The sequence below is a fragment of the Bos mutus genome, chromosome 27 (genome assembly GCF_027580195.1).
Source record: "Bos mutus isolate GX-2022 chromosome 27, NWIPB_WYAK_1.1, whole genome shotgun sequence".
Lineage (NCBI taxonomy): Eukaryota > Metazoa > Chordata > Mammalia > Artiodactyla > Bovidae > Bos > Bos mutus.
The window spans coordinates 8,110,881-8,392,775 of NC_091643.1; the positions used below are offsets into that span (position 1 = coordinate 8,110,881).

A 281,895-nucleotide genomic window follows, 5' to 3' on the forward strand; every position below is an offset into this window, starting at 1 on the left:
CAAGAATACTGGAGTGGGTTGACAAATCCTTTTCCAGGGGATCTTTCCGACTCAGGGATCGAACCTGGGTCTCCCACATTGTAGGCAGGTGCTTTACCATCTGAGCCACCAGGGAAGAATCACATAAGCTGCTATGAAGGAGACCATACCAGCTCACAGAGAAACGGGTGTGGAGAGGACACCCAGCCTGGCTTCTGAAGACCCATCCACACCCTCCCTCCCTGGCTGTCCATCAAGGAGGTCCCTGGCCTCTTCTCTGGGCCCTTCCTGTGTCCTCAGACATTCCTGCAGCCTGTCTGCTGACATCTGGTCACAGTCATTGGAGTTTCAGATGCTAGGCCACCAGCAGTGGGAAGGACTGGTGATGGGAGTTTGCGCTCATAGGAGTCAGAGGGCTGGAAGCTCAGTGCCTGAAAAATCTCACTGCCCTCCAACATAATCCCCATTGACGGCTACAGTTTCACTCTAAAGAGAATTCCTTTTTTTCCCCCCTGATTTACTCATTTTTTAATTCTTAAATTTAAGAATTTCCTAATTTTTCATTCTAAATTCCTGATTTACTTACAACTTATAAATAAACTTTAAATTAACATATTACAGTTAACATATTAAACTTAAGTTAATTCTAATTTGGCTTAAACCTTTACTAAAACCAGGACCCTAATAGGTTTTACTAAATTTACTATAAAACCAGACCCTTTTTCTGATTCTGCACGTTGTGTGACATCCTCGCAATAGTAACATTGCTCATTATGCGTAGCGATTTGAAAATCACGGTTTTAAAATAAGTGTCGAATTCTTCCCTGAGCTCAAAGGATGAAAGCCAAGGGCTGCTGGGGGCCTTTGTGCTCCCTCCGGTCCGCGGAGCAGAGCCCGGACCAGCGGTGCAATGGGCACCGACGCCCCCTACTGGACTGTGCTCAGACTGCAGGTTAGCGCCAAGAGGCCCCTTTCCGAAGGGTGTGTACTTTAGATGTCATTTCTTCCTTAAACTTTAAAAAATAAAATAGCAAAACAAACACAGCCTGCCTGAACTCAAAACGAAGCACTCGAAGACAGCAGGCTGTTGGCCCAACAGTTCCAGAGAACCCATTCGGGCTGAGTTGATGCCCCCACGGCAGGAGTCAGCCCAGCCCCAGGGCTGGAAGGGTCCGCTCTGCCAGTCCTGGCGTTTGTTCAGAAAGAGGGTTTAAGCAGAGGGAAGAAACCATCTGCAAAGTTATCACCCACGCCAGTGCTTCCCAGTCATTCTGGGATGCTTTCCCTGGGACTTCTGCTTCAGTGGGTCTGGAAGGCGGCCCTTGTGGCTTATGGACCACAGACCACTGACCAGTATCCTCTTCCAAGTTCGGTACCGCAAGGACCCAGAGAAACACTCAATGACAGGGAACTAACCACATGAAACACGGAGACGAGGAGGAGCGTGAGAGCAGCCAGACCACGAGGACCCAAAGGCCCAGCAGTCCTAGAACCTCCGTGTCCTCCGGAGGCTGGCTCTTAACACCAGAGGGGACACCCCTGGCTCGGGCAGGGGAGAGGTGGATTTCTCATTGTTTTTCTGCTTAAAAAAAAAAGTATCTAAGAAGACAATTCGGATTATACAAATATTTGACCCTTCATGTAGTGGATGGGCTCCCCTTAATGGCTCAGTTGGTAAAGAATCTGCCTGCAATGCAAGAGACCCCAGTTTGATTCCTGGGTCTGGAAGATCCGCTGGAGAAGGGATAGGCTACCCACTCCACTATTCTTAGGCTTCCCTTGTGGCTCAGCTGGTAAAGAATCCACCTACAACACAGGAGACCCTGGTTCGATACCTGGGTTGAGAAGATCCTGGACTGGAGAAGGGAAAGGCCACCCACTCCAGAATTCTGGTCTGGAGGTATAGTCCATGGGGTTGCATGGATAGATCTTGTTTTTGGAAAACTGCAAAATAAGGCAGAAGGCAGGGAGCTTTTATAGGATAAAGAATAAAAAACAAGGGAGAGAAGAATGGAAAATATCCAGTTGGCTGGGGCACCAGGGTGAACCTGATTTGGACGGGAAGCCCAGCCTTGGGTGGTGAGTGGGGTCACTGACTCACTGACTGCATTTGCCCCGTGAATCCAGGTCAAGTGGCCTTTAGGGCACACGAAAGTCACCTAAGTTTCTCTTTGCTATGGCGGCACCCCACCCAGGAGCAGCACCACTGTGGGCCTAGAAATTCCCTTCCACACGCCTCATCTCGCTCTTCACCTGCTTGTTTGGTTTCCCGTCTGAGGGGTCACCTCCTCCTCTTTGAATGACACGAACTGCCTTCACTGTTGTCATCATTTTTCAGGGCTCTCTCCCGGTCAGGGTAACAACTGAGCCACTCTTGGTCTGATTTTCCAAGGCTTGCACCATGCCGAGGCATGTTACTTCCTCCTAGGCTCTGCATCCTCAGCAGTGGGGCTTGCTTCGAGCTGCAGGACAAGTGGTCAGACAGCCAGGCTTCCCCTTGGCCTGGGGAACAGGATCCTGTGGATTCTGCTTATTCTACAAAGTAAGTTCTGTAGTCAAAGGAGCCTCCTTGCCCTCCTGATGGGGGTGCCTCCAGGTGGGCCCTGGACCCAGGCGAGTGGACCCAGGCGAGTGGTCCCAGGCGAGTGGTCCCAGGCGAGTGGGCCCAGGCGAGTGGGCCCAGGTGCCCACAGCAGATGTGCTGAAGGACCTCCAGAGGTTGAAGGGAAAGAAGGCCAGGGGTGGAGGCCAAATTTGTAATCAGGGCAGAGGGCATCCCTGGGTCAGGGGTAGGGACTGGGTCTGAAATCCTCAGGAGCAGCAGGGAGGGAAGAAAGTTGGAAGGAAGAAGAGAGCGTGGGATCTCAGTTGTGGGCACGTAGCTGGCTGCTCTGGGATGGCTTTATTGAGGCTCAGACAGTGGTGTGGGGGCGAGTTGTCCTAGTTACTTGCCCTGGGCCAGGGTTAATTGCAGGTAACTCTTCAGTTATCATCCTCAAAAGAGTTGTGGTGTGTGGGCAGAACCCTGACCTACTCCTAGGGACCCTGCGTTTGCCCCTAATTAATCATGTGATCTTGGATGAATAATCTGTTGTGGTGTCAGATTCCTCCTCTATTGGGTGAAGATGCTGAATTAGATTAGTTGTTCTCAATGTTCCTTTGGGGAGCTTTTCAAAAACACTGATCCCTGGTGTTGCACCCAGGCATTTTAGACCAGAATTTAACTGGTTTACTGAGAGGCCCGGGAATCAGATATTTTTTAAGCTCTCCAGGTGATTCTAAGCTATAGCCAGAGTGTTGATCCACAGACCAAAAGAACTCTGTGTCCCCTTTGGGTTTGAAATTCTATGAGTCTGGATGGTAAGTAGGGAAACCAACCACCCCGGTTTGCCCAGGACTCTCCCAGTTTTAAAACTGAAACTCCTTGGCCCCAGCAACCTCTGAGTCTCAGGCCATGGTCTACATCACTCCCCGTCTGACATGGTACAAAAAGAGAGAAGAACTTAGGCCTGCTCAGAGCTCTCCACGGTGTGTTGTGAGCGTGGGTTTTGTGTGTGACGTCACCGGGCCTGTTGGTAAGCAAATATATGACTCAGCCACTCACCTGCCTCATAATTGCCGTGTGTGCAGCTAAGTACACATTTGGATAAAGCTTACCTCCTGTGGATTTCTAAAGATTATACATCAACCATCCTAGCCTGTTTCCTGTTCTCCAACCTGATGCTTTGAGAAAGCATGCTTTTATTTTTTCTTTCTGACTCTAGTAAAAGGAAGAAAAAGTAAGAGCAGAATAGTTTTAAAAGACATTCATTCATTCAAATCTATCCAGCCTCTGCCTTCTCTGCCCCGTGTCCATTCCACACCAAGTCATATTTTTCTACCTTCAAGACACCTCAAAGATATCCCTTCCAATTGCCCTACGTCTATCACTCTTGGGCAATAGTTCTCATATTTGAGGGACATTAGAGTCATCTGACAAGCATGTTGCAGTGATAATTCCAGGGCTGGAGTTTCTGGTTCAGGAGGTCTGGAGTGGAACCGATCTTTCATGGTTCCCATAAGATCTCAGTTTCCTACAAGGTTCCAGGTGTCACCCCCTACATTCAGGGTGATGCGTGGAGATCTGGCAGGTGTGACTCCAGACTTCAGAAGAGGGACATGACTCTTGAGCTGTGGGCTTTAAAAAAACTTGTGGCGAGATACACACAACATAAATTTGCCATCGTGACCATTTTTAAGTGTGAGTTTGGTTGTGTTAAGCACATTCCCGCTGCTGTGGAGCCGCCACCACTGCCTGCCTCCAGAACTCTTAATCTTGCAAAATGGAAACTCTGTTCCCATTAATCTATAACTCCCCACCCGTCGCCCCCATCCCAGCCCTGGCAACCACCGTTCCAGTTCTCTGTCTGAGGCAGAACGGTAGAGCTTTATCCGTCTTTTTGTGACTGGCTTACTTCTCTCAACACAGTTTTCTCAAGATCCATCCATGTTGCAGCCTGTATCAGAATTTCCTTCCTTTTAAAGGCCCGATAATATTCCATTTGGAGAAGGAAATGGCAACCCACTCCAGTGTTCTTGCCTGGAGAATCCCATGGATGAAGAAGCCTGGTGGGCTGCAGTCCATGGGGTCGCACAGAGTCGGACACGACTGAAGCGATGTAGCAGCAGCAGCAGCAGCATTCCATTTAACTGTATGGACAACATCTTGCTTATTCACTCCCCCATCGATGGGCATTTGGGTTGTTTCTGCCTTTCGTGAATCATGCTGCTATGAACATGGGTGTGCAAATGTCTCTTTGAGTCTCTGCTTTCATTTCTTTTGAGTTGGAAGTGAAACTGCTGGATCATGTGGTATTTCTATTTTTACTTTTTTGAGGACCCTCTATACTGGTTTTCATGATGACTGAACCATTTTACACTCCCATCTGCAGTCCACAAGCATTCCGATTTCCCCACATCCTCACCAACACTTGTTATTTTCTGAATTTTTGATAGTAGCCATGCGGGGTTTTGGCATTTTTAATATACATGATTAAGGAAATTTGAGAAATTGACATCTTAAAAAATCCTTAATGAGAACTTAATGAAGGAGAGAGCATAAACTATTGGGTTGGCCAAAAAGTTCGTACTAAACCAGTGTGGCCAACCCAATACTTTGAAAAAAAAACCCTGACATGTTTTGCTGAGACTTCTTTCATCCTCTCCCTTTGCCTTCACTCTCTCCCTTCTTCCTTTTTCTCTGCTATTGTGCTCCCATATCTGTGCATTCCTTAGTGACTTCTGTCCAACCCTCCACCTTATAGGACGATCATCTTACCCACAAGGCAAGCCGTGTCCCTCTCAAAGCTACTTACATCTTTTTTAAGCCAAGAGCAAATTCTGAATCCGGTTTTAAGCAGTGGCTGTTTGGGTGAATCCTTGGGAGCTTCTTAAACCACATCCATCTTTTTCCAAAGTGACAAAACTATTGTACTTTGCATTATAAAAGGATAAAATGGGAGGCTAAGGTATTACTTTTTGTTCTTTGCAACTGCTGACAACAATTTATAGTTTCTTGCCGATCAGAGGCACAGGTTTTAGAATTACCTCTCCTTTGCATTAAACAAAAAGGTAAGATATACATATCAGAGAAACAAAGATACGTATAGGCAGCTCATAGAAAAGAAAACAGAGATTATCCTTCTTTCTCATGGTTGGTATGCTTTGTTTTATGTTTTTGTGAATTGTAGATTTTGGAGATAATTGGAGGACCCAGCTGACCACTGAAGGGTGAGACTGGAAATATGGAATTTCATCCCTAAAGGGCTGGAAACAAAGACCTCAATAGTGGGAAAAGGGTCTCAGCAGATGAGGCATCTGGCCCACAGAGAGATCCCCCTTCCCTTCCACAACACAAATTTTTTTGGCCCCAAGAGTGACATAAGAAACATTCAAGTAATTGGAACTTGAAGGTCGTGGAATGAGTTCTCGATTTCCATGTGCCATCTACGGGACATTATATGCATGTATAGTATTTCTTAACTGCTAGTTAAATGCTAACATAGGTGTTAAAAAGGTAATACTGTCCAGGGACTATAGGCTCTAGCAAGTGGCTGCAGACTGATAGACCCATGACAGGACGGCCCCTTGATGCTTTAAAGATTGTCCTCTTAGACTAACGGGCCTCAGAGGAGCCCTCGCGAGGGGAGGAAGGGCACCGTGTCCGGCATGTCCGCTGAGCCACCTCGGAGATAAGCAGGGTGCCCTTTTCTTTTATAAATATATAAAAGAAACTGTGACATATCAAAAGTGATGAGACAGAGTCCTGTCCTCAATGACATTTCCCGTCTAGAATTGCCAGCCCTTTCTTACTTACAATGGCTATGACTCCAGCTCACACCTGCTTAGAACAAGACGGTGGGGAGACTTAGCGCAGTGGTCCTGGGGGGTTTGCGGAGCCAAGGGAGGCTCTGTGTACTCAGCAAAGCTGTAATCAGGACTTGCGGCAGTGTGGAGGCCAGGAGCAGGGCTCAAAGTCAGCACGACGTCCTCTCCCCAGGTGATGCTCTGGCCCCCTCAAGTGGAGACAGATTTCTCCAAGTGATGGACAATATGGCACCTGGTAACCCAGCCTCACATGTGCCTTTCAACAGCCCTGGCCCGAGGGGAAGGAGGCTTCTCTCCCAACTCTGAAGATGTCATAAAGGGATTTTGGCTCCAGGTCACTGTGGCCAGGGCCGAGGTTCTACAGTGAACCTAGTCTTGTGCCTCCTCCATAGCTAAGGAGCCAGGCAGGGTCCTCTACAAGAAGCAGAAAGGGTTTGGTGTAAGATGGAATCATGGTGGCAAGAAGACCCTGGGCACAGAGCAGCCCTGGCAGGCAGTCTGCCCCTGGGAGGGCCACCTCCCAGCCCGGAGTGTCCACTCACTGCGGCCACACCCACTGGGGCTCTCCACCCACCTGGGCACGGTAGCCATGTGGGTCATCTGTGAATCCATGAACTGAATCACCAAAAACATTTAACTGGGGAGGTTTCGGGTTCACTTCCTTCTACATCAGAGTGACCACAAAGGAAACGTTACGGCCCTTAGATTTGATTGAGAAAGCTTGATTAAACTCTCCTTGATTTCACCAGCTCTGCAATTCTGTGTGAATTCTCCATGGCCTGACTCCAGGCAGAAGAGGCCCTGGACACCAACCATTGTCATGATGCTTTTGTTTTGTTACCATCTTATCTGGTCCCCTCTACCCCCACCCCACCCAGTGGCTGTCACAGAGTCGTGGGGTCCACGTCTCACTGATCCCTTCCCAGTGGCTTATCAGTAGGGGGTGTTGGAAGTCTGGGGCAGAGACAAGTGGGAGCCAGTTCTTGGGTTTTGAGTATAGGCTCTCCTGTCTGGTCAGTTTAATCCAGTGCTTCTCAACTGGGGGCCATCTTGGTTGTCATACTGGGACTCCCGACAGGGAGAAACCAGGGACACTACAAGCACCCCACAGGGCGCAGGGAAACCTGCAGCAAAGACTCGTTCTGCCCAAACGTCAGCATGCTGAGGGCAGGTTCTGCTTCTGATCCAACATGCAGTAGGAGTTCAGTTCTCTGCAGGGTGAAGGCTAGGTGTCAGATAAAGTGAGAGACAGTCCTAGATGTGCCGGGAAGTGGCGAAGAGCGGGCATCCGTGGGTCTTCTTCAGCCTGCGGCCTTGGGACATCAGTAGTGCTAAAGTGGACAAGCGAGTCCAGAAACGCTCCTGTTCTGACTCGTTGCTGCCAAGGGGGCAGGGAGGGATGGAGTGAGAGTTTGGGTTTAGCAGATGCAGACTGTTACATGTAGGGTGGATAAACAACAAGGCCCTTCTCTGCAGCACAGGAAACTCTATTCACTATCCGGTGACCAACCGTAATGGAAAAGAATATGAAGAAGAATGTCAGCTCAGTTCAGTTCAGTCGCTCAGTCGTGTCCCACTCTTTGCGACCCCATGAACCGCAGCATGCCAGGCCTCTCTGTCCATTACCAACTCCCAGAGTTCACTTAGACTCACATCCATCTAGTCGGTGATGCCATCCAGCCATCTCATCCTCTGTCGTCCCCTTTTCCTCCTGCCGTCAATCTTTCCCAGCATCAAGGTCTTTTCCAATGAGTCAGCTCTTCGCATCCGGTGGCCACAGGATTGGAGTTTCAGCTTCAACCTCAGTCCTTCCAATGAACACCCAGGACTTATCTCCTTTAGGATGGATTGGTTGGATCTCCTTGCAGTCCAAGGGACTCTCAAGAGTCTTCTCCAACACCACAGTTCAAAAGCATCAGTTCTTCAGTGCTCAGCTTTCTTTATAGTCCAACTCTCACAACTGAATTACTTTGCTGTACAGAAGAAATATGGATACAGCAGAAAAACGGATGGCATCACCAACTCAATGGACATGAGTTTGAATAAACTCCAGGAGTTGGTGATGGACATGGAGGCCTGGCGTGCTGCAGTCCATGGGGTCGCAAAGAGTCAGACACGACTGAGCGACTGAACTGAACTGAACTGAGCAGTAAAAATAATGCAACATTGCAAATCAACTATACTTCAATAAAATAAATTAAAAACACAAACAAACCACTTCAGTTCTAACAAACCCTAGAGACACAGCAGCCTTGAATCAAACAATTCCCTTCATGGTCGCAGGCTGAGCTTTCACCAGCCTGGAAGCAGTTCTCAGCCATCCCACCCCCTTCCCTTGGGTGGAAGGACCTTGATTTTCCAGGCTCCCAGGCTGGGGGGTAGCAGGAGGCTGGTTCTAAAGAGAAATTCACCCTTTCTTTACACATGGAGCCTTTGGTGAAAAACCCAAGTATCTATCTATCTGTTTGTATATCTATGTATTATATATATATATATAATTTCAAACTAACTTGGTTCTTAATGTTGCCAATTCCCATAAGAAGAAAATGTGAGATTAAAAGCCTACTCTTATCACTGGAAAAATTTCATCATGGGACACAAACCATGAGAACAGGACATATTTCAACCAAGAGGAACCCTGAGAAAAATACCACTTAGATGTAATTATATTTCATCACAGACACAATAGACGTGGAGCAGAGAGGATGAGAAGAGGCTTTCTCTAATCGCGAAGCCCTGAGGAGGACTTACCACAGAGAAAACACGCATTTAGAAGGATCATTTTTGTTTTTCTTTCTTTGTTGTTGTTGTGCCAGGGGGCATGTGGGTTCTTAGTTCCCTGACCAGGGATCAAACCCGTGCCCCCTGCATTGGAAGCACGGAGTCTCAAACACTGGACTGCAGGGAAGTCCTAGGAAGGATGGTTAAGCTGTTTTACTGGAGACGTAAGGTTTCATCCATCTGTCCATCCACCATGCATCGTTCGTTCATTCTGATTTCCTACTCTGTTCAGGGGAGCCAGTGCTGAAGGCATGAAGAATAAAATAAAACAAGAATCAGAGGGTGACTCCCACCCTCAGAAGCTGAGAAACTGGATGTGCGCTTTGCCACGAGGAGGAGGTCCTGCATCACCCGCCACGTTCTAATTTCTGATCCCTGAATTGAGCCAGGCTGTCCTCACTCACGTGGGAAACAGGCTAGAAACTCCGTTTCACCTGGAATTAAGACGCCGGTCTATCTCGTGCTCTAGGGGGCGCCGTTACATAGAACGCACACGTCTGAGGCTCCTGGCTGACGAAGAACATGGCTTTTCTTTTTTAAAATATGGTTTAATTACAGTAGAGCTGCTTTACAACGTTGTATTAGTTTCTGCTGTACAGCAAAGCAAATCCGCTTTTTATTTGCACAGATCCCCTCTTTTTTGGGTTTCCTGCCCATTTAGCTCCCCACGGAGTACTGAGGAGGGTTCCCGGTGCTGAGCAGCAGGTCCTCGTTAGTTACCTGTTTTACACATGGTGCTGTGTGCTTTTCTCTGTGTCAGGTACTTGGGGGTCAGGGTATCTTAGAGAAGTTTGCTGTCCTGGAGGATTCAGGAGGGAAAGTCCTCTGAGGTTTGTTTTTTTTTTAAGTTAAAGTATAACATACACCAAGGGAAGTGTGTAGGTACTAAAGACAAGACTCAGTGAGTCTTTGCACAGCTGCACACCCAGGCGACTATCTCTCAGATGAAGATAGGGATCATCTCCAAGCCCCTGAAGATTCCTCCTCCAGCTTCACAGACCACACCCCCTCCCTCAAGGGTTATTCTGATTTTATCATCATGTGTGGCTTTACCTATCTTGAACTTCATAAAAATGGGAACTCTTCCCTGGTGGCTTAGACGGTAAAGCATCTGCCTACAACGCGGGAGACCTGGATTCAATCCCTGGATCGGGAAGACCTCCTGGAGAAGGAAATGGCAACCCACTCCAGTATTCTTGCCTGGAAAATCCCATGGACGGAGGAACCTGGTTAGGCTACAATCCATGGGGTCACAAAGAGTCGGACACGACTGAGCGACTTCCCTCTCTCACTCCCTCATGCCTATATACCCTTCTTTTTTTTTTTATCTGCTTCTTTGGTCCACATTCAAGCCTGCATATCATCCATGTTGATGTGTTTGGCACTGGTCTGATCTCTGTATTACCCAGAATTCCACCAGAGGGAGGCACTCAGAGATCTGTACCCATTCTGACACTGGTGGGCCTTTGGGTTGTTGGCAGCTCAGGCTGCTGTGACAAAGACAGCACGGACAAGTCTTTCGGAGCTTGTTACTCTCGCCGCACATGGGGAGTAGAATCTGAGCGTATTTTTTCAATTCTAAAAATATTCCTAGATAAAACATGCTAGTTTTAAGATAAAACACACTAGTTTTTAATCTCTGAATATGCAAGTAGATGTTTATTAAAGAGAGGTCTATCTGCAGCCCACAGAAAATACATTTTCAATTGTGACTGGCCCCAGTCTGGAGAAGGAACACTGCTTTCTTCTAAATTCATACAACGAACCACAGCAGCATTCATGCTGCATAGTGGACACGGGCGATCACAAGGAGAGTGGTGTCCTTTGCTCCTTAAAGTTAAATGGTTAAAATTACTTGGCTAGAAATGTGTGTGTGTGTGTGTGTGTATACAGTGGCCGGGCTTTGGAAAGAATGTGTGTCTTTTGAAAATGACAGCTGGGTGCCAGTGGTTAGAGCCTTGAGGCCCTGCCGATCTGTTATCCTGGAAAATGTGAAGACACCGTGACGGTGGAACCGACAGGCCTGGATGGCCCATGAGATGGTGCGTGGGAAGGAGGGGGGCAAAGCCAGCCAGAGATTGCCACCTAGAAGACAGGAGGACAGTTATTCTATTAAGAGAAGCAAGAAAACCAAGAGGAAGAGGAGTCGCAACAAAATTGACTTGCCCCGCTGTGCTGCAATGTAATGAAAACACATCCTCTCATTTCTCCGTAACCAAGTGTGAGATCGAACCTTCTGGAAAGTCCAGGAAAGGACACCTTCCATCTTGCCCGAATGGAGTGTCAGTCTCTCTGGATGATTCACTCTCTTGAGCAAATGCTCACCACACCCCCCTCCCAGCTTCATTTCCTCTGAGAGGCATGTAGGTACTGGGTGTTGAAATTGGCTACTCTGCCGGGGATCTTGATAAGCTCACAAAGCTTGCTGGTGGTGGTGGTTTAGTCGCTAAGTCCTGTCCGACCCTTGTGACCCCATAGACAGTAGCCTGCCGGACTCCTCTGTCTGGCAAGAATTCCCCAGGCAAGAATACTGGAGTGGGTTGCCATTTCCTTCTCCAGGGGATCTTCCTGACCCAGGAACTGAACCCGCATCTCTTGCTTCTCCTGCCCTGCAGAGGGTTCCTTACAGCTGAACCACCAGGGAACCGTTAAATTGACTGTAAAGTATATAACCCTAAAAACTATAAAAAGAATGAATAGTTTATTTATTTCGTAGAACATGAAACCAAGAGTAGCCAGGAAGCCCCTGAAAAAGAACAACAGAGAAAACAGGAAAATGTTATAAAACCCTCTCACTGAATCAGACCCAGAAATAGACACACAGACCAAGGAACAGACTAGAATATGTAGAGAAAGATCCATTTGCACGTGAGACTTAGTTTCCAGTGAAAGAGGCATCTCCAGTCAATGGGAGAAAAATACACGTTTCAATAGAGGGTTGGAGGATACCTGGATGGCCATGTGGAAAAAGATAAAATTAGATCCCTTCTTCAGATGGTACACTGAGATACGTTCCAAAAGGATCGGAGATTTAAATATGAAGAATCAAGCCCTCCAGCTACTAGAAGAATTCCTCTGTAACTTACGCAATGAGAAAACTTTCCTGGAGCTTAAACACTGGAGGCAGTGAGAGAAAAGATTAACAAATCTGATTACATGAAAAAAAAGTTTGCGTGGCAAAAGTACCATAAGTAAATTATAATAAGCCTGGAAAAAGTATTATAGACAAAGGGTTATTATCCGTAATATAAAAGTAACATCTAAATTTAAAAAGTTCAACAAATCTATGGAAACATAGACTGGAGAGAGAAGTCACAGAGGGTAAAATCCAAATGGGCCTTACCCATATGAAAAGATTCTCAACCTTGCCTACAATAAGAAAAATGCCAATTAAAACTCATTGATATCCTATTTCTCACCCAGCAGATTGATGAAAGGCAGAATGTTTGACCACGTATTCTGTTGGCCAAGCTGTGGGGAAACAGGCTTTCTCATGAGTTGCTGGTGGGAATTTTTTGCAAATTTGTCTTATTCCTGTGGAGGGGAACTTGGGAGTATCTATGAAAATTACACGTGCATTTATTCTCTGACCTGGTGTTCCTGCTTTTAGGTATTTGTCCCAAAGATAAGGTGCTGCTGCTGCCAAGTCGCTTCAGTCGTGTCTGACTCTGTGCGACCCCATAGACGGCAGCCCACCAGGCTCCCCTGTCCCTGGGATTCTCCAGGCAAGAACACTGGAGTGGGCTGCCATTTCCTTCTCCAATGCATGAAAGTGAAAGTGAAGTCGCTCGGTCAAGTACGACTCTTCTCGACCCCATGGACTGCAGCCTACCAGGCTCCTCCGTCCATGGGATTTTCCAGGCAAGAGTACTGGAGTGGGGTGCCATTTCCTTCTCCAGGAAGATAGTGTAGCAAGACGAAAAAGATATATGCGCTGGGCTATTCAAACAGCACCAAAGTAACAAAAATCTGGCAAAAAAGCAGTTGTATCAATAGGGGTCTGGTGCAGTTACTTCCATTTACAAAATGATGAAGCATTCGGCTAAAAAAAAAAAAGGCAAAAAGTATCTATGTACCAATACTGTGTAGTTATTTCTGGATTATATCAATAAGTGCTGTATGCTGTACTGTGTTAAGTCATGTCTGACTCTGCGACCCCATGGACTGTAGCCCGCCAGGCTCCTCTGTTCATGGGATTTCCCAGCCAAGAGTACTGGAGTGGGTTGCCATTTCCTCCTCCAGGGGATCTTCCAGACCCAAGTATCGAACCAGTGACTCCTGCATCTCTTGCATTGGCAAGCAGATTCTTTACCATCACACCCCCTCAGGGGAAGGTAGGGTACAGATAAACACAACTGATCATAGGTTGGCAACTGTTGAAACTGAGTGATGAGAATAGGAAGACTTCTATCTTCTTCTACTTTAGCATGTGTTTGGAATTTTCCATAATATACAATTGTTTTTGAAAGACTCAAAAGCTGACTATTATCCTCCTCCCCTGCATTCCTCCCACAACAAGCTGAACCCTTCCGGAGGCAGATGAGTGGTCAGAAACCACACATGAGGGATTATAATGGAGAAAAGCAACTGACGTATTTCCAAAATATTATCTCCATTTCAGAGGATTTATTTTTAACGGAAGATGATAAGTTCCATTTTACATGTGTTGAGTTTGAGACTCCCAGTTCTAGAAGGAGTTGAAATGCAAGACTTTAGGCTAGAAGATGTATTAGGGCTGACATCACCAGTCAAAAAAGTGTGGGCAGGAAAGAAAAACAGGAACTTGAGGTAAAGCCTCTTCCTTCCCTCCTTCATTCACTGGTTCATTCAAAAATACACAAGCAAAGTACTTATATCAGAGCCTGGAGATGAAAATACAGAAGGTTGGGGTTCGTTGCGGAAGAAAGGCACTTAAGACATGAAAGCATTAAATTTTATCATTAAGGATCCAAGAGGTACAGTGAGGGCATGGAGGATCTTTTAAGTTTGCCTAAAGAAATCAGAGAAATGCTCGTGTTGAGAAGGCTAGAGGAAAAGGGGAAGCTGAGACTAGCAGCCACATCTCAGTCCCAAAACTAATAAATCTATTGGGGGACTTCTGTGAAAATGCCTTTCTCCCTGCTAAAAGGAAAATGCCTTTCTCCCTCCTTTCCTGCTCACTTCCTTCCTTGCTGCTTCCTGCTTTTGAATACAGTTCGAGGCCGCGATACTTGGTGCAACTGCAGCCACCTTGTGACCTGTAGCCAACAAGCATGAGGACAGAATATCAATATACTGAGCATATCTAACCGGGCCTCGGTCCTTGATTATGTTGCTGAACTGCTCAACAAGCCCGAAATCAACTGGTCTGGAAGAGGTACAATTCACGTGGACATAATTCACATCTCCTGGGATGTTGTTATTTCTGATAAAATGCTAAAGTGATTTTCTCATTAAGTATACAACAAGTAAGCTGTGTTTGAAAGACTAGTCTCCGACTCAGCTGTCAGTCATATATCTAGAGATGTTTAAGCAAACGCTCTGAACTTTCTGAGTCTGGCTTAAGTCCATTATTTTAACATTTTGTCATCCAAAAATATACTTCTACCAAAAATGAACCACGTCAGAGAGCCTCTCTCTCACAGCAAGATTATAATAAAGCTTTTACGTGTGCATCTTCCTTACAGTCTGAAAAGTTTTTACATACAGACTATATAAACACTGGGCTTCCCTAGTGGCTAAGATGGCAAAGAATCTGCCTGCAATGTGCGAGACCTAGGTTTGATCCCTGGGTGGGGAAGATCCCATGGAGAAGGGACTAGCAACCCACTCCAGTCTTCTTGCCTGGAGAATCCCATGGACAGAGGAGCCTGGTGGGCCACAGTCCATAGGGTCGCAGAGAGTCAGACACGAGTGAGTGACTAACACACACACCACACACACACACACACACACACACACACACACATAAACATTACAGAGTCACTAAACACAAGTTTATGTGATGCAAATAATACAGAAGTATAGATAATAGTAAAGGATAGTCCTCCATGGAATTCCTATTCCCAAAGATAACAACCAGTTCCTGTGTGGTGTGTGTCTTACAAGGATCTCCTATTCATTCATTCATTCATTTAATATTTATTGATCACCAAACAGTCTCAAGCTGAGGGCAGGCGATACAGTTGTGGAAGAGATAAACCTATTCTTTAACTCGTGGATCTTATGCAAATATAAATACCAACTTTCATATTAATCGGGAAGCTGGCCCCTGTCAGTCTTCCTTTCCCAGCTGCAGATTCCCCGAGGAAGAGTAAAGCCCCTCTTTGCCTGCTCCCATCGGAGGAAAGAAGGATGGGGTGTGCTGGCCGCTCCCCACCTTTCCACTCCACTGCCCCACACCAGCCATCCCCAGACCCACTAGGGGACCAGGGTGGACATCCTGGGGAGAAGAATGGAGGAGATCAAGGCAGCCCGGCTCGGGGAGGAGGGGGGATGGAAAGCAGAGAAGGGGGTCCCTTGGCCCCAAGAGAAGGGAGGAGGCTTGCGGGCTGTTGGAGGCCATAGTGACAAGCCCTCCTGTGCCCAGGGCTCCATGGGGGCCTGGCCTCAAGATGGATGGGGAGGCAGATACTGGTGTCCACTGGGGGCCTGGTGCAAGGTCTCCCGCCCCAGCCGGAGATCAAAGACTTTGCCTTTGAAATGGACCCTAGAGGTCGGGACCAGGAAGTTTAAGGACAGAGCTGCTTCCTGAAATCCTCTGGATGGATCAACACCTCAGGACTCCTGCACGGCCCCAAGGCAATGAAAACAGATCCTGCTCTTCCCGTTGCTCTGGTCAGAGGAGACTGGAGCCGGAGGTAATCTGACTGAGGAACAGAAAACAAAACGTTTCCTGCATCCAAGTGGCCCGAAGCAAAGTTAGACACACACGTACTCAAGCTCGTGAAATTCCTGAGCTTCGTTCATTAGCTCCCCATTCCGCACCAGCATTCCTTTTTACAATACAGAGGCTGCAACTAGACCAGAAGCTTTTTTCCTGCCGGTGACAGAGCTTGTCCCTGTTTTGGCTGGTGCTCTGCACCCTGAAGTAAGGATGCTGAGGTGCTTTACCTGGAAATGAGCTGAGCTCATGCCCTTTACAAAGCGTCCATGGCTGGGCAGTGTTAGGGTGGTGAGGGGCAGCTCGGGGTGGCCAACGACCTCCAGAAGATGCAAATTTCCACAGAGCGCTCCAGGGTCCTTTAGGAGACCACAGGTCATTAAAGTGGTTGGGGAAGGGATGGAATTGAGGCCCCCCCCCTTCCTCAATTAAAGCAGTTCAGCTTTCAAAACAAACCAAAACAACACAGATAAACTGATGTTGCTGCTGCTGTTGCTACTGCTGCTAAGTCGCTTCAGTCATGTCCAACTCTGTGCGACCCCATAGACTACAGTCCACCAGGCTCCTCCGTCTCTGGGACTCTTCAGGCAAGAACACTGGAGTGGGTTGCCATTTAAGTGTGAAGTTCAATGAGTGGTGACAGCTAGAAACATCACCCCACAATCCACGCACAGAGTCATTTTCATTACCCGGAAATAGGCCGGCTTCCCTGAGCCACTTTGCAATTAGCCCCCGGCCCCTGCCCCAGGGAAACCCTGATTTCCCTCTGCCACCATCGACTGGCTTCAGCGTTTCTAAATTTCCATGTCAGTGGAATCAGGCAGTGTGCACTCTGGCATCTGGCTTCTTTCACTCAGCAAAATCATTCCGAGGTTCACCCACGGTCAGTGTGTATCAGCGCTGGCTCCTGTTGGTAGCCGAGTGTGTTCCACTGTAGGCATGCACACCAGCTTGCTCATCTGTTGCAGGTCACGTGGTGTGTTTCCAGTTTTTGTCAATGACGAATAAAGCAATGTGACTCTGCTCTGGCATGGTTTTTTTTTTTTAATTAATTTATTAGGCTGCGCTAGGTCTGAATTGCAGCTTGTGGGATCTAGTTCCCTGGCCAGGGATTGAACCCAGACCCCTTGCACTGGGAGTGCGGAGTCTTAGCCACTGGAACACTAGGGAGGTCTCTGGGATGTTTTATATGCTTGAATTTGTGTGCTGTTTGGTTGGAAAAAGTATTTGGCTTCTAAAAAAAAAATGAAGGAGTAGAGGGAGGGAAGGAGAAAGGAAGAGAGAGAGGGTAAAAGAGGGGAGGGAAAGAAAAAACCCACAGGTGAAGCAGAGAAAGCTTCATCTTTGAATCCACAGACAGAGCTGAGCTTGGAAGCTGGATTTACTTCTAGCTGCATCAGCCTGGGTAAATGACGGAGTCTTCTAGGAGTAGGGAACCGTCCGTTGTATAATTTGTAAGATGAGGACACTACCGCACAGGGCTTCTGAGGGGCTCAACGCCAGGGAGCTAGCATACAGCAAGCACACAGCTGCAGCTTCTGCTGGGAGAGAGCGCTGGCCGAAAGAGCTCTCTGGTCTGCTCAGCTCCGCAGACCAGACGTACACGTGCAATTCCCAATCAGTGTCCCTTTAGGGCTGCCTGTGCCTTTAGACGATTTAGCCCAAGTGCCTTTTGTCTGCTTGAAAGTCCACAGACTTTCAGTCATTCCTAATCATGCGCTAAATAACTCTTTTTGAATTGATTAGCTATTCACAGCCCTCGATTATGCTGAGTTAGCTTTAGCCTCATAAGGATGTTAGATAAAATGAAGAGCATTTGAATGCTGCTTGGTTAGTAAGGGAAAGTTCCCACCAGCTAACTGCTAGGAAGTTTCTAGAAGAAAACAGTCTCATCAGACGCTGGGGCCAAGCTGATGCACTTCGCTCAGCTCTGGGAAAGGCAGCAGCTTTGTCTAAGCTCGTGCCGCGGGTTCTGAAGAGCCGTGCTGTCAACTATCTGTGGGAGTCTGAGAAAACACAGTGCTGAAACACGCCGGCACTTGACAAATAACCACCAGGGAGAATGGAGATTAGAAAGGTCACGTCCAGTCTGATGGGGATGGAGACCCAGGCCGAGTGAGGAGATGGGACATGCGGTGATGCCTCCTCTGGTTCTCGCAAATCCCGCTGAGGGGATGGTTTCTTCACTTGTAATGAAGGGCTTGCACTGGGCAGCTTCCAGCCCTGACATCCTATAATCTTGGGATACTGATTAATCCATGGGCGTGAGGTGCTGGGAACCTGGTGACTCCATCAAGTTTCTGACGCTCACCGAGCCCCACATGAGGTTAACTCTTACGAAAGTGTGATCTGCGAGGATTTGGGAGGCAAAGGGACAGACGATGAGGGTGGGGCAGGTGTGGAGGGCTGGGGAGGAGTTCAGTTTTTGGTCTGCTGTGTCCCAGGTAAATGTCAGCATTACCATCTGCCTTCCTGAAGGAGCCTGAGACGCAAGCCTGGAGCCGAAATGAAGAGGTCACAGCCTGAGGGAGGGTCAGGGGTCACGGGCAAGTCAGTTTCAACAGATATTTGTTGAGCTCTGAAGGGTGCAAATGTTCTTCCATTCAATCTGCAAGCATTTATTTAATATTTATTATGTGCCCAGCTCCCCAACTCTGCAGTGTGGGAGGGTCAAAAAGAGCTGTACACAGTCAGCTCTGTGTCTTCAGTGACGTCATCAGGCCAGCCAAGCGCAGTGAGCCTGCCCCTCCTCCACCCCCAGATTGTTCCACCACGGGGAAAGGTCGCCAAGAAAGCAGCCAGGTGAATGCAAAAGGAGGAATATTTTGATTTAGGACCCAAGTGAGTTTTAGTCCCAAACCAGGAGCTGGGGCTTTCTGACCTTCCCCATCTTTTAAAAAAAAATTATTTATTTTTAATGGAAGGATAATTGCTTTACACTAGCATGTTGGTTTCTGCCACACATCCACATGAATCAGCCATAGGTACACATATGTCCCCTCCCTCTTGAACCTCCCTCCCACCTCCCACCCCATCCCGCCCCTCTAGGTTGTCACAGAGCCCCGGTTTGAGCTCCCCGAGTTGTACAGCAAGTTCCCGCTGGCTGTCTCTTTTACAGAGGGTAGTGTATATGTCTCCTTACTACTCTCTCCATTCGTCCCACCCTCTCCTTCCCACCTCTGGGTCTGCAAGTCTGTTCTCTCTGTCTGCATCTCCATGACCTTTCTCATCTTTCAGCGGCTTCATACTCCGGGTACTCACGCCCCAGTCCACCGAGCGTGTGCCCTTCACCCAGTCTCCTTGCCACCAGGCGAAGCGGTGAGAACAGGGAGGGAGCGGGGACAATGAGCTGTCTGCACTGGGCTTAGGACATCGTCAGTGGAACACCACGCTACGCAAACACAGGATGTGACTTTTCACCTGCTGTGGAGGGAGGGAGAGTGGTGTGTGGGGAGGTGCCCTCCCCCTGTCCTGGGCCAGTGTCAGGGCCAGGCCAGGGGACAGGAAATGACCGGCCACTTCCCAGGGTGCTGGAGAGGGCAGAGCAGTCAGGGGGGTGGGCAAGGCTTGAGCCATCCTGGAAAGGAGGCTGCCCTCATTCTCCAGACTGTACTGGAGGGAAGCAGAGCCTCCCTGGAGACTCAGCGGTAGAGGTGAGGACGTGTCTGCAGATGGACCATGGGCTGGAAGGCTTGCAAGAGGGAAGCAGGATCCTGGCAGGGCACGCACTCCTCTGGGGAGTCCTGTGTATGCAGACGTCTGAAGAGAATCTCTGAGTCCATCTCAACAGGCACCTGAGGCAGAGCCAGTCCTCTGTCTTCCTGCCCTGTGATTTTGATGCGGAAGGTCACGAGCCCCCAGAAGCAGGCTCTGTCTCCCTTGGCCCCTCCCAGAGCCCTGACTCTAGTGCAACTAAAGCAACAAGTCCCTCTCTTTAAAAACTTTTTATTTTATATTGAAGTATAATTGATTAACAGTGTTGTGATTCCCTGGTGGCTCAGTTGGTAAAGAATCCACCTGCAATGCAGGAGACCTGGGTTCAATCCCTAAGTTGGGAAGATCCCCTGGAGGAGGGTATGGCAACCCACTCCAGTATTCTTGCCTGGAGACTCCCCATGGACAGAGGAGCCTGGTGGGCTAGAATCCTCAGGGTCGCAAAGACTTGGATACGAGTGAGTGGCTAAGCACAGCACGCACAGTTAATTAACAGTGTGGTGACAGTTTCAGGTGTACAGCAAATTGATTCAGTTATGCGTTTACATGTATCTATTCTTTGTCAAATTCTTTTCCTATTTACGTGGTTACATAATATTGAGCAGTTCCCTGTGTTAACAGTAGGTCCTTGCAGGTTATCAGTCCAGGATCTCAGAAAAAGAAAAGAGGCACAGAGGGCAAGAAATGTTTAACAAAGACCTAGAAGAACCGAAGAACAGACAGACAGACAGAGAGGAACAATGCGAAGACTGAAGTGAAAAATACACTAGAAGGAATCACTAGCAGAGTAACGGAGGCAGAAGGATAGATAAGTGACCTAGAAGACAGAACGGTGGAAATCACTGCCGCAGAACAGAATAAAGAAAAAAGCAATGAAAAGAAATGGAGGCAGCCTTTTAATGGTTCTCACGGGGCAGCCACACCAGGGGCGTCTCCTCTGCTCCACGTCCCTCCACTGGTAGAAGTTTGAGGTTTGGGGATTTTTTTAAAAAAAGAGAGATGTATTCAAATTAACAGCAGCACTATTTACAACAGCTGAGACATGGAAGTAGATGAACGGATAGAAAAGAGGTGGTACGTATATACGTACGTATATACAGATGAAGGGATAAAGAAGAGGAGGTAGGTATATACAATGGAATATTACTCAGCATAAAAAAGAATGAGCCCATGCCATTTGCAGGAATGTGGATGAACCTAGAGATTATCACACAAAGTGAAGTAAGTCAAAGACAATTATCGGATATCCCATATGTAGAATCTAAAATACGACAAATGAACTTAATTACAAAACAGAAGCAGACTCGCAGACGTAGAAATCAAACTTATGGCTGCCAAAGGGGAAATGAGAGGGGAAGGATAAATTCAGAGTTTGGGACTAAAAGATTTTATATATAATTAAAACTATTATACGTAAAATAAACAGCAAGGATTTACTGTATAGCACAGGGAACTATTGAATAGCTTGTAAAAAGTCATAATGGAAAAAACTCTGATAAAGAATATATACATGTGAATCACTTTGCTGTATACCTGAAACGAATGCAACATCGTAAATCTGCCATTCTTCAATAAAAAGATACAATAAAATAAATAAATAAAAATCAGGGCTGCCAATGGAGCCTCCTCTTTTCCCAGCTCTTCTAGGAACTACCTTTGAAGAAAGACTCAGAATGGATTTACTCATTGAATGCTTTCAGCGTGTGAAATGCCACGCCAGGCATCATTAGAAGGCTACAGAAATGAAGATGATTGATTTTGCTGATGCTTGTATCCTGGTCAAGGAGACAGACTTGGACACAAATCAGCAGCATTAGGCAGACAGCAGTCACACTACCATGGAGGATAAAAGGGACTTCTTCCTCCGGGAGGATGAAGCAGGTTGGAGTGGATGGTGGGGCCGTGGGTGTTAGTGGGGGGGGTTCCATCTGGAGCCAAGCTCAGAGGAGGGGAACCACAAGAAACTGGATATTTGGGTGTGGTCGGAGTCACCCTTGGGTGGAGGCTGTGGTGGAAGGGAGGGAGAGGTAGTTTGGGTAGTAGGCGGACGGTTTGGACTCCGTTCTCTGCGAAAGAAGGAGCAGGGAACGTTTTCTAAAATGGGAACAAGGCTGTCAGGATGGAGTGGGCGCAGAGCAGGGAGGCCCGTCGGGGGTCACCGCGAGTCCAGGAGGGAGAGGAGGTGACTCTGAACCCAGGGCAGTGTGTCCTCCGGGTCCTGGTCGCTCCGCATCTAAGTGGGGCCTCAAGGAGCTGAGTGTGTCTCATGAAGACACGGAGGCTCCATCCACGCCAAGGGGACCGCTGGGCACAGCGCATCCAAGGACACCTGGGTGGTCACACGACACACGCTCCTCTGGGTTTGTGCTGCAGCTTGGGCTCTGCAGTCACAGCCCTTTCTCCTAGATGCTTCAGTTAAGGGGGAGAGGAAGGCCAGAGAATAAGCCAGACCCAAGGAGGGGGCACTTCCCTGGTGGCTCAGATGGTAAAGAATCTGCCTGCGATGCGAGAGACCCAGGTTCAGTCCCTGGGTCGGGAAGATCCCCTGGAGAAGGAAACGGCAAGTCACTTCAGTATTTTGGGAAATACTGGGAAATCCCATGGACAGAGGAGCCTGGCGGGCTACAGTCCATGGGGTTGCAAACAGTTGGATGTGACTTAGTGACTAAACCAACCAAACAACCAAGGTGGGGGTAAGCCACCAACACTCCACAAGCCCAGCTGAGCAGTGATGCAGCCTGAGCATTGTAGAATTGATGAATGTCCATTATGTACTGAGCTGGTTATGCGCCATATTCCTCCTCCCACCCCCAGATCTGCCCTGTTAAGTGCCTGGGATGGGAGGGTGACTCTTGTTCTCTGCTCCAGAGTTGGGCTTGACCTGCTTCTAAGGAATCAGGCCTCAGATACCTTCCCACAGACTGTACCAAGCCTCATCATTCATGTCCTCTGGGCATGGTAAATTCTAGTCCATGTACCACCTGCTTCCTGCCAGGACCCTGACTCGTTGCTATCCATCCTCTGTGTGTACCACTAATCCTCAGGACTGCCCTGGGAGGCATTACTTCCATTTGGTAGATCAAGAAAGTGAGGTGCAGGAAGGCTCCTGGACCACACCTGTCCGAGGGGCAATTGTGGAGGCTTCAGGCTGGGAGGCGTGACGTGATCGTCCTGCTGACCTTGGCCACCGCAGGGAGGTCGGCCTCTTTGGACCCACAGCCAAGCCTGCATGAGCGAAAAATAAACTCCTACGTGTCAGCCGGGAGATGGGCTAGCTCACGACTCATCCTGAGCACCAGGCTTCTCTACGGTCACTTAACCAGTAAATGGCAGGACCAGGATACACACGGGATACGGACAGGAGGCAGGAATTAATTAGGAGGAAGAAAGCCCCGCACAGAGCTCGGTCGAGTGAAACCAGAGCCCCGGGGAATTTTCTGTTGCTCACTTTTCCCACAGCTGTTCTACCCTTGCTAATGCCACCATCCATAACGTTAGGACCTTACGCTTCTTGAGGGCTTCTTGTTTACCAAGGCTTTACCTTAACTGGACCTCTGCTGAGATGTGCACTGTTATTATCCACGTTTTTCATTTGGGGGAACTGAGCTCAGAGACATCAAGTAATTTTCCAAGTTCATATGGGTGGTAAGCATCAACCCTAGGGTTTTCACTTGGACCATGTAACGTTACTTTTTAATGCCTCCCAAGACCACGGCCAATGCCAACAAGGAAAGGTGGTGTGAAAATGCAAACACACACAAACACCTAACCACTTGTGATGGAAGGGAGCAGACCCAGTGAGCCCTGAATTTTGGAAACGTGCCCCCAGGCTCCGGCCACAGCGTCCAAGCATGTGCTCTCACCAGCCAAGATGAAGTCTTCCGTCAACAGCTTTGAGCTGCTCTGACAAACCCCGTTCCTGCTCCCCACGTGACTTGGTTTCCATTTTGCAAGCCCAGTGGGGAACTAGCTTCTTGGAGCTTGTTCACCACGGAAGCCCCCTCAGTCCTGGAAACCACAGGATCTTCGTCGTGGTGGGACAATTACACACCAGCCGCTGTAAGTGCGATGTGCAAACCATTCTTCTGGGAGACAATTAAACCTGGCTAAGAGTGGGCCCGACCTGGTTGGTGTCCAGCATCCAAGGGCCCATCCGCACAGGAGTGACATTACCCGCAGCGCCCACCACACCTCATCCTCATCCTGTGCGGTACCATTTTTCCTCTATGATCATCTTTACTTCTGTATCCGTCTTCCATTTGGTGCGTATAATTACATGCAGGCTAGCAAGAAATTCACATTAGGGAAGCAAAGATGTATAATTGTTTAATGAGATTATTTAAGATTAAGTTCCCTGAATATCAGAATGCAGCCTTTTTTAGGCATTCCCCTGTCCCCGTGTCTGATTTGTGGCATCATCCAAGATATAAAAAACATTCATATATCCAGGGACATTCACTTCAAGGCTTTTTTTTTTTTTTTTTAGCAGTGTGTTGGGGGGAACTGGCATGGTACTGTTTCTTTCCCTATCAAAAGTTCCCCTCCCTCCCAGGGAAACAAGATTTTGAATATGGAAGGAAACTTCCTTTTATAACATATGGTATGGTGGAGTATGTGTGTGTGTATGAGAGAGAGAGCGAGAGAGAGAGAGCTCAGTCGTGTCTGACTCTTTGCTATCCCATGGACTGTGGCTCCTCTGTCCGTGGAATTCTCCAGGCAAGAATACTGTGGTGGGTTGCCATTTCTTCCTCCAGGGGATCTTCCTGACCCAAGGGATTGAACCCACATCTCCTGCATTGGCAGGCAGATTCTTTACCACTGAGCCACCTTGGAATCCCATAACTGACATACAACACTGTTTAAAGTATACAGCATAATGATCTGATTTATATGTGTTGCATGTTGATTACCAATTAAGTTTATTTAACACCCATTTTCTCATATGGTTGCCCAAAAAAAAGAAGAAAAATGTTTCCTTCCTTCTGATGAGAATTCTTAGGATTTACTCTCTTTGCAGCTTTCAAGTAAACCACACAGCCATCATGTTAACCATTGCATCCAAGTACTTACTCATCTTTTAACTTGAATTTTGTAACTTTTGGTCACCTTAGTACAGTTCCACCTCCCTCCACATCCTGCCTCTAGTGACCACAAGTCTTACCTCTTTTTCTGAGTTTTGGCTTTTGTTTTTATTTTAGATTTCACATATAAGTGAGATCATAACGTTATTTGTCTCTCTGTCTGACATTCCACTGGGCATAATGCCTTTGAGTTCTATCTATGTCATCACGAATGGCAGTATTTCCTTCTTTTTGGTGGCTGAACGATATTCCACTGTTTAATTACCATATTTTGTTTACCAATGCATCTGTCAAGAGACTTCTTGTTTCCATATCTTGACTATTACAAATAATCTTGCCAGTGACTGTACTTTTGAGAAAGCAAGGGAAATTCTCAGCACTCAAAATGAAGAGAGCCCAGGAAAGCACAGGTTCTGGGAGCTTCTACGCATAGACCCCAGGAAAGTATTTATGGCCTCGGTTTCTGAGAGCCATGGATATGAGTGGCCCCATAGAGTAAAGACTCTGGTGCTGGGAAAGATTGAAGATGGGAGGAGAAGGGGACGACAGAGGATGAGACGGTTGGGTGGCATCACCGACTCAGTGGACATGAGTTTGAGTCAGCTCCAGGAGTTGGTGATGGACAGGGAAGCCTGGTGTGCTGCAGTCCATGGGGTCGCAAAGTCGGACTTGACTGAGAGGCTGAACCGAACTGAACAGATGGAGTAAAGAGACAAGGCCTTGGGTCCGTGCAGATTGGGAAGTTGGAAATAAGACTCCTCACATATATACACCACTCTCAGCATAAACATGGACTCGAATGGCTCTGTACCAGCAAAGACATGACAAAGAAACTCATCTGCTTTGACCCTGACTCTAGATATGGGGGAAAGTCCTCTGAAAGCATATAATCACGGCCTTCCCTCAATGGGTTTAAGGAATGAATTTGAGCCATCTGGGCTGTCCAGAAACTCCAGGACTGGGAACTGTAACTTCTAGAGGTCTTGGGTTGAGGGCACCTGGAAGAATGAAAGGTAAAACCTTTTTGGAGGTTTGCATACTCAGCCAAAACTTCGTGTGATTCCACAAATTCAGCTCGGTAAGTAGGACACAAGCTCATAGCCCCAGTTAAATATGCAGGAGATAACAAGCCTCAGAGCAGGAGCCAGCAGGACCAGCCATGAGAGGGCAGACCCCCAGATACTGGCAAGTCCCCTGAGAACTGAAAGTGAGCATTCCACAGCCTTTAAAGAAGCAAAGGGCTTCCCCAGTGGCTCAGGGGTAAAGAACTCTCCTGCCAAGCGAGAGACACAGGTTCGATCCTTGGGTTGGGAAGACCCCCTGGAGAAGGGCATGGCAACCCACTGCAGTATTCTTGCCTGGGAAATCCCACGGACAGAGAAGTCTGGTGGGCTAGAGTCCATGGGGTCGCAAAAGAGTTAAATACGACTTAACAACTAAACAGCAACAACAATAACATAGAAATAAAAGAGGGAATCAAAAAAAGAAGCAAGAAATAAAATACTACCAAAGAGACCAGACAGACCTGAAAAAAAGACCAGTACTTTAAAAACAAAATAAAACCATGATAATAACAAAAATTAAAACTCAATGGATAGGCTAAAAGGTAGCTCAGTCAAGCTGGAAGAATTGGAAGATTCTTAGATAAAAGATTATATAATCCTTCCCTGGCCCTGGATAATTCAGTCTTCTTTTTTTTTTAATTTATGTATAGTTGTATTGCAATGTTGTGTTAAGCACTGCCGTGCAGCAAAGTGACTCATTTATATGTATATATACAGTCTTCCATCTTCGTGTATGTTCAGGCCATAAGCATCCAACCTGGTTGACTCCTCTTGAGGCTGGGGTCCTAGAGCGATCTGATGTCATGTGGGACAGAAGGACATCCAGTCTTTACATCAAGGTCAAAAGAACAACTCCCAACCTGGCGTTTCCACTGACCACTCAGGGCCTGTAGGTCACAGCCAAAGAAGGAAGGGTTGGACTTTTAAATGAAAGTTTTCTTTTGTGAAGCTACAAATGAGAATGAAGGTTTTCAGAAGCCAGCCACACAATTTTCTATTTAGGAGATAATATTTTCCCCCTAACTGTGCACAGTCATTCTGGTACATCTTTGGGGACTTAACCTTATTAACAAATGAACAGCTGAAACTTGATGTGTGTGCAACTGTTTAATGCTGAAATCTGCTCAAGGAAATGAGTGCGTTTGTGTAAAAAACTTAGGACTTTATTGTGCCTCAATAAGATGCTTAATTCTGTTGTAAACATAAGAGACAGGAAGAGTTGTGAACAGAAAAATACCCAGAGATCTTCCCCAGAATGCAACACAGAGAGATAAAGAAATGAAAAGCATGTAAGAGAAAGAAAGAAACACGATAAAGGACAGAATGTGTGTGTGTGTGTGTGTGTGTGTGTGTGTGTGTTCAGTCACTCTGTCACGTCTGACTGTTCGTGTCAGCATGGACTGTAGCCCACCAGGCTCCTCTGTCTATGGGATTCTCCAGGCAAGAATACTAGAGTGGGTTGCCATTTCCTGCTCCAGAAAGGACAGAATTATAAGGTTTAAATCTCAGTGAGCTGGAATTCCACAAAAGAAAGAAAAAGAAAAATCAAACATCAAAAGGCAAGAAATTTTCCTGAGTTGATGAAAGATGGTGATTCTTGTTTAAGATGTGAAGCAGAGGGATTCCACGGTGACGGTAATCCCCCAAACTGTATGTTAAAACATTTCCACAAGCATATCTGGATTCATCGCTGGTACTGTTTTCTTGTTTCTCTCTGATGCGGACGTGAGGCTGGGGTTCTCTCCGTGTCAGAAAAGGGAAGAAGTTAGTGGCAGAGGCAACAGGACAGACAGGTGACTCTGAGGATGTCAGGACCCCGGGAAAGAGTCTATGAAAGGTCTCAGAGAGGGTACCGAGCCGAAGGTATGTTCATCTGGGTTGACAGATGAGGTAACGGGTGGGCTTCAGTGAGAGGGAGGAACTCCAGGACTATAATTTAGTAAGAGTTTTCTGGAACCCCAGTGCTAGAGCGGATTAAGTAGTTATGGCCTCGTGGCAAGTTCATGGGAAAGAGCCAGAGGGAAAATTAACTTGTATTTGACATGAAACACATACTCTCTGGGTATTCATCAGAGTAAATTATACGCAGTGGAGAAGTTTAAAAGCACTTCCTTCCCCCCCTCCCCAGCTTAATGAATATGTACTGTTGGATCACACTGGACTGCCCTCCTGGTTTTAATAAACAGTCAACAACTTCTGATGCCTATAATCTAGTGTTTAGTTGTCTCTACTTATGATTAAATGGAAGGGGGATACACATTACCATAATCCCTAGGAATTGCACAATATTTCCCACCAACCCCTGGTTCCCTGCTCCTTAGCACAATGCGGGACTCCAGCCAGGCTGGCAGGCGAGGCCGTGGGAGAGTGCGGTGGGAAGTAGGCTTGACCTTGGGGGAGCCAAGGAGTCGTGTGAGCCGTCAGGCTGCCCAGCGGGAATGGAAGTGGCCAGCTGCCTAGGAAGGTGTGGGCGTGCTGGGTGGAGGTGCTGAGGCGGGCATTGTTCCTCTTACGTGGCTCTGAGAACTCAGGATGGGGGCTGCCCACAGCACCTGGGATGGTGCTCTAAGCCCCAGTTCACTGGGGGATGCTGGGGACCCATGGCCGCTAGAGGGGGGTGGTTTGGGCTGGAGGCACTGCCGGGAGAAGCCTGGCCTTGGCTTCCTCCTTTCCTCCCGAGTCCACCTTGACTTTTCCACCAGCCATTCACGCAGCAACAACACAGAAAACCCTAAGGCAAGGCCTATATTTGCACAATGAAAAGAGTCAGAAGGTTCCAGGAGGGCTTCTTAATGTGTGTGTGTCAGGGGGAGCACTGGCATATACTCTGCTTATCCTCACAGCACAGCTGGGAGCCAGGTAGAGCAGGTGCGATCGTCCACATTTCAGAAAAAGGCACTGGAGAGGTGAGATCATGTATTGAATGAAGGTCAGTGGCCAAGCAGGGGCCAGGTCGAGGTCTCCTGACTCTTAGTCAAGGAGTCATTCCATCCAGACCTAGAAGCATCCTAATTAGCACAGGGGAGTCAATGAAGCTCTGGAGGCAGGGATCTGATGTTAACTTCTACCCCCTTGACTGTGCTTGGATAAGCCAATATTCACAGGTGACTCCCTAATCCAAGCGATGATAGAGAAGAGTCATGTTAATGTCCCAATTTTGACTAGTTTGGTCCTAAAGCTCTAACCAGGTGGTGTCTGAAATCATTTCCCACTCTGTGTGCACAGACTTGCAGAGTGGGTAATGGTCCTCAAAATGCCATCCATTCTGCTGATGCAAGAGTATCTGACTGCAACAGGTGTGGCCAGTATCATCACAAATGTAGGCGCATCATATTATGACCCTGAAAACCCCCCAGGTGTTATGGTCCCAAATATGAACTAAACAGACACGAGTTTGGGAAGGTCAGAGGGAGATGGAGAGACCCAGAGCAGCAGGCGGTACCACAGACCCTTTTCCCATCACCTGGTTCTTACTTCTCCGTGTCCACATGTACTGCTGGCTTCTGCTTCCGCTAGAAGCTCGGAGAAGAGGCAAAAAGGCCAGCCACCCACCCTGGGACTATGGGATGTCTAGGATAGTACTGCTGAGTCACTTTCCTACCCAAGCCAGGTATGAAGGGAAGGCACCTTCCAACTCCTGCTGACGCAAGCATCCTCTCCGCCTCTCCCTACCCCATCTGAAACGCCCACTAGCAGAGGTTCTAATGTAGGCTCAGGTTGCAGGGGGTGAGGGAGTGTGCTGAGAAAAGGAATCATTGAAAATAAACTTGATGGAGGAGTTATTGTAGTTTGTTAATTATCTCCTTAGAAGGTAGAAAGTAATCAAACAAGTTTTTAATGAATTTCCGCCATAGACTCAGTGCCATAGTGGGCACTGATGGGCCACAGAAACCCCCGGAAGGGGCTGTGATCCAGTTAGAGTGTGACTTCAGTGGATAACCCCAAACCACATAGAGCGTCTTCCCTGGTGACTCAGATGGTTAAGAATCTGCCTGCAATGCAGGAGACCTAGGTTCAATTCCTGGGTCAGGAAGATCCCCTGGAGAAGGAAATGGCTACCCGCTTCAGTATTCTTGCCTGGAGAATTCCACGGACAGAGGAGTCTGGCAGGCTGCAGTCCATGGGGTGTCAAAGAGTTAGGACATGACTAAGCAACTAACCCTTCACTTCAAACCACATACAATAAAGCGCTAGAATGTGCCTCGGAGAGCAACGCTGGCTTCCCAGTACCCCAGGATGTCTTCACGGAAATGTTTCTAAGACACCAAAGTGCCACACCTTCCACTAGACTGGAGGGCAGGGACCGACAGGGCAATGGATGGTCCCTGGGAGTCGGTGGGATGTTATACGTTTGTCCAGAGTCAACCTTGCCTGCCTCCATCTGATTTAGAAGGAGGCAGTCTGGGTAAATTTGCCTGGATGAATCCTGAACAGGCAAGGATCCTAAAAACACACACACACACACACACACACACAAACATGCACACCCACCTTCAAACTCTTTGAAAGTCCAGGGATGGTAACCTTTCCTTGTCTGCTTGCCTGTCTTGTATGACACATGGATTGCACTGGACCTGAGTCACGGACCTCTTGGTAAATGAGAATGCAAAGATGAGGGACTGAAGCTAGGTGGGGCTTCTCCGCCTCAGCGCTGACCTTGGGGCCAGGCCGTCTTTGCCGTGGGGTCTGCAGGATGCTCAGCACCATCCCTGGCCTCTGTCTACTCCCCACTCCCAGCACCACCCTTCCCCTCCCCTCCAACCTCCTCCCCCCAACCCTCAATCAGGACAATCATCTGTGTCCCTAGCCTTGCCAGACGTCTGACCTGCTCCAGAGAAGGGGACACTACCCTAAGGGGCCACAGTCGGGTGTCCACAGCACGTGACTATCCCTTCTCATCATTCATCGCCTTTGAATCCCTGGACAAAGCCACTTGGCCTCATCAGGTGGTATTTCTTGAAACCTGAAGGGAATTTAGAGTTGATCAGAATCCAGGCTCTCCTTTAGAGACAAAGGCCTAGCAGGGAGCTTCATCTTTAGGGTGGTGGACCTCAATGAACCCTTCAGCATGCTCACTGCGCAGTCATTTAGATCTCTGGCCAATAGCCACCCCTCCCAGGGCCAAAGTTTACCACGTGGTAAGAAGTCACACTCAGGGGACTTCCCTGGCAGTCCAGTGGTTAAGACTCTGAGCTTCCAGTACAGAGGGCATGGGTTCAGTCCTCAGTGGGGGAACTAAGATCTCATAGGCCACTCCCCCCAAAATACATTTTTTTTAAGTAGAGCTTGGAGCCCACCTTCCCTGAGGGCATCCAACAGGTCCTTGGTGGGAGTGGGTTATCAGATTGTGCATTTTGTGTTGGACATAGACCCAGAAAACTAAACTCAGGTCATTTATTCCAAGTAAGTGCGGAGGAAAGCTGGCGGTTAGGAAGAAGCTGGGCAGGAATGGTTCTGGCTGAGGGGAAGCATGGAAACGCTGGTGGCCAGGGCTCTGTGGGTGTGTGGAATGCCCGCGCCTGGCCTCTGTGGGGCACGAATGTCGAGGGGAGCTGCAGGGCAGGGAGCAGACTGAACAGCCTTCAGCACTGTCCTGATGGCCTTGAATTTACTCCTGTAGGCAACGAGGAGGACAGGGTCCAGGAGAGCCAGTTCAAGGCAGGAGGATTAGCTGGGATGGCCCTGCAGCGGGAGCAGGGGCACGCGGAGGAAGGGAGAGGGCTGGGAAATCCGCTCAAGGATGTCAGCAAGGCACAAGGACAACACCCAATGTCTGGGGGGCCTTCCAATGAGACAGCAGCACAGAAGGAGTGGGGGTGGCCCTGTGCACCTTGAATGCCTGTGGGACTTCAAGTGGGCCTTCCGAATGTGGGGGGCACATCCAGGTTGGAGAATGGGGTTGGAAACCGTGCATTGGGAGGAGGTGGTGGGTACCTGTCACGTGGGATTGGGTGACATTGCCGGGGGAGCATGGGTCAGAGGAAGGGGTGCGGTGGGGCTGCACGTTTACACACCAGTGAACCGAAAGGAAACCTCTCTCCAGAAACCACCTTCCTGAGCAGTCCAGCCATTCCACTGGAAGTCATCAACCCCTTCCAGTCCATGATGGTTTCCTTTGTGAAACAGGAACAGTGGGTGGAATTGCCCAGGCAACTTATAAACTTTTTGTTTCTCAACTGCCCAAAGCGTTCACAGACTTTTATTTCCCACCACCAGAGACTCTCCTAAAGGCACCAGAATGCTGGCTGGCAAGCTGGCCCGGGTTCCAGGATCCTTCTAATGAACTGTGAACCTAACATTTGTGGACAGCATTGTGCAACTTCTAAGGTCTGTGGTCTGAGGGTTTCATCCACAGCTTAATCGTCGGTGTAGACCCTTAAGATCTAGATTATAGCTTTCAGAGGTTATTGGCGGTTTACTGAAAGCCGAAGGAGAGTTCCCTTTTGCCATGGATTTGCAGTTCTGTGTATTTGCATTGGGGAAGGAGGTTTGCTTTGAATCGCCCCCTCTGCATGTAATTTCCTCTGATGAGTACCTATAGTGTCTGTGTTTCAGACACATGAAACATGACTTGATATTTCCCCCTGGCTGTTTCCCATGAACTTGACCCTCTTCTTACATGGAGACAGCAGTACTGGCTGGAACCCTTCTCCAAGTCTTCTCGGCTCATCAACCATTTCAGTCTTTTTGGCAGTAACCACACCTCAGTCCCTTAGCTCTTTGATGCTGAATCAGATTCCTATCCCTCGGGGGAAAAGATAGTTTAAACAATGAGCTTTTTCTAAAACATTTGTGAAAAATAAAATAAAATAAAATAAAACATTTGTGCTTTGTTTCATATTCCTATTTTCTTTTTCTTTTTTTTTTTGGATTTTAAGAAAAATTTATTTTATTGAAGTATAGATGATTTACAATGTTGTGTTAATTTCTGTTGTTCAGCAAAGTGAATCAGTTGTACATATATAGACATCATTTTTCATCTTCTTTATGGTTTATTGCAGAATACTGAAGATAGTTTCCTGTGCTACATAGTAAGAACTTGTTGTGTATCCATCCTGTATAAAATATTAATAGTTTGCAGCTGCTAATCTCAAACTTCCAGTCTGTCCCTCCCCCGCCCCTGATTGAGTCCCTTGGTAACCACAAGTCTGTTCCCTGGTCTGTCTGGGTTTCATAGATAAGTTTTCTTGTGCCCCTTTTTTAGATTCCACATACAAGTGTCCTTCTCTTTCTGACTTACTGAGTATGATAAATCCCTAGGTCCTCCATGTTGCTGCAAATGGCACTATTTCATTCTTTGTGGCTGAGTAGAATTCCGTTGCATTGATACATATTTAGAGTCGGACACGACGGAGGAGACTGAGCATGCGTGCACCACATCTTTCTCCATTCATCTGCTGATGGATATCAGGTTCTTTCCATGTCTTGGCTGCTGTGAATAGCGCTGCTCTGAACACTGGGTGCCTGCATCTTTTGAAATAGTTTTGTCTTGATATATACCCAAGAATGGGATTGCTGAATCGTATGCTAACTTTGTTTTTAGTTTTTTGCGGAACCTCCATACTGTTCTCCATAGTGGCTGCATCAAATTACATTCCTACGAACAGTGTGGTGGTGGTGGTTTAGTCACTAAGTCCTGTCCGACTCTTGTGACCCCATGGACTGCAGCCCACCAGGCTCCTCTGTCCACGGGATCCTCCAGACAAGATTATTGGAGTGGGCTGCCATTTCCTTCTCCAGTGTAGGGAGGCTTTCTTTCCTCCACACCCTCTCCAGCATTTACTGTTTGTAGACTTTTTGATGTCCATTCTGAATGGTGTGCAGAGATACCACACCATTGTTTCAATGTAGTGTAGCTTTGATTTGCATTTCTTTGATAATTAGCAATATCGAGCATTGTTTCATGTGCCTGTTGGCAAATTATGTCTTTTTTTCAAGAAACATCTATTTAGATCTTCTGCCTATTTTTTGATTGGGTTGTTTGTAAAAATGTTCTATATAATTAATTATACAGAAGGCTTGGAAAGATACACATCAGATTGTTAACATTTATTACCTTGATGGGAATGCTGTGGGACTCTAGGGGAAAAGACTGAATTAAAAAAAAAAAAAAACTCTTTTAGCCACGAGGCAAGTGGGATCTTAGTTCCTCAACCAGGAATTGAACCTGCACCCTCTGTACTGGCAGTGCAGAGTCTTAACCACTGGACCACCAGGGAAGTCTCAAGACTGGATATTTTTAAAAGGAAGATGTCTATAGTTAAAATTTAGCACATGCACACGGTTAAAAGGAAGCAAGAATGATCAGCAAGATGTTACTAGCATATCTCTTAGGTGGGGTGGGATTTCAGGTGAAAAGTAGAACATATATATACACATATGCATGTATGTATATTCACACTGGCCACCTATTGTACTCGTATTAGTGCTTTTTTGCATAATTTTTTGCTTCTTCCCTTAAGCTTTACATTTTCTCTCTTTATTGATGAAAAATTAGAGCTCAGAGCTGAAGGTAGGACTCAGAGATTAGAAGCTGCCTTCGGGTAGTCTGGGAGTGGCGGTGGTCCCAGGCCCTGCCGGCCTCAGGCGGTACTCACTGGAGAAGGATGTAGTCACAGGAGTGTGACAACACAGAGACTTTCTGTTTAAGAATGAAACCTCCACAGCTCCTTCTCTGTGTGTGCTGGACAGTATGCCTGTGTTGGGGATATACAAGCTGGTGTTTCTCAAAGTCAGCTTAGTAGGGTTCTGGAAACCTAGGTCTATGTTTTATGAAATCCTTACCAGTTTCTTACAGCAAAATACAACTGTGTGAGAATGTCAGAGTGCTAAGCACTACAATTCACGATAACGTGGGGAAGGCGCTCAGCTAGGAGACTGAGGTTCTACCTTTGTTGTCGCTTAGTTGCTCAGTCGTGTCCGGCTCTTTGCGACCCCATGGACTGTAGCCCGCCAGGCTCCTCTGTGCATGGGATTCTCCAGGCGAGAATGCAGGAGTGGGTTGCCGTTCCCTTCTCCAGGGGACCTTCTCGATCCAGGGATTGAACCTGTGTCTCCTGTATTGGCAGGCAGATTCTTTACCACTGAGCCACCATGGAAGCCCCTGGCAAGGAGACTGAGGTTCTAATTTTAGTTCTCTACCAATTAGCCCAGTAGGATCCTTGTAAATTGTTCCTGCCCTTTGGGACTTAATTTTCCAATATATGTAAATGGTTGGAGATTAGTGCTTCTCACACTGCAGGGTTTAGACCTATCTTGGGAACTCTGAGTTCCCTGTGAGAATTATTTTTTAAAAATCAAACTTGCAGAAAAGTCACAAGAGTAAGATAAGAACACACCCTTCACTTCCACTCACTAATTAATAGCCTTTGCTCTTCTATTAATTTTTTCACGTTGATGAAATTCATGTTGATGAATTTCCCTGGATCCTTCTGCTACTCCTTCTAACCAAGGGCTGCCCAGCCTAGGTGTCTGTGCATGTTTATCTTTCCTTTGGGGACAGGCAGGACTGCTCTTATTTCCAGGGGGTACCCAGAAAATGACCGAAGAGGTCTCTACAACATCCACATCAAGTAAAGGTCAAATGATACCATGGGGCCCACTCTAAATGATGGTTGTCCAGTAATTTTAACAGAAAGGAGCAGGCCTGTCAGACCCAGGAAAGCCCTCTTCCTCAAGTTATTAGCGTATTCACATCACCAGTAGCAATTTATTTCGAGCAAAACAACATCATCTGGCAAACTAATACTGTAAGTTAAATTGCATGGGCTTGGAAGTAATATGTTTATTGAATTGGTAAATCTGTTTTATTATAGCTCTTCAAGAGCTACAAGCATAAGGAATTTATATCAATAATAATGTTGGTGCAGACTACCATAAAAATAAAACTGGGGACACAAAAGAATATGTTCCCAGGGCACATTACACATTAGTCCTGTTTGTAAACAGTGAGCTGGAAGAGTCAAGTTCGGAAGCTGTGCTTCCAGCGGTGCCTTGGGGAGAGGAGAGCGGGGGAGAATAAGGCAGTTGAAATAAGTGGGCTCCTTTATCCCGTTTCGGTACATGGGCATTCTGGGTAAGATCTGGTTTAGAAAAAAGGAGTTTGGGTACCACCGATCTAGATGATTCCTAAAACTCCTTTGAGCTTTAGAAACCAAAACACATATATTTTCCTGACAATGAAAATTATTGTCATTGTTTGGACTCCTCTTCATGTCTCACTGTCTCGAGTGTGTGTATATGAAGTTTTGTGGGTGTGCATGTGTTATTCAGGGCTCTCCAGAGAAACAGAACCAAAATGGATTCCTGGGGACTTCTCTGACGGTCCAGGGGTTAAGAATCTGCCTTGCAATGCGGAGGACATAGGTTCTATCCCTGGTCAGGGAACTAAGAGCCCACATGCCATGGAGTGGCTAAGTCTGCCTGCCACAACTAGAGAGCCCATGCACAAAAATGAAAATCCCACCAGCCACAATTAAGACCCAACGCAGCCAAAAAGCAAAAAATAAAGCTAAAAAAAAGTGAATTATTCACTTTGAATGTAGCATCTGGGTCTTAATCATCACACTTAAAAAAAGATAAAAGAAAGATGTTGCTTGCCATATCAGTAAACAAAGCATGTTGCAGTCACCAGCATCACATTACATTACAGCCAGCCCAGCAGTGAGCCCAGAGGGAATCAGGATGGGCAAAAGCGCTGCAGCCACCGCAACAGCGCATCCCAAGGCCACTCAGGCTGAGAAACCACAGGATACTGGCCCAGGTAGCTAAGGCGCACACCAAGGAGTGATTTCAATCAGCCCAGAATCTGCATCTTCCCATACACAGGAAAGCACCAAATTCATTAACTTGACATCTCTGGTTTTCTTTAATTAACAATGATCTTTGGATGTTCTGACTATTTGATTTTTTGCGGCAAAATTCCCCATATATCCTGGTATCCACCCCCGCCCCAGCCTCTTTGGAACAGTCTCTCAGCATTATCTGAGATGCTGTGTCCCAGGCTTGAAGTCCTCAGAATGTCCGCTGAATAAAAGATAATTCTCAACTTTTAGACTATGCATTTTTTCAGTCAACATACACACAGGAGAGAGCACGGGGAAAATTTATTTTGAGGAATTAGCCCACATGATTATGAAGGGACATGCCCAAAAATCTGCAGGGTAGACCAGCAGGTGAGAAACTCAAGAAGAACTGATGCTACAGTTCAAGTCTGATGATTGTTTGCCAGCAGAATCGCCTCCTGCTTAAGTGAAGTCAGTTTTGTTCTGTCAACTGATTGGGTGAGGCCCACCCAAATTACACAGGCAAATTCATCATTGGGAGTGAGGTAATGAAATCTCCCACTATTACTGTAAAACTCATTTGCCCCTTCCATTCTGCCTGTTTTTGATTCATACATCTTGATGGTCTGTCGTTAGTTTTGCAAATGTTTATAATTGCTGTATCTTCTTGCTCTATTGAAACTTTTATTAATATATAATGTCTTTCTTTGTCTTCTGTAAACATTCATGATTCAATGTCTATTTTTTTTAAATTTTATTTTATTTTTAAACTTTACAATATTGTATTGGTTTTGCCAAATATTGAAATGAATCCGCCACAGGTATACATGTGTTCCCCATCCTGAACCCTCCTCCCTCCTCCCTCCCCGTACCATCCCTCTGGGTCGTCCCAGTGCACCAGCCCCAAGCATCCAGTATCGTGCATCGAACCTGGACTGGCGACTCGTTTCATATATGATATTATATGTATTTCAATGCCATTCTCCCAAATCATCCCACCGTCTCCCTCTCCCACAGAGTCCAAAAGACTGTTCTATACATCAGTTTCTCTTTTGCTGTCTCGTATACAGGGTTATTTTGTCTGATATTACTATGGCCATTCCTGCTCTCTTTTGGTTACTATTTGCATGGAATGTCTTTTTCCATCCTTCCCCTTTTAGCCTATTTGTTTTGGGGTTTCATTTGTAGAACGACATATAGTTGGGCCTGTGTTTTCATCCATTCTGCCCATCTCTGTCTTCCTGCTCACACTCAGGTATCTGCATAGATGGGATAAAAGTGTATGCAGCAAAGTTGTGCTATGACTTTCCAGGCCTCTCCAAAGAGCCCTGATTCTAATTTGGCCTGAGTCCCAGCTTCCTGTGTTGTTTATCTGCTGCTCGAGTGACTCCTTGTTGCCTTCCTGGGAATGCCTTCCCTCTCTGAGTAAGACCGTTGCTCTACTCCTCCGCAGAGGAGGGACTATCACCACTTTATCTTGGATGATGGACGAACTTTCTGATTGAAGTGCGAGCTGAAGATGGCATAGCCCCTTATGCTCCTTATGTACTTACCTTTGATCCGGTTGGAGTTCAACACATGATAGTCTCATTCTATGATTAAAGGTCTTTATTCTGCTCCCCAGTGACTCTGTACATAGTCTGTGCCCTGTAGTACCATGTCCTAACAAAGCACAGTCTCCCGCCCAAATCAGCCTCCACATGGCACATTTCACAGCCCCTGTGTAAACTCAACACAGTTAAAACACAGTTAAAAAAGAATTTTTTTCAATCAGAAAAGCAAAGCATGCTCATTAGAAGAAATATGAGATATACACAAAAGGAGAAAAGATAGTGTCACTATTAATTTCACCACTGTTAACAGTTGAAATATTGTATTAAGTTTAAAAATTCAGAAAAATATAGAGTAACTAAATCACTCCCTAAAATAGCACATATTAATAATTTGTCATAAAAGGATTACAGAGACCTTTCACTGGGGCTTCCCTGGTGGCTCAGATGGTAAAGAATCTGCCTGCAATGCAGGGTTTGACCTGGGTTCGATCCCGGGAAGGGAAGATCTCCTGGAGGAGGGAACAGCAACCCACTCCAGTGTTTATTGCCTGGAGAATCCCATGAACAGAGGAGCTTGAAGGTCTACAGTCCATGGGGTCGCAAAGAGTCAGACATGACTGAGGGACTACTTTTCTTTGTTCACTTTCTGAAAGAAATAGAAGATGGCAAATCAAGCTGCAGTGACTTCTGTCCTTCCCACATGGTGGTCCCTGCCCTCCCCAGAGGTGACCGCTCTGATGGGAGAAGGGGTGAGGGACAGAGGAGCAAGGTAAACACAGGAGTCGTGCACAGACCCAGCCGGGAGGCCAAGCTTCGGGCTGCGTCTCCACAGCGGGCTCAGCCAGGTCTGCCCCAGACGGCGCCCGGGGGAATCCGACGTGGATTCGAGGTGCCTGTGCTGGAGGCCAAGCCTTAAGTCGAAGCCTGGGGCCCCATTTCCCTTTCAACAGTGCTTGTGTTTGTTTCCCAGAGCTTGGGATACAAGCCATTTGGGAAACAAAGGGGAGATTTGGGTTGGGGCTCGGACCACCAGGGAACACACGAGCTGGCTGTGTTCCCGGGACAAGGGCAGCTCACATCCAGGACTCCGTGGGGTGGTTTCCATGGGCACGAATTGGCCCACATCAGAATTCCAGGGCACAGATGCCCTTCCCCAGATAGGAAGTGACCCTCGGAACAGAGCGTGGCCACCTCTGGGCGAGGTTCACATGTGCTCCCCCATCCCTGGCTCACGGGACACTCCTCCCGGACCCCATCACCTGCAGGCGTGGAGGCGCGCCTGCAAGCCTGGTCTCTCCCAGGGGCATCGGAGGGGAGGGGCGTTGCCTGGAAACCTGATGGCGCCTGCATCTCCTAAGAGGAGACAGACTGTGAGGGACCACGGGGCCACCACATTCTTCTACTGGGCAGCCTGGGCCAGCTCCGGTTTGTGACGCTTCCATTTATGAAACAGGGCAGAGTAGCCTCAGCACTCGGCCTCTGCGGAGCGTGGTGGTGAGCGGTCAGCGCTGCCTTTGCCAAATGCCAGGTGTTTTGGGGAAAAAAAACCAAGTCCACTGCAGCTAAAAGCGGGTAGTTATCAGCTCCCGGCGAGGATGTCAAAAGGCTGCATTTCTTACCATGGAGTTATCGTCTAATTGGCTTCCCCGGTCACTCAGACAGTAAAGAATCTGCTTGCAATGTGGGAGACAAGGATTCGATCCCTGGGTCTGGAAGATCCCCTGAAGAAGGGAATAGCAACCCAGTGCAGTATTCTTGCCTGGAGAATTCCATGGACAGAGGAGCCTGGCGGGCTACAGTCCATGGGGGTCACAAAGAGTCAGACACAACTGAGTGACTAACACGTTCCCTCTGCTAGAATGTCTTCTCACTCAAGGAAATCAGAGAGTAGAGAGCTAATGGGAGTGGGCAGAGGCAAGGAAAAGTAATTCCCATGAATGTCCAGAGGGGTTTGGATATTTTCAGCTAAAAGAAAAGGTAAATTCTCATTCAAATGGCTTAAGCCATATGAAATATAAGAGCTCCCTAGTAAGAACTCTATAGAGATTGGGCAGTGGCAGGGCTGGTTTATAAAACAATAATGTCATCAAGGGCCAAATTGGCTGTCTCTTTATGCTCTGCCATCCTCCACCCTCTGACTTGTTCACTGATTCTCCTCATGGGTCCCAAATGGCTGCAGTGATTCCGGGCTTCATATATCAAAACAACATCCAGGCAGAAAGAGGGAACCAACCCTGTCTTATATCCCATTTGAAGACTGAGGTAACCTTTCCAGGGTCCTCAGAAGATTTCTCACGTCTCATGGGCTCACAGGCACATTTAAACCAGTGATTTAGCAAGGGGAACGAGAGCGCCATATTGGGTTAGACAAAACTAAGGTGTCCCCTTGGGGTCGGAGAGGGCCCTACAGCCCGACACAGCTGTGAAGGTCAAGGCCAATCAGAGGAGGGAGAATAAAACGGGGCTCTGTTAGAGTAAGGAGGGTGGGGAGTGACTGACCCAGGTGCGCAGAGCTGGACTGTAGAAGCTAGAGGCGGAGCCAGGATGAGAACTGGTGTGAATAAAGGGGAAAAGCAATTCAAATAGCCTTGAGTGCTCATGACCAATTTTGTTGGATTGGTAGCTTTGTGATAAGTGGCATGCAGAGGAATAGGTGAGCACAGTAATTCTCCAACATTTGGTATTTATTCCCTAAAAATCATAGATAACACAGTGGCATGTGTTTGTGTTTTGGTTGTGCTGGGTCTCCGCCACTTTTGCACAGGCTTTCTCTAGTTGCGGCGAGTGGGGGCGCTGTTTCAGTTGCGGTGCATGAGTTTCTCGTCGCAGTGACTTCTCGTTGCGCAGCAGGGCTCTGGGTGCATGGCTCTCAGGAGTTGTGGCTCACAGGCTCAGCAGTTGTCACTTGAGGGCTCTAGGGCACAGGGCCTTCGTTAGCTGTGGCTCACAGGCTCCGTATTTGCAGCTTGTGGGCTTAGCTGCTCCTCGGCACGTGGAATCTTCTGGGACCAGGGATTGAACCCACGTCCCCTGCACTGGAAGGCGGATTTCTACCCACTGTGCCACCAAGGAGGTCCCACAGTGGCATTTCTTCAGCTGTGTTTTAAACTATATTTTCCACAACAAAAGAAAATTTAGTTGTTTTACATTTTACAAATCTCTTTCATGTCTGAGTTATTATAATAAAAGACTGCTCTCGTATCTGCTTCTGCATTCAATCTGCTGTGTTGGTTGAAGTATATGAAGAAAATCTAGCTTCACACAGATAAACAAGAAAGGGGGGAGAATTTTCAATTTTTTTCAGATGATTATGGATATTCTTTTTTGATACTACACCAAAACTCAACAAATAACAGTATTGAAAGTTTACTTACAAAGTGCAATCAAGAACCATACTAATGAAACCTTCATACCATTTTCATGGTTACATTCAAATCCATGAGTCTGGCACTTTGGATGGATATTTTACTCATGAATATCTCTATAACAACACACATTTTTTCATTTGGAAAATATTGGTTTACTGAGTTATGCGGATCTTCTAAGCGTTGACATACTTCAAACGATACAGAAGAATCCATTGAAGTCTCCATCTATCCTATAAAGTATTGGGAAGCTGTCGAACGCATGGTGGTGAATTCAGGTTTTACAGTATGGTGAGGTGGTAAAGAATCTGTCTGCCAATGCAGAAGACACAAGAGACGTGGGTTCCATTCCTGGGTTGGGAAGATCCTCTGAAGGAGGAAATGGCTACCCATTCTGGTATTCTTGTCTGGAAAATTCCATGGACAGAGGAGGACTACAGCCCATGGTGTCACAAAGAATCAGACATGACTGAGTGACTGCACACAATTTTCTTCTGAAAGTTCAATCTTAATCATAGCAAAAAAAAAAAAAAAATCAGTTGCTTTCCTTGGAATAAAGGGCTCACTCTGTCAATTTCCAACACAATGTCAGCCAAATACCCAAGTCTGAATAATCATGATTAGTCCTTCTGCTGTTTTTTAAAGTAAAAGTGGTGTTCCATGACAAACGTAGCTTGTTTAACTCACGACTGAAACACGTGAAAGAGTTTTTCTTTAAGACAAACATCAAACTTCAGCCCGCAGCATAAGCGCTCCCATTTTGTCAGGGAGAAATACCAGTACCATAATGATGTGTATTCAAGGAGTTGCACTCTAATGAGATCAACAAAGTTTACAGGTTTGTCAAGGACACTGCTAAGTGAAACTGTTTTGTGTTTTCTTTTTCAACTTCACGGTCCACGTTAAGAGGCTGGGTCCATGTTAATGCCACTTCCTCGATTCATGCTAAGGTGCCACCAGTTTGACTCACCTTGGCTGTTTTATCATCCATGCAAATGTCAACACCCTTGTTCCAGGATAAACCGTGAGCCTCAAAAAAGTTATTCAACACTTTGTGTTTCTTGCCAAGCAACGAGTCTGTTGTCAGAAAAGGTCTTCGGCTCTTCAGCGTTTGTTGCCAGGTGTTCCCATGAAAGGTCTCCGATGTTTATTAGTTGGGGTTGGTAGTGGATTAAAAAACAGCAGCCTCAGCCACCTCGAAAGATTCGTCCATTGGTACAGGAACAGATTCTGCACATGAGATGTTAGTCCATTTAGCACCTCTGCAGCCCAACTGTCATGTAATAAGTTAGTGTTCCTGGGAAGCAGCCCTGTGGTGATTTCCCTAAAGACTTCATCCAGCAGGCATTCAGCATTCAACTGTAAAGATAGCTTTTCAACTACGCTGTGCATTTCTTCAGCCAACCTAATAAGATAACTTACGCTGTAAGTTGGAGAAGGCAATGGCACCCCACTCCAGTACTCTTGCCTGGAAAATCCCATGGACGGAGGAGCTTGGTAGGCTGAAGTCCATGGGGTCGCTAAGAGTCGGACACGACTGAGCAACTTCACTTTCACTTTTCACCTTCATGCATTGGAGAAGGAAATGGCAACCCACTCCAGTGTTCTTGCCTGGAGAATCCCAGGGATGCAGGAGCCTGGTGAGCTGCCGTCTATGGGGTCGCACAGAGTCGGACACGACTGAAGCGACTTAGCAGTAGCAGTTAGCTTGCTGTAAGTTGTTCTGGAGGTTTTCTCATTCCTCTCTGAAAATCTGTAACAAATAACTTTTTGGTTTTAAGGAGCTCATCACACCTGTATTTAAAATATTAAATTCCTTTTTCAGCAAAAGCTGAGTGACTGGTCTCCAAGTGATACCACAACGTAATTGGCATCACAATACTCTTTCTTTTAATTAATGAACATTAGCTTTTAGTGTGATTTTAGGTCCCCAGCAAACTTGAGCAGAATTTACAGAGAATTCCCATAAACCCACACCCACTAGACCATCTACATCTTGAACTAGAGTGGTCCATTTATTACGACCGATGACTCATCATTATCACCCGAAGTCCATCGTTCACGTTAGGGTTACTCTTGGTGCCGTACAGTGCATGGGCTTTGATGAATGTAAATGGCACGTGTCCACCACTGTAGTATCATAGAGAATAGCTTCACCATCCTAGAAAAGTGCTGTGTGCTCTGCTATGTCATTCCTCTCCTCCCCTTCACTCCTGGTAGCCTCTCATCTTCTTACCATGTCCATAGTTTTGCCTTTGCCAGAATGTCATAGAATTGGAATCATACAGCTTGTAGACTTTTCAGATTGATGTAGACTCTTCAGATGGATTTCTTTCACTTAGTAACATGCATTTAGGTTTCTTTTATGGCTTTTCTTGACCTGACAGCTCGTTTCTTTTTAGCCCTGAATAATACTCCTTTGTCTGGATGTACCACAGTTTATTCATTCATTCACCCACTGAGGGACATTTTGAATGCTTCCAAGTTTTGGCACTCATGAAAAAAGCTGCCATAAACATCCGTGTGAAGGTTTTCCTGCGGACATGTTTTCAGTTCATTAGGATAAACACCAACGGGTGCCACTTGGATTATGCGGGAAGAGTGCGTTTAGTGTCATAAGAAACTGCAAACTGTCTTCCAGAGTGGGTGTACCATTCGCATTTCCATCAGCAACAAGGAGCGTTCCTGTTGCTCAACATCTGTGCCGGCATTTTCTGTCCTTTTGCATTTTGGCCACGATAACAGGTTCATAGTGACACCTCGTTGTTTTAATTTGCAATTCCCTAGTAACCTATGATGTTGAATATTTTCACATGCTTACTTGCCATCTGTATATCTTCTGTAGTGAGGTGTTTGTTCAAGTCTTTGGCCCATTTTTAAATCGGTTGTTTCTTTTCTCGTTGTTGAGTTTTAAGTGTTCTTTGTATATTTTGGACAGCGGTCCTTTATCAGAGCTGTCATTTGCAAATATATTCTCCTGGCTTGTGGCTTGTCTCCCCATTCTCTTAACAGTGACTTTCACAGAGCAGAGGTTTTTAACTTTGATGAGGTACAGGTTATCAACTATTTCTGTCATAAATCGTATCTTTGACATCGTCTCAAAAAAGTCATCACTATACCCAAAGTCTGGAGAAGGCGATGGCACCCCACTCCGGTACTCTTGCCTGGAAAATCCCGTGGATGGAGGAGCCCGGTAGGCTGCAGTCCATGGGGTCGCTCAGAGTCGGACTGGACTGAGCAACTTCACTTTCACTTTTCACCTTCATGCATTGGAGAAGGAAATGGCAACCCACTCCAGTATTCTTGCCTGGAGAATCCCAGGGATAGGGGAGCCTGGTGGGCTGCCGTCTATGGGGTTGCACAGGGTCGGACACGACTGAAACAACTTAGCAGCAGCATACCCAAAGTCATTAGGTTTTCTTCTATAACATTGTCTAGGAGTTTTTATAGTTCTGTATTATACATCCAGGACTATACTCCATTTTCACTTAATTTTTGTGAGGGGTGTGAGGTCTGTATCTAGACTAATTTTCTTTTGCGTGTGGATGTCCAATTGTTCCAGCACCATTTGTCAAGGAGACTATATTTGCTTCATTGTAATGCTTTGCTTCTTTGTCAAAGACAGTCGACTATATTGATGTGAGTCTTCTTCTGGGCTGTTTATTCTGTGCCATTGATTTATTTGGTTTTTCTTTCACCATTATCACACTGTCTTGAATACTGTAGCTTTATAGGGAATCTTTAAATAATGTAGTATCGGTCTGACTTTGTTGTTCTCAATATTGAGTTGGCTCTTCTGGGTCTTTTGTCTCTCTATACAAACTTTAGAATCAGCTTGTTTGTATCCACACAAAAAAACTTGCTGGAACTTTGACTGGGGTTGCACTGAATCTGTAGATCAAATTAAGATAAACCAATATCTTGACAACATTGAGTATTGCTATCTGTGAACACAGAATACCTCTCTGGTTTTTTTAGTTCATTTTTTATATCATTCATCAAAGTTTTGTAGTTTTCCTCAAGTAGATCTTGTATATATTTTGTTAGATTTATACCTAAAATTTCATTTTGGGGGTGCTGATGTAAAGGGTAATGTTTTTCATTTCAGATTCCTCTTGTTTGTTGATGGTATATAGGAAATCAATTGACTTTTGTATAGTAACGTTGTATCCTGTAAACTTGCTATAATCACTTATTAGTTCAGGCAGGTTTTTGTTGATTCTTCCATACTGTTTACATAGATGATCAAGTCATCTGTGAATAAAGACACTTTAATTTCTTCCTTCTCAATTTGTATACCTTTTATTTCCTTTTCTTGTCTTATTGCCTAGCAAGTTACACATTCTTCTCAAATTCACATGAACCATTCAGCAAGATAAACCACATTCTGGGCCATAAAAATCACACTGTAACACATTTGAAAGAACAAAAATCATACACATGTACGCTCAGACCACAGTGGAATTAAGCAGGAAATCAATAACAGGAAGAATATGGAAAATCCCCAAACTTTTGGAGATTAAACAACATACTTCTAAATAAAACATGAGCAAAAATAAATATCAGGAGACATTTTAAAATTTTGAACAAAATACAAATAAAACATTAAAATTTTAATAATATACTGCAAAGGCAGTGCTTAAAGCGAATATTATAGCATTGAACACATATATTAGAAAAGAAGGGATTTCTAAAACCAATCACTCAAGCTTCTCTTTTAGGAAAGCAGAAAAAGAAGAGAAAATCCAAGGTAAGCAGCAGAAAATAATAATAAAAATTAGAGCAGAAATTAATGAAATTGAAAACAGGAAATCAACAGAGAAAATTGATAAAACCTAAAGTTGGTTCTTTGGAAAAATCAATAAATTTGAAAAACCTCTTGCCAAGCTAACTAAGAAAAAAAATGATGACACAAGTTACTGTATCAGAAAGGAAAGAGAGGGTAGAACTAAAGATTTCATGAACGTCAAAAAATAATAATAAAGGAATACTATGAATATCCCTGGTGCTTCTCAGTTCCTCTCCTCATCTTTGTGGGGACAGGATGGGTGGAAGGGGCTGGAGTTGGGCTTTTCTCTTCCCCATATGGAAAGTACGGGGGCCTGAGGCCAGGTATTTCCCTTCCCCGAGGTCATTAGGCTCCAGTAAATCCCTGACAGGTTAGGCTCTGGGTAAATAGTTTCTCCTAAGGGAAGCCCTTGTTAAGAATAACAGAATTCTCTGGATATGTCACAATGTTTATTTTCCCCTTCCTCCTGGCAAAAGCACAGGGATTTTTTTTTCTGATATGCGCTATGAGCTCTTGGAGGTCAGTTCAGTTCAGTTCAGTTCAGTCGCTCAGTTGTGTCCAACTCTTTGCGACCCCATGAATCACAGCACGCCAGGCCTCCCTGTCCATCACCAACTCCCGGAGTTCACTCAGACTCACGTCCATCGAGTCAGCGATGCCATCCAGCCATCTCATCCTCTGTCGTCCCCTTCTCCTCCTGCCCCCAATCCCTCCCAGCATCAGAGTCTTTTCCAATGAGTCAACTCTGCGCATGAGGTGGCCAAAGTACTGGAGTTTCAGCTTTAGCATCATTCCTTCCAAAGAAATCCCAGGGTTGATCTCCTTCAGAATGGACTGGTTGGATCTCCTTGCAGTCCAAGGGACTCTGGAGAGTCTTCTCCAACGCCACAGTTCAAAAGCATCAATTCTTCGGTGCTCAGCCTTCTTCACAGTCCAACTCTCACATCCATACATGACCACAGTAAAAACCATAGCCTTGACTAGACGAACCTGTTGGCAAAGTAATGTCTCTGCTTTTCAATATGCTATCTAGGTTGGTCATAACTTTTCTTCCAAGGAGTAAGCGTCTCTTAATTTCATGGCTGCAGTCACCATCTGCAGTGATTTTGGAGCCCAAAAAATAAAGTCTGACACTGTTTCCACTGTTTCCCCATCTATTTCCCATGAAGTGATGGGACCGAATGCCATCTGGATGCCAGGGTTTTCAGGCTTCAGTAATTGCAGCTCCCGGGCTCGAGAGCACAGGCTCAGTAGTTGTGGGCTTAGTTGCTCCGTGGCATGTGGGATCTTCCCAGACCAGGGATTGAACCCGTGTCTCCTGCACTGGCAGGCAGATTCTTTACCACCGATCCATCAGGGAAGCCCCTAACTCATCACTTTTTAACTTCAGTTTCTTCACCTCAGCCTTCTTCATCTGTAAAATGAAAGCTTTAGACGAGATACGTAGTCTCAAAAAAATCCCTTGCTCTTGCAATCATTTCTAATCAATTCATGTGCTGAAAAGTACAGTAATTCTTACTCTCCCAGTGCTGCAAAGTTGTATCAGCTCACAAGAGGGCACGAAAATATGGCCTTAGCAGTGTCTACAGACACATAATCGCCCACACCAGTGGGGTCCCCAGAACAGATAACAGCACTTGGAGAGTGCTTGGCTTGGAGAGTCCATGAGATCAAACTCCAATTCTAACCAAAAATATCTCCACTATTTGGCCTGCAGGAAAAAAGGTGTAAACAAAAGCCTTGATTTGACTAAAATACCGGCAGAGAGGGACACCATCTGTGACCTTGCTAAGGAATTTTAGAAGTGAGTGGCTAAGAGAGAAATCTGCAAGATGGCTGGAGTATTAACTTTCTGTTCTAAAGGATGCCTAGGAAACTTAACCAGGAAAGAACAAAGCAACAATTAACCGGCCTGCAATGCTTCAGGTGGGTCCCACCTAAAAGCCCAGTGGAAAAAAGTGTATAAATCACAGCTTATTGGAAAACAGGGAAGAGAAGACAGACATTTCATCTTTCGGGGTAAGAACAAATGGCTACATCTTCACATCTGTCCTCCAAACTCATGTGACCAAAATGTCTCCCTGGTCTGCCCTGGCGGGAAATATACACAACAGGGAATTGTGAAGCCCGTGGTTCAGCCTAATCAAGGTGACACATTTCAAAACCACCGCCATTGGATGACTTGCAATAAAAATTTTCTATCCTGGCCCTGTTAGTTAAATCAAAATATTGTAAATAACCTTTAGAGCAGCCATCCCCAAGCGTTTTTGGCATCGGGGACCTCATGGAAGACAATTTTCCCTTGGATGGGGGGCAGGGCCAGGGGATAGTTTGGGGATGATTCAAGTGCATTCCATTTACTGCGCACTTTATTTCTATTATAATTATATCAGCTCCACCTCAGACAATCAGGCATTAGATCCGGGAGGCTGAGGACTCCTACTTCATAGCTGTCACAGAAGGCCTGGTTAAATAAATTAGTGTGTAAATTGAAATACTGTACAGTGATTAAAAATAATGAGAAAGCTCTTGCTTTACTGATAGGACACAGTCTCTGAAACACTGTGTCTGTTGAAAAAGGGAATTGAAACAAGAGGGCTTTACTAAATGTATCTTTGTTTACTTACATATACATAAAATGTCTCTGAAGTGATATGCAAGAAAGTATTGATGTTCATTGATTCCAGGGGGAAGAAATAGTGGCTTAGGGACAGAGGTACCAAGCAAATATCTTTTCACACCCTTTTAATTTTGAATCATATGAATTGACCTATTTTTAAGTTAATTAAATTTTAAAAAGTGGAAAAAATCAAAAGGGTGCTTACAGAATATTCAATGTGTACCCAGCGTTGTGTTACATATTTTCAGGGCCACAGGGATAACTCAGGATGCTCAAACCTGGAGCGTCTCTTGCCCTGAAGGATATAAACATTCTCCTGGGATTTAAATGTTACTGTCTTCTGGGGACCACTTCTTTTCTCACTCCTCGGTAATCCCATCCACTCTAGTAGATCTTGTTGTTCAGTCAGTAAGTCATGCCCAACTCTGTGACCCCATGGATTGCAGCACACAAGGCTTCTCTGTCCTCCACTATCTCCCAGAGTTTGCTCAACTCTTGTCCATGGAGTCAGTGATGCTATCTAACCATCTCTTCCTCTGCTGCCCCCCTTCTCTTTTTGCCGCTTATCTTTCCCAGCAACAGGATCTTTTTCTATGAGTCAGCTCTGCACATCCAGTGGCCAAAGTATTGGAGTGTCAGCTTCAGCATCAGTCCTTCCAGTGAATATTCAGGGGTGATTTCCTTTAGGACTGACTGTTTGATCTCCTTGCTGTCCAAGGGACCCTTGTCTTCTCCAACACCACAATTTGAAAGTGTTCATTCTTTGGTGGCCAGCCTTCTTTACGGTCCAACTCTCACATCTGTACATGACTACTGGGAAAACAATAGCTTTGACTGTATGGACCTTTGTCAGTAAAGTGATGTCTCTGCTTTTCAATTCACTGTGTAGGTTTGTCATAGCTTTTTTTCTAAGGAGCAAATGTCTTTTAATTTCATGTCAGCAGTGATTTTGGAGCTCCTAAAATAAAATCTGTCACTGTTTCCACTTTTCCCCCTTCTATTTGCCAAGAAGTAATGATCTTAGTTTTTTGAATGCTGAGTTTCAAGCCATCTTTTTTCACTTTCCTCTTTCAACTTCATCAAGAGGCTCTTTAGTTCCTCTTCACTTTTTGCCATAAGGGTGGTGTCATCTGCATATCTGAGGTTATTGATATTTCTCCAAACAATCTTGATTCCAGCTTGTGCTTCATCCAGCCCAGCGTTTCTCATGATGTACTCTGCATGTAAGTTAAATAAGCAGGGTGACAATATACAGCCTTGACAAACTCCTTTCCTGATTTTGAACCAGTCTATTGTTCCATGTCCGGTTCTAACTGTTGCTTCTTGATCTGCATACAGGTTTCTTAGGAGACAGGTAAGTTGGTCTGGTATTCCCATCTCTTTAAGAATTTTCCAGTTTGTTGTGATCCACATAATCAAAGCTTTAGCATAGTCTATGAAGCAGAAGTAGATGTTTTTCTGAAATTCCCTTACTTTCTCCATGATCCAACGACTGTTGACAATTTGATCTCTGCTTCCTCCGAGTCTTCAAAATCCACACTATACAACTAGAAGCTTTTGGTTCATATACTGCTGAAACCTAGCTTGAAGGATTTTGAGCATAATCTTGCTAGCATGGGAGCTTTCCAGGTGTTGCTAGTGGTAAAGAATCCACCTGCAATGCAGGAGATCCGGGTTTGATCCCTGGGTTGGGAAGGTCCCCTAGAGAAAGAAATGGAAACCCACTCCAGTATTCTTGCCTGGAAAATCCCATGGACAGAGGAGCCTGGTGGGCTATAGTTTGTGGGGTCGCAAAGACTTGGATGTTCACTTGGTATCTCCAGTTTTCTTGGAGAGATCACTAGTCTTTTCCATTCTGTTGTTTTCCTCTATTTCTTCACATTGTTCACTTAAGAGGCACTTTGTCTCTCCATATGCCCTTCTCTGAAGATCAGCATTCAGTGGGTATATCTTTCCCTTTCTGCTTGTCTTTTGCTTCTCTTCTTTTTTTTTTTTGCAAAGAAGAGAAAAGCTATTTGCAAAGCCTCCTTAGACAACTACTTTGCCTTCTTGAATTTCTTTTCCTCGGGATAGTTTTGGTCACTGCCTCCTGTACAATGTTGCAAACCTCTAGCCATAGTTCTTCCAACGCTCTGCCTACCAGAGCGAATCCTTTGAATCTATTTATCACCTGCACTGTATAGTCATAAGGGATTTGATTTCAGTCATACTTGAATAGCCTCGTGGTTTTCCCTACTTTCTTCAGAGTAAGCCTGAATTTTGCAACAAAGAGCTCATGATCCGAGCCACAGTCAGCTCCCGGTCTTGTTTTTGCTGACTGTATAGAGCTTCTCCATCTTCAGCTGTGAAGAACATAATCAATCTGATTTCGGTACTGATCATCTGGTGATGTCCATGTGTAGAGTCATCTCTTGTGTTGTTGGAAAAGGGTGTTTGCTATGACCAGTGTGGTCTTTTGACAGAACTCTGTTAGCCTTTGCCCTGCTTCATTTTGTATTTCAAGGCCAAACTTGCCTGTTACTCCAGGTAACTCTTGACTTCCTACTTTTGTATTCCAATCCCCTATGATGAAAAGGACGTCTGATGCTGAAGAAGCTGAAGTTGACCAATTCTATGAAGGCCTAGTAGATTTAACTATCATCTATACACTAAATTGTTTCAAACACATGTCTCTAAACTTGGGATCACCTCTCAGTTTTAGCCGTACTGTATATATTTGTAGTTCATTTTGACAGAGTGGTTTCTACAAATACCAACACTCCCCAAAGCAAATCAACCATTTTCTCCACTCTCAAACTGTCCCTGAAAGCCCCAAACCAGATCCTCCCCTCAAATTTCCCATCTTAAATGGTTTTCCGTTCTGTGCTTTATTGTTATTAAAATGAGAGTTAACTTTTACAATTCTGTCTTATCTTCTGCTTTGGCTTGAATGCTAAGGAAAATTTTTCTTATACCTAAATCAGATAAAAATGTGTTCATGTGTTGTAAAGTTGCTAAGCCGTGACCAACTCTTGGGACCCGATGGACTGTAGCTGCCCAGGCTCCTCATAGGATTTCCCAGGCAAGAATACTGGAGTGGGTTGCCATTTCCTTCTACAGGGGATCTTTCCAACCCAGGGATGGAACATGGGTCTCTTGCATTGCAGGGCAGATTCTTTACCATCTGAGCCACCAGGGAAAACCCCATGTTTTCTTCTATTTCTTTTGTGGTTTAATTACATCTTTTTTCTTTCTGAAATGTATTTTGGTCTGAAGTAGCGATCTAACAACCCAACACCACTTATTGAAAAAAAAAGATTCATCTTTTATTTGCTTGAATAAGTTTTCGGCTGATTCTCTGGGGTCTCCAGGTAGTTAAAAACTTTCACTAGTGAAAAGTTTTCCCTTCTTTCCAACATTTATGCCACTTGTATTAGTCAGAACATTTTGGTTACCTACAATAGAAATCCTACTGAAACTGTCTTAGGCAAGAAACGAAAGTACCAGAATGGACAGAAGTTGCGTCCATCTTGGCTGAGTTCAGGGATACATATGATGTCTTATTTGTCTCTTTGACCCCCACTCTGCTTCTTTCTCTGTGGTTCTCCTCTTCATATGGGTGTGCTGGAACACAGTGCTCAGTCATCCACGGACCCTGACTTAACAGACTCTTCTTGCCCTGGAGACACAACTCCATGGAGTCTTACTAGGCCACCTGATAATGTTATTTTTAGTCGCTCAAGTTGCTGAAACCCAATACAGAAGTTGGCTTCTTGTGCCAGGGTCAGGCAGCTCTATGAATAACTGTACCAGTTAGCTAGACAGCTGGAGTTGGACCGCACCTTCTTGTCGTGTTGTAAACGTCTTAGTCCCAGGTTATGGAGAGGGAAATGGACTGGGGAGGTTTCCATGGCACCGGCATCCATTGATGCTGCTCTTCAAACCAGTCATCCAGAGCAGCTGCGGAGGGATGCCCGACCACCTGGCATAGCCGCAGTGTCTGGAGGGAAGCGCCCAGCCCCACCCAGGAGTCTGGGTTTCCTCCCAGTTCGGGGTCTGCCCACACCCCCAACCCCCGCCACCATGGCAAACACCAGAGTCCGACTCACAGGACTTAACCCTCCGCACTAGAGGTGAGAGCAAAGTACAGAACGTAGCTGTTGCAATTTGGCTTGATTATGAGACTGATTTCAGTATTTTCAAATATTTGGCTTTGTCTATTTTGTTTCCAGCCAAGCCACCTTGGTCTGGAATTTGTCACTTTGCTGGGACATTTTACTTAAGGCTTAGACTCTGATTTGAGCCTTAACTTCATGGGGCCTGAGGTCTGAGACCCAAGGGCCCCCTTAGCTGACTACACAGACGACCAGCTTTCCGGCCTGGGGTGGGTGACCCTCAGGAGCCCCAACTCCACTTTTTCCCTGAGGGTCTTTTACTTACAGACCCACTCTCTGTGCCAATTTATACCCCAATAGAGCCTTTTGTATTTGAAAGCCTGCTGTCCTCCTCAGAAGTTTATTTTCAAAATCTGAGTCTGTTTTATAAATAAGTTCATTTGTATCATTAAAAAAAAATTAGGTTCCACATATGAATACCCAACTCAATTTTAAAAAGCCAAAATCATATAGGTCACAATTCTGCTGTCACGATACAATAATTTTAAAAAGTAAAATAGAAATTTCAATTGAAAACAGTCAAAAATCTTTTCAGTTCAGTCCAGTTCAGTCGCTCAGTCATGTCTGACTCTTTGCAACCCCATGAATCACAGCACACCAGGCCTCCCTGTCCATCACCAACTCCCAGAGTTCACTCAGACTCATGTCCATCAAGTCAGTGATGCCATCCAGCCATCTCATCCTCTGTCATCCCCTTCTCCTCCTGCCCCCAATCCCTCCCAGCATCAGGGTCTTTTCCAATGAGTCAACACTTCACATCAGGTGGCCAAAGTACTGGAGTTTCAGCTTTAGCATCATTCCTTCCAAAGAAATCCCAGGGCTGATCTCCTTCAGAATGGACTGGTTGGATCTCCTTGCAGTCCAAGGGACTCTCAAGAGTCTTCTCCAACACCACAGTTCAAAAGCGTCAATTCTTCAGCGCTCAGCTTTCTTCACAGTCCAACTCTCACATCCATACAAGACCACAGGAAAAACCACAGCCTTGACTAGACGGACCTTTGTTGGCAAAGTAATGTCTCTGCTTTTCAATATGCTATCTAGGTTGGTCATAAGACACTCTAATTACAGAGTAAGGCCAAAATGGTATTTAAAGAAATTCATCACTTGAAATGACTTCATTACTAATTAGGAAAGTATTAAAATAAATACATCAAGAATTCTCTTAAAGAAATTAGTAAATAGCAAAACTATGTATTTTTTAAATCTAAGGAAAGCAGAAGAAACTGAGAAAGATAAGAGCCAAAATGATGAATTTTAAAATGCAAAAATGGTAGAATTAAATAAATTCAAGAGCCATTTCTCTGAAAACAACAAGCAACAATCAAATAGACACACCTCTAGTAAGTCCAATTATGAAAAATAAACATATAACATTAAATATTAGAAACAGATGCAGAAGAGATTTAATAAGTATAAAAAAAAGACTTCTACAAATTAGAATATTTTCAAATATTTGAAAAGTTGGAGAAAATAAATGCTTTTTAGATAAATAAACCAATATCAATGCAAAAATAAATGCTTTTTAGGTAAATTAAATAAACCAATATCAATGCAAAAAGAAATAGCAGAACTGAACAGATCAGTAAAATTTAAAAGAGTTGAACTTGTCATTAAAAGACACTGCCAGTGAAACAGGTGTATATCCCAGCCAGCCCAACAGATGAGCCTCGTCAAACTTTCTAGGAGTAGATGGTACAGATATTACTTAAAATCACATGGACACAGGGGAAGATTAAAGATCTCCCATCCATTGTACCATGTTAACATAACTTTATATCAAAACTTCACACAGATAGACAATTAAGCCCAATGTGGATGTTTCATGCCTGGAGACAGCCCTCTTTCTAGGTGAATGCGGAAGGGAAGTAGGTGAATTGATAATTTAGTCCACATGGGGTTGTTCCTCCTTCGGGGTGGGGGCTGAGTGCAATTGTGTTTGTACCAAGAATTGAGTGTTTTGTAAACTTTTTAGAGAAATATACATTTTTACATAAAAAGGAAAGTAAAGATCTCAAAACAATACATAGCCTTACTGGTAAAGCGATCCTGGATATTTTGTTATTCTAGTTCATTTTTTCCAGAGCCAAGCAACACACTAAATTAATCTTCTACCGTTAATAGGTGGCAATTCACAATTTGAAAAACACCTGGGAAACTGGGATGCCCTTAGGAGGTGCCATCCATAGAGCAGTGAGCATGTGTGGACATGTGTGTGTGTGTGTGTGTGTGTGTGTGTGTGTGAAAGAGAGAGAGAGAGAGAACACGAAGAGGACACACTTGTCCTCTGAAGGCTGTCATGTCACAGATATGTTCTGAATACGTGCTAAACTCAGATAATGCCCTTCTTGTTCATGGGGGTGGGACCTGTTGCCTTGGTCACAGCCAACTGGACCAGAGCTGGAGCCTGAAGCCAGCTGGATTGCAGCTCCTCAGATGCTCATCACGGCTCCTTCACTGAATTACGCTAGTTTGAGAGAGTTTCTATGTGGTGGAAGGGATAAATTAAGAGTTTGGTATTAACATATATACACACAAACATATATATAATACATAAGGACCCACTGTATAGCTCAGGGAACTATATTCAGTATTCTGTAATGATTGATATGGGAAAAGAATCTGAAAAAGAATGGATATATGTATAAGTGGGCTTCCCAGGTGGCTCAGATGATAAAGAATCTGCCTGCAATGCAGAAGACCTGGGTTCAGTCCCTGGGTCAACAAGATCCCCTGGAGAAGGGCATGGCAACCCTCTCTAGTATTCTTGCCTGGAGAATCCTATGGACAGAGGAGCCTGGCAGGCTATAGTCCACAGGGTTGCAAAGAGTCGGACATGACTGAATAATTAACACACACACACATATGTATAAGTAAATCGCTTAGCTGTACATCTGAAACTAACACAACATTGCCAATCAACTCTGTTCGAGTATAAAGAAAATTAAATTAAAAAATAATTTGAGAGGGTTTCTAAACTTGCCACCAAAGCAGCTCTCATTGAATAAGCATAGGAAATATCTCTAAGGTACAAAGTTTGATGTAGACTTTTAAAATCCATTATATCGTCTTTTCAAATACATTGTTCGAATTTTCCATTTCAAGGGTTGGCCCACTATGGTCCACAGTCTAAGTCAGCTCAGGCTATAACAAATTCCATGGACTGGATGACTTCAACAACATTTATTTCTCACAGTTCTGGAGGCCGGAGGTATAAGATAAGGGGTCCAGGAAGGTCAGGTTCTTGGCAATGGCCCTCAGAGAGAGATCCCATGTGTCCCCCTCTTTTACAGGGTATCAACTGTCACGACCTCATCTAACTCTACTCTCTTCTCCAAAATCCCATCTCAAATCCCATTCGCTGGGGCTTAGAGTTTCAACATGTGAATTTGATGGGGGACATATTCAGTCCACAGCACACAATAATCTAAGCTTCCATCCAATGAAAGAACAAATTAAAACCCAAAGCAAGCAGGAAGAAGGGAATATTAAAGATAAGACGTTTTTCCTTCTGGCTTACTTCACTCTGTATAATAGGCTCCAGTTTCATCCACCTCATTAGAACTGATTCAAATGTATTCTTTTTAATGGCTGAGTAATACTCCATTGTGTATATGTACCACAGCTTTCTTATCCATTCATCTGCTGATGGACATCTAGGTTGCTTCCACTGGCCATTATAAACAGTGCTGAGATGAACATTGGGGTACACGTGTCTCTTTCCCTTCTGGTTTCCTCAGTGTGTATGCCCAGCAGTGGGATTGCTGGAACATAAGGCAGTTCTATTTCCAGTTTTTTAAGGAATCTCCACACTGTTCTCCATAGTAGCTGTACTAGTTTGCATTCCCACCAACAGTGTAAGAGGCTTCCCTTTTCTCCACACCCTCTCCAGCATTTATTATTTGTAGACTTTTGGATCGCAGCCATTCTGACTGGTGTGAAATGGTACCTCATAGTGGTTTTGATTTGCATTTCTCTGGTAATGAGTGATGTTGAGCATCTTTTCATGTGTTTGTTAGCCATCTGTATGTCTTCTTTGGAGAAATGTCTATTTAGTTCTTTGGCCCATTTTTTGATTAGGGTACTAACGCATATATATGGAATTTAGAAAGATGGTAACAATAACCCGGTGTACGAGACAGCAAAAGAGACACTGATGTATAGAACAGTCTTATGGACTCTGTGGGAGAGGGAGAGGGTGGGAAGATTTGGGAGAATGGCATTGAAACATGTAGAATATCATGTAAGAAACGAGTTGCCAGTCCAGATTCGATGCACGATACTGGATGCTTGGGGCTAGTGCACTGGGACGACCCAGAGGGATGGTACGGGGAGGGAGGAGGGAGGAGAGTTCAGGATGGGGAACACATGTATACCTGTGGTGGATTCATTTTGATATTTGGCAAAACTAATACAATTATGTAAAGTTTAAAAATAAAATAAAATTTAAAAAATAATAAAGATAAGACGTGAGTTCAATAATACCAGAAACAAGAATGGTAGAGAAATCAATGAACCCAAATCTGGTTCTTTGACAGATTAAAAAAAGAAAAAAAATATTTGCTACACTGACCAAGGAAAAAGAGGAGTCACAAAATAGCATCACCACGACAGAACATACAGATATTAAAAAATAACAAGAAAACACTGTCAAAAATTCTATGCTCATGTATATGACCATTTAGATAAAATCAACCAATTCTTTGAAAGATAAAAACTCACTCAAGAAAACTCTCTTCCAGAAAATAGAAGAGGAAGGAATACTTTCCAACTTCTTTTATGAGGTCAGCATTACTCTAAGATCAAAAGTAGACAAAGATATTACAAGAAAACTACAGACCCATATCTCTTAGGAATATATAAAACAAAAACTCCAAGCAAAAATGTTAGCAAATTGAGCCCAGAAATATATAAAAATGATAATACATCACAACCAAGTGGGGGTCATCCCAGGAGTGCAAAGATATTTTAATACTTGAAAATCAATCAGTGTAATTTAGCATATTAATAGACTACAGAAGAAAATATGTGTTAATTCAGAATGTGCCTGATGATACCTTGGTATAAGCCTTTAAAATAAATTTTGTCTTAAACTTGATGAATACTTTTAATTTGACTACATAGGATTTCTTCACCTAGAAAAAAAAATTTTTTTAATTTGCTTTTGATAATTCCTTCTGCTTGATTTTTTCTGATGTTTTCTGTGGGAATACCAGCTATCCATGTGTTGGATGTCCTTGTCCTCTAAACGCACATTCTCTGTGTTTCTCTGCAGCTGCTGCTGCTGCTGCTGCTAAGTCGTTTCAGTCATGTCCGACTCTGTGCAACCCCATAGGCGGCAGCCCACCAGGCTCCCCCGTCCCTGGGATTCTCCAGGCAAGAACACTGGAGTGGGTTGCCATTTCCTTCTCCAATGCATGAAAGTGACAAGTGAAAGTGAAGTCGCTCAGTCGTGTCTGACTCTTTACTGACCCCATGGACTGCAGCCTACCAGGCTCCTCCATCCATGGGATTTTCCAGGCAAGAGTACTGGAGTGGGGTGCCATTGCCTTCTCCGGTTTCTCTGCTATTTCCCCTAAATTCTAGGATACTTTCTCAAGCCTGTGTTATCAGTTAACTACTGCTCTATGACAAACCACCTCAAACAAGATGGCTTAAACGATAACCGTGTATTACTCACAGGTCAGGGGATCAGCCCATCTGAGCTGGACTCAGCTAATAGCTCAGCTTGGCTTCCTTCGCCTGTGGCCAGTGGGAGGGATGACAGCCTTTGGCTGCGAGGCTATCTATAGCTGGAATGACGACGCTGCCCCATGTGGTCACTCATCTTCCACAAGGCTAGCCTAGGCACGGGCTCAAGGCAGGCGGAAGAGAAGGTGGACAGCCTAAGGGCTTGAGCACTTGTGAAGCCTCTATACGAGTCAAGTTTGTTCCTGTCTCTTTGTCAAGTCAGACAGCAGAGCCCAAAGTCAGAGTGGAAGGGACTCCAGAGCTATAAAGGGCATGCACGGGGGGAGACTATCACTCAGGGCCATTAATGTGGTCAGTCCACCACGTGCTTCCTTCACATTCCCTATTCGATTCTCTGCACAATTCTGGTCCATAGATTAGATTTTGCTGTTTTGTTTTTGGTTTCCTTCTTTTCCCTTTTTAGCTCATCACAGACCCGTTTCATTTTCCTCTATTTATACTTTGTGACTTTTCTGTTTTATCGTGACCATGTCTTTTCATATTCTGCTCAGTTTTTGAAAGTTTCTTCTGGTTGTTGGCGTTCCCATCAACGTCTTCAGTATGCTGCTGCTCTAAACTTTGTTGCAATATGTTTCTATAAGCCTCATTTGATCTCTTTTGAGAGGATTATAAAACATCTTTTATCAGTATTTAGACCACACAGCCTCACTCTGTCCATTTGAGGGATGATGCACTACCAAGCATAGAATAGGCAGCCAGTGGGGAGCTGCTGTACGACACAGGGAGCTCAGCTCGGTGCTCTGTGACGCCCTAGAGGGGTGGGACGGGGGTGGGAGGGAGGCTCAAGAGAGAGGGGCTACATATGTACACATGGCTGATTCACACTGTTGCACAGCAGAAACTAACCCAACATTGTAAAGCAATTGTACTCGAAAAGAAAAGAAAACCACATCACACGCACCTGGAGATGATCATACTAAGTGAAGTAAGCCAGACAAGACATATATCATGATATTACTTCTATGTGGAATCTAAAAAAAGGGATACAAATGAACTTATTTACAAAACAGGAGCAGACCCACAGATATAGAAAATAAACTAACGGTTACCCAAAGTGAAAGGGGTCAGGAGGGATAAACTAGGAGTTTGGGATCAGCAGAAAGAAACTGCTACATATAACACAGATAAACAGCAAGGTCCTGCTGTATAGCACAGGGAACTGTATCCAATACCGTGTGAGAAACCACGATGGAAAAGAATATTTTTTAAAAAAAGAACGCATGTTTGTATATAACTGAATCACTTTGCTCTACAGCAGACATTAACACAACATTGTAAATCAACTGAAAAGGAAGAATTCCATTATTGCTTTTCAGGAAGAAGTGGGAAGGATATTCTGAATTGCAGACAGCTTCGATGGCTACCGTGACTATGGATGGAGGAGATTCACAGAAGATGGGAATGTTCTCCTCCTGCTCACCAAGCGGCCCCGCAGGACAGCAGGGCAGACAGAAACACTGCCTTCCACGGGCCACTTTAGACACGCTGGATTTCTTCTCTCCCACACCTGTGTAGGCCTGAATTCGGCTGGTATTTTCCTTAATGAATGCTTTTTATGCACCTTGTGTAAGACATCATTGTATTTCATCTACCCACCCTACAAATTAAATTATTATCTTAATAGTTGACTAAATGGAGACCCATTTAGTTAGGTTAGACCCATTTAGTGAGGTTAAGTATTATATCTGGGTTCATATAATTGCATCTCTTCCGACGACTCAAGCAGTAAAGAATTTACCTGCAATTTAAGACACTCAAGAGACCTGGGTTCGATTCCTGGGTCAGGAAGATCCCCTGTAGAAAGAAATGGCAACCCACTCCAGTTTTCTTGCCTGGAAAATCCCAGGGACAGAGGATCCTGGGGGGTTACAGTCCATGGGGTCACAAAGAGTTGGACACGACAGCATAGATACAATCTGCGATCACATACCTAATGAGAGAGAGACCGATAGACCCAGAATTGCAGTCCCCACCCATTCCTATACCCACCCCCAGTCTCCACTGGAGCAGGAAAACATATTGATGTGAAAGAATTCATCTCCCCTTCCCCTCCTAAAGCCTGAGGCAGTGTGCTTTAGTAGGAAAGGTACGGATTTAGGAGCCAGAGAAGTTGGGTTTGGGATTTTGTCTCTGCTACCTTTGGTGAGATGGTACCTTGGGTCAATCCCTAGACTTTCCTCACTCTCCAGGTAGTACTAGTGGTAAAGAACCTGCCTGCCAAAGGAGGAAACGCAAGAGACGCAGATTTGATCCCTGGGTTACAAAGATCCCCTGGAGGAGGAAATGGCAACCCACTCCAATATTCTTGCCTGGGAAATCCCCTGAACAGAGGAGCCTGGTGGGCTATAGTCCCTGGAGTTGCAAAGAGTCGGACAGGACTGAGCGACAGAGCACACACACAGCTAAGTATCTCATCTATACAGAGAAGTATAATAAAATCAGCTGTCTCCACCACCGGATACAGGAGAATCACGCAGGAACGTGTGTATTACAAGTCTCTGCGATAATCATAGCACCAGCTCACACCTGGATAGTCCTTTGTAATTTTCCAAGTGCAATCACGTTCTGAAATAATCCCTGTTTTACAGAGGAAAACCGAGGCTGAGAGCACTTGGGTATTGTACAGCTCACAGTCTGCAGAATTGGAACTGAAGCCAGCTTTTATTCCTCCAAATTCTATCACTTTCCCACATTCTAACACTGCCACCTCATTTTCAAAAAGATTCTTTATTTCTCCAGCAGTTAACCATAGCATTTCATCCCAGAGCTTGGTCATTTTAAATTCTATTCTTAATTTGGTTTATATACTACTTTTTGGGAGCTCACCCATTGCACTAAGGAGATACTAATAAGTAAATAATGTCAGTTATTCATTATTTGTTTACTATTTTAATATAGTAAATCATATCGTCATGGCCAAAAAGTACGAAGCAGTTCTTTAAAGGTGCCTGTGTTAAACCCAGTGAGGAAATTGGGCCTGGCATGTCATGATCCCTGGTGCAGCTGAATACCGTTGCTAGTGGGGTGATTTTCAATAAAATTGAATATTCTCTTTTCAATACCATTTGGCATTGAATGGTATTGAAAACGGAAATGATATTTTCAACACCATTGTTGGGTGACATTTTCAATAGAATAAACAGCTTGCCCGCATCCTAAATACACACTTTTAAAAAAAACTTTCCAGCAGGTAACTATGTTTACATGGCTCTTTGGTCCTGGAATATATCACCGTCAAAGCGGCTCAAACCCTGCAGCCTGCTTTCTGCACAGTCCCACTGGAGAAGACCACACAGACCTATCCAAGGGCCCATTTGTCCGATGGTGTCAATGCAGCCTTCTCATGGATTAAAGAGGAAATCAGCCAGCAAGCCTAGGACACAGGATCCAAAAAGAAAAGACAGCAGACTGGGGCTGAGCAAAAGCAGAGAGAGAGGCAGAAGGAGACAGCAAAGTCAGGAAACTAGAGGCAAAGAAGAAAAAGGACTTTGTGTATCCTTGGCATTGGCGTCGCCCTGAGATGGGTAGATGCGCAGGAGAAGAAAGGGTGCTAATTCATATTCAGGCTGCAGAAGCCAAAAGAAGCAGTTTCTAAGAGCAGAGGCAATTAACTCGCTGCCCACACACACAAGAGAAGCTAACCAGCCCCTCCTGACTGTCTACTGGTTGGACTGGTGAGCAGCATGGACTCGGCGGGTCTCATGGCTGCAGGAACCTGCTGGTAGCCAGGCTTGACTTCCCCACGTGCCCTGGGGTCTAGGTTGCTTTGCCCATGGCTGAGGCCACAGTGAGCCCAAGGACCAGCTGGCCTGCTCAGCTCATTCCCCAAGAGGAACTACCTTCAGCTTCAGGGTTTATGATTCCATTGCATTTCTATGTAAAACAAATCCCACACGCATCTATATTAAAATCAGAGTCCGGTTTGGAGAATGGTAGATGAAGGGGGTATGACCTCATTGTTGAAAACATAAAAATATGAAACTATTTTTTTTAAATCATCCATAATCCCATAAATTCAGAGTAGTTAAAGAGTAATTGATATGTAACTAGGCTTTATATTTTCATAACAGTCATATAAAAAGTAACTGTCTGAAACCACCTCACCTTCCAGACAGGATCAGAGGATAATGACTCTGTTCTTACCTCTCGGTGTAGTATTTTCTTCCCTTTAAGTAATGCTTTTAACTTAGGCTACAGAATTCTAAACAATATTTTGTACAATAAAAACATCATAAAGAAGCTGCTGCATGGGAGAGAGAAACCTCTGAATGTTCAACATGACAGGCTCAATTCCAGATTCGCTCCTGATCTCAGTCAACGTGCTTTGTGTTCTTATGTAGTGGGAGCTTGGGTCTGTGTACTCTCTCGCAGTCTGTTTTGTTCAGTGTACATCATTTTCTGGACCCATGCCCCTAACTCATTTTTCCTTTGACATTGCAGGAGCCAGGTTTATAGCCAGAGCTCCTGAAATTTTATTTTATTCTAAATTTTTACTGGAGTATAGTTGCTTTACAATATTGTATTAGTTTCTAATGTAGACTGACTCATTTTCTAAACTGCCATCTCCCCCTCTGCTCAGGTTTTTAAAATTATATATATATATTTATATATATTTTTTAATTTTGGTCTGTGCGTAGCCTTTCCCTTCTCCAGGGGATCTTCCCAACCCAGGGATCGAACCCAGGTCTTCCTCATTGCAGGCGGATTTTTTACCAGCTGAGCCACAAGGGAAGCCATATATAACAAGTGGGGGCTACTCTCTAGCTGTGGTCCACGAGCTTCTCAATGCAGTGGTTTCTCTTGTGGACCCAGGGCACTAGGGTGCGTGGCTTCAGTAGCTGGGGCACCTGGGTTCAGTAGCTGTGGCTCCCTGGCTCTAGAGCACAGGCCCCCATTGTGGTGGCGTACGGGCTTAGATGCTCTGTGGCACGTGGGATCTTCCCGGCCCAGGGAGCAAACCCGTGTCCCTTGCCCTGACAGGCTGATTCTTTACCACTGAGCCACCAGGGAAGCCCTATATATTTATTTTTTGACAGCTGCGGCTGGAGTTGGAATTCTTTTTTAAAAATGTTATCGGAGTATTGCTGCTCTACAGCACTGTGTTCGTTTCTACTGCACAGCAGGGAGAGTCAGCTGTATGTAAAATGCAGCCCACTCCAGTGTTCTTGCCTGGAGGATTCCACGGACAGAGGACCCTGGTGGGCTAACAGTCCATGGCGTCACAAAGAGTCAGACACGACTAAGTGACTAACTTTCATCAAACATAGAGAACGCTTTATGAATTTGCGTGTCATCCTTGCGCCGGGGTCATGCTAATCTTTATATTGTTCCAATATCAGTATATGTGCTGCTGAAGCAGGCACTCCCCAGTTCTGATTTTAACCCCACACGCCATCAGTTTTGTTCCGGCCATGTCACTGGCCTGCTTAGAATCTTCGCTTGGTTCTCTGTTGTCTTTAGAATCAAAGCCAGGTGGATAAGAATCCACCTGCCAATGCAGGAGACACGGGTTCGACCCTTGGTCCGGGACGATCCCACGTGCCGAGGAGCAGCTAAGCCCGTGTGCCACAACTACTGAGCCTGTGCCGTTGGGTCCAGAGGCGCAACTGCGGAGCTTGTGCTGTAGGACCCACTAGCCGCAACTACAGAAGCCCGCCCACCCTAGAGCCTGTGATCTGCAACGAGAGAAGCCACTCAGTGCAATGAACAGCCCGTGCACTGCAAGGAGGCTAGCCCCCACTCACCGCAACTAGAGGAAGCCCGTGCCCTGCAGTGAAGTCACAGCCAGATAAAAAAAAAAATCAAAGTCAAACATACGAATGCTTCCGAGTTGACCTCTTCACTTTGTCCCCTCCCCCAGCTCTGGACGCAGAGAATTAATCAGACTTGATAAGCACCGCTGAGTTCTCTCAAGGATGGATGCCCACGCCAGAGCCCACAGCCCCACAGCCCTGCCCCCACTTGCCACTACCCAGCTTGCTGATCTTGCTGGTCCAACTGGTTCTAAACTGTGTGTAGATCAGTGATGTTTGATGCTTTTGGTTTTCTCATCTGATCATTACTTGCTCAGAAGCTTTATCATCTTCACTGGGAGCAGCCCTCATTTTCTCCCTGATTTGCCTTAGATCCTTATCAGTTTAAGATACCACAAAGCTCACCTCTTGGATCTGTCAAGATTTAATCCACATTGTCCTTCATTGAAGAGATATTTCCAGTTCTGATGAACATTAATTCCCATATGTTTTGCTGTAGTGTGAGTGAGTTTTAATACTCATTCTTCACGATTATTCTACCACAGTCTCCTATGTGAAATTAGTCATCACCTCCTCTAAGATCTTGAAAGACTTTATGATTCCTTTGTTTTATCCTCTTTTAAGAATGTCTTTCGATGGTCTGTTTCACTATCTGAAGTCTGACCTCCTCAAGCATAAGGACTGGGTGTTATTTATCTCTGAATCCCCAGTGCATTCTGACTCATGGCAGTTCCGTGTTGGTGGAATGAATAGAAGACCTGTGTTAGTGGTTGTGTGGTTCAGTTCAGTTCAGTCATGTCTGACTCTTTGTGACTCCATGAATCACAGCACGCCAGGCCTCCCTGTCCATCACCCACTCACAGAGTCCACCCAAACTCATGTCCATCAACTTGGTGATGCCATCCAGCCATCTGTCATCCCCTTCTCCTGCCCCCAATCCCTCCTGGCATCAGGGTCTTTTCCAATGAGTCAGCTCTTCGAATCTGGTGGCCAAAGGATTGGAGCTTCAGCTTTAGCATCAGTCCTTCCAATGAACACCCAGGACTGATCTCCTTTAGAATGGACTGATTGGATCTCCTTGCAGTCCAAGGGACTCTCAAGAGTCTTCTCCAACACCACAGTTCAAAAGCATCAATTCTTCGGTGCTCAGCTTTCTTCACAGTCCAACTCTCACATCCATACATGACCACTGGAAAAGCCATAGCTTGACTAGACGGACCTTTGTTGGCAAAGTAATGTCTCTGCTTTTCAATATACTATCTAGGTTGGTCATAACTTTCCTTCCAAGGAGTAAACGTCTCTTAATTTCATGGCTGCAGTCACCATCTGCAGTGATTTTGGAGCCCAAAAAAATAAAGTCTGACACTGTTTCCCCATCTATTTCCCGTGAAGTGATGGGACCGGATGCCATAATCTTTGTTTTCTGAATGTGGAGCTTTAAGGCAACTTTTTCACTCTCTTCTTTCACTTTCATCAAAAGGCTTTTTAGTTCCTCTTCACTTTCTGCTATAAGGGTGGTGTCATCTGCATATCTGAGGTTACTGATATTTCTCCTGGCAATCTTGATTCCAGCTTGTGCTTCTTCCAGCCCAGCGTTTCTCATGATGTACTCTGCATATAAGTTAAATAAGCAGGGTGACAATATACAGCCTTGACGTACTCCTTTTCCTATCTGGAACCAGTCTGTTGTTCCATGTCCAGTTCTAACTGTTGCTTCCTGACCTGCATATAGGTTTCTCAAGAGACAGGTCAAGTGGTCTGGTATTCCCATCTTTCAGAATTTTCCACAGTTTATTGTGATCCACACAGTCAAAGGCTTTGGCATAGTCAATAAAACAGAAATAGATGTTATCTGTGTGGAATTAAAGGAAGTCATTTCCTCTCAGCTCTACAACTCCTTAGCAGAGGACCTTCCACTCCTGTGGTCTCTTTTGCTCACAGTTATTCGGAATTGGAGCATCAGAGGATGGTCCCATGAGATCTTGAAGTAGGGCAGCCCTTCAGGGGGCGTGTGAGCTGCTCATTAAGGAGAGGGAGGTGGTCTGCAGAGGAGACAGCTAGAGTCCAGGGGGCCAGGGAGGGAGATCAGGTTTTCCTTGGTTCTCGCCAGGTTTTCTGCTTCTGATGCCTCATGAAGCTTTGGTCATAAGATACCACCCTATTCCTTAACTTGAGACCTCGCCAGTAAATGTCCCAGAGACACCTAGTTACCTAGTTACTCAGTAACAGAACGATTGCAACTTTCATGTTTTCATTAGAGGTCATAGTAACTTATCTGGTATTATGGCTAAGGCAACATTTTATTCTTTTACTAGACATGGAGAATCCCGTGGATGGAGGAGCCTGGTGGGCTCAGAGAGCCCATGGGGTCACAGAGAGTCGGACATGACTGAAGTGACTAAGCATAAGACATACAAAAGTCAACTCACCTTTAACTTAGTCATCAACAGATCTCTTTTTAACTGGCTTCTCTTTTTATTCTTCGGTTGGGCACTACCATGCTTACCGCAACTGAACTCACAGGCCCCATTACAACTTGATTTATCTTTCTGAATTAACAACATTAGAGGGCTTCACTGGTGGCTCAGATGGTAAAGAATCTGCCTGCAATGCAGGAGACCTGGGTTCAATCCCTGGGTGGGGAAGATCCCCTGTAGAAGGGGACGGTTACACACTCCAGTATTCTTGCATAGAGAATTCCATGGACTGAGGAGCCTGGCAGGCTTCAGTCCATGGGGTCACAAAGAGTTGGTTATGACTGAGCGACTAACACTTCACACTTAACAACAAGGATTATGTAAACTCTGTTACTGTCTAGGATAACATGAATTCACTTTATATTCACAGTTCTTGGGGTTCCACATGAAAGTGGAAAACTCAGATAGCAATTTTGGGTATTGATGGAAGGACCCAATAGAAAGGCAGGAATCAAGATTCCTCATTTATTTTACGTTTTTAGGACATAAATAAAAGCTAAACCAGTTCTAAGATTTTACCTTTGTAGTAGTTCATATAGTACCTGAACTGAGTATTAAAATTTTTTTTCTTTGCCTGGTGCAGTTTGTGGGATCCTAGTTCCCCAATCAGGGATCGAATCTGGGCCCTCAGCAGTAAGAGCATGGAGTCCTAACCACTGGACTGCCAGGGAATTCCTTAAAAAAATTTTTTTTAATTGCAGTATATTGATTTACAATGTTGTGTTGGTTTCAGGGTTGTGTTGTGTTCAGGTTCAGCAAAGTAATTTATATATATAAGATCATGGCATCCGGTCCCATCACTTCATGGGAAATAGATGGGGAAACAGTGGAAACAGTGGCAGACTTTATTTTTTGGGCTCCAAAATCACTGCAGATGGTGACTGCAGCCATGAAATTAAGAGACGCTTACTCCTTGGAAGGAAAGTTATGACCAACCTAGATAGCATATTCAAAAGCAGAGACATTACTTTGCCAACACAGGTTCGTCTAGTCAAGGCTGTGGTTTTTCCAGTGGTCATGTATGGATGTGAGAGTTGGACTGTGAAGAAGGCTGAGCACCGAAGAATTGATGCTTTTGAACTGTGGTGTTGGAGAAGACTCCTGAGAGTCCCTTGGACTGCAAGGAGATCCAACCAGTCCATTCTGAAGGAGATCAACCCTGGGATTTCTTTGGAAGGAATGATGCTAAAGCTGAAACTCCAGTTCTATGGCCACCTCATGTGAAGAGTTGACTCATTGGAAAAGACTTTGATGCTGGGAGGGATTGGGGGCAGGAGGAGAAGGGGACAACAGAGGATGAGATGGCTGGATGGCATCAAGACTCGATGGACATGAGTTTGAGTGAACTCCAGGAGTTAGTGATGGACAGGGAGGCCTGGCATGCTGTGATTCATGGGGTCGCAAAGAGTCGGACACGACTGAGCGACTGAACTGAACTGAACACATGCATATATATATATATAGTGGCTCAGTGGTAAAGAATCCTCCTGCCAAAGCAGGAGACGAAGGATACAAGTTTGATCCCTGGGTCAGGAAGATCCCCTGGAGTAGGAAATGGCAAGCTGCTCCAGTACTCTTGTCTGGAGAATCCCATGGACAGAGGAGCCTGGCGGGCTACAGTCCATGGCGTCACAAAAGAGTCGGACACGACTTAGCAACTAAACAACAACGCATATATGTGGATGTTCTTTCTCATATTCTTTTCCATCATAGGCTATTACAAGACATTGACTATAGTTCCCTGTCATACGTAGCATGTCCTTTTGTCCATTTTGTGTACAGCTGTGTATCTGTTAATCCCAAACGCCTAATTTAGCTCTCCCTCTCTCCCCTTTGGTAACAGAAGATTGTTTTCTATGCCTGTGAATATGTTTCTGTTTTGTAAATACATTTATTTCTGTCATCTTTTTAGATTCCACAAATAAACAATGCCATATGATATTTGTCTTTCTCTGTCTGACTTACTTCACTTAGTAGAAAAACCTTTATGTCCATCATGTTGGTGCAAATGGCCTTAGTTCATTCTTTTTTATGGTTGAGTAATATTTCATTGAATACATATCTGTATCTATATGCCACATCTTCACCTATTCTTCTGTTGATGGACCCTTAGGTTGCTTCCATGTCTTGGCTATTATATTGAGTGAGTTTTTATTTAAAGAAATTTTATTGTATAATACAATACAGATCCCCAAATCCACACAAAACAAATATATAGCTTCATCAGTAATTATAAGGCAGACACCCCCTTGTTATTGCAACTCAGGTCAGGAAATAGAACTTGCCCTCCACCCCATGTGGCCATCACGATCACAACTCCCCTCACGTTAAGCTTTAGTTATACAAATGGCAGAAGAATTGTAGGCAATTATGCAAATAGTTTTGCAAAGAGAGTATTTACATATATCAGATTTTAGCACTTAAAATGATTTAAAAATCCTACTTGCAGTAAAAAAAGTATGAACATATTAATCACTATGCTCTATAGTTTATTGTGTGCTCTCTCTATAGGTAGATGGACATGTATATATCTTTAATATATTATCCTGGACAGATGGACAGACATATTTTTTTTTAATATCTTATCCTCACTACACCCCTTCCAGGAGTTTATTTAACAAACAAGGAAGCCAAAGATCAAAGTTAAAGAAGTTTGCTCAAGGGATAAAACTAGAATTGAAATCAAGGACTTTTCCAGGATCCCTTTCCAGGATCTCCTGCTATGATAATTCTAAATGGTTCTTATTTGTTATTAAACAGGTTTACCACAATCTAAGAATGTTCTATTCATGGGGTCACAAAGAGTCTGACACGACTGAGCAACTGAACTGAACTGAAGAATGTTCTGTTGCTGTATGTTATAGAAAGTAAGAAACTTCACTATTTTTAAAATTATATCACACAACCATTTCACTCTTGAGAACAGTGTTTTTCCTTGATTCATTCTAGCATTCTAGCAATGCTTCGTTTTTAGCATAAAATATGTAGGCTGGCTCAAAGTGAGTATACAACAATTCTTATGGAATACGTATTGTCAGATGCTACTACTGGGAATTGCATTTAACCCTGAAAACAGTTCTTTGAGGTGGGAGTGATTATCTCCATTTTAGAGATGAAGGTACCAAGCGCTATAGGTAAGAAAAAGAGTGGAGATGGAAAACAGGTCTTTCTGAGACCACAGCTCACACCAGCAGCCCCTGGGATGCCTGCCCACCACACACACCTACTGACCTTGTGTTCACTCGGTCACTGGTGGTACCTGTGCTGCAGGAGTCTTCTTTTTAAAAAACTGTAATACTCTTGAGTAACTGAACTGAAACTGTAGCAGAAGGATATGATAGAAAGAAGCAGATGAACAAACCCCACGTCCTTCACGTGCTCCTAACCCGTGCCTCTTGGCTCTTTTCCAGATCTACATGTCAAGAAATTAGAAGACAATCGCTTCCTGGCAGGAAAGCTACGGCAAACCAAGACAGTGTGTTAAAAAGCAAAGACATCACTTTGCTGACAAAGATCCGTCTAGTCAAGGCTATGGTCTTTTCAGTAGTCATGTACGGATGCGAAAGCTGGACCATAAAGAAGGCAGAGCGCCGAAGAATTGATGCTTTTGAACTGTGGTGCTAGAGAAGACTCTTGAGAGACCTTGGACAGCAAGGAGATCAAACCAGTTAGTCTTGAAGGAAATCAACCCTGAATACTCATTGGAAGGACTGATGCTGAAGCTGAAGCTCGATACTCCCACCTGATGCGAACAACAGACCCACTGGAAAAAAACCTGATGCTGGGAAAGATTGAAGGCAGAAGGAGAAGAGGGTGACAGAGGATGCGATGGTTGAATGGCATCACCAATTCAATGGACATGAACTTGGGCAAAGTCCGGGAGATGGTGAGGGACAGGGAAGCCTGGTGTGCTGCAGTCCGTGGGTTTGCAAAGAGTCAGACATGACTTGGCGACTGAACAACAACAAAATAAGGGCTTTGAAGCAAAAGGAAGAATTCAGCCCATCCTTAATAGAGAGCCCTGGCGCCTGCAGTTTCTTTGATTTACCAAAAGGATACACAGGAGAAGAGGTATGGAAACCTTTGCATCATACTTATTAGTTACTGTGGATGTTTTTTAAATTACCAGAGAGTGTTATGACAGAGTGGCAATAAAAGAATAACGTTTTCCATGTGAACTGGAGTTATTTTGAATTTCGTTTGTGCAGCAATTTATGTAAGCCTGTCTGTCACTGTGAAAGGCCTTGTCTTCTTTTGTTTTCAAAGTCATAACTTAAATGACAAACAAATATGTTAAGTGGCTTTTGTGAACTGGCTACAAGCTTTGCGTGCCCAGACTTGTCTGGTACAAAGTGTACAAAACAGTCGTGTGATTTATAAACTATGGGGTAATTGAATGAATACAAAGAAAAAAAGGAATCCTCTATATTTTAGTATTTGGGAATGATACTCTAAAAATACTGTAAGGAAATTTTGCTGTTATTTGCTTGACTTTTCTCTAATGTCCAAGAGACTTGAATAAGGCTGATAAATCAGGCATGCTAATTTATTCCCCAGCAATAATATCTGCGCTATTTTCCACTGGAAACAATGCTTGAACCTCCAGACCATTCCATTTCTACCATGAGGATCATTGAAGCACAGAATGGCAAGGCTCTCAAGAGATAATATAATTCTGGTTTTTAACATTGAGACTTTCCCTAATTTCTATGGGCCCATATTTCTATCAGGAAAAAAATGGAGATATTATTATTACTTGAACGATGACACAGAAGACTGAAGGTTTTGGTTTCTTTTAAAAGACTTTTTTGATGTAGACCATTTGTTTAGTCTTTATAGAATTTGTTATAATAATTGCTTCTGCTTTATGTTTTGATTTTTTTGCTGCAAGATATATGGGATCTTAGTTCCCCAACCAGAGATCAAACCCACAACCCCTGCGCTGAAAGGCAAAGTCTCAACCACTGGACTGCCAAGGAAGTTCCCCTGAAGGGTTTTTGGCGTTGTCAAAGTGTGAGACATCTAGCCATGTGTTCACACATGGCAGTTTCATTTGATGACTTGATTCCTATACGTTGTAAGTTTTCCTGAGCTAGCTGCCTTTCCTGAGACTGCAGAGAAAGCTGAAGAATACATGCTTTTGTGGCCTGGAGGCATTAAGAACTCCATGCATGTTTGATTTTCTCTTCCAAGCTCTTAAATATAGAAATCGGTTACACAGTAAAAGAATATTGAACAGCATCACCAAAGATTATTTCATTGCCTTCCAAGGGGCTCAGGTGGTACATCATTTAGGATGTGAGCATCCTGGGGGAAAGGCAGTCTTATTCCCATTTAACAGACGCACAAATTGAGGCCTGGTGAGGTTAGTAAGGTACACTCATATTCAAATAGAAATTGCACAGATTGAAACAGGCTGAAGCCTGGGTTTCAAATTCTGTGTTCTGTTAACTAAACCATTATCTAGTTCATTTTCTCTCTCAGTTGGTGCTTTCAAAATTGTCCCAAAACATGTAGCAGTCAAGACTTGTCTTTGATTGCATTAAATGTGACTTGATACAAACTAAATCAAATTCAAATTATATTTTAACTTCTTAGGAGAAAGATGAATTAGATCCTTCTGATTGGCCCAAAATCAGAAGTTGTAATAGAATTCAAAAGGAAATGGGTTGTTTGGACCATGAAGTGACTTCCCTCTATTCAGAATTGCTTCAAGCTAAATTTAAAATTTACTCTCAAACAGCTGGAGAAAGCAAACGTCATCTTCAGTCTGAGATATCAGTAATAGAACACTAAGTGTCTGGTTAATATGTTCAGTTCAAATTTCTCCACAGTTATAATTAAGGACCAGTGTTTCCAAAAATTTTACAACTCTTTTGAAGCATACTTGACTTGCCAAGGTCTTTTTTTAATAAACAAAGAAAGCATATATTTTACAAGTATTAAGTTAGCATAACTAAGCGTTGTTATTAATTCTGTTTCACTATGGCAACAGGCCTCGGGCTAAGAAGACACATTAGAAGTAGCCAAAAATAACCAGAACATTAAGTAAAGCTAGCGTGCAACCAGATAAGCCAATTTTGAGTAAGTAACCACTTCTCCAGCTACTTTGATTTATTTATCATTGGTAGATGAATGAAAATCTGTCCTTGGAACTGAGGTTTTTAAAACCCAGTCCCCAATCCTCTGCAGAAAATACCGCAGGACTCGAACATGAATAAAGAAAATTAACGCTGACGGTCAAAAGTCTCAAGGAAGAAAAGGAGGAATTCTTTTCTCTAAAAGATTTGCTAGTAAAGCCTTGACACCTCGACACAGCTGCCTGAAGTTTGTCTGCAATCAGCCCGGCCGGTGTCCCCTCCCGCGGTCCGGACTGTTGACACAGTTCGGTTGGTTTCTGTGCACGACAAATTGGCACTTGTCACGGGCCTTGCCACCCACCTCTACAAGGAATAGATGAGGTGCTGCAGCTGCTGCCCTTCGACACCCCCTGAAAGGAGTTCAGGGTGGAGAGCAGGGATGAGGCACTCCGTACTTTAGGAAAACTGGGAGGGCAGGTCTTCAGTGAGATGTTTTCAGGAGCTGGTTTTATGAGCCCAACTCTTGTATCGCCTCATATCCAAAAAAAGCACTAAAATCCTTTACAGTGACGACTGCTCCTTGAGACAAGCATAAACCTTCTGGAAAAATATGTGCTTGATTGCATGTACTCTCCCTTCCCCAAAATCACATACCGACATTCCCCGCTGCCTCCTTGGAGCAGCTTCTCAGAGCTGTGTGCGGTGCTGTCTCCCGGGCTGCAGCTCTATTTTGCCCCAAATAAAAGTAACGTGAAACTTTCATGTTGTGTATTTTTTAAGTCAACATTTCCAACGAGTAGTACTGTATTGATTGAGGTTTTGCTGATATATGACAGTAATGTCATTAGATATTTAAAATTTTTGTCTTATATGGGGGTAGAGTTGATTTACAGTGTTGCGTTCATTTCAGGTGTACAGCAAAATGATTCAGGTATACATATACATTGGAGAAGGCGATGGCACCCCACTCCAGTACTCTTGCCTGGAAAATCCCATGGACAGGGGAGCCTGGTGGGCTGCCGTCTATGGGGTCACACAGAGTTGGACACGACTGAAGTGACTTAGCAGCAGCAGCAGCAGCAGCAGCAGCACCATACATATACATATATCCATTCTTTTTCAGATTCTTTTCCCATATAGGTTTGCCCGCACAGAGTTCCCTGTGCTAAACAGCAGGTCCTTTTTGATGACCTACTTTTACATATAATAGTATATATATGTTAATACCAAACTCCTAATAATATATCCCTCTCCCCTAACCTTTCCCTTTGGTAATCTAACCATAAGTTTGTTTTCTCAGTTTGTGAGTTTGCTTTTGTTTTGTAAATAAAAGTTCATTTTGTAAATAAAGTTCATTTATATCATGTTTTTAAAGGTTCCACATAATAAGTGACATCATGTATTTGTCTTTCGCTGACTTATTTCACTTAGTATGATAAACTCTAGATCTACTATATTTTGCTTAAGAATGATAAATTGTGGAAGATGCTGACAAGTACACTCCAACTGTGGTGCTGTTGTGATCTGCTAAATCTGAATGTAACCACAGAGAAATCGATTTGTAAAAGCAGTCACCTGCACCATGACTCCTCTTTCAGGAAACAGATGGAATCGGTCCACTCAAGACGGTCTGAAACCAGCTGGCGAGTCTGTGGTTTCCCGGCAACCCCTGGCAGCTCAGGCCAGCTTCCTTCTCTTCGGAATTCAAAGAGCTTTGCATTTGCCGGCCTTTATTAGAAGGTGTAAACGAGCTTGTTGTTATTGTTGTCATATCTGACTCTTTGCGACCCCATGGACTGTAGCTCGCCAGGCTCCTCTGTCCGTGAGATTTCCCAGGCAGGAATACTGGAGTGGGTTGTCATTTTCCTCTCCAGGGCATCTTCCCGACTCAGGGACTGAACTCAAGTATCCCGCATTGCAGGTGGATTTTTTACCACTGAGCCACTAGGGAAGCCCTAACATGAATTTAAGAAATCTCAAACCAATGGAAATATAAATTCGGAAAGGCAAATGTATAACAACACACAAAAGCTAACATTTTGGGATTGTTTGCTTCTTTTTGATTTTCTAGGCCACCATATTTATCGGTATGATGAACTAAAATTTAATTACTAATTTTTTGAAGAATAATTGTGTGTATATATATATGCATATATATGTACGTATGTATGTATGTATATGGGCTTCCCAGGAGGTGCTAGTGGTAAAGAACCTGCCTGCCAAGGCAGGAAATGTAAGAGATGCAGGTTTGATCCCTGGGTTGGAAGATCCCCTCGAGAAGGGCATGGCTACCCACTCCAGTATTCTTGCTTGGAAAATCCCCTGGACAGAGGAGCCTGGCAGGCTACAGTCCATGGGGTCGCAAGAGTTGGACACGACTGAGCACACTTGCATGCATTCAGGATTGGAAGAGGCAATCCCACTGCTCACTTTTCTTCATTTGTAAAATGGTAACCAAAAGCACATCTCTATTCCCACCTCACCGAGATGCCCTGTTTTGATATGAAACTGTAGAATCACTCTCTTTATTTAGGAGTTCTAACGCATCTTATCATTTTGGTGGAGGAAGAGGTGACATTCTGATTGTTTGTGTTGGAACTAAGATGGTGAAAGTGAAAGTTGCTCAGTCATGTCCAGCTATTTGCGATCCCATGGACTCTATAGTCCATGGAATTCTCCAGGCCAGAATATTGGAGCGGGCAGCCTCTCCCTTCCCCAGGGGATCTTCTCAACCCAGGGATTGAACCCAGGTCTCTTGCATTACAGGCGCATTCTTTACCAGCTAAGCCAACAGGGAAGCCCAAGAATACTGGAGTGGGTAGCCTATCCCTTCTCCAAGGGATCTTCCTGACCCAGGAATCAAACCGGGGTCTCGTGCATTGCAGGCGGATTCTTTACCAACTGAGCTCTCAGGAAAGCCTATGAAGATGAAGAAAGAGGGAAGAATTGGATGCAGGAGCCAAATAAATAGGTATTTAGTTAACTGCTTTTGTGATATGATTTCAGAGGCCATAAGCATACTTTTATCCCTAAGAATTACCTCTCTGTAATGTTTGAAAACTTCACTGCTTTCCAACTGGAGGTTTTCTGTTAAAATGCAGAACAAACACCCCATAAGAAGTAATACTTTGACTGTTGTGGAAGTGTGTTTTCGATTCTTGGAATAGATTTTGATAGAGAGCAGAAGGATTTTGGATACTGTGGGAAGAAGTACAGAAGAAATAAACATAATATTGTCCAGACAGCTGCTTTTCAGTTTGCCAATGATTCAGTTCAGTCACTCAGTCATGCTCGACTCTTTGCAACCCCATGGACTGCAGCACGCCAGGCTTCCCTGTCCATCACCAACTCCCGGAGCTTGCTCAAGCTCATGTCCATCGAGTCAGTGATGCCATCCAACCATCTCATCCTCTGTCATCCCCTTCTCCTCTTGCCTTCAGTCTTTCCCAGCATCAGGGGCTTTTCCAATGAGTCAGTTCTTCACATCAGGTGGCCAAAGTATTTGAGCTTCAACTTCAGTGAAGACTGATATGGTACAAAAAATAGAATCTGATTGACCAAGAAGTTGATTTACAAATGTTTTTCTATAATAAAGTAATTCCAAGCCTATATAAAAATGAAAACAGTACAAAGTGTTCTACATACAAACAGTAAAAAGTGTTCATTCCCTCGTGATAAGAGCCCCTACTTGCTCTATCAATGTCTTTCCCCAACTGATTATTCATTATGCCTAGAATTTGGTTAGATTTGAGTTTCCAGGTGCTGGCACTTCTTTTTTTTTCCCAAAGAACTTTCTTTAGTATTTCTTGTTCAGCAGGTTGGCTGCTGATAAAGCCTTTTGATTATCATTTACTTGAAAGTATTTTATTTATCTATACATCTTTGTCATGGCTACTTTGAAGTTCTTGTCTGCTAATTCAACATCCAGGTCATCTTGGAGTCAGTTTGCTTTGACTATTTTTACTCTTGACTATGGACCATATTGTCCCATTTCTTCTCCTGACTGTGGATCTCATTTTCATGCTCATTCCTGTACTTTTTCATTATATGTTGGGTATTTTGGATGACATGGTATTAGAGACTCTAGATTCTGTTAACTCCCTCTGAGAAGTGCTGGGTTTGCTCAAGCAGATGATTAAATTTGGCCAGGTTCAAATTGTACCTGGCCAATGGTAAGCACCAGCTGATTGCCACCCTTAGTCTCTTCAGCTGTTTGATTTCTGCCAGGTTCCTTGGGGTCTCTCACGTAGATTCAGTGATCAGCCAAGGACTTGGCAGAATTTATATGCAGATTTTGGGGTTCCTCCTTCTGGGGTTCACTTCTTTTCTGCGATTCACCTTTTTCTGTGATATTCTTCCTCACTTTTCAGCTTAGAAGTTCTGAACTCTATCCTGTTTGTCGAATCAGTTTCACTGTAGCTTTCTGCTTGAGTTCTAGTTATTCTCAACTGGTGGACTAAGAAATACCTTCAGGCAAAAAACCCATATAAACACAAATCTCAACCACTGCTGTCCCTTCCTTCAAGGGTTATCTTCTTCCTTGTTTCCCTGTTTATGCCTTCTTTCAAATTGTTTTCATGTTTTGTTCTGAACTCATTATCTGTAAGAGAGTTAGTCTGACACAATTATTCCTCCATTACCAGAAGCAGAATTATTTTAAAAATATAAAAAATAAACATCAATTTTATAAATTTTATTTTTTTTTTTACTTTACAATATTGTATTGGTTTTGCCATACATCAACATTATAAATTGATGTGAGTTAATTAATTATTTCAGCAACTATCTACCAAGCATTTACTCTGGACTAGTTACAATGGCACCTCACTCCAGTACTCTTGCCTGGAAAATCCCATGGACGGAGGAGCCTGGTGGGCTGCAGTCCATGGGGTCGCTAAGAGTCGGACACGACTGAGTGAGTTCACTTTCACTTTTCACTTTCATGCATTGAGAAGGAAATGGCAACCCACTCCAGTGTTCTTGCCTGGAAAATCCCAGGGACGGCGGAGCCTGGTGGGCTGCCATCTATGGGGTCGCAGAGAGTCGGACACGACTGAAGTGACTTAGCAGCAGCAGCAGTTACTATTTACTAGAAAGCATTCCAGATATAAGATTTATATCAGCACATGCTGTGTGCTTAGTTGCTCAGTCATGTCCGACTCTGCAATCCCATGGACAGCAGCCCGCCAGGCTCCTCTGTCCATAGGGATTCTCCAGGCAAGAATACTAGAGTAGGTTGCCATGCTCTCGATCTTCCCAAACCAGGGATAGAACCCAGGTCTCCCGCATTGCAGGCAGATTCTTTACCGTCTGAACCACCAGGGAAGCCCATATTGGCATGTAGTCAATTTAAGTGTGCCTGGTTTTTTAAACCTCAAAATAAAATGTTATTCAGAGACATAATCCCTCCCCCCAAAATAAATAAAATACCTTTACTTGTTATATCATAAATATTTCATGTGGGACTTTTTTTTTTTTTCCAGATTTCTGAGGTCAAAGGGATTTGCAGTTGAGTTTAACAACATCAACATTGGTTGCAGTTAAAAATTCTCAGCTTTCTTCAGCCTGTTTGAAATCTGTCAAAATATGTCTTTCATGAAAATCCCCAGGATGGAGCCACTCTTTCGTAATAATGAGACCTCTGTTGCTTCTTGATTTGGAAGAGAATAAAGAAACTTTGGAATAAGAAACATCAAAAATAAAAGACACGAGTAGCACAGTGCTCCTTCAGTGTCACATTTGGGACAGAGAAGCTCCAATGACCCCAGACGGTTGCTTGCTTCCCCTTTGACTTATCATCTTCCTAGCTTGGGTGTGGCTGCTGTACAGCTTTAGCTTTTTACTGTATGTAAATAAAATTAAGGTCCGCAGACTCCAGCGCTAAAGGCTGCTTGTTCATTTGTGGGTGAGAGGTCCAGGGTAGGAGAAAGACAACCTGTTGCTGGAAGTTTCCATGTAGGCTCAGTTCTTTGGTTGACTCCTCATCCTCACTCTTAAATCCTTAATCAAGACTTAACCTCACCCATACAGACTGGAAAGAGGCTGAGGAGGGGCAAAAAGACAGGTGGGAGATGCTTCTTGCTCTGTAGTTTTGTCTGGCTCTGACTTTATTAGGGAATCGTGTGGGAAACAGATGAAGACTAAGCTCCAGTCGCTCTTCTGTGAGCTTTGCTATTTTGCATAACATTGGATATAAGCCAAATGTCCTCTTTATTTCCAGAACCCATATGTTAATCCCAAACTCCTAATTTATCCTTCCCCATGATGTTTCTCCTTTGGTAACCGTTTGCTTTCAAAATCTGTGTCTTTTGTTTTGTAAATAAGTTCATTTGTAAAACTTTTTAAAAATTTCACATATAAGTGATATGTTATTTTATATACAGTAGTGTCTAACTAAGACACTTTTATTCTTAATATCTGAAGTTACTTTTAATACCATTTCCTCTCTTACTTTTACTGAATACTTGACTATATTTCCAACATTACAGCAATCTTACCATAAACTCTGCGTCTTACTTCCTGGTGAATCCTCAAGAACTCCACCGGAAACGGTGTAAGGTTGAGAACAAACCTTTGTGCCCTTGGAGCAGTGGGCTGGCCCAGCTGTGCACCCAGGGGAGCTGCCCATGGCACTAACCTCGCATCTTTCACGCAGTGAAAGAGAGGAATGAGGAAAAGGAGAACACCAGTGTTAGTGAGCTGTTTATTAGCCATGCCGCTTTTCTTCCAAAGAAAACAGCTCCGTCGTGGACCCTTGATGGATTCCCGGGGGCGAGGGGGTGCAGAACCAGGACAGTCAGCTGGCGTGGCTTTGAAGTGTGGCCGCAGGGCATCCCCCCTTCCCTGCTCAGCTGTGGAAGCAGAAAGGGAACTTCAAAGCGGCCTCTCCGTTGATCCTGCTGGTAGGGGGTGTGACTCCCATCATCAGGCTTTACAGAAAAATGAGGAGGAATCTTCTTCTCTCACTCGCCAGAGTCCAATGTTCACCATCTAGCGGATGCAAATAAAAAACCATCTGATACTGTCTACAGTACAGCTCAGTCACTCAGTCGTGTCCTATGCGACCCCATGGACTGCAGCACGCCAGGCTTCTCTGTCCATCACCAACTCCTGCAGCTTGCTCAAACTCACACCCATCAAGTTGGCGATGCCATCACCATCTCATCCTCTGTTGTCCCCTTCTCCTGCTCTCAATCTTTCCCAGCATCAGGGTTTTTTCTAATGAGTCGGTTCTTCACATCAGGTGGCCAAAGTATTGGGGCTTCAGCTTCAGCATCAGTCCTTCCAATGAATACTCAGGACTGATCTACTTTAGGATGGACTGGTTAGATCTCCTTGCAGTCCAAGGGACTCTCAAGAGTCTTCTCCAACACCACAGTTCAAAAGCATCAATTTGTTGGCACTCAGCTTTCTTCACAGTCCAACTCTCACATCCATACATGACCACAGGAAAAACCATAGCTTTGACTAGATGTACCTTTGTCAGCAAGGTAATGTCTCTGCTTTTTAATATGCTGTCTAGATTGGTCATAGCTTTTCTTCCAAGGAGCAAACACCTTTTAATTTCATGGCTAGTGGATACAAATAAAAAGCCATCACCATCAGTTTTGTTGTGATTTTTATTTACTTAGGTACACATTTTGTTCAAATCAGCTGAGATAGCCAGTTTTCATAATTTGTCCAGGTTTGTGCTTCACATCAGTGACAGCATATGAACCACTCCCACTCCTGATTACATAAGAGCAAAGTTTAAGAGACTGTTCTCTCGCTGCTCTGCTTGTCCCAGGCCATAATTACCACTATTTACAATCCTTCAGTCTATGTATTCATTCTGGGTACAGGTGGGGAATTCAAACTCATCTGTGGGTTAAGAAAGAATTATTCCATTTGATCAACAATCCACCTTATAAAAGATATACATTTTTGAGTGACATAAATTTTAAAATAAGTGCAATTTTCTTGAAATTATTTCATTTGGCCTAAACTTTTTCATTTAAAATTCATATTCTTGGGACTTCCCTGGTGGTGCAGTGGTTAAGACTTTGCCTTCCAATCCAAGGGGGGCAGGTCTGATCCCTGTTTAGGGAGCTAAGATCTCACATGTCTCTTGGCCAAAAAACCAAAACACAAAAAAAAGAAACAGAATTATAACAAATCCAATAAAGGCTTTTAAAATGGTCCACCAAAAAAAAAAAAATCTTTAAAAAAACCCATAAAATTTATATTTTTTACTCCATAATTGTAAAGGAAAAGGCAATAACATTTAAAATATTAACTAACTTTTAAAATTGCATTTTGATTCAAAAACAAATTCTTAATTTTTTAATATTAATTGGCTGCTCTGGGTGTTAGTTGCAGCATTTAAGATCTTTAGCTGTGGCACGTGGGATCCAGTTGCCTGACGGGGGCTTGAACCCCAGGCTCCCTGCACTGGCAGCATGGATCCTTAGCCACTGGACCACCAGGGAAGTCCTGAAAACAAATTCTTGAACAGTTATATGGACAGTTAAACGTAGCTGCTATTACCTCCAACCAGTTTTTCTTTAAATAAATATGAAAAACTGGGCAAAAACATTTCAGTGTTTTCAGCATGAAGTTTTCAGCATAAAAATGGTACAAGGTATGAGTCTACCGGAAAGCTTATTATGGTTTAAAAAAAAAAAAAGCCCAAGAAGCTAGATAGTGAAACATTTATAGTCATAAGATCCCAAAGCAAGTAGCTAGCACCTGTCAGAGGTGCCCATGTATTCAGCAGCACAGCCCTGGCATGGCTGGAAGAAGACTCTTCTGGTGGAAGGAACTCGTGGGAACACAATGAAGGGGAATGAACTCCAGTCCCAGGCAAGTTCCACAACTAGCAGGGGGGTGTGTGTCCGGATTTCACGGTGCAGAAAAGACAGTTTCCTGTGCGACTCCTGAAGAAGCAAAGATGGCTAATTCAACCAGAGGTGACAACAGCCACAGGAACACACGTTAGTTAGTCCCTTATCCATTACGACATCTATCCCATGACAATCGAAGAGGAAGTTCTTTCAATGATTTGATTTTTACTTTTTAATTTTGCGAAAACGTTCAAAAGCGGCCTAGGCTCCAAACTCTTGCGCTTTTGCTCCTGACTGCATCCTGAAGGAGGGAAGGTCTTCACGAGGTAAGACTGCCACCTCTGCTGACCGTCTACCTCCCCAGACTCTCTGTGTTCAGGCCTTTGGAGGCATTTTTAATTTGTGGAACAAATGATTTGGAGATAAAATTTTAAAAAGTGAAACCAAACACACCAAAAAATTGGGGGGAAAGTCACAAACAGAATGATTTTATGGAGACAGAACTTAAAAAAAAACCCAAAACGCTGGTCATGATTTAGTAGCAGGAGATCGCACTCTTGAACAACAAGCATTTATGCTGCTGATTTTCTGAGATTTCATTCCAGCGAGAGCTGCACACTGTCCGCTTGGCTCTGTGGCTGCTGATAGTCATACTTCCTGGCTATTAGGAAATAAACAAAAGAAAAAAACAAGAAAAAAGGAGATACAATTAATAAAGTCTCAAAATCATTATGAACTCACATCATTAAATTACAGTCATGATTCTCAGTAAAGAATTAGCTTGAAAGTGAAAGTGAAGTTGCTCAGTCGTGTCTGACTCTTTGCGACCCCATGGACTGCAGCCTACCAGGCTCCTCCGTACATGGGATTTTCCTGGCAAGAGTGCTGGAGTGGATTGCCATTTCCTTCTCCAGGGGATCTTCCCGACCCAGGAATCGAACATGGGTCTCCCGCATTGCAGGCAGACGCTTTACCGTCTAAGCCACCAGGGAAGCCCCAAAAGAATTATCTTAGAATTAAACAATTTTTTTTCACTAGAGGAAATTTATGATACTTTGTGATTCTCTAATTTCTCATCAGTGCTGATATCCATTTTCAAATGTTTATTACTATTGTTTTGTACACTGGCTTATTCAGAACACTAAAATACAGAGTGAGTGCATGCTTAGCCATTTCAGTTGTGTCCAATTCTTTGTGACCCTATGGACCGTGTAGCCCGCCAGGCTCCTCTGTCCATGGGATTCCCCAAGCAAGAATACTGGAGTGGGTTGCCATGCCCTCCTCTAGGGGATCTTCCTGATCCAGGGATCAAACCTGCATCTCCCATGTCTCCTGCATTGGCAGGCTGGTTCTTTACTACTGGCACCATCTGGGAAGCCCAAAATATAGGGTAAACACCAATAAAGCTACTAAACTCAAAGTAACATTTTGTAATGTCCTTCTTTGTTATCCTCCATCTCCACCTCAAGATAAATGATTAATAATGCTTTTGCCACACCATAAGGAATTTGACTATATATTAAATGACAAGCCTAAGACATTTACTGAACATTGTCATTAATGTAAACGAGAAGAAAAAACAGACTTGCAATTCTGTACCGTTTTTGTTTTTCTGAGAAATAATTATTGAAGGTCTTAACCTGAAAACTAGAGAGTGGAGGGCTGCCGGGGTCCAGCCCCGGGGGATCCAGGGAATTGAAAGCGGGGACGGCGTCGGCGAGGATCAGGAAACAACTGCTTAATTAAACTTTAATTAAGGATATAAAGAGTAATAGAATGAGGATAGCTTAGTAGGAAAATTCAGTGAAGAAAAGAGGCTGAAATAAGGATAGCTCAGTGAGGAAATTCAGTGGACAAAAGAGGCTGAATAATTCAGCCAGAAGGTGAGAGAAAGAACGACATGGGGAGACCAAGTTTCGGTGAACAAGGCCCGCACTTTATTTTCCAAAGTAGTTTTTATACCTTAAGTTACGCATAGAGGATAATGGGGAAGGGGTAGAGTCATGCAGCAAGCCAGGCTTTCTTCCTGCAAACTTATCATATGCAAAAGCTTAGGTGATTTGCATCATCTTCTGGCCTGGAGGCCTGTTAACATTTTAAGACCCTTTCTTCAGAAAACTTCTTTTTCTCTAAAGGTGATTGGTCAGGAGCCACCCTCCAAAAGCATTAGATAAAGCTGCATTCCTACAGAGCAAAGGTGTGGTGGGCTATAACAAGAAAAAGAATTAACTCAAGGGTCCCAGGTTACAAACATTAAAGCTACTACTTACACCAATTATAGTAATCAATACACTGCCAGGGACACAGCAGGTAAGGGATATGGAGACTTAGCAGCAAACACTGGCCCAACAAGTGAAAAACCCTTCACCAATACAATTTCTAATCAATCTTTTAACTGCTCAAAGGAATCTGTATTTAGACAGTTTAGAACATCTCATGCCTCTCACAGTTGGGAGGCTCTGAACAATCACATGTGGCCGGAAAAACCTATTCAGGCAGGCTAGAGGATTTCCAAAGGAGTTTGTAGGTTAAACACTGTCACACCCAGGAATTATTAACTGGAGCTGTAAGCTAACTCTTTTTTTCAGAGAGAGGTAGTGGGGGACAGCCCCCCGTAAAGTCAGAGGCGTAGGTGAAAGCACCAAGGTGAAAGCACTGGTTTTGGGGGTAGATGGGGGACTCCTGAGGCTCGATCCTGCCTTTGTGTATGCCGAGCCTCCTTCCTCATGACCTTTGTCATGGGCGGAGTTCCTCACGCTGGCTACCGGCAGTGATAGAATTCCAGTTGAGCTATTCCAGATCCTGAAAGATGATGCTGTGGAAAGTGCTGCACTTAATATGCAATATGCACTCAATATGCAATATGCCGGTTCCGGCAGAGGGCCAAAGTCTTGTGAATGGTTTAGCTTTGAAGCTTTCAGTCTCTTTGTTAAGTTTTTACCAGCAAAGGAAGAAATACTATTTGTTTATATACTCAGGGTGGATCCAGACTTTTGTGGCCTAAAACTTATACAATTTGGGGGTTCCTCTTTAAGGAATCTGCCTGCAATGCAGGAGACCTCAGTTTGATTCCTGAGTCAGGAAGATTCCCTGGAGAAGAGAGAGGCTACCCACTCCAGTATTCTTGGGCTTCCCTGGTGCCTCAGTTGGTAAAGAATCTGCCTGCAATGAGGAAGACCTGGGTTCGATCCCTGGGTTGGGAAGATCCCCTGGAGAAGGGAATAGCTACCCACTTCAGTATTCTGACATGGAGAATTCCTTGGACTGTATAGTCCATGGGATCACAGAGTCATACATGACTGAGCAACTTTCACGTTCACTCTTTAAGGAAAGAGAAGAGAATCTGGAAGGAAGAGAATTTTTTCTGCTTCTTTCTTGAACCTACAGACTAAATCAGGATTAGATATGTCATCAACACTAGGAATGATGCAATGTGATGGGACTCATTAAATGTGCAAATACGACTCCACATCCTAATCTCCATAATCAGTGAATATGTTACCTTCTAGGGCGGAAGGGGCTTGAAAGCCGTGATGAAGGATGTTGAGAGGGGGGATTATGTAATCACCTGGATTATTTGGCCCAACCTGATCCCAGGGGCCCTGAAAATCAGAGAGCCTCTACTGGCTGAGTTCAGAGACAGAGGGGGCTATAAAAATGCAAGAATGATCAGAAAGACACAGTGCCACTGGCTTTGAAGACGGGTGAATGAGGCCACAAACCAAGCAATGCGGTAGCTTCTAGAAGCTGGAAAAGGCAAAGAAACACACCCTCACAGCCTCCAGAAAGAAACAAAACTCTGCTGACACCATGATTTTAGCCTAGTGAAACGGCTGTGGGACTTTTAACCTATAATTGTAAGATTTGTGCTGTGTCAGCCACTGAATTTGTGGTAATAGAGCAGCAACAGAAAACTAACACACCTTACAAATACAGGCATTTGGACAAATTTCATTTTTATGCCATTTTCATTAAAGAAGAAAAAGAACGGTACACTGGGTTTAAACTTGTATATGCTATGCTAATGGATTTTTTTTTTTTTGATGCCAACTAACTTCTGGGAGTTTCTTGTTTGTTTTTGTATTTTGGCTGCGCTGCGCGGCATTGCAGATCTTAAGATTCCCCAACCAGGGATCGAATTCTGGCTTCTGCAGTGAAAGCACCAAATCCTAATTGCTAGGCCACCAGGGCACTCCCACTAACCTCTGTTTTGAGCAGGCATCAAGGAAAACCTAATCCTTTAACTTTCCATACAGAGCTTCTCGCTCTCTGTGTTTTTGTTTTTAATACTTAGGTTTTCTTGGGGATTTTTTTTTTGAGGTAAAATACAAAAGCACTGAAATTTGCATTTTCACCATTTTTAAGTGGTTCGGGGACAGAAGCTCCGTTTACATTGCTGTGCTGCCAGCAGCAGCGCCCGTCGGCCCACCACCCCGCGCTGACCTCTCTCCTCCGCACACAGAAGCTCCCTGTCCCCTCCTCCTCCAGCTCCTGGTGAGGACTCCACTCTGTCCCTGGGAATTTGCTTCAGAGAAGTGAAATCACACACTATTTGTTATTGTGTGAGTGGCTTCCTTCACTCCTGATAAGAGTAATTATGGAGCATAACGTCTTCGAGGTTCATGCCTGTTGTGGCACCCGTCAGAATTTCCTTCCCTTTAAAGGTTGAATGAACCCTGTGCACGCACAGACCGCAGGCTGTGGACCATTCAGGAGCCAAGGACACTTGGGTTGTTTCCATCTTCTGGCTACTATGAATAATGCTGCTCTGTTAAATTCAGGTTTACTTCTTATTCTGAGCTAGTAACACATGAATATGACACAAAATGCGAAAGGGATCCAAAGAGGAAACACCGCAAGTGCATCTTCCTCCCACCTGATCAGCCCTGCAGCCCCATTCCACAGAGGAACTGCTGTCTATAGTTCTCAGGGTGAAATTTATGCTGAAGAATTTTTAGAAGTTCTACTTGTGTTAGAAAAATTATATATATATATATATGTTTTTTTCTACTTTTCACCTGAAATTCCAGTCTCCTGAGAGATACACTAGGAATATCTTGCTGACCATTCTTCCTTGCTTCTTTTTATACCCATTAGCATGCACGCATTCACATTAAAGATTTTACTGCAGACATCTTTCTTTTAAAAATACTGTCTTTTCTCCTTGAGTTCCACAGCATCCCCATCAAGGTAATGAATGCTAATAATCTCATGTGTATCTTTTCAAGCTTTCCTCCAGGCTTGCATAATTATACAGAACATTTTTACAAACAATCCTATCAAAAAATGGGCAGAAGACTTAAACAGACATTTCTCCAAAAAAGACATAACATAGGGCCAAGAAGTAAATGAAAGGATGCTCAACGTCACTAACTATTAGAGAAAGGCAAAACCAAACTACAAGGATCAGAATGGCCAGCATCAAAAAGTCTACAAATAATAATGTGGAGAAAACAGAACCCTCCTACAGTCTAAACTGGTACAACCATTATGGAGAACAGGATGGACACTCCTTAAAAACTAAAGCTATCCAATCCTGCAACCCCACTCCTGGACATATACCCAGAGAAAACTGGATATATGAAAAGGTCCGTGCACCCTAATGTCCACAGGTGCATTATTTATAACAGCCAAGCCAAGTTCACTATTATAATAGCCAAGACAATGAAGGCAATCTGAACGTCCATATAAGCAAAGTCAGAGAAGGAAATATCATTGATACTGCTTATATGCGACATCTCAAAAAACAAAAAAGATATAAATGAACTTTTTTACAAAACAGAAATAGACCCACAGACATAAAGGAGTTGGGGAGAGATGAACTGGGAGGTTGGGATTAACATACACACACAACTGAATATAAAATGATGACCAACAACGACTTACTAAACAGCACAAGGAACTATACTCAATATTTCGTGGTGTTCTCTAGGGAAAAACAAATCTGAAAAAGGATATATATATATATATATAAATGTATAGCTGAATCACTGGGCTATATACATGTAAACACAGGTATAACACAACATTGTAACTCAACTACACGTCGATAAGAAAAACGATATACAACATTTTTACTACACATACATGTTGTAGTCGCTCAGTGTTAAAGGAGTGGCACCCTAGCATATATACAATTACCTCTTGCCCTTCCTCATTTAATGACACACCATGGAAGCCACACCTCATTTTCTTTAATGGTGGCATCAGAGGTTGTGGCTTGGATGCAACATTCACCCTGGCTCTGTGCCCTTTAACCTTTGTTTCTTCTCCACCACCTACACACTCAGTGTTGGGATTCACAGGATATGTTAATAACCTCTGGCCTGGAAGCTGTTCCTATACGCATATAATGTGGCTGCGGTACGCGGTCATTTAATTGAAACTGAAGTGACTGCAAACTCTGTAAACACAAAACTCAAACCCAAACTAAAAGTAGCTTCAACTCAAAACCTCCCCTTAGCCGGATCCTCAAAGTGCTCGTGGCCACCTCAGCACCACTGCATGTGCGGCAAGTCAGAGGAGGACCAGACAGAAATCTCATCAACTAGCAAAACATCTAATTTTTGCTGAATTTTCAAAAACATGATCACATGAACAGCTTGGTAGGGCTCCTTTCGGGGGGACGGCTCCACATGGGGGAAGGGTCCTGAAGCACTAACTTCATGCAAACCAGGTGCTATGCTTCTATTATCAGCTATTTTTTTAAATTAAAAAAAATTTTTTTTCACTGAAGTATAGTTGATTTAAAATGTTGTGCTAGTTCCTGGAGTATAGCAAAGTGATACACATATATATACATATTCTTTTCCATTAAGGTTTGTTACAGGATATTGAATATAGTTCCCTGTGCCACCATCATTTATTTCTGATAACCTTTGAAAACTACACACAAATTTTTTAAAAAAGTAGGTATTAAACATGCTTATGTATGTAATAAGGCTTCCTAGGTGGTGCAGTGGTAAACAATCTGCTTGCCAAGCAGGAGACGAAGGTTCGATCCCTAGGTCAGAAAGATCCCCTTGGAGAAGAAATGGCAACCCACTCCAGTATTCTTGTCCAGGAAACCTCATGGACAGAGGAGCCTGGTGGGCTACAGTCCGTGGGGCTGCAAAGAGTCAGACAGGACTGAGTGACTGAACAACATATATGCAATTAGGCAGAGTATACTTACAAATGGAGTACATTTCTAGCTGCTGTCTTAAACGAATTTTGCTTATTGTGTCATAAAAGTTGGGCTCTGACAGAGTTTCTGCTGGAGGTGGCAAACTGAATATCCTCATAATTTTCCTTTTATTCCTAAAACACAAAAACGATGCAGAGAAGAGATTTGTATTCTCAGCTATAGGACTGTAACACTCTCGTGACCGTAGTAACCAGAAGCTGCATTAAAAGGACGCAAGTGGCCACGAGTCCCTCTTCAGTTCTGTCCCCGTGAGATGCTGCCTTGGCTCAAGTATTCTCTCTTTCACTAAAAGTAAGAAGTTGCACATGTATAGTCACAGAGTTACAAGAAAGGAAAAGCAGTGACTGAATACACCCACTTCATACGACATGTCTCTCCTCATCTCCACAAAAAATGCCCTATTGTTTAGAAAAATGCACAGACAAAAAAAGTACGATTCTTTTCCTCCCTGTCATGTCATGCAAATAAAGCTAATTTACTGGGGGTAGTGAATAAACAGAATGTGAGCAGACCTTAATTCTGGGAAACAATGAATAAAACTATTTCTTAAATAGAGTAGCATGGCCTTAGTGGGGTCATCTAGTTAAAATGAACAACAGCCTGTCTATGCTTTTAAAACAGTGGGGTGGGGAGGAGGCGGCAGCTCTCTTTAGGGGACCGCTGTCGCCTGCCAGTGGCCCTGGGGTGATCCGTGGGGGCTCTTCTCGCCCCTCCCCCGAGCCTGGAGTCCAGGAGGCCAGCGGCTCAGGGTTCACGGGGCTGTGAAGGGCGAGCCTGCATGTCCCACGGGCAGGGTGAATCTGAACTATTTCCCAGGCCAGGCAGCAATTATTCTTGGATGACTAATTATCCCGGACTGTCTAAAGCCTCTGACCTTGGTACAGGACGTCACAAAGCATGTGGCTATGAGCAGAAGCAACTCAATCCAACTACTGCTTTCTTCCTCTTCAAAGCAACACCTCCCTCCCTTTTTGTTCACTGTTCTTAAAGGAGCCAGGGAGTGTGGAAAAGGACAGTTAAACTGTGCGACAGTCAGCAGGAAGTATTTGTGGAGGATTTACACTAATGCGCCACTTCAGGGACACAAAGGTTAAATAAAAGCCCCTGTTCTCGGGGGACTGAGTGTTTGCGGGATGGACAGACAAGAAATCGAACCATATAACGTCATTCACTAAGTTCTGGGACACAGTCATGCGTAAGAAACAGAAGGGAAAGCTTGAAATGTGCGAGGACAGAAGTGCTGAACATGTAGGAGTTGGTGTTTGTGCATTTCAGGGACGTGGGCCAAAAATATGTGCTCGTCCGAGGGTGACAGTGAACTGGCTGAGTGATAACTCTGAGCTATATCAGAAGTGATAGAATGGGAGTACAGAGCAGCTGGCCTGGGAGCCGAGAGCTGCACTCACAGCCCGGCTCTCAGAGCAGCTGGGTTTTGCAAGCCAAGTCCTGGTGTCTGGTATTTGAGGGCAGGGCCGAGGAGAGAGAGCTTTCATAGTAGGAACCAAAATGCTGGTGAAATCGTTTTTGTGCATTAAATTTAGATCAAACCAACCAACCTGCAAAACTTGCAAATGCTCAGGATCTTCTCATCAACCCTGAGAACCTCAAGCCTTTACCTCTTGGCATACATGAAGAGCCCGAAGCTGACGAGTATCACCACCAGGTACACGTTGGTGGCTTCATTCCAGGCCTCGTGGACGCTGTAGTCCATGGCCCCGTCGTCCCCCATCACTCCGTAGCCCCCAGGCATGGGCCTGTAAGACAATAAAGGGGGCAGGTGACAGTGTGAAGGCCGGACAAAGGCGGGCGAACAGAGGGCCCGCAGGCCGGCGGCAGCCCCTGGTCTCCCTGTGGCCCAGGAGCCAAAACTGGTTTTACATTTCCAATGGATACATTTTAAACAGTTGAGAGTACTACCAGTATCTTCCATTTTGGCCTCACAGCCCTCAAAGCCTCAAATATATACAATCTGGCCTGTTAAGATTTACAAAACAGAAAACAGACTCACAGACTTAGAAAACAAACTTATGGTTACCAAAGGGGAAAGGGGAGGTGATGGGGAGGGATAAATTAGGAGTTTGGGATCGATACATATGCACCACTTATATATCAAATAATCAACAAAGATCTACTGTGTAGCACTGGGAACTCTAATCAACATTGTAATAAACTATATCGGAAAACAATCTGAAAAACAATGGCTATATGTACACATATAACTGAGTCACTTTGCTGCATACCTGACACTAACACAATATTGTAAACCACCAATCATACCTCAATATATTAATTAATAAAATAAAAAATTAAGTTAAAAAAAGGCAAGAAAAAGTTGACCAACCCTGATCTAGATCACTAAGGCACAGAACGCATTTCCCCTTATTTCTGACTTTGAAACATCACAGATCCTACGTAAAAGTTCAAACTTGGAGATTAAAAAAATATTTCTAAAAGGATATGGGTTGAAATATCACTGCACATTTTCCAACCTGTAACTATTACCCAGGCAAATGCACCTGAATACTTATGACACAGGCCCACACAACTGGCTGGGTTGCTAAGAGAACAGCACACGTTGGACTCGTGACAGTGGCTTTGATGAGATGCGCTGGCCAGGACCATGCTCTTCCACAGGCCCCGACGCACCTGGAAAATGAAAATGCCTGCAGCTTTATCTATGCAGCCTTGGCCTCCTGGCCAAATGTGGTTGAAAGAAGCTATAAAAAGTCCCTTTTTGCTATTTACACAGCTGTGACTTCTATTCAAGGAAGTGCATTCTTTGGACATTCCCACAGAAAAATAAGAGTGGTAACAGCAAGTGTATCAAGTAGCAAGGGAAAGACTCCTGGTTTCTCACTTGCCGTTGGGAAGTTCATTGAATTGTTCCTTAAAGAGAAAGTTCTTCCCTTGTGTTAAATCTCAACTAAGTAAGTATAAACGATTCAATATGTGGAAGAAATTCAGAAGTGTTGTTTTAGACACTCTATCAAAAGGAGAAAAACTGAACAAATGACAGGTGATAACTTACTGTAGTTTCTAATGATAGTCATTTTCTAATACCAAGAAAAAGGGTATGTGGAATGTCTAAGAAATCATTTTGCAATTTTTTCTAGACATCCTAAAATAGTGAAAGCATTGTAGAAATTCCTCCACTGAAATATCTGTCCTATGAGCCTCCAAAATGTTTCTTAATGTAGATTTGTCTCAGTTAATAAGTGCACATTAAGGGCAGAGTCTGTTTTCTTTCTTACAGTTTGCTTCTGCATAAAATGAAATTTCCCCAGGGTCTGCCCCCAGGTCAGCTGGCATTTTGGTCCCTTTCTTACACCTGCAATCTCTATCAGAGGGCTGGGGACAGACTGTACTCATTTACAATAAAGTGAGTATCACTGAATGGCCATTTAACTTAAATTCTAGACACTGAGAGCAAGAGTAATGTCTCTGAAACACCTATGTGTGTCTGATGAAAATACAGATTGGTCTTAGGAAAATTAGAGACTAATAAAAACAGAATTTAAATGATAAAATTTTATAGCTGCAAGATCTAAACATTACTAAATCATTAAACATACACAGTTACTAGCTACTGAAGACTGGCGATGGATTTTTTTTTTTAGAGAGTGGGAGGTGCAGGGGGATTTGACGTTACTCAGTTTCGATTCTTATGCCTTAAAACTGAACTCCAGAGTTTCTCTGAACGTAACATTATTCATGGTAAGTAATCAACCTACCTTAAAAGGGGAAACTTTTGGAAGATCAGAGACTATAACTGTCTTTATGGGCAAGGAATCTAGAATTTTTTTCTAGATTTTTGTTGGTGCCAAAATGTAAAATAACAATGACTGTTGTGGCTGTAAGAGATGACTTTAGGGCTTCTCTGATGGATCAATGGTAAAGAATCTGCCTGCCAAAGCAGGGGACATGGGTTTGATCCCTGGTCGGGGAGGATCGCACATACCTCAGAGAAATTAAACCCTTGAGCCGGTACTTTAGAGCCCAGGAAACACAACTGCTGAGCCCATTTGCTGCAGCTACTGACGCCCTTGTGCTCTAGAGAAGCCCCCACAATGAGAGGCCCGTGCACTTCCACGACAGAGTACCCGCCCCCCGCCCCTGCTCGCCACAGCTAAAGAAGAGACTGTGCAACAACGAAGACCCAGTACAGCCCAAATAAATAAAATTATTAAAAAAAAAGAGAGAGAGAGCTGACTTTAGGTGTCTGATTTGAGAAGCTGTGGAAGGCCTGGCATTACCATGCCGTCCCTGAGTGGGGTAGGTTTTCAGGATTGGGAGTTAACAAGAAATTAGAGAAGGAACAAGGAACATACATATCTATGGCTACTGAGACATCTTGTAGGTGCCCTTTCTCTGACACAACTGTGAGTGGGTCTCCTACCTGTGTTCTAACACCTGACTGTTCTGAGCCAGGTTAATCTCTTGCTTCAGCATTTCACTAAATTCTGTTCCTGAACCCCTCAATAAATGGTGTGTTCCTACAGAGCTGTCTTCCTCCTGCTACAAATATGCCAGTCTCTCGTTATATTTGGAGAAGGAGTCTAAAGGACTGCTGACCACAAATGGTGAAATTTTACCAAGAGTTATACAACTTGATTGGTATGCAATGACACTATGCAGTAACACTACTGTTCCGGGGACACGCACTTGAGTTATTTTTAGTAGTGTAGTTGTGAAAGATTTGCACCAGGGGTAGGCCTGTCCTGCCCATTCCTCCATCATGACCAATTACATGACTGTGTATGCCTGTCCAAAGTCACCATGCAGACGATGGCTCCCTTGTGGCCTGAACTATGACCAGCCCCCTCCCAGCTCCCCACAGGCTAACCAAGTGTACACACACAACCTCCCTCCTGAGGACAAAATGCCCAGGGGCATTACAATGGTTCCTTTCTGGCAAATTAACGGATATTTCAGCAAGCTCACCGTGTGCTTGGATTGTCATGCAGGGCTTTTCTGAGAAAACGGAACCTTTCCCACATATTTTTCCTGTAAATCAATGCTTGAACTATTTCAGCAAGGAGTTGCTGAAATAAGTATCCAGAACTTAAATGAGAACTTAAGTATCCAGAGATAAAGTTGGTAAAACATGAACAACTAGGGATAGATTTCAGTTTGACAAACTTCTACGTAGAGAACTAAACCTCTTCTTGGGATCAAGTGACTGTATCATAAACTATATATATATATATATATATATATTTTTTTTTTCCCCCTCCTGTTTGGGGTTCCGGATACTACCTCTGGTGGTGGTGGTTTGGTCGCTAAGTCGTGTCTGCCCTTTGCGAAACTATGGACTGTAGCCCACCAGCCTCCTCTGTCCATGGATTTCTCCAGACAAGAAGATTGGAGTTGGGTGGCCATGCCCTCCTCCAGGGGCATCTTCAATTGAAGATCCCCTGTCATCACGTCTTAAATGTTACCAATTTCCCCTCTCACTTAAGAGCTTTGTTATTTTGAAACGAATCCAGATGAGAATCACTTAAACAGTTCCACGAGTTCCTCACACAACACAATCCACCACCACCACTGACTGGATTTTTTTTCTCTCCGTGCTCCGAAGCGCTCAAGGTTTGGGGCTCCCGAAGCGGAAGGGGACAACGTCACGGGCCAACCCGCGGGCCGATGAAGGGCAGTGGGCATTTGAGGGTGCCCGTGCCGGGCAGCCCAGAGACTCGGTGACTCACCACCCGCGTGCTGGGCGCACTCGAGCTCCCACTTGGCAGGAGCCCCGGGGGTGACGGCGGCGGTGAGGGTGAGGGTTACACAACTCGCCCGGAGACACCCCCAGGCGGGGGAGTCACGTACTTGCGCGCTCCCGGCCCGACCCAGATGCTCGAGGCGCGCTCTTCCCGGAAAGCAGAGCGGGGGGCGGACGGTGAAGCCCCGTACCGGGGCGGGCAGCGCGCGGCCCCACCCGCCAGCCCCGGCCTTCCAGCCCGCGTCTCTGGGGCGCGGAGCCGGCGGCTCGCTCCGGGCCTGGGGGCGGCGCGGCGCGGCGGGGCGGGGCGGGGCGGGGCGCGCGGCGGGGCGGGGGCGCGCGGGGCGCGGGGCGCGGGGCCACTCACGCGGCTCGCTCCGCCGGCGGCGCGCGGCCGGGCTGTTCCGCGGGGGCTCTTTGCGCCGCGCCGGCGGCCGGACGCGCGGACCCGGTTCCCGCGCGGACCGGACAGCGTCTGCTTCGTCACTTCCTGCCTGCCCAGCGGCTTCCGGAGGGAACGAGCAGCCAGGTCTTTCCCCCTCACCCACCCCGCCCCGCCCCGCTTCCCTCTCAGGGCGCGACCCGGGGAGACGCGGCGACGGCCCCGGGGCCGCCCGCGGGCGCGTGAGTGCGGCCCGGCTCCCCTCCCCGGCCCCGCGGCGCCGGCCCCTCCCCGCGGCCCCCGGGGCTCGGTGGCCCGCGTCCGGCCGCCCCGGCCTGGAGTCCACCTGCGCCCGGCCGCGGTGCGCCCGAGCGCGCGCGGCGAAGGGACGGGGGCTCCCGGGAGCCGTGGCGCCAGCCCGGCTGCGGGGAGGGCGTGTGCCTTGGCCGCCCCCGCCCCGGGTCGAGATTCAGCTTGGAAACGCGAAGATTTCCCGCCCCCCCCCAGTTCGTGATGTGGGCATAGGGTTACTTTTCGTATTGACTTAGGAAAGCACGTGCTCTCCAAACTGGCTTTTGCACTTTCCCTGTCATCGTCAGTGATTCCCTGTCATCGTAAATGATGCGTGGCCGAAGCGACTGAAATGTTTTAAAAGCCGGATGCGCCCAGGATGATGTAGTCATGTCAGTTTAAGTGGCTTTGGGGTATAATTTTGTGTGTGTGTAAGGACTTGCAAAAAAAATTCCGGCAAGAGACATGTAATGAATTTATGTAGGATTTCAGCGTCAGTATTGAAGTAATCAGATTTCAGTGGTTGGCGCAGCCTCGCAAGTAAATGGCCCCTTATCCACGAGGTTGAGGTCTTAACTGTTCATTTTGAGCGAGTTCTCTAGGATCAGCTGACTGCTGATTATAATTCACACTAGACGACGTAGAGGTTGTGTCCTTAGTTGATAGGCAGAGATTAGAGCTAACATTTAACATTCTACCCCGTAGCAAGTTTTCTCTGCTTCTTTTCGGATCATTCTGTTCAAATTAAACTCAGGTCTGTCTAGATGAATAGCATTGCTTGGTGCATAACATAATAGCTTTATTTCTAGTAGTAACACGTATTAGCTTATATACATTATGTATATATAATCGTGCTCTACAACTGTTTAGTATGATTCCAAAGTTGGAAAATTAGAACAGTAATACTGGGCAATGTTGAGTAGTGATTGTTTGCCAGACTTGTTTCAAATCATCTACACGCTTTATCTCATTTAATCTTTGGGATAACTTTTTGCATAAACATAGGTTACTCTTAAATACTTGAGTACACGAGTTGGATTTGAATGTGTCCAAATGGTGAATATGTACATTAATTGTTTCTGTTTCTGTTTCTGTAAAACAAGGGTGTTGGCAATATAAAATGACTGAGTAAAATGTGTTTTTCAAGTTGGAAGATGGCTTTTCAATTGCGTGGAATTGCAATTAGTCCCTTTATTGGAGTATTCAGTAGTTTCCAAAGCCCTGTGTCTCTTTTTAATCAAAGTTCCCATTACATGTCATTGTCACTCAATCAACAGGCTGTGCTTGGACATTCAGAAAAAGTAAATGTTGGAAAGCCTTAATTGCCCCTGGTGAAAGGTCTCCTCTTACCCTGTTTAGTCTCCTAGTGACATTCCTAATTAGGGGTTAACAAATGACATACAGGAAGGGTGATTTTCCGGTACCAAACCGAGGGAATAAAAAACAGTGGGTTGGCTGTTACTTTGTTGATGAGTCTAACATTCATGGGTACATGAAGGTTAAGAATGTTCTGTAACCTATGTTGTAGGGGTTCTAACCTCATTTTTAAGTTTGCCTCTGAATGTCTTAAACATATTCGAGTCCAGTACTTTGTGCATTAAGAAATTTTTGACTGGATTTAATTGAGTAGTTTGGACATCCTTAATCAAGTTTATTCTGGGTCTTCGCTGGCGGTCTAGTGGTTAAGACTGTACTTCCAGTGCAGGGGGCGTGGTTTCCATCGCTGAGCGGGCAAGTTGCACAGGGCAACCAAAAAAAAAAAAAGAAAAGATTATTCTGTTTCCAGGGGCGATGGTGGGATCCAGCAGTGTGCATCTTATGAGAGCAGAAGCTGTTGAAAGGCCTGCAGAGGATGAGGGAAGCGCTCAGAAACGTGTCTCATTTGTGATGAGAGCGTGTTGGACTTGACCCATCTTTGTATAGTGGTCCGCCATCAGTAAGGGATTGAGAACGCTTTTGCCAGTCGATATTTATAAGAGGTTCCTTTACCCGAAGGCATCCTCTTCCGGGAGGAGATGAGTGGAGGTTTGTCATCAGTGGAAGGCTGTAGAAGACAAAGATGCAAGTGTTAATCCTTCCGCCCATCGTGACTAACTGATTCCTGCCACCACATGCATCTCCAGGCTCTTCCCTGGGAGATATTTGACGTCTGTGGGCAGACCCTAGTGGAAGAGGGAAGGAAGGGAAAGGGTGGGAGGAGCCAGAGCACAGGGCTTTATGAACGGGCTTTCATTTGGGCCTCCATAGACTCTGAAAACCTTTCCAATAATACTGACTGTGTGTGTCTGTAAACCTCTTATATGTTATTTGTGTTCAGAAATAATAGAGAATGTCTCTTTAATGTGCTTCATAAACAGTGGAGCATATTGAGAGTACAGAACAGGAAAAGTTGTTAACTTCTGTGTGTTTGCCATTGTTGGAAGCCGGAGCAACTGTAACGCCAGCCTTGGCTCCTGTCTGTGAGGCATTGAAGCGGTGTTGTGTTCCATCCGAGAGAACACCCCTTCTTCCTTCCTTCAGAACTCAGCTGTCAGGGGGAGTGAGTACCCTTTTAGGTCCTGCGGCGCTGGGGCCTTTTCTAGGTCCTTCATGGCCGTATCTCAGCCTGTGGAAGGTGTGCAGTGAATGTTTGTGGGATGACCAGGTATGCTGGAATCCGATATCTGTGCCCGCCTCTTGTGGAAGTTCCACTCGCCTCCAGGGGCAGGGAGGGCCACTGCAGGCTCGCCCTCTCCAGGGTCCCAGCTCACAAGGAGCCTTTGGCATTCAATCTTTTATGGCTTTATATTGTTACAGCAGGAGTGTTTTCCTGTGTTTTGTTTCCCCACCCGAAATACAGGCTGGTCGAGGGCAGGGAATACATGTTTGTACAGGTCTGTGTTTGAGAACTTCCTTGTTCATCCGGTATAACAATCTATACCGAGTAGATTCATTTTTACCTCTTGAGCGACTAGTAGGTGCCATGGGGAGCGTCAGAAATACTCAAGATATGGTCCCAGGCCTCAAGTGAGTAGTATCTTATTTGGGCAAACATTGTGTACATATGTGGAACGGTATAAGAATTTGGAGTTACATAAAGCAAATAATCGGAGAAGGCAATGGCACCCCACTCCAGTATTCTTGCCTGGAAAATCTCATGGATGGAGGTGCAGTCCATGGGGTCCCTAAGAGTCAGACACGGCTGAGCGACTTCCCTTTCACTTTTCACTTTCATGCATTGGAGAAGGAAATGGCAACCCACTCCAGTGCTCTTGCCTGGAGAATCCCAGGGACGGGGGAGCCTGGTGGGCTGCCATCTATGGGGTCACACGGAGTTGGACACGACTGAAGCGACTTAGTAGCAGCAGCAAAGCAAATAATAACAGCTACTATCGATGGAGTGCTTAGACTGTGCTTTTGCATCTAGATTTATTTGACTCTCAATCCTGTTATCCCGTTATAGCCCCACCTTTTACATGGAGAAACTGAGGCACAGAGAGATTCAGCCACGTGCCTGAGATCACAATGCAAGCAGTAAGCTAGGGAGATGGGATGTGAACCCCAGGCAGCCTGGCTCTGGAGTCAGTGTGAATTCTCCCCAGAGCTTTGCTTTATCAAAGATAGAAGAGAGAGCTAGAACTTGACCCTAGTTTCTCAGCTGTACAGACTCTTTTACAATTTCAAAGTAGCACTCACAGTGGCTGTGACTCTCAGCTGCAGAAGCAGTGCCAGATTTTCCAGGCAGAAGAGGTTGATAATGAAATGGTTGAGGGGACTCTATATTTTGATATGACTGAAAGCACCAAGAAGAGAAACCGAATTTTGCGTTTCAAAGCTGAGAGAGCAGTAGGACTCTTTCGTGGCAGACTCTTGTTGAATTCTAGGACAGTGATTCACAAGGACAAAGAGCCGTGACTGTTAAGGATACTAGTTCAGTGTCTGCTCATGTGAAATAAAACAGTACTGAATGAACTTGTTACTACCGTTCTTTTAAAAAACACTTTTAAACCCCTAGTGAATGTAACTTACCAGGATGGGCATGTCACGGAAGGCTTCTGGTGCCCACCTGTCCGGTTGCCTGGTCCTTATGTGAAATCTTGACCCACTTCTTCAGCTTGTCTTGGACAATCGAGCACTCTTGGGGCCCGGAGGCCTCTTCCAACCAAGTCGTATTTCTCTGGTGAAAAAAAAAGTAAAACAGCACTGCTGCTTTGGTGTGAGACCTGGAGGGAGGTCACTCGGAAGCCACGTGGACTCGGATGAGGGCCCGCAAACAGAACCCAGCAAGATGAAGGAAAACGGTATTCTTCGAAAGCCCAGTTTTGTGTCCCTTTAGTTGGGAGACGACAGTGTTATTTTGTGGGTGTTGGGCACCGACAGAGTCCACTGAACCCACATGACCCCGCCGATAGGGAGCACCGCCATTGGCCCTGGAATCCGAGGAGGAGGTGCCCTGGAGCAGGCCTGGGCCTGGTTAGCAGCTCTGCAGGTACGTGTTCTGGGGGACACATCGCTTCTGCTGGGGGATCGGGGGACAGCCTGTAATTTCAATAAGAAACGACACGGTGCTGCTCTCCTTTTAACATCAGCTCGTATTCTGGGATGGCCTGTCAGCGAAGGAGCTGATGGCTGTGAGTGTTCCCCGCAGTTGTGCTCTATTTAAGTATCCAAGGCTACAGCTGGGGCTAAAAGAATCTACATGGAAGTGTTTTTATCCAACTGGCACGTTAGCCTCAATCTTAGTTTCGGCTTCTTCTCTGAATGGGGGATTTTTAGAGAAAGAGACGATGATGCAGTGATTCATTTGTCTTAAACCTGTCAAGCTGGGGTAATGGTGTCCCTCTTGCCCAGTTTTATGACTCTGAGGGTGGTAGAGTGGCACCCTGACCAATACGGCAGTGGTTTAAGCATGAGTGTAGACAGAACGACCCAGGGCTCCTTATACAGTGACAGTCACAGATGCCTCCACCTAATCAAGAAATTAGAGCTCTTTAGAGCCACAGCTGGAGGGGCAGCTGTATTTTAAGTTCTCCTCAGGTGATCCTGGTACCCATCATTGGAAGAACAAGCCCTGTATTTTATAGATGAGAGAATCAGGGCAAAGTTAAATGGCTTGCCTACAGCTGGCTCAGTGGTTTCAAGATTTTATCACCAGATAGTGTGCAATTTCAGAGTTTTACGGCTGGAAGAAATTTTCCAGGGCATCAATTCTGTAACTCACTTTATGGCTGCATATAAATCACACTTGTTCATACCATTTCCAAGTCAGATATGAACACAGAGAAATAATGTTTTCTCAAAGCCCGTCTTCTGTCCTCGCCAAGGTAAAGATCAAAATGTCAGTCACCAAAATTTCCTTATAATTTTAATGGATACTTTTTGTTAATTTCAGGAACAGCAAGTTATTTGCAGTATTTTTTATTATGTAACCTGTGACGCCCTATAACATTTTTTTGGAAACTAGAGAATATTTAAAACTGAAGTGAAAGATTGAAAATTTTTATGAGTTACTTATTGTTCAGTCTTAGCAAGAATTTTCACTACTTTATTAGAGTTTCTTTTGTTTTGGAAATTTGGTTGATTTTTAACTGTTTTTTTTGTTTGTTTGTTTGTTTTCTTTTCTTTTCAGGGCGTCCTACCTTGGAAACAGCACAGTTTGGCTTCCACGTCTTCTGTGGGCTTAGAGAATCCTTTTTTCACCATGTCATCAGTAGGGACAGAGAACCAGGTTGGTTCCTTCAAGACGTGTCCCAGTGCCTTGGAATAGCAGCTGTTCCCAGAAGTGAATGATCATGGCAGGTGGCTGTGCATAGACTGTAGGGCCAAGTGACCGATATAACATTCATGGAAGAATGGTTTAAAACACTGAAGAAAAGGCAAATTTCAAGAAGCAACCCAAAGGCGTTTAGGATTTTGAGCAGCTGAAAGAAGACAGCTCTGCAAATACGAAGTGCACGACTCGTGTGTCTTACGAGGTCTCTGTTGGCCCGTTGCTTGAGTGTGTGATGTCTGAGTTGTTTTTCCTCTACTGCTAAAGCTGGTAATCTGCTTACAGTCAGAGTTTCCTTCTGTGTGGACAGAAAAGTAGTCAATATAATAGGGGAAGTGGGATCTTGTGTTGGATGCTGGCCCCAGACGTTGACTTTCACCAAAGGATTCCTCAAAGTGTTGGATATCGAGGAATTGCTTCTGCTCAGTGATTGTTCAGAGCTCTGTGACTTCAGGGTCATTTCCTTTATCTTCCTCCAGCCTCTGTGTGTGCCTGCTTTTTTCTTGCACAGATTTTTGGAAAAATCCGATGACTGTATTTTTTCAGCTTAAAAATAAGAATTATATGAATCGTAGCTTCACGAACAGCCTTTCCTAGGATCAAAAGTAGAGTAATTGTCATTCTTTTTTAGAATGCCTCTTTTTTTTTTTTTTTTTTACTGTTTTTATGTTCTTATTCGGTGTTTTGTTTTCTTCCTCTGTTTTCTAGAGGGAAATGAAGCATGATCACGATGTTCTGTTTTTAGTTATGTAGGAGCCCAGATGTAGAATTTACAGGAAATTTACATCTTTCCCCATTATTGTTCTAACCTTGTTTTAAGCTTCCATCGGACTTCTTTTTAGCAGTATTGATGTAAAGGCCACGTTCTTACTCTACCCTTTCTTTTTTAGGGCGATAGTAAGAAGCAGGGATTTCTCCAAACACTGATAAGCCCAAAAAGAGAAAAAATGAGAGAGGAAGCTTTTGTGATTAACAAATGAAGCAGTTGATCATTAAGGTCATTGATGTGTGTGTACACATGGTCAGCGTGAAAGTCAGTGTGGGTTAGAGCTAAAATGGTTAACAGACATGAGTGAATTGTACTGTTTTCAGCTCTTCTAACTTTTGCCAAGTCAGTTGACCTCATCAATACTTTTTCTCCTCTGGAGACTGTGGAAAGCATTGTTCTTAATCAAGTTTTACCGAACAGAGAAACAGAAACAAAACAGGTTTTAAAATTTAATAAAGCGAAATTCCTGAAACCATTTGTCTTTTTTTTTTTTTTTCCAATATTTCCTTTCACAGAGGCTTCCTTTACCTCACTCCTTCTTTTGCCTTTCTGCCCTACCTAGTTATCGCCCGGTCTCACTTTAGCATTTATTTCTCATCTGTCCAGAATTTCTCGTTTGGTGTCTTTCCTTCCTGCCTTTTTCTATGACTCAGCCTCCCGTCGAGAATGCTTTCTGTTCTCTTTACCCTCGGTCTCCTTGGCCGTACCCCTTCCTGGCCAGCCTCTCCGGTCTTTTCTGGTTATCTCTTGCTGGTCCCTGTTGCCCTCCTAGCCCCGCTCGTTTCTGCCACCCTCCCTTGAGTGATGACTTCTCCTGTACCCCATTGTCTCCTGTCTGTAGAGCTCCCTGGTCTGTCATGGTTTCATCGAGCTCTGATTCCTGCTCGGCACACTGCGTTTGTGGTGTTTTCTTCCTATACCTTTTGTGTATTTGCTCCATGAGCCTTTTTCTATTTTCCTTGTCCCTGGGTGGCAGGCATCACTAGATGAATTTGTTGTCTGTATTTGCATGGAACCCACGTCCTTGCTGTGTATTTCCTGGGTAGCCAGGATGAATCAGTTATTATTAACTTTTCTTGGAACATTGAGCTTCCTGTGTTTTCTGCTTCTAAGAATTAGATTGGTATTCTAGAAGACTAAGCTTACTCCAAAGAGAGGGTAATCATCCGATGCTGGCATTTTTAACTTTTTAGTCAAGAGTTCTTGCCATTTCAATTCACTGCCTTGCCTGGAAAGAGTAAAGACGGACATGCAAAGCAGGTTTGGGGGTAGGGGTGGGTGGAAAATGAGAAGAGAAAGGTAAATACCACAAAAGGACACATAGTTTCTAGAACTAGAAGGAAAACTAAAACCACAAACCACAGACACTTAAGATTTATTAGGTAAAAGGTCCCCTTAAAGAATAAAAACTATCTAATTCTGAACTGTTAATACAAGGTCATCTGTTTTTTTAATACTTTCAAGTTCTAAGATGTGAATAACAAAACAAACTTAATCTTGTAAATATTTTATTTTGAGAGACTTGATGTCTCCTTAAGTATTAACCCGTGTCATTTTGTAACAGTCTCAAACTGTCATTAATAACCAACCCTGTTAGCTTCTTGCCTTGGAAAGCATATAAATTGTATACTTTTGCCCCTTTGGACTCTGGAGTCCTGATGAAAAGGTAGCTTTTTAGCAAAATATTGTGCTGTTGATGATTTACCTTGTCATCTTTTCCCTTCATTCTCGCATGTGTTATGAGGGTGGTGCTGTGTGGATAAACTACTGGAAGTAGACTAATGTGAGTACAGATGCCGCTTTATTAAACGTGAAACAGGAGAACCCTGTAAAGCACACAGTGTCAGCTGCACAGTCGTCTCTGACTTTGCGATCACCTGAACTGTAGCCCGCCAGGCTCCTCTGTCCATGGAATTCTCCAGGCAAGAATGCTGAAGTGAGTGGCCTTTCCCTTCTCTAGGGGACCTCCCCGACCCAGGGATTGAATCTGGGTCTCCTACATTGCAGGCAAATTATTTACTGTCCAAGCCACCAGTGACGCCCACAAAATGTAGTGTCTAAATACTCCTCTTAAGAGCCACCCAACAAATGGAAGCTGATCATACTGAATCTTCTTTCTGCCAGGGCCTGCCTTCATTCTGATGGTGGTTGTCAGGTATCTTGGAGCCGATTCTGTCATATTCACCACTTGTGAGCAGTTAGTAAAAGCAACCTCAGAACCACCGTTAGGTAATAACAGGAAATGTGTGCAGACATGCCGAGTGCAGCACTGTGGTCTGAGGTTCCAGAGATGGGCAAGGTGTGGGCTCTTCTCTCCAGAAGCTCATCACTGAGTAGGGAATTGTTGACGAGCGAACGCTACAACACAGTGGGGCAAATGCAAAAACATGTTTACATAAGCAGCTGCTATCACAGGAAGAGATTAATTGAGAGAGTCAAAGTATAAGTCAGAAACTTCAGAATGTCAGATACAGTGTGTAGATAATGGGTGTGTGTGTTGTGATTATGAAGTCATGGGTGGTCCCTCCCTTATTACCTGTGTGAATCGGACAGCTTCCTTAAAGCTCTCAGACGCAGTGTCTCCACTTACAAATAGTGAAAATCGTCTAGTAATCTTGCATGGGTTAAAGGAGGTAATATGTATAAGGGGCCATATGGTTCCTTTCGGGCTTCCCAGGTGGCTCTAGAGGATGGTCCCTTACTCATATTATTGTTTAAAATTTGGCGAACACCCGGTAAAGAATATGGGAGAGGAATGTACTCTTACAGTGTAGATAATGTTGCCCAAAACAGTTGGAATTCCCATTTCACGTATGCTTTTATAGTTTTTAGGAAAATTTACCTTACTCAAAACCTTATAGTCAATCTCTCTCTTTTTTTTAAACCAGTTTATTTCCCTTAGTCCACCTGCCAGATGTAGTTCTCAATGACAGTTATTTCTTCCCATAAGTCACATCCATTCTCAAATTTAAAATTTGCTCACTTAAGCGTATGTAATAAAACTATGCCATTAGCTTTTAAAGTGTTTAGCTAGAGTGACATCACTGGGATGGGTTCTCGTAACAACTGCTTTCAGAAAAGTTGGAGGAAGACTTACTGGATACAGACGCTTTGGAATGTGTTATAAAGTCAGTCTTTGTGTAGTTATAATCTCAATGCCTGAATTTTATGTGAACCTGAATTTAGTTCCTGGATTATATCTACATTTTTGTTCTTTCAAAAGGTGTTTGCAGTAACTTCTGTCAACAGAACCAAACTGCACAGTCTGCATTTTCTAGTGTAGTAGAAAAAAATTGACAGGCTTCCCTGGTGGCTCAGTGGTAAAGAATCCACCTGCCAATGAAGGAGACATGGGTTCGATCTCTGGATTGGGATGATCCCCTGAAGAAGGAAATGGCAACGTACTGCAGTTTTCTTGCCTGGGAGATTCTGTGGACAGAGGACCCTGGCAGGCTACAGAGCACAGTGTAGTGAAAGAGTCGGACACGACTTAGCGTCTGAACAATGACAAGGAAAAATTGGCACAGTGATTTGATATTATTTTGCTTATGGTTGGATTCATTTCTTCCTAAATTATCAGGTCTTAAAATACAGGTCTGTCTTAGACCATATGATAAATCAGGCTGGGTTAAGTTTTAACTGGAGACAAATGATTCTTCTGATCTGGGTTGTTTAGCTTTGTTACAAAAGTCCACTAATATGATTAGATTTGTCTATTCTCTTGTGATTTTGTGTATTATAAGGCTTATATTTGGGATAATTTTTAATTATCAGTATTGAGATGGAAGTACCAGCCCTGAATTTTGATCAAAATATATGTCTTGGCTAAAGCATCTTCAGTAAAGTTCATTGTTTGCAGTCAGGGGATTTAAATCAGTTTGGTTTGTGTTTTATGGCTGGTGTTAATTTGTTTTGACATTCCGTTCACAGATAGGGAAACTGTATTTCCATAGCAAGGGAGACTTGGTACATTACTATTCCAAAGTTTAGTTTTAAGCTGGCTATGATTAGACAAGTGGCTTTCACTTGGTATTCTCAGCAGCAGTCCTGTGGGCACGTTAATGTGTCTAATTGCCCTAATGAATGTCTAGTTAGCAGAGGCTTTGGGACCTCGCAGCAGATGGTGTGGTGTGGGCTGAGGTGCCGATCTTATCTCTGAGTGCTCTCTGTTACAGTCTTTGAGAAGTGAAATTTTTTCTGATAGTGTTTTTTTTTTCCTTGAAATTTTTTAATATTATTATTGGTAACAATAACAATTGCCCTTATGGAGCCTCAGTAGGGTCAGGCTCTTGACATACATTGAACTCTTTGCTACCACTCAGATAATTTCTAATAAAATTTGAGGTGATAAAGTGTATTTATGTAGTATATAAATACATGTTTATATTGATAAATAAGCAAGTAAATGCTAGGTCAGTTCTGCAGATCCGTTGGCTTGTTGTGTTACACTTTCCCCACTGTTAAAACGAGGGCAGAGGAGGTGATTGACCCGCCCAAGGTCACACGGACAGTAAATGGTGAAACTAGGATTACATTCCAGGTCTGATTAAATTCCACACTTTCCGTCACTTTTAAAATGTTTGCCTTTCTAAAATGTACTGCCTTTTAAAATGTTTCCTCTTGAAAAAGTTAAAGTTCAGCTGTTTTATAAGTGCATGTTATTTTGAACTAAGATGGACTCTATATAAATTCTATGTGAGACGCCTGATTTTTCCCCCAAATAAAGCGATAGTGTTCCTGAGGATGGAGGTTGATGAGGCTCAATGTTAAATGTATACAGTGCTCAGTGTCGAAACAAAGCCAACTATTATAGAAAAGTACAAAGGAGGTGGTGAGAATCGCTAGGTCGGTGTGGTCGGTCTTCCAGACTTTTTGGCATATAGATATGTATATGTGTATTTTTTAAGCAAAAATAGTTTTATAACGTGCTATTTAGTAACTCGTCTTTCATTTATTATATATTGGCCACCATTCCGCAGCATCATGAGTTGATATATCTTCATTGTCCTTTTTCATTTTCTTAAAACGAATCTTTTTATTTTAGAACAGTTTGGGGTTTGTAGACTGTTGCAAAGCTAGTACAGAGAGTTCCCCATTTCCCCCGTCATCAACATCTTACCTTGCTGTGGGGTGTTTGTCAGAACTAATGAGCCAATATCGGTATGTCGTTATTAGCCAAGTCCAGCTTCCTCAGACTTCCTTATTTTTATCTCTTGTCTTTTTCTGTTCCAGGACCCTGACCAGGACTTCATGCTTCAGTCCTCACGTCTCCTCAGGCTCTTCTTGCCTGGGACAGTCTCCTAGACGTCTCTTGGTTTTTATAACTTGGACAGTCTGGGGGGGCACACTGGTCAGATTTTGTCGCGCGCCCCTCAGCTGGGATCTGTCTGGCGTTTTCCTCCTGGTTCAGCTGGAGTTGTGTGTTTGGAGGAGAGAGACCCACGGGGGCAGAGCGTGGTTTTCATGGCATCGTTTCAAGGCTACCTCCTGTCTGCGTGACTTTAACCTTGAGGGGCTGAGGGGGTGCTTGTCAGCTTCTCCCGTGAACTTCCTCTTTGCCCCTGGTTTCCATCAGTGCTCTTGGGAAGAAGGCAGCCCCCACGTCAGGAGTGCAGGGTCCTGCTCCACCTCCTTGGAGCGGGGCAGGGGATCTCCCCACGGTGTTTGGAATCTTCCGCACAGGGCGTTTGTCTGCTCTCCCAGTTATTCATTTATCCAGTCATTGATTTATATCTATGCAGACTGATGGATATTTATATTGGTGTTATAATCGGATACAATCATATTGCTCTAATGGCTCCACCTGTGGCCAATCAGAAGACCTTTCAGTTGGTTCCTGTCTTCCTTGGCTATACCTTTTTTTTTTTTTTTGATATGGACCATTTTTAAAGTCTTTTTTTTTTTTTTTTCAATTTTATTTTAAAAAAAAAAAAATCACATGCCCCATCCTGAACCCTCCTCCTCCCAACCTCCCCATACCATCCCCTGGGCCTTCCCAGCGCACCAGCCCCAAGCATCCAGCATCGTGCACTGAACCTGGACTGGCATCTCGTTTCATACATGACATTTCACATGTTTCAATGACATTCTCCCAAATCTTCCCACCCTCTCCCACAGAGTCCATAAGACTGTTCTATACATCAGTGTCTCTTTTGCTGTCTCGCACACAGGGTTATCGTTACCATCTTTCTAAATTCCATAAACATGCGTTAGTATACTGTATTTATGTTTTTCCTTCTGGCTTACTTCACTCTGTATAATAGTCTCCAGTTTCATCCACCTCATTAGAACTGATTCAAATGTATTCTTTTTAATGGCTGAGTAATACTCCATTGTGTATATGTACCACAGCTTTCTTATCCATTCATCTGCTGATGGACATCTAGGTTGCTTCCATGTCCTGGCTATTATAAACAGTGCTGCGATGAACATTGGGGTACACGTGTCTCTTTCCCTTCTGGTTTCCTCAGTGTGTATGCCCAGCAGTGGGATTGCTGGATCATAAGGCAGTTCTATTTCCAGTTTTTAAGGAATCTCCACACTGTTCTCCATAGTGGCTGTACTAATTTGCATTCCCACCAACAGTGTAAGAGGGTTCCCTTTTCTCCACACCCTCTCCAGCATTTATTATTTGTAGACTTTTGGATCGCAGCCATTCTGACTGGTGTGAAATGGTACCTCATAGTGGTTTTGATTTGCATTTCTCTGATAAAGAGTGATGTTGAACATCTTTTCAAGTGTTTGTTAGCCATCTGTATGTCTTCTTTGGAGAAATGTCTATTTAGATCTTTGGCCCATTTTTTGATTGGGTCATTTATTTTTCTGGAGTTGAGCTGTAGGAGTTGCTTGTATATTTTTGAGATTAGTTGTTTGTCGGTTGCTTCATTTGCTATTATTTTCTCCCATTCTGAAGGCTGTCTTTTCACCTTGCTAATAGTTTCCTTTGATGTGCAGAAGCTTTTAAGTTTAATTAGGTCCCATTTGTTTATTTTTGCTTTTATTTCCAATATTCTGGGAGGTGGGTCATAGAGGATCCTGCTGTGATGTATGTCAGAGAGTGTTTTGCCTATGTTCTCCTCTAGGAGTTTTATAGTTTCTGGTCTTATGTTGAGATCTTTAATCCATTTTGAGTTTATTTTTGTATATGGTGTTAGAAAGTGTTCTAGTTTCATTCTTTTACAAGTGGTTGACCAGATTTCCCAGCACCACTTGTTAAAGAGATTGTCTTTAATCCACTGTATATTCTTGCCTCCTTTGTCAAAGATAAGGTGTCCATATGTGCGTGGATTTATCTCTGGGCTTTCTATTTTGTTCCATTGATCTATATTTCTGTCTTTGTGCCAGTACCATACTGTCTTGATAACTGTGGCTTTGTAGTAGAGCCTGAAGTCAGGTAGGTTGATTCCTCCAGTTCCATTTTTCTTTCTCAAGATCGCTTTGGCTATTTTAAAGTCTTTAATGAATTTGTTACAACATTGTTTCTGTTTTATGTTTTGTTTTCTGGTCATAAGGCATGTAGGCTCTTAGCTCCCTGACCAGAGATCGAACCTCATCCCCCTGCATTGAAAGGTTTAGTCTTAACCAGGGGACCACCAGGGAAGCCCTGATACCCTGTTGTTGTGAGTTAATATCTTCATTTTTTCACATAGCTGCTCGGTATTCCATTGTACAAGAATACAATAATATATCTAATCCCTCTTTGGCATTCCATTGTACGAGTATACCATAATATATTTAATCCCTCTTTGATAATTTAGGTATCAGGTTTCTCACCATTGTAAACAATGCTGTGATGAGCAGTCTTCAAAAACTGTACTTATGAAAACGTTGTTCGGTCATCCTGGACCGGTTGCTGTGTTAAAGGGCCCGCCAGTGTTAGGTTTCCAGTGTCCCTGACTTTCTCTTAAGGCTCTCTTAAGCAGATTTCTGAGGAGTGAGCATTTTCACCTGACCTGGGAAAACAGTGGTGTGTTTATCACTGTTGTCGCCTCCCTTTTTGCTTTTTTTTTTTTCATGTGATCAGGGCTGGTGGTGCAGGTGGCACCAGAGGTCCCGAAAGCTGCTTTGAGAATTAATCTCCGTGTCTGTGTCGCCCCAGCCTTATCTGTCAGTTTGTGGCCAGTCTTGTTTAAAACTTCATCCACTCCCCCCACCCCCACCACTGTATTATTTGCATGGATGGAGTGATGAAGGGCAGAAAGTTTCCTCTTGCTTTTTCTAAGCCAGACTGAAGCCAAGCCTAACTGTGTTACTGTCTTTAAAACTATTTCATTGCAGACAAATACTCATCTTGCTCATCCTTGTGGTCATTGTATACAGATTCCTGTCTTCTGCTAACCTCATTCAGATTATCTTGCCTGTCTTTTGACAAGATTGCAGACTTTCCCTTTTCTTCCGTGAATTGGCTGTGTTATAATCACCTTTGTTTTCCTATCTGTGGTATTTCTGAATTTTGGCTCACTTTTATCTCCTGTTTCATTCATCGAGCACCTTTTAAAGAAGCATCACCCTTCTTCTCATTTCTAAGTAGAAGTTAAAAGGAAAATTAAAAAAACCCACAGTTTCGTATTCTTCTCTGGTCGAGTGCATCCAGTTATCCAGGGCTAATGTCTATCGTGGGTTTTAAATTCTTAGAAGACGCAGTTTCAACCCAGTGTGCTGTGAATGTGGGGGGCTTTACATCTGTAACATTTCACCTACTCTGCCTGTTTTACACTATCTTTTAAACCCTTCTTGATGCAGTAATGACTCTTCGTTTCCTTAAAATCCTCTTTGCTTTGAGATGGTCTTTTCTTAACTGTGATATCATTGCTGCGTGCCAGCTGCGTGACCTTAATTGTATTTCTTACCTTCTCTTTCTGTTTCCTCATCTGAAAGTGAGGCTTTTCAGCAGCAGACACCTCACTGGACCGAGTGTTGACTGGACAAGATCTGCTGTAGTGCCTGGCGTGTGATATTGCAGATATACTCTGTAAGTATTCCCGCCATCTTTTCTTCTCCAGCTATCTCACATACCTCCCATTACTTGTCTATGAACGTAAAACTGTTAGTTGCTCAATTGTGACCAACTCTTTGTGACCCCAGGTCTTACAGTGGGACTGTAGCCCGCCAGGCTCCTCTGTCCATGGATTCTCCAGGCAAGAATACTGGATCGGGTTGCCATTCCCTGCTCCAGGGGATCTTCCCAACCCAAGGATTGAACATGGGTCTCCTGCACTGCAGGCAGATTCTTTACCATCTGAGCCACCTACCATTAATTAGATTAAGAAAAATGTTTATCATAAGTAAGCTTTATGTTTCCTTCAAATTCATTTTAAACTTTTTGTCTTGAAATGGTTACGGATTCACAGGAAGTTGTAAAAATACAGAGAGGTCCTGCGTATCCTTCACCCAGTTTCCCACAAAGGCAGCTAGTACAAGAGCAAAGACAGAAGTCAGACCTTGGTACAACCCGCAGCGCTGACTTGGATGTCTCCAGTTTTACAGGCATGCGTTTGCGTGTGTGTAGTTCTGTACCTGGTACAACCTACAGAGCTGACTCTGTTGTCTCCAATTTTATACACATGCATTTGTGTGTGTAGGTAGTTCTGTGTAGTTCCATCACGTGTGAAACTGAAATTCGCTCAGTCATGTCCGACTCTTTGTAACCTCATGGACTATACAGTCCATGGACTTCTCCAGGCCAGAATACTGGAGTGGGTAGCCTTTCCTTTCTCCAGGAGATCTTCCCAACCCAGGGATTGAACTCAGGTCTCCCACATTGCGGGTGGATTCTTTACCAGCTGAGCCACCAGGGAAGCCCAAGAATACTGGAGTGGGTAGCCTGTCCCTTCTCCATCAGATCCATCACGTGTAGATTCGCATAACCCACCACCACAATCAGGACATAGAACTGACGCGTCAACCCAAGGCTTTCTGCTTGCTACTCCTTCATAACTCTCCCTCTGCCCACCAGCCCTGGGTAACCACGAATCTCTTGTCCTGCTTTATAATTCTATCATTTTGAGAATATTATATAAATGGAATTATGCAACATGTGACCTTTTGAGATTAGCTTTTTAAAGTCCTCATAATGCCCCTGAGATGCCTTCTCGCAGTTTCTTCCGTTTTACTGCCTAGTACTGGTGCCTGGTATGGATGCACCACAGTCTAACCATTTGTCCTTTGGAAGCACATTCGGGTGGTTCGCTGTTCGGTGCTATTACAATAAAGCTGTCATGAGAAGCCATGTGCGGGTGTTTTGTGTGGACCTGACTTTTCATTTCACACATGCTTAGGAATACAGTTCCTTGATCAGAACTCTTTGGATGGGCTATTGAAAGCGTCTTTGAAAATACATGCTAATACCATCCCTGGATGGAATACTGGAGTGGGTTGCCATTTCCTTCTCCATGGGATCTTCCCGAGCCAGGGATTGAACCCGGGTCTCCCGCATTGCAGGCAGACACTTTAACCTCTGAGCCACCAGGGAAGCCCAATACCATCCACACATATATAAAGGCAATTAAAGTAATATATGTTGTCATTGTCCTTTGTTTTAAACTATCTGTATAAATTGTGGCATGCGTCCAAAGTATAGAATCCTGTCTTCTTTTTACCGTACTGTAATGTGTACTAAATAAATATTTCATTTGGCTAATGAATCCCCTTTCATATTTTATTTACATGTTTTCTCAGGTATATTATTGTTCTCAGATACTAAATTTGACTGGGAGAGATGTTTCATATAATGGTTTCTCTGGTTTTCAATTTTCTGTGATGTGGTAGAGATGAATTTTTAAAAACACCTCTAGATTAGCGCAAAAAATCAGCAAGTCCATCATCGATTAATGTCTGGCAAAATTTCAGATAATCGGTAGGTCTGTGCTGATGGTTTTTGCTTTCCAACATCATGTTTGAGGTCCTAAGATGTTTCATAAAAGCATTGCCTCCAAGGTTTATAATAAATGATGAGTCATTATTCAGATGAAGCTACAAATACTCTTTCGATATGTGAAGGGCTTCTACTGATGATAGCCATGGATTTAAATAACTTTATTAACACATTTGGTATATTGTCACCCTGCTTATTTAACTTATGTGCAGAGTACATCATGAGAAACGCTGGGCTGGAAGAAGCACAAGCTGGAGTCAAGATTGCCGGGAGAAATATCAATAACCTCAGATATGCAGACGACACCACCCTTATGGCAGAAAGTGAAGAGGAACTAAAAAGCCTCTTGATGAAAGTGAAAGAGGAGAGTGAAAAAGTTGGCTTAAAGCTCAACATTCAGAAAACTAAGATCATGGCATCTGGTCCCATCACTTCATGGGAAATAGATGGGGAAACAGTGGAAAGTGTCAGACTTTATTTTGGGGGGCTCCAAAATCACTGCAGATGGTGATTGCAGCCATGAAATTAAAAGACGCTTACTCCTTGGAAGGAAAGTTATGACCAACCTAGATAGCATATTTAAAAGCAGAGACATTACTTTGCTAACAAAGGTCCGTCTAGTCAAGGCTATGGTTTTTCCAGTAATCATGTATGGATGTGAGAGTTTGACCCAGGAGATCAGTCCTTGGTGTTCATTGGAGGGACTGATGTTGAAGCTGAAACTCCAATACTTTGGCCACCTCACGCGAAGAGAAGTTGGTGATGGACAGGGTGGCCTGGTTGCTGCGATTCATGGGTCGCAAAGAGTTGGACACGACTGAGCGACTGAACTGAACTGAATAATTTGGGCATCAGAAGTCCACATAAGGATGATATGAATTATAGACATTGGACAGGGTCAACTGATTTGATCATTTTTGGCTTTTCCAAATACGACTATCTTCTAGCCTTAAAGTAACTAATAAAAAGTTCTTTGTAAAAAAAAGTGGAAGAAAGGAAAGAGAATGAAATGTAGAAAGCAGTGATTCTTAACTCTGTTTGAATTATCTCATTAGCTTTAAGAATGAAACAAGTACCTACAACCAGGCCAATTAAATTAGAATCATTGAATGTGCTGCCCAGGCACTGGTTTTTTTAAAAAAACGCTTCCAGGTAATTCTGATGTTTAGCCAAGGTTGAGAACCCCTGAGCCAACAGACAACAGTGTCTCTGCTCTTGTGTCTTCGCTTTAGAAGGGGCTAGTGTTTGTGCTTCATGCATGCATCTCCCACATATTAGACTCGTGGATTCTGCATTCCTTTTATGTCTCTGCCAAGATGGAAGTTTTCCTAAGGGTGAAAAAAATCACACCTGTGGACTGTGGACACATTTAATCTACACAACACAGCTTTCATAAGTATAACAGAAGAATGCCTGTGATGGTGAATCAAGTACCCAAAACAGTGAGAAACTCAGCATCACTGAAAAGTTAAAAGGAAGTTAGATTTGGTCCAAGGCATCCCGTGGGTGGAGACCTTTTGGGGACGTGAGAATAGGTTTAGAAAACCTGCCTGAAGTGTTGGGGTGAGAGAGCTGAGTCTGTTTATAGATCCTGTTGTTAACTTTATTCGTTTCTTTTCTTTTAGAAATGTATTGCTTTGCAGAATCAGTATTTGCTTGTAACAAGCGAAAGTATGCAGGGATGAACAACAACAAAATCCATTCCTCCCCACCATGTTCACAGATGCGAATTCTCTTACACTTTTTGCTATATTAAAAAAAAGTATGTTTAACGACATAAGATTTGTTAGGGTTTTTTTGTTTTTGTTTTTGTTTTTTTTTGCTTTTCAAATAGGATTATCAGTTCAGTTCAGTTGCTCAGTCGTGTCCGACTCTTTGCGACCCCATGAATCACAGCACGCCAGGCCTCCCTGTCCATCACCAACTCCCAGAGTTCACTCAAACTCATGTCCATCGAGTCAGTGATGCCATCCAGCCATCTCATCCTCTGTCATCCCCTTCTCCTCTTGCCCTCAATCCCTCCCAGCATCAGAGTCTTTTCCAATGAGTCAACTCTTCGCATGAGGTGGCCAAAGTATTGGAGTTTCAGCTTTAGCATCAGTCCTTCCAATGAACACCCAGGACTGATCTCCTTTAGGATGGACTGGTTGGATCTCCTTGCAGTCCAAGGGCCTCTCAAGAGTCTTCTCCAACACCACAGTTCAAAAGCATCCATTTATCGTCTCTCTGCTTTCTTCACAGTCCAACTCTCACATCCATACATGACCACTGGAAAAACCATAGCCTTGACTAAATGGACCTTTGTTTGCAAAGTAGTCTCTGCTTTTGAATATGCTATCTAGGTTGGTCATAACTTCCCTTCCAAGGAGTCAGTGTCTTTTAATTTCATGGCTGCAATCACCATCTGCAGTGATTTTGGAGCCCCCCAAAATAAAGTCTGACACTTTCCACTGTTTCCCCATCGATTTCCCATGAAGTGATGGGACCAGATATCATGATCTTAGTTTTCTGAATGTTGAGCTTTAAGCCAACTTTTTCACTCTCCTCTTTCACTTTCATCAAGAGGCTTTTTAGTTCCTCTTCACTTTCTGCCATAAGGTGGTGTCATCTGCATATCTGAGGTTATTGATATTTCTCCCGGCAATATTGATTCCAGCTTGTGCTTCTTCCAGCCCAGTGTTTCTCGTGATGTACTCTGCACATAAGTTAAATAAGCAGGGTGACAATATACAGCCTTGACATACTCCTTTTCCTATTTGGAACCATACTCGATACATTATTCTAAAGCTTTCTTTTCCTCCATAATAGATTGTGGCTATTTCTCCAGATCAATAGATCTAACTCTTGTTTTCAAAAAATTAATAACATTTTAAACATATATAATTTATTCAGCCGTTTCCCTGTGGATGGATATTCAAGATGGCCCCTCCTTTTTTCCACTATAAACAGTGTTGCAACACGTATCTTTGTATGTATAACTTTTGTGTCTAAAGTATTCTTAGAACCTGTGGTTTGGTTTTCCTCAGACTTCTTAGTTTCTGTATATCTTCTCTGATAGAATTAGTGAATTAAGGTCAGTTGATTCAAAAGCAGAGACATTACTTTGCCAACAAAGGTCCGTCTAGTCAAGACTATGGTTTTTCCTGTGGTCATGTATGGATGTGAGAGTTGGACTGTGAAGAAGGCTGAGCGCCCAAGAGTTGATGCTTTTGAACTGTGGTGTTGGAGAAGACTCTTGGACTGCAAGGAGATCCAACCAGTCCATTCTGAAGGAGATCAGCCCTGGGATTTCTTTGGAAGGAATGATGCTAAAGCTGAAACTCCAGTACTTTGGCCACCTCATGCGAAGAGTTGACTCATTGGAAAAGACTCTGATGCTGGGAGGGATTGGGGGCAGGAGGAGAAGGGGATGACAGAGGATGAGATGGGTGGATGGCATCAGTGACTCAATGGACGTGAGTCTGAGTGAACTCTGGGAGTTGGTGATGGACAGGGAGGCCTGGCGTGCTGCAATTCGTGGGGTCGCAGAGAGTCGGACACGACTGAGTGACTGAACTGAACTGAACTGAATTCCAGTTAATTGGCTTCTTCAGGGCATTGTTGGGCATTAGATAATCAGTTATTTTAGAAATGGCACTGAATGGATGCTAATGATCATAGGTATTTTTCATAGCTTCTAGAATTCCTAAGGTTTTACCTCAACAGGCCAATGGATGGGCTTCATGGAGGTCCTGGAACCATCTGATGTTGATTGCAAAACTGTGTACATGTGACATCACTTTGCCGACAGTGGTCTGTCTGGTCAAAGCTATGGCTTTTCCAGCAGTTGAGTACGGATGTGAGAGTTGGACCATAAAGAAGCTGAGCGCCAAAGAACTGCTGCTTTGAACTGTGGTGCTGGAGAAGACTCCCGAGAGTCCCTTGGACTGTAAGGATATCCAACCAGTCCGTTCTAAAGGTGATCAGTCCTGGGTGTCTTTGGAAGGACTGATGCTGAAGCTGAAACTCCAGTACTTTGGTCTCCTGATGCGAAGAGCCGACACACTGGGAAAGACCCTGATGCTGGGAAAGATTGAAGGCAGGAGAAGGGGACAACAGAGGACAAGATGGTTGAGTGGCATCACCTACTAGATGGACATGAGTTTGAGCAAGCTCCAGGAGATAGGAAAGGACAGGGAAGCCTGGCGTGCTGCAGTCCATGGGGTTGCAAAGAGTCTGACCCAACTGAGTGGCTGAACAACAAATCCTTGTGATGGCTTTCATCAAATTTTCAGCAAAGCTGTTCCCTCAAGAAAGGCTGAAAATGGATAAAATCAGATGGTAGTTCTGAGCCTCAAGATTCTATAAAGGGATCTTGGGGACCACAGGGAACTTTTGAGTTTCCATTGATAGCAGATTTAAATCACAGTGTCCTCTTTCTGTAAAGACTGGATTGAGAGAAGTTTATCTAACTTTCCAGATGACATCAACCTAGGAGAGATGACTAATGCCATACAGAGCAGACTCGATTCAGAGTCATCTGGATAGCTTGTGGCAGCGTTCTAAATAAAATCAGCAAGAGGAAGCATCTGCAGGAGTCGAGCATTGGCTCACACGCACCTGAGATCAGCTAGATTTATCTGACCACAGGCTTCTGCAAGCCTCTCTGTCATGCAGCTGCTAAAAACAGATCCTAGACCACACCTGGTGGTTGTGTTGACGCCTGTGACCCACGCTTCGGTGAGACACTAGCAGAGCGGGGAGACATTGATGGGCTGAGAAGTGGAGTCATTGAGGATCCCCCCGTGGTCGGGGGGGAGTTTATTATTGGAGCAGAGGGAGAGGGTGTGAGAGAGCAGCACGGATCAAGGACTGCCAGGACCAGAAGGTGGTTTGCAGAGCTTGTGCTGTGGATCTCAGGTGCTCGGTAAATATTTGATGAATGGACATTACAAGGCAAAGGATTTTGACTCGATCTGAGCTCTAGTGAGGGCTTCCCTGGTGGCTCAACTGGTTAAGAATCCGCCTGGAATGCGGGAGACTTGGGTTCAATGCCTAGGTTGGGAAGATTCCCCTGGAGGAGGGCATGGCAACCCACTCCAGTATTCTTGCCTGGAGAATCCCAGTGGACAGAGGAGCCTGGTGGGCTACAGCCCATGGGGTTTCAAAGAGTCGGACATGACTGAGCGACTAAGCACAGCACGGAGCACAAGCACCTAGTGAGAGGCCTCCAGGGATGGGGTGGGGCCCTGGAAAGTCACGACTTCAAGCCTAGTGATGGGCGACCAGGACCGGGGCTTTGGAAGGAATCTTGCTGTGAGTGAGAGGTTGTGCTGTAGGACTTCAGTACTCTTCATTGGATCATCGTATTTCTTCTCTCGGGTACCTGAACAGGAGAAAATCCTAGGATAATGTTGCAGGCTCTTGTAAAGTACTTTTTTGATGCTTTTAACTCAAAGGCTATGTGACTGCCAGTACAGGTATTTTTAAAGGTGCCGAAATGTTGAACTGTAACAGGTTTTTATCTGAAACGTGCAGTGCATAAATTATTCCACTGTTAAACCTGAAGTAACTAGTCTAGACTTGTAGTGTATGGTTTAAGGGTTTATTTTTGTTTCTTTAGAGAGGAGAAAAGCCACATTCTTTTCATGCTACAAAAAGAGTAAAAAAGGAAATTTCACCACTTCCTGGCTTCATCGTGGCCTCCGGGAACACAGGACACTTATCTGCATTGGGCTAATTGTTCTGAATCCTGACTCGGATGATAATCGCTCTGTGCGGAATTTGTGTCATGCTTGTTGTCTACACAGGCCTGCGTCTGAGTCTGCACGCTGCCCTGCGGAAGTGTAGCTCTGATACTTCACCTGGCTGAGACGCAGATATCTCTTATGATCGCTCAAACAATTGAAACAGTGTCAGAATCCTTTAGCTGGTGGAAATAGATATTGTCAAGTTTTTTTATATAAAGTTATGAAAGAAAAAAAAAAAACCCTGTATCTCACACTAGTGGTTTTAGAGCAGAGTGGGAGCTGCTGCCACTTAGGACCATGGTTTCCACTCCTTTATCTGGTGCCAGAGATGTTAGGTTAGGGGGTGGGCTGTGCCACCTGCTGGCTTGGCAACCCTGCTCTCCCAAGTCTTGTTTGCTCACTTGCAGAGACAGGTAAGGATAGCACTTACACCTGCTGAGCGGAGCACGTGCTGGGGCCTAGCACGTGTTTAGGGAGCTCCCTATTCTATGGCTGTGTCTTCCACCGTACCCGCCTTGAGCTCCTTTCTTTCTGTTTTTTCCTGATTCAGCAGATAATGTCATTGATACATCTTGTACCATCTTGAACGTAGCATATCTAAAGGTAGTGTGTATATTCCATCCCCTGCCCCTTCCTCCTCTTCTGCTGAACCTACTTCTGCTCTGTCCTCCTGTCTCCTCTATTTTAATGAATGAGGCCCACTCACCAGGCATGCTGGGGGCTCTGGAGGCTTACTCCCTGGGATTGAATTCCCACTCCACCACTTCACACTGCCTGACCTTGGACAGGCTCCTTAATATCTCTCAGTCTCAGCTTCTTCAGTGATGAATAAGATGGCAATTCATCTTCTAGAACTGGGAAGACTCACTGAGATGAATACACGTTACCGCTTAGTGTCGTTCCTGACATTTAAGTAAGTTGATCACTTACAACTCTCAAGCTGGAAGTGGGGGCGTCAGCCTGAATCCCTCTTCCTTCCCTTCACCTGGGAGTCATCAGTGCTGTTGATTCTACCTCAAGTCTCTCTCCTCTTGCTGCTGCTGCTGCTAAGTCGCTTCAGTCGTGTCCGACTGTGTGACCCCATAGACGGCAGCCCACCAGGCTCCGCCATCCCTGGGATTCTCCAGGCAAGAACAGTGGAGTGGGTTGCCATTGCCTTCTCCAATGCATGAAAGTGAAAAGTGAAAGCGAAGTCTCAGTCGTGTCCAACTCCTAGCGACCCCATGGACTGCAGCCCACCAGGCTTCTCCGTCCATGGGATTTTCCAGGCAAGAGTACTGGAGTGGGGTGCCATTGCCTTCTCCTCTTCCCTTTCTAGTCACCTTGTTTAGGGTCAGGATTTCTTCACTTGAATCCACTACTCAAAAGAGGTTCATAACCCCTCGAAATTATTTGTACATTTTTTGACATGTGTGCATTTTTCCTTAGGAAAAGGCTTTTAGCTTTTCTTTTTTTAAGGCTTTTAACTTTTACCACTCACTTTCACACAGGTTGGTGACCCAGAAAAGGTTAATACTAACTACTGGCGTAGACTCCTCTTTGTCTATATTCGGGAACCTGTAAATGGACATTCCTCCCCTGGTCTCTGTGCCTCTGATCTACTCTTTTATTTTTTAATTTTAGAATATTATTTACTTATTTATTTTTTCATTTTTATTTGTTGGACTCACCCCATGGCATGTGGGATCTAGTTTCCTGACCAGGAATTGAACCCATGCCCTCTGTGTTAGAAGTGTGGCGTCTTAACCAGTGGACCACCAGGGGAGTCCCTCTGGTCTGCTCTGCACTCTACTGCTCAGTTAGCTTTTTCTCTTTTTTCCTTGTTCTTGCATCCTCATCCTGCTTGTTTGGTTGTGTTGACTCCCTGTTGCCTGTAGTTCTCACCCCGACCATATGCTAGAATAACGTGAGAAGACTTTTAAAAACACCAGTGCCCAGTCCCCATCTTGACCAATTAATTGATACTAGCAAATACCAGACATCAATTCTGTCTTAAAGTTTCCCCGGAGATTTTGACGTGTAGCGGGAGTTGAGAGCCTCAGGGCGGCAGGACAGTGCGCTGATGAGAGTTCGCGTGGCCCGCAGGGACCTCAGCCATTGCTTTTTCCAGCCTAATCTTCTGCCTCTTCCCCCGTTCACATCCTGTCACTTACACTCCGGGCACATAGTTCTTTTTTTTTCCTTCATATTTAGTTTAATATAGAGAATTAATCAAACTATGAAATAAAGAACAGTTTCAGAGAGAATTTAGAAGCCATAGTTCTTGCTGTTCTCAGAACAGACTCTGAGCTTTTGCCTGTCCTGATCGCTCTGCCTCAAATGCCTTCTGCTTTTTCTCTGCCTGGTCCTTTACCCTCCCCTCAATGCCAGAGACAGTCGCAAGCCTTCTTGTGCAAATTCCTGTTACATAGGCCTTACGCTATGTTAGTTATTTCTGTGTCTGTCTGCCATACCGCACTGAACTCCTAGAAGGTAAGATCCTTATTTATTTCATCTCTGTTGGGCTTGGCACCAGCTTAAGAAGCTCCCTGAGAGTCTGACAAATAAGTAAATGAAAGAGGGAAACAGCAGCCCACTCCGGGGATCAGGAAATTTATGGGGTTGGGGAGTGTAGTAAATATAGTCTAGCAGATGCGGTGAGGAAGGCTTAGCAGACGTTTTATCCTCTAATATTGCTTTGAATTTGCTACAACACTGCCTCTGTTTTATGGTTTCGGGTTTGTTTTTTTTTTTTTTCGGCTGGGAAGCACGTGGCATCCCAGTCCCCAGACCAGGGATCAAACCCGCATCACGCTCGTGGAAGGTGAAGTCTCAGTCACTGGAAGGCCAGGGAAATCCCCTCTACTGTTGCGTTTTCATACTTTTGTCAAAAGGAAAGATGCATGTATATGTGTTTCTCATGTGGGACTGGGAAAGTCGAGACCAGCTTTGAGAATAGCCCCAAACACCATTGAGCATAAAGTCATGTCATATTTGTCTTCTGAGATGGTCTAGAGATTTCTGAATGAGAGATGGAGTCAGCCACTTCGATGATGGCAGCTGTTTATTTTGCCCAGTGGATGGTCCCAACTTATTACTGATTTAAAGATACCCTTATATGGACAGCCCTCCAGACATTGTACGTTTCTAATTTTGATCTCACCTCTGGCCTTTGTGTTTTAGCTGCTGCCTTCTCTTGGCTATTTTTAATACTTTTTTCTCAGTGTGTCTCAGAATTGTCCAACACATTCTAAAGAATCATAATTTAAATTTGACTGATTTGTCCTTTTCTTCAGTGGCCAGGATTAGTTAAATTTTGAAAGAGATTACTTTTCGTAAATAATCTCAGAGAGACTCTTTTGGATATTGTGCAGGGGGATGTTTGAGGTTTTATCCTAATTATTTTACTCAACACTGGCCCACCACTCCACGCTTAGGAGAAGAGACGGCTTGTTTAACACTTACACAAAGAACAGTAAGTAGTCTGATGTCATGATTTGCATGTATTTCTGGTATGCTGTGTATGAACAACTAGCATACTCTTTGTCTAACTTGCTGTTGATTATCCTGTAATCCTGTATCATATTTTAGAGTTTAATAATGAGAACAAAAATTTTCTTATTCAAAATCAAAGTATTGGTTGGAATTTATTAATATGCTGCTCTTTCATGTGTCCATCATCTTATTTAAAAAGAGGGTTTATTTTTTACTTTTTAATGTTAAAGTATAGTTGTACAATGTTTTATAAGTAACAGGTCTACAGTATAGCAATTCACAACTTTTAAAGGCTTTGTTCCCTTTATACTTATTATAAAATATTGGCTGTGTTCCCCATGTTAAGCCTTAAAGAATCTGGGTTTATCAAGAATTCTTCCTTTCAGTGTAGTTTACATGAAAAGATCTTAAGTAGTGAAACTGAAAAGATTAACTTTTAGTTATTTTTTTAGGAGCCTTTTTTAAAAAACAGATCTGACTCAAAGAATTGGGTGATGTTCCCTCTCCTGGCAATTGGAGAGACAGGAATAGAATGTCAAGAAAAAGAACAGACCAAGTCTTACAATGTGAGCATTAAGGTCTAAAATGGGTAATTGTCTCCTGTTTCACAGTCTGCAATAACCACAGATACCCCAGTACTGCTTGTCCACCCTTCCTTGTGTGAACCAGGGTCTCTGTAAAGAAGCTGGTCTCTGTGTTTCAGAGAACAGCCTCTTGGATTATTATAATTACTGGGCTGTTACAGTTCTGGGAGCTGAGTTGTTAGTCCTTCTTTGATTATCGCTGGTATTTTGAAAAATGAGCCTTCATGGGAGCGTTTGTTAAAATGAAATATACGGAGGTTGAGACAAAATCACGTACATCTATCTCAAGACATAGCCTCCGCTCCCCCTAGAGAAACCAACTACCTCCTGGATTCTTGTAGCCAAGTGAAGTTAGAATCTCTTACAGATATTTCAGCTCCTGTAATTTGCGGTTGATTTTGAACCAGTTATTGCCAAAGTGACCACTTCTCAGTGTGTCTGGTTGGGAATGGACTGCGTCCATTTACAACAAAAATATTAAAAATCAGAAAGTAAATTCTTGATTTCCCAGCTCTCTTGGTAAACTGGTACCAAGTGTTGTGTTTCCCCACACACGGGCATTTTAGGAGGGCTGGGCGGCTTGAGAATAGAATATAGGAGCCCTGAGCACTTACTCGAAATTACTGTTTGTAAAACATTGTGGCTGTGGGCTGCTGTTGATGAGGGTCCTTTCAGCTTTACCCTGCAAATTTCCTCTAAAACTTAAAATTTGAGTCCCAAAGTAGGATAGATTCTCTACTATGTACAGGTGGTTCAAACACAATTTCCCCTTCCTTATTATTTTAGGTAGGTAAAATATGTATTTTTACAAATCTGTGCCAACTACCATTCTGAGTGTTATATGTGCATTAACTCACTTTTACAACAGTCTGTTAACTTGCCTGTGGTGGCTCAGTTAGCAGGTAGTGAAGTTGGGATTCAAATGAACCCAGAAGGGTAACTCTTATTAAAGAACTTGCCTACAACCTACAGTCCTCAGATAGTCTTGAATTTCAAGTTAGAAAGTAGGGTAAAAAAAACTCTAAAAAAGTTGTAGATGCTTCTGAAACAAATTTAATTGCTTGTGGATTGAAAGAACAGAAATAAATATTAACTGATCACTTACCAAAAGATTTTGGAAGTTAATAGCTTGTTGCCCAATTCTTAACAATTTTCCTATAATTGGATAGAATAAACTGAGAAGGGGGCATTTATTATTAGTGGTTCAGCATAACTTGTTAATTCAAAGTCTCTTCACCAGGGCAGTTTGATTTGTGGTAGGTGAAGTTTTTGCCTATACATTATCTGTGAAAAAGAGGTCTCTAAAGCAAATAGTGTAAGATTGCAGGAAATGTTTACTTATTTCAATGTAGCAGAATATTTTCAAGTACTTTTAGTATAATCTGTCAACTGTCTTTAGTATTTTCATCTTAAAAACGGGAAATTCAGCTTCATATTTACTAGATTCATGTAATAAAACTTTAGTTAAAAAATTTTCAGTTTGGATATATAACTACTTGAAGCCAAATTAGACTGGAATTAGGATTTTGTTAACCCACCTTTTGAGTCACGTGGCTTAAAATCTTGTTTTTCAGGGCTTTTGTTTCCCCCCTGAAATCTTAGATTGCAGTATATTTAAGGTTTCTTGTTTTGCATTAGCTTGAATGCTAATAAGTTATAGAGGTCAGACGGTCCTTAATAAGCCTATGCTTGTTTTTCCATTGAAAGTGTTTTTATTACATGAGACATTAGTGCAGCTTTGTTTGAATCTGACAGCCATGCTATGTCTATCTAGCAGTTTAGTAAGCCTGGCGTCTCCCAGGCAGAATTGTTGCCTCAAGAGAAAGAGGGAAGGACAGTCTCTAATCTTTTAACTGAGTGGACACTAATATTGGGGCATATATGACCCTGTGCTCTAGTACAGTGTGAACTTCAAAGGGAAAATTATATACATATGAGTCTAGCATCTAGTACCAGAGAAGGCAATGGCACCCCACTCCAGTGCTCTTGCCCGGAAAATCCCATGGATGGAGGAGCCTGGTGGGCTGCAGTCCATGGGGTCGCTGGAGTTGGACATGACTGAGCGACTTCACTTTCACTTTTCACTTTCATGCTTTGGAGAAGGCAATGGCAACCCACTCCAGTGTTCTTGCCTGGAGAATCCCAGGGACAGGGGAGCCTGGTGGGCTGCCATCTATGGGGTCACACAGAGTTGGACACGACTGGGGCGACTTAGCAGCAGCAGCAGCATCTAGTACATACCAGGTTCTGTCCTTGATAATACAGCTATGTCTGTATTTCTATATTCATGCACATCTGTCTACCTATCTTGCTATGTATGCATAAACATGTGAGTTTGTTTATTTAACAGAATGTTCGGAGAAGGAAATGGCAACCCACTCCAGTACCCTTGCCTGGAAAATCCCATGGACGGAGGAGCCTGGTAGGCTACAGTCCACGGGGTCACAAAGAGTCGGACACAACTGAGTGACTTCTCTTACATATTACGCAACAGGCACTGTTCTGCATTCTTTACAAATATAAACCCATCTAATCTTCATAGTCTCCCTATGGAGTTTGTATATTGTTATACCCACTTTAAAGATGATGAAACTGAGGCACAGAGAGAGAATTAATTGCCCAGAGTCAACAACTAGAAACTAGAAGTGATGAAACTAGAAGAAGCCTGGGCAGTCTTGCTCTGGACTCCATACTCTCATTGGACACTTTTCAGCATTGATTTGGAAAAAGGAAGCAACTTTATCAGTGGTCTAAACAGCTGTTAATTGACAGAGCTTAAACCTGTTTTCCAGACATATATGGTACAGACATCCATCACAGCGTTCCTTTTCTTCCGACTTTGCACATGTTGTTGGTTCTGTATAATGTTCTTTCCACTTCTTTCGATGTTGAAAGCTTAGATCAGTCGTTCAGTCGTGTCCGACTGTTTGCGACTCCATGAATCGCAGCACGCCAGGCCTCCCTGTCCATCACCAACTCCCGGAGTTCACTGAGATTCACGTCCATCGAGTCAATGATGCCATCCAGCCATCTCATCCTGTGTCGTCCCCTTCTCCTGCCCCCAATCCCTCCCAGCATCAGAGTCTTTTCCAATGAGTCAACTCTTCCCATGAGGTGGCCAAAGTACTGGAGTTTCAGCTTTAGCATCATTCCTTCCAAAGAAATCCCAGGGCTGATCTCCTTCAGAATGGACTGGTTGGATCTCCTTGCAGTCCAAGGGACTCTCAAGAGTCTTCTCCAACACCACAGTTCAAAAGCATCAACTCTTGGGCGCTCAGCCTTCTTCACAGTCCAACTCTCACATCCATACATGACCACAGGAAAAACCATAGTCTTGACTAGACGGACCTTTGTTGGCAAAGTAATGTCTTTACTTTTGAATATGCTGTCTAGGTTGGTCATAACTTTCCTTCCAAGGAGTAAGCGTCTTTTAATTTCATGGCTGTAGTCATCATCTGCAGTGATTTTGGAGCCCAGAAAAATAAAGTCTGACACTGTTTCCACCGTTTCCCCATCTATTTCCCATGAAGTGATGGGACCAGATGCCATGATCTTCGTTTTCTGAATGTTGAGCTTTAAGCCAACTTTTTCACTCTCTTCTTTCACTTTCATCAAGAGGCTTTTTAGTTCCTCTTCACTTTCTGCCATAAGGGTAGTGTCATCTTCATATCTGAGGTTATTGAGATTTCTCCTGGCAATCTTGATTCCAGCTTGTGTTTCTTCCAGTCCAGCGTTTCTCATGATGTACTCTGCATATAAGTTAAATAAACAGGGTAACAATATACAGCCTTGATGAACTCCTTTTCCTATTTGGAACCAGTCTGTTGTTCCATGTCCAGTTCTAACTGTTGCTTCCTGACCTGCATACAGATTTCTCAAGAGGCAGGTCAGGTGGTCTGGTATTCCCATCTCTTTCAGAATTTTCCACAGTTTATTGTGATCCACACAGTCAAAGGCTTTAGCATAGTCAATGAAGCAGAAATAGAGGTTTTTCTGGAACCCTCTTGCTTTTTCCATGATCCAGCGGATGTTGGCAATTTGATTTCTGGTTCCTCTGCCTTTTCTAAAACCAGCTTGAACATCAGGGAGTTACGGTTCACATATTGCTGAAGCCTGGCTTGGAGAATTTTGAGCATTACTTTACTAGCGTGTGAGATGAGTGCAGTTGTGCGGTAGTTTGAGCATTCTTTGGCATTGCCTTTCTTTGGGATTGGAATGAAAACTGACCTTTTCCAGTCCTGTGGCCACTGCTGAGTTTTCCAAATTTGCTGGCATATTGAGTGCAGCACTTTCACGGCATCATCTTTCAGGATTTGGAATAGCTAAACTGGAATTCCATCACCTCCACTAGCTTTGTTTGTAGGGATGCTTTCTAAGGCCCACTTGACTTCATATTCCAGGATGTCTGGCTCTAGGTCAGTGATCACACCATCGTGATTATCTGGGTCGTGGAGATCTTTTTTGTACAGTTCTTCTGTATATTCTTGCCATCTCTTCTTAATATCTTCTGCTTCTGTTAGGTCCATACCATTTCTGTCCTTTATCGAGCCCATCTTTGCATGAAATGTTCCTTTGGTATCTCTGATTTTCATGAAGAGATCCCTAGTCTTTCCCATTCTGTTGTTTTCCTCTATTTCTTTGCATTGATCACTGAAGAAGGCTTTCTTATCTCTTCTTGTTATTCTTTGGCACTCTGCATTCAGATATTTATATCTTTCCTTTTCTCCTTTGCTTTTTGCTTCTCTTGTTTTCACAGCTATTCGTAAGGCCTCTCCAGACAGCCATTTTGCTTTTGTGCGTTTCTTTTCCATGGGAATGTTCTTGATCCCTGTCTCCTGTACAATGTCACGAACCTCATTCCATAGTTCATCAGGCACTCTATCTATTAGATCTAGTCCCTTAAATCTATTTCTCACTTCCACTGTATAATCATAAGGGATTTGATTTAGGTCATACCTGAATGGTCTAGTGGTTTTTCCTACTTTCTTCAATTTCAGTCTGAATTTGGCAATAAGGAGTTCATGGTCTGAGCCACAGTCAGCCCCTGGTCTTGTTTTTGCTGACTGTATAGAGCTTCTCCATCTTTGGCTGCAAAGAATATAATCAATCTGATTTCAGTGTTGACCATCTGGTGATGTCCATGTATAGAGTCTTCTCTTGTGTTGTTGGAAGAGGGTATTTGTTATGACCAGTGCATTTTCTTGGCAAAACTCTATTAGTCTTTGCCCTGCTTCATTCCGTATTCCAAGGCCAAATTTGCCTGTTACCCCAGGTGTTTCTTGACTTCCTACTTTTGCATTCCAGTCCCCTATAATGAAAACGACATCTTTTTTGGGTGTTAGTTCTAAAAGGTCTTGTAGGTCTTCATAGAACCGTTCAACTTCAGCTTCTTCAGCGTTACTGGTTGGGGCATAGACTTGGATTACTGTGATATTGGATGGTTTGCCTTGGAAATGAACAGAGATCATTCTGTCGTTTTTGAGATTGCATCCAAGTACTGCATTTCGGACTCTTTTGTTGAAAGCTTATCAGCAGGCAAATTCACATGTTACTTTCTCCAAGGTGCCTTTCTTGACTAACCCCACCAGAAGATTCCTGGTGGATTTTTACCCTTTGGGATGCTTACTGATTACCCTCCTCTATGGTATAAAGTTTATATATGTGCCGTTGTGTCTTCTATCGGATTATAAGCCTCTTGGAGGCAGCACTGTTGCTGATACCATGTTGTGCTACCATCTTGGGCATCCCGCCGTTTGTTTAAATCTCGTTAATGCTTGGGAGTTTTGGAATGGCAGGAAGCAGTTGTTTAGCAAGTGTCTGTTAAATGGATGACTCTTAGGAATGCATGGTGAGGATAAATTTTCCCCGTGGACTTCTAAGGATACTTGAAAAGATCAACTGTCTAAAATAAGTATTTAAACAGCAGCAGTAATAATGCTGCCTTTATTTTTATAATCCTGATACAATTGTTATAAACTATGCAGAATTAGCTGTTTTTCAAAGTCTTAAAAAAGAACTGTCTTGAAGAACTGGCTACTATGTGTATATATATTTTTAGCTTACAGAAAGTGCAGAAGAAAAAGTGGTTTATGCTTTGGATCCATTTTCTCTGCTCACATGTGCGTAAATGGTACTCTTGATCCATTTCTGAAATGTTAAGATGGACTGAAGAGCCGTGAACGTGGTGTGCTGCAGTCCATGGGGTCGCAAAGAGTCGGACAGGACTGAGCAACTGAACTGAACAGCCATGAACTATACCCATGTAATCAGTCTGTAGGCCAGGATAGAGAATCATCTTTTAAAAACCTGTTTTTATTTGTTTATTCATCTGCGGCTGTCCTGGGTCTTCGTGGCTGCACACGGGCTTTCTTTAGTTGCAATGCGTGGCCTTCTCATTGTTGTGGCTTCTCGTGTTGCCGAGCGCGGGCTTCAGGAGTTGCGGCTCCAGCTCTAGGGCTTCGGCAGGGTCAGTAGTTGCGGTGTGAGGGCTTAGCTGCACCTCGGCATATGGGATCTTCCCAGACCAGGGATCGAACCTGGGTCTCCTACATTGGCAGGCAGATTTTTTTTTTTTTACCACGGAGTCACCAGGGAAGCCCGAGAAGTCATTTCTTTAGTGGAGAGCTGTAGCATTGAAGACCACATAGATTAGTTTGGCCCAAAAGTTTGTTCTGGTTTCCCTATAAAAGGACACAGAAAAACCTGAATGAACTTTTTAACCAACCCCATATTTGTTTCTAATTATAGGACGAAACAAATAAAGCTTAAACTTAACCATTTTAGCAGTTTCACATTCAGACTGTATCACTGTTTCATTTTAGTTTGAGTAACCTGCTGGTGGATAAGACAAAGTAATTGTAGTAATCAGAACTGTGGGTTTTTTAAAAAGGAGAATTGTGGGTTTTTAAGAGTAAGATAGACACAGATTAGTCTGAGAGGGTTTCATTGGAAAGTAAGGGGATGGACTGTTTACAGACCGTTTGAAGATTGTGTATCTGTGAGCTTTCACTGTGTAACAGGCCTCCTAATTCTAGCAGCTGGGAAAAGCAAGCCTAAAGTCTCACGGTTCCGTGGGTCACCCGGGTGACTCTTCTGGTTGGATGGAGCTAGCCAGTTGGTCTCTGAAGTCAGCTGGCAGCCTGGCTGGGGCCGCCTGGCCTGGGGTGGCCTCCGAGCCTGTGGGGGCCATCGTCGGGCTGGCTGTGGTGGGGCTTCAGTGCAGATGGCAGGTCTGTGCCCCACGTAGTCTTACCCTCAGAAGGTTAGGTGGGCGTCCAGGGGTGGTCTTGGTGCCCTGAAGTGCAGCCGGAGTGGAGGCCGGCTCCTCGACCCTGGGCCTGCACTAAAGTCTCTGGCTTATGCTTGCTGTTGCCCTGCAGACCAAGCCGAGTCAGTGTGGGCCGGGGCTCCCCCGGGGTGTGGGTCCAGGGAAGTGGGAGCTGACAGGAGGGTATTGCCATCCCATTGCCCGGACATGGAACTTGTGCTAACAGTCGCTCAGTGTCCCTCGGCTCTGAGCCAGCCCTCGGCCCCCAGCACACGCTGCTGGGGTGGAGGACACCTAAGCCGGCTGCCCAGGCCGCAGAGTTTTCAGATCCAAGTTTACAGGCCCTGGCTTCCCTGCAGCACGTCACGATCATTTGGAGCCCATTTCAACCTTTTATTCTTTGAAGCTTTGAACCGTCAAAGCAGGAAGCCTCTCACCCTCCCTCAGTAACGTCCCAGTCGGGGGCTGTGGGTGTAAAGGCTGCAGTTTACTGGGAGCGTGTGCCCGGCGGGTGCCGGAGGCTGGAGTCCTTGCTGCCCCTTGATGTCGCATCACTGCCCCTGTTTTACGGGGCAGGCGGGGAAGTGGACTCACACAGGTCAGCTGAATTGCCCAAGGTCAGAGTGGTGCCCAAGATCAAGCGGGTGGGTTAGGAGCTGCCTTTTGAACTCAGATCTTTCTTTCTCCCCAGTGGACTGGTGATGGTTTTTAGGTTTTTTTTTTTTTTTTTGAGCACGAAGCCATTGAGTACCCTTCATGCCATCCTCTGAAAAACTGCTGCTGCTGCTGCTGAGTCACTTCAGTCATGTCCGACTCTGTGCAACCCCATAGATGGCAGCCCACCAGGCTCCCCTGTCCCTGGGATTCTCCAGGCAAGAACACTGGAGTGGGTTGCCATTTCCTTCTCCAATGCATGAGAGTGAAAAGTGAAAGTGAAGTCGCTCAGTCGTGTCTGACTCTGAGCGACTGCAGCCTACCAGGCTCCTCCATCCATGGGATTTTCCAGGCAAGAGTGCTGGAGTGGGGTGCCATTGCCTTCTCCGTCTGAAAAACTGGTGACCATGAAATATGAATTTTCCCCCTTTTCTGCTTCTTTCCCACCCTGTCCTTCACTAGTTGGACTAAATCACCAGGTTTAATTTGAAGATGATGCCTACCTCAGAGAGGAGACGTTCCTGCTGGTTCCAGATGTCCTTTTTAAAAATATGTTAGAATAATTAATCTCTCTGTGACTCTTGGAGATTTCAAAATAAAATGCAGAATCCTGAGATAGCCTAAAACATATATTTAAAATTTTAGGGGAGAGGGATAAATCAGGACTTTGGGAGTAGCATGTACATACCATATAAATATATACATATATATACAAAATAGAGGACAGAGACCTGCTATATATTAGCACAGAGAACTACGCCCAATATCGTCTAATATCCTATGTGGGAAGAGAATCTGAAAGAGAATATGTTGTAACTGAACCACGTTGCTGAACACCTGACACACACACACTGTAAGTCAACTGTACGTGAATAAAAGTTAATTTACGTTCATGAGAAATAACCATCATTTAAGAATGAAACTGTGCCCCCGTCTCGTGTGCTCCCCTAGTACGCAGCACAGAGCTGCGCGTCTTTAGGGTCGCAGGAACCGTGTGTGTGGTGGGTGGGGAGTGGCGGTCTGTCCGTCTCCCTCAGACGTGCGCTCCTGGACGGCGCAGAGGCCTTGTCTTTCCCGTCTTCTGTGTCCTCAGCACTGGGTCCCAGGGTGGGAGCGTTCCAGTGCTTGTTACCCGGTCCCATACGTGGACTCCGTGCCCAGGGACGGGCTCTGTTCTGCTTTCTGTCTCCTCCGTCTGCCCTCCTCTTAGCCCTTTCTTTCTCTTTTCTAAGTCATCTTCCTCCCATCTCAGTTTGTCTGAGTTCCTCAGCTTTCCCTTTCTCCCACCCTCTCATTGGCAGTTTTTCTATTCACTATCTGTTTTCTTTTTAATGTTTTATATTGGAGTATAATTGATTTACGATGTTGTGGGTTAGTTTCAGGTGTGCTATCTTTGTGACATGTTGAAATGACCGTATCTTGGATATATGGAGTTCAATTTAAAAAATTATTAAAATTAATTTCACCTGTTTATTTTTACTTTTTTTAACGTGACTGGAAATTTTTGAATTATAGAAGTAGCTTGCTCCAGCGGGTCCTTATCCAGGTCAGTTCATTAACTTGAGTTTTTGTTTTGATTTCTTGGATCTGCTGGACTGGAGACCCACAGATCACCTCCCCTCACTGGCGCGGCTCTGCCTCCCTCCCCCACACCCGCCCCACAGTGTGTGACCTCGAACAGGAAGGCTTTTCCTTACTTTTAAACGATGCCCAGAGATTTCTCTCTCCTGTCATAGGTATGCCCGGGACAGAGTACAGTTGACTCCTACATTCTTCTCGCTAACAAAAAGGGAACCGAGGGTGACTCATGGACACTGGAAGATACACTGTTTACTTTGGAATGTTTCAGTTCTCGGATCTTGGGACAGGTGTGGCCACTGTTGAAAGAAACAGTGTAGTCATACTCATTATACTTGACATGTGAAGAACTGGAGCACTGCCCAGCGTCCCCTGCCTTCAGCGTCAGGACGTGGGATCCACTCCCTTGTTTCTCTCTGATGCCAGATTCAATGCATAGGTGCTTATGGTGTATTGGCTTTTTTGTTTGTTGAGGGAAGAAGTACTGTTTGGCTTAGAAGCTCTTTGACTGCACTCTGACATAGTAAGTTAAGGATCACTGTATCGAAAATAGCCTCACGATGTCCTCCTTTGCTGTTGAGAATTCCAGAGTAAGTTCGCTGTGGATCACAGAGAATTGATCGTATTCATCCAAGGTCAGTCATCTTTGATAAGTACCAACTTCTTTCCTCTGGGCTCAGGGTGGGGTGCCCCACTGCAGGGACTTGGGTTGGGGCGGTTGATGGGCGCAGCTACCATCTCATGGGGGGTGAGCAAGTCCTGGCTTCCGCTGCCTAAAGCTGGGCTCTGGGGGTGGAAACAACCGGCCTGGCAGCCCACAGTTTTTGTAAACAGCCAGAAGCGGGATTGTGCTCATGCCAGTGAAAACCAAGCCGTTCACCGCTTTGGGTGGCGTGCCACCTGTGCCGGTGCTTTGTAAGGACAGGGTCAGGTCTTGCAGTTCCGCGCCACCTGCCTGTACCACAGTTGACCTGGGATTTGGGGAGCTGAGCAAAATAAATCTGCTGAAATCTAAACTGCATATGACATTTTAAAATTAGAAAAACAAACAGCTCTGACAAGATTTGCAGGATTATAGCTAAATAGTTAGTATGGAAGACGTGCCGTGGAGTGGTTAGGAGGCGGGGTGGAATAATCCCGTGTTGACTTAGCGAAAAGCGTGGAACAAGCTGTTGAATTTCCCTGTTTGCCCAAATGTTTAAAAAACAAAATGGAAAAATGACATCTCCCAGAGATGTTCGGAGATTTGATTGATGTTCATGCCTTGATATCTCTCATGAAATAGCCAATAAGAGCAAAATATAAGAACTAAAATATCCACAACAAGCTAGTGTGAACCATCTTGAGTAGATACTAAGGAGTCTGGTGTCCTTGGCCCAGCCTGTGCTTACTGAGGCAGTTTGTATTTTTCAAAGAAAGTTCCGAGTCACCTCTACTTTTCTTTTGAATATCAGCTGTGTACTTGGGGTCTTTAACTGTCAACTTGAGCTTCAATAGGATTTATAGACGGTCTGCCACCTATAAAGGACAGTTGACCAGTTCTAGCCAGCCAGGCAGTTAAATGCACTTCAAAATGCTTCTTGCTAAGGATGATGGCTTTTGCGAATATTTGAGATGTTTATTCTCAGCTGTAGTCTATTAGTAAACCTGAATCCTCATAGCAACTCCTTGGGAGGTGCAGAAGACAAAGCCAGAGAGCAAATAAATTCGTTCATTATGTAGCGAGAAAAAACACTTGTTTAAGGTTCTTTGTTGATAGACTTATTGGTCTGTGTCTTGGATGCCTGGTCAGTTTTATGTAGGACCAGATCTGGGCATCCCTGATGGCTCTGCCAGTTCAGGAGACACGGGTTCCATCTCTGGATAGGGAAGATCCCCTGGAGAAGGAAATGGCAACCCACTCCAGTATGCTTGCCTGGGGAAATCACATGGACAGAGGAGCCTGGCAGGCTGCAGGCCACGGGAGTCACAAAAGAGTCAAACACAACTTAAGCAGACCAAACAACAGTACCAGGTCTGATCGTGCTGTGTAAATAATCTGACTGAATGTCCCTTGACTTTTTTTTTTTTTTTTCTTGTGAAGAGCACACAGCACTGCCACCTTGTTGCCAAAGTTTTGTCTGATTTGAAAGAGCTGAAAAATCCAGTGAGTGCCTGTGCTGAAAAAGAGCTCGCCCTCTCCGTGGGCCGGCACTTGTGAAAACAGCGAGGAAGGAGATAGCACCGGGGGACCCATTCAGTAATTAGCATAATCACGATGCTCTGTATTGTTCGCAGGGCACGCCCCTTGGCGGGAGCTCCCATTAAGAGGACACCGATGTTGTCCCAGTGAATAAATCCCGGCGCGTATGATGCGGATCAGCGAGTTCCTGCGGGCTGCGCCGGTGCGGTTAATTTTAGCCAGGGGTTTGTTCTATGAGTTGTAAAACTGTCTACCCGAGTAGAAGTTAGTAAGCTGAAATGTGACTTCTCGGCCAGTGTGGGAGAAGCCTATTTTAGACTCAGACTGTGTTGGCGATCCGGAGAGCGGTCTCTGAAGGATTGCAGTCCCCACTTCCTTTGAAAGTTCTTGTAAGTACCGGCTGAATCTTTCGGATTTCTCATTGTTCTTTTCGCCCTAAGGTCTCCCTCATGTTGCTGTCCATTGTCATTTTATCTCTTGGGAAAACGGGGAACTCTGGGCTGAGTGCTTTAGAGGCTGCTAAGAAGGGTGGCCAAAGGTTTTTCCTTAAACATATCTCACTACAGGAAACCTGCCTCACTTGATTTTCCCAAGAGAAAGTATTTGATTCTTACTATTTTTATCTTTGCAAAAGCAATCCGTGCATTGTTGCATACTTTATCTGTTGAAATATTTGATTAATGGAAAGATGTGTCATTGAGCTTTATTTTCAGTGGTGACCTAACTCTTAGAGGGGGAAAATGTTGAAATTGGACTCCTGATATACCTACTGTGAGCTACAGGTTTATGTACAGATGTAATGGGAGTGTCAAATGTAATTTTGTGAAATGTGTAGGTAGTTTTTGTTAAAGGAGGATTTGGTGCCTAAAAATAGACCCATGTCTAAAGAGAAGCCCTTAAAAAATAAAATAAATTTAAGAGGAAGCCTTTGAAAAAGTAATTGAAATTATCCTCTAGAAGATTGGGTTAGGGATCAGAATTAACCAAAGGTCAGGAAATTCCCTAGCTCAACTGCTCTTAATTCAACAAGTCATTGCCAACTTAAGTTTGGACTGAGGAAAACTAAAGATTTTAATGTAGAATCATTTTAATTACGTCTGAATCACCTGGCTTGGTTCAAAGTGTGTTTTAATTCACAAGACGCTGACTTCATGCCAAATAACTTGCTTATAACACACAGCCTGGCAGGAATTCCTTTATCAATTAACATGTATATTCCCTCCCCAGCCCTGGGAATGTCGATTTTAATGAAACAGTTCTAATGCTCCTAGGCATCAGGGCTCCATCCTCTGGGCCCAGGGGAAGGCATACCCTTAGATGCCTTTTTCCATTTGGAAAGCTTTATTTAAAGACTTCTTTGTTGCTGTGTATTGTCCGATTTTAAATCCCAACAACCCAAGGTGCCAACAATGAAAGGAAATGTTTCAGGGTACATTTAGTAGGAAAAGAATGTAAGATGGGAAAATAGAACTGAGGGCTTGGTCTATTTTTGGAAGGAAACTTTTTTTTTTTTTAACTGAAGTCTTTTTATTGAGCAGAAGAGAAATTTGCTGTCCAAATTCATTGCAATTATAACAGAAAAGTCTGTAATGTCATCTTCAGCAGTTGAAGGGACTTTGTTCCAGGATTTCCTTTGGAATATGTACTTTTATCCAAAGAAAGTAACTGTTCTCATTCTTTCTTTTAACTGTTAATGAAGTACCATCAGAGTCTCGGTGGAGTGTTTTTAGAGTTACACTGTGGTTGGGTGTTAGATCCTCCTCCAGCTATTATTCAGCCACTCAACTGTAGTTTAGTCCTGCAAAAAAAAAAGCCGTGTAAGATTTGTCCATTTTAAAAAATTTAACAGAAGGATGTTTCCCAAGGTATTTTTACTACGAGGAAGCATATGTGCTTTTAGGAGGAGTTGCTAAAATGCTCGTAAACACTTTCCGAGTATTTGTTTTCATGATTTATGTGCCGTGAGAGAGTGATCCAGGAGAGGAGGTGATGTCAGTGTTGGTGTGGGAATGTCAGGAGGGTTTGCTGGAGCGGAGACCCTCCTCCTGCGGCTCACCGATGCCTGGGGAAAGGAAGGGGTCTCCCAGGAAGGGACGGGGGTCTCAGTACGCTCCTGGGAAGAGACCGGACTGCTTGTGACCTTGACTGTGACCTTGGCTGTGACCAATCACAGTGAGCTCAACACACAGTCACCAGCAGGAGGTCCAGATGCTGAGAAACGCGGGCAGTTCTGTGGCCTGGGGAAGGACCCGGAGCCCACGGCTCCCGCCGTGTGCAGCCGTGTGTCAGACACTCCTGTGCTGCCCGTCGCCCCCTGCACCTGACTCTGCACGTGTGTCCTCCAGCCTGCTTAAGCTGCTCTCCCTGGCCGCCTGCCCTCCTGTCCTCAGCCTCCCCCTCTTAAAATAGTCCTAGCCCTGGAGGCTCTGACAACTCCTGATCACAGGAGATTGCTTTTCCTGGGATTTCATTCCTAGAGAAGAGCCTTCTGCTCTGAAGCTTTGAGGGGTTTTCGGGAATGCAGAGAGGCGCCTTCTCTCTAGGTCCCCTTTATCCTCTGTCAGTGCGGCCAGAAGGGAACTGAAATGATCTAACAGGTTGCCCTTTGGTTGGGAGCCTAATGCAGGTGCTCAGTGATCACACTTCTAGAATGTTCTCTTTCAGAAGGAAACCTTGCAGGAATAGGGCTTGATCCACTGAGTTTTCCACTGTTTCATCTGGCATGAAAGGAGCAGTGAGCAGAGGGTGTCTTCCGCGCTGCGGGTCTCGGGCACAAGGGTATGGTAATAGGATCTGGGCCCCGGCAGGAATGCCAAGAGCCCCTGGACGTGCTGAGAGGCTGTTGTTATTTAGCGTATGAAGCACCCCCAGAGCCATACAATGCACAGAGAAAGCGTGGTTCCCATACTCCAGGAGCCCACGTGCTCGTGTTAGGCGGGGCGCAGAGCGCGGGCCCGACTTGACACTGAGTGAACTGGCAGAGCCAGGAATAGAGGAAGAAAAGGAGAACATGGGGGCGGGGGCGGGGGCCCGTGGGCTGCTCTCTCCATCTGGGCTCCTGCCTCGTAGGGGTCGGGCAGCCAGCAGTGCCGCCGGGCCCTGCTCCCCTGTCTCTCCCTGCAGCTGGGGAAGGGATGGAGGTGAGAGGCCCCCAGGGCCCGGTCCACGGCCCAGGGTCACTGTGGCGAGTCCCACACAGGGAAGGGGATCAGGAGCTTCACCTGCAGCTGGAAAGCACCTGTTATTCATCTGTAGCGGAGGCAGCTTGACACATGTGCACGCTCAGCTGCTCAGTCGTGTCCAACTCTTTGCGACCCCAGAGACTGTAGCCCACCAGACTCCTCTGTCCATGGGATTTTCCAGGCAAGAATGCTGGAGTGGGTTGCCATTTTCTCCTCCAGGGGATCTTCCCAATCCAGGGATCGAACCTGCGTCTCCTGCGTTTCCTGCGTTGGCAGGTGGATTCTTTACCACTGGGCTACCTGGAAGCTCCTGTTAGGTCCATTATTCCCCCAGGAACACCCAGAGCACCGTCTAGCCCGTGCATGAACCACCTACACGTTCAAACATGTTACAAACGTAAGGAGCATCTTTCTCCATACGGGGATATTTGCGTAGAAATCTGATATTTGGGTTCCAGACTTTCTCTCCCTCTTAAAAACCGATACACAATTGAACAGGTTACTTTGCCCAGTTGGGGATGTTGGGTCAACTGTTACATTAGTTAGAGAAAGGCTTTGAGCTTCTTGGAAGAAAGGCGTTTCCCAAGGTCAACCTGGTGTTACTGCAGCCCATAAAGGAGTCAGAATGGCATGAATCAGAGGGCACTCATCAGGCAGGCGCGGATGTGAGAGATTAATACCCAGGAGGATGTGTGTGAGTCATTTTCCCTTTATGTTCAACCTCATCCCATCTCTGACTAAGGCTCCAGGCCTAGTTCACAGCCCCACAGCTAAAAGGGCTTCAGAGAGAGCTCGACAGAGAACCTCAGAAATGATTAAAGAGCTGAAAAACGATGCCTATAAAAGAGGTTAGGAACTTCTATTATTTAGCCAAGAGGAGAAAAAAAATGACCAGCGGGGGCTCTTGAATTGTTATTCCGGCATCTGTATTCCAGGGCCAGCGTACAGAGGCCAGCTGGTGTCCAGCTTGTTGAGGATGTAAGGCTTTGGTCCAGTGACGGTTAGGGCAGAACCGTGGCTCTCGTGGTGCAGCCAGCCTTAGCCCCACCTGGGAGCTAGTGAAAAGTGCACATTCTCAGGCCCCACCCAGGAACCGTTGATTCAGAAACTATGGGGAGAGGGGATAGCCCAGCGATCTGTGTTTTAACTCACTCCCCAAGTGATTCAGATGAAGTTGGAGGTCCCCTGGACAAGGTGCAGACAGAGAACAGTTATAAAATGGGGAATTGGGGTACTGGAAGAGGTAAGGTGTTTTCCTGAAGCTGTCAAAACCTGGGTCTGATTTGCAGGGTTTTCAGTATTCCATCCGAAGTCAGGAGTTAAACGACCTGAGTCCCCGCCAGCCTTCCCTCCTCTCTGCATTTCCCGTCACTTCGAGAAGACTAATAATTAACCAGGAGAATTTTGCAGTTACTTTTGTGAGCTCAGTAGTCAGGACCCTGCCCACGTCAGATGGGGAGCAGATGAGAGGCCGATGCAGTCACGCTGTGCCGTCAGGTGTCGCCATCTCTGCTCTGTACAGCGCACCATTGAACAGACTGTCTCCTCTCCTCGGGCCTTTTCAGCAGCCACCGGTGGGCAAGTTTGAGCAGTGGTGAAAATGGGTGCCCTTTGGTGTTAGTCCATGGCCCCTCCATGTCACAGGCTGCTGTGACAGTCCCCATGTAAGGGGGGACTCATCTCCCTTTCAGAAGCAGGGAGGCTGGGGGGGAAGTGTGACCCTACCCCACTCCTCCCTCGGTGTCCCTTGCACTGCGGGAACGTGACCCATGCTTGCACAGGGACTTCCATCTGACACCTGGAGGCTGAAGACAGGGGCACCTCGATCTATTGTGTTAGTGGGTCTCCCTCGAGCCGGGGCACGGGGGCCGGTTTACCCTGGTGTTTTACATCTGTAGCAAACAGCCAGCCAGACACATAGTAGGCGCTTCATGCAAATAAGCAGTGAATCATTCCATCGTAGTGTCCAAGGCCACAGGTGCCCTGCCTCCATCCACGTGATGAATGACCTAGAGTCGGGCGGCTCGCCGTTGCGGCCTCCCCAGTCCAGATGCTCCGGCCTAAGCGTCCCTCCCCGCCCTCCACCTTGCACGTAATACAGATGCATCTCAGTTCCGTGGTCTTTGCCCTTTTGTACATTCTTCCTGTGTGATTTGCTTGCAGGAGTGGTCTGGGGTGGAAAGCAGAAACTCCGGAGAGTGTGTCCGTCCGTCCGTTACACCCTGTATGGCGTTTGGGACAATCAGCGCTGTCTGCGATCCAAGTGAAGGAAGGGTTCCCTGAGGACATGTTCTGACAGTGCTGCCTAGAAAGTGTCACAGTGGGAGTGGGCTGCTGTCCCCAGAGAGGCCGTGTCCAGCCTGGGCCCGGCCCCGAGGCCCTCAGAGCTCGGCCCTGAGAGCTGGAACGGGGGTACCCTCAGCGTTTGTTCCCAAATAAACAGTGAATGGAATGATTCACTGTTTATTTGCGTGAAGTGCCTACTGTGTGTCTGGCTGGCTGTTTGCTGCAGATGTAAAACAACAGGGTAAACAGGCCCCCGTGCCCCAGGTCGGGGGAGACCCACTAACACAATAGATCGAGGTGCCCATCTCCAGCCTCCAGGTGTCAGATGGAACAAACGTTTGCAGAGGAGTCCGCGTTCCTTCAGGTGAGGGCAGTGTGGCACGGACCCCACTGTGCCCCGTCACGGGAGACAGAGGGTGGAGGTGGCAGGTGCATTCTGCGAGTTGTCACCGAGTCCTCAGACCTTGTTATCTTGGAACAAACGGACTTCTCAGACGTGAGGGCGCGTGCACCGTCATGTCCCACGCCTGTGTCCCGTGTCACGCACACCGTATGTGAGGCCTGATCCATGTTCTGGTTGCACCCAGAGAACACAGGTTTATCTCAGCAGTTCAGAAGCAGAGACGGCCGACTCTGAACACCTTGGTTCTGCCCCTGAATTGAACATACTGTCTTTTAAACTCCTGATCTCTCAGTAACTATATATCCAATAGAGGAAATGCCCAGTGGCTAGTTGATTTGGTTCTTCACAATAGCAGGCAAAGGCTATTTTCATTTCTATACAAAGAAAAGTGACGGAATAGTCTTTCTTTGGGTATTTTCACCCTGGCAACAATAATTTTGTTTCTAAAGTCAGTCATATCTAGTCCAGAGATGTGTCATTACAAATGAGAATGGTTAGGTCATTTGGGATTAGCTTTATCTCATGGCAGTTGCTGAATCAAAAACTGTAACTATTTTGAAAGGAGAGAAAAGGAAAACTCCTTAGTTTTTAATTAGAAAGAATTACTGACCTAATAATTCAAAGATCCCCAGAAACAACCTAATAAGGTGCATGGACCGTAGTCCGCCAGGCTCCTCTGTCCACGGGATTCTCCAGGCAAGAATACTGCAGTGCGTAGCCATTCCCTTCCCCAAGAGATGCTTCTGACCCGGGGATCAAACCCGGGTCTCCCACATCACAGGCAGGTTCTTTACCATCTGAGCCACCAGGGAAGCCAAATAATTTATGGTGCTGCCCCATAATGCAGCACGCTGCAGCTGTTTGAAATGACGGTGTTAGATGTATATGGAGTAAAACTAGCAGGTAACAAAAAAGCTTACGTATCAGCTCATTTTTCAAATGGGTATTCATAGCTTTAATTCCTTGTTTAAAAGGAAGGCATTTATATGCACATAAAAAATAATGCAGTGCCCCAAATATGACAGCAGTTAGCTGTAGGAATGAGCTCATGTTTTCCCCTGGCTTTCTGGTTACCTGTATTTTAGGCTTTTTTCTTCAGTGAGCATATATGACTTGTGAAATAAGGAAAACCTTTCTTTTCAAAGCAGAACTGTTGTAATTCATTTTTATTTTGACTTTTATATTTTACTTGATTCATCAGTAGCCTCTCAGTGACTTGCGTAATGAATACCTCCCCCTGTGGATAAAGCGAGCACACCCAAGTGTGCACAGAAACGGTGGTCATCCTGCGGGAGAGAGCTAGGGGCAGTGTTCCTCGTTGCCTTCCCCCTTTTCTGCACGCACCGGAAATTTCCTGTGCGTGCACACTGGGCTCCCAGGTGGTGCTGGTGGTGAAGAACCTGCTCACCGGTGCAGGGAGGCATGCGTTCCGTCCCTGGGTCGGGAAGGTCCCCTGGACAAGGAAATGGCAACCCACCCCAGTGTTCTTGCCTGGGGAGTCCCATGGACAGCGGAGCCTGGTGGGCTATGGTCCACGGGCACCACTGAGCGCACGTGTTCCAGGCACAGGCGAAAGGCGTCCGGCAGGGGTCTGCTTTGTGACCTCAGTGCTCCAGACGTTCCGTGAACTGTCCCATGAACCTCAGTTTGGCCAGGTTCACAGAGAAGGCGATGGCACCCCACTCCAGTACTCTTGCCTGGAAAATCCCATGGACGCAGGAGCCTGGTAGGCTGCAGTCCATGGGGTCGCTAAGAGTCGGACACGACTGAGCGACTTCACTTTCACTTTTCACTTTCATGCATTGGAGAAGGACGTGACAACCCACTCCAGTGTTCTTGCTTGGAGAATCCTGGGGATGGGGGAGCCTGGTGGGCTGCCGTCTATGGGGTCGCACAGAGTTGGACACGACTGAAGCGACTTAGCAGCAGCAGCAGTAGCAGTGTTATGTGGAGAGGGAAGGCAGGGAACTGGCAAATAAAACGTATTTCTTAAAGTCATTAAAAATAGTATGCCTAGCGTTAATATTATTCACTTAGGCCCAGAATAGCAGAGGGTGGAACCATGGCCGTGGGCTTTGGGTCATATTTACGCAGCACTTATCTGTGTGGCCTCTGCGTGCATCTCGGCAGCGTTAGCCGAGGTGATAACGGCATAAGAGAGCATCTGCTGCTAGGTTACTGCTGCCAGATGTTCCTGGCGTGTCCTTATGGTCTCAATCGGAAGGGTATTTAGGGGAATTGTTTTGGTATTGGTGGTACTTGCCTTAAGAAATTCTTGAGCCATAACAGGAGGCCTCCCTTTCTACCCTCTTTGTATGGTGACATGAAAGAATACTTTTGATGGCTGTGGCAAAGGGTTCCCTTTGAAGTCTGTTCAGACACTAAGCCTTGACCAGAATGAATGGATCCATCACCAGGTTCACTTGGGGACAGAGGTCTGGGTTGAGATTGAGTTGAATCCACTTTCAACAAGACTGATAACCTTAAACTTAAAGCAAAAGCGCCTCGGGAAGCCAGATGGATCACATTGTGGCCTAACCTTTGGTTCAGAGCCTTTGTTACTCATCAGGAGTCTTTCCCAGAGTCCTGGGAGCCCAGAGAGCTGGTTTTTCAGGTTTCCTTCTTACTGTTTTCATCCTTACAAGGAGCGTCCTTCTCCTCATCCTCTCCTTCCTTTCTTCATCATCTTTGCCTCATTCTCCTGCAATGGTATGGTTGGAATAATCTTGTAATCCTTCTCCATGCTCTCACCTTCCCCAGGAAGTAAAGACACATCCCACATGGATTTATCATCTTCTTCTCTGGGCAGGGGAGGGGAAAGGAGCAGTGGGTGAACTGTTTAACCCAAATAGTCAGATAGCCAGTGGATGGAGCTCTGTTCCTGGTGAGGATATGTCGATGGCGGCCACATCAGCATATCCTCGCTGCCAAGTGGGTCCAACTTCCGTTGAGTCACAGATTGCTCCTGCGTTGGGTGGGAGCACAGACTTGTATCAAGATGAGTAAGTTGGAAGTTACAGTTTGATTGACAGAAGGCTTTGCCAGTTGATTAGCATGAAGGAAGAGAGCACCTTTTTAGAAGAGAGAAAGCAGAAAAAAGTATTTCCTGAGGCTCTGGGCTCTGTTAGAAAAGGCAGGAAGCTGATGGCTGTCCAGGGAAAGGGTCATTGAATCTTGGCTTAAAAACTTGGACCGAGTTCATTTTCCTTTTTGTTTTGTTTTGTTTTTGTTTGTTCATCTGTTTTTTGTTTGTTTGTTTCTGTCTTTTCTCTGAAGACTGAAATCGGAAATGAGAAGATATGGTTGTACTCAGCGTAGCAAGGTGGCTGGGAATTATAAATGAACTCATCAACGAGTAAGAAGGTTTTTAAAAGGAAGAGGGATTGTTTTCAACCTGACCTGAAATTGAAGTGGTGGTGGAGCAGGGATGGGGGCTCGCTGGGATGGCCCATCACTTTGTGCCTCAGCCTGCCAAGTGGAGTCGAGAATCCCTGGGCACCTGGCAGGCAGCACGCCCACCCTCACACCTCCTCTGTCAGGCCTGATTTGTGCCATCTCTACTTTTGTGGACATTTTTCTGATATTCCCCCTATCTTTTTTTTTTTTTTTTTGAATGTTATAGAGGATTTTTCTTTTTTTTTTTTTTCTGATATTCCCCCTATCTTTTAAGTCATAATGTCTTCAGGCTCTGTGAGCCTTGTCAGTAACAATTAAGGGAATCCAGAATTTTGACTTGAAGAAAAATGACTTGAAGTCTAATCCAGAAGAGACTTCTTTGGCCAGGTAGAAAAGCTTGACATTATCATGCAGCAGTTATCGTGCATTATCATGCTAATTATTAAGTACTAGAAGGATCTGGTTTTTAGTTTGTATATGTGTTCTGAGACGAAATGATTCCAGTAGGTGATCATATAATAAGAAAGATTTGGTTTTTGTCTCCTTTCAAGAACTCAAGTGATCAATTGGATCTGACTCCAGGTGTAGAAGTATCTTTTCTTAAAGGGCAAATCCAGTCACTTAAAAATTTACATACAGCAAAATTCACTTTTTCTGGTGTACAGCTGAATGAGGTTTTACACATGCTCGGGGGTTTATGCCACCAGCCCAGCCAGGATACAGTATAACCCCAGCTCTCCAGCAATTACCCTTGCGCTGCCCCTTGGCTTTCAGATGCTCCCTCCATCCTTTGCTGTCTGAGCAAAGTAGTCTCTAAGCCCCAGACGTCGTGGTAGAGCCTGGAAATCTCACTAGCTAAGGGGGCTTAAGCACAACCTTTGACCTGTAAGTAGCTTATGCTGTCCCATGGGTGATTTCTAGCAAGCCAGACTACAATACAAAGACGTGGGGGAAAATCTGAGCAGGCACAGCAACAGCTACACATTGTAGGGAAAGGAGATGTCACCAAAGTCGTCCAGCCAAGTGAACAGCCAAATAACAACAGACCTCTGGGGGTGGGAGTACCAGTAACCAGAGTTGCTACAATATAAGTTGTCCTTTGTAAAATGTCCATTTTTCAAGAAAAAATTATGAGACATGTTAGAGAAACCGAAAAGTGTGATACATACACAGGAAAAGTAAGCAGACAGGAGAGACTGCTTTTGAGGGGCCCATTTATTGAACTTAGCAGACAGAGACTTCAGAGCAGCTATTATTATATTATCTTAGTTCAAAATCTAAAATAAACTATTCTGAAAGAATTCAAGGAAAATTGGTGGCAGTGACTCATCAAATAGAGACTATCCTTAAAAGAGATAGAAATGAAAAAAAAAAAGAACCAAATGTAGTTATGACACCAAAAGCAAAAGTAAGGATAGATAAATTGGACTACAGCAAAATTAAAAGTTTCTGCAAAGGACACAAGCAATAGAGTGAAAAGCCAACCTACAGAATGGGGGAAAATATTTGTAAATCATATATCTGATAAGGGGCTAGTATCCACAATATACATATATGAAGAACTCCTACAACTTAAACAACAGAAAAATAAACTGATTCAAAACTGCGCAGAGGACTTAAATAGACATTTCTCCATACAGATGGCTAGCAAGCACATAAAAAGATGTACCAACAGTAATCACTAGAAAAGTGAAAATCAAACCCACAGTGAGATATCACCTCATGTCCATTAGGATGACTTCTCCTGAAAAATAATAACAGAGAAAACAGCATGTGGAGAAACTAGAACTTTTGTGCACTGTTGGTGGGAATGTAAAATGGTGTAGCTGCTGCCTGAAAAAATTAACAGATTCATCATCTGACCCAGCAATTCTGCTTCTGGTTGTATACCCAGAAGAACTGAAAGCAGGGACTCCAAGAGATATTTGTACACCGTTTTAATAGTATTATTATTCACAATAGCCATAAAGTAGAAGCAACCCAGAAGTCCATCAGCAGATGAATGGATACGTAAGATATGGTCCATACATACAATGGACTGTTATTCAGCCTAAAAATAAAAGGGAATTCTGACACGTTGCAACAAGGATGAACTTTGAAGATATTATGCTAAGTGAAGTAAGACACTCACAAAAAGACAAATAGTGTATGATTTCACTCATGTGATGCACTTAGAACAGTCAGATTCACAGAGACTGAAGAATGGAAAATTACTGTCTAATGGGTACAGAGTTTCAGTTTTGTAAGATAAGTTCTATAGGTGGATGGTTGTGATGTTTACACAATGATGTGAAAGTACTTAATGTCACTGAACTATACACTTAAAAATAGTTAAATGGTAAATTCTATGCTTATTTTAATCACACTTAAAACTTTTTTTTTTTTAATGGCAATTTTGGAGTTGAAAAGTACAGTAACCAAAATGAAAAACTCATCAGGAGCCTCCACAGTAGATTTGCATTTTCGGAAGAGAGAAGCAGCGAATTTGAAGATGGAGTGGTAGAAGTTACATAGTCTGAAGAACTGAAAGAAAAAAGGAATGAGGGAAAATGAACAGAGTCTCAGAAAAACATGGGCCACTATGAAGAGTCCCAGCAGGAATACCAGAAGCAGAAGCGAGAGAAAGGGCAGAAAAACACTGTCAAAGAAGCCGTGGCTGGCACATCCCCAAAGCTGATGAGAGACAGTATCTGCACACCCAGAGTGCTTAACAAATGCCCATTAGGATGAACACAGAGAGATCCACACCCAGGCATATTGCAGTCAAAATGCTGAAAGATGAAGAGAAAGTGGGAATGCAGAGAGGCGGACGTGACTCAGGGCGTCTGGGGGAAGCCCAGGGACTCTCACAGCAGTGGCGGCCAGGCAGCAGTGAGAGAGCCCAGGAAAGTGCTAAGAGAAGCCTGTGTCCTGGGGAGCTGTCTTTCTAAACAGGAGCATCAGCGAGTAAATAAAGACTGGGAGAATGCCCTGCTGGCAGGTCCGCCTTCCGAGAAATACTAAAACAAATTCGGTTCAGTAGGCTGAAAGGAAGCGACACCAGACAGCAATTGGAATACACCCAGGAGCTGCAGTAAAGGTGCCGAAGTAGGTGATGATAAAAGACAGTATGTGTTGCTTTCTATTCTCTTAACTGATTTCATACATCATGGAAGAGCAGCTTATATCTGGTGGCTTTCTGGTTATTATAAGAAAGCTCCGTATGTTCACATACAAGCGCCTTCCTAGCTCTAAGTTTTCTAAAAGAAACAGACAAACGGAGCTACTGACTTGCCCTGGGAAGTTTCTATCTTAACCGTACATGAGGAATGAAGCAACAGGAGCACTCTCAGAATCGGGAAATCATTTTCAAAGGCATCTTATAAACTGTCCTTTTTTAAAAACTTCTGTCTCTATGGTTTTTTGAAGGTGATATCAAGCAAATGCTTATGGTTTCTTCATTTAATTGTTGTTGTTTAGTCACTACGTTGTGTCCGACTCTTTGGACTGTACCCTGCCAGACTCCTCTGTCCATCGAATTTCCCAGACAAGAATACTGGAGTGGGTAGTTGTTTTGTTTTCCAGGGGATCTTTCCAACCCAGGGATCGAAGCCATGTGTCCTGCTTTGGTGGGTCGATTCTTTACTGCTGAGCCACCAGGAAAGCCCCTCTAAATTGAGTTAACAAGACTTTAATTTCATAGTCTCAGAGGTATGAAGAACTGCTGAATTTTCACCTGACTTACCAACCAAATTTATAGACTCACTGCCTTGTTTAGGCTGCTTTACATTACTATTTTGCCCTTACTGGTGGAATTGAATCAAGTTTGTTGCCTTCTGATGAGGTACTTCAGAGACTTGAATGGACTTTGCTCCCTTGAAGAGAGAAAAAGTCCAACTAAGTCATTTTAATATTTATTTATTCGTCCTCTCTTGCTTCTGCCTAAGAACTATTGCTTAAGAACCTCTGGGATGAAGATAAGAAACACGGGGCTGTAAACTGAGCATGGATAATAGTTAAGATAATAGTCTTCATTTGTCAACTCTTCCGTTTATAGTAATGTTCCAGTAATGGAAATAATATGTAGTGGTAGCAGGAATCAATGTTCTATAAGTCTCATTCACATTTTTATTGAACCTGCATTATACTCGGAGTAAAATTGGCAAATACATATGTAAGAAGCAAGATGTCTATTTATACACACAGTTCCATTTTCAACCGTGGCTGAAGGGAAAGTATTTCCCTAATATAGCTCCTGGGACTTGGCCAAGCAGCCCAACACTTCAGGGCACAGAATAGGAACAAGTGAGCCTTAGGTTTGCCAGTTGATAGAAAGGATATTAAGTGATGTGCTCCTGAAAGCAAATCTGTTTTTGGTTACGAGTGAACAAAAACAGGTGACCTAGAATATTTGGAAGGAATCTGTGTCTATAGTGCATACGGAAAGGGAAAGATGTTCAGAGGCCGTTTCTGTCTGGGAGTAGAAATAGATAATATAAGGCTCAGCTGTTCTTGTCCTTGGGTTTCAAGCAGTATTGCACTTAAAACACTCTGGCAAGGTGGTCGCAACCTATTTTTCAAATCTCCACTGCAGGTAATTCCACATTTCCGGTGGGAGCTCATTTTGCTGTGCGGCAACACACTGAGTTACAAAGTTTTCTCCTCCTATCTGAGTGTAGCTTTTCTTATTAATGATGAAAGACTGCTGTATCTCCAATTAGATAAAGAGGGGCTGATACTATATTTTCTCTTGATAGCCTTTTCATGGCAAATAAATGAGGAAACAATGGAAACAGTGACAGACTTAATTTTCTTGGACTCACAAATCACTGCAGATGGTAACTGCGGCCATGAAATTAAAAGACGCTTGCTCCTTGGAAGAAAAGCTATGCCCAACCTAGAAAGCATATTAAAAAGCAGAGACATTACTTTGCCAGCAAAAGTTTGTCTAGCCAAAGCTATGGTTTTTCCAGTAGTCATGTATGGATGTGACAGTTGGACCATAAAGCAAGCTGAGAGCTGAAGAACTGATGCTTTTGAACTGTGGTGTTAGATTAGACTCCTGAGAGTCCCTTGGACTGCAAGGAGATCCAACCAGTCCATCCTAAAGGAAATCAGTCCTGAATATTCATTGGAAGGACTGATGCTGAAGCTGAAACTCCAATCCTTCGGCCACCTGACGTGAAGAACAGACTCATTGGAAAAGACCCTGATGCTGGGAAAGATTGAAGGCGGGAGAAGAGGACGACAGAGGATGAGATGGTTGGATGGCATCACCAACTCGATGGACATGAGTTTGAGCAAGCTTGGGGAGTTGGTGATGGACATGGAAGCCTGGCATGCTGCAGTTCATGGGGTCTCAATGAGTTAGACACGCCTGAGCAACTGAACTGAAATGAGCCTTTACGTGGACTCACTGAATTATCCATTTAAAGTGGAAACAACAGATAAAAGCTTTCTTACTTTAACCCATCACTCAGTCAAATCCCATTTGAACACAAGGCAGTCTCACTTACACCTCCCGAGGCGATCTTTCAGTTTTTAAGAAATATTTTTCATGTAAGTCATGTAGGACCTCCTAGATCTTTCCTTCTATAGGTCAGATCATCTCAATTCTTTTAACTCTATCTCATTTGAATGAATTTTGCTTTTATTTCTTTATCCTTTAAAAAAGATATGTTCTTATTTACAAGGTTTAGCCAGCGCCTTCCCAGAGAGCAAAAGGCTGTGTGGAAAACATCTAAATAACACAAATGCTTTATAAGCCCAGAAGAAATTTAAATGTCAGAATGACAGGAATGCAGAGGGAGACTGACTGTACCAGGAATGAGGGCTGAGCCCACAGGCTCTGCAGTGGAAACTGTTGCTGGGGGACGAGAAGAAGTGGGTTCACGTTGCATAAACTCATGAAGGCTGCTGACTGCACGGCTCAAGAGAGGGTCAGAGCTTTCCACCCGCTTTCCCCACAGGACAATCCTGTGGTTCATGGTTCCAAGCTAAACTGCCTCTTCCCGGCCCTGTGGTCTCTGGATGATGCGCAGGACTCAAGACGTCATCGAACCTTGAAAACATTCCAGGATGCAGGCTCTGCAGCATTCCTGGTTATCCGCTGTCTTTGTCACACTCTCTTTGTCACATCGACTCTGCCCTCCGTTCCCTGCGGAGGCCAGGACTTCAAGGCATCCCAGCTCCAGGGCAGAAGCCAGTGTCACTGAGAAGGTCTGATGGATACCTCCCCAGGGCATCACTTGCGCTGCTTTCCTCGGGGCACCTCCTGTGGAGTGAGTGGGTCATCACAACCTGCACTTCCAGTGAGGACAGTCACATCTTCAAAAGGACCAAAATCAGAATAGACGACTTCTGAAGTCCCTGGGTGTTCATTGAAAGCACTGATGCCGAAGCTGAAACTCCAGTAGTTTGGCCACCTGATGCGAGGAGCTGACTCACTGGAAAAGGCTGTGATGCTGGGAAAGATTGAGAGCAGGAGGAGAAGGGGACGCCAGAGATGAGATGGTTGGATGGCATCACTGACTCGATGGACATGATTTGGGTAAACTCCAGGAGTTGGTGATGGACATGGAGGCCTGGCCTGCTGCAGTCCATGGGGTAGCAAAGAGTCGGACACGACTGAGCGACTGAACTGAACTAAGTACCTTCAGACTCGAATGTTCTCTAAGTCTCTGAACCAAGGTAGGCTAAAATAGTTAATCACATAGGTACCCTCAAATATTGTGAAGTACTTGGACCATCAGGACAGTTTCTTATTCTTGGGTGAAGTTCAGTCCTGGCAGCCAGAACCTCCAGAGACTCATCAGGAAGGTGAGAGAAGAGACCAGAGAGGGAACAGGTGTGACCGAGGAGGGACCTTCAGACTCCCATACACGGGAGGCCCCAGACCACGCAGAGACCCGTGCCCCCAGGGCTCAGGCGGGAATGGAGAGACGGCCCTGAGAGTGAGAAACAGACAAGAGAAATCAAGAGAACAGAACTGTTCATACAGCTCAAGTCGTGGGTTGTAAGGAAGAAAGAAATCTCAGAGGCCGAAAAACAGGCAGATTCATATGAAATTCATTTTGTTTACTAGGAAAAACTAAGCTTATTTTGGTGTTACATTCCTAACCTGGGCGGGGGGAAATGTTCTTTTCTTTGTACTGTTTTGTAGGCATTTTTTTCAATAATACAAGTAGTAATTGCTCATGGTAGAAAATTTTAGTAATAAAAAAAAATGTAAAGAACCCCCGGAGTTGCTCTAAACTTGGGCCTGTGTCTTCAGTCCCATGACTGGTGCATTCTTCAGCACAGCTGCAGTGTGGCCTAGGCCATTGTGTGAACTCCTTTTTCACTCAGCATTATTACTGTGTTCCATTGTCATGCAAAGCTCTCACGTTACACCATTTTAGTGACTACATAAAACTTCATCTTTAGAAGTCAGCCGTGCCTCCTCAGCCGTTCTCCTGTCTGGCTGAGGAAAATTAGGCGGTCTCCTGTTTTCTCACGATGGTAATAGATGACACTGGATTAAACATCTTTGTACACGAGTGTTTATTCACATTTCATATTATTGGTTTTTTTAACCATTGAGAGTCACGTCATAAAGAACACCCGTTCCCCGCCTGAGTCCTCCTTGTTCCAGGTAGAGGACCTGGCTGGCCCCGCCTCTGGCCCAGCCTGGCAAGTGTGCGAGCACCATTCCACGTGCGAAACCAAACACTGTCACTCGGAACTGTGTAAATCACTTCTGACTGTACTTACGGGGGATGACATTACAGGACTGACTTTAGAACTTGGTGTCGGAGTTGCAAACAAGGTGACACTTTTATGATCTCATCCGCTCGTTTACTGGAACTGACCTCCCAGAAACTTCGGTACGCGAGATGTCCACAAATCCGCTCGTTTACTGGAACTGACCTCCCAGAAACTTCGGTACGCGAGATGTCCACAAATTTAGACGTCACGCATCTCCAGCCCGTGGCCCTCCACAGATGTGATTTTCAGCCGAAATGGCTTGTATTTGCCCTGACCTCTGTTTGGCTCCTGTGGAAGGGATGGAGACTTGTCTCCACGGGACGACCCGTGCTCTTTTCTCTGTAGAAACGCTCGATGCCCATCCTGAAGGGCGGTCAGTGGGTGATCCTGGCTGTGGGCCTTCCTCTCTCATCTCTGACCTCAGAAAAGCTGTGTCCGAGTCCCTTTCTGGAGGACTTCCCTGGGATGCAGCCCCTCCTCGGGTCTCGTTAGCTCTCTGCTTCTCGATGCCACTGCTTGGAGCGAGGATGACGGCTTGCCCCTGACTCTGGTCGCACTGGCTGGTTGCACTGCGTTTAGCTGGAATGTTCCTTCTTTCCTTGCTGCTCTTTCTTTTTTTTTTTTTTTTTTTAAACTGTTTAGCTTTTATACTTCATCTCAGCTGGACGGTGTGGCAGGAAGGGAAAATACCAAATCTGAATTGTATTGTTTTCTTTTCATCCCCCTCAGCTCTGTTGAGGTATAATTGATAAAGTGGTAAGATTGTCATTTAAATATTACAATATGAAGTGCACCCTGTGTTGGTTTTATGTGTTTTTATACATATACATTGCAAAAGAATTCTTCCCTTCTCGTTGATTAACGCATCCATCCCCGCACAGTTAGTTAATGCATCCATCACCACACGTGTTTTTATATTCCAGTGTTATCTTCTAAGCAGCCTCACTGAAGCATAATTTATGTACAGGCAAGCCCACCAGCGGTCAGTGTACAGTTGCGTAAGTTTTGACACACGCATAGTAACACCAACTACTCGCAAGAGAACATAGAGTGTCCTGTGTAGACGTGTGTTTCCATTTCTTTTGAGTCTGCTGGCTTGCACAGGAAGCATATGCTTTAGGGTATGAGAAACCCCCGCGTTCTCTTCCAAAATGGCTTTCCCATTTTGCGTGGATTTTTTTTCCTAGCACTTTTTCGAGTTCTCGTCTCTCTACCCCTTCACCTCCGTCCACCCCTCCAGGCAGTTCCTGAGGCTTACGGTGCATGTCAGTCTTTAGGCAAAGACAAGGCCAGAGTTTGTACAGCAGGAAGAAGAGCAGCCCTCGAGGGAGGTGGGGCCGGGTGAGTGAGGAAGACCCTTCTCGAAGGATTTTGGACGCTTACACTCTTGTTCTCCCTGTGACTGCCCCGATAACCAATAACTTCAAGTTGCTTGCAGCCAACCACGACTTGCAAACACTTTGATAAAAATGGATTTGACTCTGACAATAATTCCAAAAAGTCCATGTGTTATTACTGTCCCCCCTCTGCAGATGATGAAACAAGATTTCTCTGTGGTCACGTCGCGGGTCGGCAGCAGGGCCAGGCTCAGGCCCCAGGCTTCCTGCCCATCGCCCAGGGCTTTCTCTGCCATGCGCGGCCCCTGTGCTGAGCCGGGACCGCACACACCACTGTGCTGTGTGCCCTTCCTCCTGCTTCTCAGATGCGGCGTGGACGTGACTTGCCCAGGGCAGCTGTAGACTGGGGTGGACCGGGGTGACCTGGCCTGGGCTCGTCCCCTCCTGCACGTGGGAGAAACGGGTGCTCCCCTTTAATAGTAGAGAGAAAAGGAGGGGGCAGGGACACACAGGGCTGGGCTGATGTCCAGGCCTCTTCTGTTCCACTTCGCACGTCTAGCGTCGCTGTTACCAGGCTGTGTCTGTGCTCCATCCCCGGCATCCTCCGCCTCCGTCCCCCTGTTCCAGGTGGTCCCTGACCTTCTGATGTTGTTTTCTCCCCCTTCTCTCTCCCTCCTCCCTCCTTGTCCCCTATGCCCCTCGCCCCTCCCTGCCTCCATCAGGAGAGCACCTGTCTGCTCCCCTCCCCGCCTCCATCAGGAGAGCACCCGTCTGCCTGTCTCCAGCGGAGAAGGCAATGGCACCCACTCCAGTACTCCTGCCTGGAAAATCCCATGGACGGAGGAGCCTGGAAGGCTGCAGTCCATGGGGTCACTGAGGGTCGGACACGACTGAAGTGACTTAGCAGCAGCCTATCTCCGGGCGCCTCTGCTCCCAGTGCTGCGTGGCTGATCTGGGAACAGGCCCTTTAAAAGGGAGCTGAGACCTGTTTCAGACCCTTCCTAGTAATACTTCAGTTTTTCATCATCTGTGTGAAAACGTGAAGCTCAGTATTTTCTGTCTTAAATATACTGTTATTTTTGAACTGTTTTTTACCTTTTAAGCCTGTGAAGTCAACGAGCTACTCAAGAAGAATGTTAAGAGACTCTTCATGACAAGGTCTATGTCCTAAAAGGTGAAAAAAACGTTTGTGCTTGCTGCCCTGTTTTCTGCAAGATTCCCAAAGTGAAATCTTCGATTCTGTTGAAATATCACCAGGGGAAAACACTCGTCATCTTTACATCTTATTCGTCAGGCTCACCCGCAGGTAGCAGAGTTACTGGATTTTACATCCTGCCCCTGAAGGGATACCTGTCTCCCCCGCCTCCGTTTTGACCTGTGTCAGAACTCCTGATGCAGTGCAGGCTGCCGGGAGAGCAGGTTTTTTCATTTTCAGAGCGTTGTGTGTGTGAGCTACCTGGGGCCTCAGGAAAGGAGTTGGGAAATTACTTCAGAGCCCCGGGTTTTCTTCGTGGGGACCTGGCTCCTTCCTGTCGTCTGCTGGTGGGAGGGCCTGGCCTGGGTGCAGCCGGGAGCCTTCGGAAAAGATTCTCACAGGCCAGAACGACACAGGGGACCCTCTCCAGGTATCTGCTTCTGAATCAAGCCAGAGGATGGAGGCAACTGTTAATTATGACTCAGCTCATGTCAGTAAATAAGATTAAGCCTCATCAAGTAGGACCTTGCCCTACTTAGGCTGTTTCCTAGCAGACCCAGGAAATAAGACATTTTATAGATTTATTGAATTCCTTTGGCATCACAGGGGCAGGAGAAGGACTTGGGTGAAACGTGACGCTAGCTCAGTCAGCGTCCTTCAGGATCAGAAGTTTTTTGTTTTTTTTTTAAAAAAAAAGCTGAGTTCGAGATTGGCAGGTGAACTGATGGAAATAGGTGTGTACTTGGGGAAAAAGCTGGAAGTCATCTTTGGGATTCTTTTCTGCGTGAGTCTGGGTCCCCGAAGAGCCCACAGCCCACCGCTGTGGACCTGCTCGTCTGGGGCTGGTAGGTGGCAACTGGGGAGATGGTTAGACCCCAGGCCGGCGGGGGGTGGGGGCGCTGGAGCAGACCTTTGCTGGGAGGGTCAAGGGTCTCCTGGGGTGTCAACGTTGGCAGCATTTCAGAGCAGGACCCCCCGATCCAGGCTTCTCTGCGCACCGAAGTTTGTTAAATGCCACAACTCAGCAACATTCCTGTTCTTAAGCAGTGTACAAACCTGACTAGAAATATTCTGAGAATGTTTGTTTTCACGCTTCTGTAAACATTCCGATTCCCAGGGTGGGAGGGAGGGTGTTGGGGAGAGTTGAGTCAACGCTGACAGAGGAAGAGAGTCTGGAAGCCTCCACGCAGGAGCCCTGGGAGCGCAGCTCAGAGCTGAAGGCCCAGGCACCAGGCCGCGCAAGGCAGGCTCTTGTGAACATGACCCGTCGGGGACACAGACCCTACAGACCCTCAGTACTTCTTGCGGGAGTGCGAACTCTCCTCCAGTGCAAGAGGTCGGGGCATCGGAAACCTGGCCATTTAGGGGTTTTCACACTCGGGCAAGGAGAGGGAAGAGGAATGCTTGGTTCCAGCCCCCCGTCACGTCCTGACACTTCTCAGAAAAGCCTCGGAGGAGAGGCAGGAAGAATAAGGCGTTTGCTGAAGGTTTTCTGATCGGCGTCGCCCTGGGCTGAGCATCGCTGCTGAGGAAGAGAGAAGGCGTTTTTGTTGCTGCTCCCACACGCAGAGCCTCTGTCTGCAGGACTGCCGTGAACACCCGTGTGTTTCCATCCACTGCCTCCAGGGTCGCGTCTAGGCGTCCCTGTCCCAGCATGAGTAAATATTTACCTATAGTCTTATTCCGATTTCGGTTTTTATATTTAAATCTTTCACTTGGGGTGAGGTAGGGAATCTCACTTTTATCTTCCTTCCAGATAGCAGCTGGCACGTTGGCCCAGCATCGTTTATTGAATAAGTCGAATTTCCACCCTGATGTGATCAACCACCCTGCCCCCGCTTCAAATTTCTACTTTCAGACCCGAGCCTCCTGGTTGGGCCTCGGCCGCTCTGCATTTGGCCACGTTCTTGACAAGCTACCGCTACCGCTCGCACGGTGGTTTTCCAGCCCGCTGAGGGCTCAGTTTCCGCAGTGCGACCCTCTTTTTCAACGCATCCTGTTGTGTAGTTATTTAAGCACTTCCTTTTGCTCATGTTGGACAAAAATCAATGAAGAAAATCAAAGTGTTGGTACTTGCAATAGGAAGTAGGCTGGGTAAATATCACGCAAGATGGAAATGATTTGGTCTCTTAAAAGGGGCAGGCCTTTCTCCTCGGTCAGGTGCTTCGGAACTTCGGGGTTGAGTGTGAAGGAGAAAACATAGACGTAATTGTGGAGATAAGCTGTCTAAGGTCATGTGAGTGGGAGAGAGAACCTCTGCTTGGAAGTAGTGCTGGGGTACCACAAAGGCTGTGAGAACCCTCAGTCCAAGCAGAGGCGGCCTGAGGGCCTCGCCTTACCCCCTGCGTGTGTCGGTGTCCAGCCATGAGCTGTGCCCAGACCCCACCCTGCCACCTACTGACAAAACCAAGCACAGCGCAGATGGGAGAACACCCTGCCCGGTGACCTCTCAGCCCAGCACTCCTGTCTCCATCCCCACTGACGAGCCAGCACTGCGTCCCAGCGGCATCAGCCACCGGAACCCCTCTTTCCATCCCTCCTCCTCCACTTGTCAGCACCCTGTCCCCGGCTCAGAACACCCATCTACACCTGCGCCGTGCAGGGGCCTCGGAGGCAGTCTCCCCACGTCCCCTCCTGCCTCCATCCTGGCCCCCCTCTGCACTGTGGCCAGGGGCCTCCAGGAAGGGGAGCCTGAGCACGTCAGCACCCCTCTAACAGAGCCCCCCAGTGTTAGCAGGTGGCCACTGGCAGTGTGGTCCAGCCCAGCCTCCATCTCCCCCCTCATGCCACTCCTTCCCAACTGGGAACTGCCTGGAGTGACCCCCCCAGTCCCAGGTTGACAACCCCATCCTGAGGTGGCAGGGAACCCCCTCCTGCTCACACAGACCAGGTGCGCCATCTGCGCTCGTGAGGCTGCACGATGTGGGCCTCCCGCTTTAGCACCTGCCACGCCTGATAGTCTGGCGTGTGTCTGTCGATGAGCATCGGTCTCCCTTCCTGGACCACATCCCACGTCACTCAGCATCTTCCCGGTGACGGGCCCACCAGGGCGCTCAGTAAACAGCATCCCATGCTGTCCTCGTTGGCCTCTGGGCCCCCTGACCTGACCAACGAGGCTTCATCTAGAACTCTTTGTATTTCAAGGTAGAGAATACTGGTCCAGATACTGGTTTGACTTTGTATTTTCATTTATCGACTCAGTGTGGTCTTTTTCCCACGACTCCAGAGTCATGTGGGCGACAAAGCTTAGAAAGTGAGAAGGTGGTCTGGGCACACTTCCTGCTTCGTCCTGGGCCTGTCATGCTGCCAACACGTGTGGTTGCTGCATTTTAGTTGATCATTTTTCCTGAAAAGATGGTTCTATATATTGATTTGCTTTTATGTATTTTAATTTGGAAAGCACGTCACGACAGTATAGAGTCTTGGGAGGAAAGAAAAACTTGAGCTCTACTACTGCTTGTAAGCTCAACCACTGTTACACTGTTAATGAGTCACCTCTGGGTCTTTTATATACCTTTAACATTGCCACAGTCATAGGTACGTAAATTTTGTGTCCTGCTTTTTCCCTCTAAATAACCTTAATGTTGACTGATTGTTATATTTTATATGACATGGTGTATGAGGCTGACTTAGTTCAATAAGCATTTATAGGCATCGTTCTCAATGCTGAGAACCACTCAAGTACACAGATGTAGTACTCTGTGTAATAATAGACCACCACAACCCTGAAGCTTTTCATGACATTTTTCCTTCACGGATGTATTAATTCTGTGACATCATCTCTTCATCCCAGGAAGAAGCCTATGCAAGAGTTTTCTTCCTTTGTCTAATAGCTTCTTTCTTCACTTACTGAGCAAATTGACTAGGGCTTATCCCATGCTGGATGCTAGTCTGTGTGCTGGGGACATGGCTGGGAATCCCCATGCGTGAAGCCAGACGGGTGTGAGTGAGTGAACGAATGAATGAGGTGGTCAGTAGAAGAGGCAAACAGGTGGGTGAGAGAGAGGGATAATGGGATGGGGGGGTGGGGGTGGCACTGCTGTTAGACAAGGTCGGGGCCCGCTCTGGTGGTGACGCCTGGGCAGAAAGGGACTTGGAGCAGGCGGTGAGCTGGCAGAGAAGCTGTCTCTGGCCCGGGGACCAGCAGGTACGAAGGCCCTGAGCTGAGGTAGCTGGCGGTTTTCATACAAGAGGCAGGAGCAAGTGAGGGGAGGAGGTGGGCAGGGCCTGAGGTCAGTGAGCCCAGGCGGGCTTGGGGAATGAGATGAGATCTGGCAGGGGGTGATCTAGGGAGGGAGCCCCGAGCAGATCTGGGGGAAGCCCCAAGGAGATCTATGGAGGAAGCCTGGGGATCGGAGGCCCACCCCCGAGATATTCTCAGGGCTCCACCATATCTCCTTGGAGCTGCCCCCAGATTTCCTTGCAACTCCCCCCACAGATCTCCCTGGGGCTCCCCCCATATTTCCCCAGGGCTTCCCCCAGATCTCCTTGGGACTCCCCCGCAGATCTCCCCAGGGCTCTGCAGGGGAACCCCAAGGACATCTGGAGGGGCCCTGGGGAGACCTGGGGGTGATCGCCCAGGCTGTGCTCAGGCCTCTGGCTATCCCCAGGTGAGGTGGAGGTGGTGCATAGTGCCTTGCTCTCCCTCACGCTCTGACAAGGTGGCTCCACTCCAGTGTCCCCATCCTGCTGGGAAGCCCCTTCAGCTTCCTGCTCCCCCGTCACCCTGTGGACGAGTCACTTCGTGCTCAGACACAGGTTTGGTAAGCTCGGTGTGAAGTGTGTATGTGAGCAGGTGGACAAGGAGCCACACCCCACAGTGTGACAGCCATGTTGGGGTAACCCTGCTCCAAGAAGTTAGGCACGTTCCGTGCATTTGATGAGCTCTGTAACTCTGAATTTCTCATTTCTTTTTTCTTTTGCTCCTCTGTCAGAAATTTTTCCTTCTAAAATAAAGGCCACATATATTCTTCGAATTGTGTAAAAATGTACCCTAGTAGGACTTCCTGTCAGTCTATAATCGTAAAGCATGATTACCCTCTGAAGGTTTAGAATCAACTCTTTTTTGGTGGTGGCAGGGCCAGAAGTTAGCCTGCTTCTACTCTTCTAGCTTTGCTTTATGGTCCGATCAGCCACACGCACGCGAAAGGGAGAGCCCATGAGTTGTCTCCAAACACTTCTTCCTGAAAGAACAGACCGTTGTCGCCCATTCCTCGGGGAGACTAATTCCTTTTGTTTTCTTTCTGACACAGGAGGAGCCCTCACAGCTTCCCCAGGTCAGGAGGGAAAATATGGAATGTGTTTTACCGCTGACTGAACACAACCCAATGAACTGTCCTGACAGTAGTTTGAAAACCAGCAGTTAGCAGTTTGTGCAGCCCTAACATCACCCGGCACTTTCCAGAGCAGACTCACTGTTGACAGGAACTCTCAGCCTCACGCCCCGTAGAACCTCAAGCTCGGCCGATTTCAGAGATTTCCGCACAAGAAAAGCACCCAGCGCCCGGCGTCCACAATGGCGATGGACGAGTACCTGTGGATGGTCATCTTGGGTTTTATCATAGCTTTTATCTTGGCGTTTTCTGTGGGTGCCAATGACGTTGCCAATTCGTTTGGTACCGCCGTGGGCTCGGGCGTGGTGACCTTGAGGCAGGCCTGTATCCTGGCTTCCATCTTCGAAACCACCGGCTCGGTGTTGCTGGGGGCCAAAGTCGGAGAGACCATCCGGAAGGGCATCATTGACGTGAACCTATACAACAACACCGTGGAGACGCTCATGGCCGGGGAGGTCAGTGCCATGGTCGGTAAGTAGCTTCCTCTTCCCACCCGTGCGAATGTGTCCCGACCCACTCCTCTGCCTGACTTCTGTCATACCCATAAATGAGACTTTTGCTTTAACTTTTCAAAAACTGGTTTGATAGTTGCTGTTTTTTTTAAATAAGAGTATAGCTGATTTACAGTTTGTGTTATTTTCAGGTGTATAGTGAAGTAATTCAGCAATATATATATGAAATATGTGTATGTATATTTTTCAGACTTGTTTCTCATTTATTATATCTTATTTGTGCTTTCTGTATGTTATGATTTTGGTCAATGTCCAAATGTCAAACAAGCATTTCTTTCTTGAATGTGTTCAAATAGACTTTGGCTAAGTCAGTGCTTTTCAAAAAGTCCAGAAAAAAAAAGATATTTGTAGCATAGCTCTTTGTCATTTTAAAGCTATTTGAAAGTTCTTAAAGAAAGAACATGTTAAAGTGAACGTGTTTCAGAGGTTTAGGTAGGTTTATTTATAAACCTTGATGGTTTATTTCTGTTTTTTCATATATTTTTCATTAGTTCCAAGGCGATGTTTTAAAAACTTGGATGCCAAAACCCAGTTTTCATTAGCTTAACTCTTGTATTCTCAGTTTAAGTTTTAGAGCAGTTACCAAGTGAATCTTCAGTGCCTGTGTTTTAAGAAACGTTGGTCTTCTCTGTCGTTTGTCCTCCTTTCGTTGGTTTTTGTTCAGATTTTCTAATTCCACCCCTGGGAGTTCCATCTGGTATGCTTGTTTTGTTTTCTGGCCAGAAGACCATTTGTACATCACCTGTTTGCAGTAGGACCTCTTATGGGTAGGGTCAGGGTGCCTGGATGAAAGAGCATCGCTGGCTGGATGAGTGGTTCCTTCTCTTCCCACGCTGATCCCAGACCTGTGGCAGCATACGGGTGCTCCCTCACCATGGCAGCATGAGTGCTCCCTCACCAAGCTGAGAGGTTGGGGCATCAGGGCCTTAAGTGCAGCCGACAAGACCCTCCTCCGCTTGCCTCTAGGTCCAGGTGACACACAGCAGCGGCGGGTCTGCATGGGCAAGGGGTGCGGGTGAGAGGGGGGTCCTGCCACCTTCTGTTTGCAGCAGGGCACATGCTTTTGTGGGGAGAGCCGTGCCGTGGAGGCCGGGTGCTGGTGGACCGCGAACACGGCTCCATCCCACGGGTGCCGAGATGAGTCACCAGCAGCACGTCTGTAGCACCGAGGATGTGCAGTCATTGGCCAGGTTTAGATGGCTCATCATCTTTTTTGTGGCAGCAGGTTAGTCTGAGAAGTAGTTGAGGTCTTTGATTGGAAACAGACGCAGGTCCTGAGTAAGGAATTAAATACTACTAAGCGACTCAGCAGTGGCCACAGGACTGGAAAAGGTCAGTTTTCATTCCAGTCCCAAAGAAAGGCAATGCCAAAGAATGCTCAAATTACCGCACAGTTGCACTCATCTCACACGCTAGTAAAGTAATGCTCAAAATTCTCCAAACCAGGCTTCAGCAATATGTGAACCATGAACTTCCAGATGTTCAAGCTGGTTTTAGAAAAGGCAGGGGAACCAGAGATCAAATTGCCAACATCCACTGGATCATCGAAAACGCAAGAGAGTTCCAGAAAAACATCTCTCTTTGCTTTATGGACTATGCCAAAGCCTCTGACTGTGTGGATCACAACAAACTGTGGAAAATTCTTAAAGGGATGGGAATACCAGACCACCTGACCTGCCTGTTGAGAAACCTATATGCAGGTCAGGAAGCAACAGTTAGAACTGGACATGGAACAACAGACTGGTTCCAAATAGGAAAAGGAGTTCGTCAAGGCTGTATATTGTCACCCTGCTTATTTAACTTATATGCAGAGTACATCATGAGAAACCCTGGGCTGGAAGAACCACAAGCTGGAATCAAGATGGCCAGGAGAAATCTCAATCACCTCAGATATGCAGATGACACCACCCTTATGGCAGAAAATGAAGAAGAACTAAAGAGCCTCTTGATGAAAGTGAAAGAAGAGAGTGAAAAGGTTGACTTAAAGCTCAACATTCAGAAAACTAAGATCATGGCATCCGGTCCCATCACTTCATGGCAAATAGATGGGGAAACAGTGGAAACAGTGTCCGACTTTATTTTTCTGGGCTCCAAAATCACTGCAGGTGGTGACTGCAGCCATGAAATTAAAAGACGCTTACTCCTTGAAAGGAAAGCTATGACCAACCTAGACAGCATATTAAAAAGCAAAGACATTACTTTGCCAACAAAGGTCCGTCTAGTCAAGGCTATGGTTTTTCCAGTAGTCATGTATGGATGTGAGAGTTGAACTATAAAGAAAGCTGAGTGCCAAAGAATTGGTGCTTTTGAACTGTGGTGTTGGAGAAGACTCTTGAGAGTCCCTTGGACTGCAAGGAGATCCAGTCCATCCTAAGGGAGATCAGTCCTGAGTGTTCATTGGAAGGACTGATGCTGAAGCTGAATCTCCAGTACTTTGGCCACCTGATGGGAAGAGCTGACTCATTTGAAAAGACCCTGATGCTGGGAAAGATTGAAGGCAGGAGGAGAAGGGGACGACAGAGGATGAGGTCTTTGGATGGCATCACCAACTCGATGGACATGAGTTTGGGTAAACTCTGGGAGTTGGTGATGGACAGGGAGGCCTGGTGTGTTGCAGTCCATGGGGTTGCAAAGAGTCGGACATGACTGAGAGACTGAATTGAAGCATGGTAGGCTGATCATAGGTGCTCAGAGTTCCTCTTCCTCAGCTGTACATTTTGTGTTTGAAAGATGTAAGGCTCACGATTGATATAACTGATCATTATTTTTAAGAATTAAATATTTGCTATTAGTACACAGACTTTTGGCTCAGAGGAGGCCAAGGTGCAACTTTCTTTGGTTGTCCCGAAGCCAGGTTTGTCCGACATCAGCCGCCCTCAGCCTGCTGCCTAAAGTCGATGACCCCAACGAGATAAAAGTTGTGTACCTAAAGTGCCCTGGTGGGGAAGTAGGTCCCTTGTCTGCCCTGGCCCCCAAGCTCGGCCTCCTGGGTCTGTCTCTGAAAAAAAAGGTTGGCGAAGATGAGATGCCTCAGCCAAGGCAACTGGTGATTGGAAGGGTGTGAGGATGACAATGAAAGTGACCTTTAGCCCAGACAGGCCCATGTTGAGGTGGTACCTTTTGCCTCTGCCCTAATCTTCAGAGCCCTCAAGCAGCTGCCAAAAGACAGAAAGAAGCAGAAAAACATTAAGCACAGTGGAAACACTGCTTTTGATGAGACTGTCAAAGTTGCCTGACAGATGCAGCAGTGGTCTTGGCTGGAGAAGTGTCTGCAACCATTAAAGAGGTCCTGGGGACCACCCAGTCTGTGGACTGCCGTGTTGACAGCCACCATCTCCACCCCCTCATAGGTGACATCAACAGTGATGTGATGGAGTGCCCAGCTCGTTAAGAACATCTAAGAAAAATAATTTAATAGAGGGTGATTTGACAACCAAAGAAAAATTCATTTACCATAACAGTTATTATAATGATTGAATTTTACTCACCTTCACTGAATATATACTTCTCATCATAGTCAGGTATATTTGACATTTCCCTTAGAAAAATAACAGTTACTGGTAAAAATCACCCTCAGTAGTGGTGATCAATATGTAAGACATAATCATATCAACCAGACCAGACCACCTGACCTGCCTCTTGAGAAACCTGTATGCAGGTCAAAAAGCAACAATTAGAACCGGACATGGAACAACAGACTGGTTCCAAATAGGAAAAGGAGTTCGTCAAGGCTGTATATTGTCACCCTGCTTATTTAACTTCTATGCAGAGTCCATCATGAGAAACGCTGGGCTGGAAGAACCACAAGCTAGAATCAAGATGGCCAGGAGAAATCTCAATCACCTCAGATATGCAGATGACACCACCCTTATGGCAGAAAGTGAAGAAGAACTGAAGAGCCTCTTGATGAAAGTGAAAGAAGAGAGTGAAAAGGTTGACTTAAAGCTCAACATTCAGAAAACTAAGACCATGGCATCCGGTCCCATCACTTCATGGCAAATAGATGGGGAAACAGTGGAAACAGTGTCCGACTTTATTTTTCTGGGCTCCAAAATCACTGCAGGTGGTGACTGCAGCCATGAAATTAAAAGACGCTTACTCCTTGAAAGGAAAGCTATGGCCAACCTAAACAGCATATTAAAAAGCAGAGACATTACTTTGCCAACAAAGATCCGTCTAGTCAAAGCTATGGTTTTACCAGTAGTCATGTATGTATGTGAGAGATGGACCATAAAGAAAGCTGAGCACTGAAGAATTGATGCTTTTGAACTGTGGTGTTGGAAAAGACTCTTGAGAGTCCCTTGGACTGCAAGGAGATCCAACCAGTCCATCCTAAAGGAAATCAGTCCTGAATATTCATTGGAAGGACTGATGCTGAAGCTGAAACTCCAATACTTTAGTCACTTGATGCGAAGAGCTGACTCATTTGAAAAGACCCTGATTCTGGGAAAGATTGAAGGCAGGAGGAAAAGGGGATGCCAGAGGATGAGATGGCTGGATGGCATCTCCGACTCAATGGACATGGGTTTGGGTGAACTCCGGGAGTTGGTGATGGACAGGGAGGCCTGGCGTGCTGCAGTCCATGGGGTCGCAAAGACTTGGACATGACTGAACGACTGAACTGAATCATATCAAGCAGGAATTAAGGTTTTGCTAGTCAGAGTGATGTGGACAAGGTCTATTGAAAGTAAAGGAGGAGTAAAAACATTGCTCAAGTTCAGTCTTTTTAAATATTGGCATATAGTTGATTTACAATATTGTGTTGGTTTCAGGTATATAGTGAAGTGAGTCAGTTATACATGTATCTTTTCCTTTATAGATTCGTTCCCCATATAGGTCGCTACAGAGTGTTGAGTCGCCCCCCGTGTGGTCCAGAGTGATGAAGTTCAGCCTTAACAGCGGTTTCTCCCTATGCTGGATGGGCCCTGTGGGGAGTGGTGGTACTTGTCGAGGAGATTTGTTGGTGAGGCTGCCCCAGGGCCCCAGGTGGACAGGCCTGCGAGCTGAGCTCCGTGTCACCACTGACTTGCTGTGTGGACAGCATAACTTGTCCAGCTTTGGGGTTTTCCCACCCCTGGCCTAGTCTCTCCACTCGAAGAATGAAGTATACTTACCTCCACTAGAATTTAGGTTAACCAAAGCAGTTTGTGGTTTTGCTTGAATAACTTGATTTTGTTTGCTTTGGTTTCTTTTTTTTTTTTTGATGTGTGGTTAGATGAATCTCAAAGCCTATTTTGTTGGGAGTTGGTGAAATGAGAGTTACCTAGACATTTAAAATTGGTTTCCTTGAACATGAGAATTCTGGGTAGTTTTGAGATGGTGATATAATTATGTTTGGCTCAGATCAAGATGATTCTGTTCAAATGCCTGAATTCTCCCAGTCTTCCTCTTTTAAAGCCAACATCCCTTTCTTTTCCCCTTTTCTCCTTGTCTTTTTAACTCTATTTTCCTCTTTTTTCTTGAACTTTGCCCCAAGCCCATGGGTCTCTGTGTTTTCCCATAGCATGATGGTAGCGTTACGTTGATTGGGGGGAAGACGTTTTTCATGCCAGCCAGGCTTCCCGAACACAGCCTCTCTGGGAACTCTAGCTCAGCCCCAAAGCAGTAGTCAATCCACTTAGTATGAAACCACTCATGGTTCCCCAAATCCACTGAGAATTCAGAGTTCTCCGTCTTTTCACAGCAGTACCCACAACAGCGTGACCGAGCCATCACAGTGAAGCACCCTAGGAAGTGCTGGGTCTCCTCTGCCGCCCTGTAACCCACACCTGCTCTACCATTCGTTCATCATCTGGGAGCCCGTAGCCCAAGATGCCGTCTTAACCCCCAGTCTCCCCAGGCTCTGTCTCGCACCCTGTGTGGTTCAGTCGTGTCCAACTCTTTGCCCCCCATGGACTGCAGCACACCCGGCTTCCCTGTCCTTCACCATCTCCCAGAGTTTGCTCAGATTCATGTCCTTTAGGTTGGTGATGCCATCGTACCATCTCATCCTCTGCCGCCCTCTTTTCCTTGCGCCCCAATCCCACACTTAATCCCTTCCTTCGTGGCAGGTCACCTTTAGCTTCAGGTTAGACTCTCTCTGTTTCCCACGGTTTTTCTTTTTAAGCATTTATTCCTATGTGTGGATCTGGCTGCACAGGTCTTGCTTGTGGCATCCAAGAGCTTGAGTTGCAGCATGCGAGCTCCTGGTTGCAACATGTGGGCTCTGGATCCCTGACCAGGGATGGAACCTGGGCCCCCTGCATTGGGAGCTCGGAGTCTTAGCCACTGGACCTCTACAGGAGTCCTTTCCACTGTTTTTCTTAATATTAATATAATGCCATTCACTTTCAGGATTCCCCAAGGTTGAAGAGGCCTCTCACCCACTTTCACCTCACAAGACCCCTGCACACAAGGCTTCTGTCTTTCCCTCCATCCTCCGGTCATTTCTCCCCTCTTTCTCTCAGGCAGTCCCATCTCCCTACCTCTCCTTACAAACCTTCCTGTTGTAAAGTCAGCCCAGGGAGAGGAGAGTGGCTTTCAAGACAGAAAACCGCATGGTCTGAGTTCATGTAGGTCAATTTTTCTCCTTCTCATAACATCACTGGGTTACTTTAATTTTTGTAAGACTATCAATCATAAAGGTTGCTTTTTCAGTTCTGGTTCTGTGCTGTGTAACACACTCCCAACTCTGGCTTTATTTTTAAAACAATCCGTCCCCCTAGGAGCCCAGGGCTTAGGTGTCCCGGCTCACAGAACTGTCCGCGGGGGAGCGTGGGCGCCGCCATCCAGCCTGTCACCAGGTTGGCAGCCCCAGGCTGGTCCTTCTGCTCCCAACACACGTTTCAGGGATAGACTTGGGGTCACGGCCCGCTTTGGCTCAAAGGTCATGGTGCCCAACGCTCCCAGAGCAGCTGTCAGCCTTGCTGCACAAACTGGGACCTCTCATGAGCCTCTGTAGCACAGATATTTTTGGAGAAAATGCCAGGGGTCTGTTTGAAGGCGCTGCTGCTGCCAAGCAACCAGATTTCCAGAATTAACGTTTGGGATTAATGACGCGCCTGTTTATCAGCCCGCCCCTTTGTTCCCCTGCAGCCCTTCGTGAGCTTTTCAACAACTGTTTCTGAAGGCGATCTCTCCCCAGCTGACGCTTTTAATACTCCCTGCAAAACCTGATCTGCTTATGAAAATATCTGGAGTGAACTCTGGCCTAGAAAAACACGAAGCCTGGAAGAGGGTGGTGAAGTTGAGGTGAAAGGATACAAGCCAAAACCCAGGGATCCTCTTGACTCCTGAGAGGTAGCAGGCTTGGAGGGAGCAGGCCGAAAAGGCCTGGCGGCCGGGCAGGGGCTGGGGGTAGATGCCCAGTGTGGGGTTTGCTATCACAGTTGCTTCTCATGGAAGAGGCAAAAATATGAAAAGCAACATGGGGTTACACTCTTTTTTTTTTTACTGAAGTATACTGACGTGACATATTGGTAATACCAGTTTTAGGTGTACAACACTGATTTTTTTTTTTTTGGCTGCACTGGGTCTTCACTGCTGCTCGGACTTTTCTCTAATTGTATTGAGTGGGGCTACTCACTGGTTGTGGCTCGCAGGCTTCTCTTTGCAGTGACTTCTCTTGTGGCGCACAGCCTCCAGAGCGCTGCTTCAGTAGATTCATGGGCTTAGTTTCCCCTCGATATGTGGGATCTTCCCAGACCAGGGTCAGTCCTGTGTCCCCTGCATTGGCAGGCAGATTCTTAACCACTGGACCACCAGGGCTTTCCTGGTGGCTTAGACAGTAAAGAATCTGCCTGCAATGCGGGAGACCTGGGTTCGATCCCTGGTTTGGGAAGCTACCCTGGAGGAGGGCATGGCAACCCACTCTAGTATTCTTGCCGGGAGAATCCCATGGACAGAGGAGCCTGGTAGGTTACTGTGCATTGGGTCACAAAGAGTCGGACACGACTGAGTGACTAAGCACAGCATGGGACCACCGGGGAAGTCCTAACACTGTGATCTGATGTTTGTATTTTGCCCTCTTTTGTATCGATTAGTATACATAGCCTGTCTCCAGTCTCCTTATGATGCAACCAAAAGATGTTACCTACAGCAGAATCTTCTCTGATACATGGCCTTTCCTGTTTCTCCTTGTTCATTGGTTCCAGTCTCCTGCTTGGTCCTGGCCATACTTCACATCAGAACTCACTCATCACCTGCATCCTTGCTTAAACGTGACAGAGTCAACTTGTAGCTGGCATCAGGCTTTTCTTTTCATACTATCAAAGATTTTCACTTGAATAAATCATCATTATCCCTTCCGTGTTGAAGAACGTTTCTAAAGTTATTTGAGTGGTTTCTGTCGGGACTTTGTTAAGAAACAATCCGGAGACAATTAACCCCAGCAAGGGGTGAGGAAGAAGGACTGTAATTTGGGTTTCTTCCTTCTGTGGCAACCTAATACACTGCACCGTGTCCCTTATTTTCCTCTGTCTTTGTCTCTTGTCTTCAACCCACAGGCTCAGCTGTCTGGCAGCTCATTGCGTCCTTCCTGAGGCTCCCAATCTCGGGGACTCACTGTATCGTCGGGGCCACCATAGGGTTCTCCCTCGTCGCAATTGGTACCCAAGGTGTGCAGTGGATGGAGCTGGTCAAGATTGGTAATTGGCATTTTCTTTTACGTATAAGAAGGAAAGTTTACATTTTCTAGAGTAAGTGTTATTAAAAGTTACCATTATGTTTTTTCCTTTAAATGTTCATGTATGCTGATAATACATTTTCCCTTAAAATTTCTGTTAGCAAAGATGGTGAACTGTTAGGCGGTTCTTTGTTTTTTTGTTTTAAACTCCAGATGCTCTTATCAAATGCCGCATTGTCATTCAGCTTTGAAAACCAGTGTCTTATCTGCTGTTCATGGGGAGTTAAGAAATTTACCTGGTTGAAATCAGTCTGTAGTCAGAGAAAAGCTTTGGGCCCTTGTCCAGGAGTCAGCGTTCCTGGTGATGGGGAAGTGCGGAAGTGAGGTGCTCACCCCCACTGCATCCAGGAGTCCCCCCTTCCCAGCCTACCGGGTGCTCCTTCTGCACTGCGGGCTGCCCAGTGGGAACTGTTTGGAGAGGTCTGACAGCTTGCTTCCTGCCTCTGACTTCTTCAGCGAGAGGAAAATCCATCAAACCCCATAAGTACCCACATGCCCACTACGAAAAACACTGTCTCACCCACCTCCGTCGTCTTATGAGTCATAGTGGCCTCAGGACCCCTAGCCTGAACAGACCCCTGACCTGCCAGTCAGGACACAAATGTCCAGAGAACTCACCTGATCCCAGGGAACTCAGATGAACTCCCCAGAAACTCACCTGAGATACTGGGAAGCTCACCCAAGATCCCCGGCTCCTGAAACAGTGGTTCGTTCCGGCTGCACTTTAGAATTACCTGGGAGAGCAATAAAGATATCAGTGCCCAAACCCCTTTCCAAACCTTTGAAATCAGAATTCTGTAGCTGGAGCCGGAGCGTTAACTGGTTTTTGGAAACTCCCGCAGATGTTTCTAGTGCGTGGCCAGAGGCTGCGGAACAGTGCCAGGCTGGCCTTGGAATATGAAAGGGACGGGGCCCCCTTTTCAGCTAGCCCCGCAGCTGGCACAGGATGGGGCTCAGTGGGAATCGGAGGAACCGTCTTCAGAGGCCAGAGCTGGGGTGGCCACGTGTGTGGTGGGCTGGAGGAGTTCATGCTTGTTGGGGTGGGGTTTGTGTCTGAGGGTGGTGACCCCCATGTGGAGGTCAGTGGGTTTGTTGAGTTCTGAGTTAAAGGTGAATAATTCTAGGAATGTTTGTTAATGTGTATGCTGTATGTTAGTTACTGCTTTTTATGTAAATAGGACCTGAATTGTGTAGAATTTTAACATTCATTAGATTTTCTTTTAATTATTCAGTTGCTTCTTGGTTTATATCTCCACTGTTGTCTGGTTTCATGTCTGGCGTGCTGTTTGTACTGATCAGAATGTTCATCTTAAAAAAGGTAAGTGAGTTTATTATCTTTTTTAGTTAAGTTTTAGAGCTAAGTTTGGTTCTGCTCAATAAAAATTAATAGTGAGAGGGCTCAGAGGGATAATTACTAAGGCACAGCCCCTGATGTTGGAGTCAGACATTATTATAAAGCAGGCTGAGGACTCGGGTGGCGTGCCCGGGGGCCCCCCGGAACGAGGACTGGACACGAGGTGCCCTGCCCTATGACTTAGCTCACTGGTCAGCATTCCCGGGCACTAATGCTCACGCCTCAAAAAGGAAAGACAATGATTTTGTGACCAGTAAACAGAATAGAGTGAGATAGTGTTACGATTTTGAAACTGCCCAGCACTAAAAACAACTGGAGAATTTTTTTACCCACATGGAAGGTATTTTCTGTTTTCTAATGGAGAAGGGAAGCATGAGACACTGGACTTTTTTTTTTTTTCCCCTGTCCTTGAGGACAAGATAAAAAGAAGGAACTACACCTATGGGGGTACATTTTTTTTAATCAAAAATAAAATGAGATGAAAATGAAAACTTACTGAGATCAGTGTTCTAGGGGAATGTCAGGGGCTGTTGCAGCACTTTATAAGCCCTGCCGCTTGCCCTTGGTCATGCGGCACACGCCAAGCCCGTCGGACGTGCCTGCCTTGAGCTGTGTCCTTACACGGCTCTTCTTCGAGTCAGGCTGAGGTCTCTTGGGTAATCGCACACTGACCATCCCTTCTCCTGGGCTCCTGCTGTGCCAGGACCTGTTAGCATCTTGGCAGGTGCCTAGTAAGCCTCCCCCTTTTATTTCTGCTGCCCTGGGCATCCCTGCCAGGCGGGCTCCTGCCCCTCCTCTGCCCCCAGGTGTCCCGTCCTAGGAAGCCACGCCTCCCACCCCAGCTTCCACTGGGCTCCTCCCTTTGTGTTCCCACAAGCTCCCTGCCTTCTCATCACTGCACTCTCACATCGTCGTGCAGGGATTTATTTCCTGCTTGGCTCCCTGTTCACTCTTTGTGAGGTCTGTTGAGAGTGGACACCGTGACTCCCTGTTCACATGTGTAGGCAGCGCCCAGCTCTGCCCAGCCCTTCCGAGCCACTGGCTGAGTGTCTATTGAGAGAGAACAAAGGCTGCTTGGACGGGTGACAGGTGATGGGTGGATGGAAGGAAGGACAGAAAGGAGGAGGAAAGGAGACAGGGCTCGGTGAGACCGCTGTCATCGTGTGTTAAGAATAGGTTCTCTGGGGACTTCCCTGTGGTCCCGTGGTTAGGAGTCCATGCTTCCAATGCAGGGGTTGAGGGTTTGATCCCTGGTCAGGGCACTGGGTTCCTGCATGCCTTGTGGCAAGGCAAAAAATAAAAAGAGTAGGTTATTTAAGAAAACAAGGTGATTCAGTTACAGCACACAAACACAAGACTTTACACCTTCACAAGTTACCAGTTAGGAGTCTATCTTTAGCAGCTGTTGTCCCCAGAAAAGAACAGTTTGGAAGCAGAGGTGGTAGGCATGTGAGCATGTGGGCATTCTGTTTTTGGTTCAGCCCGGGTTCCTGTCCCAGGCCCATGGCAGATCAGGGGGCGGCGTGCTCCTCCCAGGCCCTGCCCACCCCTTCATACCTGCCCTTCACCTGCTGGCCTCTGAGCCTGGCCGGGACTCCCATGCAGCTGCGTCACCTCCCACCCCTGCTCTCTGTGCTCCTTACACTTCACTTCCATTCACTCTGGCCTCCTGAGGAGTGCTGGGGGCCGCTAGAGACATTCTAGGCAAGCTCTTGATGCGCTTATGTTCCGCAAACGGGCTTAATTTCTACACGTCTGCATTTGACAGTAGGAACCTTTGAGATAGTCTCTCCTGATCCTGACTTCTGTAGCTCACTTCAAGAGGAGGGCGTGGCAGCCCGCTCCAGTATTCTAACCTGCAGAATCCCATGGACACAAGAGCCTGGTGGGCTCCTCCATAGGGTCGCAAAGAGTCGGACACGATTGAAGTGACTTAGCATGCACACGGGCTACTGATCCTGACTTCTGTAGCGCTCATCAATTTTTAGACCTAAAAAAAAAAAGAAATGTTTAGACTTGATTTTCCTTGTAATAGGGTAGGTAATAGATTCATATCAATGTACAAGAGTGTTTTACACAGTCATTAGAAAGTAGCCCCTTTTTGAACTATTGAAGCAACACCTACATGCAAGTGCTACGTTGAGTTCCCAGTTCATATTTTTGCTTCAGAATCCTCTGTGGATCCACACCCTCAAACTCTACATTTTTCCTCTGTAAACTCTAAATTTCTAATATTCTCCCAGGTGATATTTTGCCTTAAACATGTGCAGTACTGTTCTCGTTGAAACGTTAGATTTAGGAACTGTTGTACCAGAAGCCTAAGGTTGTTAAAAGAAAAAAATGTTTTCTTAGACAAAGAGCCCGCAGTTCTTTTCCGTGTGGCAGTTGAAGGTGAAACGCTCTACCTTGTGAAAAGATTTGGAAACTTGTAGCACGGGGTTCTATATTTATGTATTTCAACACAGCAGGCGTGTGTCACAGAGTCACATAAAATCCAGTAGCAATGCCGTGGTGTTGAAGTCACTTGACTTTCTCAGGGCGTCCTCGGAGGGTCAGGCCTGAAAATATTTGTGGAAGGTGGATTTTAGGGGGCCAGCGTGCGCATCGTTAGGATAGTGAGCGCCCTGGGTTCTGAAGGGGAGGCCGGTTGGGGCTTGGGTCCTGGGAGCTGGCCTCACCAGCAGCCCTTCTCTGTCCCCAAGTGTCCCGCCAGCCCCCGCGGTCCCTGTGCGTTGATGTTTCTGCTGGTCCCCGTGGCGGCCCTTTGACACAGCGCTCGAGTGGGAAGGACAGCCCAGGCCAGCGCTGGGTCTGGGTGCACACAGCCCAGGCGGGGCTTTCCCCGAGCAGCACTGCATGTCATCTTGCCCGCCTGCAGACACCCCCTGGAGTCCTGACCTGCCCCCTCATCTCCTTACCCCGCAGGAGGACCCCGTTCCTAACGGCCTCCGGGCGCTTCCCGTGTTCTACGCCGCCACCATCGCCATCAATGTCTTCTCCATCATGTACACCGGAGCCCCAGGTAAGAGCCCTCGGCCAGCGGGCGTGTGAGAGTCCAGCCTGGGTGGTGGACTTGGGCCTGGCGCTGTTGCTGGCCGCCAGCCAGAAGCGCTACTCGTGGTCTTTACGGAGCAGAGCAAAGAACAGGAGGCGCAGTTACTTGTTTTACATATTCAAGAGAGGTGTGAAATAGAAAAGCCAGAGACTTGGGTTAAAAAAAAAGACGATTAACATCCCCTTCCTGGTGCAGAGTCACAGGACGTGATGTGGCAGCCCGAACCTCCCTGAGCTGGGGGCCCGGGGGCGGGGGAGGAGGGGGCAGGTGTAAACAGTAGGTCCGCACCCTGGACAGGGTTGGGGGGCTCCCACGTGTCCACACCACAAACATCCACCCCCCACCCCCAGAACTCATCAGGCCAGTAAGTCCAGTCATCAGAGCTGTGCTGTTTCGTCCCCCAGATCCTTGAACCAGCGGTACTTCTGTTTTCAGAATTCCTCCTTTTCTTCCCGTTCTGATGGCCTGTGTTCTTTTTTCCCAAGGCCTTGGGGTGGGGCCTGGTTAAAACTCCCTTTCTTTAACCTTTTTAGTGGGTAAAATGCTTTCACACAGTATTGGTATTTGCACACATCTCCGTGTTGATGAGCTTGTAGGGGCCTCACTCAGCATCTCCGTCTGAGTGTCTGCGGAGAGGACGGTGGGGAGGGGTGCCCATTTCTCCCTGGGATGGGCCTCCTACAGCCGGATCCTGACACACCCGTCATCGTGGGGGCGCCCGGTCAGCGGAGAGGCTCGCGGTGGTGTTCTCCTTCTCGCTAATGTCCGTTAAGGATTCATACTCAGTTGTGGGCCACATCTGACAGAAATCTCCCTGTCTCTGTTGAAAAGATAAAGCTTCTGCTAAATGGTGCGTCCTTACAGTCGAAAGCACCCTCTTCCGAAATGGGGGAAATCCTTATTAATTTCGCCAGCGGGGTTTTCTCAAGGCAGTTTTTCTCAGGCTTTAATAGCCGTATCTAACTGTATGTTTGTGTACTTCACTCTTTCTGAATGGTTCTTTTTAATTCTATTTCTTTTTTATTTTTGGCTGCGCTGGGTCTTCCTCGCTGCACGTGGGCTCTCTCTGGCTGCGGCGAGCCAGGGCTACCCTATAGTGCGGTGCCCGGGTTTGTCACCGTGCTGGCTTTTCTTGTTGCGGAGAACGGGCTCTAGCTGCATGGGCTTCAGCAGTTGTGGTGCACGGGCTTCGCTGCCCCAAGGCACCTGGGAGCTTCCCAGCCCAGACCCATTACACCTGCGTTACAGGCGGATTTGTTACCACTGAGCCACCAGGGGTGTGCCCCACCCTGCCGTGATTCATAGCTCTGCGTAACCTTCCACTTGGGCGTCTTCTGAAGAGTGTTCAGAACATGGATCTTACAGCTTTGAAGAGTTGAGGTCAGGGCTTTCAGATTTCAGGGGCAGGGGTGGGGGTAGTGGCGAAGCATCACAGCTGCTTTAAGTTACATGAAAAGTGCAAGGTAAGCGTCGTGGTGAGCTGGAGAGAGGTGAGACCCTCGCCTCAGACAACAGCAGCCTGATGGCCCTTCTGGCTTGATCATTCAGAGTATGAAGTGTATTTGTCAAAGGCTATTTCCACGATCCATTAAAAAAACAAAAAGCAGAGGCGGAGGCAGAGAAAAAGCAGCTGTCCAGTGTGAAGGCCACCCCACCCCAAGTCTGCATCTCACGAAGCTTTCGCGTGGTGCTGGGCGGGCCCCAGAGGACCAGGTGGGAAGTCACCTGCCCACCCGAGCACTTGGTCTTGGTTTTACTCAGCTCCCAGAGCCCAGGTGAGCTGAGCAGAAAGACGAGCAGCCGTTGATGACCAGACGCCTCCTGCGCTATTTATGTAAGAGATTAACAAAGGAAGGCGAGGGGCCCTTTGTCAGACAGAGTCCTAGAAATGGGAACTGGTGGAAATGAGAATCATTTCTTTCTAAATTCTGTATTTTTTTTTCCTAGCCTCTATTTCTCTCTCTCCCTGGTTCTTGATCTGAATGTCAGAAGACCACAAATGTATGATTTTTATTAAAATTTGACTTTTTCTAGACTTACCTATTTTTTCCATCACTTCTTTTTCTCATCTATAAAAAAATATTTTAATTTTTTATCTTTTGGCCATCACTTAGTTCCCGGCCCAGGGATCAAACCTGCATCCCTTACATTGGAAGTGTGCAGACTTAACCGCTGGACCACCAAGGAAGTCCCTGTTTTTCTCGTCTTTTGCTGCAGTTTTATTGCAAATTCTCTAGAAGAATCAGATTACTAAGAGATAAAATTATGCTAGAGAAATGAAACTATAAAATGAAAGAGGCAACCAAGGATAATATAAATACTTCATCGAGAAGTTTTGAAGAATAATAAAAAATAAATGCTTTTATTGAGCTGAGTTTTAAATGAATTAACTCTTCTAGGAAATCAGTAATATTGCCAACATCTCCTGACGGGTAGGAAACAGGCACAGTGAAGCTGGCTGAGTGCTGAGGCCATGTAACTAGTGAGGCATAGAGCAGACTTGAAAGTGGGCAGCCTACTTCCAAGCCCCCGTTAGCGTATTCCATTGGCACGTGACAGGGCAGGGTCAGACACCCAGCATCTGGTCCCTGATGTCACCGTAAATGACGATCAGAATACATCGGCCTCATACATTCTTTCCTTTCTCCTCACTCTCTTTAAAGATGGCTTCCAGGGAGTTCCCTGGCTGTGCAATGGTTACGGCTTGGTGCTTTTACTGCCAGGGCCCGGGTTCAATCCCCGGCTGGGGAACTAAGATCCCACGAGCCATGAAGCTCAGCACCCCCCTCAAGAAAAGGCTTCTAATATATTTGGAAATGATGTGGTTTTGTATCTATTTAATGTCCAGGTAGTGTGAAGAAGGTGGCTGCCCCTTTGTTTGGGAATATTGGGAAGTCGGTACGAGAACCTTGGTGATGGATACTCACCTGGGAACACAGTCGAAGCTCCCCGTGCTGGGAGAGCCCGTCGCTTCCTCTCCCCGAGCCTCTGCACCTCATAAAGCAGAGACGGGTGGGCAGGAACCGCTGTGAAAGGGAGGCCACATGACAGGAGGTGACGAGGGCAGAGCGCTGAGCTCGGGGGCTGCTCACGATATGCTCAGGGGTCTGGGGGGCGCGGTTTCCTTCCCTGCCATCGGTCATCTCTTCAGCCTCACGTCTCCAGCGTGTCCTGAGTCAGCTCGTCTCTGTCTCCCCACACACGCTGCTGTGGGAGCTTTTCCTTACTTGAAGTTTGGGGGTGAGGGGCTTTGCATAGGGAAGGAAGGAGGTCAGGACAGAGGGTCCAGCCAGAATCCGAAAAGGACTTTGCTGAGGTCTTGCTCTGGGGAGTGTTTCTAGAATATCCATCCAGTAGTTGAGTCCAAATCCTATTTTTATTTAAACATTGAAGGTTAACTTCGCCCTTGAAACTAAGACATTAATTCCATCCTGTTTCCTCATGCCGGCTTCTCTGCCGTCCAGCTGGGTCGTCTGTAGCCCTGGTGTCATATCTAGGGACAAGTGAGCCAGGAAGACCCAGTCCTCTGCCTTTCTCACAACTGGCCGGCCTTTCAGCTGATTTTGAGATTTAATCTTCTAGTCCTTTTCTTCCTTAAAATGTTTCCATTCAGTGTAAGGGGCCTTAGAGATAAGAGGAAAGAATGAAATGTTCTGACAGAGAGTGGTGGCATCAACCTAACCCTGTTGCAACTTTCAGAGACTCTGATAAGTGGCACTTTTCCCCGTGAGTTGGACCCGGTGGGTCCCCGTGGGCTGAGTCACGGAGCTCTGGTTTGACTTCCTCCCTTCCTCCTCCCTAAATTATTTTGAAGTTGTTTATATCTTGGGCCTAGTTTGATTTGTTTCACTTTGCGTTTGACGTGACTTGTCTCAGAAGTCATCCTCATACTTCAGAGACCGAGTTAGCGCTCTTCAAAGATTGTCTTTGCCTTTTTGTCCTTAAAAAAATAATTCACAAGAAGCAAAAATAACTTGAGGAAATAAAGTGGGTTGGGTTGGATAAATCACTTGGGTTGGGTTGGATACAAGCCTGAAGTTTATTTTTGATGAAGGGCTTCAGCTGGCAGGACCTGGTTTTTGTTCTGCCTTTCTAGAAGAAATGCTGAGTGAGGCTCATGGCACACGGCTTTGTGGAGTCAGAGCAGACTAGCTAATGACGCTTCCCACGTCCAAGTGTGGTCCCTGCACCAGGAGCATTGGCGTCACGTGGTCACTTGTCAGAAATGCAGATCCTCAGGCTTAGACCCGCTGAACCAGAAACACAGCCCAGCAGTCCAGGTTTATGGGACGGAGCGCTCGGGGTGACCTGATGCTTGTGCGTTTGGAGGGTCCCTGCTCTAACCACCTCTTTACCTATTGTTGTTCTTCAGTTGCTAAGTTGTGTCTGACTTCTTGCAACCCCATGAACTGCAGCACACCAGGCTTCCCTGCCCTCCGCTATCTCCTGGAGTCTGCTCAGATTCATGTCCATTGAGTCAGTGGTTCCATCCAACCATCTCATCCTCTTCTGCCCTCTTCTCCTCTTGCCCTCAATCTTTCCCAGCATCAGGGTCTTGTCTAGTGAGTCGGCTCTTTGCATCAGGTGACCAGAGTTGGAGCTTCAGCTTCAGCATCAGTCCCTCCAGTGAATATTCGGGGTTGATTTCCTTTAGGATGGACTGGTTTGATCTCCTTTCTCCAACACCACAGTTCAAAGGCATCAATTCTTTGGAGGTCAGCCTTCTTTATGGTCCAAGTCTCACATCCATAAAGGACTACAAGAAAACCAGAGCTTTGACTATACAGACCGCTTTATCTAATAAGCCTAACCTGATCCGAACCCTAGTAATATGATCCTTTCACCATAAATGCTGCTATCTTACCACAGTCCTTATGTAAAAAGGTGCTCTTCAAAAGCCCTAACTCCTCACCAGCAGATGAATTGTCTGACTCCACCAGGCCTGGTTGTCTGGCTTCCCCAAAGTGGTCTGTGCCTGAGATGGGCTGCCTTCTCCTCCTCTTCCTCCCTCTCCCCTCCTCCCCTTTCTCCATCTTCTCTCTCCTCCCCCTCCTCCTTCTCCCCTCCCCCTCCCTCTGCCCCCCACTCCCCTCCCCTTCCCCCTCCTCCCACCCCCTCCCTCTCCTCCTTCTCCCTTCCTCCCCCTTCTCTATCTTCTCTTCCTTTCCCAGCTGCTCTCTCCCCCCATTCTCCCTCTCCCCTCCTCTTTCCCCTCCTCCCACTCCCCTCCCCCTCCTCCTCCCCTCCTCCCCTTCTCCATCTTCTCTTCCTTTCCCACCTGCTCTCTCTCCCCCTCCTCCTCCCTCTTCTTCCCACTCCCCTCCCCCCCTCCCTCTCCATCTTCTCTCCCCTCCCTCCATCTCCCCCCTCCCTCCATCTCCCCTCCTCCCTCCATCTCCCCTCCCCTCCATCTCCCCCTCCCCCTCCCCTCCATCTCCTCCTCCCCCTCCCCCTCCATCTCCTCCTCCCCCTCCTAGCCCTTCTCTTCCTTTCCCAGCCTCTCCTTCTCCCCTCCATGTCCTCCTCCTCTTCCTCCCCTAGTGGCAGCCCTTCTGGTCCAGCCCCAGGGAACCCAGAGCATCAGGCACCCCTCGAGTCCCCGCTGACTCAGGAGAAAGATCTTGGTTCCCAGAGATGCTCTGTGTTCTGTGTTGAATTTTTACATTCCGAGCTGTAGGGAGCAGGCATTGGAGCTGGGGTGGTTCCCAGCCGTGGGTGGGGAAGGCCTGGGCTGAGAAGAGTCTCCAATTTCACTCAGAGCAGGATTCAGAACAGTGATTTGAACTCACTTCCTTCTCAGAACTGTTGTAAGTAAACCCTGGTTTGAGAAAGCTAGTACCATATGCAGGGGGAAGAAAAATCCCAATTATAAGACAGATTAGGAAAGAGCATTTTGTAATTTCAAAGTGGTGCTTCATCTTCCTAAAGTTGCCCCAGGATTTCTCTTACCTAGGGAGCTCCTCCAGTGCTTTGAACATGTTGATCTGAAACAGAACAAAAACTGGTGACTCCATTTATCAGGGAAGGAGGACTGGCAAAAAGCGATTCTTCAGATGAGGTCTGCATGTGTGTGTGTGTGAGTTACTGTGGGAAAATGTCCAGAGTATACAGTTACGTGAGAAATGCAGGCCCAGAACAATATATACAGTACAGTCTACATCTACTCAATTGAAGGCAAAGTAAGAGAAATCCACACACACTCTGCACTAGATGTTCGTTTATCTCTAGAAAATGCCTGGGAAGATACATACCAAATATTTATCAGTGTTTCTCTGGGAAGTGGGTTCAAGAGGGGAGGACAGGAGGCATTTTCATATTTGTACATCCTACAGTTTTGTATGGCTGATTTTTAAAAAGTTTTTAAATTATATTGGAGTATAGTTGATTTACTGCATTATGTTAGTTTTAAGTGAACAGCAAAGTGGTTCAGTTATACATGAATCTGTTTTCCTTCAGATTCTTTTCCCATACAGGTTAGTACAGGATATTGAGCAGAGGTCCCTGTGCTGTACAGTAGGTAGGGCGGGTTGATTATCTATGGCTGATCTTTTTTAATCTTGTATTATTTATAAAATTCAACCAGAGAAAGGGAGAAGAGAGGGTGCTGGCGAGGTGGGTGAGAGGTGTAAGGGACTAACATGGGCTCGAGCCGGAGGGGTCTGGAGAAGCCTCATTTTCCCTCGGTAACTAACACACACACGCCACGTGGACCTCATCTGTAGAATCGCTTTTTACTAGTCCTCTCTTCGCTAATAAATGGAGTCACTAGTTTGGGTTTTGTTGTAAACCAACATGTTCAAAGCATCAGATTGTAACAGTGATAGTTGTACGTGAAAAATAAGCGCTGTACCAAAGAAAGGACTCCGGAAGACCGTGAGTGGGTCTAACGGTTCTCTGTACTTCCTCCCCAAGTCCGTTGGATATTCTGATCTTCAGGGGGTTTGGGAGAGAATTGTAAGGATGCCTGAGGTTTGAGCTGAATCACTATTCATCATATCTTTGCTGTTCAGAAAATGAAAGAGCTGGACATAAAAGGCTACTGAGGGCTGGAGCCAGGCCTGGGCTTCCTTGCGCCCAGTGTGGGCTCCTGGCCGCCGCTCCTGGCCGAGGGACGGAGCAGTTCAGGCCCAAGCCGTGCCCTACTTTGCCTCCCCCGGGTGCGGCCGAGCCTCAGCGCCCTCTTGAGCATCTTATCCGAGGATAATCTGAGACCCTAGCAGGAAGGCCACTCAGTACCAAGTATTTTTGTCAAAAATTTTATTGTAAAAAAGTCTACCTTGAATTTTCAGAAGGAAAAAAGTTTTCCCCTGAAAATACATTGATTGAAGGGCTTTTCTGTGCTGGATTTTTGCATTTCATTGATTTTTTTATCCATGAAACTTGGCTTCTGTATATTTCGTACAAGTTAGAGCTGGGTCCCATAACTATTAGTCAGCATCTCTTGCATGAGGCTTTGAAAGTAAGTCCTGCTGCTCTTTTTTTTTTAATCGGAGCATAGTTGATTTACAGTGTTGTATTTGTTTCAGGTGTACAGCACAGTTAATCAGGATTATATACATATGCCTAACACATGTAATACATAATATGTATAACATATAAATACATAACTATATAAGTACATAACATAATATATAAGTCATATATAATATAAATTGTATAACTTAATATATAATTATATAATTACATATTAAGCATATATTACTTTTTTTTTTTTAATATAAATTTATTTTTAATTAGAGGTTAATTACTTTACAGTATTGTATTGGTTTTGCCATACATCAACATGATTCTGCCACAGGTATACATGTGTTCCCACATACTCTTAATGTGTAATATCGTGTATTATATACCATATGTGTTCTTTTTCAGGTTCTTTTCCCTTTAAGATTTAACCTTATAGGTTATTATATAATGTTGAGTATAGTTTCCTATGCTATGTAATAGGTCCTTGTGGCTTATCTATTTTATATATAGTAATGTGTATCTGCTGGGCTTCCCAGGTAGCTCTAGTGGTAAAGAATCCGCCTGCCAGTGCAGGAGACCTAAGAGATGCAGGTTTGATCCCTGGATCGGGACGATCCCCTGGAGAAGGGAATGGCAACCCACTCCATTATTCTTGCCTGGAGAACCCCATGGACAGAGGAGCCTGGCGGGCTACAGTCCATGGGGTCGCAGAGTCAAGACCCGACTGAAGCGACTGAGTACGCATAGTGTATATGTTAATCCCAAACTCCTGGTTTATTCCTCCCTCCTTTCCCCTTTATAAGCAGAAGTTTATTTTCTATGTCTGTGGGTCTGTTTCTCTTTTGTATATACGTTCATGCTGGTGTGTGCTCTTGATGCTGTTAATTTGCTAAACTGCTGGAATAGTTCAGTAAGATCCAGTCCCCATTCTGTTCCTCTCTCTCTTTCTCACCATCAGCAACTCACCCATCTTCCTGGTTCCTTTGCTCTTCGCCATCTTGCCCCACCCCTGGCTTTTTTCCCGTGTCTCCCGCCCCCTCACCCTCTGATCTTCCATCCAGTCCTGTGACTCAGAGGGTGGCTCCGGAGCTTCCTGGCCACTTTCCAGGCCAAACCAACGGTGAAGGCGGTCGTGATGGTAACGGTTCAGGAGCAGGTGACCTTGTGGCTCATCGTCCCCGCGAAGCGTTGTGAGCCTTGAGTGTAGCCAGCCTCAGCCTGTCCCTTTCGGGTGTGGGTCCTGATGCCCTCCGGAGCCTGTGTAACTTCAGTACAGAGATGGCCTGGAAGGAGCACATGGAGCGGCCCTGCTCTGCCCTGCTGTGGGCTCTGCTCAGAGGGGATGGAGGAGAAGGGGGCCTGGGAGCAACAGTGTCCACTCGTTCAGACACTCATCTCTCCAGCTCCCGGGCTTCATGCCCCTCCCCCAGGATCCAGAGCTCACCTGTCTTAGATCAGGTTAAGGTGGTGAGGCCAAAGTAGCCCAAGTGTCAAGTTCATCATCAGCTCAACCAGAAGTCGCAAAGCAGACGGGGAGGACTCTTCAAATGCCAGGTAGTTTTAAGCCGCAGTTGGTTTGATGTTGGTAATTAACAGTTACCATTCAGTTCAGCAAGAAACCACATCGGCGTGGTCCTTCCCCGTGTCCGGACACTGACACGCAGACACAGAGCAGAAGCGGGGAGCCCCAGCCACAGGCACGGCCGAGTGAGGTCAGCCTGAGTGGTTTTATAAGCAGCTCCAAGCCTGGATCCGGAGACAGAGCCAGGGCTGGGGTGGGGCTGCCAGCCGCCCCAGCGCAGCCCCATGTGGGGCCTTGCTTGCTGGCGTGTCCGGGTGCTGGATGGTGGAGCCGCCTGGCTACTGAGTGTCTGCTCCCACCAGTGACCCTTCCACGGTGCCAAGGCTGGGTGATTCTGGTTCTTACTTTCCATACTTGTATATGCTAATCCTGACTCCCCATTTAGAGTATTAACTACCCATTCTCCCTCTTACCATTACCAAAATGTCTAATAATACCTTACCTGAATAATTTTCAGTTGATTTATATATAAATATATATATATATATATATATATATATATAGAGAGAGAGAGAGAGAGAGAGAATGGTTCTTGTCCAACTCTTTGCAACCTTATGGACTGTAGCCCTCCAGGCTCCTCTGTCCATGGGATTCTCCAGGCAAGAATACTGGAGTGGGTTGCCATTCCCTTCTCCAGGGGATCTTCCCGACCCAGGGATCAGACTCAGGTCTCCTGCACTGCAGGTGGATTCTTTACCGTCTGAGCCACCCTTACTTTTTATAGAATGGTTAACAGTGAGCAATTATATGCCAATGAAAAAAATAATGGAAAAAAAGAAAGTCAGTTTTATATTTAAAAAAAAAGAACAGTTAATAGTAACAAAGCCTGCAGCATTAGAGGTTTATTTAAGAGCAGAGTTTTAAACAGTTCATTTATTTCAAACTTTAAAAAAAGTTTAACAATTTACAAAAGTGTGTGCTTATTATAAATTTTCAAAGTTAGCAGTATGAAAGCAGAAAGTAAGTGCTATAGGAGCCTTTAGCAAACGAACAAGCAGATACATAGACCTGATTTTGCTTCCCAAATGACTGAGTTTCTGCTTTTCAAGTTATTGAAGTTTTTTTACAGTTTTTTTTTCTTTGCCTTCTCTGTTTTTGTCATTATCCATGTGCTTGTGACTAAGAGCCCTTCTCTCCTTCTATTTAGAAAGAATGTGGTATAGTGCTGAAGGCCTCGGGCTTGGGAGTGAGATGCCGGGGTGGGTGGCCTTGTGCTTAAGATGGATAGTGTACAGCACAGGGAGAGACCCCTCCTGTTTCCCATCCCTCCACAGGAGGGACCGCTGGTTCTTCCCAGAACTTTTACGATCTGTTCAGGAGTGTACACTTGGCTGTGGCGGGGAAACGGCAGTGTTTCTCTTCTAGACATAAGTTGGGTGGTGCTGCACACACCATGATCTCGCTGGCCTTTCTCACTTGACTAGACAAGAGCATCATCTCTTCTTATCAGTCCATTTATCTCGACCTTATTTTACGCCACACGCCACGCTGACTCCACGCTTCCATGATGATGCGTGGGTCACTTGTCTTACAAACTCTTCCTGTTACAGGCAGTGCTCTAGTGAGTGCTCTCGTGCCTGTCGCCTTGTGCCTGTGCGAGGGGGCATCTGTGAGTGTCTGAATCACACCTGTGTCACCAGGGGAGCTGGGCTCGGGGCCCTGCAGGGCAGGGAAGCCTGATGTCTCTCCACCTTCCACCTTTTTCTTGACTGAGGGAATGGCAACTCTGTGTGCTGGACCGGACAGCAATGAAAAGCTTTTCTGTGTTGTAATTCCATGAGTTGGCCCTTGAAAGAAGAACTGAGCTTGAAAGTCAGTGTCCTTTGAAAACACTTTTCTATCTAAGCTGACTTTTTTTTTTTTAAACAATAAAAGGGTTTATTTATGCATATGGAAGCCTTCACAGAAAAGAAATGAGCACTCAGAGAAGCAGTTAGACTTCAGGACTTATGTACCGTTTTGACAGAGGGTGATAAATTATGGAAAGAGGCCAGGAAACATACGGAGGAAGCTAACAGGAGAGAAGACAGCGTGGCAAGGTCTGTTTGTGCAGACCCATCTTGGTGGTGGTGCCAGGTCTCCAGTGATGGGAGTCACTCTCCTCTTTCTGGAACAAGGAAGGCACGTTTCTCCCAAGAAATTTATGCCCTGCTGTCCAGCAGTTACAAAGCGGAGCAGCAGACTCTTCCTGCGTCTGCTGTTTCTCAATTTAAGCTGACTTTAAAAAAGGTTTGTGTGTGTGGTCCAAGCGTCATGTCCATTTAAAGCCGGGCTGCTGACTATTGAGAAACCAGAGAGGCGGCCGCCAGCCTTGCTGTGCCCGCTGCAGTCCTGGGCTACGGGCTGCCCTGGGGAGGCGGGGGCGGGCATCGGGAGGGAAGACAGACCCCTTCTTGCCCCCGTTTGTCCACTCGGGAATTTAGGTATTGAGATAATACTGTAAATGGGTTTATTCCCAACTTAATATGTCGTTTGTGCCAAGTTGGTCACTTTTTAATGATCAGCTTACTCACTGAGTTAACAACAGAGTCACAAGGCAAATAGTACATCTCCATTATTTCTTTACAATTTTATAATTCATTTATTTGGCTGCGTCGGGTCTTCGTCGTGGGCTTTCTCTACTTGTGGAGAGGGGCTACTCCTTGTCGTGGTACATGGGCTTCTCACTGCAGTGGCTTCTCTTGCGGAGCTCTAGTGCCCGAGAGCAACCGGGCTGCAGGATGCATGGGCTCAGTCGTTGTGGCACACAGGCTTAGTTGCTCCGAGGCATGTGGAGTCTTCCTGGACCAGGGGCCCATGTCCCCTACACTGAGAGGTGGATTCTTATCCACCACATCACCCAGGAAGTCCCAGTCGTGAGTCTTAAACACAAGACTTTGTTCCCCAGAAGAAGTCTAGCACAGTGTTGTGGCTGAGAGTTTTATTAAACACAGAATCCAGATGATGCACTTCAGGGCCGGCGCATGGCAGGAGTGGGGATGTCACACCCGGCCTTGGAGACGTGTCCCGTGACAGCTGTGTCCCCTCTGTCCCCAGTGATGGGCCTGGTCCTCCCCATGTGGGCGATCGCCCTCATCTCCTTCGGGGTCGCGCTGCTGTTCGCCCTCTTCGTGTGGCTCTTTGTGTGTCCGTGGATGCGGAGGAAGATAACAGGTAAGTGCTCTTCTGTTCTTCTGATTTGCACAAAGGCTCTGATTCCTAAGCCTGCAGGCATCATGCACCGTGATCCTAAGTGCCAGAGGGAACACGACCACGGTCAGGCCGGGCCCTGTCTCAGGGCGCCTGCCTGCTTTCTGGCTCAGACTTTTCCTGGATAACTTGGGATCCTGGTAAGAATGAGGTCCTCGTTGCCGTGGGTAACGGCAGGTAGCAAATCAGCAGCATAGCACTGCCCTCCCTCAAGAATGGTGAAAGGTAAAAAGAGCAGATTCTGAGTGTGATAACTGGAATTCCCACGCATCTCTGGTGAAACAAAAACTGGTACAACGATGGGAAAAGTTCGTTTAGCAGTTTCCTGTGAAGTTAAGCAAACATTCACCATATGACTTAAGTAATTCCACCCCTAGGTGTTTATCCAAGAGAAGAAGTGAGACTCGTACACAAATTAAGTCATACTAGCCAAGAAGTGGAGACAAACCACAGGCCCGTTAACAAGTGAGTGGATGACCAAACTTCATACAGCAGAGGGCGGAGGAGCAATGAAGAGGGCGAACTCCCGGGAGGAGCCACGCACAAACAAACTCATCCTGCAGGGCTCCAGAGGGCACCAGTCCACAGCCACAGAAACCAGTGGCTGCTGGAGTCACTGCAGAAGGGGATGTGGGGGGACTCTGCAGGACAGGAGGGGGCTTTAGAGACAGAAGGGCACTTTAGGGACCGAAAACAGAGCTCTGCAGGCACAGGAGGGAACCTTGCAGGACTCTGTCTTAATTGGGGGGTAGTTATAGTCTGTATTCGTTTGTCACAGGTCATCTACCTGCACATTTTAAAAGGCATAAATTTCATCGTACGGAAATCATACCTCTGTGAAAGCAGTTTTTTAAAAAAGAAGATCCTGGCTTAGAAAACTGCAGCAGCTACTTTCCTGTCACTGGCAACATGCCTGAATTCCAAGCCTTATGGCCACACGCTTTACAGGGCTCACAAAAGAAAAGAAGTATTTCCTTTTGGCCTCAGAGTGTACCTTACAATCATGGTTTGATCCGGACATATCTGAATTTGAAACCCACATTTCAAAGAAAAACTGAACAACCGAGGAGACGTTACCATGCTTATGAATGGGAAGGCTCAATACCGGAAAGATGTCCGTTCTCAAATCAATCTGTACATTTAATGCACAAAAATCCCAGCAGGATATTTTGTAGATTTAGACAAGTCACTTTAAAAATGTATATGGAGGACTTCCCTGGTGGTCAGCCTGCCATTGCAGGGGACGGGACCCCAGGAGGATCCCTCATGCCGAGAGCAGCTGAGCCTGTGAGCCATAATGAAGGGACGCCCCGCCTCCCCCGTCGGTGCAACTAGAGGAAGCCCTCACTCAGCAACGAAGACCCAACATAGCCAAAAAGAAACAATTCATTAATTTAAAAAATTTTATAGGGAAAGGGACTGGAATGGCCAAAACAAATTTGGAGAAGAGTAAAGTTGAAGGACCCATGCCACAAAAAGCTACAGGAGAGTGTGGAACTGGCGAAGGGATAAACACCTAGATTAACAGAACAGGATAAAGTCCAGAAACAGACGTGCAAATATGGCCAAGTGATTTTCAACAGAGTCAGTTGCTGAAAATCACTGATACAATCAATGATACTGGGATAACTGGGCATCAAATGCCAAAAAAAGACCCTTGACCTAAAGCCTTACACCTTGGGGAAAAAAAAATTAACTCAAGATGCATCATAAGTATAAATAGAAAACTATGAAACTTTGGAAGCAAAAAGAGGAAAACTTTTGGGACCTTGGGTAGAGCAAAGAATGTTTAGGTTTGATACCAAAAACACAGCTCATAAAAGAAGTTGGTAAATTGCACTTCATCAAAATTAGAAACCGTTGCCCTCTAAGAAACACTATTAAGAGAAAAGACAAGCTGCAGACTGGGAGAAGGTGTTTGCAAGTCCTCTAACAAAGGACTTGTATTCAGAACATATGAAGAAAGCTCAGAAAACAACCCGATTTAAAACAGAAAACTTAAATAGCTGTTTCACCAAAAAAAGATACATGAATGGCAAATGAGTACATGAAAAGCTTCTCGACATCAGAAACACAGATTAAAATCACAATGAGGTATTCCCACACATCTATTTTAATGGCTTTAAGAAAAAAAAAAAAAGGATAGTGCTAAATGCTGACAAGGATGAGGCGTGGCTGGAATGTTCATTCATGCACTCCTGGTGGGAACGCAAAAGGAGTTTGATGGTTTCTTATCAGGTTAATCACTTACCCACGCCTAGGTGTTTACCCTAGAGAAACGCACATTTAAATTCACACAGAAGCCTGGAGATGAATATTTGTAGCAGCTGTATTTGCTATCACCAAAAACTAAAAGCCTGGATTATCCACAGAACAAACACACACGTATTTATGGAAATAAATACATCCACATATTAGACTGCTGCTCGGCAGTGAAGACGAGTGGGCTGCTGAGCCTGCACCAGCATGGATGAACCTCAGGCGCATTAATCGTGCCACGTCGGAGGAGCCAGCCTCAGAAGCACGTCTTATGGTTCCATTTACATGACATCTGGAAAAGGCAAATCTGTAGGGACAGAGACCAGACGGTAGTTGTCAAGGGCTGGGGCAGAGGGCCTGACTATAGGGGTAGGCGTTACAGGAATCTGGACTTTTAAGATTTTTTTTTTTAATGTGGACTATTTTTAAAGTCTATTGAATTTGTTACAATATTGCTTCTGTTTTATGTTTCGGTTTTTTGGCCACAAGGCACGTGGGATCTTGTGGGGATCTTAGGTCCCTGACCAAGGATTGAATCTGTGTACCCTGCATTGGGAGGTGAAGTCCCAGCCACTGGACCGCCAGTGAGATCCCTAGACATTTTTTAGAATCAAAATTCTACACACACAGAGCCAGTTTGCCATGTGCAAGTTTTAAAAACTAATAATTAAAACACTACATTAGTACATACAACTTCAAACTAAGTAGCGATTTCACACTATGATGGATTCATATCCAGCTGCTGCTTCCTCTCCTGGGTAGCCGCTCCCTGCTCTTGGTTGAGAAGGAACCCCACCCCCCCCACCTTAAACATCCTGCTTGTCTGGTTTAACCCCAGTGGGAGTGATAAACTAAACTTGAATGCTCTTGATGTTTAAAGCTTTTTCTGATTGTTGTTGTTCAGTTGCTAAGTCGTGTCTGACTCTGTGACCCCATGAACTGCAGCACGCCAAGGCTTCCCTGTCCTGCACTAATTCCCTGAGTTATGGACCATAAAATCTTCGCTCCCACCTTTAGACTGTAATGTTACAGTAGGAAAATGACATTACTACCCAGTCTGGCTTGCCAAGAGATTTTTTTTTTGGCCAATGACATGTATTTTGACATTTCAACATATAGGTACCTTGTTCTATTCATTTAAATACAGACTATGGCTAAGGGCGTGGACAGTGAACTGACTGCATATTACCGCCTGAGTGACCTTCAGCCCCGTGATTCAGTCTCTCTGGGCCTCAATTTGCTCATTTATAAAATACAGAAAATGGTAATACCTGTTTCATACGTTAACACATTTTGGGGGGACTTCCTGATGGTTCAGTGGTTAAGACTCCATGCTTCCACTGCAGAAGCCCAGGTTTGATCCTTGGTTGGGGAGCTAAGATCCGACAAACTGCACAGTGTGGCCCAAAACAAGAAAAAACAAACCAAAAAACACAGTTTAAAAAATTTGTTATTATAATCTTTACAGATATTAACTTTTCTCATCTACACTGTAAGCAGCTTGAGGTCAGAAACCTGTGTGTACCTTTATTTATTCCGTGTAGTAAACAAACTTAGTTTTTGTTTTTTTTTAAAATCTGTCTTTTAGACTTAGATAAATATAGAGATAGAGGTATAAAGATTGAGGGCAGGAAGAGAAGGGGACGACAGAGGTCGAGATGGTTGGATGGCATCATCGACTCAGTGGACCTGAGTTTCAGCAAGCTCTGGGAGATGGTGAAAGACAGGGAAGCCTGGCGTGCTGTAGTCCATGGGGTCGCAGAGAGTCGGGACACAACTGAGTGACTGAACAACAACAACAACAGAGACTGAAGTGATCTGTCTAGGTAAATACAGAAACGAGGGTGATGCATGAGTGTATCCGGCAGAGGAACCGAGAAGACCGTGTCCGTGTCGGTTGGGTAGGTTAGAGCTTAGCTGTTTCCTCAGGGAACTGTGAGGCAGCAAGACCAGGAATCCACATACCAGATCTGATTACCAAGAGTGCACTCCAGCTTCAAATCCACTTTTTGAAAATCCCTGGTTTCTTTTGAAAGTAGAGGATTTTTCAAAGTAAGCAGAATTTCTCTGTTCCTTTTGAGGAAAATGATTTACTTGTTTTCTAAGACTTGGTGACCTGAGGAAATCTGAGCGCAGTCTCTTGTTGAACAGAAGAAAAGCAAACAGACCCTAACAGTATCTATGAAGACAAAAAGGATAAACATTTCAGTGATTCTGAGGTCAGTTTAAGAAAACAGAAGGCCGGTCTAGATGGTTGTAGAATTTACAGAATGTTTACCTTGGGAATCAGATCTAATCCTGTCTTTTTTGTTGCTTTTGGATAAGATAACTCAGGGCTGAGCCTCCATCTTTCCCTCCGTAGCTGAATTTTCTAGCCTGTTTCCCAGATTGAATTGTCCACTTTATTTTCCCTTTTATTTTTTGTTCCCAAAGTATGAAAGTATCACGATAAATGTTTATTTTTATATTCATTCGTCAAAAATAAGAATTCTCTTCCCAAATTTTCAGTTATGACTCTTATTTTCTTCAGGCAAATTACAAAAAGAATGTGCTTTATCAAGAGCCTCTGATGAAAGTCTCAATAAAATTCAGGAAGTGGAGTCCCCAGTATTTAAAGAGCTGCCAGGTGCCAAGGCTCACGATGACAGCACTGTCCCCCTCACGGGCTCAGCTGCGGATCCCTCGGGGACCTCAGAAAGCATGTCGGGGGGTCACCACCCCCGGGCCCCATATGGTAAGTCCCTGGGGGCTGGGGTGGCCCGCGGCAGAGGCAGTTTTGGGGGGACAGTTGGCCTGCATGTGGCAACGAGGCTCCAGTGCACACAAGTGTCCCCAGAGAAAACTCAGGGGCTGAAGGGCCCAGGGTTTGGTCAGTCCCAGACCAGGCTTGTTCCTGTCCCGTGACTTTCCTCCAAGAGCCATTTACCTGCAGTCTCCCAGCAGCATCTCTGGGCCCCTCAGCTGTGTCTTCCACATGCAGTCAACTAACTGCCGGAGATCGGATTATCAGTTTATCCAGCTTTGTATACAAACACCTTCCTCCTGGGAGATGCAGAGAGAAAGCTGACGTTGGAACCGGGGCGGTGGTCCCACTAGAGAATCACAGACACCATCAGGGCCGTAGCGGGGGTCCTCTCTCCCACAGTGTTTGTGGACAGTGATGGGCCAGCTCCTGCCTCTGCCAGGCCCGCCTCCCTGCAGGGGTGCTGGCACTGCGGTCCAGGCCGGATCTGCAACTTGGCCAAGAAAGAGAATGATCTCTGCCAACTGATCTGACAGACCGCCTTTGACTGTGTCCACCAGCCTTTTTTTTTAATTGAAGTATATGGTTGATTAAACAGCATGGTAACTTCTGCTGTACAGCAAAGTGATATATATGTGTGTATATACATATATATATATATATATATATGCACATCCTTTTTAAAAATATTCTTTTCCATTATGGGTTTATTACGGGATATTGAATATAGTTCCCTGTACAGTAGGACCTTGTTTATCCCTCCTATGAGCTTACATCTGCTAGCCCCAGCCTCTCACTCCATCCCTCCTCCATTCCTCCTGCCCCAAGAACCGGTCTGTTCTCTCCCTGTGACTGTTCCTCTTTCATAGGTGGGTTCATTTGTGTCCTATTTTTAAGGAGCACTTGGAGTGTGTATCTCACAGGAAATGGGGCAAGTTTTCTGTAAAATAAGCTCCTGATACGGATCCTCCTCCTACCCGTTCCTGGAAAAGGAAAGAGTGCTTCCGCATTTTAGGAGAGTGCAGCATCGTCTTTTAACTGCCATGCCGTGTTGTTAGTTTTACCCTTTGCTGTATGTTTCCAAGTTTCCCTTTTTATTTTTACCATACTGCATGGCCTGCTTAGTCAAGTTGGAAAATAAAGAGTACGGTGGGAAAATGCAAAAACCCTCACTGTCCAGCCTTCCTGAGCTGACATGGTGGCCCCACAGCACCCCAGGCGTGGACTCAGTCTGTCCCTTGTCTCTGCAGGACGGGCTCAGTCTGTCCCTTGTCCCCTTCAGCCGGGCTCAGTCTGTCCCTTGTCCCCTTCAGGCCAGGCTCAGTCTGCCCCTTGTCCCCGCAGGCCAGGCTCAATCTATCTTTGTCCCCACAGGCCGGGCGCTGTCCATGACGCACGGCACCACCAAGTCGCCCGTATCCAACGGGACCTTCGGCTTCGACGGCACGGCGCGGGCCGACGGCCACGTGTACCACACGGTGCACAAGGACTCGGGGCTCTACAAGGACCTGCTGCACCGCATCCGCGACGAGCGGCCGGCCGACGGGGCCCCGCGGCAGCTGCGGCGCAACAACAGCTACACGTGCTACACGGCGGCCATCTGCGGGCTGCCCGGCCTGGCCACACGCCGCGGCGACACGCCCGCGCCCGAGGACAGCGAGAAGCTGGTGGCCGATGCCGTGGCCTACTCGCGCCGCCGGCTGCGCTACGACAGCTACTCCAGCTACTGCAACGCTGTGGCCGAGGCGGAGATCGAGGCCGAGGAGGGCGGCGTGGAGGTCCGGCTGGCGCCCCCGCTGGCCGAGCCCGAGCCGCCGCGCGACGACCCGGCGGACGAGGAGAAGGAGGAGAAGGACTCACCCGAGGTGCACCTGCTCTTCCACTTCCTGCAGGTCCTCACCGCCTGCTTCGGCTCCTTCGCGCATGGTGGAAATGATGTGAGGTCAGAACTTGGGCGGGGCGGGGCGGGGGCGGGTCAGGGCGGGGCTGGGGTGGGGATGGGTGATGGGCGTGGTCTTGTGAAGCGGTGGGGTGAGGGGAGGGGCCTGGTGATGGTGAGGGGCGGGGTCAGGGTGAGGGGGCGGGGCGGGCACAGCAGATACCTGGCCCACCCTGGAACCACGCGGGTGGCAACCGCCCGGGGTGTGCCAACGCCAGGTTTTGTCCACAAGTGCAGCACCTGCATCTTCATCGCACAGATCTTTGAGTGAACCAGATGCAGGGAGAGTTGGCCTGGGGTCAGAAATCACAACAGGTGGAATCAGTAGAGCTGGGCTTGGAGCCCTGATTCTGCCCAAACTGTCCCGGCTTCCTACCCTGGCCGGAGTCCAGTGCCATTTGGCATCAGTGCCTTTTGGTTTTGAGGCAGAGAGAGAAGTACCCAGGTTCCCCCCAAGTTGTACAAGGGTCATATGTGAGCAAGTAGCTCCTGCAGTGGAGCAGACCGCGTTGCGTGTCAGAAGGGGGAAGTGGGAGACCCCGGGGGCCGCTGTGTTGAATGGCCGCTCCAGTCAGGAGGGTCCCCAAGGGACACCTGCAGGGACTGAGGGCACAGCTATGATGGCATCTTTGGAGAACCTTCCGGAAGAGGGGAAAGCACTGCAAGGCCAAGGCAGGAGTGTGCCTGGTGGGTTTTCCGGAAAGAATCACTAGCAAGAGCATGGAGAGCTCAGGTCAGCTGGGCATGCAGGCCAGAATGTGTAGGAGTGCATAGAGTCTGGCCAGGCATCCGAATCAGTCACTGAATTTTCCAAAGCCTCGGTGTCCCAATCTGTGAAATGGGGGTAAAACTAGTACCAACACAGGAGATTTCTATGAGGATTAAGGGGAGGTGCTTATATAATAAGATAAGAACAGTCCTTTCCCATAATCAATGTCCAGACATTTTCACTATTATAGTTATTATGCAGCCTAATGTTTCCATCCAAACGAGGGAAATGTGCCATCATTTTATATATTTTTTTATTTTTTTTTTCATCATTATATTTTTTTGGCCCAGTTATATGACTCCATTTTACACCATGTGCAGCTGCGTTTCTGTACTTTTTAAAAGATGTCTTCTAGCCACACAAAGAGGCCTGGACAGCTTATGTTCTGCTCAGCGTCACCTAGGCATTGCCATCTTATTTTATTGGGGGCACTATGTTCTGTCCTCTCTTAATAATTTTTTACTCCCCTCCGCCACCAGCCCACTTCCTCCTCCTTATCACAAATTATTTATGGAAAGCCTGGTACCAGCAACACGTTATGAATTGGATCCCTTTCCTTTAGAACTAAGTTCCAGTTAAGGAGACAAGAAAGGCATACTCCTGGGAAAGTAACAGAACACCCCAAAACAGCATTTCAAGGCCAAGGAAGAGTCTAGGCGGTAGCTGCCGCAGGTGGCCAGAGTGTAGAGCAGCTGTTTGCAGTTTGGAGGCTGATCTTCAGGCTTTTGAGCAGGGATGTAGTCTGATGAAAGCAAGGTTTAGAAATAACAGTGTAGCAGTGAGGAGGGGGCTTCTGTTTACTCAACAAGTGGGTGTTAAGTGTGTACCAGTCCTCAGAGCTGAGGCACTTGTAACTTACTCCAGGCCTACTCAGAACAGTCCTTTGTAGTCCTAAGTGAAAGGAAGTGAAAGTGTTAGTTACTCAGTCATGTGGGATGCTTTGTGACCCCATGGACTGTAGCCTGCCAGGCTGCTTTGTCCAAAGAATTCTCCAGGCCAGATTACTGGAATGGGTAGCCACTCTCTTTTTCCTAGGGATCTTCCCTACCCAGGGATCGAACCTGGGTCTCCCACACTGCAGGCAGATTCTTTACCGTCTGAGCCACAGGGAAGCCTGCAGTTCTAAGTGATACCCCTCAGAGACCGGGAATCTGAAGCTCAGAAATGTGACTCTTGCCCAGGGCCACGCAGTTAGAGAGATGCCAACGTGGGAAGACAGCTCTCTGTGACTCGGTCTCCAGACTGTGGAGGGTGGGCTGGAACCACAGGCATCATTCAAAGCCTGTAGGAAGCTTGGGAGTTATCACTACATCCTGACAGCAAGCGAAAACCAAATAGACTGAAAAGTCAACAACTCTTCTTGGATCTCAAAGGGAGAGGAGAGCACAGGACAAACCACTGCCCCCAGGGTCGGAGAGGCAAAGATGCAGGGAGTCCTGGAGGAGGGACTCAGGAGTGGATACTGTGCTGAGGGCCATGGAATCCTGGACTGGAGCAATGGGCCCTGGAGGCTCAGGGGGGACAAGTAGAGTTAAGGCTCTGGGGGACCCAGGGTAGGGGGGGCCCACTATCCAGAAGCCCTAACAGTGAGTATCAGGGAAGAGGAATCCCTCCTGCCCTGGGGGGGAAGGAAAGCAGCCACTAGACAGAACAGAGATCGTGTGCTTAGCCAGGCTGCACTCAGGAGACACCGGGTCACCAGAGCCCAGCCTGCAGGGGATTACTACAGGCTAACTGACCTGGAAGGGGAAACACACTCCAGACTGCCCTTGGCTTCCCCTCCGGAGAAGGTAAACTCCCAACTCCAGCCATCCTGTCTCACATAAGGAGGGAGGAAATACTGAGAAACACTTGCCAAGTTCACAGCTCAGAGGCACAGTCTCAGTGAGAGACCAAGACCTCATCAAAGGGGTCATCAAAGGACCCACAGAGGTCTCCATTCCCCAGACCCACCACATCACTAACAGCCTATTGACAGCAGTTCCTTCTACCCAAGACATCGAATCTGCATATCAAGAAAAATTTCCGAGGCACACCAAAAAGCGAAAAACACAACTGGCAGAGACAGAGCAAATAGCAGAACCGATATGGGGGAGATGTTAGAATTATCAGACCAGGAAATTTAAAACAACTATGATTCATATGCTGAGGTATCTGATGGACAAAATAGGCATCCATTAGATGGACAGGTAAGCAGACAGATGAGAATCCTAAGAGAACCAAAAAGAAACACTGGAGATCAAAAACACTGTAATAGAAAGGAAGAACGCAGGGGGCTTTCCTGGTGGCTCAGTTGTTTAAAATCCACCTGCCAATGCAAGAGACATGGGTTTGATCCCTGGGCCAGGAAGATGTCACATACCATGAAGCAACTGAGCCTGTTGAGCCTGTGTTCTAGAGCCTGAGAGCTGCAACTACTGAGCCCATGCTCTAGAGCCTGTGCTCCCGAAAAGAGAAGCCACCACAGTAAGAAGCTTGTGCATTGCAACTGGAGAGTAGCCCTGCTGGCCACAACTAGAGAAAAGCCCTCATAGCAACAAAGACCCAGCAGAGCCAAAAATAAATAAATAAAAAAAATTATCTTTAAAAAAATGATGAATGCCTTTGATGGGTTTATTAGTAGACTGGACACAGCTAAGGAAAGAATCTCTTAGCTTGAGGGTGTGTCCATATAATCTCAAAAAGCAGAGAGAACATAGATCGAAGAAACACAGAACAGAACACTGAAGGAACCCGGGAACTACAAAAGGCACGGCGTAATGAGAAGAGCAGCAGGAGACGGAAAGAAAGGAACACAGGAGGTGCCTGCCTGAGTCACGGCAGTGGCAGGGTCTCTGTAAGCTGATGTCAGACATCAGACCGCAGATCAGGAAGCTCAGAGAGCGCCAAGCAGGACAGATACACAAGAAGTATACGTTGGCACATCAGACTTAAACTTCGAAAAATCAGAGATACAGAGGTATCTATAGATATAGAGGGACAAAGATAAAAATTATATATGACTTCCCCTCAACCCTGCAATCAAGAGAGTGGAGTGAAATAGTTTGTGAAGGGGAAATCCCACCAAATCAGACTTGAGTACCCTGTGAAGTCCTTTAAAAGTGAAAGGAAGTCTTCAAGAGAAAGAAAGACCTTCTCAGACAAAGAAAAAATGAGGGAATTTGTGAAAAGCTGACCTGCCTTGCTGGAAATGTTCAAAGGAATTCTTTAGATAGAAGGAAAATAATGTGTGTCAGAAACTCAGATCTACATAAAGTCAGGAAGAACACCAAAGAAGGGCTAAGTGAAGGTAAAAAGAAAAACTAATTTTTCTTCTTCTTCATTGATCTAACAAATAAGAATTATTTCAGAACAATAAAACCAATAGTGTAGTCAATTATATGTTTATGTATATGTTATATATATATACATATTTAGTTTAATATATAAAAACATCAACAAATTTTAAAAAATAGAAATGATACAGTGTCTGCTCTGAGGCCATAATTGAATTAAGCTATGTGTGTGTGTGTGCACATGTGTGCACACTTATGTATGCTTGTGTTAAGTGAATGAGTGATAGCAATGATACAAGGGATGGAAGGGTGGAACTAGGGTTATTTTTTAAAGCTATCTACACTTAACTTACATGGTTTATATGGTAAAGAATCTGTCTGCAATGTGGGAGACCTGGGTTTGATCCCTGGGTCAGGAAGATCCCCTGGAGAAGGGAATGACAATCTACTCCAGTATTCTTGAGTATATATTCTGGAGAATTCCATGGACAGAAGAGCCTGGCAGGCTATATAGTCCATGGGGTGGCAAAGAGTCAGACACAACTGAGTGACTAACACTTGCACACTTGCACACTACCAGTAAAGCAGTAATAATGTTATTGCAAAGGGGATTTGGATTAACCCTAGGTATATATGGCAAGCTCTAGGGCAACCATCTTAGAAAGTTAGCAAAAAAGAAGTATAGCCAATATGTGAAGAAGGGAGAGAAAAAGGAATCATATGGAATGCTCAGTTAAAACAACAGAAGGGGAAAAAAAAAAGGCAGATGACAAAAATAGCAGCAAAGAACAAGAACAACAGATAGAAAGCACCAACAGATAGAAAGCACCAACAGATACGGTGGATGCTAATCCAGCTATGCCGGCAATCAGTTTGAATTTCAGTGATCCAAATGCACCAGTTAAAAGACAAGAGATTATCAGAATGGGTCAAAAAACATAACTCAACTCGCTGTTGCCTACCAGAAACCCACTTGAAATGTAAAAACACAGCTTAAAAGTAAATTGGATTTAAAAAAGGAAAAAAAAGTAAATGGAAGAAGGAAAGTATAGCATGCTAACACTAAAAGAAAGCAGGAGTAACTGTGTTGATTTCAGACAGAGGAGACGTGGATAGATCCAGCAGCAGAAATCATTAAGGACGTATTTGAGCAAAACAGACCATCGATCAACTGTGTATAAATCAGTAACAAAAGATTACTAGAAAATCCCCAAATGCATGGAGATTAAACCACACGCTTCTAAATAACATATGAAACAAAGAAGAAATACCAAGAGAAATGTTAAAATATGTTAAACTAAATGAAATTGAAAACACATCAAAATTTGTGGGAAGCAACAAAAACAATGCTTAGAAAAAAGTTTATAGCATTGAATTCATATACTGCTGCTGCTGCTGCTAAGTTGCTTCAGTCATATCTTACTCTGTGAGACCCCATAGATGGCAGCCCACCAGACTCCCCCGTCCCTGGGATTCTCCAGGCAAGAACACTGGAGTGGGTTGCCATTTCCTTCTCCAATGCATGAAAGTGAAAGTGAAGTCACTCAGTCGTGTCTGACTCTTAGCGACCACATAGACTGCAGCCTACCAGGCTCCTCCATCCATGGGATTTTCCAGGCAAGACTACTGGAGTGGGTTGCCATTTCCTTCTCCAGAATTCATATACTAGGAAAGAAGAAAGATGTAAAATCAATAAGTTTCCAGCCTAGGAAATAAAAATCAAATTATTACTTAATCCAAAGTAAACAGAAGTTAAGAAATAATAATTAGAGCTAAATAAATGAAATTAAAATCAGGAAATGAATGGAGAAAAATCAATGAAACTAAAAGCTGGGTCTTTGAAAATATTAATGATATTTATAGGCTTCTAGCCAGGCTAACTAAGGAAAAGGAGAACACAAATTGCTGATACCAGAAATGGAGAAGTAGACATCACTATAGATCTTATGGACAATAAAAAAAAGTTAATAATACTATAAAAGCAATACTATGAATAATTTTATGTTCGCCAATTTGATAAGCTAGATAAAATGGACCAGTTCTTGAAAGACAGAACCTGCCCAAACTCACACAAGAAGAAACAGACTACCTGATAGGCTTGTATCTATTAAGAAAATTAAGTCAATGATTAACAATCTTTCAAATCAGAAAGCACCAGGTCCACATGGGTTTACTGGTGAATTCTACCAAGCTTCTAAGAAAGAAATTATACTTGCCTACAATTTCTTTCAGAGGACAGAAGCAAAAGGAATACTTCCTCACTCATTCTGTTAGGGCAGCATTAACCTAATACCACAACCAAAGTCCTTATGAGAAAACTGTAGACCAACATTTCTCATGAAAGTGAAAAGTGAAAGTGAAGTGACTCAGTCATGTCCGACTCTTTGCAGCCCCATGGACTGTAGACTACCACGCCCCTCTGTCCATGGGATTTTCCAGGCAAGAGTACTGGAGTGTGTTGCCATTTCCTTTTCCAGAGGATCTTCCCAACCCAGGGATTGAACCCGGGTCTCCTGATTGTAGGCAGACCCTTTACCGTCTGAGCCACCAGGGGCTCCTAAGGATATGCTAGTATTTTAGGGCAGTATAGGATATGCTAATGATGGATACATGTCAATTTGTCTAAACCCATAGTACATATAACACCAACAGTGAGCCCTAGTGTAAACTGTGGACTTCAAATGATTCCAGCGTGTCACTGTGGGTTCCTCAGTTGTACCTGATGTTCCACTCTGGTGGGGATGTTGTTGATAAGGAGACTTAAAGTCTTAATTTTTTAAAAAAGGCTGTGGAACCCTCCCCCCCCAAAAAAGACAGTGTGTGCTTGTCAAGAGCCTGAGTGACAACCATGGGTCTCGGGGAGGGGTGAGCACCTGAGTGAATCCTAACTCACATCCCAGTTTTGCTTCCTGCTAGTGACATGATTTTAGCATCAGTTTTCTCATCAGTGAAATAGGAGACCAATGCCTACTTTGCAGGGTTGGCCTGAGAAATAGATATATGGTTTGTGGTTCCTTTGTGGGGAGGCTGACATGGTTGCCCCACACTGGTAGTTGATGTTAGTAGCTGTGCTGGCAATGAAAATGGAAAGAGAGAAAGAAAGGAAGGAAAGAAGAGCTTGGTTTTTGTGTCCACTTCCTCTGATCTTTCAGTCGCACCACCATGAAGATGGCTACTGTAAAAACAACGTAGCAAGTGTGGGCAAGGACGTGAGAAACTGGAACCCTTGCGCACTGTCAGTGGAAATGTAAAATGGTGCGACCACTGTGGAAAGCAGTCTGAAGGTTCCTCAAAAAATGGAGCGATTCCACCTCTGGGTATATACCCAAAAGGATGGGAAACATGGCCTCAGAGACATCTGCACACCCACGTTCACAGCAGCAGCTGTTCACAATCACCAAGAGATAAAGGCAACCCATCACTTCATGGGAAATAGATGGGGAAACGGTGGAAACAGTGTCAGACTTTATTTTTTGGGGCTCCAAAATCACTGCAGATGGTGACTGCAGCCATGAAATTAAAAGACACTTACTCCTTGGAAGGAAAGTTATGACCAACCTAGATAGCATATTCAAAAGCAGAGACATTACTTTGCCAACAAAAGTCCATCTAGTCAAAGCTATGGTTTTTCCAGTGGTCATGTATGGATGTGAGAGTTGGACAGTGAAGAAGGCTGAGCGCTGAAGAATTGACGCTTTTGAACTGTGATGTTAGAGAAGACTCTTGAGAGTCCCATGGACTACAAGGAGATACAACCAGTCCATTCTAAAGGAGATCAGTCCTGGGTGTTCTTTGGAAGGAATGATGCTAAAGCTGAAACTCCAGTACTTTGGCCACCTCATGCGAAGATTTGACTCATTGGAAGAAACTCTGATGCTGGGAGGGATTGGGGGCAGGAGAAGGGGACGACAGAGGATGAGATGGCTGGATGGCATCACCGACTCGATGGACGTGGGTTTGGGTGAACTCCGGGAGTTGGTGATGGACAGGGAGGCCTGGCGTGCTGCGATTCATGGGGTCGCAAAGAGTCCGACACTACTGAGCGACTGAAGTGTCCATCAACAGATGCATGGATAAACAAGACATGATGTGTGTATGCACACACACACACACACAGTGGGATATTCTTCCTTAAAAAGGAAGGGAGTTCTGTCATATGCCACACCACCGATGAATCTTGAAGGCATTCTGATAAGTGAAATAAGCCAGTCATGAAAAGACAAATACCGTATGCTTGCACTTACGTGAGAAACCTGGTGTAGTCCGTCAAATTCATAGAGACAGAGTAAAGTGGTGGTTACTGGGGGAAGGGGGAAAGGCAAAGAGAATTCTTATTTAATGGGTATAGCGGTTCAGATTTTCCTGATTAAAAATTTCTGGAGGCCTGTTTAACAACAGTGTGACTGTCCTTAACACTGCTGAACTGGGCAGTGGCGGTGATTGCTTGGTCGCTAAGTCATGCCCAGCTCCTCGCCCACATGGCCTGCAGCACACCAGGCTCCCCTGGCCTTCACTGTTTCCCCGAGTTTGCTCAGATTCATGTCCATTCAGTCAGTGGTGCTATCTAACCATCTCATCCTCTGCCACTCCCTTCTCTTTTTGCCTTCAGTCTTTCCCAGCATCCGTGTCTTTTCCAGTGACACTTAAAAATAGTCAATGGTAAATTTTTTGTTTATTTTAGCCATAACCAAAAAAATGGCTAAATGGTTATCATCACTTAGAGATTACACAGGCAAACCACAAATGCGGTAAGATAGGTTCTCAAGACTGAGAAGTCATTGAATGTTGTATACAGCATCATCTGTATGTGTGGACACTTGTACAATTTACTTGTGTGCTTTGTTTTTTCTCCTAGTAATGCCATCGGGCCCCTGGTGGCTCTGTGGCTGATTTATGAACAAGGTGCGGTCCTGCAAGAAGCCGCGACTCCCGTCTGGCTGCTGTTTTATGGAGGGGTTGGAATTTGTACGGGCCTCTGGGTGTGGGGGAGACGAGTGATCCAGACCATGGGGAAGGACCTCACCCCCATCACGCCGTCCAGGTGAGCAGGGGGCAGCCTCGGAGCGGGTGTGTCGATGTCCCCCTGCACAGCCTGTTCTGGGGGTGGGGGCGGTTCGCAGAGCGGGCGTCTCCTAGCACCATCTCCCCCATCGCCCTCATCCTCTGCTGGCCCCTATCCGCGGTGGCACTGAGAACGGGGAGAGGGATGGGAACGGAGGCAGACGCGGAAAGAAAGAGAAGACGCAAATCCACCTACAGCCCTTGTTCCCATCCCTCTGGGGGTCTTAGCGGCCTGAGGTCCAGAGAACCAGTGGTAAAGGCGGGCGGGGACTGCCTGTCCCAACACTCTCCGCTCACCGGCTCCACCTGCTGGCGGGAGGCCGCTGTCACCTGCTGCCTTCGGGTGATTACATCCTTCCTGGGCTGCCTGGGCTCAGCGGGTGTGGTGGGGGGGGCGGGGGGGCGCTGTGCTCTGCCCTGGGGTGGGATCTGGAGCCTCCCACCTGGCTTCCTGTGGTCCTCCTTTGGAGATATTTAGAAATATTAGGGGTCAAATAAATCCACAAGAGAATTTCCAAGTACAACTAAAATTCAGAACTACATATTTTAACGGCTTCCCTCATAGCTCAGTTGGTTAAGAAACTGCCTGCAATGTAGGAGACCCGGGTTTGATTCCTGGGTCGGGAAGATCCCCTGGAGACGGGAACGGCAACCCACTCCAGTAGTCTTGCTTGGAGAATCCCATGGACAGAGGAACCTGGCAGGCTACAGTCCATGGGGTCGCAAGAGTCATACATGACTTAGTGACTCAACCACCACTACCACCTATTGTAAAAGGTCTTGAAATTCATTTTAACAAAAGATTCTAGCATTGATTTGAAAAAAAAAACTAGTAATCTGAGCAAAAAGTCACTCCTTTATAATAATAAGTACACATTTTTGAAACAAGAGTGTGGTTTTCCCTGCGTCCATTTAGAAACGACGTGTGTACAGTTTTCCTTGCGGCAGGTATTCCTGGCCCAGCTCCTTCAGGTGAGGTTTCTGAAAACCCAGCAGGGAGACAGGACTCACTCCTTAGGGCTGAGCACGGCCTCGCAGCGAGTGCCGTGTGATGCTGCCGCGATGTCCCGGCTCTGGTGCTGTGCAGCCCAGTCCACCCGGAGGTTCTGGCGAGCCCCTGGCGGTGCCCTGACGGCCTCCCGTCTCCCCAACAGCGGCTTCACCATCGAACTGGCCTCGGCCTTCACCGTGGTCATCGCCTCCAACATCGGGCTGCCGGTCAGCACCACACACTGCAAGGTAGGAGGCCTGGCCTGGTGACCAGGGCGAGGTGGTGGGGGTAGTCGGGGCGGCTCTGGGTGTGCACTCAGGGACGGGAGAGTCACCGGGGGTCTCCGGGGGGGCATTTTCTTCTCAGCAGCCCCTCTGGGCCCTCCCTGCCCTCCTTCCCTGTGTCCTGGTTCCCTCACTGGGGGTTTTGCATTGAGGTCCTGTGTCCATGAACATGCTCGTAGGCCTGGGTAGGGTGTGGAGGGGCGCATCACTCAGTCCCCCCACACCCTCTGAAGGGGCCTGGGAGTGGACGGGGGACAGACACAGGCACAAATCGCTCATGTAAGTGTAAGACGTGTTGTTTCAGTTTTCTCTTCTGTATGGTGGTCAGAGCAGCCCTATTGCCTTCAAGTCAATTGCAGATGATATTAACCTCTGTTGATATCAGGCTCTAGAGCTCAGGGTGAGAGGGAATTAATTCCTTGTCTAGTGCTGAGATGTTGGAGCTGCAAGGAGCCTTAAAGATGAAGAAAGAGGAAACAGACTCTGGGAGTTGTCCAAGGGAGCCCCAGGGTGGGCCAGGCTGGAACTCAAGTCTGCTAACCCAGGGCTGCCGAATACCTGGGGGAATTCTGAAATATCCCCAGGGGCCTCCGGTATACAAACATAGCCACTAACTTCAGCAAAACAGAGGCCCATGCAGATTTTCCTAGGTCCAGTGGCTCCTGTCATTCGAAAAACTCACCTGTTCTGCTGTGTGTGCGGTGCTGTTCTGGGCACCGAGGAACCACGGTGACTGTGACAGACACGGCCTCCCCACACCCAGGCTCAAAACTCCCACCCGTGTGTCTGCAAACAAGCACTGCTAAGTGTGAAAGGCTTACAAAAAAGAGTGAAATGATGCCATCTGTAGCAACTGGGATGGACCTAGAGGTTTTCATATTAAGTGAATTAAGTCAGAGAAAGATAAATATCATATGATATCACTTATTTTTTTTTTCCTTCTCTATACAAATTTATTTTATTTTATTATTTTTTAATTTAATTTTTAAACTTTACATAATTGTATTAGTTTTGCCAAATATCAAAATGAATCCGCCACAATGATATCACTTATGTATTGAATCTAATTAACAATGATACAGATGAACTCATTTACAAAACAAAAGCAGACTCACAGACATAGAAAACAAACTTACGGTTACCAGGGGTAAGGGAAAAGGAGCGGTAAATTAAGGGTCTGGGGTCAACAGATACACACTACTATATATAAAACTTTAAACAACAGGGACCTACTGCACAGGGAACGAAGCTTAATATGTTACATAACCTATAGCAGACGAGAACCTGTGTGTGTGTATATATAATATAGATATATAACAGAATTGCTTTACACCTGAAACTAACATAACATTGTAAATCAACTATAATTAAAATAACTACAAATAGGGTCACTAGCCTCTAGGTTTCAGTTATCTAATCTGGAAAATGGAAAGACCACCTTAGATGACTTGTAATACAGATGCTGTCTGGTTCCCCTGCGTCTCAGTAATTCTGTTGCTGTTAGTGCTTGGTGATGGACTTAATCTGGAAACATCCTCAAAAAGTTGAAATGACAGCAAAGAATACCACCTTATATCAACAAAAGACCTCATTAATAGTGAAGCCATGGGACTCTGGGCCCTTTGTGATCCAAATAACATAGCAACTAAAAATACAAGGGAAAAGCTGTTAGAACTCAGAAATTACTATGTCTAAGTCTGTGACAAATGAAGACAGAAGTACTTAGGAATGTAAAGGATTTGAGTAGATTTATAGTAGTGTAACTGGGCTTCCCTGGTAATTCAGATGGTGAAGAATCTGCCTGCAATGCAAGAGACTGGGTTCAATCCCTGAGTCAGGAAGATCCCCCTGGAGAAGGGAATGGCTACCCACTCCGGTGTTCTTACCTGGAGAATCCCCATGGACAGAGGAGCCTGGCAGGATACAGTCCATAGGGTCGCAAAGAGTTGGACACGACGGAAGCTGCTTAGCATATATACTTAGCAAGCAGGATACAGTCCATAGGGTCGCAAAGAGTTGGACACGACGGAAGCTGCTTAGCATATATACTTAGCAAGCACACATGAAAAATAAATATGAAACAAGAAGTGGGGAGGGCAGTGGAAAACCTGATCAGAACAGTAGGAAGAAATTAAGGAAGTTCTCCAAAAACAATTCTCACCTGAAAAGGCGAAAGGAGGAAAATGCTGCTTGACTCCAGACCTCGACGGAGTCACTGGTTAATCTTTTCCATCTTAGAAGAGAGAATTCTCACATTAAATGAACTTGCCATAATATAGGAGAAAATAAAACAGGAAGCCCTCCAATTTGTTCTATGAAACATATACTGAATAACCTAATACTGAAACCTGATTGAAAACACCACAAACAGTCAAAGCTGTCTTTCCAGATGTATGTTGATTAAAAAAAAAAGAAAAAAAAAACTTTAAGTAAGATGCTAATAAATGACATCAACAATATTATAAAAGAACATTTCAACAGGACCACATTGATCTTCTGGGTTGTCAGAAAGTCGGCTCTGAACAGGACAGGTCTTATCTGCTGCTGATATCTACACGGGGCAGTCCCCTCACAGAGCTCAAGAAATGGGTGTTTACAGACATCTTCAGTATAGTACGGTTCATCGATCCATTAGAAAACAACATATTGCTGTCTGTTGAGTCCATTCCAAAAAGACATTTAATAAAATTCAGCATGGATTTCTAGACATTCCTGGAATTCAGTAAAAATGACCAAGTTTGCAATTAAAAAAAAAACACAAAAATTTAGAACTTTTGTCTGTCAGCAATAGCCAGTAAGAAAATGAGATAAAGAACTCCCCCATAGTTGCAACAAAAATAAGAGGTACTTCAGAAAAATCCTAATAAAGTGAGAGATGTACATGGAAAAAACACAAAGCTCTACTCACACGTCAAAGAAAACCTGCGTATGAGGCACACCGTGGTTGGGTGGGAAACTCAGTTTATAAAGACGTCAGTTCTCCTCAAACACGACACCAACCAAATGCTTACAACTTTACAGACTAAGGCTACAGTTAATTTTGTGGGCTAAACTAGCAGGAATATAAAATGATCTACAAAGAGAAACAGTGACAAGGGGAACAGCCTGGCCAGATAGGAAGTCTGTTACAAGGAAACAGGAGGCAAGTGCGTGGGGAGAGAGGGCAGATGGGCAGAGACTTTCAGGCTGGGATGACAAAAAAGTTCTGTGGACGCATGGTTACGATGGTTGCCATTAAACTGTACACTTAAAAATTGTTAACGTGACAGATTTTTGTGTTGTATATTTTACCATAATAATAAGAAATTAGATACTTGTATAAAAAAGTAGATAGGCCAGAGACAGAAACCTAGTACCTACGAGCGTGTAGTTTGACGAAGGAAAATTTTGACCAGTAAGTGATGTTGGATAACTGGCTTTCCCCCTAGAGAAACAAATTTAGACCCACAGTTGTCAAAATACGTGCTGTTATCTGATGGCTTAAATAATATTTTAGAATTACTTTAGAATAAAATAGAATTTTATTTTAGGAAATTTAAAATAAATGAGAGTTACGGGCTTCCCTGGTGGCTCAGTGGAAAGGAATCCACCTGCCACTGCAGGAGATGTGGGTTTGATCCCTGATCCAGGGTAACTGAGCCCATGCACCACAGCTCCTGAGCCTGTGCTCTGGAGCCCAGGAGCTGCAACTCCTGAGCCCATGGGCCGCAACTAGTGAAGCCCACGGGCCCTAGAGCCCGTGCTTCGCCAACAAGAGGAGTGACCACCGTGAGAAGCTTGTGCATCACAACCAGAAGGTGGCCCCACTCGCTGCAACTAGAGACCAACCCGCACGGCAACAGAGACCCAGCACGGCCAAAGTGAGTATTCTTAAATAGAGGAACGAGTTAAATATCAAATATTCAAGCCAAAGATAAATCACAGAAGAAGAGCATAGCATAGTTTAGTGTATGAAATTAGAAATTTAAAAGTGAAAGCAAAAATACTGGCTTGAGAAAATATTTGCATTAAATATCAGTTAATATTTAAATACCACATAAACAAATAAGATCTTAAATGACCTGGATAACCACGATGTGTAGTCTCTCAGAGCCAGACATCCTGGAGTGAGAAGTCAAGTGGGCCTTAGGAAGCACTGCTGCCAGTGAAGCTGGTGGAGGTGATGGAATTCCAGCAGAGCTGTTTCACATGCTGAAAGATCATGCTAGTCAAGTGCTACACTGAATATGTCAGCAAAACTGGAAAACCCAGCAGTGGCCACAGGACTGGAAAAGGTCAGTCCTCATCCCAGTCCCCAAGAAAGGCAGCACTAAAGAACATTCGACTGCCGGACAGCTGTACTCCTCTCCGCACCAGTAAGGTATGCTCAAAATCCTCCAAGCCAGGCATCAGCACTACGCGAACCATGCACTTCCAGGTGTCCAAGCTGGGTTTAGAACAGACAGAGGAACCAGAGATCAAATTGCCAACATTCGCTGGATCATAGAGAGAACATTCCAGAAAAACATCTACCTCTGTCTCATGGACTACACTAAAGCCTTTGACTTTGTGGATCATAACAGACTGGGAAAACACTGGGAGAGGTGGGAATACCAGACCATCTCAGCTGTCTGAGAAACCGTATGCAGGTCAAGAAGCAACAGTTAGAACCCTGTGTGGAACAACTGACTGGTTCAGTCAGGATTGAGAAAGGAATACAAGGCTGTTTATTGTCACCCTGTTTGAATAACTTATATACAGAGCACATCATGTGAAATACCTGGCTGGATGAAGCACAAGCTGGAATCAAGATTGGGGGAGAAATGTCAGCCTCAGATATGCAGATGATGCCACTCTAATGGCAGAGAGTGAAGAACCAGAGTCTCTTGAGGGTAAAGGAGGAGAGTGAAAAACCCAGCTTAAAACTCAATATTAAAAAAACTAAGATCGTGGCATCTGGTCCCATCACTTCATGGCAAATACAAGGGGAAAAGGTAGAAGCAGTGACAGATTTCCTCTTGGGCTCTAAAATCACTGCAGATGGTGACTGCAGCCATGAAATTAAGAAGACCATTGCTTCTTGGCAGGAAAGCTATGACAAACCTAGACAGCGTGTTAAGAAGCAGAGACATTACTTTGCCAACAAAGGTCTGTATAGTCAAGCTATGGTCTTTCCAGTAGTCATGTATGGATGTGAGAGTTGGACTATAAAGAAGGCTGAGCACGGAAGAATTGATGTGTTTGAACTGTGGTGTTGGAGAAGACTCTGGAGAGTCCCTTGGACTGCAAGAAGATAAAACATGTCAGTCCTAAAGGAAGTCAACCCTCAATACTCTTTGGAAGAACTGATGCTGAAGCTGAAGCTCCAGTACTTTGGCCACCTGATGTGAAGAGCTGACTCACTGGAAAAGACCCTGATGCTGGGAAAGATTGAAGGTGGGAGGAGAAGGGGGCAGGAGAGGATGAGATGGTTGGATGGCATCACCAATGCAGTGGACATGCACTTGGGCAAACTCTGGGAGATGGTTGGGGACAGGGAGGCCTGGCGTGCTGCAGTCCGTGGGGTCTCAAAGAGTCAGACACAGCGACTGAGCAACAATAAAACGAGACACATTCAGATTCCAATATGTAAATGGGCAAAATACATGAAGAGACCTTGTGTTATCAGGTGTTACTTTAGCTGTTTCTTAATATAATTGATGTAAAATATTGTAGTTTTAGGTGTACAACATAATTTGATATTTTTATAGATGATACCCCATACAAAGTTATTATATTGATTATATTCCCCGTGCTGTATATCACATCCTTGTAATTTATTTTACACTTAGTGATTTGTACCTTTTAACCCCCTTCACCTATTTTACTCCCCTCTGGTTACTACTACTTTGTTCTCTGATTCTATGAGTCTCTATTTTGTTATACTTAATTGTGTTAGATTCCATAGAAGTAAAAATATACAAAATTTGGGTCTCTGACTTACTCCACTAAGTGTAATACCTTCCAGGTTCATCTGTATTGTTGCAAATGGCAGAATTTCATTCTGTTTTATGGCTAATATTCCTGTGTGTGTGTGTGTATATACCATTTCTCCTTTATCCATTTATCTATTGATACACACTTAGGTTGCTTCTATGTCTTTGTTATTGTATGTAAATAATGTTGGGGTGCACATTTTCAAATTAGTGTTTCCATTTTCTTTCGATAAATACCCGTGAGTGGAATTGCTGGATCGCATAGCAGTTTGTATTTCCAGTTTTTTATGGAACCTCCGTACAGGTGGATACATCAATTCACACTTCCTCCAGCAGTGTCCTGGAGCCCCCTTTTCTCCATGCCTTTGCAGCATTTGTTACCTGTGGTCTTTTTGGTGATAGCCGTTCTGACAGGTGATGCTCACTATGGTTTTGATTTGTGTTTCCTGATGATTAGTGATGTTGAGCAGCTTTTCATGTGCCTGCTGCTCCTGTCTTTTTGAGAAAAATGCCTACTTAGGTCTTCTGCCCATATTTTAATCAGGTTGCTTCTTTTTTTATACTGGATTGTATGAACTGTTGCCCTCTTCTTCTCCTGCCCTCAATCTTTCCCTGCATCAGGGTCTTTTCTGGTATAATCATGACATTGTTGCTAATAGGGAAAAATTGGAGGGAAATTGGAAATGTTTAAATAAATTAAGGTACATCGGCCTAAGGTGCCGAGGACCAGCCCCGGCTGATCCAGGGTATTCGAAGGGGAGACGGCGTCGGCGACTATTTATTTATTTATCAAAGATATAAAGAATAATAGAATGAGGATAGCTCAGTAGGAAAATTCAGTGGAGAAAAGAAGCTGAGTAGCTTGGTTTACGCGGGAGACCAATAAAACTTCAAGACAAGAAGTTTGCACCACTTACGTAGGCCGCAGGCGCCCTCTCGAATAGCGGAAGGTGCCTCACCCTAGACACCTTCTCGAGTGGGTCTTAGAAGCCCAGGCATAATTAGTAAGCGTGGTGGGTTCCGTGCTCCAGATGGAGACTCAGCTGGAAGTTAAAAGAAAGAATGACATGGGGAGACCAAGCGTTGGTGAGCAAGGCCCCTAGCTTTATTTTTAACAGGGGCTTTTATACCCTAAGTTACACATAGAGGATAATAGGGGATGCAAAGTCAGCAGTCTTTGATTCTTATCAAAAACCAGGGTTTCTTTCCTGCAAATTTATCGTATACAAATGGTTTAGGTGATTTACATCATCTTCTGGCCAGAAGGCCTACTAACATTTTATGACTCTTGACAAGGACTTGTCAACAAAGACTTATTTTCTCTAAGAGTAATTATTTTAAGGTTTGGCGCCATCTTCCAAAGATAAAATTGCATTCCTATAGGGCGGATGTGTAATGGGTTTACAACAAAGGAAAGAATTTATTACCTTAAGGGTCTAAAGTTACTAACACCAAGGCCACTACTTATTTTTTCTATATACCAACTATTAATTAATACACATTCAAGGATGCAATTCAGGGGATGTGAAAACTTGGCGACAAGCATTGACTCATCAATGAAATCCTTTACTAGTTTATTCTGACAGTTTCTAACTCTCTGAGAGGCTCTAAGCTATTTGAATATCTTAAACTTCCCGTGCCTCTGGATGCTAGAAGACTGTAAACAGTCATATGCATAGCTGCAGGAGTCCGGGTAAACTTGTCAGGCGAGTTAGAGAGCCATCTGAGGGGTTTGGATTTAAACACTCCTAATTGCCCAGGAACTTTATTAATTGGAGCTGTAAGTTAACTCTTTGACAGAGAGAGCGAGATGGTGGTAGGGGACAGCCCCCAGTAAAGTCAGAGGTGAGAGCACAAAGCAATAAAGTAGGCAGACTCTGGTTTTTTTGGGGGAAAATGCTCGAGAATATCCGGGCGGACTCCTGAGGCTCGATCCGCCTTTGCGTATGCCGAGCCTCCTTCCTCATGACCTTTGTCACGAGCGGAATGCCTCACCGGCTCCCGGCACTAAGGGGTGTACCATTTTTTATGATGGTCATAAAGGTGCGAGCACTATGGGAAAATGCTTATTTTCTTAAAGGAAACAGTAGTGTTCCCTGTTGTTTACGAATATAGGCATATTTATTAAAAATAATGTAAAGGAATACACAAGTGTGACAAGAGCGGTGTTCTGGGGTAACTCACTAACAGTGGCCACCTGATAACTCTGGCCACTTGATGTGAAGAGCCAACTCACTGGAAAAGACCCCGATGCTGCGAAAGACTGAAGGCAGAGGAGAGGGCAGCAGAGGGTAAGATGGTTAAATGACATCACCGACTCAATGGACGTGAATTTGAGCACACTCCAAGCGACAGTGAAGGGCAGGGAAGCCTGGCGCACTGCAGTCCAAGGGGTTGCAAAGGGTCAGAGACAATTTAGTTACTGAACAACTAATCGTGGGTAACTGTCCACTTCTCCTATTTCATAAACTTGCAATAATGATTCTATTTTCTGCATTTTAAGAAGTGTTCTGAGAGAGTATGGATAACCCTAAAATTTGAGTATGTTCTCTTATGTGTGAGATAATCCAGCCTAGCTGAAGAGGGTCTGTAACAAGGAGAGTCTCATCTCAGAAGCCAGTGTCGGGAGACTTGACTGCATTTGAGGGCCAGCAGGACCTAGCTAGTCTCTGTGCAGCAGAAACATCTCGATTGTCTCCTGTGTGCTAGAAACTGGTTTTAGACAAAGGGTTTACGTACAACGATCATCTAATGCTCCTTAGGTGGGTTGTTATTTGCTACCTGGAGGCGGTACGAATTCCCAGTTAATCACAGCTTGGGTTGACAAAATGTCAGATTAACTTCCTTAAATATGCTGCTGGTTTTGCTGTTCCAGTTTGCTTCCATAAACAAGTGAAGTGCTGGATTTTATTTTTTTGGCTGACCTCAGAATACACCCTAGTTGCTCTCTGAACTTCACTGGCCCCTGCTGACTCTGAAATAATTCTGGGTCAGTGGAGACAAAGCCTGTTTCATGGAGATGTTCAGGGGCCCTCCCGGGGGCCAAGGCACCCTCATGATGCCGCTGAGCTTCATCAGAGCTTAATTGAGGTGTGAGATATTAGGCTTATCTCATGATAAGCCTTTCTCATGACTTCCATTTTTAGAAACTTAAAACTCGTGCATTTTTTTCCTTTGTAAATTTCATAAAATGAACTGCGAGGGTACAGAGAAATAGTGAATCAATCCATGTTAACATCCTTATTTTCAAATATCTCTATTATTTGTGAAACAGGATTGACATTTTAAAACCAGTAATATTTATGTCCCATTTGATTAATTTTTTAATCAGTAAAGTACAAGGACTGCAAAGCAGTTGGAGAAAATGTTTAAAATCAAGAGCCCTCAGTTCTCATCCTCAACCTGCCATAACTTAAAAATCTTCTCCCACCCGCTACACCCTCTGGAAGGGTTTTATCTTCCACAAACTGAGCCACATGGATTAGATCTTTGCCAAGATCTCCAGCTCCAACGTTTTATGATGCTTTTGTCCTAGGAGAAGCGTATGTTACCGCCGTTTCATCGTGTACGTACAGTGGGCTCACCACTGTAATCAAGTCTCCTGCCTGGGGATGTTCAAAGTAAGGGCCATCACGGCTGGTTGATAAAGCGCAGGGAGAATAGAAAGCATTTACTTGGCTGAGCTTCCATTCACGTAGGGCAGAATACACGTGGAACAGTGCTTCAGAACTGTGTCTGGACAGAGTAATCCTAAAATAATCATAGCTAAAATCTAGTAAGTGGTTTTAAAAGCTTTTCATCAGATTTAGGGGAAAGAACTGGTCATCTTACACTACTGGTTGAATGTAGATTGCGTCTCACCTCGGTTTGCTCTGAAATGCCTGTGTTCCTCCAGGTGGGCTCGGTGGTGGCGGTGGGCTGGATCCGCTCGCGGAAGGCCGTGGACTGGCGCCTCTTCCGCAACATCTTCGTGGCCTGGTTCGTGACGGTGCCCGTGGCCGGGCTGTTCAGTGCTGCTATCATGGCTCTCCTCATCCACGGGATCCTTCCGTTCGTGTGATCGTTCCTTGGCGGCCAGCAAATGGGGGATGGTCCGGGGCATGTGTGTGGGTGGTGTGGGCTCACACACACACGCCGTGCCCACCACGGGCTGTCCCCCAGCCAGCGCCTCCACACCCCCCTCAGATGTTCCAGACCACACTGTCCACCTAAGTGTAGAGTCATCGTCCAGAGCTAACTTAACTACTGTACATAATACTGTGCATTCAACTGGTATTGTGGCGACATAACATGGTGCGGTTACTTATATATTAAATATATATTGTATACATAGAATAATTGCTAGTATTATTTCAGACATCCTCGAGATGCGAGTGGAGCTACCTGCCTAGACTTCAATATTCAACAAATCTTTGTACATACCGATTTCAGCGGCAGATTTTAAGAACCTTTTAAAAGGAAGTGTAGATTGGAAGACGGTGTTTTTTTCCCCATTTAATATCTGTAACGTAAGTGAGACACAGGATGAGGAGGCCCGTTTGGGAAGGTGTCCATGTGCTGTTGACATACTGGAACAGGAGTTCACAAGTGCTTTCACTGAAGAATTTGTTCATATACTGTGTATTGATTATGTAATATATCATGAATTGCTTCTGTAAATACTTAAAACTGTAATTTTTTAATGGTGTGCTTCCCTTATACTTTTTTGATCAGAGAATTCTGGAAAGTACCAAAGAAGCAGCGGAATAGTTTGCCAGTATTATATTTTCATACTGTTTGTGTCCCCACCCCACCCCCACTTTCTCACTAATCCCAGGATTAATCCTGGGTGTGGCAAGACCACCTGAAGCAGGGTGTATGGTGCGATGCCAGCCCCCACCACGGGCACATCCCACTTCCGGCCCCCACCACACCCCCCTCTGCGGCCCGCGCCGGATCCTGGCCCCTCGATGGTGTCAGTGTAGAGGAGGTACCGACACGAGGACGCGTGACCGAGCACTACATGTCAAGTCCAGTTTAAACTCCCGCCCCCTCCTCCCCTGCAGCCTGAAGAATGGGACTCTGACCTCGGTCATGAGGCAAGTGCTTTAGCCTTCTAGAAATCCAGGAGTGGGGAGGGTTGACCTGTTAGACAATACACTGGACTTGAGGACTTCCGTGAGGCCTTCACAGAGCGGAGCATCCCTGGTTGCTCTGCTGTGGTCCCCCACTGGAGTCTTCTCTTTTTTTGATAGCGGGAGGAAGTACGACTAATGCAAGAGCCTGAAACTGTGGAAATGCTGCTAAAACTTTTATATTGACAAACACTTTCTCGGTACTTCATTGTGATTTTTCATTAATCAACCATATTAAATTTATAATAAAAAATGCCCCTCAAAAGTTTGCCTCTGAAGTCTTTTTCTACATACCTATGTTTTTTTTTTACTGAGTTTCCACAAAAATAAAAGCTATATAATTTGTTTGCTTCTATTTTCAAATACCTTTTTCCCCCTCTTATTTTACTACTGTTACCTGTTTGTGCCCAAGATACACAAGAGGAGAGAATGGCCCACAGCCCGGCCATGCGTTCACACACACTGAGCCTTCAGTGCTGAGCCGTCTGCCAAGACAGCTGGTCCCCGATGAAGCCTCTGTCACACTCTGCTCAGACTTCCCACTTCATACTTTTTCTTTTAAAGGAACTTTTCTAAAACTGTTCCTTACGTTTGGTTATACAGGGTCTTTGTTGCTGCTGCACGCTTTCTCTAGTTGCGGTGAGCAACTAGATTGAACCTATGTCCCCGGGGTTGGCAGGTGGATTCCTAACCACCACCACCACCACCAGGAAGCCCCCTGCTTCACTCTTAAGTCAGCCAGACTCAGCAGCACTGGGGCCGCAGCTCGCCCATCTAGGGCTGAGGACCCAGCCAGAGCCCACGTTCTGTCTCCCTTCTTGGCTCAAGCAGCCAAGAACACAAGGACACAGCTCCCTGGAGCCTCAGGACCTTCAGAAGGACACTTCCAGCCTTTGTGGCAGAAGCCATGCTGTCTGTCTCCTTCTGGGGCTGGGAAGGTAGGAGAGGAGGAGGGCTGGCCAGGTGGAAACAGTTCTTTCTCTCCGCAAAGAGACTTGCCTGCCCTGATTTCAGGCCTTTCATGGCCCTGCTTTTGATAAAACTATAAAGAAAGTTGTTTCCTCCTAAACTTTGTAAGAAAAATAACAGCACAACAGTGTCAGGTTGCAAGCTGTGTCCTGGCAGAAGGGCTGCTGTCTCAGTCTCGTCGCCAGGGTGACAGAGGCCCCGATATGAAGCAAGACAAATGTCACAACCACGCGGGGCCCTGCAAGAGAATCGTTTCAGATGCAGGCACACAGGCTGAAAGGCTGGAGGAAGGTACTCGGTTCAAACGGAAACAGAAAGCTGGGAAGCAACGCTCGTGTCAGTCAAACAGAATTCAAAGACTAACACAAAGACAAGGACGTTACACAATAATCAAGGATTAATCCAAGATCAATTCAAGAAGATTAGGTAACAACCGTGAGTATATATGCACCCAACATAGGAGCACCTCAATCCATAGTGCAAAGACTAACGGACATAAAGGGAGGAACTAACATTAACATAGTATCAGGAAGGGACTTGAGCACCTAACTTACATCAATGGAAGGACAGAAAATCAACCCAGAAACACTGGCTTTCAGGCCAGTCTCTGCGTTGTTATATATATATAACATTCTATGCCAAAGCGGCAGAATACACATTATTCTCAAGTGCACAAGTAACAATCTCCAGGACAGATCACAAGCTAGGCCACAAATCAATTCACAGTAAATCGAAGAAAACTGAAAGGCTGTCAGTCCTCTTTTCCAGCCACTGCACTGAACCAGCCAGTGACTGAAGAGTGTGCAGAGACAAGCCTGGCCCACTGCCCCTTCCCCCTGCCGCCCCCGAGTCATCTAACTGGGATGGCCTCCTGCTCCCGTGAGGGCAGAGGAGGGACCCTCCCAAGGGGACGGGATGCTGAGTCTTTCCTTTGAGTTAATCAGCCTCTTCCTCTAAAAACGCACACGCTTCTCAGACCAGGGACCCTCCTGCGTCCCTGACTTCTTACTGTGCTGAGGTTTTGTCGCCACACGCTCTACGGTGCAGAGACAGGGGCGTGCAGCTCTGAGGGGCTCCTGGGGAATGCAGCCTCCCAGCCCAGCCTCCGGTCTCTCTTCAGGGCAGAGCCTGCACGCAGCACAGGCTGTAGACCATCAACAGAGCCAGAGCAGGATGCATTTGCTAGTCATTTCCCAAGGCCAGCAATCTAGAGGTTAAACCAAGCTGAATGTCAATTCCAGACTGTGAGTTGGGAGGTTATTGGGGAAGGGAGGGAGGAAGTCAAAAGGAACCAGACAGACTGACCTCCAGGGCAGGAGGCCTGGACCCCACAGCTAGGCTGGCACCTTCTGCTGGCAGACAACAGTGGCACCCAGTGGTGTCAAATGTACTTGCAATCATGTCCGTCTTTCCAGAACCTTTTTAAATTGCAGCAGTGAAGTCACCTCACAGAGTGTTTATTATATCATAATTCAAAGAGCTGTCAGAAAGGTCAGGAATTATCTGTGCCGCTTTGATGGCCAGAGGTAACTGAGTACCTGCCAGAGGAGTCTGGCTGCAGAAACCCCAAGCCAGGCGCACCATTCACCAGGCCCACATTCACCGAATAAACGTCCACTGTGTGCCCGTCGTGTGCCAAGCGCTGGCCCGGCCACGGGACACGAGACAGGCCTCTTGGAGCTCATCCTCGGGGCAGGTGGGTGAGCAAAACTACCAACACGAGGTGTGACTGCCCCCCGTGGGAGTGTGCCCAGAAGGCGGGAGCCAGGGTGGCGGGGGGCGCGTTCACAGAAGGGGCAGAAGGCTGGCAGAGACACCAAGAGCACCGTGACGGTGACAGCTTTGGTTCCCTGGGAGATGCTGTTTCAGAGCCCGCAGAGCAGCTGAGAAGCACTTCTGACAGGCCGCTCACAGGAAGGTCTGTAGGTGGTCAGCCACCCACCAAAGGCCAAACTAGCTGGCTGGACAGTGAGGCTGCAGAGGCAAGACTGAGGATGGCGGCAGGGTCAAGAATGAATCGATGTTAAAAGGGAAAGTCAAATAATGGTGAGGCCACAGGAGTTATAAGGCCAACAGGGGCCGGGGGTAGGGAAGGAGAGGAGGGGGACCTGGGGAGCGGAGGGGAGGTGCTGAGGGGCATTTTACGGGGGACAGCAGAGCTGGTGAGTATCTCAGCACCAGCGCACTGGGGAGGCTTCCTCTCCTGGGCGACTGCACTCGACGCCTGAGGTCACCGTGAGGGGCCAGCACAGGGCCTGGCACGGAAGGTCAAACGTGCTCCTTTCTGCTACAACTGTCGTGACGAGGGTACTTAGATCACAGCCCAGCAGCCATACAATCCAATGGAGTTAACTGCGGAATAAAGGCTGAACTCCACATCCTTCTGTTCATGTCTGGGTTACCATATCAACACAAAGACCGGCTTTTCGGCTCTACAAGAAGAAATCACTTAAAAAAAAACACACACAAAAGGGAAAAAACACTGACCTGCAGCAACCTTCCCGTCGGCCTCAGGCCGTAAATACAACTACCCTCGTCAGCAAGTTAATGAAACACACGAGGCAGCATCTCCCCGGCAGTTTTCTGCGTCTCCTCGGGCCCCCAGCATTTCCATCCCCTGCCCTTACAAGCGCCCAGCTGAAGAGATGCCCACAGTGACAGCCTCTAACCCCAGGAACCACCAGGGCGGCCCAGCCAGCCCAGCTCAGCGTCCCATCCACGCTCAGGTTGCAGAGTTCTCCCTGAAAGACACAGGCATCCACACACAGAATGCATTCGTCGTTTCCCCCTCACCCCTTCTCCTTTGCTGTTATACTTAATCTCCTGTGAGGGCGGTTCAACCCACAGAGACAATGAGAAAATAAAACTGTATCATGTGGCTGGTATCACAGGTGAGACCCGACATAAGAAGCGGTGGCTGGAATCTGGATTCTCACAGAGAGGACCTTTGGTGGTGGCAGGGGAATGCCTTGCAGCACTGACATTTTCAAAAGCAGTTGTGTCCAGTTGGTCTTAAGATGATTGACTTGGAAAGTGAGGAATCTGAATGGGCCAATCAGAGAATTCTAAGTATCAGTGGAACCATGTAAACAGCCCCATCTCACTGGCCATTAGGGAAATACTATTAAGACATTTTTCCTCTAAAAGTGGTAAAAAATCTTTAAGTCTGTTAACATTCAGCCTTTATGCGGATGCAGGGGAACAGGCACCCTGACCACCACTGGCAGAAACACAGGTTGGCACTGAATTTCTAAAGGGTGACTTTGTACTACTGGTCAAATGTGCACAGTACCTACGACTCAGCACCCACCTGCCAGACACTGACCCTGTGCACGTGCACTAATACAGCGGCCACTGCTGTGCATATGGCTGTGCAACTTTATAAAAAAACAGAATTACAGACAGCCCTTCCGCTGACCTACTTCATGCTGCCGAGTGGGACCGTGTGGACATACACCATCTTCATCACCACAGAAGGCTCCACTGGGCAGTGCGCCACAGGGACACTCACGGCGTGGACAGAGATAAGTGCACAAAGGTACTCAGTGCAGCACAGTCTGTACAGCAAACTGAATACAGGAAAGAGGGGAGTAAATGAACACCACGCTGATTCAAAAGGATAAAAATGAAAAATACGAGGCACAGCTATACACATAGAAAAACTGCTTTGTTAACTTGAACAGTATGCTGCAAGACAAGACACACGTTTTCACGTTTTATAGAGACAATGACGTGGTCACTAAAGACGCTGAAAAGCATCTACAAGGATGCACGTCGCACTGCTCGCAACAGCGGGAGGGACTGGAGGGCGGACGGCAGGTTTCGCTTTTCCTCGCCACTACACGGACTGAGCCTGCTGCAACCAGCACACACACAGTGTTAAAACATCTTTTTTCCTGGAGTTCTACTTTTAGAAAGACAATTTACCAGTAAGCCCTGAAGATAGCCAGTCTCCTCATTCCTCTTCTGAACCGCTATTTCCATCCTCTGGGCATCATTTTTCTAGATCAAAAGCCTTGTCCCGAGACCCGGGGGGCCTCGGGTGCGCCCCCTGCTCCAGCCTCGCCCCGGCAGCATTTCCCCGCTGCCCCCTCTCCACCCACTGACACTCTAGCTCCTCCCCAGCGACTTTACAGATCTACCAGGAGGACAGACTCTCTCACTGCAACTGGCAGCGAGGAGCCCAGCAGACGTGCCCCCGCCCAGCAGGACGAGGCTCGGCCTGACCCAGAGCAGCAGCAGCAGCAGCAGGGAGGCCGACACAAGTGGCGGCGACCGGCAGCAGCACAGCCCGCTCAGACCAGAGCCCGCCTGCGAGCGCTGCTCCCAGCAGAGTCGGTCACACCAAGCACGAGCACCCGGCACCGGCAAGTCCAGTCGGTTTATGTTCCAAATGTGATGGGTTTATTTTACTCTGATGCAAAACCAAGGATTCTACTACCGTACAGAGACCAATATTACAAGGTCATGGAAAAGTGGTGTGGGACATGCAGGACGCGATGGACAACTGGAGGGTCGGGTCATCTCCTCTGAACATGACACTACACCGTCGCTGAGGAACACACGGAAAATAACACTGCGGAACTGAACTGAAACGTGGCACGAACGTGACAGCTTCCGGGAAGCCTTCAAGCACCTCCCTTAGGGTGGACTCGGTACCTAAGCTTCAGTGTGGGGAGGAGTACAATTCTTTGGAAGAATAAAAAGTTCACACTTTTGAAATTTCACAGAAGAATTTTAAGGCCAAAACATAGTGGGTTCATTTCTCTTCACCTCCAGGGACAAAGCTGATGCTTTATTCAAAACCACATTAAGCTTCTAGTTCAAATCCCAGACCGACCTTGTGCCCTCCTGCATTGAAGTTCTTTCCATCAATTAGAGCTGACAGGGTCAGTTTCACTCCTGAGAAGAAGAAGATCACAATTACTTGTAACAAGCATCACAATCAGATTATGTGTTTCCTAGAAACCACGGGTGGAGTCAGCGGCATGGGTTCAGCTGGCAGAGAGATCACAGCTATTACTAACTTAACACTAGGGATCCATAACCACCTCATCTGTAAAGCAGTCAGGACACACTCTACTTGGAGTTCAGACTTAAGAATAATGAGTGATCAACCAAACTCACAAGCCAGAGGAACCAAGTTATAATTAGAAATACAGGCACATATTTTAAAACAAAAGCAATGAATCTGTTTTACTTCAAACAACCAAATGTTACACAATTGTCTGAACTTCCCTAAAGTGACTACAGGTTGTCTGTAATTTTCATTATTCCTCACTCACCTACCCCAAGCCCACTGTCATTCATTCTATTACTCACCTGGTCGAAGGGTCTGAGTGTAACCCAGTCCAATCAGGCTGGCATTGTTTACTTTAGCCTAAGATAAAGAGATGAAACCGAAACAGAAAATCAATTTTGTAATATGCAAGGCCTACACAACCACTTCATGCATCAGATTTCCAAAGCTGAAACACCTTAGGACCAATCCAGAAATACTGAAACTGAAAGCTAAATTAATAAATCTTTTAAGAAGTCAGTAGGACTAGTAGGGACAGAGGGGACCTTGAGCATGCAGCTTAAAGGCCTCGAGAAGAATGTTAAAACACCGTGTGGCCAAACATCCCTCCCTGTGCGCCGGATTCCTCTGAGATACCAGTTTTACGACCTCTGACAGGGCTAAGAGAATGAACTCTAGGGACAGAGCGATCTGGGATCAAACCCTGACACTGCTCTTACTGAGTGACCCTGGGCAGTTACCTGACTGCTCTAAGTCTCAGCTCCCTTGTCTGTAAAATGGGGGAGGAGGGCAATATTATTCACCGAACAAGAGCAGTTGTGAGGAATACATGAGATAATACATACAAAGTCTTAGCACAGGACCTGAAATTTAAGAGCTCAATTAGCATTATTAACAAGAATTACTAATGGCAATTGAGCTTCCCTAATAGCTCAGTTGGTAAAGAATCCGCCTGCAATGCAGGAGACCCCGGTTCGATTCCTGGGTCAGGAAGATCCACTGAAGAAGGGATAGGCTACCCACTCCAGTATTCTTGGGCCTCCCTTGTGGCTCAGCTGGTAAAGACTCCGCCTGCCATGTGGGAGACCTGGTTTCGATCCCTGGGTTGGGAAGATCCCCTGGAGAAGGGAAAGGCTGCCCACTCCAGTTTTCTTGCCTGGAGAAGTCTACGGATTGTATGGTCCTTGGGGTCGCAAAGAATCGGACACGACTGAGAGACTTTCACTAACGGCAACAGAAAAAGTGATTGAAACCCAGGAATCTATAGATAAGAAAATTTTGAGGCCAAGAGATAAAATGACTTGAGAAGGTCAGACAACAAATAGGGGAGGAACCAGGATTGAAACCCACGTTTCCTGACTTCAGGGAGATGCTCCTCTCACTACACAGTGACCAGCTCAAAGTTAATAAAGAGCACGCAAACCACGAGCACATCACATGTCCACATCCTTACAGAGAGAGAAGTTCTGCAGTCCAGCTTGTACTTAGCAGCGATGCCGAAGCGGGTGTTGTTACTGCCAGCTGTCCACGCGAGGTTTATTGACGTTTCAATCTTCTCATTCACCTTCTGGTAGATGGACCCTCCAAACTCAGTGCCATCATTCCTGTTTTCAGGGCACAAGAAAACCTCGTTAAGTATCTAGTTTGTTACAATATGGAAACAAATTCCAAGACTATCTAAATCAGGGTCTTGTTTTATAACTACAGATTTCAGTAAACTTCTAGCATAAATGACTGTCAAATAAAAGTTATATAATTTATAACCACATAATTAAAGCACAGTAACATCTGATTCATTTACTTGGCTCCCCCACGATATAAATTTCTTAAACAGCATTTGACTAGGCACAAAGGCTGACACCAAGTAAAAATGATCTGTATGTCTCTCAGTTGGTCATAGTACTTAGAAACTTCAAAATAGAGTTCTACAAAGATTCTGTGAAAATACATATAAAGTAGTACACGTCAATTCTGGATTTCATTCAAAACACAATCTTAGCATAAGAAAGCACCTTCCATGCAACAGCTACCAGGCATGACCCAGGGTACTGTTTCAGAGCATCTCAGAGCTCAACCCCTGAGCTCTGATGGCTCTCCTGATAGTACTTTCACCAATTTCAATGCCTCTGTCTACACCGCTAGTGACTTTAGTCATCGTAAGCGGATTAGAGTGCCTAGTGCACGGCAATCCGCAACACTTCAAAAACAAAGAGCTAATCCTTCTCTTCCTGGGACACTGGTCGTGCCCAGTAGGCCAAGACATGAAATAACAGTTTCAAGTTCAAAGTCATGTAACCAACAGAGTGTGGCCCACAGACTTGAACCCAGGACTGCTCTGGGGACCTTGCTACTTCTGAATACAACACAGGTACCTGGGGTCACACCAGGGTACCTGAACACCTCCATAGAATTACACTGCCGCTGCTCCAGGACTCTCCGATCAATCAAGGGGTTATTCCTGATCCAAAGAGACCTGCTTCCAGAAACTGCCGAGATGAGCAGGGAACCAGAGGAAGCAGCAACACCTCTCCAAAGGACCCCTCTTATCAAAGGGAATCCTTGCCCTCGCTCTCTCCATTCCAGGCTCAGAGAGCAGCAGCGAGCACCTGCGCCAAGGGCACCACGCCTGACTTCGAGGCAGCACAGCAAGGCCAGGCGTCCACCGCGGCGTTGTCACACGCAAGGCCAGCACAGCAAGGCCGGGCGTCCACTGTGGTGGCGTTACATGCAAGGCCAGCACAGCAAGGCCGGGCGTCCACCACGGCGTCGTTACACGCAAGCACCACCCCCTGCCGATCGAGGCCAGCACAGCAAGGCCGGTGTCCACCGCGGCGTCATCACATGCAAGCACCACCCCCTGCCGATCTGCGCAACATGCTAACGGCTACCATCCTTCTGGGCGGCTGTGCCGGCACTAAAGGAGGAACTCCGAACTTGGAACACTCACACATGAGTGTGCAGCTGGAAGTCTGCGGCCTTGTAACCCAGGGCGAAATTATTCTGTGACAGTTTGGATTTGGCTGTGTCAAAACTCATCTGATAGCCAGCAAGCCAACCTTCAAAGGCCAACACAGCCCAGCCATAGATGGTTGGTCCTGAAAAATCTATATCAACATTACTGCCAAGACTGAAACAATCCCGTTTATATGAGGCCTTCAATTTCCCACTCTTCTTTCTGTAAAACAAACAAAAACAACATGAGCTTTTACTGCAGTCTAGGAATCTTGAGAGTAAGATCCCTTTTCTCCCCCAATGTAAATATTATTTTGGTAGAAGGCACAAATAGACAATGTTTCAAATGACTTAGCTCTACAAATGTAATTTTGCTAGGATTTGAAATATATATATTATTTTTTACCTATTCTCTACTATAAGTTCAGATGATAGTATTTCATGATTAACTTCATAAAAGCATAAGTATAAAAAGGTGCAAGATATTTCAGTACCAAATTAATAACCTGAATGCATATGTATACAGACATACAAGAAACCAAATTCCTTTAAATTTTGTTTCCAAATGGTATAAAAGGTAACACCTGACACAATTTTAGATTATTAACCTGTCACAGAGAGAAATGTACTTTATTTTTTGGTAAGCATGTTTATTTTCCTCAGGTCAGTGTTGTCTCCCTGGACAATGTGGGATAGAAGTGTACACTTCTGAAGTGAGTGAAGGAGGGGCGAGCCTGCCACACGGCTCAGGAGGACCACGCCCCACCAAGCGCCACTCCTGTAGAGACAGGCAGGCAGGAAACAACAAAATCCCCGCTTTCCAGATGAAAACACTGAGCCAGAGAAGTTGGGGGATTTACAAAGGCTAAGAAATCAAGTGAGCAGAACCGTTCTTTACACGTTCTGCTGCCAGGAGACAACACACTTTTCTCAAGATGTTAACTTCCCAGCAAGACCTCACATCCAAGAATCCTCGGGATAGCTTAAAAACATCTAGTCTCAGACCCTTCTCGCACCTGCATTTTTCCCACAATGTGCCTCTTTGAATTAGATTTACAAGTTCTTGTTCATCTGCCCAGATTTCAAATGAAAACCAGCCCCTGCCTCCGGCGTCTTCCCCGCCGTCTCCTGCACACACAGGTCTCTGCTTGCCTCCCCTTCTGAGCTCCTCCCGCAGCCCCCTCCTCTAAACCTTTCCATCCCTTCAAGAAACAAGACCATTTCAGCAAACGGGGTTGGGATAATTACCCTGTGTTCGGTACAAATATGGTATCAAGAGTCAGTTTCAACCCTTCAGCCAACTGAAAAATAAAGATTTAAATTTAACAATTAGCATTTTTCAATTCTTTTCTTGACTTGAGAAACCAATTCTAAAGTTTTCTCTAACTTATTCGCTAATAAGGAAGTCATTAAAGAAAGACAAACATTAGATTATTTCATAAATTGCCTCTTCTTCCTTTTCCTGCCCCCACCCCTCTCCCCTCACCCCAGGCTTCATCACGATTCTCACCAAAAAACGGGTGACGTAAATTAAGAGTACAAAACAACAAAATCCCAATGCGACAAAATAATCGTGATACTCTTTCGAAATTATTATGGTAACTGGACAGTTAACAAACCAACCTAAGTAACTTATTCAGCTATACAGATGCATTATCTATCTATGATAATGTGCATACAGACATACCTCAAAAACTAGTGCCCTGAATGTAGCAGGCACTTGACAAGCATCTGCTGAAAGAGTTTCTCTTTGAAAACATTAAAGAATTTTTAGAACCATTTTTCCGTGGAGTCAGTTTTGCAATGTTTACAAAAGCAAAATTAAATCACTACAAATAGCTTGGTCTGCTCAGGAGACGCCCAATGTATAACAGTAAGTAGAACTGGTCAGAACAAAAGATGTCATAATTATGTACTCACCAACAAAATCTTACTTTATAGAAACATAAAACATACCAAAGAAGGCCACATGCAGAGAACAAAATACAGCGACTAGACAGTGCACGACTTCACTCAGATTATATTTGGACAAAATATATACTGTGGACACACTGATGACACAGTCTGTTCATCAGCTCATCCCCAAGATCAAGTTCACCCTACAAATAACTTCCAACACTCTCGTACCTTATTCTCCCAAGAGATTTCTGTCCCAAGAGTATTGTCTGTGTTCCACTTCTGCGTGAAGGTCAGTCCATAGTTACAGATCTTGTATTTGGTCTCTAGGTTGCCTGATGCTTTCCCTGTATCAGTGTAAGCATGACCAGAAGTAGAAAATTCCTGGTAAGAAAAAACAGTTAAAATCAGCTCACCAAATAGAAAATATTCATTCTAGAAAACAGTATTCAATGCAGCAGAAACCAATACAACTGACTTTCTACCACAACCCTACTCTGCAGCAACTTACTTCCTGCTCTCCTTCTTTCCTTCTAATCTCTAGACATTTTAACCAGTTTTGCAAACTTCCCATTACTCCACCTCTCTTACTGATATTTCTGTTCCATATACCCTCTTACTAAATGGGAATCCCAAACTCTCTCTTTTAAAAGAAAAATATCTTTACTGAAAATGCCTTTCCTAAAAAGACAAAAATATCGAATCTTAAACATTTACTTCATGACATGAAAAAGACTTTGTTCTTTATCAGAACTTTTGAACTATTAGTTCATTTTAAAGTCTTTAAAAAATCCCCAAACACTGGAAGCTTTAGATTCCCTCCTTTTAATAGGGCCAGAACTTTACTGCATTAAAAACTTTTTAAAATTTTCATTGTGGTGAAATACACTTAACTTAAATTAACCATTTTTATGTGTACAGGACACTGGCATTCAGTACATTCACACTGTTACGAAAAATGTATTGCTTTTGCCCACAAAACTATCTGTAAGATTTTCAGATCTGTAAACAATGTCAATATTTGAAAGTATCTATCCATTTTTCGTAACAAAATGGAATGTTGTGAGTTATCCCTCTTCCTCCCTCTCCTCTGTCAAACAGTTACTATGAATGGCTCAGAAGAAATCCTCCTCCTAGTTAGGTGTCCCTCAGTCCTATGACAGTAAGCAATTAGAAACACATCTCCTTCTAGGGGAAGCAAACAGTCAGCACCTGTCGCTGACAGTCTAGGAGCTGTCAAGGAAACCACACTGCTGACTGGCCCTGCCTTTAAAGCCCATCTCTGAAATACGGCCAACAGTCATGCAACGCAGCTACTCCGCCCCAGTTGTTTCACCACCTGCAATATGAATCCTTCCTCCACCAAACGCTCTGCCCCCTAACTCGCGTTCTATAGGCTGATGACACAACTGGGAAACTGTGATCTGTTTATCTACACGGCACAGCAAGTTTTCAAAGAGACTATCACACTGCACACTAAGGGCAAGGCCTTGGCAAAACACGACAAAATGCTAGCCATGTTTTAACGACTCACATCACTTTCTTTTAGTAGATCCAGCTACCGAGTGTTTTATTTTTCACATTTACCTTTTATGAACTTGTAAGTATAGCAAATATAAACCTTAATTTTGGTGCAAAAAATTAAGGTAGAAGCATATTTAGTCTGTATTCCTTTCTTATGATCACTATTTCTTCGTCTGAAGCTCTGTCAAAAATCTAAAATACCAGAGCTCCAAATCTCAAACACAAGGCTATAATTTTCCTAAGCTGAGTTCCAGGTTCACAATTACTTCAATTCTTGTTTAATTTCATAATTAGCTCAAACAGTGCAAAACATATTTTTAACATGCACATAACATCTACAGTTCTGCTGTAGTGCTAGTATGCAACAAAACAATCATGGAAATGTTACTGTTATAAATGGTGTATCAAAAAATAACAAGATATGATCCAGGCAGTCTGGAGCAAGGGATGAAATTTTTCCTAAATCAATACTAAAGAACAAAAACAGCCATAAAAACAAAGCACACAAATACACTGTTTTTCTTACCATCTGAATGAATATTCACAGACAACAGCAGCATGAAAGGGAGATAAAATTTTAGTTGTTGATTTTCTCAACACAAAACTACCTTGAGCAAATGTGAAATACGAATTAAAATGAGTGTGATTTTTCTGTTTTAATAGACTATATAATAAAACCCCATCTCAGGAGGGTAGTCGCATAAGTATTTATTTACTCCTAGAAAACCCGGGGAGAGAACAGTGACAAACCCGGATTAGACGGTGTAGACAAAGCACCGTAAATACTCCACACGCTTTCCGCCCTGCTAATTAAATCATCATGTCCAGAAATAAAATTTGCACTGGTTTGAATAGGCAAATACCAAAGAAAAAAAGATGCAGCCAATACGGAGAAATCAGAGAATAAGGTGAATGTCAACTTGATCTATTTGCTGAAACTTATAAAAGCTCTGGTTAGTGATGCTCTGATAATATGGTGATATAGCCTTTATTTCTTAACTTCCAGGAAAAAAAACTTAATGAACATTAATACAAGTTGACTAACCTTCTGCATGTATTTCTACACTTGTTTCAACTAATCATGATGGGACAGAGACTAAAGTTAGTTTGTTTTTGTAAAAGGGCAACAAAATTTGCATGAACCCAATAAAAAGGAAGCAAAGATTTTAGTGTACACATACATATTCACAAAAGTATAAAAATACAGCATAAAAAATACACACACACACACACACACACGTATGTATACACATGTATTCTGTATCTTCTGAGACTAAGACTCAGAATACTTTTATAGACGACAAACAAAGATCCCCCCAGATTCAGCTTGACTGCCCTTGGGCTCAGGTGGCCGAGTTGCTGTCTGAAACCTGAGAGGAAGACAAAGCTGTAGGGAAGACAGCGTAGCGCCAAAGGTAACTTGACTAAACAATGATTTTCAAACAGGTTCCTTTCATTATGCTACATCTATTAACAGTATATTGAGTACTTACCACTCCACTACATGACTTGGTTCTCAGATCTATTTTGACCATGCCAAATCCTAGAGACACACACAAAAATAAGTGATGTACAAAATGTGACATGCACTCCAGTCTTTGCAATTTAGAAATTATGAAAATAGTCCCTAGTACATTTCATATGGAAAATATTCAGTATTCCTGTTAGGTGAAAGTTCCACAAGAAACTGAATTATAACAAAATTCTAACAAAAACTGAATTGTAACCAAAAATTACAACAAAATGCTAACAAAAATTAAGTGTAATTTTTAAAGCCAAAATAATAAAGACATATTTCTAAAATATAAGTTAAAAAAACCCTATGGATAAAAGAAAAATGCACTATTTTAAGAACCAAAATTATTAGAAATTATACATATATACAAGCTTAAAATACATAATTAACATCACTAGTTAATAAAAAAATCAAATGTGTACAGCACAAAAACTTAAAAATTTCAAGACTAAATTTTTAAAACCAAAACTAAATGTCTACTTGGTTTCAAACACTGTATGTTCCTCCAAAGAAGTCAAAAGCCGGGTTTTCATACTCATGAAAACACTGCCATTATTTGGAGGAGGAAAAACACACTCCCTGCTTCAACTGTCCCCAGGGCTAACCAAAGGAGGCACATATATTACAGATTTATACTATTTCACCCCACAGATAACATTAAATATGCAAATATGTTTATGTACAAAACGGCTTTTAACGCTGTGGCACTCCACCTCTAAAAAAAGAAGTCTAGTGACCTGCTAATAGTTATCCCCTTAAATCTTGTGAAATAGATTAATGTTGACTTAACCTCATTTTACTGAGCACGGTATCTCCCATATCTTAGGCATTCAGTATGAATGCTTACCCCACACTGGCAATTTACAATAGCATACTTACCATATCCTTTGTTGAAGACATCTTTGGCAGCCTTTCCTAGGTCACAGTAAGTCGGTGTGTTACACATATCTTATAAAGAAAAATAAGGACAAGGGAATAGATAATATTTAGTACTTATTCACCGTTCCAGTGCTCAGTTCTGTAAGATGAGGTATACAGTGTTTCTTGCTCTGCATCATTCATGCTTAACCCCTAAGGCAAGCAAAGTGCAGAGAAAGCACTGCTCCTTTAAAAAGAGCTTCCCAGAAACCTGGAGAATGAAACGATGTTTCTCATGAGATTCACGGAGGTCATCTTTCTGCTTGCATTTCAAAGAAGAGAAATTTCTTGAACACTGAAGCAGATGTTCCATTAAACTGGACTTTCACTTTTTAAAAGAATGCAAAAATGTGCATTAGTAAAACATGTCTTGAGCAGTTGTAAAGCCAGAGAGCTGTATAAGATGACAAAGTAAATTTTCTGAGGATCTGTAAAGCAGATGCAATTAAACACCTTCAGGGCTAACATTTTTGCCACTCTGAAATTCAGTTCTTAAGAACTACCACACTAATTGAAGTGTATTCATCCAGAATACACCCTCTCTCAAAACTCTTCTTAAAATACAGTGCTATAATCTAACCTATTAACCAGCTAGAGGATAGATCCTACCTGCAGTAATCTGCTTACCAACAATCCATATACACTCTAAAAGTTACAGTCTTCAAAAGCCCTAGGTGTTTCACTCCATCTTGCCTGAGGATTCAGCCAGCTTCTCTACTGCCAACATGACGCTCACTTCACAATTCTGAGGCCAATCAACACTGCTGAATATACCATCCCTTTGCCCTTTCTGCACAATAGGAAATCTCTTCCAGCAGCATCCTCAAGTCACGCTGGAACACCTCAAGCAACCCCATTAGCCCCACTGTGCATGCTAAGTTGTCAGGCTCCTCTGTCTATGGGATTCTCCAGGCAAGAATACTGGAGTGGGTTGTCATTTCCTCCTCCAGGATCTTCCCCACCCAGGGACTGATCTGGCCTCTCCTGCGTTTCCTGCCTTGCCAGGTGGATTCTTTACCACTGAGCCACCTGGGAAGCCCCTGTTGACCCCATTACTACCCCAGTAAAATCCAGAGCACCAGCGAGCCCTTGCAATTCCGATGCCTCAACCACCTACACGTTCAAACCTATTTATTTCTATTCAGCGGAGCTCTTGGTCTGGCCTCCTGCTAATAAGTTTCCGGCTATTCCACCACACCTGAACACAACACACACTTCATGGTGCACGTCTTCACTGTGAACTCATTTAAAATGTGTTCCTTAACCTAAATCTGTCCAATATGACAGACATTAGGATATGTTAAGAGAACAGAGTTTAAGAAGATATGTAAAGTGGAAAGAGTAAAGATGAAGAAGATAAATGTACTGAGTCATACCACAATAAAACTTTGCTCTAGGCCACAAGGTTTCAAAGTTCTTTTCCAGAGCAATTAGTTTACAACTCAAGTCCTTTGCGTCCCAACCATCAATTTGACTTTTTACACACTGCCAACTGCAATCTGATATGACTCTTTATGATCACAAACGACGGTGGTACCTGTTGAAATTCTGCCTGAAGCCCATAATTTGGAAGGTGAAGTATAAAAACTAGGCATTACGTACTCAAATATTAAAAATGTTAAGGCTTTATAGTTTGCTTTTAAAAAAAAAAAAAAGGAAAGATACACTTAAGTGTTTAGAAACCTCCATCTAGGGACCCATTACAGTCTTTTTAGCATTTCGCTTCTTTTTCAAAAGCACTTGCTAGACACTACAAAAGTCGCGTTGGGGGGAGGGGGTGGGGTCGTCTGACCTCAACTGTGCCCAGTTCAAGCTTTCTTTTCCAGGCCCACGATCCCGATGGGAAATGCACTGCTGGTATGAGCAAGCAAAAACTCGAGAAGCCCCAGACACGTCACGTTCCAACACATTGCTGCGGCTCTGCCAATGCACTCGTCCGTGGACGTGCACGGCGCCCCCCGGCTGCCGGAGCCGCAGCCGGGGGCGGGGAGCGAGGGGAGGTGCCGGGGTCGGGGGTGGGGGAGCGGCGGCTACAACAGCATCACCGTGGGGCAGCCAGCTCGCCTCGCCCCCGTCAGCTGTACGTCCAGCACCCTCCCGTCAGGGGCAGGGAGTAGAGGGGCCCCCTGATGCTGGATGCCGAGGCCGAAGAGAAAGCCGGGGCTCGGAGGTTCCCGGACCCGCCTTCCCTCGAAGCCAGCCTCCCGGGGACCGGCCGGGCCGAGGCGCAGGTGGCGGCGCGGCCCGCCCGTCCCCGGAGGGACCGGTTCCCGCTGCCCCCGCCCGCGGGCCCGCGCCCCGTTCGGCGGCCCTGCCTCCGTTAGCCGCCTCCCGCGGGTCCCTGCCGGACGGCCGCCCGCCCGCCCGGCCCCCGACCGGCCGCCAGCCCGCGGCCCCGGCTCGCCTCACCTCCGACCGGAGGGCCCGTCCGCTCCGCCAGGAGGGGCCTGTCCGCTCCGCCAGGGCACCGCTGAAGGTCTTCTTCGGACCAACGCCGTCCGCGCCTGCGCGGCCCCACGCCCGCGGCGCCTGCGCGCCCCGAGCCCCGAACCCTGCGCCGCGGCTGCGCCGGAGAGTCGCGCCGGGGGCGCGCGCCGCGACCCCGAGGCGGCCCAACACCTCCAACTGTCCGAGTGCGCGCGCGCGCGCCGCGGAGGCCGGCGCGCGGGGGCAGACGGGGTGGACATGAGCGCGCAGGCGCGGAGCCCGCGCCTTTATCCCCTGAGGGGCCCGCTCTCGCGAGAAGGCGCGGAGCCCACTAGCGACCTTTACCCGCGGAGGGGTCGGCCGCTGCCGCGTCTTTCTCCGGCGGACACCTGACAGGCCTATGAGGGGATTTCGTCTCAGAGTGACTGAAATTCAAGAATGTGGCCCTTAGGTCACCTCATCTTAACGATGAGAAACATAGGTCCCCAAGGGGTAAGTGGCATGACTTAAAGATGACACTGGAGGAGTAATCCAAAGGGAGAGAGGAGGTGGATGAGGGACAGCTCTCCTTTAGAGAAGAATTCCAACTCATAAACGTACAAGAAATTACAGAAACAGAAAATCCCCGCTTTGGAGCCACCAAGAACTGCGTCAGGCAGAATTCATCAATACATGGTGGACGGTTGAGGATATTCGTCCAGTTCCAAAGTATTATCCCACAGATGACTTAATGAAGAGAAAAGGTTACCTTCACATCAAACGCATCACCTAAACCGAGTGATGGAACTGTGCAGCGCCGGGGAGAGCCATGTAATCCTAAATTGCATCCTGGATCAAAAAACAAAAAGCAGCTATTGAGGGTCATTATTGGGACAATTGAGAAAATTTGAATGTCGACTGTATTAGTATTGTAACAATGTTAAATTTCCTGAGGGTAATGATTATACCTTGATTATGCAGACATGGGGACTTCCTGGTGGCTCAGCTTTAAAGAATCCTTGTGCAATACAGAAGATACAGAGATGTGGGTTCAATCCCTGGGTCAGGAAGATCCCCTGGAGGAGGGCACCGGCAACCCACTTGCCTGGAGAACCCCATCGACAGAGGATCCTGATGGGCTGCAGTCCATGGGGTTGCAAAGAGTCGGATGCGACAGAGCTCGAATGCTAACAGGCATGCATGGATAAATGGCCTGTTTTTTAAGGAGATATATAAAGTTATTCATAAGTGACATAGTGTGTGTCTGCAACAAACTCTCAAATGGTCAGGAAAAAACATTCAAAATGTTAACAATTGGTGTATCTAGGTGGAGGATCTATGGATCTTCATTGCATTATTCTTGAATCTTTCCTGTAAGTCTAAAATTATTTTTCAAGATAAAAAGAAGAAAGCCCCACAAAGTCTTTGATACTCAGAACATAATACCAGGTTGCTTCTTGAAACCAGAGGTAAAGATGATTTCCCTGCTGTGTTTAAGCATTTCAGGCTAAGAAAAGATAAGTAAGATGCTTGCTCCCAAAGGACTCATAATGTGAGACTTGGAAAATGAGGCAGAAAATGATCAATGTCATTGGCAAAGCAATATAAGTTAGTAGGCTAAATAAAATGAGTTTTGGAGTCAAAAGATGCTGGGTTGACACCTCAGACTTGCCAACCCTGTGGTTGTTGGCGTACAACTCTACGTCTCTGTTTCGACATCTGTGAGACAGAACCAAATAAGGTCTACTTCAGAGGATTGTGCTGCTGCTGCTAAGTCGCTTCAGTCGTGTCCGACTCTGTGCAACCCCATAGATGGCAGCCAACCAGGCTCCCCTGTCCCTGGGATTGTAGTCGATAGTAAAGACGGTGATGTATCCAGAGTACACAATGATCCACCTGGCACATGGAAAATGTTCATTAGTTAATAACACAGATGAAAATTAATATGCTATAGGCGATTAAAAGCCATGCAAGCAAACTTAGATTTATTCACATCCAGACGAATATTAGAACCACAACTCCAGCCTGCACTTTGGCACAGACCTGGCCTTTGTCGGGCCCAGCAGGTCATTAAAGTCTATAAAAACCACTTTCAACAGGAAGTTGGCAACATTCCTTCCTTGGGCTTGTTCATCCGAAGTCTTTCCTTGTGAAGGGACCTGATAATACCAGTCCCAGGTCACACACAGAGGACCTCCTCTCTCTCCCAACATGCAGGAAGGTGGTAAAAAATTGTTCTGGAAAACAGCAGCTGCAGAGGGAATCATTCCTTTGTTTCCCATCACTCTGACCCTGCTGGCTTAGCAGGATCCACAGTTACTCTCAACATTCACATCAAGCCTCTAGCCTCGGCCACCTCCAAACTACAGCTAGTTCTCACACCCTGCCCACCCACACTGGGTTCTGAATCTTGGGAGGCATAGAAAGGATTTTCTCAGTCCAAATGCTAATCACCTGGCATTCTTTTCCTATTAAATGTCTAGAACCAGAATTTTAGGGCAGGGAAGGTACTTTAGATTCCTTCTTTTGTGGGACATTTGCTAAGTGCTTACTGTGTACAGGGCACCATGCTCAGAACTGATGGATGAGCACAAACCTGGGAGCATCTATTCTGTGTGTGTCCAGAGGCCCTGGTGAGCAGGTTTCCAACAGGTCACCTGCTCTAGTCAAGATAACCTGCTCTGTCTGCCTTTGTTACCTTTGTGAGAGAAAATCTCAAAGGGTTAGTATAGTTTTACTCCCAAAAATGAAAAAAAAAAAAGAAAAAGAACAAAAAATAGAGAACAGAAACCCTACAGTGAAGATTTGGTATCTCAATTGCCGTAAGTGTAAGGAAAATTAAGATTCTGAAGCCAGCAACAGTATTTAATTCTGTTTCTTTAAAGGAAAGGGGCCCTCTGGTTTGTTTTCAGTTCAGTTCAGTCACTCAGTCGTGTCCAACTCTTTGTGACCCCATGGACTGCAGCATGCCAGGCTTCCCTGTCTATCACCAACGCCTGGAGCTTGCTCAAACTCATGTCCATTACATTGGTGATGCCATCCAATCATCTCATCCTCTGTCATCCCCTTCTCCTCCCACCTTCAATCTTTCTCAGCATCAAGGTCTTTTCCAGTGAGTCAGTTCTTCGCATCAGGTAGCCAAGGTATTAGAGTTTCAGCTTCAGCATCAGTCCTTCCAATGAATATTCAGGACTGATTTCCTTTAGGATGGACTGATTGGATCTTCTTGCAGTCCAGTGGACTATCAAGAGTCTTCTCCAATACCACAGTTCAGAAGCTTTCAAGGACTCCAGAATTGTGATGAAGGGTGAGGACCCCTTGGCATCTTTGAGGAGGAGATACTAGCCCTTTCTGTGAGCCTCCTCTAGGGGGCAGCAGATCTCGGGGGCCCCAGAGGTGAAAGCTCCTCACTGCCCAGGATGGGTCAGGTGAAGGAGAGGAATGGCTTCCAGGGGACAGGGACAAAGATCCAAGAGTATGTTGTTATATGTTTAGGGTGTATGTGGTACCCTTAAACTCCAGGTCTGACAACTTGCCTCAAGGCAATAGACTTGTGCAGAGGTTCATCTTGAGTAGCTTGAATGAGTTACAGCAGCAGGAGATTAAAAACCAATTGATGCTTTTGGACTGTGGTGTTGGAGAAGACTCCTGAGAGTCCCCTGAACTGCAAAGAGATCCAACCAGTCCATCCTAAAGGAAATCAGTCCTGAATATTCATTGGCAGGACTGATGCTGAAGCTGAAACTCCAATACTTTGGCCACCTGATGCAAAGAACTGACTCATTGGAAAAGACCCTGAAGCTGGGAAAGATTGAAGACAGGAGGAGAAGGGGACGACAGAGGATGAGATGGTTGGATGGCATCACCGACTCTATGGCAGTGAGTTTGAGAAAGCTCCGGGAGTTGGTGATGGACAGGGAAGCCTGGCATGGTGCATAGTCCATGTGGTCACAAAGAGTTGGACATGACTGAGCAATTGAACTGAACTAAATTGAATGGCCGACACTTAGAGGGTTCATTAAATTGTAATACACCCATATTTTGGGGTATGGTTCAACCATGTGTTCTGCTAATATCTGATCATCTGAGGGAAAGGCCCAGTTTAAAAAAGTGGGGTTAGGGGAACAAAAGTTTAAGTACAGTGTAACTCTGTGTATGTGTGTGTATGCATATGTTACCATTTCACTGCAGGCGATTTCCCTACCATCTGAGCCTCCAGGGAAGCCCCATGGATGTGGACATTGGTAATGGCTTAACTCTGGACTGGTGATAGATTGATAATACATGCATTATGTATTAACTAAATAGATGCTGTATATTTGTGTGTGTGTGTGTGTGTGTGTGCATAGAAGAAATGTTGGGAAAATGTTTCCAAAATGTGACAGTGACTCTCTCTGCTGGGTCAGAGTATACGTGATTTTTACTTTCTTCACACTTTTCTGTATTTTCCAAAATTTCTAAAATTTGGAAATGTGTTTCTGTTATAATTAGAAAAGTTAAACTGACTTTCACAAGGTGGGGAAGTACCCAGGTTCGTGAGAAGGGCTGTGCTGTGCCCTGGGGAATTTCCACCCCAAACTGCAGCTGGGATCAGTCCCTGGAATTCACGATGGGCCTTCTGGGCGCTCAGGTCACTCTTGGCCACAAGGGGGCACAAGGAAACGCGGTAAAGAAAAGCCGACCCTGCAGGTGAATGCTGCACAGGGGAGTCAGCATGATGAGCCCAGCCTTCCCTGCCCCCAGAGCCTCATCCAGGCTTCCCATAGGATTGTGAATACAGTTATGGGGCTTCCCTACCCAAGTTAGAGTCCAAGTTGAATGTCAAAAGGGCAGGAAATATTTACAAATTGTTTTTATGAGGAAACCAATTTTGTCAACGTTCCACTTGTGGATTTGGGTACAGCCTGGCTTACACAACCTGGAAATTAGCTCATCTTAACCACTTGCTAGTAAAGCACTATCATCACTTTACACAAAGGATAAGTTAAGAAAAAGGACGGTGACATATTCCTATGTAACCTGAAAATAGGAAGAAGCAGCGTCCCTTTGGTGAATATATAGCTGTGTTTCAGGGAACTTGATGTTTTGGAGAATGGTCTTTGGTTAGTGAACTGTGGAGTGTGGTATGCAGGAAGGAATAAACTTGGGAGCCAGAACATTTGCGTTAAATCCGAGGTCTGCAACTCACTAGCTGTGTGACCTTGGGCAAGTTACCTGACCTCTCTGAGCCTTGGTGTCTTCATCTTTAAAATGGAGATTCCCCAGAAATAAACCATCTGGATGAGGCCTGCCCAAGGGGCCCCACCACATGGCTTTCTGTGGCCAAAGTTCTGAGGAGGCTTGGACGACTCCCAGGGTTCACCCCAGGCAGGAGACAGATCACACCCAGCGAGTCACAAACAACACAACTCCCAGGACGACAGAGAAGCCAGATGCAGACTCACCCTGAAGGGGTGCAGAGTCTGGACCCTGGGAAGGGATTCTACTACTTGGGATCCGTGGAGAGCACCCGAGGGAGGGTCAAGGCCCACAGCCTCTCCCCTCCAGTGGCGACTCTGTGTGCAGAGCTCAAGACAGCTTTATGGAGATGTAATTGACATGAAACACTGTGTAAGTTTCAGGCGTACAGTGTGATGGTTTGACACATACAGGTTAAGGAAGGAGTCCTTTAACTCCACATAATTATCATTTCGTTACTATCGTGAGAGCACTGATGCTCTGCTTTCACAGGAACTTTCCAGTTCACAGCACAGAACTGTTAACTGTAGTCACCAGAGCTATTCATTTTTTAAAATTTGCTTCTTTAGAATTGGGACTCCAGGCAGGTCTGGGGTCTCCTAATATCGTGGGGTTCACCCGCTACCTTTGAGGAAAAAGAATCAGATTCCAGTTAGGGTGCAGACCCCATCTCGTCCGCTGGATTCCCCTTTGTGTGCTCCTTCCCTGAAACAGGCGATGGGGTGTGTGTGGGCCACTGCTCAGGTCCACTCTGTCCTACAGAGTCACACACAATGGGTGGGGGGCTCGGTTCCACGCTCTCCCTTCACAACCCTCTGGCCTCCTGCTTACAGAAGCCACAGAAAGACCCTGCGCTGGTCACACACCCCCAGCCCCACCCTGCATGGCAGAGGCCGCTCCTTGGCCTGGAGGGCTGGTCATCAGGCTACGGTGCCACCAGGCTTTGATGGCACAGGGGAGCAGAGGAGGAGTAAGTGGGTGAGTTACAGGGGTGCAGAAGGATGTGGCTGAGAGAGTGAAGAGCAAGGAGGAGAAAGAGAAAGACTCAAATGATGAAACCATGAGCGAAACGGCGTAGGAGAAGACAAGCTGAAAAGAATGGAAGTTGGTCTCCACTCAGTTCTTAGGTTTCTGTCCTCCTCCCTGCAGTGTATTTACTATTAAATTACAGTCAGTACAGTGAATAAAGGACTTCCTAGCTGGTTCAGTAGTAAACAATCTGTCTGCGTAGCAGAACACTTCAGTTTGATCCCTGGGTTGGGAAGATGCCCTGGAGAAGGCAATGGCAACCCACTCCATTATTCTTGCCTGGAGAATCCCATGGACAAAGGAGCCCAGTAGGCTACAGTCCACGGGGTTGCAAAGAGTTGACAACTACTTAGTGAACAATAAGAATAAAGCAAAGTGGACTGTGCAAAAAGGCCTTGCCAGAACAAAGAGGCTGAAAGGGACTTGTGATCCACTCTAGAACGTAAGTGTATTTCAGTTGAAAAGGAAACCACCCAAGTCTCCTGCACTGATGAGTGCAGACTGCCGGGACCCTCAGTGGCATCAGCAAAAGGCCATCAGTTCCCTGAGTCAACTTAGTGCCAAGGCCTCGTCCCAGTGCCTGACTCCTGTCATGACCGAAGACAAGCGATGCTGTTTCCAGCTAACATGTATTGAGACCTGGGCAGCTTTTTAAACATCTTTCCTTGCCTTTTCACAGCAGCATCTGCTGTCACTACCCCCATGTCCGTGTCTTGTGTAACACGTGTGTCAGGATGCAGAGGAGAAAGAGCAATGCTGTGGTCTGAATGCTCGTGTGCCCAGATTCACGTGTTGCTATCTTAACTCCCAGTGTGATGGTATTGGATGTGGGAACCTCCCGAGGCGCTTGGTCTGGAGGTGGGGCCCTCGTGAATGGGATCAGCGCCCTCGTGAAAGAGCCCCCTGCAGAGCTCCTTGGCCCCTCCTTCACATGTGTGGAGAAGGTGACACAGAACCTGAGCACATGGGGACTCTGACCTCAGACCTCAGCTTGAATGCAAGCACCTGGTCCATGGGATTTTCATTACACAGAAGTATGGTGTGTGCCCAGGAATGGGGTAGGGCAGACAAGGCAGTTAGGATCCATGCATCACACTCAACATCATCAAATTTCTTTTGCCCAAAGAAGACAGAGCACAACCTTGATTAAGCAAGCTAGGGGCCCCTGGTGCCATTCTCAGCTACATGTCTGCTGTGGGGTCAGGAGGGCTGAGGCTGTTGCTGCAGGAAAGGGAGGTCCTAACACCGTCTGACTGCACAACTTCGAAGGGGGACCACTCACATAGACACAGGTCGGGTCCAAGTGGTGCCCCCAGGGTGTGTGACATCACAGTCACCTCCCCCATCATCTACCTGCAAATTCCCCAAAACCTGGTCTCCAGGCCACAAGGAGCTGAGGCTGAGAGGCCCATGACCCAGCCAAGGCCACAAGATCGGTGATAGGCCAGACTCCATCTTCCTGACTGCATCCAGGCCATTTCCAGAAGTGGAACCACCCAAAGGGGCAAGACATCTGGTAGACCCAGTTCCTCGGGGGTCCCCTCCTGACCTCAGTGTTTACACGGCTGCAGTGATTACATGGATCCTGCAATCTTTGTCTCCCCTCATCAACCTGCCCCTCTCATCTTTCACTTATTGAACATTTCCTGTGAGATGCTGCCAAAGACCTGCTCGTTTCAGTTCCTTTGATTTTCTTTTAAGAGAAGCAGAATGTATGGAAATCAAACTGGCTTTGACACAGGAGCTATAACAAAACTTCGCTTTCCGAAGTGAATATAAATCACAGTGCTGTCTTTGACGTGAACTACAGCAGCTGTCACTGGAGGGCACAGGTGTCAGCTCCTACACACCAGCCTGCACCCCACTGCCCAGGCTGGGAATCATCCACGGGGGTGGCATCTCCCTCCTTGCTGAACCGGGGTGGGGGGTGTGTGGAATTTCTTTTCTAGAATTTTAATTTCCTCTGAGCTCAGTTGATACTCCCTAATCCCACCCTTCCTTTGGGCCAGGAGCTCCCTGAGGCATGAGGAGGACCAGCTCGGGTTGTCTGTTGGCCCACAGTCCTTGGCAGGGGCGTCCAGGGGAAGGAGAGCATGTGAGGGCGTCCTCACGTGAGGGGCCAGGCTCCCAGCGTGGGGAGTGGGCTCTGCAGTGCTCTGCCATCTGCATCTGGGAACTCAGGGGCCCTGACCTACTGTTGCTGTTCAGTTGCTCAGTCGTGTCCGACTCTTTGCGATCCCATGGACCGCAGCACACCAGGCCTCCCTGTCCTTCACCATTTGAGTTTACCCAAACTCACGTCCATCGAGTCAGTGATGCCATCCAACCATCTCATCCTCTGTCGTCCCCTTCTCCTCCTGTCTTCAATCTTTCCCAGAATCAGGGTCTTTTCCAATGAGTTGGCTCTTGCCATCAGGTGGCCAAAGTAATGGAGCTTCAGCTTCAGCATCAGTCCTTCCATTGAACATTCAGGACTGATCTCCTTTAGGATGGACTGGTTGGATCTCCTTGCAATCCAAGGGACTCTCACAAGTCTTCTCCAACACCACAGTTCAAAAGCATCAATTCCTTTTCAGCAGAAACACTTCTGAAACCTTCCTCTCCCCTCTGCTCCTCCCTGGCATCCACTTCCGACTGCTCCATAATCTCTAAGCCGCAAGGACTGAGATCAGCCTGAGGGCGGTGAGCGCAGCCACTGGGCATCCTGGCTGAGGAACCCTGATTGCTATCCGCAAGCAGCCTCTGCAGATCTGGAAATACCCCAGGTCATCTTCCAGGGAGACTCTAGTATTTATGTCCTCAAAGTCGCTCTGGCCTTTGGGAGACCTAGAAATAACAATTGGTGGGGGGGTGGATTTTTCTTTGGTGCCTAGGATTACATTGAAGGCAGAAGGAGAAGAGGGCGACAGAAGATGAGATGGTGGGATGGCATCACCGATTCAATGGACATGAACTTGGGCAAGCTCCGGGAGATGGTGAGGGATGGGGAAGCCTGGCGTGCTACAGTCCGTGGGGTCGAGAAGAGTAGGACACGACCGAACTACTGAATAACAACAACAACCATTGTATTACACAAACTTCTGCTGAGCGCCACCGAGGAAGGGCCGTGTGGTGTGCTGGGTCCTGAGGTTTACGTGAGGATGGCCTGGGATAGAGCATCTGAGTGCCAGTTACTGCACCAGGCCCGCTACAGATAGTCATGCCCTGAACCCTCCGAAGTAGGACTTCCGGGGAGTCATGCCACTTTACGGTTGTGGAGATGCAGCCCAGAAAGGTGGAGTGTCTTGTTCAAAGTCACAGTAAATGCGTTTATTTATGCAGTCTTCCGTCACATAAAACAACGTATGGAGCTTCTATTATGTGCCAGGCCTTCAAAGCATGAGGATACAAAGATGATACCTTCGTCCCTCATTGTAGAGACAAACCAGTGTCCAATCACAATAGAGTTTTATAAACACTATGGTGGGCAGATGGATGCATCCAGGAGTCAGGGGCTCCAGGGAAGGCCTGTGTGGTGCTCCCATCAGGTCCACCTGACTCTGAAGCTCTCAGTCTTGCAAGGCTGAGAGAAAGTCAGACAGAGACAGAGAGGAGAAGACTGCTTTTCAGTCTTGTTGCCGGTTTGCAGCCTCCTGCGTCTGGTATGTCTGAATCCTCACGTCCTCTCGTCTGTGGGAGCGGCACTCCCGGAGGACACAAGGGCTAATCTTCTGTCTCCACGTTGGATACCCAGCAAAGCCTTGATGACTTGGATCACGGTGCTCCTGGCCTCTGTCCCACCACCCCCAACCCACTTTCCAACCCAAATTCCATCTACAGTGCATGACCATCTGTGCGTGGGCTTGGTTGCTTCAGTGTGTCTGACTCTTTGCGACCCCATGGACTGTAGCCCCCCAGGCTCCTCTGACCGTGAGAATCTCCAGGCAAGATTACTGGAGTGCGTTGCCATGCCCTTCTCCAGGGGAGCTTCCCAACCCAGGGATGGAACCCACTTCTCTTAGGTCTCCTGCTTTGACAGGTGGCTTCTTTACCCCTAGCACCACCTGGGAAGCCATAACCATCCACCTGCGCACAGAATTAGAAATGTCAGGGTGACCTGAACTCCTCCGTTTCATTCACATCAGGCGATGGGAGATCCACGCGCAGAATCCCATCCTCGGTGGTCCTCACTGTCAGCGCGTCGCCCCAGCACACTGGCCTTCCTCTTCGCCTCCTCCACCTCCTCTTCATTGGCCCCGCATTCACTTTCACCCACTGTAACCCTGGCTCCACACCGCTGCCAGCACTGCGCTCCTAAAAAGGATTTTAAATTAGATCCTGTCATTTTAAAGTTCAAATATCCCCAGTGACTTTCTCCTGCTTATGAAATAACGTCTTCTGGTTCCCTTTGCCTTTTATCAGTTCTTCACAATCTAGCCTTCTCTGGTCTCTCCACCATCTGCCCCAGTCACACAGACTCTCTAGAACTGATATGTGCCTTCCTGCCCCTGTACACACTTCACCGTCTGAGCCTGAGGCGAGATCATCCCCTGCTTCTTAACCTAGAGAACTCCTACTCTACCCACAAAACCCAGCTCAAATAATCCCTCCTCCAGAGGGCTAATCACAACCTCCTCTGTGATCCTCCAGCCCCACATTTCTGCCTTTTTGTTAGTGTTTGTCATAATATATAGAAATTCTCTCTACATATTTGTCTTCTGGACATTAACTCCTCACGGGCAAGGACCATTTTTAGCTTTTATTACCAACACCTAATCATAGGTTCTGCTGCATACAAAGTTCTCAGTGAATATTTGTGCCAGTCCTTTTTGTCTGTCTGTTTTGCCAGAGGCTTCTGCTGCCCTAAGATTCTCTCTTCAGTTAGGTAACAGGAAGCAGAGAAACCCAGCAAGGAACAAACCCTGGGGCTTTCTCCTTTATATTTGGTCATAATTGTCCAACTTTAAAATAAATTCTGTAATACATCTAGTCACCAGGCATATCCTACAATCAAAGGGTGTTTGATGTTGGTTTACATGAAAAAAGTAGTCCTTGCAGAAGAAATAGCTCCTCACTCCACACAACAGAGGCAGACATCCCAACACCAGGAAGAAAGCCAAATAACAGAGCCTCAGGTCGCCTGCCCCAGCTGCCGGGGCGCTGGGCAGCCTTTGAGGCTGAGAATGGTCCTCTGGCACAGAATATCCAGGTTCATCTTGACAACTGAGGTCAGTTGGTTCTGGAAGAAGACCCAGTGATACTAAGAATGACATTGATGGCATACAGAAAACACGTCGTTAGATTTTAAAGGGCACCTTACATCCCAGGTACTGGGATGAATTTACCCTGAGAACAAAGCCAACAGTAAAGGGATTTTTAGATCCAAATTCAGACTGTTCTACCCTTAAAGTACTTAGGCAGTGACAAAGTGTTGGTCACTCAGTCATGTCCAACTCTTTGCGACCCCATGGACTATAGCCGGCCAGGCTACTCAGTCCATGAAATTCTCCAGGAAAGAATACTGGAGTGGGTTGCCGTTCCCTTCTCCAGGGGATCTTTCTGACCCAGGGATTGAACCCGGTCTCCTGCATTGCAGGCAGATTCTTTACCGTCTGAGCTACCAGGAAGATAAGTGCATGTCTAAATTATTTGACTTAGGTAACAGTTTGACTGGAAAAAAAAAAACAGACAAAAGGGGATGAAGCAGAAGTTATAAAAATTTAAATTAGGAAAATTGAAAATGCATAAAATTCCCTCTGAAATCTGCTATATTGGAGACTGTTCTGCTTCAGTCAATTCACCATCATACAACACAAGTTAAATCCACTGCTCAATAAAATGCACCCAAACTTCCTATCAAGTTGTGTAAATCTATACATACAATGGGCTCTCTGGGGTTCTCATTAAAAGGACAATTTTCATAAATCTCATTATGTTCCTAATTAAATAATCCTAACTTCAAACAGTTCCATTTTCATCTTAAGGAGAATTATTTTCCAGTTGACATTTAGCCCCAACAGGTGCTGTTACATTCACAGCTCTTAAGCTGTTGGGTTCTTTACATCTGGATGCCAGAGCTAATCAGAGGCATCGTCCCTCGTTTCTACCTGAGCATAGTCTTCACTACCTGAGCATAGTTTAAAATGTCTCAGTACATTTGTAACTCATTAGTTTTTGGCATCCCGCGTAGCACATTGGCTAATAGGAGCCATTCTTTCTTGGGAGCACAATTAGCTGTGAAAATAGATCTTAGAGTGGACTCCCTCCTCCCCCACAGGATTATGGGAGGTAGGAAATGCAGGTGATTATTAGAGTTTGCCTTTGATACAGACATCCTGCTCCTCTGCTGGCCCTTTGAACTGACTTTGATAGGCCGTAATTAAGAGGGATTCAACCCCTGGAGGAGCAGCGGCTGCAGTCCTGTCTCTTGCTCCCACCTCGATTGAGTCCTCGTTTTGAACTACTGATCAAACAGATTGCAGGGATTTGTTCTAGCCTGTGTGGGGTAAGAAGGAAGGAAATGAAGGAGGAGGGAGCAGGGAGAAAGGAGAGGACGCATCTATAAATAGTTTAAGAGGGAACCTGTGGATCAGACCTCGCTTATCGCATTTCACACACCTTCCTCCCTTCTCTTTCAGAAAAAGCAGTTCCCAGCAACTTGCTGAGTTTCCATCTCGGCCAAAGCTCCACTGCGGGTGCAGAGCTGCCCAGCTTCAAGGAGGACGCAGGGAGGTCTGAGGGTCGAGGATGGTGGTGGTGGTCCTGCTGGGGCTCGGCTGGCTGTGCGCCCCCCTGGGAGCCCTAGTTCTGGATTCCAACTACATCAAGAGCTCTAGTGGTGCACAAAGGGCCCGGAAGGTAACGCCCCGAAAGGGAGGAGGGCTGGGTGCCGGGTTTGCATGAAGCATCACTCGGATCGGGGTCTGAAATGGTTCATCTCAACTAGCCTGGGAGCTGGAAAGGCTATGAGCTGGATTGAAGGCCTCCTGGGAGAATCCAGTCACCTTAGCATTAACTCACCCAAGAAGCCTAGTGGCTTTTCAGGGCACTGAGCTCTCAATTCGCCTATAAATCAGAGAGGAAGTGAACACCGAGAAGGCTGTGCCACATGCCAGGCCTCTGATACATAATACCTTGCTTCCTTATAGCTTCAGATAGTTGTCACGCCTCCTAACGACGGATGATGAAAATGCAACTCAGAGATGCTAAGGGATTTAACTAAGGCCACGCAGTCAGGGAATACGGGAGTTATTAGTTCAATGCTACGTGGCAAGGAGCACTGGCTTGTCACCGTCTCACTTCACAGAACTGTTTTATAGGAAATTTTCATATCTGTTTGAAAAAGCATCAGTTGTAGATGAGAAAAGCTGGTCTTTGGAATCTGTTGCTCTGCAAATGAGGCATCCCTAAGAATCAAGTGACTCGGGTGAGGTCCCCCGAGGGCTACTTGGCCAACGGTGACTGATGGGAGTTCAAAAGGTCAGCTATATAGAGCTGCCACAAACACCAACCTTCCATCTCATTAAACTGTAGCACAGTGTCGAGGGCTTCTAGCCACAGAGCAAGAATCTTGTAAACAGAGACTTCCCTGGTGGTGCAGTGGCTGGGACTCTGCACTCTCAAGGCAGGGGGCCTGGGTTCGAGTCCTGATCAGGGAACTAGATCCCACAGCGACAACTAAGGCCTGGTGCAGCCAAATAAACAAATAAATATATTTTTTTAAAAATCTCATAACCATCTCTACGACACATGGGAAAACATTTTCTTCCATTTTCACAAAGAACATAAAAATTAAATTCTGGGTTTAAAAGTAGGACAATTTTTCAAACACAAATAACCTTTGCAGCACATAGGTCTCTTTGTTCATGATTTGCTCTCCCCTTCGTGGGAGAAAACCAACTCTAGTGGAAAAAAATGAAGATGCTGCTAGAGGCTTGCAGCAACATTTCAAGGGCCTCAGCATTCGGCTTCCTCCACCTCCTGCCTGCAGTAAAGTCTGCTTACATCTCACTGGATTCTCTAGCCCTGTGAACAAATGTCCCTTCACAGGGTTCACAGTGCGTGTCTGACAAGGACTGCAGTGCTAGAAAATTCTGCCTCCAACGTTATGATGAGAAACCGTTCTGTGCCACCTGCCGTGGACCACGGAGGCGGTGCCAGCTTTCTACCATGTGCTGCCCGGGGACGCTCTGCATGAACAGTGAGTCGGCCCGGAGCTTGACAGGACTGCTGTGCTCCAACAAGGCGGAGACAGCACCTGGGTCTCTTGGACGACGATGTCCCATGACAGGCACTCTCTAAAGGCTTCCTGAAGTCATTCTTGAAGCGAATCTCCCCAGCTGCCTCTTTTCGATGCAGCAAAATAGTTCCTTTCCTGGCAACAACTCTTGCCAGCAATGTGGAGATGATTTTAAAGAAACGGTGCAAGTTGGAATCACTGTTTCTGCTTTGATTCAGTTACTTAACCCCCTTTCTTTGCCTTATGTGAGATATAAATATTTAGCGCACGTGTCCCAGAAACCTAGACAGTTACACAGAGACTGAAGGCAGAGGCCCTGCCAAACTCTCTGGCAGCCTGAGGATGCGCCTGCCCGTGGCTCTCGGCCTCTAACCCCGCCCGCTTGTCTCTCAGATTTCTGTACTCCAGTGGAACAGGCAGCCAAAGGGCCGGAGAAGGGGACGGACGACAAAGACGACATAGACACAGAAGAGACAATCGAGCACCCAATGCAGGGGAATTCAAATACTACAAAGCCACAACCCAGGAAGAGTAAGAGCAGCATTCTAAATATGAGTGTGTGTACATATATATATATATATATATATATATAGGCTCCCATATATATATGGGTGGCTCAGTGGTAAAGAATGTGCCTGCCAATGCAGGAAATGTGGGTTTGATCCCTGGGTCAAGAAGATCCCTTGGAATAGGAGATGGCAACCCACTCTAGTATCCTTGCCTGGAAGATCCCATGGACAGAGGAGCCTGGCGGGCTGTACAGTCCATGGGGTCATGAAGTCAGACGTGACTGAGCAACTAACACACACATACCCCAATTAAAAAAAATACATCCAACAAATATAAGCCAATAAACTTGTTTAAAAAAAAAATACGAAAGAGATGAACACAGATGAAGTAACTTTTCATTCTCAAACAAAATACAAACTTCACTAAGAAGCTTTTTAAACAACTGTAATCTTAAAATCCAACGTTTGACAGAAAGCAGCTGGAATGTTTGAGGGTGAACTGGCTGCTCCTGGTGGTGTCTTTAGGTTAACTGGTCCCCGCGTAAGCAGTGGTCTCTTACCATGTCAGTACACATCCCTTTAATAAAACACTGATGGGTGATACTTACTTTGTCTCAAGACAGGAAATTCCATCTTTCTCTGACAGATGTTTTAACTTGGTTGTTGTCCAGTCGCCAAGTCACGTCTGACTCTTTCTCGATCCCATGGACTGCGGCACGCCAGGCTTCCCTGTCCCTCACCATCTCCCGGAGTTTGCCCAAGTTCACGTCCATTGAATCAGTGATGCCACCCAACCATCTCACCTTCTGCTGCCCTCTTCTCCTCCTGCTCTCAGCCTTCTCAGGCAGTATCTTCTGCTCGGGAGAGCTGTCCGTTTCACTGCTGCGCTCAGCCTTGGAGCCGGGCATGCTGCTCCAGCCTTACTTTGCCAGCTTATCCTCCCTGCCTTGCCTCACCCCAGTCACACCCCCACAAGCCACCCGCTTATCACTAAAGCCTGTGTCAATCTTGTTACAGGACATAGGGGAGAAAGATGTCTCAGAGATTTCAACTGCGGGCCTGGACTTTGCTGCACTCATCATTATCGGACCAAAATCTGTAAACCGGTGCTCCTGGAGGGACACGTCTGCTCCAGGAGGGGTCACAACAACACGCATGTTGTGGATATCTTCCAGCGCTGTCACTGTGCGCCCGGGCTAGTGTGTCAGAGTCAGGCGGCTCAAGATCCAGTACACACACAGTTGCACATGTGCCAGAAGGCCTAACGGCTGCAGGTCTAATCCAGCAGAAGTCTCAGGCATGCGCTCACACATCTTCCCATCTTCCCATCTACACATCTTAAAATCCAATCTTGTAGTCAGTGAAACAAACTGAGCTGGAGAAGCTGTCTTGTGATGAATAGAAACTAGTTTGGCTTTTTGTCTGTTTCCGCAGAAAAGTGGACATGATTCTAGAACAAATTTAGGTTCATCTAGTGATTCAGTTAGTTCAAATAAATCTTTTAAGTACTTTCTGGTGCAGTTCTGATACCTGACGGGAATTGGGCGGGGAGGCAGAGTGACAGTTTATCTGTTGTTAAATTAGCTTACCAGGGAAATTTTCCTTAAAACCCCTACTGTTCATAATCCTTCATTTCTTGGAAGGGAAATGCCGTCTCACTACAACAACAGAAACTTGGTTAATAAAGACATAAGATTGAAAAGCTAATAGCCTATGTTGGTATAACCCACTGCAAGTTCCAAAGCACCTTTCCATTACTTTGTTCTCAACAGCCTTACTACTTAAGAACTTTTCATATTTCTGTATTGATATAATTTCTGTATTTCAAAGCTTGGGCTTTCAAGGAGTGCCTGACCATCTGTACTCAAAAGTTACACTGGAGGAAAACAAGGGGAAAAAAGTGAAATCTTGTCTATTTGAAGTTTAAATGGTCATATTTGATACAAATGGGTGCATGTTGGAAAAGAACCTGATGCAGGGAAAGATTAAAGGCAGGAGAAGGGGGTGACAGAGGACGAGATGGTTGGATGGCGTCACCGACGCAATGGACGTGAGTTTGCGCAAGCTCCAGGAAACAGTGAAGGACGGGGCAGCCTGGTGCGCTGCCGTCCACGGGTCACAGAGAGTCGGACACGACTGAGTGACCGGAATGAACTTAATTAGGGAAGTTCTTTCTGGTGGATTACAATCAATTGCTACAGATTTCATTTAAGAGATAAACCACACATCTGTTCTTTAGTTTATAAGTATTTATAACAAAATCAAATATGGGTCAAGCAAAGAAAAAAGTTAAATTTATGAAGTTCTCTAATCTCTAAAAAAGCCTGAACCCTCTTCCAGAGGCTGGCCCCTGGGTGCACCTTAACTAATTTATAATCAGTAAACAGGAGGAAAGGTAATGAGGTAATGTAGTTTATAACATAAGGGCAGGAAATGAGAAAATAAAAATCCCCATTTAAGATTTGTTATCATCTCATCTCTTAATTCTCTCTACTGACCCTTAGTAAAGTGCAGTCATGAACAGAATATATAAATTTAAACGTTTGCTAATAAAGTAAGAACTAGATCACAGCTGATAATCATACAAGAGGTTTTATTGACTATAGTGCAGGCTACGGCATGAAGAAGAAATAGTTACTTAAAAACACCACAGACCCTTACATAGCAAAGCTTAAGAAATAAATTAAGACTCTGATTGGGCTGTGCCGGGGAGGATGGGCCTCACTCGCTTCGGTCCTTGGGCTCACGGTATTTCCACTGGATGTAGTCGAAGATGTCCTTCTCACTGTCCACGGGCAGGGGCTCCCCGGCAACGCCTGCAAGGAGGGACAAAAGACCTTCCTCGTGAGCTAGTTCTGGAGCTCAGTTACAGAGGGGTCAGGATGGAGAGCTCAATAGGACTTGCTTTCAGAGGGAAAAGAAAATAGTCCATAAGGGACTTAAAAAGACCTCCCTCAAGAGCTTCTGGTCACGCTTTGCCACACACGTTATCACCAGCGCTACACGACGAACCTGAATACCTCAACTCTGGCCCTTTGAAGTGACCCTAATCCATGGCTCTCCTCTCTGCTGGATCTCCACTGTGCCAGAGAAAAGACCCCAGTGAGCTCCTCTGTAACTCAGCACAGCCCCTGGACTAGCAGTGCAGCAGTCCGCAAAGCCCACTGAAGTGAAACCTGCATTTAGGGAGGGTCCCACGTGGTCTGTACACCCACTGACACGTGAGAAGCACGGCCCTACTTTACAGTTTTAGGACAAAAAGACGAAATCTTCACTCTCCTAGTAGATCACAGTAGACCACATAATAAATATACTGTGAAATGTTAACAAGATCCATAAAACAGACTAAGCAATTCTTACTCTTTAAACTTTGAAAGTTTGGAGTCAAAGCTACCAAGTTTGGCCTGACACGGAAAGGAGTAACACCTGAGTTTTTCAGAAATCTTGGAGGTACATTTAAGAAAACAAAAATCCTTTAGATCAATAAGAGTTTTTTCTTTTTTTACTAACCACGGAAGTAGAAAGAATTTAATCCATTCTAACACAGAAATCTTGTCAACTAGAGCTGAGGGCCTGGGAACACCTATGGAGCAAAGCTTTCTTTGTTGCCTGAGGGACTAACAATTCTAAAGAATCTACAATTAACTACCATGGTTACTTAAAGGCTCTTAGAAAAACCAAAGTTGCTAAACCAAAATATCCAGATGACTGGGATTATCTCCGATGCAGACACAAATACTCACCAGTGACACCCAGGGGACGGATTGTGTATTCATTGATTGTGAAGCCTTTTTCTAGGGCATGAGCTCTCATATTCTTATTGAAAATATCACTCCCAGTGAAATAGAGGACACCGCAGTAATACTGATCCTTGGGTATCAACCTAAACAAAATAAACAATCGAGCAATCCTTTACTATGCATTTCAAACTTAGCAAAAACAGGACTCATAATCAGTAAGGCACAACACAAGCCTGTGCAGTCCAATAACCTAAAGAGACCACCATCACTAGGACCATTCAAATGACCTCAACCGTGCAGTTAGTTCAGGCTTCAGTAAACTACACTCTGCATGGGGTGTGGACAAACCCAAAGATGGTCTCAGGACCACCTTCCCCAGCAGGATCCACCTCATGCTGTGGAAGGCACCTTATCAAGAGGCAAATCCAGAGATGATAAAGCAGGTTCTGTGGATAGTGTTACTCTTTACATACTTTCAGGCCAAACTGTCTATTGCAAGAATGGCACTTCAGGGGCTTCCCAGGGGGTGCTAGTGGTGAAGAATCCACCTGCCAATGCAGGAGAAGTAAGAAACAGGGTCCGGAAGATCCCCTGGAGAAGGAAACGGCAACCCACTCCAGTATTCTTGCCTGGAGAATCCCCTGGACAGAGAAGCCTGGCAGGCTACAGTCCACAGGGCCACAAAGAGTTGGACATGACTGAAATGACTTAGCAGTAGCATGGAACTGCAGAATGAAAAGGGATCCTGGATATTTATGCAAATTCCAAGATATAGAGAGGGAGGGGGGGAAAGGAGAAAAGAAAGAAGTTAATAGGTGAGCAACAAATTTTGAGCAATACCTGATATCAATTCTCCTGTGTGGATATTCCTTTTCATCGTTTTTACTGGGAAGCTGGCAAACACCCTAAAATGGATATTTAAAATAATGTTTAAAAGATTTTTTAAAAACACTTCAGGCTTAATTCTAATCAAGTATTGTTAAGTGTGAAGTTACTTTCGCTTTAAACGGAGGTGGTTTTAGAACTGTGAAAACCTGTAACTTAACTTCTCTGTGCTCTACATATTATCACCCGCTTTGTACTGTAATCCTTCACGATTACTAAAGAACCAAAGGAAACAGCAGATGATGGTTCATCTGGCTTTTTGTGACTCTAAACAGGAAAATAATCAAGGAAAGCACGAAAGACAGACCAGAACAAACAGAAAAAAGCAACTTGGAAGAAACAATGATTATTCAGGGAGACGAAAACACACACAAAAGCTATCAGTAATCTTCTCAGATTACAGATATTTATCCATGATACAAGGACAGAATGCTACAGAAAAAGAAAACTCTAGGAAAGGATTTAAATCAAAATAAAAAATATTATAGAAGAACTGGAAGTTGGAGGTATCTTCCAGAAATTAGAGAAGACAGAGAGAATACAATTAAGGAAAAAACTAAAAGATAGAGGACCGCTTTATTCTTTCTCTATAGGGGAGTTTTCATTATACTTTGGTAGTTTTTAAACAACAATTATCAAGGTCTGTTTTGTTATCGTTTCCTTTTCCAGAAAAATGGGGGAAGTTTGTGGGCTGGGCAACAACCCATATGTAAAATATGTAAAAAAGAAAAACATCGCCATTTTTCAAATTTAAAGCTTCAAACGCCACATTCTGAGAAAAATACACAAGTTACAAGCTTCCGGTTCTGAAGGGCAGTCGAGCTGGTTCACACGTCACTAAAAGTCATACATTTCACTCAGCAACACATAAACATCAAAATCTAAAATGGTTATTTTCTTTAGCAACTCCTCTGGCTGAGAGATTAACGAATCCTGTTTATCTTCAAATATGAAACCTACCTTCTCAGGCACTAACAAGTTACAACTCAACCTTCAGATGGAATTACCTTGCAGATATGGAGCTTTGAGGAATTGGGCAATGATCTTGCTGTCTGTCACGTCAGGAACAGGATTTCATCTAATGGCTTTGTTCCTTTCCTCAAGGCTAACTTTTATTTCCTGCACTTTTTCTGAAGTGCTGGTGTTAAAGGTTTCTCTGTATCACTATAAACTCTTTATTAGAGTGAGTGGATTAGTTTGTTTGGCATCTCAATGAGGTAGTTCCGTGCTGACCGACTGAAATAAAGCCCCTTCCATTCCTCTAGTGTGGCCTAGGTTTCTCCTAGTGTCCCCTGAAATCCTCACTGTGATCACAGGAAAGCATCTTCTGAGGCCAAACCTGCACAAAAACGCTAAAATATGAGTGCTACTCATCTATATAAAAAGGTATCTAAATGCAGAGGAAATTGGTTTTTCTTCCAAATGTTATTATATTCACAGGAAGAACAGTTGAATTAACTAAAGACCATGAGTCCACAAGAAGATCTGAATAACCCTGACTTTCCTAAGGTTTGATTACTATTAGTTTAAAGGAATTCATGTTTTAAAGATAACTTTAAAAACACAGAGAAGGTTGTATCTTTCAAACTATTTAGTCAGCGATTATAACAACAAGATATTCTGAAATCAACTGGATTGATATAGAGTGGAGTTTATTCTACTTTATAAGCTGAATTCATTTTGCAGCCAATTTCCTTTCAGAAACCCAGAGATCTTAAAGCTTCTTTGGTGATCTTCACTAATGTTCTGTGCCCAGAGTCACTGCCCTGACTCCTGCCTGCTGTCTCTCCCTGCAGAGATCTGCTGGGCTAACTCCCTCACCTCAAGCCTCTCCCCGGGTGTCATCTCAGTAAGGCCATCCTATTTAATACCTTCTCCTGAACTCCCTAGATGATACTAGTGGTAAAGAACCCGCCTGCCAATGCAGGAGATGTAAGAGACCTGGGTTTGATTCCTGGGTCGGGAAGATCCCCTGGAGGACAGGGCAACCCACTCCAGTATTCTTGCCTGAAGAATCCCGTGGAGAGAGGGGCCTGGTAGGCTACAGTCCACAGGGTTGCAAAGAGTCTGACACGACTGAAGTGACTGAGCACACACTATCTTAACCTACCATGCAACTTACCTACTTAATATATTCACTGTTGACAAGCAATCCCTTCCACGCCCCTCAAATAAAAGCGCCACTTAAATTCACTCATCTGTCCCATGCTCCTGGGGCAGAGCCTAGGACGCTGCGATGCTAAACACCACATTTGGTGAACTGACTGAATACAGCCTCTCATCTGACTGATACCCCTCTCCCCATTTTGTTCTTTCACAGCACCACCCTCTCTCTGTCCATCCCTTCTTCTGTTCCCCAATTTTATACCTTCTAGACTACTGCCTTCCTCTCACCGATCTATTTCCAAACAGAAACACACTATTTTTATATTATTATTATATGTTATCCTAGTATAACACTCTGCACAACTCTTCAAAGATTCCATATCTTCAAAAGATATTTGTACAGACGCTTCAAAGTTTCCACGTATATGGCCTAAATCTAACCTGCATGAGAGTCCTTTGACAGAGGGCAAGGATACCATTTTATAGATAAGAAAATTAAAGCCTTACAGGAGTAAAGCAACTTGCCAACATCGCACAAAGAACTGGCAGTGGCGCTCAGGCCGTTCACCCCGTACCCAGACCCACTCACCACATGCAGCACGCCCACCCCACCCCACCCCCGGCTCTGCCACTTCTTGCTGCCTCCAAAACAAAACGAGTTCAGAGTTGACCTGGAGTGCTTCTCATCCTAACAAATATGAACGACAAAGGTCAAGACAGCAGGCTCACACACGGCCTTTTCTAAGCTTCAGTAAATACATGAAGCATATGACAGTGCCTGAACTTAATACACAAACCCACTTAGACGGATGCTTATGTCACAACAAAAAGGCCTTAGTCTCTTGATCTTACGGTCATTAAAGTCTTCTATACTTTAAAAGCAAACAAACAAAAAAAAACCTGCTTTCTTATTTCTCAGCCTGTTTTCTTCTGGGAATCGGTTTGGGAGGATTCCCTTTCTAGCAAGATCTGTACATGTGCTGCCAGATATATATGAGGTTGGGAAGGCAAGAGACAGCCAAGATTCCCACCAAGCCCGTACCCAGGATGGGTGAGTGGCCCTGCCTCTCCCACAGCACAGGTTCTGTAAAGGCTGACCTGGCTGACTCTGCAGCATTTGGCTGCCCATGACCTTCCTAGCAAAGGATTCTCTTTGAGAAGCTACTAGGAATTCCACTATCATCAGCAACTCTCAGCATTCATGAACTTGGCTGCCCACCTCTTTTTGCAGTTTACACCCAGCCCAGCAGCTGATAATCTGTCCTTGTATTCTTGCTAGCCGGAGTACTACAGCCTCTGCTGGTCTGCCCTCTGGGTCTCTTTGGGCACAGCAGAATGCTGTTCAGACTGTAAAAAAATGCTTCTGCTTTTTTTATTGAATAAACACCTTCCTGGTGGCTAATTCTGAAAGCAGCTGGTGCAGTCCCCCAGGAGACAGCTCACTGCCTTTCACAAACATGACTACTGTGGGAAGCCGGTTAGGCCACAAGAGTCCCCAAATATGCGCAGGCATACCAGGACACTTTCTTACTACTCAAAAACAAAACAAAAAACCACAAACTTGTCCAGCACTTATTATTTTTAGAATTTTATCTGACTGAATGTTCTTTAAATATAAAGTTTGTGCACATTCATTTTGAGGGAATTAAAGACAAGCCAAATTCCAAAGAATGTTCATAGGGCACATACAAACCCTATTTTTAATTAATATCTTGGGTGCATACACTTTTGGACACAGAGTTAAAAGCTCAAAACCTGACAGACTCAGGAGAATCAATAAAAATTTAATTTCCTAAAACTGATGGCGATTTTTATTTTTACCTTTCCCAAAGTTCTTTTGAAAATATTGATAAAGTGTGGCCAACTTAGACAATATACTCTCACAGCCCATTAAAATCACCATGCTGAACTTAATGACGTTTTCTGCACATGTGATTAAATTACACAAGATGGACCATTTTTAAGCATGTAGTTCAACAGCACAGAGCAACTCACACGGTGTAGCCATCACCACCACTCATCTGCAGAACTGTATCATCACCTGCAGCTGACGCTGTCCCCACTGGGCACTCCCTCCCACCTCCCTGCCACCCTGCCCAGGCCCTGGCAGCCACGGCCTAGTTTCTAAATGACGTGGCATTTCAATTTTCTGTCTCAACCATCTTCTACTTTCAGCTAAGCTGTCAAATCTACATGCTGAGACTCTTGCTAATTTTAGCCTAATCCACGCTCCAGAAGTACAGGCTCTTTCCTTTCAGTTGCACAGCTCACAAAAAAGGGAGCATGGAGAAGACAGGGTCCGCATGCTATATTTAAGGGAGCAGCAGACGAAGGCGGTTTGTTGCCTTAGCCCTAGGATTTCTCCCTGCCTCCAGTTTCTACACAGGACCATTTATTAATCTGTTTTTGATCCACTGGCCATTTGTCTTGAGTCCTTGAGTCTTAATTCCCCAGGAAGACCACAGGACTTCAATGGTCCGTAGCAGCGGGTTTCTCAGTGATGCTCTGCAGGTGCTGCTCCCTTACCTACCATCTCACACTGCATGGCTCTTCCCCTGGACGTTCCATCACTGACTCTGATGCCTTCTTTCTTTCGTGCTGTCACAGATAATACTCTTCAGACAATTCTAATCTCACTTATTAATACATTCTGAGTCAAAGAGTATTTGCTATTTTAGGGAAAAAAATATAATGTGTCAAAGTCATTATGGATATTTTAAAAAGAGCAGATTATGCCTAATTACCTATCCCATTATCTTGATGAGGGTAAAAGAAGAGAGTGAAAAAGCTGGCTTAAGAATCAATATTCAAAAAACTAAGATCATGGCATCTGGTCCCATCACTTCATGGCAAATAGATGAGAAAAAAGTGGAAACAGTGGCAGATACTATTTTCTTGGGCTCCAAAATCACTGTGGATGGTGACTGCAGCCATGAAATTAAAAGATGCTTGCTCCTTGGAAGAAAAAGCTATGACAAACCTAGATACTATATTAAAAGCTAAGACATTACTTTGCTGACAAAGGTCCGTATAGTTAAAGTTATGGTTTTTTCCAGTAGCCATGTACGGATTTGAGAATTGGACCATAAAGAAGGCTGAGCACTGAAGAACTGATGCTTTCTAACTGTGGTGCTGGAGAAGACTCTTGAAAATCCCCTGGACAGCAAGGAGATTCAACCAGTCAATCCTAAAGGAAATCAACCCTGAATACTCTTTGAAAGGACTTATGTTGAAGCTGAAGTTCCAATGCTTTGGCCACCTGATGCGAAGAGCCGACTCACTAGAAAACACCCTGATGCTGGGAAAGATTGAAGGCAGGAGGAGAAGAGGGTGACAGAGGATGAGATGGTTGGATGGTATCAGTGACTCAATGGACATGATTTTGAGCAAAATACGGGAGATACCGAAGGACAGGGAAGCCTGGTGTGCTGCAGACCACAGGGCTTCAGAGAGTCACAACTTAGTGACTGAACAAAAACCACCACCACCTATTCCAATGGCACAGATTATTTACAAGTGGGGAATTCTGAACAAACTCTTTACTAAAATATTCTCAGATTAGAGAATATATCCCCTCCAAGGTCCAGAATGTCCTATTTACTGATGGACACTAAGCTACCTCGAGGTCACCACACTTGTTTTTCCAATGTGTTAAGTCAAGCAAGTACTCACCATGAACTTTGTTTCACCCTTTGACAGAGTGTCTGTAATGAAACGGACCTTTTGTAACTGCTCCACAACACGATGTAACAGTTTGGGCTGTAGAATCATAATCAGGGGTAAGAAAAAAAAAAAAGCAATTACTCTGTTAGAGCAAGAAAGCATTTTTAACATGAGTTTTCTGATGCTCTCTGCATAAATGCCTAGTTTTCCTATGCTCTAATTTTTCTTCTAACAGAAAATTCACCTTATCAAATGAAACCACTGCTTTTCATGAATACCATGACACCTCCAAACAGACATCATTTGTCTTTACCTGTTTCATAAAAAAAATTACCTGCTTATCTTTAAAAGGTATGCTATGCTATGCTATGCTAAGCCACTGCAGTCGTGTCCAACTCTGTGTGACCCCATAGACGGCAGCCCATCAGGCCTCCCCGTCCCTGGGATTCTCCAGGTAAGAACACTGGAGTGGTTTGCCATTTCCTTCTCCAATGCATGAAAGTGAAAAGAGAAAGTGAAGTCGCTCAGTCGTGTCCGACTCTTAGCGACCCCAAGGACTGCAGCCCACCAGGCTCCTCCGCCCATGGGATTTTCCAGGCAAGAGTACTGGAGTGGGGTGCCATTGCCTTCTCCATTTAAAAGGTATATATTTCAAAATAAAAAACATTTGCCTTCATGGGTCTTCTAATAGAGGTAAAGTTTCTTAATACAATATTTTTAATAGCAAAATATTTCTATGTTAAAGCCTGAACATTATACTGGATATTTCTAAAGTATCTATGCTAGGCAATAAATGATTCTGGCAGTATCTTATTAAATCTCATCTCTTTCAAATCTCAGGCTGTTCTGTCAGTTCTCTGTGGAAAAACAACATGCATTCCTTTCAACAATTTACTTTTTGCCTTTCACAGAATTCAATCAGTACAAAATGATTCAACTGACTTTCAGAAAGATTAAAACAAAAACTCGTTCTGAAAATACCCAACTGTCTCTTAGAAAATGATATTCATTGCTGTGTAAGACTGATCACCTTTGCCTATAAGTTCAGAGGTACCTGTTTGGCTGACTCAGAGGTAAAGCTTGGATGGGTGAGAAGGACATCCATGTCACCACTGGACTCTGCACCTGTAACAGCAAAAAACATGCATGGAGCTCCCCTCGTAAACGTATCAGTGAGGCAGATATTGAACTGAGGTGACGACACATAGACATTCTTACTGCTTAACTTTCTATTTCACTGTGTTTCACATTCAGAATTAGTTAAAAAACTTCAACTTTCTGTCCAAGTATTCAGGTTTATTGATGTAAACACCAGAATCTCAGATAACAACAGTAAATGACATTAGATATGCATTGTATACAATTAGTTATGTTATTAAAAATGCAGCTAAGAAATTACTCAATAATGATAACAATAAATATAGCTTTAAAAATACAAATAAATGTCTAAGACTCTCAAACAAACAATATAACTCTGTATTAATCAGAAAATTCACTTCAATTCTTACGAATGCATTCATTTAAAGAATACTGGTAACCATTACTATTACGGCATCATAGATGAGAATACTAGACTATCTGAGCAGCTGCCCAGAGAATTCCTGACAGTCTATTACCACTGCCTAACCAAAACTCTAGAGGTGGCCATGGATTTAGTCAGACATCTATTCCAAAGTTTATATAAAGTTTTTCAATTTCAACTTTGTAAGATAATAGGGGTAAACTAGGTTGGATCATAAAGAAGGCTGAGCACCAAAGAATTGATGCTTTTGAAACATGGTGTCCGAAAGACTCTTGAGGGTCCCTTGGACTGCAAGGAGATCAAACCAGTCAATCCTAAAGGAAATTAGTCCTGAATATTCATTGGAAAGACTGATGCTGAAGCTCCAATACTTTGGCCACCTGATGCAAAGAGCGGACTCATTAGAAAAGATCCTGATGCTGGGAAAGATTGAAGGCAGGAGGAGAAGGGGATGACAGAGAATGAGATAGTTGGATGGTATCACCGAATTCAACGGATGTGAGTTTGAACAAGCTCCAGGAGATGGTGAAGGACAGGGAAGCCTGATGTGCTGCAGTCCATGGGGTCACAATGAGTTAGACACAACTGATCAAAAATAACAATTTTAAATTTCAGGTTACTCTTCCAAAATTTTGGATTGAGTGGTTCTTACTTTGCTCATATTCACATAGTAAATCAAGATCTAAAGAACCTGGTTGTTTTGAGAACTGGTTTTAAACTGGTGTTCCTGAGACATTAAACTTTGATTCATTATAGAAAACTTTGAAAACTGAAGTAAAACAAGAAGCAAAAACCTACCCAAAGCTTCACTAGCATCTGGCCAGACAACAACTACTAGTACTTAATACACCTAAAATTATGTTATGTGAGTGCAAAGTCACTTCAGTTGTGTCTGACTCCTTGTGACCCTATGGACTGTATGTAGCCTGCCCTTCTCTGTCCATGGGATTCTCCAGGCACGAATACTGGAGTGGATTGCCATGCCCTCCTCCAGGGGATCTTCCTGACCCAGGGATCAAAACCATGTTTCTTATGTCTCTTGCACTGGCAGGCAGGTTCTTTATAATATTATAATAAAATTATGTTATAAATTTTATTAAAATTGGTCATCAAAAAAGCCCATGCTGGACTTCCCCAGTGGTCCAGTGGTTAAGAGTTCGCCTGCCAATGCAAGGGACATGGGTTTGATCCCTGTCTGGGAAGATCCCACAGGTCATGGAACAACTTAGCCGTGTGCTACAACCACTGAGTCTGCACGCCTAGAACCCGTGCGCTGGGACAAGAGAAACCACCGAGACAAGAAGCCTGCTTGCCACCGGGAGGGGCTGCCACTCGCTGCAACTATCGAAGGCCACGTGCAGCCATGAAGACCCAACGCAGCCCAGAAACCAAAACAGCAGGAAAAAACCCACCCTATCATAAAATCAGCATGAACTTCCTCTCATTTACTCATATATTCCCATTTATACACAAATAAACTTAGCTAATACTATGAGGTCTTAGCAAATCTATGAAGTAAAACAAGTTACATCTTTTTAATCCATGTTTTTTGTATACATTAGCCAATTTTAACATCAAGGCATGAATAACCTAAGATTAGGAAGTATGTTACCTCTTCTGAAACTGCCACAGACTGTAGCAATGTATTCAGAATCCACTTTTTTAACTTCACTTAGTACAATATCCTAATAGAAGAAAAATTAAGTTAGTATTCTAAAAATGGCTTTTCACCAAGTGAAATTCTAAATTCTAATTAAAGAATATAATTCAGGGCACTCTTACTTGCATTTGTAACATTTCTTCACGAGGAATTCTTTTCTCAAAGTCCTCAAAATATCTTTAAAGACAAAATAAGTAGACAAAAGATTTTTTTGTAAAATTTAAATCTTAACATTAAACTGTTTACTTTATCGAGCATCTTTATACAAGCAAATATTTAAAAAATCAAGATGAAAATTCATTAACAGTAAAATTGTGGGGGGTGGGGAGAGGCAGTGTGAGGAAAGGTTTACTCCTTAACTTGGATCAAAATCCTTAAGTGTCACACTAACTGATATTGCAGATATTCCATTCAAATTCATTTTAAATAAACTTCACATTTCAAGAGTAAATACATATATTTAAGTTAGTATGGATTCAAGTTAGACTGCTCCCTACCGGCAAATTCAGGGATTGCAATTTACTGCTTTTAAATCCTGAAAAATACTTGTATAAATATTTTAAAATATGATCCTACAATATGGATGAACTGAGACATTATGCTAAGTGAAAGTTAGTCACAAAAGGCCAAATATTATATTATTTCATTTACATGAAATATCCAGAATAGCCAAATCTATAGACACAGAAAATAGAACAGTGGTTGCCAGGGGCTGGGGGAAGGAAGGGCAGCTAGAGAGAAATGGAGAGTGACCACTAATGGTTTGGGCTCTTCTGGGGATTGACTATAGTGATGGTTGTACAACTCTGGGAATATACTTAAAAAACTCACTGACTTGTATACCTTTATGTGGGTAAAGTATATGGTATATGAAATGATATTTCAATAACGTTATTAAAACATTGTTGTTGTTCAGTCACTAAGCTGTGTCCGACTCTTTGCAACCCCATGGACCCCAGGCTCGTCTGTCCATGGGATTTTCCAGGCAAAAATAACTGACTGAGTTGGCAATCCAACTGAGTGGGTTACCAACTCCTTCTCCAGGAGACCTTTCCAGACCAGGGATCAAATCCACATCTTCTGCACTGGCAGGCAGATTCTTTACCACTGAGCATTATCTTAGTATTAAGTAACATCCAAGAATGATAAATAAACTGTTCAAAACCAATTCTCACAACAAGCAAGTTCTTCAGAAGGTGTCCATTTACTATGTACGTGCAAGGAGAATGGGAACCACATCATCCTGATGTCTCACTGATTTGAAGTTTTGGAAGGTCAGGATAAATTTTCAAATATTGTGCTAAGGCATCATCAGGCAAGTTCAGAAAGTTATTAGGACTGAATGGCCAACGAGACAAGATCAGAGCAGATACAAGCTTAGGGTAGATATGGCTAATGTACTACATGCTATAAATAGTTAGAAAGGAGGGGGTTCTGTATTTCACACCTGACAAAGAAATTACCCATGCTGACAGATGACATGTCTACTAGTTATTCCTATTCTGTTATTTAGGTGTTTGGGGTTTTTTTTCCTATTCCTTTTTTAAAAACTTAAAGTGTTTCACAGTCATGGCCCATCTTCTCAGGCAGACTAAAATTCTTGAGAGCTACACTGAACCTGTCTGTACCCTAACTTCACGCAGAGTGCAGTACTTTCAACAATGTATGCAAGAAATAAACACCCTGACTGACTGACACCCTCCATTCTGTGTATTTTAAGAGGAAGTTCTCAGCCAAAGTCAAGGGAATGAGGGAACCAAAACACACACACACACACACACACACACACACCACGTGTGAATACAAGGATACCTTCTACAGGAGTATGCAACAACCTTAATGTTTCTGAACAGTAAAATGATTTGTGTTTAGCTAAGTCTGAAGACTTAAGGAGTACAGAAGAATGGCTATAAATTTTTTTACTTTTACACTTCAAGTGTCGAAAGAAAATTTGCTATCTTACTTTAGCCCAATTCGTTGATGATGGTTCAATTTATCTTCATTTTTTCTGAGATCTGTATAGAAGATAAATAAAGTTAAGGTGCTAATTTCTGGGAAAAAAAACATTTTCCAATTTTTTGGGGAAAAATGCTAAATTCAGTGATCCTTTCTTCAAAGGGCTACCTAGAGAAACACTGGAATGACTTTGAAAAGACAATGAAAACAACTTTCAGATACTAAAGACTCGATAAAGGTGACTTCAAGTCAATGTAGTAAAACCTGACAGTTGATTTCATAATCATTTTTATTTACTGAGTCAGAATTTCAGTTATAGTTATATAAAACAGTACATAAAACATATCAAGATTACACAAACTTTCACTGAGTACAGCAAAAAGCAGCCTTGTAAGGACCTTCTATTGTTGTCCAGTCGCTAAGTTGGGTCCAACTCTTTTCAACCCCATGGAGTATAGCTTGAAAGGCTCCTTTGTTCATGGGGTATTCCTGGCAAGAATACTGGAGTGGGTTGCCATTTCTTCCTCCAGGAAATCTTCCTGGACCAGGAGTTGAACCCATGTCTCCTGCACTGGCAGGTGGGATCTTTACCACTGAGCCACCAGTGGTGGCCACCACCCTTCTAAGGACTTATATTGCTTAATTTATAATTAACAGCAGCCACAGAAGTTCATTCATACTGTTCATTTGTTCATTCACTCTTTCAGTGAATTAATACTCTTTGTGTACTGATTTGTGCAGCCACTGTGCTAAAAATTCTGTTGAAAGGAGTGGTATCACTGTCATTTTTTAATCAGAAAAACTGTCATGTCTTAAACTGAAAGTGACTCAGATCCATCTGGATGGTCCCTTCATGGGTATGAGCACAGGCAGGAGCCTTATTAAAGAAATGAGAAGATAAGTATGATTCAGAAGCAATGCCTATGGTTGTCCCTGGGCTTTCCTAGGGGCTCAGTGGTAAAGAATCTGATCGCCAATGCAGGAAACACAGGTTCAACCCTTGAGTCAGGAAGATCCCCTGGAGAAGAAAACGGTTACCCACTTCAGTATTCTCGCCTGGAAAATCCCAAGGACAGAGGAGCCCAGGGGGCTACAACACATGAGGTCACAGAGTCCAACACAGCTTTACCAACTGAACAACAACAACAAAATGGTCACCTGATGTTCACAAATTCTCTCTGGAGATATAAAATGGAGGAAGATAAGCACCTTTATGACACATTGAGCATGGAATATTTATCATAGCTTTGTGCACACAAAATCCAAGTATATGATTGAAAACGCAACAGAAATAGAGTTTGTTATATAGAGAGATCCCACAGCTATTACATTATGTATCTGTGAACAGTGAAATCATCTAAAACCATCACTATAGATCCTTGACACTCCCAAGTGATGCAACTGAATACCTCTGAGGAACAAACTCTTGGCCTCCTTAACCAATATTTTACTCAGATAAATGATATATGCCACACGCAGAAAAGCACTAACCCTCCATGAGATGCAGGTATAGAACAAGTTCACTCTTAGCTGTGAGATTCACACAAATTCTCAACTTAATAGTATGACTGATTAGTCATACCTTTTGAGAGTCAGTTATTATTTTTAGGGATCAAGCACTTTACTAAGTTTTTATAGACATTACTGCATTAAATCACATGAGATACTACAAAACTATCTTGTAGCTGAGAACCTGGAGCATCACAGTCATCTATTCTAAGAAACTGGTGGAAACTGGATGCAATCCCAGGTCAGTCTCCAAAATCTCTGTCCACCTAATCATTAGGGTTGCTTATAAATAGTTGAGCCCACAAATATTTATCCCCAAATGCCAGAGATGGACTGTAATGAATCAATATAGTACATACCCTTGAAAGCATGAAGAGATAGATTATGCTTAAAAGATTGCTATATTAGGTTTAAGGAAAATGTTTTACAATTACTTGACTTCTATTTTTATCACTTCTTTGAAAGCAAAAATTCCTTCAATAAGAATTACAAGCCTCTTAACAGAATTTTTCTCAATATACATGACTTGGTTTTTAGGCTGAATGTACAGGATTTCCATGGTCTAAAATTTTATTTTAAAAAAAAGCAATTTAAATCATCTAAAAATCTGCAAGTGAAGTTAGTATCTTTAAATCAAGACGCCACCCCTTGCTCTTCTTGATTTTCTTCTGAATTATAGAACAAAACACAGTTAAAATGGGAATACAAACTACATTTTACATCTATTCTCTACTGTATAGTTAAAAAGAAAATCTTATCATTCATATCTCCCTGCAGTAGGAAATGACAACCTACTCCAGTATTCTTGCCTGGAAAATTCCATGGACAGAGGAACCTGGCAGGCTGCAGTTCATGAGGTTGCAGAGTCAGACAGGACTGAGGATTGAGCATGCACATCATTTGTATCTACTAATTGAGAAAGGTTTTTTTTCCCAAGTTTCAGTTTGTTAGAGCATCACTGGTCCTTCAGGACCATATCTGACCTGAAAGTAGAGACCAACTGTACAGACTCACCTTCTAATGTCTTAATTCCTTCATCTACAAACTTCCTTGCAGCAGATGGACTACAAAGAAAGAAAAACATCATCTCAATATCAAGTGAAACTCAGGATCCTTATAACAAATAACCAGTGATATCGTCTCTTGTCAAACATAAAAGTTACTGGTGAGCTAAAAAAGACCTGCTAACTATTGTGTGGTTACTTTGTGAAAGTCGCTCAGTCGTGTCTGACTCTTGGCGACCCCATGGACTATACAGTCTGTGGAATCCTCCAGGTCAGAATACTGGAGTGGGTAGCCATTCCCTTCTCCAGGGGATCTTCCCAACCCAGGGATCAAACCCAGGTCTCCCACATTGCAGGCAGATTTTTTACCAGCTGAGCCACCAGGGAAGCCCAAGAATACTGGAGTGGGTAGCCTATCCTTCTCCAGGGGATCTTCCCAAACCAGGAATTGAATTGGAGTCTCCTGCACTGCAGGCAGATTCTTTACCAGCTGAGCTACCAGGGAAGCCCAAAAGCCCAAAGTGGTTACTTTGGTAATGTTCAAATCCTTGAAGCCTTAATCTAGGAAGATAGTCATGAACTTAGACATGAAAAAGACATCCAAGCAGCTAGGTGTCATGACACCTATCTACTTTACTCATAAACCAGACATACAGGCCCTTGAAAACTATTCATTCTTGCAAATGAGATTTAATAAGGGCTTATTATGGGTCAGATACTCCTCTAGGTGCTGAAACTACTGCAGGAATAAGACAAGTAAGGGCCCTGCTCTTCCCTATTGACGCTCCAGTAGGTAGAGAGAGACAATAAAGAGATATATAAACAAAGAAAATACCAGGTAGATGAATTAGAACAGGGTACTATGACAGAATGGCTGGTCTTCTTTAGATTGGGTGATGAGGGAAGGCCTCTCAGATGATAAATAAACTGAGATTTTAATGACAAAGAGCCTTGGTACAGAAACTGTGTGGTACAGAACCTGATATTCATATCAGGAAGGCAACACGGCACAGAAATAATAAATCTGAATTGAAAGCTCGGAGACCTGGGCCCTGATTCTGACCCTGCCACAGCTACCTCAGTTTCTGTACTCAGCTTTCTTGCCTGGAAAAAGAACAATGTAACAGACACTCTGTAAAACAAATGCTAACATTTTATACTGTTAATTGTTTTGGGGCCCCAAAGAGTTATGCTCCTTTTCTATATACTAGGTTTAGGAATTTAATGTATTTTAAATGAACTTTTATGGAAAATGCTGCCATTAAGAAACAATCATCATATACCTATGCCTCAATCCATCAAGACAATAATTAAGTAAAGTGTTAACATTTTGGTGTCAATCTTTACTCTATTGAGTATCAAATTTAAGATAAAGGTGCCTCCATTAAGAAATACTTGACTGCTTGTTCGAAACTCATATGCACTGTGCTACAGGAAAAAAAAAAAAAAAAAAGGCATTTTAAATGTTTAAGATAAATATAACCAGAGAGGCAGAAGAGACATAATTTGGAGGGAGTGATAATATGCCCACAGAACAAGTGCTAACGGAGCTCAGAGGAAGGAAAGAGTATTTCTGGCTGGGGACTCAAACTGGATTCATCAGGGAGCTGACAGGTCTTGAATGGCACTCCTAGAGTCAAGGCAGCAACTGAAGAACCAGTTTCAAACATGTAAAGTATGGAAGAGCGAAGTACGTGGGCAGAGGCACAGAGGTGGCGAGGCACAGGTTTTAAAGGGAAACAGCAACTTCTTTAGTTCAGCTGACACACAAAAAATTAAACCAACCCTATGACTGTATCTGCTTAAAAAAGAATTCTTACCCAATGCCACTAACTCGAGTCAGGAAATTGATGGATGAACTCGTATCATCCTGCCGAATCTTTAAGGGAAAAAAAAAGTCTAACAATGATTTAGGAATGCTTTGAAGACTCAAACGATCTTACTAGAAATACACTAGTCTGCTTAGAGACTTATTAAGGGCCATTACATTTGCCTGGATAACCCGTGCAGAAGTATTCATGTACAACCTCAGTGGTTACAAGTGAGTAAGGAAGCAGATGAAGATGGCTCATTTCTCATTCATCCAATATTTTTTAAAGGCTTATTCATAAAAGTCCAGAAGTGATACAATTACTATCATCAGAATAAAATAAAACCATAAAAAATGCTTGGGAGGATTTAAGGATTAAAAACTCTAAAAGATAACAATCGCTTAGTTTAAGTTTATAATCTCCCTTCTAACTGGTAATGAAAATAAAGAAATAATCCTTTTACAGAGGGTAACAGTCTCTTAAATGTCACATAAAATAAGTGAACATTTTAGAGGAGCAATATTTAAAAGTTAAAATACAGGACACTTAGAGAGCCATAAACTGCTCCTTCCTTAACCTACGGAGTCTCATGGAGGGGGATGATATCACCTACTCTGCAATGGTGCTACATGATAGCTGTCATAATTATCAAATAAACAAATGAGTAAAAATTTTACCTTTTCCAGTTTACGCAATTTTCCAGTAGCTAAAAACTCATCAATTTTTTCAGCAATTTTTGTTCCTACTCCAGGCTACATAGAAAATAAAAAATACAAAAGTCACATAAATATAATGCTTACCAAATCCCTAGAAGACAAAGTAAAAAATGAGAAATGAAAAACCAATGACCATTACATGATCATTTTCCAAAGGACACAGGTAATTGAGCACCAGTAAAAAAATATATATATTCTCCCAAAGACAAAATGCTTAAATGACTGCCAAATGAAAAGCCCTATTAAGACAATTTTAAATGACTTTCTTTTTAAAAAATTAACTTTTGTCATAGAAAAATTAGAAACTACAGAGCTGAATAAAGAAAAATATTAGCGTCATTTGTTAATTTCATCACTCTGAAAATTAAAATAAACTATAATCTTGCCACTTAACATCTGCTATATACTGACTTTTTTGCAGTCAGTATATACACATACACATATATAGACATGCAAAGTTACCTGTGTATGTATATTTACAAGTGTATATATATATGTGTGTATATATACCTACTTTTTTCTTACAAAAATAGAATCATACTGCTTTGTAAAGTGCTTTGACTTAAAACTACATCATGAACAAATTCATGTACCAATAAATAAATATAACTACAACCACTTTAATGACTTCGTAGTGTTTCACTGTACGAACGTATGATAATTTACTTAAAAATGCCCTATAGGAGAACATTTGGATGGTTCCAATTTCTGATATTATAACAATGCTGTTGTGGACTTCCTTTGGAACAGAGGAAGCTTTCTCAAGCTTCTGCATACCCCAGCACCACCTGGGGAACGTGTTAAAACACAGCATGCCATGTCCTGCCCTAGAGTTTCTAATGCAACAGACTGCATTTCTAACAAGTTCCCAGGCAATGCAGAGGCTGCTGGTCTGGGTACCACACTTTGAGAACCAATGCAGTGAACTGCACAGGCCAATGTGACAGTGACCAGCTCCATGTGACTACTTAAGTTTACATTAATCAAAATCATAAATTCCTCAGTCACATTAGCCACATTTTAAGAGCTCACTGGGCTTCCCTGGTGGCACAGTGGTAAAGAATCTGCCTGCCAATGCAGGAGTTGCAAGTTCAATTCCTGGGTTGGGAAGATCCACTAGAGAAGGAAATGGCAACCTACTCCAGTATTCTCGCCTGGAAAATTCCATGGAGAAAGGAGCCTGGTGGGCTACAGTCCACGGGGTCACAAAGAGTTGGACACGACTTTAGCGACTCAACAGCAATGAGAGCTCATTAGCTAAATGTGACTCACGTTCAGTAAATATATACTGCACAGCACTGCTCTAGAATATAAGCTCTAAGACAGCAGAAATTCTATCTTTTCACTGCTTTATCTCTAGCACCCGGATGAATACCTGGCATACAGATGCTCAAAATTTATGAGCTAGTGAATCCTTGTATAAATATCTCTCTACTGGTTTCCTCAGGATGAACTGCTCAAAGTGGAACTGCTGGGACAAAACACACACACACACACACACATTTTGCCAACATTCTGCCTCAACATCCTTCAGAAAAGCTATAAATAACCAACACTTCAATCAGCAATAAATGAGTATCTTTCTCCCCACATTTGTCCACACTGTATTTGATAATTTGGTGGGCACTATATAATTGAATTTGCAACTTTGATGTACTAGTGAAGTCGAACTTTTCTTCATGTTTATTGGTCCTTTTTAGTTGTGTTCAACAATTATGACATGTGCCAGTTATTTCCTACTGTCTCTTAGCCTGAAGTTCACCCTTCTATATTCTTAATTGATTTAACGTTTAAATAAGTGTCCAAAGACCACTGAACGCATAGTCAAGCTCTGAAAATAGCAAATATAGGTAGGAGTAAATAAAAGTAGAACAAAAAGGGGAAACTGCTAGCGTTTCTCATCTCCTAAAGCAAAAGATACACATAGATCTGAAGCAGTTTTGGCCTAAGTTACTTTCTAAACCAAACATTAAGGAACAAAAGGCAAAACTCTCATTCTGGAAATTTCAGGTTTCTAGATTACTGAGAAGCACTCACATGTGCCAGAGAGTAGGTCTGTGCTTTTTAAATTAACAGTGAAAATCCAGTCTTATGCAAAAGGAATTTTGGGTATTTCTACATTTTTGTTAGAGATATATCATGAGCTCAGATTTGGGATGAGATGTATCAGAACTTGTGAAAAGTTTGCCTCTAACAAATGAGCAGGCTATCTGCAATTACCATAAAGAAAGAAATTCAAGGTGATAGAAGGGAAGCACAAGTGGTAAAACTGGGTCAGTCCAAGAGAGAAACTCGGAATTAAAGTCCAAGGTATTTAAAACGTGTTAGGCTAGTCTGTCTGGTTTACTGAAGTTGAGAACTGTTAATGGCACAGGGATTTAAAAACCCCGAGCACAACTTGTGAGTAATAAACAAAAGGTGGACACGTGACACGTAATCACTGCGGATCTGTCAGTCGTAAGACGGGTAAGATTGATGCTAAGGTTATAACTCTGACAAGTGAAAATAAAAGAGCAGTTATCGGTCACACGCTACAGGCTCTCATGAGAAAATCAAGGACAGTCAGATACTAATACCTAAATTCCAGAGGGCTTTCGTGAGACCTACACAGGCAGGTAAAGAATAAAAGAAGGTGGCAACTATCAGAACCTCGACTTCTCAAAAAGTCATGTCAGTTTGGCATTTTTAACAACAAATGCATAAGATATGGTCCTTAATCCTGAGGAATTTACAATCTTTTATAAGATTTACAATCTTTTATAAGACTTCCCTAAGATATTGTTAGCGATGTTAATGCAAATTACCAAGAGATTCAGGTAAACCTCTAGAAACTGTGACACTACCAGCTTACAAGGTTTCATGGAAATTACAGAGAACTGGGCTAAATGCCATACTATGCAAAGGGGCTTAATCATGAGCTTATTAGTAGTAAGTAAGATCTCCTTGGAACAGTAACTCTAACTCAAAGAAATCCCTATACGTGGGCATCAGAAGGAATAGCGAACGAGCAGATGTGCTAGTACCAATCTGTCACCACACTCTTCTTAAGGACTAACTCTCAAGCTGAAAATCAATGTGAAAATGAACACACATATACATGGCAAAGTAAAAGAAAATTGTAATTACATATATTAAAGAAACTTTTTAACCCACACCCTCCTCCAATAAACATACCCGGAGCTTGAAAAAGTATGCTTGAGATAGCATTAATATTATTCCAAGAAAGCACTGTAATTTGCCTGTTTGGGTCAAGGGCAGTTTCAGAGGCAAATTTCATTTTGTGGGAAACCACCAAACTGGTACATGTGTGAACTCTTCGATCAACTTGCTCACTAAACTTACCAGTTTCTTAGCTTCCGCTCCACTCTTTATTTTGTGTGGGTACTTTGCTATCACAGATGCTGCTTTTCTACAAGGGGAAAAAAAAAGGAAAACCAATTAGAAATCCAGTGAGGCAGTTAATTTTTCTTACACATACAAGCAAATAAGCAGCTTAAACTTTCACCAAGATAACTAATTTCCCACATCTGTGTAAAACTTAAAAAACTCAATGAGCTGACAGATCATCCACATCTCTAACTTTTAGAAGTATCCTGAAGATCCTCGCATTTGAGAATAACACAAATTTAATCGTATATGTAAAACTAGGGTGATTTAGGAAACCAGTAGGCTTTCCTTTTGGGGATTAAATGGAAAATATCATTGAGCCTTTTTAAAAAAATAGCTGTGCTGTCCTGTGCTTAGTTGCTCAGTCGTGTCTGACTCTATACATACATATATACATTTATACGCCATGTGCTAAGTCACTCAGTTGTGTCCAACTCTTTGCGACCCCATGGACTGCAGTCCACCAGGCTCCTCTGTCCATGGGGATTCTCCAGGCAAGAATACTAGAGTGGGTTGCCATGCCCTGTTCCAGGGGATCTTCTCAACCCAGGTATCGAACCCAGGTATCCCACATTGCAGGCAGATTCTTTACCGTCTGAGCCACCAGAAGTGAAGAGAAATGAAAGTCACTCAATTGTGTCCCACTCTTTGCAACCCCATGGACTATACAGTCCATGGAATTCTCCAGGCCAGAAAACTGGAGTGGGTAGCCTTTCCCTTCTCCAGGGGATTTTCCCAGCCCAGGGATCGAACCCAGGTCTCCCGCATAGCAGGTGATGTCTTTACCAGCTGAGCCACCAGGGAAGCCCTTAAAATAGCTAGTTTTTAGAAACTGTTCATAATAATCTTTCATAAAAAGTGTGCAGCCAGTAATATTCAAACTAATATTCGTATGTAATACATACTAAACTGGCTTATGGAGGGTTATTTTAAAATTCATGGCTTAAAGCTGTATTCCCGTGTCCAGGTACCAGTTGTTTTTTCATCGCTCTCGTTTCAGTTCCACTTAAAGCGCTGACGTGATCCTTGCCATCTCTACACGTACCCTGTTCAGTAATGTGGTGACAGACTGGGTCCACCCTGGGAGCTCACTGACGGTATCCTGTCTACCTATAATTTCAATGCTAAATATAGATAAGCACTGATGCCCGTACAGAGCAGCACTTCTAAGTGTGAAGCGTAAGTACTGGATAGTCTTTGGACCTTCGTTTTTCATTCTATTCTAGCACATGTAACCTTTAGACCTAGATTTCTTCTGATTTCTCTATTAGCATATTACTGATAATGAGTCTGGAAAGGTAGGTTGAGTGCAATCTGTGGATGAAATTGTTTCAGCAAAGATAAGTAGTTCCACATAATTGGCACTATGACACAAAGCCTGAAAGGGAAGAAGGGTTAAATCTTGAAAGGCCTTTTGTATGCATGACACTTTGGGGCTTTATCAAAGGAAAGAGAAAATGTTTAATTATTTAATGTGGGAGAATGACAAGATCAGGTAACTATTTTTCCAGAGAATACTTTGGCCACATCAAAAGAAACATGTATGGGAACTGAGGGGTGGGGAGGAGCCTTCAGGGGTGTAAGGCATCACCTGCTTTTCCAGACTTATTTCCCACTCAGACTACATCCCGTAAACAAACTGAATTACTGAATCCCTAGAAAATGAAATACCCCTCATGTCTCAATGCCATGGCTCATTTTGTTTCCTTTCTCTAGATTGTTCTTTCTCTCACTTATCTCACTTATCTTTCACTTTGGGCTCCTTCAAGACCAAACACCTCCTCTCTGAACCTGCTAAGACTCAAACAGAATATAGGGCTGGATATCTAATTTTCAGATCATCAAATGTGTGGACTACAGTACAATTACTTTACCTAGAAATTCACAAGAGGTAAAGAAAGGAAGTGTAAACAGTTTTTAGTTATGTTGAGTGGGAAGGAAAGAAGGAAGATGAGTTTAGTTTTGAAAGCAAAGAGACAAAGGTAACATAGGCTTGAAAACCTGGAGAAAACTTCTGTGAGCACAGATCTGGAGTTACAGACTGGTATGCAAAGCCAAGAACGCTAAGACTGCCAACTACAGAAGTGAGACAAAAGGGCGAAGGGCATTAAAAGGTAAGAAAGAACAGAAAGTTGTGCCATTGTGGAAGTCAAGGTGAACGTCACTGAGAGTTCAGTAAGATGCGATGTGGGTGAGAGGCTTTCAGAGAAACGGCAGGAAGGAAATCACAGTGCAATGAGATAAAGAATGGCTGGGGACGCAGAAAACCAGACAAGGAACACAGATTCTTCAAGGTTAACTGTAAAGTGGAGAAAGGAGAAAGGTGCTGGCTCAAGGGCTGAGGAAAATGAAGAAGACTGCTTTGTTGCTCTTAAGAGTTGAGGGACTGGACACGCTTCCCGGTTAAGGGTGCAGAGGCAGATGGATGGGGCATTAATGGCCGGGATAAGGGCCCTGGTGAAATGGACAAGGATGGGATCCAAAAGGCGACAGAACACCCACTGACCAACCAGATGGAAACATTCCCTTGGTCCACATCCATTTCACAACACAGGCCTCACTGTCTTTCATTAGGGCTTGAAATCAAACTGCATTTTCAGTAATTTACATTTGTTGATGGGGAAAAGTACCTATTAACCTATTTTCAATCAGAACTGGGAACCAATCAAAACGGATCCTAAAGAGCTCTGCCAATTCTCCCAGAAATATCGCAGGAAGGTGCCACCAAAGTCAATACCCTCAGTTCTTGCTTTTTTTTTCTCCTCCTGCAGATGGTTCAAATATCCACGGGGACCCTCAGCCCCGTCAACTGCCACACATCCCAGAACGCATGCTACCAGACAACGCTTGCACCGTCCCACCTGTAGGCATTGTATTTGTGGATAGCCTGGTTCACGTTCTTCTCAAAGTTTGCGAGTTCTGAAAAGGCAACAAGAGGTCCGGGTGAACAAGAGCCACGAGTAAACAAACAAGAACCGAGTTTCCTGGAAGGAGGCGTTAACAACCTCTTAAGCACCAGTGATCCCCCGCGGGCACACCAGGTCAAGGCAGCCCAAGCGCGACTCGAGGGTCCCCAGCAGCGCTGACAACCGGACACCGGCGGCGGAGCGAAGGCCGGCACCGAAGACCCCGCGCTGCGAGCGGCCGACTCCTCCTGGGCTGTCAGGACGGCAGGGAAGGAAGGGAAGGCGGCGGGAAGGCAGCAAAGGAGAAAGACGGCGGCGCCCGCCGGACTAACCTGTGAGCATGTCGGTGATGCCCCCGTTGAGAGTCTCCTGCGGCGCCTTCCGTTTGCTCATGGCGGCCTGCGCCCGAGGACCACGGAGAGCTCACCGCCCAGGACAGCCCCCTGTCCCAGCTCTGAGGAGACGCCGGGACTCGCCGAGGCGGGCAGGACCAGCCCAGCGGCGGCAAAGCCACCGCGACCGGCTGAACAATGGCCGCCTCTGACAGGGGGCGCGTCGCGCGGCGCCTGAGTGACGTCACGATCTGGGGGCGGTGCCAGGGCGGGACTAGAGGCTTCGTCCGAGCCCTGTGGGTGGGGGCGTGGTTAGGAGTGGGGCCAGGGGCGGGGCTTGCACGGCGAGCCAGTAAAAGGAACCTGGAGTGCTCGGGACCAGGAGGAGGAAGCCCGAGCGGAGCTTCAGTGTGGAGGTGGGGTTCTGGGTGCCTCGGGATTATAAGCCAGTGGGGTTTCTCTGAGAAGGCCAGGATTCCTGACGTAAGGCGTTGGACCTGTCTTCCCGGTACCTTTCTCTGCAATCCTCCCCCTAGGAGGGGAAGTCGTGTTTTGATTCTTAAGTCAAAACTTCAGATGATGGGATTATGTAAGATGATGGGGTAGGATACACACCATCTGTGTATAATGATGAGTTACCGAATGCATCCCGTGCTTTACGTGTGAGTAGGGGCAACACCAGCGTCAGACTTACTTTCCGATGCTTGTGTGAGCCCGCGTTACAGAGGGCTTCCGGTAAGCCTCCTGCGGGAGCCGGGAACAAAACCCACGGATCCCAGGACAGCCTTCCACACCAGACTGTTTAGCAGATATGCCAACCAGTGTCCAAGGATATTTTGTTTTATTCCCCTCCATTTGTGCTAGGTGGAGAAGGAAATGGTAACCTACTCCAGTATTCTTGCCCGGAGAGTCCTATGGACAGAGGAGCCTGGTGGGCTGCATCCATGGGGTCACAAAGAGTCAGACAGGACTGAGCAAGTAACACATTTGTGCTAAGGGCCAAAGTGAAAAAAACCACTGACAATGCCTTAACCTAGCTAATGAGCAATGCAACTGCCAAGTCTGCTTGAGAAGTGAAAATGTGACATCAGCAATATTTTATTTACAAGAGTAACTCCTGAGGTTCATACTCAGCGGTCAATGCCAGGCAATTGCTCTCTGTATAAATTAAAAACTTAACAAAATGATACATCAACACTGTAGCAAAATCTGAGAAATGTATAAAAGGAGACTAGAAAATAATTAACATCAATGAAGGAGAGGCAATGGTAACCTTCACTCCAGTACTCTTGCCTGGGAAATCCTATGGACGGGAGCCTGGTAGGCCGCAGTCCATGGGGTCGAGAAGAGTCAGACAACTGAGCAACTTCACTTTCACTTTTCACTTTCATGCATTGGAGAAGGAAATGGCAACCCACTACAGTGTTCTTGCCTGGAGAATCCCAGGGACAGGGGAGCCTAGTGGGCTGCCGTCTACGGGGTCGCACAGAGTTGGAGCGACTGAAGCGACTTAGCAGCAACAGCAGCAGCAGCTTATCCTTGGCCTTTAAACTTTATTCTAAGCTTCTCAACACCTTAAGTCCCTTGAGAACATTTAGGTAGTCTCTATTCTCCTTTTTCCTATGCAATCTCTATTCCAGATTTTATTCCTATTATTTTACTATGAAGGATGGTTATTTCTCATGAAAAAAAGCTTGTATTCACCTCTAAATGATGAAAGTTACAAGTTTGGGAACTTGTGAGATCACTGTTTATGTGTGTGTGTGTGTGTGTGTGTGTGTGTATATCATATATATATATGATATATATATATATTTTTAATCAGTTTCAGAAAACCCTAGGAAAATAATCAGTACTCGGGACCAACCTTATCTTCTTGGACCAACCAGTAGCATTTGACCCACCAGGTCACTGTCTTCTTGCTGTAGTTTGTCTTTACTGGCTTCTAAGTTAGTCCGTGCTGTGGGTTTTCCTTCTTCTTTGTTCTGCCTTACTCACCGCTCCTTAGCGGTTTTGTATGTCTGTGCTGGTTCCCGGCTTCCCCTCCACCCATCAACCACCTTCTTGGGAAAGTGCCTGCGGTCTTGATCCTCTAACTCGCTTTTCCACCTTGTCCGGTTTTAAACGCCCTTTTAAACGCCATGTGTCCCAGCCTGGCACTCTGTGATGACCTAGAAGGGTGGGATAGGGCATGGAGGGAGTCTCAAAAGGGAGGGCCCTGGCACCTCGAGGCTATGAATACCTATTAAGGGCCAGGCACTGCTCTGGAGTCTGGGTATATGGCAATGGACAGACCGAGTTTTTTTTTTTTTTTTAATTGAAGTTTATTTCCAATATTTTGTTAGTTTCAGGTACCAGCAAAGTGATTTGGTTATATACACATGTGTATATATACATATAATGAAATATATATATATATATATACACACATTCTTTTAAAATGTGTATATACACACACACACACACACACACACACATCTGGGGACTTCCTGGTAGTCCAGTGGTTAAGAATCTGCCTTGTAATACAGGGACACTGGTTTGATCCCTGGGCCAGGAATTAAGATCCCACATGCCACAGAGCAACTAAGCCCGAGTGCTGCAACTAAGACGATGCAGCCCAATAAATAAATATTAAAAATATATCTATACATACATTCTTTGAAAATATAAATACATATAATCAAATATTCTTTTTAAATATATATACATTCTTTAAAATATAATCAAATATATACTGTAAAAAATCTATACATTTATATAAATGTTCTTTTAAAATTCCTTTCCATTATAGATTATTACAAGATATTGAACATAATTCCGTGTGTGTGTGCTTAGTCGCTCAGTTGTGTTTGACTCTTTTTGACCCTATGGACTGTGGCCCTCCAAGCTCCTCTGTCCATGGAATTTCCTAGGCGAGAATACTGAAGTGGGTATTTCCTACACCAAGCGATCTTCCTAACCCAGGGACTAAACCCCACATCTCCTGTGTCTCTGGCATTGCAGGTGGATTCTTTACCCACTGAGCCATCGGGGAGGCTATATGACAGGAGTTGTTGTTTATATATTTTATATAGGGTACTGTGTATCTGTTAATCCCGTTCTTTGTGGACATTTTTAGGCGGGGCGGGGGGGGGGCGGGTGGAGGGACAAATAAATATATCCGATGGTAGTAAGTAGCATAAAACAAAGAAGACAAAGACCTCCAGGGCAGCCCTGGGAGGTGGGGCAGGGAGTGGGTACCAGGCAGAGAGGCTGGCCAGGGGAGCCCTCTCTGATGAGGCCACCGATGCAGAGAGATGTAGATGAAGAGGAAGGGACCCCGGATCCCTTCTATCCACATTACTGTGCAGTATCCACTTTTCATCGCCCATCACAACTTGTTTTAAAAATGGAATATTTCTGTTACTTTTAAGTAGAGAATCACAGGTGGAAAAATGGTCAAGCAGGTTCTCCTTGCTTCACTTACGTGGAACCCAAACATCAAAGCGATGAACAGAACCAAGCTGGTACGAATGATGATCAAGACTTGATTTGGCTATTTTGAGCATGCTGCCTGTCTCGAGTGTGGTATAATATTGATTGTTCTCAATTAATATCTCGATTTGATTGCTATAAATTTCAACTGGTCTACCCAACTGTGGAGCATCATCCCGTGAGAAACCTCCAGCACGGAACTTCACAAACCACTTTTAACAAGTTCGATCAGTCAGAGCCCATTCTCTATACACTGCACAAACTGCTTGTGTTTCAGATGCGTTTTTACCTTTAAACAATAAAGCATCATATGCTGAAAATGTTCCTTTTTTCTTCCATCTTCAATATTTAAATGGCCACATGAAAATTCAGCAATCGTGGTAAGTTTTTTTTAATGTGTGATGATGTGACAGCTGTCACAGTATGATGTAACAAAATTATTTTGAATGAAGTTAAAGACAACTAAGTGCTGCTGCTGCTGCTGTGCTGCTACGTCGCTTCAGTCGTGTCCGACTCTGTGCGACCCCAGAGACGGCAGCCCACCAGGCTCCCCCGTCCCTGGGATTCTCCAGGCAAGAACACTGGAGTGGGTTGCCATTTCCTTCTCCAATGCATGAAAGTGAAAGGTGAAAGTGAAGTCACTCAGTCATGTCCAACTCCTAGCGACCCCATGGACTGCAGCCCACCAGGCTCCTCTACTACAGCCATCTTACAGAAAAAGACTGAACGGACCTTTTGGCCAACCCAATACCACTAAGGAAAAAAATGCCATCAACCAAATGGCACAATATCATAATGTTAATCCCCTATGACCAATGGATGAGTCACACCAGCTCTTGTTGCTTTGAATTTTTTCAGCTCTTCGGAGGGACCTGGCAGTCTCTCTCACCTTCAATTGCGTTGCGTGGCACATGTGACTGACGGTCCTTTGACTTGTATTTCATTGACAAATGGTCTTGCCTTTTTTTGGCCATCCTCTGTTCTTACAACCCATAAGAATTTGGTGGTTACTTTGAAAGAAAATGTGGAATTATGGTCATAATGAGCACTTTTTTTTTGAAGTATAGTTGGCTTACGATATTATACTAGTTACAAGTGGACAACATAGTGAATCACAGTTTTTAAAGATTAAGTTTTATTTAAGGGGATTACAGAATAATGGCTATATTCCCTGTGCTGTACAATAGCTCCTTGTAGCTTATTTTATACATAATAGTTTGTACCTTTTAATCCCCTATCCCTATCATATCCCTCCCTTCTGGTAATCACTAGTTCGTTCTCTGTATCTTTCAGTCTGTTTCTGTTTTGTTACATACATTTGTTCACTTGGTTGTTAGATTCCACATATAAACAACAATACAGAGTATCTGTCTTTCTCTGTCTGACTTATTTCATTTAGTATTAGCATATCTAGGCTCATCCATGTTGCTAAGCACTTCTTGCATGTACTTAGAACATAGTCCTAAATGTCCACATCACTCACAATCTTTCCTTTTCCATCATTACCATCTCTGCCTCTTCTCCCCAAACTCCCCCCTCACCAACATCCATCCACAAAACTGGGCTTCCACCTCCAGGGATCTTTTGCTGTTAAACTTTTTAATTTTAAAATAACTACAGATCCATGGAAAGTTTCAAACAATTACAAGATTTGCAAGAAGTTGCAAATACACTATAGAAAGATCTCACGCAAGATCCACCTGCTGCTGCTAAGTCACTTCAGTCGTGTCTGACTCTGTGCGACCCCATAGACGGCAGCCCACCAGGCTCCCCCGTCCCTGGGATTCTCCAGGCAAGAACACTGGAGTGGGTTGCCATTTCCTTCTCCAATGCATGAAAATGAAAAGTGAAAGTGAAGTCGCTCAGTCGTGTCCGACTCTTTGCAACCCCGTGGACTGCAGCCTACCAGGCTCCTCCATCCATGGGATTGTCCAGGCAAGAGTACTGGAGTGGGGTGCCATTCTCAAAACCAGGGAACTGACACTGAGTGAATGTGTGTGTGTAGCTCTACGTCAAAGTATCACATACAGATCTGTATAACCACTGGGGCTTCCCTGGTGGCTCAGAGGGTAAAGAATCTGCCTGCAGTGTGGGAGACCTGGGTTCAATCCCTGGATTCAGAAGATCCCCTGGAAGAAGGCATGTCACCCCCCTCCAGTATTCATGGGGTTTCCTGGTGGCTCAGACAGTAAAGAATCCACCTGCAATGTGGGAGACCCAGGTTCACTCCCTGGGTCAGGAAGCCCCCCTGGAGGAGGGCATGGCACCCCACTCCAGTATTCTTGCCTGGAGAATCCCACGGACAGAGCAGTCTGGCAGGCTACAGTCCATGCGGTCGCAATGAATCAGACACGACTGAAGTGACTAGGCATGCCTGCACGCACACACCAGAATCAAGATACAGAGTTCTACTACAACATAAGCATCTCCTTTGGATTACACTTAAATATCCACCCTCCAACATTCCTAATTCCAGGAAATCACTGATTTCCTTGTATTCTCCATTTCGTAACAGTCATTCTGAGAAAGATACTATAAATGGAACTACACAGTTGTGTGACCGTTTGAGACCAGCTGTTTTTTTCACTGGAAATAACGTCCTTGAGATTCATCCAAATTGTCGCCCGTACCAATAGTTCGTGCTTTTTTATTCCTGAGATCTCCAAGCTGTATCATAGGTTTAACTAATCACCTGTTGTAGGAAGTGCTGTTTCCAGTTGTTAGCCATTAAAAATAAACCTGCAATGAACACCCTTCTGTGTGGACCTAAGATTTCATTTCTCTAGGGTAAATGCCAGGAATATGATTGATTGCTGAGTCATATAGTATCCATTTAGTTTTTCCTAAGAAACTGCCAAACCATGCCAGAGCACTGATTTACATGCAGTGGATGAGTGACTCTGTTTCCCATGGGTTCACTTCATATTGTCACTACTTTTAAAGTTAGCCATTTTAATAAGTGATAATATCTGATCATGAATCATTTTAACTTGCATTTCTCTAGTGACCAGTGCAGAGAAGGCAATGGCAACCCACTCTAGTACTCTTGCCTGGACAATCCCATGGATGGAGGAGCCTGGTAGGCTGTAGTCCATGTGGTCGCTGAGAGTCAGACACGACTGAGCGACTTCACTTTCACCTTTCACTTTCATGCATTGGAGGAGGAAATGGCAACCCACTCCAGTGTTCTTGCCTGGAGAATCCCAGGGACGGGGGAGCCTGGTGGGCTGCCGTCTATGGGGTCGCACACAGTTGGACACGACTGAAGCGACTTAGCAGCAGTGGCAGCAGTAACCAGTTATAATGAACATCTATTTACATGACTGCCATTCGTGTGTGTGTGTGTGTGTGTATATATATATATATATTTGTTCTTTGTGAAATGTCTCTCCATGGCTTTTGTCCATTTTCTAATGAGATTGTTAATTTAAAAAGATACTTTGAGAATTCTTTATATATTCTAGAGGAATCCTTTGTGAACTACATGGTTTGCAAATATTTTCTCCAAGTCTATAGCTTTTCATTCCCTTAAGTATCTTTCACAGAGAAAAAGTTATTAATTTTGATGGAGTCTACTTTATTTTTAAAATTTTATGGACCATAGTTTTGAAATAATGCCTGAAAACTTCACCAAGCTCTACACCCTGAAAATTTTATGTATTTTTCTTATCAGTTTTATAGTTTTACATTTTATACTTAACTCTATGATCTTTTTTTTTTTTTGCTAATGGAAATCCAACTATTTGTTAAAAAGACTATCCTTCAGGATTCCCTGGTGATCCAGGGGTTAGGACTTGACCCTCACTGTTGTGGCCTGGGGTTCAATCCCTGGCCGGGGAACTAAGATCCTGCAAGGCATGTGGTATGGCTAAAAAAACAAAAGACTGTCCTTTCTCCATTGAGTTACTTTTGCACCTTTGTCAAAAATCAGCTGGTTGTACTTGTGTGGGGCTATTTCTCGGTCCTCTATTCTACTCAATTGATCTATGGTGCATCTATTTATCTAACATCACACAGTCTTGACTATAATGTCTTGAAACTGGGTAGTGTCATTACTTCCAGTTCACTCTTCTCTTTCACAATTTAGCTCCTAAGCTCCAAGTAAATTTTAGAATGATCTTGCCTATACTTACAAAAAGTATTGCTTGGATTTTTATAGAAATTGTTCAGCCTGATTATTAATGTGGGGAGAAGTGATACTTAAAATCACTAGGTCATCCAATCCATGAACATGATATTTCTCAGTAATATTTCATTTATTTAGTCCTTTGGATTCCTTCATTCTCACTTTTACAGTTTTTGGCATGCAAGTCCTACACATGTTTTGTTAGGTTTACACCTAGTTTTTTTTGGGGGGGGAGGGAGGTTCTTGGGATCTATTATTATTATTTTTATACAATGTTAAAGGTTACACTGCATTTATAGTTATTACAAAATGAGGGCTACATTCCCTGTGTGTACATTACATGCCTGTCTTACACCAGTCGTGTGTATGACACCGTATGCTGTCCCTCCCCGCTTCCCTTTCCCCATTATAGCCACTAGTTTGTTCTCTGTATCTGTGAGCCTATTTCTTTCTTGTTACAGTCACAGGTTTGTTGTACTTTTTACATTCCACATACAAGTCATATCATGCTGTATTTTTCTCTGACTTATTTCACTTAGCATAATGTCTTCCAAGGGCAACCATGTTGCTGCAAGTGGCAAAATTCCATTCTTTTTTACAGTATTCCATTGGAAACAGTGTCAGACTTTATTTTTGGGGGGCTCCAAAATCACTGCAGATGGTGACTGCAGCCATGAAATTAAAAGACGCTTACTCCTTGGAAGAAAAGTTATGACCAACCTAGGTAGCATATTGAAAAGCAGAGACATTACTTTGCCAACAAAGGTCCGTCTAGTCAAGGCTATGGTTTTTCCTGTGGTCATGTATGGATGTGAGAGTTGGACTGTGAAGAAAGCTGAGCACCGAAGAATGGATGCTTTTGAACTGTGGTGTTGAAGAAGACTCTTGAGAGTGCCTTGGACTGCAAGGAGATCCAACCAGTCCATTCTGAAGGAGATCAGCCCTGGGATTTCTTTGGAGGGAATGATGCTGAAGCTGAAACTCCAGTACTTTGGCCACCTCATGTGAAGAGTTGACTCATTGGAAAAGACTCTGATGCTGGGAGGGATTGGGGGCAGGAGGAGAAGGGGACGACAGAGGATGAGATGGCTGGATGGCGTCACTGACTCGATGGACGTGAGTTTGACTGAACTCCGGGAGTTGGTGATGGACAGGGACGCCTGGCATGCTGCAATTCATGGGGTCGCAAAGAGTCGGACACAACTGAGCGACTAAACTGAACTGATTGTATATGTACCACATTTTCTTTACCCATTTATCTGCTGATGGACATTTACGTTGCTTCCATATCTTGACAATCACAAATGTTACTATGAACACTGAGATGCATGTGTACTTTTTGTAATGTGTGTTTTTTTAATATATATACCCAGAAGTAGAATTGCTGGGTCATATGGTAGTACTATTTTCAGT

At 45.0% G+C, this 281,895-nt stretch overlaps 5 protein-coding genes, 1 long non-coding RNA gene, 1 other non-coding gene and 1 pseudogene across 15 annotated transcripts; 3 read left to right on the forward strand and 5 right to left on the reverse strand.

Annotated features, from left to right (window-relative positions):
- Positions 1 to 64,119: 64,119 nt before the first annotated feature.
- Positions 64,120 to 64,223, reverse strand: LOC138985994 (U6 spliceosomal RNA). The gene has a single exon (XR_011462947.1). It is a non-coding gene; the product is annotated as a U6 spliceosomal RNA (small nuclear RNA).
- Positions 64,224 to 80,771: 16,548 nt separating this feature from the next.
- On the reverse strand, positions 80,772 to 95,399 carry SMIM19 (small integral membrane protein 19). Of its 2 annotated transcripts, none has more exons than XM_070364203.1 (4): positions 95,262 to 95,399; positions 90,795 to 90,932; positions 89,167 to 89,291; positions 80,772 to 82,653 (listed from the first exon to the last, which is right to left on the reverse strand). In XM_070364203.1, the coding sequence occupies exons 2-4, from the start codon at positions 90,926 to 90,928 to the stop codon at positions 82,589 to 82,591; spliced, it is 324 nt and encodes a 107-aa protein (XP_070220304.1). In that variant the 5' UTR covers positions 90,929 to 90,932; positions 95,262 to 95,399; the 3' UTR covers positions 80,772 to 82,588. The 2 variants fall into 2 exon arrangements, with proteins under 2 accessions (XP_070220304.1, XP_005901823.1); XM_005901761.2 differs by lacking the exon at positions 95,262 to 95,399 and adding an exon at positions 95,002 to 95,245.
- Positions 95,286 to 213,796, forward strand: SLC20A2 (solute carrier family 20 member 2). Of its 7 annotated transcripts, none has more exons than XM_070364198.1 (13): positions 95,451 to 100,035; positions 101,176 to 101,521; positions 110,963 to 111,056; positions 159,203 to 159,754; positions 168,279 to 168,419; positions 169,690 to 169,775; positions 172,737 to 172,833; positions 184,949 to 185,065; positions 189,891 to 190,094; positions 191,478 to 192,045; positions 200,942 to 201,127; positions 202,302 to 202,386; positions 212,272 to 213,796. In XM_070364198.1, the coding sequence occupies exons 4-13, from the start codon at positions 159,466 to 159,468 to the stop codon at positions 212,434 to 212,436; spliced, it is 1,938 nt and encodes a 645-aa protein (XP_070220299.1). In that variant the 5' UTR covers positions 95,451 to 100,035; positions 101,176 to 101,521; positions 110,963 to 111,056; positions 159,203 to 159,465; the 3' UTR covers positions 212,437 to 213,796. The 7 variants fall into 7 exon arrangements, with proteins under 7 accessions (XP_070220301.1, XP_070220302.1, XP_070220299.1 ...); XM_070364197.1 differs by lacking the exons at positions 95,451 to 100,035; positions 101,176 to 101,521; positions 110,963 to 111,056 and adding exons at positions 132,649 to 132,879; positions 134,522 to 134,815; positions 143,574 to 143,652; XM_070364201.1 differs by lacking the exons at positions 95,451 to 100,035; positions 101,176 to 101,521 and adding an exon at positions 95,292 to 95,423.
- Positions 160,933 to 168,258, forward strand: LOC102282852 (large ribosomal subunit protein uL11-like; annotated as a pseudogene).
- Positions 187,533 to 190,403, reverse strand: LOC138985937 (uncharacterized). Its single transcript, XR_011462865.1, has 4 exons — positions 190,287 to 190,403; positions 189,326 to 189,539; positions 188,632 to 188,750; positions 187,533 to 187,667 (listed from the first exon to the last, which is right to left on the reverse strand). It is a non-coding gene; the product is annotated as an uncharacterized lncRNA (long non-coding RNA).
- Positions 213,797 to 218,840: 5,044 nt separating the features above from the next.
- VDAC3 (voltage dependent anion channel 3) lies at positions 218,841 to 230,906 on the reverse strand. The gene is made up of 9 exons (XM_070364202.1): positions 230,695 to 230,906; positions 228,247 to 228,315; positions 227,345 to 227,394; positions 224,559 to 224,711; positions 223,680 to 223,732; positions 222,427 to 222,654; positions 220,933 to 221,083; positions 219,782 to 219,839; positions 218,841 to 219,361 (listed from the first exon to the last, which is right to left on the reverse strand). Exons 2-9 carry the CDS (start codon positions 228,311 to 228,313, stop codon positions 219,270 to 219,272), a joined length of 852 nt encoding a protein of 283 aa, XP_070220303.1. The 5' UTR covers positions 228,314 to 228,315; positions 230,695 to 230,906; the 3' UTR covers positions 218,841 to 219,269.
- Positions 230,907 to 243,622: 12,716 nt separating this feature from the next.
- On the forward strand, positions 243,623 to 247,252 carry DKK4 (dickkopf WNT signaling pathway inhibitor 4). Its single transcript, XM_005901772.3, has 4 exons — positions 243,623 to 243,795; positions 244,987 to 245,137; positions 245,570 to 245,707; positions 246,703 to 247,252. Exons 1-4 carry the CDS (start codon positions 243,685 to 243,687, stop codon positions 246,948 to 246,950), a joined length of 648 nt encoding a protein of 215 aa, XP_005901834.2. The 5' UTR covers positions 243,623 to 243,684; the 3' UTR covers positions 246,951 to 247,252.
- A 1,006-nt stretch (positions 247,253 to 248,258) lies between these two features.
- Positions 248,259 to 273,089, reverse strand: POLB (DNA polymerase beta). Of its 2 annotated transcripts, XM_005901764.3 has the most exons (14): positions 272,883 to 273,089; positions 272,506 to 272,563; positions 269,600 to 269,666; positions 266,219 to 266,293; positions 265,551 to 265,609; positions 263,741 to 263,790; positions 261,225 to 261,276; positions 259,384 to 259,438; positions 259,214 to 259,286; positions 257,134 to 257,204; positions 256,089 to 256,175; positions 250,266 to 250,330; positions 249,429 to 249,568; positions 248,259 to 248,501 (listed from the first exon to the last, which is right to left on the reverse strand). In XM_005901764.3, exons 1-14 carry the CDS (start codon positions 272,941 to 272,943, stop codon positions 248,407 to 248,409), a joined length of 1,008 nt encoding a protein of 335 aa, XP_005901826.1. In that variant the 5' UTR covers positions 272,944 to 273,089; the 3' UTR covers positions 248,259 to 248,406. The 2 variants fall into 2 exon arrangements, with proteins under 2 accessions (XP_005901826.1, XP_070220250.1); XM_070364149.1 differs by lacking the exons at positions 259,214 to 259,286; positions 259,384 to 259,438; positions 261,225 to 261,276.
- Positions 273,090 to 281,895: the final 8,806 nt, after the last annotated feature.

Coding starts and splice junctions, on each gene's coding strand:
- SMIM19 (XM_070364203.1), bottom strand. CDS start 90,928: ATGCCTGGGGGCTACGGAGTGATGGGGGACGACGGGGCCATGGACTAC. Junction 89,292..90,794: donor CTCTTCATGTATGCCAAGAG/GTAAAGGCTTGA, acceptor TTTGTGTTTTAG/GAATAAAAGGAAAATTATGA. Junction 82,654..89,166: donor GCTAGAAATGTACTCCATTT/GTAAGTATACTC, acceptor ATTTCCTAATAG/CCAGGAAGTATGACTATCAG.
- POLB (XM_005901764.3), bottom strand. CDS start 272,943: ATGAGCAAACGGAAGGCGCCGCAGGAGACTCTCAACGGGGGCATCACC. Junction 265,610..266,218: donor AATTGCGTAAACTGGAAAAG/GTAAAATTTTTA, acceptor TTTCCCTTAAAG/ATTCGGCAGGATGATACGAG. Junction 248,502..249,428: donor CCGTCCCCTGGGTGTCACTG/GTGAGTATTTGT, acceptor CCCTCCTTGCAG/GCGTTGCCGGGGAGCCCCTG.
- VDAC3 (XM_070364202.1), bottom strand. CDS start 228,313: ATGTGTAACACACCGACTTACTGTGACCTAGGAAAGGCTGCCAAAGAT. Junction 222,655..223,679: donor ATATTTGTACCGAACACAGG/GTAATTATCCCA, acceptor TTTGTTTTACAG/AAAGAAGAGTGGGAAATTGA. Junction 221,084..222,426: donor TTCCAGCTGCACACTCATGT/GTGAGTGTTCCA, acceptor CCCTGAAAACAG/GAATGATGGCACTGAGTTTG.
- SLC20A2 (XM_070364200.1), top strand. CDS start 159,466: ATGGCGATGGACGAGTACCTGTGGATGGTCATCTTGGGTTTTATCATA. Junction 168,420..169,689: donor GATGGAGCTGGTCAAGATTG/GTAATTGGCATT, acceptor TTAATTATTCAG/TTGCTTCTTGGTTTATATCT. Junction 202,387..212,271: donor TCAGCACCACACACTGCAAG/GTAGGAGGCCTG, acceptor GTGTTCCTCCAG/GTGGGCTCGGTGGTGGCGGT.
- DKK4 (XM_005901772.3), top strand. CDS start 243,685: ATGGTGGTGGTGGTCCTGCTGGGGCTCGGCTGGCTGTGCGCCCCCCTG. Junction 245,138..245,569: donor GGGGACGCTCTGCATGAACA/GTGAGTCGGCCC, acceptor CTTGTCTCTCAG/ATTTCTGTACTCCAGTGGAA. Junction 245,708..246,702: donor AAAGCCACAACCCAGGAAGA/GTAAGAGCAGCA, acceptor ATCTTGTTACAG/GACATAGGGGAGAAAGATGT.